This window comes from Macaca nemestrina, chromosome 11 (assembly GCF_043159975.1).
Source record: "Macaca nemestrina isolate mMacNem1 chromosome 11, mMacNem.hap1, whole genome shotgun sequence".
Taxonomy (NCBI): Eukaryota; Metazoa; Chordata; class Mammalia; order Primates; family Cercopithecidae; genus Macaca; species Macaca nemestrina.
The window spans coordinates 79,809,277-80,053,069 of NC_092135.1; the positions used below are offsets into that span (position 1 = coordinate 79,809,277).

At 36.1% G+C, this 243,793-nt stretch overlaps 2 protein-coding genes and 1 pseudogene across 9 annotated transcripts; 2 read left to right on the top strand and 1 right to left on the bottom strand.

Annotated features, from left to right (window-relative positions):
- Positions 1–5,234: 5,234 nt before the first annotated feature.
- ITPRID2 (ITPR interacting domain containing 2) lies at positions 5,235–43,851 on the top strand. 4 transcript variants are annotated; one of them, XM_011772138.2, is made up of 18 exons: positions 5,235–5,796; positions 6,135–6,180; positions 9,535–9,584; positions 10,406–10,462; positions 12,385–12,424; positions 12,511–12,609; positions 14,182–14,390; positions 15,252–15,952; positions 22,951–23,023; positions 26,922–27,010; positions 28,293–29,504; positions 32,313–32,390; positions 32,470–32,597; positions 33,012–33,162; positions 34,308–34,373; positions 35,656–36,120; positions 41,566–41,683; positions 42,675–43,851. In XM_011772138.2, the coding sequence occupies exons 1-17, from the start codon at positions 5,586–5,588 to the stop codon at positions 41,668–41,670; spliced, it is 3,780 nt and encodes a 1,259-aa protein (XP_011770440.2). In that variant the 5' UTR covers positions 5,235–5,585; the 3' UTR covers positions 41,671–41,683; positions 42,675–43,851. The 4 variants fall into 4 exon arrangements, with proteins under 4 accessions (XP_011770440.2, XP_011770441.2, XP_011770443.2 ...); XM_011772139.3 differs by having other exon boundaries at positions 34,308–34,361; positions 42,675–43,846; XM_011772141.2 differs by lacking the exon at positions 34,308–34,373.
- A 30,181-nt stretch (positions 43,852–74,032) lies between these two features.
- Positions 74,033–75,561, bottom strand: LOC139357290 (keratin, type I cytoskeletal 18 pseudogene; annotated as a pseudogene).
- Positions 75,562–97,621: 22,060 nt separating this feature from the next.
- On the top strand, positions 97,622–241,453 carry LOC105499541 (protein phosphatase 1 regulatory inhibitor subunit 1C). Of its 5 annotated transcripts, XM_011772144.3 has the most exons (6): positions 97,894–98,365; positions 100,009–100,069; positions 168,817–168,854; positions 171,095–171,155; positions 229,103–229,197; positions 239,210–241,453. In XM_011772144.3, exons 1-5 carry the CDS (start codon positions 98,285–98,287, stop codon positions 229,189–229,191), a joined length of 330 nt encoding a protein of 109 aa, XP_011770446.1. In that variant the 5' UTR covers positions 97,894–98,284; the 3' UTR covers positions 229,192–229,197; positions 239,210–241,453. The 5 variants fall into 5 exon arrangements, with proteins under 5 accessions (XP_070929123.1, XP_011770447.1, XP_011770448.1 ...); XM_011772145.3 differs by lacking the exons at positions 229,103–229,197; positions 239,210–241,453 and adding an exon at positions 173,345–182,807 and having other exon boundaries at positions 97,768–98,365; positions 171,095–171,166; XM_011772146.3 differs by lacking the exon at positions 239,210–241,453 and having other exon boundaries at positions 97,774–98,365; positions 171,095–171,166; positions 229,103–229,413.
- Positions 241,454–243,793: the final 2,340 nt, after the last annotated feature.

Sequence of the window (243,793 nt, forward strand, 5' to 3'; positions counted from 1 at the left end):
AAACGTGCTGGGAGAGGCCAGTGCAGTTTATATTTATTCAGGTTCAGGCACATACCACATTTATTATTTTTTTCAAAGACGTGTGTGTGTGTGTGTGTATGCTAAAGAACCGTTATAAGGTGTGTACCATTTAAAGCTCTTCAAGATACAGCAGTGTTAGAGAGATGTATGGTTCATCTAGTCACGAACCTTCCTTTTCCTGCTCTTCATAAAACACAGAGAAATTTACATGAAAATATATAATTTCAAATATATGCATAGTGAGCTATAATTTTTTTAAAGTTCTAAATGGCTCCGAAGAGAAAGTAATCATATACATAAACAAAAGAGCCAGAATACAATCTTAAATATGGAAGAGAAATTAACTATATAATAAGACAGTGCCAACACTGGGAAACTCAATAATGACATCCTCCTGTTCGGTTATGTGTTGCAGAAAAATTCTTAAATATCATCTTGCATGGGTATAGACTGTGCATTTCATATGGACAGATATACTTTTTTAAAAGGTTTTATGATTCAAAACGTCAGAGACCTTTAAAAGCAACATTTTAGGGCAGGGCTGAGAAGAAAAAGTAAAAGGATTGATCCTAACTTGAGAATTAGGCTTCACAGATAGAAAGCAAAAATGTTTGTAATTCATGTGTAACTATGTTCAGTAAAAAGGATTTCAAAACCTCCTTTGAGTTGTTTTATGAATTTGTGAAACAGACCAAATAGTCTATTCTGTTACATAATCTTGCTTCACTTTATTGTTGATTAAGAATAGATGAGCCATTCTTACCTGTTGCTCAGAAACACCAGAGGATTGAGCCACTGAAAAGAAAACAAACTGGCCACAAAGTTTCACTGAGAAAAGAGTAAATTTAGCATCATGTGTCAAACTGAATAAATTGTGATCTGAGAATGAGTGATAAAACTGACAAATCTTTAACATGCACAAAATCAGAAAGTATGTAAACTGATAATTTACCCAGATTGTATAATTTGCAAGGCAAAATTCTAGTGGTATTAACACCTGCTTCTCCTTCTTATCTGTACTTGGGAAAATAAGATAAATCAAAATAATGGACTATTCTACATATTAATGCCTCCTTATGAGGAAAAGCAACTAATATAAAAATCCTTGAATTTTTGCTAATGTGGAAGAACTCTAAGATCAAAAGGTTTACAGGCTTTAAACATGCAATTTTATTGCTTTAACATATATACAATAACTGGAAATACTAAAATCAGAAATATTTTAATAATTAATAATGGTTTCAATAATAGAGGAATATATCAATAACCCAATTGAAGTCAGACTAACCAGCGTTCCTCATATGTGTTGCAGAAATTCAATTTCTCATAGTTCAATTACATGATTTGTAAATAAATCTCTGAAAATTTTTGAAGTGTTTACTCTTATTTGTTAATATTTTTTCTTTTATTCTCTTTTATGCTATTGCAAATTATCTCACTGGTATCCCTGGAAATGTTAATGGATGCATTGAGGGGCCAAAAAGATTTCCTGTTGAAATGAATTTTAGAACTATTGGGTTTAAAAAATTAAACAGTTTTAAAAAACAAGTTTTGAAGACTTCTCAAGTCTTTAACATTCATTGTGACTGTGCTGGGGTGGAGGAAGAGGAGGGGATATAATATGCAGTGTTTTCCATTCTTATTTCATATAGAATTTTTTCCTCCAGGCAATACTATCAAAATATAAAATGCTACTCTGTTCATTTAACCTGATATTCTACTTACCTTATACCTCTCAGCCCCCTTTTGTCTTAATGAACGGTGAGAATTTGAAGAAATAACTGCAACTCTACCACTCTCTAATCAGATTCTAAATAATTAAGATTGTGATGCACAAAATACAATTTTTGAGTATATAAATATTATTAAAGAAACAATACTATAACTAAAACCAAAATGGCTTAGCCTACTCAATAGTAAATCTTGTTTTGTAATTTTAAATATCTAATTAAACCAAGAACAATGTTTCCCTTATGATTTACACTTTCCCATATAAAACTGCCTGATTTAACCAAAGTATATGTTTTCTATCCTTGCCTGAACTTATGCCAATTTTAAAATACAGCTGCATAAGCATGATGATAGATGCCATTTGCTAATATGAGAATTATTCCCCTATATGAAATTGATTGACTTTTGCTTTCTGCAATATAATCATTCTAATAGCTATACTGAGCCCCTACATTATTTCATGTGAGAGTCACATCAATTTGGGAAGGTAGTTATCATGATTACTATTTCAAAGATGAGAAAAGTCATGGCCCAGGAATATTAGCTGTCTTGCCTTATACCATACAGCTAGGAAAAGAGGGAAACATTTCAAACTTCAGTCTAACACCAAAGACCAAGTTGCTTCCACTATGTAATGGTGGATGGAATTATCCACACTTAATATACATTTGTTTCTTTTTCCACCTTGCAAGCATCATTGATTCAGACAATATTCTTGTTTTGTTTTGACACATAGTTTCACTCTTTTTGCCCAGGCTGGAGTGCAATGGCACAATCTCAGCTCACCACAACCTCTGCCTCCCGGGTTCAAGCTATTCTCCTGCCTCAGCCTCCCGAATCGCTGGAATTACAGGCATTTGCCACCATGCATGGCTAATTTTGTATTTTTAGTAGAGACGGGGTTTCTCCCTGTTGGTCAGGCTGGTCTCAAACTCCTGACCTCAGGTGATCCGCCCCGCTTCAGCCTCCCAAAGTGCTGGGATTACAGGTGTGAGCCACCATGCCTGGCCCAGATAATACTCTTTATGTAGAGCTTTGCAATGTATACTTGCAGTTGGTGTACAATATAGTACTTGTTTGGGAAAAAATCCTCAAAGAAGCAAACATGTAGACTTTCTTCATGTGTAGTATTCATTATGGAATAAATGAAATACTCTGGGCATTTTAAAACATCTGTAAAAGTTGAGAATACAATGAAAAAACCTTACATTTCAAGGCAATAGCATACTACTTCAAGGGTTTTCTTCTCTATTACTTCTATACCCTCAACATATGTCACTAAAAAATGCCATGTAGAAGAAAACATACATTTGTGTTACTGGAAACTGAAAATGTATATACTCTATTTTGTTACCTGCTGGTATTTTTTCCCCCTTATTACTTGACTCTGGTTGTTTGATTTTTTTAAAACTATGGCTCATTATTGCCTTTCACAAGAATTCTTTGTTGTTGTCATCTGAAAGCATATTTAAACAACTGCAAACCTAAATAAAATATAAGCATTATAGAAATAACATGAAGCAAATTTTTAAATAATCAATTTAGGTGTCTCTTTGAAGAACACACAAAAAAAGAAACTACCTCAAGAAGACGCATTATCCCTTGTGGGATCAGCATTTAAAAGTGTAGGAGGTACAAGAATACTGAAGAATGTTCTATCATCTCTCACAATTTACAATCTGGCTAGTAAGCCAAACATACCTTCCAGGGCTAGTCATATTATTTACTGTACAATTCAGTCCCCAAATAAATGACGTAGACATGTTGTTGTATATCAGATCCCTGTGGGAGTGGTGTGATCAGGAGTGGTGGAATAGTGGAGTCAAAAAGTTCTGGTTTAGCTAGATTTTGAAAGTCATGAAGATAGTGGATAGAAAGAACAGGAATGAATTAAGAAGCAAAGACAGAGTAGGCAACAGCACTTCGATATGATAGAATTGAAGCTGGGAGCAGCAGAGGAACAGGGTGGCATACATAAGAACCCTGGATAAAACGTTGAAGGCAGCATATTTTGTGGCACTTGACCAGCCCTTTCCATGCCTCTTCTTAGGTACCTTCTTTATTCATTCTCTTTTTCATCTTCCACACGGGCAGTGAGACTCTGGCCTGTTTTGGAGAGCCATTAAACTGTTAGCTGCATCCTACTACAGGACCCTTGAAGGCTGAGAATGTCTTATAAGTTCAAAGAAAAGATTTTCTAGTAGTGAAATTTCAAGCCATAGAGATACTAATATCACGGTTCTAACTCCCCTGACATTTGGCAGTACATATATGAGGGGAATATTATGATGGTTTTGGAAAGATAGCCTGGATTTTGGATTTGATCTTGGGGATATTAGTAAACCATCAGAAGATGTCCTAGAATTGTAAATCTAGAGCAATGCGCTAGAATGGAGATAGGAAAGAATGAAGGCAGGAAAATCAGTGTGCTGTTTTAGTAGTCCATGACTTACGTGTAAATGCCTGGACAAAAACTAGGCACTATTTCATCTCCAGAGCATTCTTCATTCCAAATTCTTCAAAAGTTATGGTTTCCTGTAGCTATCAATGACAATGCACTTAATTACCTTGGAATTTGAATGCTTCCATTAGGACTTTTACTATGCTCTTGACTTTAATTTCAAATGAAAAGTAATTCCTTCCTTAAAATATTATCTCTATGCAAAATACTCTTTTCAATCAGGTTAAGATTTTAAAAAGTGTTCTTACTTGTTCTTCAGAGTAGAGTACAATAAAATATTGGAAGCCTTACTTATATGTATAGTTTAGATGTAACATTTAGGGGAACAATGTTGCTTGATAGGTCTGTCACATTGTGTCTGGTTTTGGATAGAATTTGAGCCTTTTTGCTAATGAGGATTTAAACATAACAAAAGGGAATGCTGAAGCTGGCTTTAGAAACAGTTTTGAACCCTGACATCATTTGTTTCTTGTAGCATGCTGTCTCACCAAAATCCAAGCAACTATCTCCACATTGTCCCAATTATTGTTTGCTCTATTCTCCCTTCCCTAAATCCAACTTCAATATGAAATTTCCAGATTAAATATCCTTTCACAATTCATTTTCATTCATAACATAACCACGATAAATAACTTTAAGTATGAAAGTAGCACTCCAGAAAGCTTGGTCTTTTGCAGTTTTAACATTTTTGGCTACACTAATCAAGCACCTCTCTTTCCGTCCTTACCCCAATTCCTTGGACACTAAATAGTCTACATTCAGGCGACTCTTTGAAGTGTACGTTTCAGGGTGCCTAAGCAGACACTCGTTTTCTCGCGGGGGCGATTTGTGAGACTTGGCCTCCCCACTTTCTTTCTATTTTTGGGCGAGGGAGGAGGAGGAGAAGAGAAGGAAAGATTATTAACAAGCAAACTAATCTCGCCCATTCCGCGGGCAGCAGAGGAGGGCTGGCCTGCTCCGCACCACGCCCCGCGCGCCCCCGGCCGGAAGGGGGCGTGGGCCGCCGCCGAGGGAAGGCGCGCAGACGCGCAGCGGCCGGCCTGCCCGGGGCGCGTCAGGCTGGGGGTGGGGAGCAGGGGCCGGGCGGGCGCTCGGCTCCCAGCCGCGCTCCCTCGGGCCACTAGCGCTCCCGCGCCGCGCCCGGCCGGCTTCATGTGAAGCGCCGGCCCTCCGCCCCTTCCCTCCCCTTCCTTCCCTCCCTCCCTCCCTCCCTCCCTCCCTGTCCCCTCCTCCTCCTCCTCCTCCTGCGGCGCCCGCTTCAGCTCCCCGGGGCCCCCTGCCCGGCCGGGCGCTGACAGCGAGGGCGGGGGTCCCCGCCGCCGCCGTGTCTCGCACAGAGTCCGGCTGGGGTAACGGAGCCCCCAGTGCGGCCATGGACCGACCCTTGGCGTCGTCGGCGGAGGCGGAGGAGGAACTGGAGTGGCAAGTGGCGAGTCGCAGGAGGAAGGCCTGGGCCAAGTGCCGCAGCTCCTGGCAAGCTTCAGAGACGGAGGATCTGTCCACAGAAGCGACGACGCAGGACGAGGAGGAGGACGAGGAGGAGGACCTCCCCGGCGCGCAGCTGCCGGCAGCGGGGGGAAGAGGTCGGTGCGCCCGGCTGGGCTGCGGGGGGAGGCTGGCGGGCTGGGGGGAGTCTCGTGCGCCCTGGGCGCCTGCCACGAGTTCTGGTAGAGTCTTGGGAACCGTAGGCCGAGGGGAGAGGGGACACTTCCGACCTTCAAAGGCGCGCGCTGGACGAGGCGCCCCCAGCGTCAACACAGACTACTGGGTGCCATCCGATTTCCCTGCCAAGGGACACTGAGACGTGTCGCTTAGGCTGCATTTGCCGTGGTGGATTTTCCTGCTTGGGAGGGTCCTGGGTGACCCTGCTGTCGGAGTGCTTCTGTGTGGTAACGCGCTGTCCCCTTGCTCTACCCCCCAGGAAACGTGCCCAACGAGAAGATCGCGATATGGCTCAAGGACTGCCGGTGAGTGCTCCCTGGGCCGCCCGCGTCCTGGAGGAGATCCATGCGGACGGGACGCTGGAGCAGAGCCACTCGGGCCGCGTCCCTGTGGGTCCCGCGACCGTTGTAAGCTACAAACCGGAAAGTGAGCCGGCGGATAGCTTCCTCCTCTAAGCGATTAGAAATGGAAGTGCTGTGACCGCTGATTATTTGGTGACCGTGTTGACTTTACAGTTAGGACTTCAGCTGCTCGCGCATGGTGTTAGCATCAGAGATCAGAAATCCAAAACAGATTATCGTGCCGTATTATGTTTGTTCTGTTTTTATTTGAAAGAATTCTCACATTTCATAGGATATTTTATTTTGCTTTAGTTTTGGCATCTGTACAACTGGCACGGAATCATTTTCCTCTCCAATGTGTTTTAAGACGAGTTTAATTTACCTAACTACACTAAATGAGCTTTAATTTTATTTCTGTTTGGGGAGCTATTAAAACTAGCTAACTTTGTACTTATAGTTTACTTCTTGAACATGGAATTGTCAGATGACGCTGGAATTCTCAGGGAATAGAACTTTTAAAAGCATTCAGACTGCATAAATCTGTTTAATTACATGCTTTGGCAAGTGTTACAAAAATGTTTGATAAAATACAGAGGAGATGAATCATACTGCAAGTAAATCTGACTACAGCGAAATGTGCTTGTTTCCTATTTTTTCCACTTTAATTGCTAGTTGTAAAATCAAGAATATAGCATTTAAACTTTTGTTGGTGTTTGCTTTTGAGCATATTTTTGCCTTCTCAATTTAGGCTTTCTTAATATTTCGTTCAAATATTAGAGTTGGGGTAGTTTGTTTTGTTTTGTTGTGGCAAGTGATTCATATGCCAGTTTGCCTCCTCTAAAGACAGAATATTGGCTACCATGATATTAATGCCCTGTTTTGATGAATCGACTGGAACCTTATTGAGCACTCTTTATGACAGAACTCGTATCCTTTATTGGAAGTGTCGTAGACCCTTCTGAAATATGATGAAATATATGGAATAACTTCTCTTTAAAGATGCACAGAGGCAACTACACTGCTTGAAGTCCTTGGACCCCAGATTTACAATCTAGCTGTAAATCAATCTCCCGGTTTTCAGATAAGCCTTAGATATTAGATACTTCACTCAAAGTATGGATCAAGAAATTGTATTACTGTGCTACTAGTTCATTTAATTGTTAAATTCCAAAACAGTCTATAATTTAAAAGCTTGAAATTTTGAATATACATGTTCAGGCCTTTTGGGTGAGATCTGATGAAACTAGTATCTTTCGTTTCCTCTTAGAAATGTATCTGAGCAGTTGTTTTGTTACTTTTACTTAGGTCTTTTAAAGCCTCCAATCTGACTATTTACCTACAGTCCTCAGTACAGTAGTGGCTTACTTTAGGTTTCTTAAAATAGGCTTAGCATTACAAATACGTTTATAATGTTTTATTGTTTAAGTTCAAGTGCATATTAAAAAGAATTTAAAAAATTAAGAACAAGAGAAGAATCACACTATGTTTTAATGACCTATAGGATTTAAGATTGTATAAGAGATCATATCAATTAGACAGTAAATAAGTGCATCTTTTTTGAGACAAGTGCAGTAGGCAAATGTTGACATTCACCAGGACACAGTCAATCCCTGACAATTTCAGAAGTTTTGTTGCCAATACTGATTTATGTGGGAAGATTCTGTAGTTTGCTGCTCCTTCCCTCATGGATTTCCTTCTTGTTCCTACAGTTGGCACCTATTCTACGCAAGAATGGCATTCATTTGTATCCAGGAAAGCTAGAACAAGTAGTCTTTTAATCTTGGCTATATTATCACAGGTTCGACTTAGGATATGTTGCATCTGTATTTTTGTTTTAAATAACAACTCAAGTTCCTTCCCAGAGTTGGACATTCTGTATGTTGTTTATTATGTACAAATGACCTTAAGACAGCATTTTAGCCACTTGATAAGTTCTCAAATAGTCTTTGTTTTTTAGTGCCGTCCATATCCTGAATAATTATACCGTGTTTTCTTTCCTTAAAGGGAGTCTTTATTTTGATAACCATTTGTGGGGGAACTAAGTAAAAACTGCTTGAATTAACATTGAAGAAGTGATAGAGATTTTGATAGAATTTGGAAGGGAGCAACTATAAAAGGAAGATATTTGTTTTCGAAGGAGGATTCCTGTTATTCTGCTTATCTACCATTTTCTGTTAGTGCGTAGACCAGTAGAGACATCTGTGGACAGAGTAATGCAGTATTTACATCCAAGAAAGTAGCCATCAGGGAAGGATGGCTTTTTAAAGACATACATTAGAATTTTATTAAAATATATGCAAAAAATGGATTAAAGCTTTTATGAGTATATTTATAGTAATTGCCTGTGATTCTTTTACATTTCAAAAGTACTAGTTTTTTAAAGAGCTGCCATTGTTAGTATACTTGTAGAAAGTTTTAACCTTTAATTGGCATTTCCTTGAAACTGGTATTTTCATAATTGATCCCATGTCTCATGTGAGTTTTTAACAGGTATAAATTGTTACTGAAGAAAGGTTTGTATCACAAAACAGACTCTCCAATATAAAACAATGTGTTGCTTACTATAACTTGGTTTGAGAGAATTAAAAGTGTTTGTTTCTGTATTTGAAAAACAGATATTTCTCTCATCTGTATTTGAACTACAAGAATGAAAAAATTTTAGCAATGGCTAATCTTAATGTTGATTCTCAAGTCAACTTTTTAGTAATTTTCCAAGTTAAATGAAAAATATATGTGTTTTTTAGCTAAAAACAGAAAGCAAATCTCAAGCTTCTACATTTAAATAAAGAAAAAGTTGGGGCAAGGGGGAGGCACTATGTGATGCTTTGAAATGCTAGTGATAGATTAACAGATGAGGTTTAAGGAAACTGTTGGGCCTCATTTCCAACTACTCTTCACTTTTTAATTTTATTAAGGTTAAGTTACCTATGACTGAAGATTTGTTTTCTTCTAATTTTCTTTTTTGATGGAAGGATTGAGAGGAACAGACATTTTCTTAATGCTTATTGTCAGTCATTCTCTCTTTTTTGCAAAGAAAAATGCCAATTCATATGATTTGTCATTGCCATTTTTGCCCCTAATTGTTGGCACATCAGATGTGATTAAATCATTCCTGCTGAACTGACTTGATGATAGGTATTTACTTAGTTACTGAATATTACTTATGTAATTTACTTGCATTCCTTGTGTGTTTTTGGAGGAGAGTTTAACTGTGATTAGAAGCTTATTGAGCTATAACTCTTTAAGTAAGGCCATGTAATGACAACTTTCCAAATAGCCTTTCACAAGACTAAGGCTAATATGTTTATATGGTTTCAGTACACCTTTGGGAGCCTCACTGGATGAACAAAGCAGTAGTACACTCAAGGGTAAGAGAAGGTTGCCTTTCTAAATCTGTTCTTTATGACAGCTCTACTTCTTTGTCCTCTGGGTAAAAGTGTATATGTGACTGATAAAAGTGATATTCATGTTTATAATGCTGTTCTGAGCTAGAAGCAAAATGGAAAAACTTTGTTGTAAACTGTAAAACAGTAGGGAGTTTAAGCAAATTGCCTAGCCTTTTCACAGCATGAAACTTACATCTTTATTGTCCAGTTAGATATTATAAAGACTAATTAAATATAAATATATGCAAATATAAGGAAAATACTTGAGTGAACAAAAGTTGAGTCAACTTTAGTGCAGCATTTCTTTGCTTACATTAACTGAAATTGCCACACCTAAAATTTTACCACCTGTTCAAGACAGAATTCTAAAGTTCAAAGTACAACAAGCATGTGCAGGTAGTGGCAAGGCATATAAAAATATATTTACAGTGTCAGGAAAATCCAGCTCCTGACTTAATATAAGATGGATAAGAAGAATATTTGCTCCAGAATCTGGTTTTCCATGAAACTATTGGTATGTAATCTAATTGAACATCTTCAAAAATATAAGTTTAAAACAGCCTGTAGGTTGGCTTCTGATAACTTTATGTTGCTGGAAAAGTGGTTTCTTTACGTTAAAGTAAAAGCGTATACCTGCTTCTTGAAGTTACATAATCAGAATAATGTCTGAGTACGTTCAAGTCTGAAACATTTTACTGTATAAGATATTTTGCTGGGTGAATTTATTTTAACTAAAATAATGATTTTATATGAGGGTAGGGAGGAACAAAACACCAGGATGAGTTTTCAGATGTTTCTTTCAGGTGTGCTTGTGAGAAATGGAGGAAGTTTTGAAGATGATTTGTCATTGGGAGCTGAAGGTATGTTTGTTTGGAAGAACTGTATTTTTGTTTAGTTTTCAAATTTAAAAAAAATGAGAAAGCTCAGGTTTATGATCCTCAACCTAAATTTAAGGGTCTTGAAAATGGCTCAGGTACATTTCACATTACCTTTCTATGTTAATAATCTAGTCATAGTCTGTAGGATATATGTAGGGATGACTCTGAAGAACCATTTGAAGTGTCCATCTGTCTTTCTTGTACTAAATGCTTAAAGGAACAGTTTGTAACAAACCGTGGTAATATAACTGAGGGAAGAAATGTCCTGAAAAAGGAAGGACGCTTAAATATTTATACATGGGAAAATGAAATTGAAGCTTATTTTTAGCGCAAAATAGACTTATGTCATACTTACAGCTGCAGCTTGTCTTTCTCTTTGTACTTAAGTGTCTCCTGTCTTTTCCCCGTTTTCCTGATTTTTAGAGGATTAAAGGGGAAAGACAAAATAGCAGAGCTAATAGAATTTTATTAGAAATCATGCTGGTGTTTATTCCAGAAAGCATTAGATTTTAAAAAATGTGTTGTGCTATTTAAAAATTTTTACAGGTTATGTAATGTTTTCCAGTAGATTTATAATAAAGGTTTCTCACACAAAAAATTAAGAATTTTAAATTATTTTACTGGTATTTTAAAAGCTATTTTATAGCTCATTGATCATATTGAATAGATTATTCATAGCTGTATAGCTCAGTTATTAATATGTACTTTTTTAAAAAAACAAGAATTTAAAAAAAATCTTTAAAGCTTACAATTGATGAATAGTGAATTTATACACTTAATTTAATATCCTTGATTTTTTGCTGTTTTAAATGCATCTGTAAGGTAAATTACTATTTAGAACCTTCTAACATTTAAAACTCTGGAATATGTGAATATATTCGTTTTTATTATTTCTGTTCATATGTTTTCAGGCTCTATAAAAAGCTTAAACTTACTGCTTCCCAGTCAGTACAATTGAACATGTTGTCAATCCCTTATTAAAATGCACTTTGCACTTTTGATATTTGCCTTGGTAGTTTGATAATATTGAATGATTTTATTGGAAACCAGAACCTAAAAAGGAATCTCATGAAAGAGTAAAGCTATTACGTTGTTTTACTGAAAATTATTTCAAGGCTATTTCCAGTCATTAAGTAAATAATTACTGAGTGCTGTGAGTTAGGCACCTTTCTGGTGGATGTACAAAGAAACACAGAATTGTCATGACTTTGCAGATCAGAAATGAAAAGCAGTTCATGTGTGCTGAAATAGATATGTTTATAATTAATTTTATTCTTTATATTTGTCTATAAAAGTTAAGTGAACAAAAGTTAACTCTAAACATTAACAACACGTATCTGTTTAGAACTTTAAGCTAAAGTTGTATTATAAAGTTGAAAGGCAATTTTTAAAAGAAAATTTATGTTGAAATAAGTAGAAGTTTTCAAGTTATATGTGTGAAAAGTCAGTTATAACCTTTAAAAAATCTACATTAGAAATTGACGTATACTATTGCCACACTTCATGTTAAATCATATTTTCCTCTTAAGATATTATTCATTAATAGCTTTTAAATTTAATAATTAGTACCACATATATGGTACATATCTTCCTCATTACTTATTTCTAACTTGCTAAAGAAATTTAATTGGTTCCCTATACTTTTTTTTATTTTAAGCACTCAAATGAGAGTAGTTAGTTTTATGTTACCAGAACACAAAAACACCCTTTAAAAGCTCCTGGCCCTGTTCTTATCTATCTGTATATTACTTTTAATGATGCAGATTTAATGGACCAAGATAAGTGTTTAATATATTAGGCATTTAATTCTAATATTGTAGGTAATTTGATTTCTTGATAATTGTATCATAGTAGTTATAGTCCTACTAACAATTGTGCTCTACATTTATTGTTTTTACCTATAGCCAACCACCTCCATGAAAGTGATGCTCAAATTGAAAACTGGTATGTAGCTGTTTTGCTCTATTTCTTTTAAAAAATGAAGACCATTAATGAAAATAAAGTTTTATAGAATCTGATTTTGTTTATAGCAATAATATCTTGGCCAAAGAGAGAAGATTACAGTTTCATCAGAAAGGGAGAAGTATGAATTCCACTGGATCTGGGAAAAGTAGTGGGACAGTCTCAAGGTAACATATTCTGAAATTGTGTTGGAATTACATTGTGTTATAGATGACCTACTCTTATCATTTTTTCAATCTTGAATTTTACCTTGATGGTATGAAATCAGAAAGAACACAAAAAGAGTGTTTCCTGAACCAGCACAACTGATAGGAGCTTTTGTTTTGTTTTGCTTTATTTTGAGATTAAATAAAAAGCAACAAGTAGGTTTATAATGCTGCCGGAATCCATAAATGAGTATTTGGAGCCCCCTCAACAACCTGAAAGAGGAACTCCATAATGGAGTAACTTGTAATTGTGGAGAACCAAAATTCATTCTGTTAAGGACTTGAGTTAACTCTGACACAAAAATCAGAATAAATTTTTCTAAGTTACAGCTTGATATGTAAGCATAATTTTTTTTCAACATATTAAACCAAAGATCTTTCAAATATATAGTATAGTCAGGCACAGTGGCTCACACCTGTAATCCCAGTGCTTTGGAATGTCAAGGTGGGTGGATTGCTTGAGCTCAGGAATTCAAGACCAGCCTGAGCAATATGGTGAAACGGCAAAACCCTGTTTTTACAAAAAATGCAAAAATTAGCTGGGTATGGTGGGGGCCACCTGTAGTCACAGCCACTTGGAAGACTGAAATGGGACCCAGGAGGTTGAGGCTGCATGAGCTATAATTGTGCCAGTCCATTTCAACTTGGGTGACAGAGTGAGATGCTGTCTCAAAAAAAAACAAAAAACAGCAACACCCCCCCCCCACAGAGTATATTAAAATACATCAGTCTATGTGCCTATGGAATCCAGTTTAAACTATTATCCAAATTATAATATTAGAATCTGAGCATTTTCTCTGAAACAAATTGAAATGTCTCTCTGTTGAAGTTCCATCTCTTAACTTTCCTGTTTTCTTCAGTGACTCTTAGAAAGCTTAGATTATCACTGGTATGAGAGAGAAGGGATACTAAATATTTAATTCCCAATAGAATTAGAGTAGTTACCTTTGTGTAATCCACACTCTGTGAACCTTACTCCTCCTACTTCCTAAGTGGAAGTGGTTGGAGAGAAGTTGAAAGTAAGCTCCTCCCTCAATTCTCTGAAATCAGCTTGTTATCTTTATTGTCTCTCCGAGGACAGTTGCCACTCCTAGGACAAGGATAGCAGAAAAGCTCAAGTTTCACAAAATGTCCCTCAGTTCCCTCAGTTCCTTTTCATTTCTTCTTTAATCTGTTTATTCCTTATTCTTGGTCATCTGTCCTCTACTTGTTTTAGCTGCTTTACAGGGAATCTCTTAAAATGACAAAAAAAATAAGGTGAGGAATCACGTAGGGAATCTCTGAATGTGTTCTTTGGGGTTAGCTCTTTTCTGCAACTCTAGCAACTTGAGACAATGAACCCTTTATAAGGGCTATTTATTCCTTAGTACACAGGTGTAAACATGGTAAAATAAATAATGGTTTACAGAGGAGAAGCTGAGAAAAAAGATTTTATCACAGGAAATCAATAATATGTATTCATTTATAATGTGATATGGACTATCAGTTTATTTTATATTTTCATGTTTCCTTTTTTACCCCCTTTTTTTGTAGTGTTTCAGAATTGTTGGAACTTTATGAGGAAGATCCTGAAGAAATTCTTTATAATCTTGGATTTGGACGTGATGAACCAGATATTGCTTCTAAAATTCCTTCCAGATTTTTTAATTCATCATCCTTTGCCAAAGGGATAGATATTAAAGTATTTTTGAGTGCTCAGATGCAACGGATGGAAGTAGAAAACCCAAATTATGCTTTAACAAGTAAGGTTTTTAAGTGTTAGGCATATTATTTTCTTAAATTATAGCATCTACAGCAAGATGGTCTTATTTTAAAGCCTTAATAATTTTCAGGAATAGCACTGGAAAGTAAAGAGATTGATCAACACAAAAGCCATTTTTACATGTTAAAATTAAGCTATTTTATTACTCTTTATAGTGGTTAATTTGCCTATTTTTTCCCTCCTCCCCAATTCTTGACTCAAGTGTTACCATAACTTACTTGCAGAACCTTATTCTTATCTACAGATCGCTTTTGTTCAAGAAGAAAAGAAGTAGGGAAGGAGTCTTGTTAATCTTAAATGAAGTCAGTTAATTTCAGGAACTAGTCTGGCTGATTTGATCAGTTTCACTCATATCTTTGCTTATTTTCTTTCTGTTAGCCAAAGATTCCAAAAATAGGATTCCCTGCATTGTTCATGGATCAGTTTTAAGAGATTAATAAATCCCCCCCCGCAAATTAGGTATAAAATATATATTTACATGCATTTTCTTAGAAGAATTTTGAAAGAGTCTTAATAGAGTTCAAGACTTAAGAATAGAATCACAGCTGTAGATCCAATAGCTAGTTCTTTCTGTTTTATTCAGTGTTGCCATTATGCTTTGTGTTTATTTCTGATTTTTTAAAAATACAAATTCTAGTGCTTAGAGTAAAAATCTTGCTCCTTCTTCCCACCCAGTGAATGTAGAGAAGGTTTAAGTGTTAGATAAGTAAAAAAAGAGAGTTTTATAATCTTTGTGATCTAAGGGTAGTTTTTGGAATTCTAAACAATAATATACATTTAATATATGTGTATGTGTATATATTAAATATAAACATATAATTAATATTTTTTCTTTTGGTAGGCCGTTTTCGTCAAATTGAAGTGCTTACTACTGTGGCGAATGCATTTTCTTCTTTATATTCCCAAGTCTCTGGGACTCCCCTGCAGAGAATTGGAAGTATGTCCTCAGTGACCTCTAACAAGGAGACAGACTCACCTCCACCTTTAACTCGAAGTAACACTGCAAATCGTTTAATGAAAACACTCTCAAAACTGAATTTATGTGTCGATAAAACAGAGAAAGGAGAATGTAGTAGTCCTTCTCCATCAGTTGAAAAAGGAAAGATTCTAAATGTTTCAGTGATGGAAGAAAGTGGCAATAAAAACGATCAAAAGTCTCAAAAAATTATAAAGAAGAAAGAGTCATCTTCTATGTTGGCTACAGTTAAAGAAGAAGTGTCTGGTAGTTCAGTAACTGTTACAGAGAACACTGATAGTGATAGAATTTCTGATGAAGCAAATAGTAATTTTAACCAAGAAACCAAAAATGAACAAAGTAAAGAAACTCAAAGTCATGAGCGTCAACTGGGTGAGGAATCTGGTATTATAGAATCCAAATTAGATAGTGATTTCAACATATCCAGCCACAGTGAGCTAGAAAATAGCAGTGAGCTGAAAAGTGTCCATATATCCACACCTGAAAAAGAGCCATGTGCACCACTGACAATACCATCCATAAGAAATATAATGACACAGCAGAAAGACTCCTTCGAAATGGAAGAGGTAAGTAAAAAATTACTGAGACTGGTTTCAAGTTGCAAACTAGGAAAAAAAGTACCAAAAATGTTTATAAAATGAGAGGTAGCTAATAGATTTATACTAGAAAAATTTATCCTAATTTTGACTTTCCAGGTTTATGTTTCACAAACCAAGAATTGGTCTCAGGATTATGTGATTTTGAGGTAATGGGACAGTTCACTAGCTCCTCCAGATGTTCATCCACTTGTTGATATCTGAACCTTAAGCCTGTTTTTTCTCTCAAGAGTAAGATTTTGATGCTCAAGAAAGCCCTGAGAGAGTATATTTAAATTCAAAGCAATATTGCATAATAGTTGGAAACACAGGCTTTGAAATCAAACAGGGGTTTGAGTTCTGTCTGCCACTGAATGACTGTATGCCTTTGGGCAAGCTTTTCTTGACATATCTCAGCAGTAAGGATATGTGAAGAAGGCTTTGGGGATAGGTCTTGGTATATGACTGGAAAGAACATGAAGATACTATGTACCTGCATGGGAAGGATAGGGACCCTCGAAGAAGAAGGTTTGAAAGGCCACTGAATAGGGTTTCTGCAAGCCCAGAAGACCAATGTTTGGTTACTTTTTATTTGTGTCCAGTAATATACCTGCTAGTTAACATAAATTTTTAGTTGGAAAAGTTAAAGATACTTATTTTGAATGAGGTTTAGCTAAAACTGCTTCTGAATAGTAGGAGCTGAATACTTTTGTGTTGGAATTATATAGCTTGGGGCAGGAAAACTGATGTTTACCAAGCACATCTACCCTGTGCTGGGCACTGTTCTTGGCTCTGTTCATTGCAGTCTATGAGGCACATAGTAGTGGTCTCATTTTATACATGAGGAAACTGAGGCATGTGTGTGCTGATGAAGAGTTGTGGCTATAAATTATATAATGCACAATTTGTCTTTTGTAATTTATTACATTAGATTAGTTTTAGTAATAGTTCACAGTGGTTTTAACATCACACACCATTATTTTAGGGAATTAGAAAATGAGATAGTTGATTCAGCTCATAAATCTCCTCTTAGGTGAGTCTCTCTTTCTCTCTCTCCCCCTCCCTTCTTCCCTCCTTCCCTCACTTTAGTGAAGATTTTTCATTTATTGTGAAATTTCAGTTGCTGATACAGATTTTTGCCTTTTTTGTGGTCTGTTAATACTTTAATTACAACTGAATAGTGAAATAAAAAGGGGAGTAGGAGCAGCACCTTGGAATATTTTACATTTTCTTTTGAGCTGTTTTTCTTTTATTTCTTTGTATATATTTATATTTCTTCTATCTCCTTACCTCCTAGTATAATTTATTTATCATCATAATGAGTGTGGAAGATGACTATGATGACACATTAAAATCTTTGTTTGTTCTATTTCACTCTGATTCCTTTTTGACTTTGTTTTGGTCTAAACTTAAACTTGTTCCAGCACTCATAATTAAAGTGTAAATTTTTGCCTACCATTAGAGCCCTTCTTCTATGACAATTAGATATGACAGTTAATTTCCTTGTTTAATACAATAGCAGAGCATAAAGATCTAAACAAATTATGTTAGGTAATTGCAAATCTCATGCTGGTGACTCCGAATGAACAACACTCATATTTTCAAGTAAGTCACTCTTCAAAGAAGTCAAGGAAGTTTATTTTTAATTTATAAAATTCCTGAATTCTAAGCTATAGTTTGTTTTTAAAATTTTTTATGATACCATACACAAAAGGTCTTTAAAACACTTAGAAAGTGCTAGATGTACTTTTTTGACAAGTTAACCTTTAATGATAGTCTGGGGTTTTTTGCCCCCTCTACTGGCAAAAAAGGTTAATGAAGAAAGTATTGTGGCATTGACTTGAACATTTTTTTGAAGTACAAGATTACATGCATTGGTGGAAGAATATGGAAGATTATTATTTTTTTTTTCAAAAAAAGTATTTATGCTCGACCACAGCTACATTGTAAATATGGGGAATTTTAAAGAAAATAATGTATCTTCAGATATATTTAAAATATGGATAAAAACCTCCTGGAATTGTGTTTTCATCCCTTAGGGGACATTAAAGAGAGCTGGTAGAACAATGGATAAAGAAAGGAAATAATGTGTTACTTTAATTTCCTCTTCTCCCAAGCATTTGAATCATATTGACAGATGAAGAGAACAATCTTAGTGAAGCTGACTTTCAGATCCCATTCAGTGTAGTTTGTTACTATTTTTCTTTTGGACCTCTTTCCATGAGGTTTGATTCTTGACGGAAATTTTATTCTTGTGAAAACAATGAGTAAATGTAGGTTAGAGCTTTCTCTCTCTCTCAGTAAATCAGTTCTCAGAAAGATTATCTGAGCATGAGCTGCTTTGGGAACCTAGGAAGGAGAAAATGTTGCTGACATGTTGACTGCATGAAGCTGTCTAATCCCTCTTGAGACAGGAGGTAAGATCCCACAGTCACCAGAAGCAAAGAGACAAAATACTTAAATGTAAAGAGAGCTAAATAGATGATGAGACTGATCCTGGCCTGGTACAATGAAAGTGTCTATTTCTTATGTTAGAAAAAGTAAAGGCCAGAGACTACTTTCTGACTACAAAAGTCACCTTGCCTTATAAGGTGTCTCGTAGACTATTTAAAATAGTTGTGAATGTTTAGAATGATATTTCTTTTTTTTTTTTTTAGACGGAGTCTCGCTCTGTTGCCCAGGCTGGAGTGCAGTGGCGCGATCTTGGCTCACTGCAACCTCTGCCGGCTGGGTTCACGTGATTCTCCTGCCTCAGCCTCCTGAGTAGCTGGGATTACAGGCACACACCACCATACCCAGCTAATTTTTTGTGTTTTTAGTAGAGACGGAGTTTCACTATGTTGGCCAGGCTGGTCTCAAACTCCTGACCTCATGATCTGAGCACCTTGGCCTCCCAAAGTGCTGGGATTACAGGTGTGAGCCACCACACCCAGCCTGTAACTATTTTTAAAAAGTTATTAAACCCTATTGTTGAATTTCTAATTCTTCCAGATGACTTGCTTCATTAATTCTTGTGTTCTTTTTGAATGGCTTATTTTGAATACGTCATCGTAACTCTCTGAAGCCATAGATTAGTAGTGTGAATGATTCACATGTTAAACCAAAATGATCCTTCTCAAGCAGATGTTCATCTTTTAAGTGTAAGGGAAAAACTTAAGAAGGAGAACTTTTAACTCAGCGTTTCTGTAAGCAGTTGATTGTGTGGTGGTCTTGGCCTATAAATGAATTTTTATTTAAATATAGCCATTATTGGATATACACATAATCTTTTTAAGCTACTGATGTGTTAGTAACTGTTTCTAATCCTGTCTTCATACTAATTATTGATTTAACTAATGTACCTCACTACTCATTTTTAGCTGTTTTAGGATTTTTCTTTGTTTATTGGACTGAGTTAAAATAATCCCACTTCAATCAGATATTTGACAGATAATTAAATTGTTCCTTTGGCCTTTTAAATTTAACTGTATATGTTTTGAAGATAAATCCGCCCTAGAATATGAATTCTAACACATGACCCGCACAGATGTCTGCTACTCTAAAGCCCAATCAACCACTGTTTTGTTATTTGGTATTTGCCTAAAAGACCTAAGTTAATTTTTATTAAAAAATAATTTACCTGACAGTAAAAATAAATGATATTTTTGTGTGTATGTGTAAAACTCGTGAGTATTTGTTTAAGATAAACATTTGCGAGTAATTTATAGAATCATAAACTAGTACGGAAAGAGATATTTTAATTCATTTTCTAGTTTCTTCCCTTTACAAATGAGGAAGCATCCCCTCCCTCATTTGATATTGTTTTATAGCAGTGGTTCTTCACCATCTTTCTGAGGGCTATAATATTCCCTTTGATATCAGTGCTTCACAGGGGGAAGGAACACAGCGGGTGTCAGTGGAGGATGGTAGAGGAGGAGACTTGAATTTGACTTATTTTTGACTATATATACAACTTGCTAAAGGTCGGATATGTTGGTATGGTCAGGTGTTGTACAAGAACTCATCATCTGCTGCACAGCACCATGCTACTACTTTGGAAAAAGAACGATTTCCTCTGACATTTTTTGAGCTGTCATTAAAAATTAGAATTGTAATTTCTAAAGCTCTAGTTTTGATTTTCTTTGAAAACCATTTTGATATACAATGTTTATACAATGACAACAGCTATACAGTCTCTTTTTAAACTTTAGAGGAAGGGTTATTTGATTTAGAACATCCATGTATTGCTGTTCTGTGGAATACAATACAGTAGTATTGTGCTTAGAAGATCCCTCTTAGTCAAGGTAAACATGACAGCTGTAAAGAAGCCAAAGTGGTTCACTGAAACAAAAAGTACATTTTTTAAAAAAGAGAAAGAAACCAAAGTGAGTGCCTGTCATTTTAGCAGAACATTGATTAAGAAAGATACAGTCATTGTTTCATGAAAACTTTTTTAAATGAAGTAACCCAAATGTGTGGGTTATTCTGAAGCTGTTTTTCATACATCTTTAAATCCCAAAACATTGAGACCAAGCAATTTTATCACTTTGGTTTAGTGTTTTTTTTTTTTTTTTTTTTTAATTATGAAACTTTTATTATGAAAAGTTTCAAACTTAACTGAAGATTAGAGAAAATAGTATCATGAACACCCATTATCCATCATTCTAATTCAGTTTTATTTGGCTATTCTTGTTAATTATGAAAGGCTGCTTATAGCAAATGACCAGAATTCTACGGATCATTTGAAACCATTGAATAGGGAAAATCTTGTCACGTAAATCTAAAGTCTATGTTCTATATTTGCTTCATAATTCTCTGGGGTATACCCCATCTCAAATTTGACTGCCTCCTTTTGCACAATTGTGACCGATAATAAAATAAGAAATTTACCGGTTATCACTAACATGTCTATTTCTCTCTTCAGCAAGTGAGTACTCTGATTTTGCTGAGTAAACAGAAGAATCCCAACTTTAGTAGTTTTATTAGTAAAATATGACCCTCTCAGCTTTTTTAAGTGCTCCTTTCTTGCAATTAATTATGGAGTTTGTAGTAAAAGGAGAGAGTAGATTTGTTTTTGCCATAGAGTAGCATCTTGAAGAATAGTACACTGATGATATGTGTTTATTAAAGTCATGTTATTTTGTGATTAATTTCATAAGTCTAAGGAAATAGAATGCATGATAATTCTGTGTTTATAGGTGAGCAGCCGGGTGCCATGGCTCACGCCTGTAATCCCAGCACTTGGCAGTCTGTGCAGGTGGATCACTTGAGCCCAGGAGTTGAGACCCCAGCCTGGGCAACATGGTGAAACCCCAGCTCTACCAAAAATACACAGATTATCCAGTCTCATAACCTGGTCTCAAAATAAATAAATAGATTAAATTTTTAAAAAAATAACAGTGAGAGATTTGGTATATTAATGCCGTGCCTAAGCCAGTATTCCTACAACATAAATGAAGAGGCATTGGAATTCTATTATAATTTTTTGATCTGGTTGATATTTACTTTACAGAAAGTTACTTGAAGTAGATCGAGCCTGAATAGAAGCTAATAATAGACCTTTTGTTGAATATAAAAAGAAAATGCAATTGTTCCCTTGCATATAAGACAATGGTTTTCCTGTTGAACATGTGTCTGCTCCTTTGAAGAATTATTCTAATTTTAACATAATAATAAAGAATAGTAGAATCTATTTTATGTATCTGATTTACAGGTGATGGTTTTGCATGAGCAGTGTGCTTTCAGTTTCAAAAGATTTATAAACTTGCATTCATGAAGCTATATAGAGCAAAGATAGCACAAATTAGAGCAAATTTTAAATTGGGTAATACTATCTTTAACCTTTGGGCTTTAAAAAAATGTTGGTTATTTCACTCTTATTCCTTTGGAATATTTCTTATTCTTGAATAGCTTCATAACTAAAAACTACCAGAGTTTTCACTAAAATGTGTTAACTGTTAGTGCTCTAATTTTTGTTTTCAAGGTTGAAAACCCACATGTTCAGCTAGTTACCACGTTTTACTAGGATGTTCTTTATGATTTAAGAACAAATCATTACAGAGTAAAGTGACAGAAATGATTGTGCATCTTCCCCATTCCCCATGTATTTAATGTTGACATAGAGTTAATTATGTCAGAATAGATAGTGTTTGTGGGTTGGAGGTGGTGATTTAGGAATCTGAAAATTTCTAAAGTATGTACTAGTGCAGATAGAAAAATAAAGCACAAAATGACAACTGGGTTTGATACGTTCTTTTGAACAGTGTTTTCAAGGAAGATTTATGGTTAATATCTTTCATTATTTTAGTTCTGTAATGAAACCTGCTTTTCCACGTACAGATCCCAAGTTATGTCTTGAAAGAATTTCAGGACAAAACAGTCTTACACATGAGCAATTTTTGATATCTGAAAGTTTGGGGAAATTTAGAAATTCTGCAGTGGTAGCACTGTGTTCCATTCTCAAAGATGCAAGACTTATAATTACCTCAACTGTGTGTTGGTCATGATGTGCTGTAGTGAGTGTATTAGTATTTCTCCTGGGATTTACCCTACTTTGAAGTTGAACGTTTAGAGAATTTTTCCTTATGGATCTGTTTTTCATGTAATAGCAACATTTTTTTTTTGAATGAAGTAGTTATTAAAATTTATTCAAGGTTGAAAACCCATATGTTGGGCTAGTTTGCACACTTGACTAGGATGTTCTTTACTATTTAAGAACTAACTATTACAGGGTAAAATGATGGAAGCTAGTGCACGTCTGATGCACTGATTTCCATCAGTTATTTTTCTTTGCTACAAACTTGAGTGCTATTGTTAATTGGAAAATAGATCAGAAAATTTAGTTGTGGAGCGTTCTAATAATTTTGAGGTCAGATTTCTTAAAGTTTGAATATACATAATGTTTTAGTGCACTTGAGTTAGGTTGATTTGTTTAATGGATGGTTATTCAAGAAGCTATACTTGTTTGCCTTAGATTCATGTGGTCTTAACTACTTAAAACTCTTCTTTAGGTTCAAAGTACGGAGGGAGAAGCTCCTCACATTCCAGCCACTTACCAGCTAGGTCTTACGAAGTCAAAAAGGGGTAAGTGGACCAGTACCCACTAGTTCTGAGCACATTATCAAATATTAGTTGATTTGGAAAAAGGGGTTTTATGTATCAGTGTCTGTAGTATTTATGAGTGTAAAAAGGTAAAGAACACAGGTAGGCATGATTCATTACTCTTTGGTTGTAGAACTTTTTCTGTGTTTTTTTAAAGACTTTTAAAAAATTAGTTTGCTAATTTGTTTGCTTATTCTGGAATGACCTCATTTCACAATTTTGTGTGCTCTAAGTATTTTACACTTTTGCATAAGAGCCAGTTGGGAAGTGATAGAGCAATGGATTAGGAGTACCTTTTACATTGTTATGACTGAAAAATATACTGGTATTATCTATCTTTGGTGTTTCACTATATAAATATAGTGACATATTTATAAATATAAATAAATATATTCCTAGGTATAACACATGAATATTCCTCTAGCAAAAACCACCAATTTTTTAGCAATAGTTAAAGCTAGTTAAATTCAAACTATGGGTTGAAGGTGAGTGGTTGTAGATACTGTTCCTCTCTTAAATTATTAATTATTGACCAAAGAACCTTTGAATCCGTTCCTTTCACTTCTGACTTGCAACAACAGTAAAAAAAAAAATGTCTGATCTTTGGATTTACAAAGCTTTTGAGCTTTAGAGAAAGGGAAAGAGGAAGAGGTGAAAATGACTACTGAAGGTAGGACTGTTTATTTTTGAAACTTTACACATGCTGAACCACCCTGTTTTTTTTTAAACAAAGATTCGTATGTATGTTCCTAGAATAGGAAATTACATGTTTGTTGTCTCCTGATCTCTGAAATTACTTCACAGGAGACAATTTGCATAATTTTTTTTTTCTTTTATTGCAATATGGTATTAAGAAACAAGAACTGCACTCTCACTAGGTCACTGCAGATCTGGTTAGACTCAAAATGAACTTTACTATTTAATTTTCTTCCCCTTGTAAGTTCGCAAATTTATGTACGTGTTTCTGAACTGAGTTCATGGTCATCAAGAAGTCTTTGCTTTCGATGGGTACACAGGGGATACATTGGAAAAAGCAGCTTGCCATGCATTAAAAGGAGGATAAGAAAACAATAAAATTACTTTAAGATGTTTTAAGAGCAAGATCCCTGTGGTAGGGATGATTGGATGTGGGTTATATTCGTATCTGGGTTTTTTCCTTTTCTCAGTCAGATTTTTATAAATTAACAGTAAAATGGTTCTGTGTGTTTGTGTGTGTGAGAGAGAAGAGAGAACAACATAGTGTTTTCATCATTTTGAAAAGTAGCCTATATCCCATGTAAGTATCTTAGATCATAACTGCAGAGTTAGAAACAGTGGTAATATATTTGCTTCAAAAGTTTAGTACAAATGCATATAGCAGTTTGGTAATAGGACTTTTGAAATTAAAATTATCTTAATCTCAAATCCAGTCCAAGATTTATATACTGAAGCCCAGAGAGGTTTAATGACTTAATGTACGTTACAAGTTAGCATTCGGTAGATAGGTTGGGAAAAGTTCAACCATTTTTCTTATTAAAGAGGACATACAATATTTTCTTTAGTCTAGCAGATAGTAGATAGACAGTTGTTCGGTGTCTTTATGATGATACTAGACAAAGTTTCCAGATTTTTTTCTCACTTTAATGTTTCCTCTAACTTCCTAGTTTTTAATTAGAAATCATATATTGTATCTTCAGGACAGAGATCTAATCCTTTTTTTTTTAGTTCCACATTTTTCTGTTAAGAACTGTGTTTTTGGAAACAGAAATGCCTGACTGAAGAACCTAGATTGTGATTTATGGTTTACAAAATAGTTTCCCCTACATTCTACTTAGTTTCTGAAGTAGCCCTGTGAGATAGATAGAAGAATTATAATTATCTCATTTTACAGAGGAGAAAAGCTATTGCTTATGATGAGGAACACAGCAAGAACTTGAACCCAGGCCTCCTTGTTTTACCCATTGCCCCAAAACTGCTCTGAAGTCTAAGCAGTCTACATACTTTATGACCTTAAACTGTGTGTACTTAGGGCTTAACAACTGTGAGATGAACTTGGCACAGACTGTACTCTCTTGCAGATAAAACAGACCTTAGCCGAGAGAACCAGTCAGAGCTGCTCACTCTGGCTGCTTTCTCTCTGAATATTTCCCTGTGCTCTCAGACACCTGACCCTGCCCAGCCAGATAGACAGTTTCACTTCTAAATCATTTAAATGACTGCATTATTCTTTTGTTGCTTTAAGAAAATAGGTATCATTGATTGACTCAGCAAACATTTATTGTCAGCTTATTCTAGGTACTGGGATACAAAGAAGAATAGTTTCTGCCTTCAGAAGGCCCACAATCTAAAGACATGAAAATACATAATTATAGTGATAACTGCTATAGCATAAGATGTTAATCATTTTACCAAGTAATATATTGCCTTATCAGTACTGGCGGTAACAGCTTATTGCAGTTTAGTTTCACAAGTATTCCAATTACCTAGGCTTATCAAGGATATGGAATAATTCTTTATATTTCATTTTGCAGTCTTGTTACTATCAAAATGATATTACAGAATTGTTCTAAATTTTTAATGAGAAAATATTATTCCATGGAAACTGAGTCTACAGTGGGGTGTTTTTCAAACCAAGTTGACTTTAATAGATTTTAAATTTTATTTAATGATATTATCTGGCTCTTTTTCTATGTGATTCATATCTTAAATTAATATGGTTTTGGCAAATACACTTTAGCCCTTTGCTTTTGAAGTTCTGCAGAACTTTGCTGTCTCTTGAAGCTTCTGCCTTGATGAATGAAGAACTGTACAGTCTCTCCCATTGTGGTAGTTGTAGTGTGGGTGGAATGTGAACATACTTACTATGCTTAGTTGGCCTTTTTACGTGTGTAAAACATTATTTATAGGTCACACCAACGAGGAATTAGAATTTCGAGGCAGAAAAATAAGCAGAAAGATTTTATAAGGTTAACAATATTGTGTTGTAGTTGAACCTATTTGGTTGAGTTTTATGTAATTGTTATGAAATAATTGTTTCATACCTTACACATTTGCATCATTTAAAACATCATAAAACACCAGAGACATTTAAGCGTGCTTGCATTTCAGATTATTTAATGTACTAGCCTTTATTGTGTTTTTTTTTTTTTTTTTTTTTTTTTGTGAGACGGAGTCTTGCTCTGCCGTACAGGCCGGAGTACAGTGGCGCAATCTTGGCTGACTGCAAGCTCCGCCTCCCAGGTTCACACCCTTCTCCTGCCTCAGCCTCCCGAGTAGCTGAGACTACAGGCGCCCGCCACCATGCCCGGCTAATTTTTTGTGTTTTTAGTAGAGATGGGGTTTCACTATGTTAGCCAGGATGGTCTCGATCTCCTGAGCGTGATCCATCCGCCTCGGCCTGGCAAAGTGCTGGGCTTACAGGCGTGAGCCACCATGCCCAGCCCTAATTGTATTTTTTAAATAGAGAAGATAATAGAAATCTTTACACACTATACTCTCTATTTGAACTTCTAAATTTACCTCCTAAATATCTTTACATATTTACATAATGGAAATAATTTACTTTGGGACTTCTGTTTTTATTAGAGCCATCTTTTACTTCATCCAGTTTTCCTTCAAGGATAAGACATTGATTGGATTTACCAAAATAGATTATAATTAGAGCTTAAATAATGAGCGAATACTGAGAGATTCTGATAGAAGATCTGATACAATTTTTGTTTGAATTTGAGTTACCTCCTATACTTTGAAGCCATAATTTTGCATAAGTAATGCATACTTTTCTAAGAAGCATTCAAATATTGTGTGTCTTATATCTGCTGGGAATCATATCTGTAGTAATATTGCTCTCTGTAAAGTCTTATTTGGCAGTTTTTTTTATAGCCACTTTTTTTATTCATAGATCATCTATTACGTACTGCAAGTCAGCATTCCGATAGCAGTGGTTTTGCTGAAGATTCTACAGACTGCCTATCCCTTAATCATCTTCAGGTAAAATTTTCTGTTCTAATAGGCACTATGATTAACTTCCTCATTTTAAGGTAATTTTTCTGTTACTATATATTTTAATATTGAGTCTGTGTCATCTTTATTTTTCAAGTGACAGAACAAAACTCCTGGCATGGAGATGTTATCTAAGCATTTGACTATAAATTTTAGATTTCATTAATTCTTCTCTCTGAATATTTTTTTAAAATATCTATCTTACCCTTAATTTTTGGACCACCAGTAAACAGAGATTATTGTGATCATTAATTTGTTTTGTCTGTTGTTTTTCTTATTTTTTTAACCATCATTGTATTTCAGTATTTTACAGTAATTGTTTTGCCTATTTAATAACTGACATTAATTGTGAACCTATAGCTTGCTGAGTGTTATACTGATTTTTACACTAGGCTGTGTGAGATAACCCAGAGAACAGGCACATCTTTATCCTCAAGAAACGTATAGTCTATGTGTAGAGTACACAGAATGCACGCAAGAAGCATTTGAAACATTTTTAAGCAAATGCTAAAGAAAATCGGGATGAGAAAACTCCCAAAGAGCGTTTAGGAACATAGCATAGCATTTAAGGGGTAAACAGACAAGAGGCATATCTAAGGTCACTGAGAAAGAATAAGTGAACAGAAACACTGGGAGATGGAGGAGAAACTTTCAGAAGGTATGGAAGAAAAGATAGGAATGTTGACTGTTTTTCAAATATGAATGATAGCTTAAGAGTGAGGGGTCTTTTTGTCTTTTTATAATAACAGGGAATGACTTGGGGAAGGTATTCAGCTTAGGGAAAGAACTGTAAGAGAAGAATTGATTCAGAAAAATCCGAGATGAAAGTGGAGAGATACCCTGCTCTTGGAGAGGATATTGATCAGGAACCCAGATTGGAGGGATTCGCTTTGAGTTTCCTTTCAGAAAGGAGAGAAGGAGGGAATGATGGGGAAAGATACAAGGAAGTTTATAGATGTTGGGGAAGAACATTAGGAAATGTTTGTCCATTTTCTCTATGAGTCAGTGTGTGGTATTGAAAGGAAAGGGGGAGGTTGTTGGAAAGGGAATTTTAGGAAAACAGTGAAGTTCTGAAATAGTCTTTGTGAGAAAGTGAAAGGAAGGAGGGATGTGGTTGCTGCTCAGGGGCAATAAAACAATTTTGAGCAACAGCAGGGCCATAACTGCAGTGGAGACAGTGAAATTTTAGAAGCACTGTGTTGGTTTGGTATTTTGTTAATGACTCTTCTTACATATATTCTTCATCTTTCCACCTGTTTTCTTTTCACAGGTTCAGGAGTCCTTGCAGGCTATGGGGAGTAGTGCTGATAGTTGTGACAGTGAGACAACAGTTACGTCACTTGGTGAAGACCTTGCCACACCAACAGCACAAGACCAGCCTTATTTTAATGAATCAGAGGAGGAGTCTCTCATCCCTCTTCAGAAGGGACTAGAGAAAGCAGCAGCAGTTGCAGACAAAAGAAAATCAGGTAGCCAGGATTTCCCTCAGTGCAAGACCATTGAGAATCCAGGAACTAAACAGTCCACCTGTAGTTCAGGGGATCATGTTACTGAAGTTACTGAAGTGGAAGAGGATTTGTTTCCAGCAGAGACGGTAGAGCTACTGAGGGAAGCAAGTGGTGATAGTGATGTGGATAAAAGCAGTGAATGTGAATTTACTCAGTATACCACACACCATATTCTGAAATCATTGGCTTCTATTGAAGCTAAATGCAGTGATACGAGCTCTGAAAATACAGCTGGGCCTCCCTCTTCCGTGGACAGAGTTAATACAGCTTTGCAAAGAGCTCAAATGAAGGTTTGCACTCTGTCTAATCAAAGGATAGGGCGTAGCCTGCTAAAATCAAAAGATTTGTTAAAACAAAGGTACTTATTTGCAAAAGCTGGCTATCCTCTAAGAAGGTCTCAGTCTTTACCAACCACCTTACTGAGCCCAGTAAGGGTTGTGTCCTCTGTCAATGTTCGACTATCTCCAGGAAAAGAGACCAGATGCAGCCCACCTTCCTTCACCTATAAGTACACACCCGAAGAGGAGCAGGAATTGGAAAAGGGGGTGATGGAACATGATGGTCAGTCTTTAGTGAAATCGACCATTTTCATTTCTCCATCATCTGTGAAGAAAGAAGAAGCCCCCCCGAGTGAGGCGCCGCGGGTGGAGGAGTGCCACCATGGAAGGACTCCTACCTGTTCCCGGCTTGCTCCACCACCAATGTCTCAGTCTACCTGCTCCCTTCACTCCGTCCACTCTGAGTGGCAAGAAAGGCCCCTGTGTGAGCACACAAGAACTCTGAGCACTCACAGTGTTCCCAACATATCAGGGGCTACCTGTAGCGCTTTTGCTTCCCCTTTCGGGTGTCCTTACTCACATAGACATGCCACCTACCCTTACCGAGCGTGCTCTGTGAATCCTCCTTCAGCCATAGAAATGCAGTTGCGAAGAGTATTACACGATATTAGAAACTCACTGCAGAATCTTTCACAGGTATGAGAAAAAGTTATCTTTATTAGCTTTTTTCTTTTACTGCTCTGAGCACTTTTTAATTCACAGAGAAGCTAAGACACATCAAATATGAACTACCTCTGCTTTATTTTCTAACATGTCTAAACTTATCTGCATCTGCCTTCCTTTTCTATCTTCCCTCCTGTTTCAAGGGAGAAGCTGTAACTAATCCTGATCAAAGTCGATTTCTCTGCTCATAATTCTGTCTCCTTTCTGAGAGGAGAGATTTTGCTCATGAAGTATCCTCCCATTTTTAGTCTACCATCCATTGTCTTTGTTTTAGGCTAGAATCTTTGTCAAGCCATTTCTATTATTAAAAAATCTTCCCTCTCAAAGTTCTTTCTCTCCTTTTCTCTGCCATTTGAACATGTTGACTACCTTTTCCTTTTCCAAGTTTTCTCCCTGTTGGCTTCTGTGGCACCACGTTCTCCTGGTTCTGCTCGTAGCTCTCTGACTAAGCTTTCCCCTTCACCTCCTGACCCTCGATGCTGTGCACAGAGTTAGTCTACTTCCACTGGACTCAGAGACTGGAACTACTCCAGACCAGAAAATAACAAATCAGGTAAAGTGTGAATTTGATTTAAAATGCTCTGTATGTCTTGTCACTTTTTTTTTTTTTTTTTTTGGAGACGGAGTCTCACTTTGTCGCCCAGGCTGGAGTGCAGTGGTGTGATCTCCACTCACTGCAAGCTCCGCCTCCCGGGTTTACGCCATTCTCCTGCCTCAGCCTCCCATGTAGCTGGGACTACAGGTACCCACCACCACGCCCGGCTAATTTTTGTATTTTCAGTAGAGACGGGGTTTCACTGTGTTAGCCAGGGTGGTCTCGATCTCCTGAGCTTGTGATCCACCCATCTCGGCCTCCCAAAGTGCTGGGATTACAGGTGTGAGCCACTGCGCCCAGCCGTCTTGTTACTTTTAAAGTCATTCTCAGATTTGTTAGTGGACTGGAAATAATTTTCCCAAAAAAGCTTTGAAAATAAGTAAGTTGTCTTCAGTTTTGCCTTTTACGTTTTCGTGAACATTCTGAACAAATCATGTTTAGACAATTGAAGAATTGAAGAAAATGACAATGTAATATAGTCATGAGAGCATTCAACAAGGAGTCAGGAGGCCTACAATGAATCTAATAAATCTCTTATCGTGACATAATAGACAGGGAGCCACTTGGAAAGTAAAAATCAAAAGTGTAACTTCTCAAGTTATAATAAGATATACCGTCTCCTAACTAAGTTTTATCCTCATGACAGTTGTCCCCTGTTTTCTGAATGGGGACAGTTTCAGAATGTGGGTGTTTCTTGTTCTTCCTTACAAAATATAGTTCTGTCTGTGATGGAGATGTTTAACTTTGCAGCTGTAATTATGTCAAGCTGGGGATTTCCAGGGGCCTGTCCACCAGTACCGTGGTGCATCTTTCTTTCTAGGCCACCTTGTTCTTCTGCTCCAGCTGTGGTCTCTCTCTCCTGGATGTCCCAGCAATAACTCAGCTAATAAATCTCCCCATGCCAACCCCACCCCAACTAGTGGACAGATGCTTTCTATGATGGGGTCTCTGACTATCTCTCCAGCCTCATTCCTTAGCTGTGTGTTTCAGCCATCCTGGAGGACTATGCACAGGGCTCTAAACAGTTGTGTGTTCTTAGATATCTGCACATGCTGTTTTTTTTTGTTTTTTTTTTGTTTTGTTTTTTAATAAAAAGATGAAGTTTCTGTTTGTCGCCCACATGGAGTTCTGGAGACAGTGGTGTGATCACGGCTCCCTGCAGCCTTGAACTCCTGGGCTTAAGTAATCTTCCTGCTGTGGCCTCCCAAAGTGCTGGGACTGCAAGCCACTTTTTTTTTTAACCTAGATCACCCAGCCTTTGCCTTTCTTTGCATAATCAAGCCCTACTTACTGTTAAGGCTCAGTTCAAGTAGTGTCACCACTTTTGAGAAAGTTCATGTAGTATGAATTTTTGTGTGTCCATCATAGCACTCCTTCCACAGTATTATAATTTTTACAACATTTTGTTTATTTTTCCTTACACTGTGAGAACACCTGAAGGCTGGGAATACCTTTTATGTTATCTCACTGCCTAAAATAGTGGCATATGGGAAATGCTCAGATGTCTAAGAAAGACGACGACGATTGCTTGCTACTCTCTCCAGAGAGTGTAATAATCGCTATACTCTCATGATGATATTTGCAATGACTTCTACATTTTTGCATTTTGATTTTGTTTTTTTTTTTTTTTTTTCACTTTTGCAAGGCCAGAGGAAAGTCCTGAAAGAAATAGATGTGTAATCCCAGCACTTTGGGAGGCCGAGGTGGGCGGATCACAAGGTCAGGAGATCGAGACCACAGTGAAACCCCGTCTCTACTAAAAATACAAAAAATTAGCCGGGCGCGGTGGCGGGCGCCTGTAGTCCCAGCTACTCAGGAGGCTGAGGCAGGAGAATGGCGTGAACCCAGGAGGCGGAGCTTGCAGTGAGCCGAGATCGTGCCACTACACTCCAGCCTGGGCAATAGCGTGAGACTCCGTCTCAAAAAAAAAAAGAAATAGATGTGAACTATGTATGTTCCTTCGCCTCCTCCTCCTTCATAGATTGACTTATACCCGGAACAGCTAGCAGTAATAGATGTCATTGGGAACTGATTTCTTTTTTCCTGCTTACAATATGAAGGTTTTTTAGATCCTTTTGTCTTAACGAGAAAAATATGTAGGCCCCACATTCTGCCTTTTAACCCTTTAAGTGATTTGGAAGTATTCACTTTAACATTGATTTTAATCCTACTTTTACTTTTTGAAGTACCCTATGATGAGAGGACCTGATCTTGCTGCTGCTCCATATAGTACTCAGAAATCATCTGTTCTACCTCTTTATGAAGTAAGTTCTTACTTACATCTTTGTGTTTCAAAATAATTTGTAGAATTTAGAAGTGTAATTTTGTTTTATTGCATTCTAGAATACTTTTCAGGAGCTCCAGGTAATGAGGCGGAGCCTGAATTTGTTTAGAACACAAATGATGGATTTAGAATTGGCAATGCTGCGTCAGCAAACCATGGTTTATCATCATATGACTGAGGAGGAAAGGTAAAAGTTCATTTTGTCTTAGCACTCCTGAAAAAGCTTTTTATTCAAAGTCTTTTCAACTTATATTTTTAAAAATTAGGTTTTGATTTTACTGCTATGTACCTTATATCCGTTTTGTGAACCAGTGTAGATAAAATAGTCATAGATAGTGTTTTACTAAGTAAACTTGTGTGCCTTCAGTATCCTAAGGGTGGTTGTAACCAGTTTTCCAGTGTTTGAGATATTTGTGAGAGGATGGGGGAAGAAAGACCAATATCCTTGTGGATATACCTATTGTAGTTGATATTGTACTAATTATTATAGAACCTGAGATTTCTGTACCTTCTGTTAGCATATAGTAGTTGTTGAAAGATTTGTGATTAGGAATCTCCAAACTGCATTTTTCAAACTTTGTGCCCTTCACCATACCAATAGGTTTGAAGTTGATCAGCTCCAGAGTTTGAGAAATTCAGTCCGAATGGAACTTCAGGACCTGGAACTGCAGCTAGAGGAGCGCCTCCTGGGCCTGGAGGAGCAGCTTCGTGCTGTGCGCATGCCTTCACCCTTCCGCTCTTCTGCACTCATGGTATGCTACCTGGAGGGTGGTTGGAGTTTTCACCAAAGATTTATTTATAATGTTCTAATAATTTAGGACTTGTGCCTTCATTTCAAGTTATTTATTTTAATGGTATTAAAAGCATGCATACTGTTTAAGGAGCTTTCCCACAAACCAGTTGAATGTACAGTTTGTAATAATTGTCATAAATAGTATATTTAGAAATATGTTGAAACATTTTAATGATAAATTTTAATAATAGGAAAGAATAAGGGTTAATATGAAAGTTGAGTGTTTTTAAAGGAAAAATGATAGTGAATTAACATATGACTAATGTAAATTTTAATTGTTGCATGTAACTGTGGAGAACACAGATATGTATTTTGCTCAGTTTTTTTTTCTCTCTTGCCTTTAAATAAAAAGCGTTCCCTTTAAACTTTTTCTTTATTTTGGATTCTTTTCCATTTGTTTTTAAAGGAATCAAATGGTACCTGTATATTTTATATATATATATATTTTTTCCTAAATATATAGATGTATATCCAAGAGAATAAAAAGAAGACTATCTTTTTGTACCACTTTTCATACTTCTTATGTTTCTTTCCATGACATTTGAACTTCAACAGTTGTATTCTTATTTTTGCAAATATCTTTGAAGTTGTAGAATATGTTGCTTTGAAATGTTGAAGTAGTGAATTATTATTCTTTACCTTAACAATGTATTTGATTTTGTTAAAAAATGGCCTGAATATACACACATATACTTATGTGTGTATATACTACAAATGAAGTAGAATAAACATTTGTGTATAAGCTCACATATATGTATAGTATAGACTAAGAATGTTCTATATTGCTAATGAATGTACTTTTCAACATGATTTTGATTTATCATTCTGAGAAGTGTGTGTTGGTGACAGGGGAGAACTAGAACATCCTCTTTGCATATTGCATCAGTTTTAACTCACAATAATGCATTTTATGGGATCTGTGACACTTGAGGGTAACCTTTGTGACATAAAGGGATGCTTCCAGGCACTAATTAGCCAATTAATTTTATTTTGAAAGTCTTGCAATTTGAAAATATATATATGTACATTATAATTATATATGCATGTGTATATATATACACATACACATATATATATATATATATATTGTTCTTACCTTTTCAGGGAATGTGTGGCAGTAGAAGCGCTGATAACTTGTCATGCCCTTCTCCATTGAATGTAATGGAACCAGTAAGCTTCTTTCCTCTTAAATCACTGGGGAAGGGAATGATATAACATTTCACAGACACATAGTTTCCCTAGTTTAGATGAAATATATGTTTGTTTTAAATACATAATTTGATAAATTATAGTTGATTGGAAGTGACTTTCACCTTTGAAAGTCCATTGCTGTCTGAAGCCACTAGAAAGCCACCTTAATTGCAATAGTGATTTATCTTTCTGACTAAAGGAGGTAATGCACCATAAAAAGTATGTACAGTGGCTCATGCCTGTAATCCCAGCACTTTATTTAAGTGGCTGAGTTGGGAGGATTGCTTCAAGCCAGGAGTTTGAGACCAGCCTAGTCAACAAAATAAGACCCTTTCTCTACAGAAAATTTAAAAATTAGCCAGGCATGGTGATATGTGCCTGTAGTCCCAGGTACTCAGGAGGCTGAGGTGGGAGGATCGCTTGAGGCCAGGAGCTCAAGGCTACAGTGAGCTATGATTGTGCCACTGCACTCCAGCCTGAGTGACACAGCAAGACCCTGTCGTTAAAAAATAATAGGCCAGGTATGGTGGCTCATGCCTGTAATCCCAGCACTTTGGGAGGCTGAGGCAGGTGGATCAACTGAGTGCAGGAGTTTAAGACCAGCCTGACCAACATGGTGGTCATCTCTACTAAAAATGCAACAATTAGCTGGGCATGGTGGCAGGTATCTGTAATCCCAGCTACTTGGGAGGCTGAGGCAGGAGACTCGCTTGAACCTAGGAGGTGGAGGTTGCAGTGAGCTGAGATCAAGCCATTACACTCCAACCTGGGTGACAGTGAGACTTCATCTCAAAAAAAAAAAAAAATTGATTTTTAATTTACACTTCAGGAGAAATGTGCTTTCACAGTATCATTCTGGGTTCTTTAGGTAGTTAGAGCTGTAACATGACCACATTTTTAACAGAAATCTGACTTTATTGTGTTAGACAGATTGGTTCATTTGGGGGCAAAAGCACTATGAGTAACTATTTTTCACTAGTTACTCTTCCTTACAAGTGATTTGGACACCTTGGTGGTAACAAGTAAAATTTCATCCCACTATGTATTCTGTTTCCCTGTTTTGTTGCTTCATCTCAATAGGAATTTACATTTTACTTACCATTTTTGCAAATAAAGTTGAGTAGTTACTAAATTAATGGAATAGATTTATGTCTTTACAAATTACATGATTTTAGGCAATAACAACAACCAGGACTTTAACCTTTTAAGCTACCAATCTTAATTCCAAGAGAGAAGAATAACATTTTTTTATGATCTCCAGGTCACTGAACTGATGCAGGAGCAGTCATACCTGAAGTCTGAATTGGGCCTGGGACTTGGAGAAATGGGATTTGAAATTCCTCCTGGAGAAAGCTCAGAATCTGTTTTTTCCCAAGCAACATCAGAATCATCTTCTGTATGTTCTGGTCCCTCTCATGCTAATAGAAGAACTGGAGTACCTTCTGCTGCCTCAGTGGGCAAACCCAAAACCCCATTAGTGGCAAGGAAGAAAGTATTCCGAGCATCGGTGGCCCTAACGCCAACAGCTCCTTCTAGAACAGGCTCTGTGCAGACACCTCCAGATTTGGAAAGTTCTGAGGAAGTTGATGCAGCTGAAGAAGCCCCAGAAGTTGTAGGACCTAAATCTGAAGTGGAAGAAAGGCATGGAAAACTCCCATTAATGCCAGCTGCTGAGGAAATGCATAAAAATGTGGAGCAAGATGAGTTGCAGCAAGTCATACGGGAGGTGGGTAAAATCTGTGTTTAATTCATTTATTTGGAGGTATGTGTTAGAATTTTGTTTGAATATTAATTATTTACAGGATGTTCTTTTGATTCACTGTATTCAATAATTTTCACAGAGCTTTTAAATTAGCTGTCCTATTGATCAAGTTTATGTCAATTAAGATATATTTGTAATGGCATTTCTGCAAATTTCGTACTGTGATGTGAAATAATGACAGTTCTCCGTGTTCACTTTGGTGAAAAAGATGTGTGAAGGATTCAAACATACAACATACTCTTTGGACCTCTTGTTTCCACATCTACAAAATGAGGAATTACAGTTTAGATCTCTTCGAAGATTAAAAGCTGCATTTTATAGCCGGGCATGGTGGCATGTGCCTGTAGTCCCAGCTACTTGGGAGTCTAGGGCAGGAGAATCTCTTGAACCTGGGAGGTGGAGGCTGCAGTGAGCCAAGATCATGCCATTGCACTCCAGCCTGGGCAACAGAGCGAGACTCCATGTTTTAAAAAAAAAAAAAAAAGAAACTGTATTTTATAATTTCAATTGATAGGAGAAAATGATTTTGTGATTTTAGTAAGTATAAATAGATTGATTTGGTTTGGTGTTTTTTGTTCAAAAATCAAAATATATTAAGAGAAGAGGGTTTGCCCTAAGTGATAGCAGCTTAAGAACTTGAAGAATTACCATAGTTATGGATGACCAAAAGAACTGCAAAAGAAAATTACATATGATTAGTAGTCAAAGTTCAAAGGTTGAGAAAATTAGTAAAATAAATGTTTTTTGCACTGAGATCAGGTAATAGGAAGGAATAGAATAGATCGTTTAAACAGCTCAATGCAATTATCTCTGTTTACCTGTAGTATTCTGTGGACTAAATTGTACATAAGCAAATGTGAAATTTGCCATATATATAGTTTTCTAATATTTCATTTATGTTGAAACAAATCACATTTCAAAACAAGCATTATAGCAGAAGACTTCATGTCTGTAATTTATTTTCATGATATGACTCTACCAACTAAATGTTTAAAAGGTCTTAATTCTATAAATTTATTTTTCCTACAAATGTAATTATTTTTGTAAGTTGGTTGTGGCTGCCTAACGTTTAGCAAACTCAGCATTCACCCTACTCAGTCAGGTGTGTCTATGATTAATAATCCATTCCTGTTTACATGTTTTATATCAAAGATCAGTTTTTGAGTGAAATTATGTAATTATTCTTCTCCACACTATATTTGCTAACTGAGGAAGCGGGTTTTAAGGTAACTTTTTTTTTTCTAGAAATGTGATGTCTTTGTTCCCCTTAGCTTGCTTTGGTATGAAAGTTTTCTTTGAAAACTTTATATTGCTCTTTTAGCACAAATACTCCATTCAATGCACACTTGAATCCTCATTTTTAGAATTTTGATGGTGTGATACGTCCTGTAGGTGATTTCCTAAGAATAAAGTATTCATTTCAGACTAGAACATTGATTCTTTGGCTTATAAGACATAGCATAGAGAAGATTTAGTTATTCCCATTAGGCTGCCTTGGTCCTAGAGAATTAATCATTTAAAAGAACCTCTCATTAAATATGGAAGATTTTATAATTTGCAGACACTTAAACTGACATGCAAGGCAAATGTTCAAAGAATTTTTCAGAATTTATTTAAACCATTAATTAGAAACTACTTAGTTCTAAATTTGGCATTGTCTTGAGGAAGTTGGTTTTAACGTTTATTCTTTTACTCCCTACAAAGGACCTACCCAGCAAAATATATATAGATCAAACAAGGTGTAAGAGGAGTATTGTTGTACTTAAGAAAACAAATTATTTTGAAGTACTTTAAAAGCACATTTAATAGATAAATTAGTTTAATGCCAGTTATAATTTAAAAAATAATTTATGTTAATATTCTCTTAGTTACAATAGTTTTCTGTTTGTTTATAAAGTATTTAAAATTTAGGTTGGTTTTTATTCCAGTCATTCAAATTGGTAAACTTTTTACCTAAAAAATATTCTACTAAATTCCAATTTTTTTTTAATCTTGGTGTACAGCTACCAAGAAAATTAAATTAGATTCTGTCTTCCTAGCAGATCTGAGCCCCTAATCCCATTAACAAAGCCACCATTCAGGAAGGCAAGATTTAATCTTGGGTTGAACAGTTTTGCAGGTGAGGATTAAGCATGTTTGGCAGGCACTTTCAGGAAAGTTTTCTTACTGCATTCATGGATGCATGAAAACAATGGTATCTGTCAGGCCTTTGTTTCTTTCATTGTACCATTAAGTGAGTTTTTAAAAAGAGCATTTTCATCATTTATAATGTGTTAATACAGTAGAATTCTTTTTTTTGAAGGACAGCATTGAAAGTCTTTGCAGACAAATATTTAATACATTCATTACATAGCTAAACTTTTGTCATGTTAAAGATACGTCTTTTCTGCATGTGCGTTATAGTAGGAAAAAAGTACACACTGTCTTAAAATTTGCCCAAGTCATCCGTGATGTATGTGATCAGTGGCCTGAAACTGTTTGCAGTTACTTTAAAAATGTATAAATGTGTGTAAATAAAAAGATTACTTAATAGGATGAATGAATACATGCCCACTGAAGCCAATTCAGCAAAATTAAATGTCAAAGAGTAAACATAGATTGCTTTGTGTTTAGATAGTTCTTTGTTAATTAGAGTTCATAGACTTGGTTCATGCCTTTTGGGATCTTTATTAGAGCACATCTGACATGTTTTACCCATGTATTTTGATAAATACACAGCTTGCTCATGTGTTCTTATGGAAATTTCTTTTAGTGATCACTTGTTGTAATAGCTGCCACTTAGTAGGCACTCAATAGATGCATAATAAGTGAATGCATTCCCCCATACTTAAGACTTGAAATCAGTCTTTTTGTATTGTCAATAAGCATGCCTTTCTCAATCTCAGGTAGTCTGTATTTAGCCTGCATTTTTTTGGAAATTGTGCTCGTAAAGGTAATTTTACGATCCATCCCAGGGGATTTTCCTCAATTCTAATCTTTCTAACCTCTCCATAGCATGGGAGACTTTAGAACTAAATTATTTGTCCATACATTTATTCCTTCAATAAATTATTAAAGACATTGTGTCATTTTCAGGGCCATTTTATTTATAGTTTGCTTGTTTTTCTGCTTTGTCTTCCTTTCTGTATCTGATACTGTCTCTTGCCCTTGAGCTTTCTCACTCTCTCTTTGATTCATTCATTCAGACACTTAACTGAGTTCTTACTGTATGCTGAGATACACTGATAAATGAGACCTGACCTGCTGGCTGAAGGAGCTCACAGTACACCTTCCATCTGACCTCACCCTTCCTATTCTGATTCCCTTCTGCTCTCTAGAGGGAACTGTCTTGGCAGTCAGACTCCATTATAATCCCCTCTCATTTGAGACCATCTTGCTACAGAGTTTTCTATCTCCACTGTCATCTGCAATTGTTCTTTCTTTGTTGTGGTATACCATGTAAAAGCTGCCATTCTCTGAGAATTCTAGCCCACACTAGTCTCTCATTTACCAGATTTTTTTCTGTTATGTCATTAATGAATTAATAAATTATTTTTCCTTTAGTATTTTATGAAACTGAACAGGTGTGGTGGCTCACGCCTGTAATCCCAGCACTTTGGGAGGCCAAGGTGAGCGGATCACCTGAGGTCATGAGTTCAAGACCAGCCTGGCCAACATGACGAAACCCCATCTTTACTAAAAATACAAAAATTAGCCAGGTGTGGTGGTAATCCCAGCTACTCGGGAGGCTGAGGCAGGAGAATTACTTGAACCTGGGAGGCAGAGGTTGCAGTAAGCCGAGATTGCACCACTACACTCCGGTCTGGGTGACACAGCAAGACTCTATCTCAAAAATAAGAAAGATATTTCATGAAACAGTGTTCATTTTGTGTCCATTGAGATTATATCGTGCTTGATGGTAGAGATTCTTTTATACTTTACTCCAGTCATGCCTGTACTCCCAAAAAAGTTTGACACACATTTCTGGTTTGTCAAGAATATAGTTTGGCTAGTTTGTTTTTTGAGTGATAAAGAATAATGAGATATAATAAAATGGCCATATTGCATTGATAGCAGGACTGGAAAGACTATATTCATTGTTTTGTGAATATAGATTTGCAGTGGTTGTAATTCAGTATATTGTATTTCTATTTATGTACTGTGACTAAGAGATTCTGGTTTTTATAATATTTGTATCCAACACATACTTGTTTGAAAAGTAAATCTGAAGTGCTATGTGCTTCAGAATCTTTTGATGATGTTTAAAGTTTAGAAATATTGATAAAAGGTAAAGTGAAAAGCTTACTGTATTTAAATATATTCCAGTACAGATGGTTGGTAGCTAAGGAGTGTTTTGTTTCTTTAAATAGCTATGTATAAATCTATGTATTGTGTACCAGTTTTGCATGATAGACTAATACAGGGCCATTTTTGGAAAGATAACAGTTAAGATGTGTTTGAGATGTACTTAGGAACATTTTAGGAAATAAATCAATTTGGCTGACAGGAAACTGGAAACGTAGAATTTTTAAAAGCTTGTCGAGAGTATCTCGAGTGCTTATTTGGGAACACATTATCACTTTATTTCAGGAAATACACATTTATAGCTTTCATAAAGGGCTATTTAAAAGTGATGCTGTATCATTAGAGAGAAAAGGTGGAGATAGGTAAATGTGTTTGGACATCTGGAGAAGAAAGTCCTGATGGAATTGTCATTGCCTCAGGTCTAGTTGCCTTTTCCAACAATAAAATGAAATGTATATCCTCATACCCTGTATGTATATGGGAAACAAAAGCTTAGACGGGTGGCAATGATACCATGAAACTAAAGGAAAAGGTTTTTTTTTAGAGTTTATGGTGGTTTTGAGGATGTTTTTTATGTTTTAAAATAAATTGTACTAAATGATAATTTCTTCTTCCCATTTAAAATGTGTGTGTTATGTTAGAACAATATGTCTTTAGATACCTTGCTGTCAGTTGGCATAAACAGGCAATATAATTGTATATTATTTTGCCTCTAAAGGATTTTTCCAGCAATGAGAGCACTTATGTCTCTGCTGATTACCTTACAAAGTTAGATAATACTAAAAACATTTAAGAAGTCCTTCCAGATTATTTTTTTGACCTGAGGTGAAGTATTTACTAGAAGTTTTTTAATTGATGAAATAACATTTTCTAATGTCCTCACTTTATGAATTGTGATATTTGTAATCTAGTTAGCTGAATGATTCTAGACCAGTCCTCGGAGTCTGATCTGGGTTGGATGATAGATGGACTCGATTCCCCACTCCCTCTCTATTGCAGGGGGATTCACATGAAGGTGAAATTAAGAAATTGAATCTCTATTTGTTTTTTTTTTTCCCCAAAACAGGAAAAAAATAGATTACATTCATATTGGTAAATTTTTGTTTTACTGTTTTTCCAATGTAGATTAAAGAGTCTATTGTTGGGGAAATCAGACGGGAAATTGTAAGTGGACTTTTGGCAGCAGTATCTTCAAGTAAAGCATCTAATTCTAAGCAAGATAATCATTAAACGGAAATTATAGGTAAATTTTTCTGAATTTCTTTGTTGAGCTAAATGTAAATAGTAATTGGCATTTTATTCTTTGTTTTGTTAGTACACAGGTTGGTACACAGTTGGTCCTCTAGTTAAATTTTGAGTTTTAGAATGTATGTATGTATGTAATATGTTATTTTACAGTGTGAAAATTTCACACAAGCCTATTTGAAGCGTAAGTCAAATCCCATAATATGAATCTCCAAGGAATTACTTCTATTGGGTCATTTTACTGAAATTTCATTATAGTAATAAATCCTGGAATTGGACCTTCAAACCTGAATCTTACTTTGATTATAATGGTATTTCAGATGTATATTTTTAAAGAACAAGATTTTGTGAATTAATCACGACTTCTAAGTATCTTTCCTAATTATTTTTATCTTTTAAAGAAACATATCCTGTAGATTCATTTCTAATCATAATTTATTTAAAAAAACTGTTGTATGTGTCTGTCTCAGTAAAACGAATTACTTTCACTTTATCTCATAGCTCTAATTATATTAAAAAAATTTTTTGTAGAGATGGGGTCTTGCTGTGTTGCCCATGCCCATGCTAGTCTTAAACTCCTCGTCTCAAGCGATCGTCCTGCTTTAGCCCTAATTTCATTTTATATAATATATATTAATAATACTTTTTGGTGAATGCAAAAGGAAATTATACAGTTGAATAGAATAGAACTAAAAATATTCATTGAATAAAACATGAGAAACAAATGTAATTTGAAAAGTATAATATACAATTTCAGATGTAGGAAATTGGAAAATATTTTAATAAATTAGGTCACAAAGCAATTAATAGGAATTATCTTTTTAAAGCCACGGATAAAAGAATTAACTCTCAGGAAGATGTATAGTGATTACAGGATAATCATGTTTCTAGGTATATATATTTGCATAAAATTCTCATCCCCCTTTAAAGAAGCTTTTAATAATAGTATTTGAAAGAGGTTTAAAACTGACTTCTCTTTCTTTTTTAAGGTTGGCATGGATCCTATTAGCTGTGTAATACTGGAATTATCAATGATATGCACTGGTGGAGGTGTTTCTTGTGCTTTAGAAGATACTTGCTGCTGAGCTGGGCTACTGTATACAGTGTACAATGTGTATTTCTTCAGCCGTATATTTTTTTTAAAAACGTACATAGAATCTTAGGCACTTTGCTATTTCTTTTCTAAACTATCAAAAACTCTAGCAGTTTGAAAAGCCTAATATTTATTTGTATGTCAATATTTTTCATTTGATTCCCTATTAGAATTAATTATAAAACTTGAAAACTTCCAGACTTATCCAACTTATAAATAACATATTTCTTCAGACTAGCTTCTTAAAACACTGACCTCTATGAGGTATTTACTGTGCAATAATAACTGATTCATTTTTTGAGAGCTTGAAGCAACCAATGATTTTTCCCTCCACTGCTGTTAATTAATGTCACTTCCAAGAAGAAAAACTGTTCTGTTGTAAAAAATATAGTTGCTCTTAATTCTTGAGAGGTTACTAATAGCAGTAGGATAGAATTATATGAGGTTACCTACAACTACTTAATGTTCTTACACTGTAAGCCTTGTTGCTTTACCCAAGACAAATGTAATTTTATCATTGCTTATGTAGTAGTTTTCTTTTGGAAATGTGCCTTATGTTAAACACTATGTACTTTTACTTTCTGCATTGTCCAGACTTCTTTATTAGATGAAGATGTTTCTTTTTCTGTCTTTTAAACTAAATAGAGTATCATCCAAATAATGGGGCCTATGACTTGAATGAATAGAAATGAATAAGCTGGTGTTTTTTCAAAATGGAAGTAATTTAGATTTGTTCTCCTCATACATAAAATGATTTTAGTTCAGTTTTAACCAGTGAAAACTTTGTTTTTATGAAAAAAAGGAAAACGGTTTCCTATTTGGTTTTATATGTGTTAAATAAATGTGTAAAGTAACCACCAAATGTTATTAGAATTATTCTTCTAGCATTTATACTTTTTTCAACTCCTATTGTGTTTCTTTGTGTGTGATATTTTAATCAAAAGTGGTTGAGTTGTTAACAGTGTTCTTTGAAAGAATTTCTGAAAGGCTTATAAATGTTTGAAATATCACACAAAGGCTGATTTCTAAAAAATATGTATATTAAAACAATAAAGTATTTATTTTGCCTAAAATGTTTTTAGTGGTTTCTTAAACTGCACCATGAAGATTTTGAATTAGATTTGATAGGTAACAAATGAGGTCCAAAAGAATTGCAGCATGTAACCCAATAGGGTGATACTCTCTTTTCCTAGGGAAGTGTCTGTGATGCTCTAAGAAGACAATGCTTTAAAAAATGCTGTTTAACACTAGACCACCCTGGAGAGAGGGCATGATTGAGGCCTCTTTGGCTCATCTAGTTCTGTGGTCATAGTAATTACCATCCGAGGACACATAAAACTTTTTAAAACTATGCTATTAAACTACAAAGAATAGATATTAAAATACTATTTAACTCTTTGTTCAATAACAGCAGTAATAACACCTATCAACCAAATGCCCCATATTAATAGAAGTATAGTAAGCAATTTTAACTATTTCGTTTTGAAGTCCCTTTTAGTTAATTTTTGACAATACAAGATACCCAGATTTTGATAATCAAAATTAGAAATATAACAGTTGCAATAATAGGCTGAGACAATGAGCAAATTACCTACATAGTATGAATGAAATAAGAGGAGTCTCACAACTATCAGAGTTTTATGTTCCTTCTCTCCATTTTATTGTGTACTAAACATTTGAAAGCTATCATGTTCAAGCCACCGTGCTAGCTGTTATGTGGAAATGAAAAATGAAAGGGCCTGAAAAAAAGACAAAGTCCAGGCATCTTTTAATTTATGGATACATTTAGAAGTGTCAACAAATAACTAAAATAATTTGAGAGACTATAGCCTGGGGTGGTCAGAGAAGCCTACCAACGAGATGCGATTTGAGTAAAGTCTTTAAAGTAATCAAGAACATTAGCAAAAATTACCAAGAATACATAGATTGAGTTTGAAATACCATGTACATGATGATGAAAGCAATTTTTTTTAAAATGCCAAGTTCATAGTTTGTGCGTATTGTGCTAAGAACTTGCACAAAGCATAGAAGAGGAAGAATCTTCAAATGGTGATTTTGATGTTTGGAGTTGCTGTGAATGATACACCATGAGAAAAACAGGCAGATTTTGAAGTACATTTCAGATTTGAAGTACATTTGAAAAATTCTCAGATTTGAAGTATACTTCTTTCCTCTAAATATATTCAGTTGAATTTCATACATTTAAAAGTAGAATATTTGCTCAGCTGGCCATCTTCAACCTTTTCGGAGGAAAATGAGAATGCAGTAAAGTGTATATAAAAGAATGTAAAGAGAAAGTAAGTCTGGGCAGTTTCTGGAGAAATGCTCTGTTGCCCATGTTCTTCACCTGTACAAATGGGAGTGTGGTCTTAGGGAAGGAATTAAGCAAAATGAAGTGTATGTTCTTCTAGAATTTTTCCTCTCTTGGAAAGAAGGAAATTATAGCACTTCTAGGAAGTAGGAAGAGGAAACATCCTATCACCTTTTAACTGAAGCTGAGGTTCTACGCTTTTAAGCATGACTTAGAGTTACTTGTGAATATTGAAAACATTTAATTAGCACTTATTCTAATTGCATTCTAAATGTATAAAGTTAAAATGTCGTATCTAATGAACAGTTCCTATCCTATACAGTTTCAGTTTCTTCTACTTATTGCTATTGCATGAGGCCTTTTAGTTTTTGTTCTTATTTCCACAACTGATGTTCTATTACTCATATTGAGTAAATAACAGTTTACATACAGTGTCAGTATAATAAATAATACTGTCACAAATCATAAGTAATAACTTGCATACAGAATGTCAGTGCTCAGCAGGGAGTTACAAATACATTAAAAGATAATGCATATCAGACAAATATCAGAGTCCATTTTTCTCACAAGGGTCTTTTTGCACACCCAAAGGAGAAAGACTTAAATTTTTGTGAATAACGAGCTTATTTGCTCACTCCATGATGGTAGTATTAGTGCCTATTTCACAGTTGTTAGAGAAGAATGTAAAGGAACTTAGCACAGCGTTTGGCACAGCTCAGTAAGTTAACTGTTATGGTGATAGTAAAGATGGATAAAGATAGTTGACAGGTAAAAGATTTTAGCAAGTCGAAGCATTAAATGGGAAGGACAGAATATGAACTTACAGATCTAGGACTGACCTTTTCAACTTTGTTGTGTTCTTTCAAGCAATTGAACTAGGGACTGGTAACAGACTGCTGATGCTTCTGTGATATAAAGGGCGAACATTAATTACTGATTTTAAATTTTCAAGAAATTTTGTTCTTTGAAACCAAAAAACTGGTCATGGAATACCATTTAGGACAGTGCTTCTCAAACTTTATTCATACAAATCAAATTACCTGAGAATTTGTAAAAATGAAAATTCTGATTGAGGTCTGGGTCCTACCTTCTGGGATTGAATTTCTGCATTTCAAAAAGCTCCCAGGTGAGGTTGATGGTGCTGCCATGAACTGCACTTTAGTAGCAAGGACTTAGGATAGTAGGTCTTCACTACCTGTCTGCTAGATGCTTCAAAGGAAGGAATTTGTTAAGTAGGAAAAGGATTTTAATCTCCAAGGGGATGTCATCTTAGAGGCTCCTTCAAGAAACTTTTCATTATAGCCAAAGTTCAAAATGAAAAACAAATGTAAGCAAAACACATAGAAAGGAGACCACAGGAGGGCCCACCCAAGGCATTGTGGAATTGTACAATGGCCAAGGAAGGCTGTGTGACAGCAATGATCACAGTAAAAAAAAAAAAAAAAAAAAAAAAAAAAAAAAAAAAAATTGCCAATTGCTGTTGATGGCAATGAGTAGTAAGTCCTTATATTGTGTAGACTGGATGTTGAGAAAATGCAAAGACCATCTGAGTGCTTCTAGAGTCAACCAGTCAAGAACCAGAATGAGACCCAATAAAGACTTAGTCTAGAGATGTTGCAGAAAGAGATCGGATCTGGGATATGGAATTTATTTATAGCCATTTATTATAGCCATTGGAGTTTGAAGGAGCTTATCATTCCTTTCAGAGAGATTCATGATAGTTCACCTCTGCAGAGCACACTAATTTGTTATTCGTGTTCCTGAGTTGTTTAGTAAATCCATGTACTGATGATTCATGGTTTTGTTTCAGTACATCTCAAATAATTTTATTATTTCAGCAGTCCAAGATAAAAAAGAAAAAAAAGCCCCTGAAGTATTATAAAGCAGATATCTGAGGAGTAGATTCACAAATATCTATTAGAACTCTGTGCCTGGGCAGAGACTGCTCTTGATAGAATCACCAGGGTCATCAGTTAAATCTCAGTTGTGAATATCTTGATTTATGTTTAGTCAAAAAGGACTTGCATTGTTATTATTTTATTATTATTATTATTATTATTATTATTATTATACTTTAAGTTATAGGGTACATGTGCACACCGTGCAGGTTTGTTACATATGTATACATATGCCATGTTGCTGTGCTGCACCCATTAACTCACCATTTACATTAGGTATATCTCCTAATGCTTTCCCTCCCCCCTCCTCCCACCCTACGACAGGCCCCAGTGTGTGATGTTCCCCTAACCTATTCATATCTGTACAATATAGACATTTCAACAAAATGATGTGTTTACCCAGTCTTCTTTAGTCTGTGATGACAAATGGAAATGCATTAATGATGACAGATATATTTTTCTCTTTTTCCATCATGTATTGAAAGATATGTTCCTCTCCTAAATCTCATCCATTAATATTGGGGCTCCCTGAGAGTTATTCATACATCTTTATGACAGTCCTAATAGGTCAATTCTAAGTGCTTTCCTCTTCCCTTGCTCTCTCTGTTGAGGGATCCAGTGCTCCCCTGCCCTTCTGCTGGGGACCTCAATTGGCAAAGGTTATGATGATAACATACTGTATGGAAGTGGAGGGAGTGCTTCTCTTGCTGAATTATCTCTTACTACCTTGGCAGCATAGCAGCATTGCTTATAACCCAGCTTTCTCACATGAATCCCTTGTGAAAGAATCTTTGATCATTTCTGCTTTCAGACACATCTCTATGGGACTTGGCCATGGGTAAAAGAACTTAAGGCAGACATTTTGCTATCCTTCCTATCTTCTTTTCTCCTCTAACACTGGAAAGTTCTCTTGCTCTCTGCTAAAATGCCCCCATTTAAATCAACTCATTCAAATTTACCTTGGCTGAATCATAGTAGGAACACAGTGTGGGACCAAACTGTCCCCTCCTACTTTCAGAACCAGACATGCATTTTAATGAAAAATATTGAGCATTCATATTCTAATTTTTCTATTCTGAAATCTTACCACAATTAGTTTCATTCGACCAACATTAATAAACAACTATTGAGTATAAGGAGCTAACAACAATTTTTAATGACCTGATTATACCATTTACTAATTTACTAATTTTACTAGCATTTGAGTCAAGTCTTTCAAAATTCACAAAAGTGAATTTTTATTTTGATACAACTTATTCATTTTTTAATTGTTGCATGAAAAAGCTGAAAGCAGAATGCAAATAACATCATGATTTCATCAGGTATATTCCTAAACCATTTTTTAGAGTAGATTATTAATTCTCTAGAAGTCTTTGGTTGGTCCATTCTGCTCTATAATGGGAAAGAGAAATGAATGAAATGGCCCATGATTCTCTGGATTCTGGATACATATTATGGCAGAAATTATTTTTAGAGGGGCATAGAAACATTGAAGGAAACTTAACTCATCATCAGACATGTACATGGATTATAGTGTACAGTTGTAATCATTACTCAGGATTTTAGGACCATTTTTCCCAAACAGGGTTAACCTCCCACAGGTTTTGAATTTGTGTCTAACAGTCCATTTATATTATTTCTTGGTTAATGGATTAGCTGCATCATGGCAAAGCTGGCTGCAAAACAAGTTTCTCTAAAATACTTTATACTTTCCAGTTAATAACAAAAGGAAAGGGAAAAGAGGAAGAGGCAGTTGGGAGAATTACTAATAGACTAAATTTAGACCTTTTCATGAGAAAAATTCTTCTACGATGAAAAAATTCTAACCACTGGTACTCTCAGAGCAATATGTATTTTTTAAATAATGTGTTCTCAATTTCAGCATTACCGTTCTGCTCTTTCCTTCTTGCCCTTCAAAAAATTCCCTTGAGATTTCAGGTTGTGTAAAACAAGTTAGTTCTTGATGGGATCAGACCTGTAGGTTTGAGTCTGTGTACGGAGCCTGCTAAACACCAAAGACATCTGTATTCACTTCTTTTTCAAAGCAAATAGTGCTGAAAATATACATAACTGAAGGGAGTAGAAAAATGTAAACATCGAGGAGTCCAATTTAGAGGCAGATAGACCTCAATCCCAGACCTAGCATTACCACTTTCATACCTAAGTCTCACCTTCCTGTAAAATGAGAAGTAACAATTGTACCTATCTCTTTGGTTTACTGGGGAGATTAACAAGTGTAATAGCACAAGGATATTTAGTTAGCTGCCTAGTATGTGGTAAGAGCTCCATAAATATTAGCTATTAGCAAGAGGTGATAACAGTAGAAGAAAAATATAAAATATATAGCAGTATATTAAAATATCAAGATGATACACTGCATTGGTTATCTGAGTCAAACATGAGAGAAAATACAGTTGATTTTATTTCAACTTTATGTTAAACCATTAAATGTAAAAATTATGTAATTTGTCCTGCCTAATCTTTATTTAATTCAGGGAAAGTTCAATGTGGGGTACATTTTTCAGAAGTCTCTCCAACTATTTTGAAGAATCCACATAATTGGCACCATTAATTGGGATCACTAATTAGATAGTTGCCAATGATAAAATGCATCACCCTGTATCATTTACTTAGATTTGGGGCCTCAGAAAACTGGCATTTTTAGTATGGTTATTTGTAGCCCTTTAGTATTTTTTTTTATAAGAATGCCTTGATACTAATATTCTCTTAGGATTATCCTGTTTCTCTTCTCTATTTTTAATTTTTTTAATTGATGAACAACTGAACAGAGCTTTTAAAAGCCTTCTAGCATAGTGATTCTCAGCGGGGCAACGGTAGTTATCAGAGTATGTGTTGTGTGTGTATATTTGCATGTGTGAATGTACACACATATGTACAGGCATGTCATTTTTATTCAGTTTTGTGATTTTTTTTGTTTGGAAAATATTCTTTTGAAATACAAACTATAGAAAAGAGTCTTTTAAAATTTCCTGAGCTGGTGAATATGGGTTTTTTAAAAGTTGAGAACAAACTTTCTAACAAATTAAGCCATTTATACTTGCTAGCACTCAGAATTAAATGGTTTGATTTGTTATCAACATAGAAACATCACAAATAAAATATACTCTATCCAGAGTTCATTGTAATATTTACTTTTGAAAGATTCTGCTCTTCAGAATATTAGAATTCTAATGGATGTTTGATAGCCAAGTGATTTTCAACTTGATTTAATTCTGAAAGACATACAATCTAAAGTTGAATAAATATTCAATGGCTAGATATTGCAGAAAAATTGGACAACAATTTTTAAAACACTACTGTGGAACAGGCAGCATCTTCCTGCTAGAGGGAAAAACGTACAGCTCTGGGTCAGCTGGTTGCTGAGAGAGGAACACTTACTTCACTATGACTTGTGTATCTTAAGAGACCGAGAATCAGGAAGTGTGGACATCAGTATTTTGTGACCTTGCCGTTTCATTACAAGCAAGAAAAAGAAGAGGCACTTAGGGGAAGTGACGGCCGCTGCCAACTTTTTGTTTCTTATTCAAACAAGGAACATTTAGGCATCTCCAAAATATTCTGGTACAATGCTAGAAAAACATTCTGTATGCAGCAAGTGCTTCTTCTCAGCCCATCTATTTTTATGGTTGCTGGTGAGAAACTTCATAGCTATCTCCCTAAAAGTTAAGAGGCTTTTAATTGATGGTGCTGATCTATAAACACAACTATAAAGAGAGCTTCACAACATCTGTAAAAAGCCCCTGGTTTCGTGGTTATTTTGTTACTAAACTGTATATTTGGCTTTATAAAAGTACATTTATAGATTATACTGTACATAATGTCTTTCCCGTCAAGGGGATATTATACACAAAGATCATGCCATCTGAAGCATTAGCCATTTTAGATTACTTTTTACATTTTCCCCTTGTTGAAATAGCTAAGTAAAAGTTCCACTAAGGTCCAATTACACTTAGCAAATATATTTCATCTATTGTACGCCAGGTAATTGGCTTCTTTTCACCAAGCTCCGAGATTCTATAATAACTCCTTCATATCCAATTGTCCCGACTGTTAATGTCTTACTTTCCACCCTCTTACTTCTTGAATTATGGCACTATTTCCCACCTGGGCCTTTCTGCCTACCAGAGTTTGCCTGTAGTCCATGTTTTTCAATTTTGTTAGAGTGATTGTTCTAAATGCAAATATGATCCTGTCACCTCCTCACTCCTATTGCTAAGAGTTATCCATGGATGTCTCATTGTTTTGAGTTGAAGTCCAAATGCATCCCTTTCTTTTTCTTTTTGAGATGGGGCCTCACTGTTTCCAGGCTGGAGTGCAGTGGTGCAATCACAGCTCACTGAAGCCTCAAGCTCCCAGACTCAGATGATCCATCCATCTCAGCCTCCCAGGTAGCTGAGACTACAGGCACATGTCAACACACCCAGCTAATTTTTGTAATTTTGTTGAGATAGGGTCTTACTATGTTGCCCAGGCTGATCTCAAGCTCCTGGGCTCAAGCAATCTGCCCGTCTCAGCCTCCCAAAGCGCTGGGATTACAGGTGTGAGCCACCGTGCCCAACCAAATGCATCCTGTCCTTTCTCCAATCCTCATTTCTCAAAGCCCTCAATATGCAACTGTGCTTCAGTCATACTTGAAGCACGGTTGAGTAACCATGCTGCTCCATGCTTCCCTGTATTTGCAAGTTTTGCCCTCTCTGCTTGGAAGTCCTTTCCTTTTTCTCCAATGCCACCCATGCGTCAAACATCTATTTCTCCATGAAGCCCTTTGTGACCCACCAAACAGAAATCACCACTTTTTATGTGTTTCCAATGTACCTAGAACATACATTTAAATGTGTGTGTGAACATACGTGTGTGTGAAGATGCATATTAGCTTTATTGAAATATTCACAAAATTCACTCATTTAATAATACATACAAATCAATGGGCTTTAGTATGTTTACAGAGTTCTGCAACCATCATCACAATTAATTTTAAACCATTTTCATTACCCCCTAAAACTCTCAGTACCCACTAGCAATCACTCCTGATTTCTCCTCAACCTACACCCACCATAGCTCTAGGTAGCTACTAATCTGCTTTGTGTCTCTATAGACTTGCCTATTCTGGACATTTCATAGAAACGAAATCATACCATGTGTGACTTTTTCTGGCTGGCTTCCTCACTTAGAATAATGTTTGCAAGGTTTATCATGTTGTAGCATACCTCAGTACTTTGTTCTTTTTTGTTGCCAAATAAGATTCCCTTATATGGATATGCCCACATTATATGGATATGCCCTCGGTTTGTTTACCTATTTATCAGCTGATAAACATTTGGGTCCTTTCCATTCTTCGTTTATTATAAATAATGATGCTTTGAACATTTATGTGCAAGTTTTTCTAAGGACATGTGTTTTCATTCCTTTTGTGTAGACAGCTAGGAGTGGATTCGCTGAGTCATATGGTGACTCTATGTTTAACATTTTGAGGATTGTCTCTTTTTTTTTTTGAAATGGAGTCTTGCTCTGTCACCCAGGCTGGAGTACAGTGGCACAATATTGGCTCACTGCAATCTCCATCTCCCGGGTTCAAGTGATTCTTCTGCCTCAGCCTCCCGAGTAGCTAGGACTATAGGGACATGCCACCAAGCCCAGCTAATTTTTGTATTTTCAGTAGAGATGGGATTTCACCATGTTGGCCAGGATGGTCTTGATCTCCTGACCTCATGATCCACCCGCCTTGGCCTCCCAAAATGCTGGGATTACAGGTATGAGCCACCGCACCCGGCTGAGGATTGTCTTCTAAGGTGACTGAACAACTCTACATCCACCAGTAGTGTATGGGGGTTGCAATTTTTCCCACATCCTTACTAAACTTGTAATGATCAGTCTTTTTTTATTCTAGCCATCCTAGTAGGTGTGAAGTGGTAGCTCGCTGTGATTTTCATGTGCATTTCCCTGAATGATGTTGAGCATCTTTTTGTGTACTTATTGGGCATTTATATATCTTCTTTGGAGAAATGTCTGCTTACATCCTTTAACCATTGTTTATAAAGTGAGTTATTTGTCTTCCTATTATTGAGTTATGTGAAATCTTTAAGTTTCCTAGGTGCAAGTTCCTTAGATATAGGATTTGCAACATTTTTCTCCTATTTTATGGGTTGTCTTTTCACCTTCTTGATGGTGTGCTCTGAAGCTTGAAAGTTTTTAGTTTGGATAAAATTTAATTGATCTATTTCTGTCTTTTGTTGCATCTGCATTTTGGTGTCATATCTGAGAAACCATTGATTAGCCCAGGTCATAAAGATTTACTCTTAGTTATTGTCTAAGAATTTTGTAATTTTAGCTCTTAAATATATGTATTTTATTCCTTTTGAGTTACTTTTTGTACATGGTGTCAGTTAGTGGTCCAATTCTATTTATTTTCATGTGAAATAATTTCAATAGAATGTTTTCAATATTTTCAATAGAAATAAAATTCTATTTTATTTCATGTACATGTCTTTTAATTTTTTTCATTTATTATACTATATTGCAATTCATCATTTAGTTTTCCCAATTATAATAAGAGAGAAACATGTCTTACTTACTATCATATACCCAGCCCAGAGTTTGGCATGTAGTAAGTGTTCTATAAATATTTGTTAAATGGAGTTGAACTAGATGGAAAATATTGGCTTTTGCCCCATTATTAAAAACAACAGATTATTTTGATTGAGATATATAATTATTTAAATTTTAGTATGATAATGGTTTACAAGAATATGTTCACTTTATGAACATAAGGATTTCCAAACTCAGTCAGACCTATAATCCATTTAGATATATTTTGTTTACTGTCAGAGAAGAAGAAGAGCTATATTATGGAGTGTTTAATTCTTTTCCATAATTTTGACATCAGTGATAAAAAATATATCCTCTGAATTATTAATGTCTCTATGCAAGTCTTTGTTTACTCAATGTGGCAGATTATATTTTTTAAAGATAGGTCCAAAAATATCTCCTATCCCAAATACTCTTCTAAACTTTGCAATTTCCTCATTAAGAACTGTAGTCTATATTTTTCCTCCTCTTGCAACTGGTTGGTCTCTGTGACTGCTTTTGAACAATATGAAAAATAGAGTGTGGTGAAGGTAATGACCTGTGACTTTCAAGGTTAGAACATGAAAAATGCCATGCACTTTTATCTGATTCTCTGAATTTTTGCTCTTGTAACCCAGCAACCATACTGTCAGGAAGACCAAGAAGCTTGGGAAGAGGCCTAAATGGAGGCAGACAGAAGCTTCTGGCCTTTGGCCCTGGGGGAACTCCCAGCCAACAGACAGCACCAAATCGCCAATCACTTGAGAAAGTTATGATGAACGTGGATTCTCCAGCCCTAATCAAGCCACCCCAGGTGATATCATGTTGAGTTGAAACAAGTTTTCACTGTTAAGCCCTGCCTGAATTGTGGATTCATGAACAAAATGAATGATTGCTGTTGCTTCAAGACACTAAACTTTCAGGATACTTTATGTCCCCAGAGATATCTGTTACAAATTTTAGTATCTAGAAGTAGGATGCTGCCATAACAAAACCCTATATTTGGCATAGGCTTTGGGCCTGGACTGTGGGAAGCAACTGGAAGGGCTTTGAAGAGATGCCTAGTGAAAACCAAAGGCTTTCAAGTAGAGTGTTAGTGGAAACCTGAAAGACCTTGAGGAGGTTCTCAGTGAAGGTTTAAAGGAAAGTGAGGACAATGGTATTGGGAGGTAAAAGAATGGGAATCCTTGTTGGGTGATGGCACAGAGTTTGCCAACATAATCATCTGTGGTAATGTGTCAAAGAGGAAATAAACCTGCTAAACTCAATTATCTAGTTAAGATTTCCAGGCAGAATATTCAAAATGCCACCTGATTTTTTTTAATCACCTATGATAAAATGTGAGACAAGAGAGATGAGCTAAAAATAGCTTTTAAATGTAAAAGAGTCAGAATTTGCCAGGTTTGAAATAAAATTGTGTTTTATACCCAGATCCTCTAAAAAGAATTACCAAATTAAAAATGGCTCTGGAAAAGATAAAATCAAGTGTGGATCCATAAGATTCTTTGTCAATACTTAAGAAAGATTTAAGAGAGTGGCTCACAAAACATTTCAAACAGAAAAAGGTACTTTTGTGGATCTTAAGGCCTGTCTGGCCACCTCCTCTCTGTTAAATAACTGGGTGCTCAAGAGCGCCAGACTCCTAAGGATATATTCCCATAACAGTCTCAAGAAAACCACAAATAGATAAGGGCTTATCTTGAAGAGCTTTGCAAATTTGGTTTTTGTCTAATGGAGTTGATTATCAATTAATACACAGAAATCTACAAGGATTTTTAAAGAATTTATTAACTTGAGCTAAAGGTAGAGGAAACAATATAAAACAAAGAGGGCTTTGGATCTTCAAATGTTTAGAGTTTGGAAGCAGGCCATCTCACACTACTGTTTTGTAGCATCAGATTATGCATTGCCATGCTGAGGTAAATCATTCTCCTCTATGTGTCTTAAATCTTCATGTTTCTGTCTTCAAAGGGCATTTCTTATTTCTAATATGACTGGGATTTGAAGAACAAGATGTTGTTTCCAATCCATCACTTTAGTAGGTTTTAAGGGCTTCAAATAAACTGTCACTCTGACTCAGATTGAAAAACACTAGACTTTGTTTTTCTTTCAGAATGAGGTCTCTTCCAACCCCTTTACAGTTTATGATTCCCTTGTATCTATTTTCTGGCTTTATTTTGTATTTCTTAAAATGCGTCGGCCAGGACTACATCTAATGCCTCAGAACAGATGTATGCTGCTTTTGCCAGAAAAGAACAATATTATGTTTCTTTACCACAGTAGTACTCTTTTTGATGATCATGAAAACTATATTGTTTATATATAGATTATATTGTTTTGCTAAATATGGTATAGTTGGAAGATTACATAAGTATCTTTGGCCATAAATCTCAGAACAAGGAGGTAACCGTTTTAACTGCTTAGATTAGGAACAGTTCAAAGATTATGGCAAATAAAGTAGGAAGCACATATCTTACCAAATGTGGTTGGTAGAAACAGTAAATATTGGCAGAATCCTGTTTGAATAGTGATGAAGGATTATTCTGTGTTTTCTATTATTCACTTCAATGATGTTGAGTTTGAGGAGGTGAAGTGGAGCCTAAATACATCTGGAACATTTCCTTTTGCATTTGACATTTGGGGACTGGAAGATGGTGTTGCAGCAGGTACATATTTGGAATTGTTTCGGACCTTGTGTGAAGTATGTCTCTCCCTGTTCAGTATGCATTTGCAGTGTCAAGAGTAACTAAGTACCAGTTGAACTACATTCCTCATGAAACAATCTTATTATGGCAAACCCAAAGACCTTAGCCCTGCTGATAATTTCCAGAGTGAAGTGTTCACAAGATGAAATGGAAAAACATCAGCAGCCCATCTTTTTCTTTGTCATCTTTGTTTATGAAAACCTAAAAATGTGAATGAGCTTTCCTTGTTTGTGTTTCCCAAGCTTCATAGGGACATACATGGAATTTGTCACTGTGAGTTAACAATTCTATGGATGTTCTATACAAGTGGCTTTCTACTGTTTGAACAACCAGTCCGTTTTGCTGGATTCGAAGTTATTTACTTACAAAGAAACAAACCCAATTTGCTCCAATTATTAACTAAAGACCTAATGTTGATTGATGGTGGAATCTAACTTTTTAGTTCCTTATCATTTAATTAGTCAATTTTTGTACCGAATAACAGAGTGAACATCAGGTCTTTATTTCTGATTTACTATAGCAGGATAACTTTTTTCATATTAATTTATGTTTGTTTTCCTAGTATTTTGCTCACTCTATTTAGAATACAAAGGCCAAGCCTTAAAATCGCTTGCCTCAGGGTTGTGATGCAGGACTGATTTCCTAATACCAAAGGAAAATAGGCTGCTGTTCTAAACTAGGCGCTCCACAGTACTCCACTCTGACCTTTGTCTTTTGACTGTTAGTTGAGAAAAACCACCGCCACCAGCACCACCAGGCAGCAACAACAACCTTTATATGGCAGGGTCCCTGGAGAACCAAGTATGGTACAGGCTGGGTATTCTCAGATGAGACACTCGCTGTTCAACTCAGATTACTCTTAGAGAAAAAGAACTTCCTGTAGAGAGAAGACCACACACCCTTTGTATAAGATAGTTCTCAGGGAGATGAAGGGACGAACTTTTGTGAACCTCAAAGTTCATTTAAAAGTAAACAATCTAATAGAACTTCCTGTCACTGGATTAGAAGGAAGTTAGGGACTTTAGACAAAAGACAAGGGCCAAAAGAATTTAGGGGATTTCTTAAATGTGTAGTTTTTCCATGATTGTTTGGTTTTTAATGTCCATCTGCTTTCCTAAAATGATCATTAGTGATAAACATACATTGAAAAAGATCTGTGCACAGCATCCTCCCCTTTATGCATGGGGCATATGATCCAAGAGGTTTTGAAGATGCCTGAAATCCCAGATAGTACTGAACCCCCTATGTGCTATGCTTTCTCCTGTACTTAGATACCTATGTTAAAGTTTAGTTTACAAATTAGGTAAGGAAGAGGTTAACAATGATAACCAATAATAAAATAGAACAATTGTACCAATACACTGCAGTAAAAATTATGTGAATAGGATCTCTCTCCCAAATATCTTACTGTACTCACCATTCTTGTGATGACGTGAGATGACAAATGGCTACATGATGAGATGAAATGAGATGAATGATGTAGGCACTCTGACGTAGAGGTAGGCTACATTTGGATCATCTGCTTTTGGGTGATCTTGCATCATGGAGCCATGACAATGTTGATGGTTGGATGTCAGGAGCAGATAATGTCAATGACTAACGGGCAGGCAGCATGTCCAGCGTGGATACTCTGTGTAAAGGGGTGGTTCACATGGCGGGCAGGACAGAGAGAGACATCTTGAGATTTCCCCATGCTCCTCAGAATGGCACACAATTTAAAACTTGTTAATTATTTCTGGAATTTTCCATTTAATAGTTGTGAATCACCATTAATTATTTCTGGAATTTTCCATTTAATAGTTGTGAATCACCATTTACCACAGGTAACTCAAATTGCAAAAAACAAAATCATGGATGAGAGGTCAGGGGTGGGCTACAGTACTTTTCTCGGGGATCAGGTAGTGAAACTGTGCCCAGTGTTTAGACACTCTTTGGGGAAAAGCCCAAGGAATAGTACACAAAGAGGGACTCTCATCTGGTGAAAATCTGTTGATCCTATGCTGTTTGACTGATCCTACAACACAAATGAGATGGGTATTTAATTCATTCAATGTGAATTGAATATGCAGAAACGGAATTTTTTTATTTCCCTCAAACTGAACTTGCTTATCATGTCCATTTGTATTTGGTGCTTATCAAAGTATAAATTTCAAAAAATTAAAAACATGACTCAAATATAAAATCAACAAATGTAGAAGACTGAATTAATAACCAAGGAAACTAGAGGGATAATAAAGCTAATTGCAAAATGCACAGGTCAAGCAGAAATATTATAGTACTCGGAAAAAATACTGAAATAAGATCATTACCTTAAAATTTAAAATTTTGGGTTTTACTCTTTTCTATCAGAAAGAACTTACTTATATCTCTACAGAGCAAAATTAATTTGAAATGTTATTGAACAAAAATTATTTGAATTTCTGTCAGCTTTCTACAAATTAACATTTCCTTTTTTAGAATTGTAATATACTTTAATTAACAGAAAACAGTAAGTTGAAACAAAGCTATATGCTCTTGAAGAATCAACCTGTTGTCTGTTTTCAACTTTGGGATTTTCCCTTTTAATGTGCTGATGTAATTAATTATATTTTCTCTCAAACTGGGAAGTACAGGGTAGTTTCTTCTGATTTATGATTCCAATAAGGCGGTACATTGTAATATCAATTATTTTGGCATTTATTTCGTGCAAAACTGTGAACCAGTATTGATTTTAAAAAATTTTAAGTGCATTCAGAAGTCTTAAAATAAAATGGTTAATGAAACTAAAGGCTTAATGAATTTTAAATACCAAGTGTATTAATATATTACAAAATATAATTTAAATCATAATTTATAAATATGTAAATGCCAAACACTATCATTTTATTATAAACCAACAAAAAATTTAGAAAAACAAAGTATTAAATCAAATACTCTAAAAGTACTAAAAGTTTAATCATAAGAAATAACATTATTCAATTTTAAATTACAAAAGAAAACAAAATCTGTGAATGATGATGTGGTGAAGTGACAAGGTTACTTTTGTGTAAATTGTTCCGATGCTGAAAAACGCTTTTTGACTTTAGTCAGAAGAGTGTGACCTCTAACTCCAATTTGAATATTGTAGAGGTGTAAAAGAGATGCTTTCTAAATGAGGACACCATTGTTTCATGTAAGGTTTTGAAGTGGTGTAACTACTCTCTAGGAACGTCTCAAGATGTAGTGACATAAGACATAAATAATGCCAGTTCCACTGCCTACCCTTCAACTCCGGCTACGTTAAAGATTTTCTTCCTAATACAGTAGTTCCCATTTATCCTCAGGGGATATATTCCAAGACTCCTAGTAGATGCCTAAAATTGTGAATAGGTAGGAACCTGATTGCTGTCAGTCAGAACACATTTCTGTTCATGTCTTCTGCACACACATTTCATGTCTTTTAGCTAAACACTTATCACACACTGTGGTAACAACTTTCACAATTTGAAGTGAGACAGCAAAATGAGCGCAAAATTTCTTTTTCCTTCCCACTTACATGGACAGAAAATTCATTTTTAATGTAGATCTTAGCAACTTCAGCATATAATTTGTACCTTTTTTTAAAGTCAAGAACTTTCACCTTTTCACTTAAAGGATGCACTTTATGGCTCCTCTTTGGCATATCCAATAGCCAGCATCACTACTCTTGCACTTTGGAGCCATTATTAAGTAAAATAAGGGTTACTGGAACACAAGCACTGTGATAGGTCTTCTGTATTTAAATAAGCCCTATGCTATCTCCATTATATGGTGCACATCCTAGTCTAGTATACTTTGAGGCTGCTTCCAATTAGAATTCCAGGCCCAGAGTGAAGAAAAGTTGTTTCTGCCCACAGTTCAGAGCTATTCGGGCACTTTTGTCATGCAGCTTACTGTCCAACCTACCCTTCTTCCTACCTGAGGTGGAAGCAGGGCAGGGGCCTCTCTGTAAACTCACCTATGACTCACTTACCTGCTCTGCTCACTTTCAAGATTCTTTTCATACCTAAGAAGGTTTGTTAGTTTTTGTTTTCTTTCTTTGGGCTGGAAGACTGTTCTCATGTCATTTCCTGTGTCATTTATATTTAAAGATTTTTAGTAAAATAATTTTCTCAGCCTTCCAGGCTTTGTTTCTTGATATTGAAAGGAAAAATTATAGAATTTGTAAAACAAAAAAACAAAACAAAACAAACTGTGTATCTCTATCTCTTGCCTGCCTCTTGAATTAAAAATAAATTTCAGACTGTTCTTGCTGAAACTAATTTGAGGGATCTGTTTTTGAAAGCAAAAAGCCAAACTCTAAAAACTTTATCTATTCTAACTATAATAATCTTATTCTTCCCGGAAGTAATGAATATCTCTAACTGAATAGGCATAAGATTTTAAAAAGATACGAGGAAGTGCCAAAAAGAAAAGCATAGTAATGTATTCAAAAGTATTACCTCACTACACAAATAGAATACAAGATTTTCTACCCACACATAAAAAAAAAAAGAGAATTAGGTAACCACAAACAATTGTTTTAAAATAGCAGTATTGAGTTCTAAGCCACTTTTCTCTCTTTTCCTTGTCCATGGAACTGCCAGAACTCAGATGTTGAAGTCGTTTTCTTCCTTGGCAGAGTTTCTGGCATGGATTCCTTATAGCTAGTGTGCATTTGCTCCCCCTCACTCCACTGGTCTCTGGATTGCTGCCTGTCTTCCGTCTTCTGTGTCATACCTTGGAGTGTCATTTTGGGGTTTGCTGGGATCCCTCCATCTCTCTTAGTCCCAGGGTGTGCTTGGGCTCTTCTAGCAAATAATACTTCCCAGCAGTATTTTGTGTGTGTGTGTGGTTTCTGTGTAGAGCAGTCTTTTTTCATTTTCTCAGATTCTATTAATAATCCCATGTGTCATAAGCATTTTGTATCCTTTTTAATTTCTTGAGAAATTAGAATAATATTCCTCACAGGCAAAGTCAGAGGACAAGTCATATGGTATTTGATTGAGTCACCTCAAAGTATCACCTTGTACTGCAAAATCAACCAGTTTCCTATGTTTCAAATGAAACATCTTGATGTTCCTTTCCCAGAGTTTTATTTCCTTCCTTCCTTCCTTCCTTCCTTCCTTCCTTCCTTCCTTCCTTCCTTCCTTCCTTCCTTCCTTCCTTCCTTCCTTTCTTTCTTTCTTTCTTTCTTTCTTTCTTTCTTTCTTTCTTTCTTTCTTTCTTTCTTTCTTTCTTTCTTTCTTTCCTTTCTTTCTTTCTTTCTTTCTTTCTCTCTTTCTCTCTTTCTCTCTTTCTCTCTTTCTTCTTCCTTTCTTTCTTTTCTTTCTTTTTTTTTTTTTTTGACATGTTCTCTAGCTCATTGCAGCCTTGAACTCCTGGGTTCAAAGGATCATCCAGCCTCAGCCTCTGAAGTAACTGGGACTACAGGTGCACCACTGTGCTTGTCTACTTTTTTTATTTGTTTGCTTTTTGTTTTGTTTTTTAATAGAGATGGAGTCTCACCATTTTGAGCAGGCTGATTTTGAACTGCTGGACTCAAGTGACCCTCCCTCCTTGGCCTCCCAAAGTGTTGGGATTATAGGTGTAAGCAACTGAACCTGGCTACTGGAGTTTTGTAGATACCTGGCATATTCTCTGAGAGGCATTGGTATTGCCTTTACCATCTTCTTTTTGGAGTTTTAATTTTTGATTCTTTTTTTCCTCTGGAGTCCATTTACAACTTCTTCTTGGGGACCATCAGAATCTTTTTCAAATATACCCACTGACATTTTGTCCTGACATGTTAGAATTTTGGGTGAATATGCAAATTAGGAATTTCTGGAATCCAACTCAAGCTGGTTAAATGACAGAGGGATTTATTGGCCCATAATTGGAAGCTGACATGTAAGTTGGCTCCAGGGTTGGCTTGAGTCAGCTACTCAACAGTTTCCTTTTATCTCCTCTCTGCCTCTGGCAGGGTCAGCTTCTTCTGAAGCTGGCTCTACTTTGTAGTCACAAAATAGTTGTGTCAACTCTCATAACAATGTGGAGAAACACATCTACGGAGGAAGAAGCTTACAGTCATGGCAGAAGGTGAATGGGGAGCAGGCATGTCTTACACGGCAGGAGCAGGAGCAAGAGAGCGAGTGGGGAGGTGCTACACATTTTTAAAGGATTAGATCTCAGGAGAACTCACTGTTTAGTGCAAGGACAGTATCACGGGGGATGGTGCTAAACCATTCATGAGAAATTGGCCCCCATGATCCAATCACCTGCCACCAGGCCCCACCTCCAACATTTGAGATAAAATTCAACATGAGATTTGGGTGGTGACACATATGCAAACCATGTCATATGACCTTTGTGTCAGGGACCAGCATATGTGCTAAAGATTCTACATACGTGTTTCTGAAATGGTTCAGGGTGTCTGCCCAGCCTATTACTACCATTCTTTGAGAGTTTCCCTTACCAGAGAATGGACTTATTATAGCTTGTTTGTTTGATGAAGTTGATTGGATTAAGAATAGTTATTTGGTCCAGATTAAGCCAATTGTCTTCTCTATGATTTTTTTCACTGTATTTTAAAAATACCATCTCTAGAAATTTTGAGGTGGTATTCAAACTAGTCAGTTTCTGCTGGTCTGTGGGAGCAGATCAGATATATTCCAAAATAGAACACTAGAAGCTTGGGGTGGCCATTTTTCATATGTTCAAGAGAAACAGGAAGGATTGTGAGCAGAGTTAAGGTAGTATTTGGCCCCAAAGAGGGAAAGACAAAGAAAAGTATCCTTGGTTCCTGATGACTTTCACATTCATGGTTCAGCTGCACCTTGGCCCATTATCTGTGCAACAGGTTTTTCAAATGAGGCACAAAGATAAAGAACAATGTAATAGATCCAAGGAATAATTATCTCTCTCTACCCAATGCCTCAGAAGCTAAAGTGGGGTGCTAGACTGCCTGTGCATGATTTGCTAAGGTATAACAAGATGTTTCTGTCAGCAAGGTCATGTACCCCAGCTAGTATAAGAGGGAAAACTTGGAGAACAGAGGTTTGTGTGTGAACTTTGAATGGTCTCCTCTGCCCCTCCTCATGGAAATAGCAGGATGTTTTATTTCAGCTCAAGCCAATGAGTGGGGCTTCAAGAGGACTGTGAGGAGATTTTGATATCTGTATCCTGGAGATTAATGAACATAGTCAATAGTGTTTAACTTAAGTCTGAAAAGTCTAAAGTCAAGAGATATAAAAGGAATCCACTGGGGTACTGGGAGTAGGCTGCACTTCCACTCAAATTGGCTCCTGAAAAAAAAAAAAAAAAAAAAGAGAGAGAGACACTCTCCTCCCCTAACCCTGCAAAAGAGAGTTGACCTGGGGTTATCTTAAAACAGAAACTCTTAAATGACTATTTCAGTCATTTGTTGTATACATGAAAAAATAGTATGTTACTGGTTACTCAAAATGGAGCTATCTAGAAGAAGGCATTGCCAAGGTCAAAGAAACTGCATTGCAGATCTTTAGTGAGAAGCTCTGAAGAAGCAACAAAAGTGTCCAACCAAGAAAGAGTCAGTAATGCATCTGCTGTCCAGAGAGCACCAAAGCCACATTTTATCAGCTGCATAACCCAGCTCCTTCCTCTGGTCCCTCTTTGCTTAGTCTGACTTTGGAGAAGCCAGAGCCATGGCTTACACAGTGTGGGAGGAGATAGAGTTAGGAACTTCTTAAGAAACCAGCCACATCCCCACCCCACCTTAAACCTCCATTCTGGGAATGAGGAAAGCTTGACACTGAATAAGAGTTTAGATATTCTATTTCTTTACTGAACTGAACTCTAGCTTGGGTATTATTAGAGTAGCTGGTATGTTTAATGCCAAAACATTACCTAAGAATGCATACACCAACTATGGACTTTATCTATAGTTTTATCTTTAATAGTGAGAAATAATACATTCATTTTCTTTTCACATTTTATCACTGATGGAGGTATCATATAATCATATTAACATCTCTGCAGGGTAGATGTTATCTCAGTAGGAATTATTTTCTTCCTTCTGTAATTAAGGAAACTGAGGCTCACAGAGTTTAAGTAAGTTTCCTAAGGTCCCACAACCAACAGTCAGAAGAACAAGGCTATGAAACATGAATGTTTCAGCCAATCAGTTGTTCCCTTCCTGTATGCTGCACTGAACCTCGAGCACCAACAAAGAACTTGAGAATTCAAAGTGGGCAATATTTTATCTAATTTGGGGAAACAAGGATGTTCATGCAAGGGGAATGGTTCATGAAATGGACTTTCAGGATGAATAAGTTTTTAGCAAACAGAGATGAGAGGAAAATAATTCTAGGACAGAAGTGACTAAACTAAGAAACTGAGGCTGGATAGGGTGTAGTCTACAAACTGTGATAGTCTAATTTGGATACGTATAAGATCTAGGAAGGGTTAGGGAAAGATAATTCTGGAAACATTGTGGGGCAATAGAATAGTAATTCTTTACTTTTTACCTTACTCCCTCTTCTGCAACGGCCTCTTTCTTATTCTTTGAGAAAAAAATGAAGATACCCTTTTCATATGATTTGGAAAGTAGAGATTATGTGCTAACATCTCACTTGGTACAGGGGAAAACTGCAAGCATTTTTTAGAGAGGTGTACCTAATTTTGAATCCATTACTACTATAAGAACATACTGTTTCTGAAACTCAATTTCCTTGTCTGTAGAGTAGAAAAATTACCCCATAGTACCACAGTGGGGGATAAATAAAATAAGATGAATATGATACAGAATTATAAAGTAACTATGTGACCTTAAGCAAATTACAAATGTCATGTCTCTGTCCCTCAGTTTGCCCTCCCCATTGTGTTGTTAGTGACATGTTATATCACTGTTTGAAGTACTTCACTGGGAAGATTTTTTTTTAAGCAAAGCAAGGTATTCTTATAAATGCTCAGTAGATGTCAAACTTAATTTTGTATGTGTCCAAAATTAAGCCTTTCATTTTAGTTACATAGAAAGGTCCTTTAAGTGAGGGTAAGAGAACATTTAAACTGAAAATTATATGTACTAGGCCTGAAAATTTTTAATGGCCTTATTTAAAATGAATATAAAGGTACTTAAGGAAGGCAGCAGTTGTAGGCTTTCTTTTCTTAGGAAATCAATACTCATAAAACTCAAGGTTGGAAATGAGAATTAAAAACCACAGTGAGTTTATTTTAAAACATGAAGTCTGTCATCTTTATTTTCCCTTTGGATTACATAGTGTTTATACCCTGAGGTCTATTTATGTTGCTGCAGCTCTTTCACTGACTTTGAAGTGAACTTTGTATGGTGCTAGAATCAGAGCATTAGGGCTTAGAGATCATGTATTCCAGACCTCTCATTTAAAAAGAGTAAATTAAGGTAAGAGAGTAAAGTGAATTTCCTTGATATCTTTGTTTCCTCTGAGATGTAAAAATCTCCTGTTGTTCTTAACCACTAGGCTAAGTTCAGTGACAGCAAGAGTCATCCTAGTTCATCCCCTATCATGGCCCCAATCTTCTCCTTAACCTAGACAGTGACTGGCACTTAGCAGACACTCCACTTACAGTTCTGGAAAAAAGCTTTTATCTCTGAATAAAGTATTTTACTCTCATCAGAAACTCTCTGGCATTCCTGGTACGGCTTAGGAGACTAATCATTGATAATAAATAAATAAATAAATGACAAATTCCTGCTGTTCTTCTCCCAAATACATGCCTCATGGAGTTGCCTGCAGGAGAAACAGTTCCACAGCAAATCAAGACCTGCAATTTAAAGGATTCTACTCTTGCCGGGTGTGATGGCTCATGCTTGTAATCCCAGCACCGTGGGAGGCTGGGGTAGGAGGATTGCTTGGGGCCAGGAATTTGAAACCATCTTGGTCAATATAGCAAGACCCTGTCTTTACAAAAGAATTAAAAATTTATCCTGGCATGGTGTTGCCCACCTGTAGTCCCGGCTACTCAGGTGGCTGAAGCATGAGGATTGCTTGAGGGATTGCTTGAGCCTGGGAGGTCAGGGCTGAAGTAAGCAGTGATCACACCACTGCACTCCAGGATAGGTGACAGGGTGAAACCTTCTCTCAAATACAAACAAACACACAAAAACAAGGATTCTACTCTTCTAACTTCAAACCAACAAAAATAAGGATTCTACTCTTACAAATTCTCACCAGCAGATTCATTTAAAGTCACTATTTCTTCTGTCCAGGGCATCCTAATACATGCAGCTGCTCTCATCCAACTGACTAGCACACAGATTTGTTATCAAAGTTTAATACCAGTTGGTCAGAAGGCTGCCTATTTCTTCTGGGTATCTCTTCAATGTTCCAGAAAACAAATTTCATTTATTCTTCTAAGTCTGACTGTCCCAAAGTTACTTTATGTACAAAAATCTGTGTATTTCTTTTGGTGTGATTCAGATGCAAGCAGAAATTAATTTTATTCATATTGTTATCTTTAAGACTATGTGTATTGGAGAAGGATTTATAGACAACGAAACAGTAAAAGATTAAGTCAAACAAAACAACTTAGTGCTTTTGTAATTTTGGAGGCTTTTGTCTGAAGGGAGATAGCTAAAGCTTGGCAAAGGCTTCCCACGTGTGACAAGTAGAAGAGACAGCTCCTTTCCCTCTTCATTGGGGCAAGCTCCATAGTAATTAGAGTTAAAGGACACCAATAGACCTTTTTATTAGAACCAGATAACTTTCTGGTGTTTCTCAAACAAGAGAAAGGCACCTCCATGGAATCTCTTTCATCTGTTTTCAAATTCTTTCTACCAAGACCAGTTCTTCCGCCAACTTCACCTAATTTATGTATGATCTACAGCTGTGGTTTACAAACTGAATTCAGGTGGCCAGGCAGGGACCCCTTCCCTCGCGCCCTCCCACCGACTAACCGCCCCCCGCCACACACACACACACACACACACACACACACACACACACGCACGCACATACTGCCCCACCACACACACACACACACACACACACACACACACACACACACACACACACACACACACACACACACACACACACACACACACACACACACACACACACACCCCTCCACCACCTCGACCTCCACATACATTCCCCGACCCCCTCCAGCAGTGAAGTCTAGGAGCACCGCTGAATAATTTAAATTTTCGAGGGGAAGCATAGCGCCATCTGTCGGACATCATGCCAATTACTCTTGGTAAGTTGGGATTTAACTGTTACTTTACACTTTGGACGGCTAGGTACTCCTTTTGGCCTAAGGACACAGTGAAAAATGTACCGAGACCTAAGAGAGCCACGAAACAAGAAACTTCAGAAACCTCTGATATCTGATCAAGAGTTAAGAGACGTCAGAATCATCACAACTGACAAAAGGTTAGGAAAAAATTCCAAACATTTCTATTTATTTCCTATAGACTTCCCCATTATATTTTTCGCTGCCTAAACAGAAGCAGACATCTGTGATCAGGAGCTGGGCTGTGGCAGTTATCATTTTATTGCCATTTACTGGTTATGAACCCTTTGTATGATATCTTCCAATCTATATGAATAGATAGATGATATGTAGCAGTATGTGTGTGTTTAAAGAGAGATTTTTTTTTTTTCCCTAGGCATGTCTCCATACATGCATATTTGAAAAAGTTAAAGACATGGGTTTCATGTTTCAAAATGGCTAGGACAGGAGCTGTGGAGTTCTCAAATCCTAATTGAGGGCTGTCACGGGGAAAGGTGCTGATAGAAAAATCAGTCTCATCCTAGGTGACCTCTGTCAACTTTATAAGCTCTTTGATGACTTATTAGTCCATTTATAAAACAAAGAGAATAATACAGATGTTCTTGAGGTTCGTGTTTATAAAATATTCTAAGATGCTCGGATAAAAGGTGTGACTCACAGGAAATGCCAAATCTGAAATAAATCATCCTTCTGAGTCACAACTAATACCTTTCAATGTGATGGAAACTTGATATTTGAAAACTCCGTTGAAAACAGATTCCTGTTTTCATCAGCTGTACCTTTCCTATGAAATTTGTTTCCATATTTCTTTCCTGTTTACCATGCTTTCAAATTGGTTGGCATTTATAACTTGAAAGGGGACCATTGAACAATTACTTAAGGGAGACAGACACAAATACAATTTTTTTCCACCAGGTAAAGACCATGTGCGTGTGTTTAAATGTAATTATCATTTCCCTTTTGATTTTTGTCAATCAAGGAAATAGATGTTACTGAAATGTCTGATTGTTTTATCTCATCACTACCAACAAAAAATGTTCCATTAGAGTCCGGGAGGCTTTCTATTTCAGAATGTTTTCTAGGCAATATGTGGTAATTCAAAGAGATCAAAGTAAATGTCTCCACCTCAATTCATACAAGCCTTGATAATAATACACTTTCAAAACTTGTCTATTCTAAAGTAACATTTGTCTACTAAGCCCTTTTTTGGAGAAAATTTAAATTAGTGGGAGGACCTTATACACTATCTTTTTCATAACGAACACTTTTCTTGATTATTAAGAAGTAAATAAAATGATCTTCAATTCTAGAACGCAGAGATAAGCGCCATTGAAATGCTAGTGTGCTTTGGTCTAGTCTTTTGTCTATGTATGTTTTAATATTATATACTGTTTTAATTTTTATTGATCTCATTTTGTGTTACAGTTTCTTTTTTTATTAAGTTGTGCAGGTTTGTTACATAGGTATACACATGCCATGGTGGTTTGCTGCACCCATCAACCCGTCATTTACATTAGGTATTTCTCCTAATGCTATCCCTTCCCTATCTCCTTCCCACCTCCCCTCTACCACCCTTGCTGATAGGCTTGGTATGTGAAGTTCCCCTCCCTGTGCCCATATGTTCTCACTGTTCAACTCCCGCTTAAGAGTGAGAACATGCGGTGTTTGATTTTCTGTTCTTGTGTTAGTTTGCTGAGAATGATGGTTTCCAGCTTCATCCATGTCCCTGCAAACGACATGAACTCATTCTTTTTATGGCTGCATAGTATTCCCTGGTGTATATGTGCCACATTTTCTTTATCCAGTCTATCATGATGGGCATTTGGGTTGGTTCCAAGTCTTTGCTATTGTGAACAGTGTTGCAATAAACATACATGTGCATATGTCTTTATAGTAGAATGATTTATAATCCTTTAGGTATATACCCAGTAATGGGATTGCTGGGTCAAATGGTATGTCTGGTTCTAGATCCTTGAGGAATTGCCACACTGTCTTCCACAATGGTTGAACTAATTTACACTCCCACCAACAGTGTAAAACTATTTCTATTTCTTCACATCCTCTCCAGCATTTGTTTTTCCTGACTTTTTAATGATCACCATTCTAACTGGCGTGAGATGGTATCTCATTGTGGTTTTGATTTGCATTTCTCTGATGACCAGTGATGATGAGCATTTTTTCATATTTTTTTTGGCCACATAAATGACTTCTTTTGAAAAGTATCTGTTCATATCCTTCATGTTACAGTTTCTTTTGGTAATTTTGATTACCATTCGCTCCAATTAAGTCAGTCATGTAATATTTAACATACTTTTGCATGTGTTTAAAAAATGGCAGTTTAAATTTATTTTAGATACTGTAAGTAAATTGAAATTGTGAAGTATAGATTTAAAATACATTATTTTGAAATTTCCATCTGAAATGTTACGTAATTTTATGTTTGTTGAGTCACTCTGTAATTAATTCTAAAGCTCATACCATGAGCTGTTCACGCTGTTAAACTTTAAAATTGATTTGAGGAAGAAAAATTTCATCAGCTGTTTTAATTTAAATAAGTATGCATGTGCTTTGCCACTGGATAATTGTGCTAACTCAGGCTGGGCGCAGTGGCTCATGCCTGTAATCCCACCACTCTGGGAGGCTGAGGTGGGTGGATTATCTGAGGTCAGGAGTTCGAGAACAGCCTGGTCAAAATGATGAAGCCCTGTCTCTACCAAAAATACAAAATTAGCCAGGCATGGTGGTACACACCTGTAATCCCAGCTACTTGGGAGGCTGAGGCAGAATTGCTTGAACCCAGGAGGTGGAGGTTGCGGTGAGCCGAGGTAGTGCCACTGCACTTCAACCTGGGTGACAGAGTGAGACTCTGTCTCAAAAAAAGAAAAAAAAACTGCTCTTATCAAACAAGCCCTTGAAATTCCATTCAATTCATGAAGCCATCTCAGTTTCTTCTGGGACAGGTAGTAATTTACCCATTCTCAACCATTTAGAAATATTGTAAGTCCCTTTAACTTACTGAATCATAACAGACATTCGTTCCATTGTTTATACATAAAATTACTAAATATTAGTTAATGGGTAGTCCTAGATAAAATTTGTGAAGTTAGGTTGTCCTCTGCTCAAAACTGTTTCTGTTGTGAGTATTCTTTTTTTTCTTCTTATGCCCAAGTAATCAAATTCTGATAATGCCCATTGCATGCCTTAGGAATCTGTCTCCCATGCCCCACTCAGCTCCTCTTTCCTGGCAAGGCTTGTACTTTGGACTTTTCTGAACACCACACCTTACCCCATACTCATCAGCCAATGTTGATTCTTCTGGTGGCTGAGGGTCTTGTTGGATGACTGCATTGCTAATCTTGCCATTGCATTTCGCTGAAGTGCAAATAACTGGTAAATGATTCATGAGTCATGCCTCCCAGATTGTGTACTCATTTAATTAATGGAAGGCTTCGAAGGCTTAATTCCTAAGAGGGACTGAGCAATAATGAAAGTAGACTGAAGTATTTTGAAGGGTAGTGAAGGAAAGAAAGCTATACCCATGTGATAATTGGGTTTCCAATATAGCTGTTTTCAGTCTGAGTCTCAGAGGCTGACTTTGATGCAAGAACATTTGAGCAGGAGATAAGCTAAGGAAGTGCTCTCAAGAAAAATCAGTAGGGGCTTAAGGGAAGCAGAACAGGGAAGTGGAAGTAGCTAAGCATGGACTAATTTCAGGTCAACTCCCTTTCTCAGCCTCATCCTGCAGGGAGTTGTGTAAAGGAAATTACATTTCTGAGTTTGTCCTGGCTTGAGGAAAGGGAATCATTTGCCATAGCTTGCCCTGTGGTGGCCATAAACTCCCTGGCACTTCCTGCTGGTAAGTACGGCCAAAAAGGCTGTAGTAAACCAAGGACGGTCTCCTGAAGATCGAGATTGTGAGCTGTCAGAAGTGCAAATACAAAAGCTGGGGATGGGCATAGGAATCATAGGGATGTGGATGAAGCACCATCTGTATGCACTGTAATGGTGTGAACTTGAGAGGGAACAGAGTGGATGAACAATATCCATGCAGCCGTGACTTGGGCAGTGGGTCCTTCTTCCTGAAGGTAATTAAAGCACCAGATCAAGATATAGAATAATATAAGTACCCCAGAAGCCTTTCTTGTACTCACCTCCCATCAATAGACCCCTCGAAAAGGTAATCAGTACTCTGATTATACTTAGTTTTGCTTGCTTTGTAGCCTTATGTAAATAAAGCATACGCTATGTACTCTTCTCTGTCTGTCTTTTATATTTGACTTATTGAGAGATGCATCCACATTGTAGCATCTAGAGGTTGTTCATTCTTTTTCATTGCTGTGGAGGATTCAGTTATATAACTGTTTCACTATTTATTCTACTGCCGATGGGAGTTTGGGCCATTTCCATTTTGGGGCTATTATGAGTAATGGTGTTATAAATTTCTTTAAAGTGTATTTTGAGGCATAAATGTTTGCATTTCTGCAAGAAATATGTAAATACCTAAGAGTAGAGTTGATTACATAGACTACACATACGTTAAGCTTTAGTATAATAGATACTGCCATGTAGTTTCCCAAAGTGATTATAGCATTTTAACTCCCTCTAGCAGTATATGTGAATTTCAGTTACTCTACATTCTCTGCAATATTTGGGAGCCTCAGACTGTAAATTTTAGTCATTCTAAATGTGCAGCTTGTTTTTTAAACTGTCAGTAAATTGAAAACCCACGATTAGGAATTTTGTAGAAACTTCTCTTGATATTAGCAACCTCATTTTGAGAAATGCCAATATTAGTAAATAACTACTCTCCCCACGCATATGATAACGGCTAAATATTATTATTTATTTACTCAACTGATAAACGTTTTTTATTTTTAAGCATTTGGATCTGAATCAACAAGATGTCTCTTACATTGTGTATTGCTAGAAATAAAGGGTTGTGTCTATTTAAATTCGCTTTATATAGAACAAAGTTTAATGCTACGTAACCCATCAACTAATCAATACATATCTTTAAAAGACATTTTAGGTTGGCTAGTCTTTAGCCCAGAACTTCCTAGCTCCAATTTAAAATTAAGGCACTCCAGCAAAATATGTGGGAATATTTTGACATCTGTGTATATATACATATAGGAAATGAGTCATTTTAGTGTCAGCTGAAAAAAAAGCCACATTTTACGTGTATAAGACTATTTTTAAAAGTTGTAATTTTGTGTAGACTGAAACCTGATAGCAGGTGAGAGAGAGGTGGCTGTCTGTCCATGCATGGACTGTAATTAGAGAAAGATTTGAGCAGTATGCCTGTCCTCCAATATCATTATCACTATATATCATTTTACTAGTATGATTTTATCTTTTTAAGTGTTTTAGGACTCTGCAGTATCCAGTTAATAATGTTTTTAACTTAGGTAGTAGCCAGGCTGAAAAATAAGAAGCCATTGTAGGGGGCTCCAATGATCTAAAAAAAAAATTAGGCTTTTATTAGATGGCAAATTTGTTCTACCATGTGATTTTTGTGTTAATTTTTCTCCTTATAACTAAAAAAGTCTTACAAAATAAAAGGTAAATATTGCCTCAAAAATTGTGGATACCTGTATAAAGTATGTGCCCTCAATCCTTATCAGCTAACACCTGCTTTATAAATTAATGCCTTATCAGAGATTTGTAGAGTTAGCTACAGAGTAAGTCATTAAGATGTGGTGGTTGAAAGAAAGAAAAGCCAAAAATTATAGTGGAGAACTGTCTGGAGGGAAAGAAGATCTGCTCATAAATTACAGAGAGCAACAAAAATTTTAAAAATAATAAGTTTTCACAATTTTTCCAAAGCCTGCCTCTGCTTATTTTAGGATGAGCACAAACCATATGACTTCTATCTGGAGGCACTGTGAGATCAATGGTCTGGTAATGTCTGTTGATTTCCAGTATCAAATTCATAGAAGCATGCAGTGAGTAGAAGAGAAAGAATCTTGGCAATTTTGTAGTTTCTGTTCTTTCATCCAAATAGGAGAACCGGAGCTCAGCAAAGAGTGAAGAACAACCTCAATGTCACATAAAACGTTCTCCATCCTCCATTTCCACCAATTTCTCCAAACACCTCTCTCTCCCCTTCTCTTCAACAGTTTCCATTAGTGTTTTCCATTAACACAAAACTCAGAATTCTCTCTGCCATGGGCCCTTGTGTTTTTCGATGTTTGTGTCCTTGTTTATGCAATCTCTCCACTGCAACTGTGTCAGGCAGTGGGGACAGCAAAAATGTTGATGCTGCCATCTGGGAATCACTTTCTTATGGGGTTCACTCATGTAAACAAAGAACACTTGCTCTAAAGTACAGTGTAATCAACTCATGAAAATTATGAAACAAAACATGCTCTAGCTCCCCTTCTATGCCTGTTCAAATTACAGAAATTGCATTGAAATGCATTGAAATGATAGCAAACATTTTAGTAGACAATTCCGTAATACACGCTGATTTTAAAAGATGGACTCAGACCATAAATTTTGAGTGATTGTTGGAAGCTAAAGGGCGGATAGAATCACCTTGCTGCAGAAATCAGAAGAGGGACAACTGAAAAATAAAGGCTGTAACAGGAGCATGTGTCACATCATCATAGCAGTTTTCTTGCCTGCCTGCCTTCCTTCCTTCCTTCCTTCCTTCCTTCCTTCCTTCCTTCCTTCCTTCCTTCCTTCCTTCCTTCCTTCCTTCCTTCCTTCCTTCTTTCCTTCCTTCCTTCCTTTCACCTCTGAACTTTTTATTGACTTCCTGTTCCCCAAAGGGTATCCTGCTTCTGCTGGCTTGATGTCTTAGAACTTTGGTGTCATTGGTCTCAGACACCCTTTTGCTATCCATTGTCCGGTGGCTGGTGGTCTTTGGATGGTTTGCATGGAGTTGCTGCTGTCCAGGGCATCACCAAGATTGAGTCCTCATCGTCTTCAAGCAGGCAGTGGTAGGTGGCGCTCTCAGCCTCCAGCTTGACCTTGATGTTCAGCAGGGCCTCCTACTCCTGGGCCTGTTGCTGTCCCTCTGCCCGGCTCTGTGCCATCTCTGACTCCAGGTGCAGCAGAATCCCATTGAGCTGCTCCATCTGCAGGGTGTAGTGGGCCTCCACCTCCCTCAGACTGTTCTCCAAGCTGGCCTTCAGATTTCTCATGGAGTTCAGGTCCATCTTTATGGACTGGACTGTACGTCTCAGCTCTGTGAGCATCAACTCAGCATCTCCAACCTCGGCGGACTGTATGGTGACCACTGTGGTGCTCTCCTCAATCTGCTGAGACCAGTACTTGTCCAGCTCCTCTCGGTTCTTTCGAGTCAGCTCATCATATTGGGTCCGGATGTCTGCCATGATCTTGGCAAGGTCCTGAGATTTGAGGCATCTACCTCCACGGTCAATTCAGAGCTGGCAATCTGGGCTTGTAGGCCTTTTACTTCCTCTTTGTGCTTCTTCTTCATGAAAAGCAACTCCTCCTTGAGAGCCTCCATCTCTGTCTCCAGCTGCAGCTAAGTGACACTGGTCATCAGTCACCTTGCAGAGCCCATGGATGTCACTCTCCACAGACTGGTGCATGGCCAGCTCTGTCTCATACTTGACTCTAAAGTCATCAGCAGCAAGACAGGCATTGTCGATCTGTAGAACGATACGGGCATTGCCCACAGTATTTTCAAAGATCTGAGCCCTCAGGTCCTTGATTGTCTTGAAGTAATATCTCCAGTCTCTGACCTGGAGTCCCTTCTTCTCCAGGTGCTCTCGGATTTTGCTCTCTAGCTACCAGATCTTGGTCTCCAGGCTCCTCACTCTGTCCAGGTAGGAGGCCAGACGGTCATTCAGGCTTTATATTGTCTCCTTCTCATTCTGGATCTCCCATTCCTGCCAGACCCCTGGCCATCCCTGCGGCCATGCCCCCGGACCCCATGCCGCCCCGGAAGCTGGTGGAGTGGGACATAGAGATCCAGGAACCAGAGCCCCTGGCGCCTGCATAGACGCTGACCATGCTGCTGACCGGCCAGGTGCCATAGTTGGGCACCTGGACAGAGCCTGGGAACTGGTATTTGGTGGAGAAGATGGAGCAAGTGGTGAAGCTCATGCTGTCCGGGAGGAGAGTGAGAGGGCAGGTCTCAGGCTTTGCCGACGACCCATCATAGCAGTTTTCTAAGGAAGCTGCAGAGAAACATCAAGCTCAGATCGAACAAAGCAAAGAGTGGGAGGGGCCCCTGGGCCAGGCATCAGAGCAATAAATTAAAGACTTTATTTGAGTAATCTGGGTCTCACCCTCTATCCTCTATAAGCAGCTGTTTACCCCAGCAGTGTTTACTTCAGAATGAAGTCTAGAGGGGTGTTTGTTTGATATGCAGTGAATTTTCGTAGAAGAGTCGCTTGTATGAGGCTGTGGCTGGAGATAAAGGAAAGCAGAGCCTGAGCTAACTAGGGACCTTCACATCCACATAAAGACAGGGGAAGGAAGGAGAATCACTGATTCCCTTTGTCTGTAGGACACATTTGAGAGGGGGGAACTCTGAAGTAAGAGTTTAGACACAAGATACTCCCAGGGTGGGCAGTATAGAAGGTAATATACAACACACAGCAAGGCTGGGGATCCTCCAAGACTCGAAATAAAAGTTATTTGTACACAGTGGAGGTTTCTCAGTCTGGCCTCCTCTCAAACATTCAAGGCAAGTTTCTATATTCAGAACTTATATTCAGCGACAATAAAAGAGGCTCTCATTTGATCTGATGAAATACAATACAGACATTATCTAACAATTCTGTTTGATAAAGATAATTATAAATAGCAACCCCAAACCATAAACGTGCTAAATAAATTTAGGATAAAAGCAAATCATTAAAAATATTTAAAAGATCCAAAATGTTTCTGAGTAGCATGAATAGAAAAAACACTATCCACATTTAAACATACCCTAATATAATTTCAGAATGCCAAGGATAAATATAAAATCCAAAAAGTTGGCTGGGTGCAATGGCTCATGCCTGTAATCCCAGCACTTTGGGAGACCGAGGTGGGCAGACCATGAGGTCAGGAGTTCAAGACCAGCCTGGCCAACATGGTGAAACCCTCTCTCTCCTAAAAATACAAAAATTAGCCTGGCATGGTGGCACGTTCCTGTAATCCCTGCTACTTAGGAGGCTGAGGCAGGAGAATTGCTTGAACCAGGACCCGGGAGGCAGAGGTTGCAGTGAGCCAAGATTGGGCCACTGCACTACAGTCTGGGCTACAGAGCGAAACTGTCTCAACAAACAAACAAACAAACACACAAACAAAGAAACAAATCCAAAAATTTTTCAAGAGAAAAAAAATCAGATTGCTAATGATAGAGTTCCCATGTTGAAAGTGAAGGAATAATATTGAAGTTGTGAAAGAAAAAAAATATTAACCTAGAGTTCTTTTTTGCTTTTTAAAAAAATTTTAATTAAAAAAAAATTGTCATGAGTGCACAGTAGGTGTATGTATTTATGAGGTACATAAGATATTTTGATACAGGCATACAATGCATAATAATCAACTAGGAGTAAATGGGTATCCATCACCTCAAACATGTATCCTTTCCTTGTGTTAGAAAAAATTCAATTATAACTCTTAGTCATTTTAAATGTATAATGAATTATTGTTGACTGTATTCACCCTGTTGTGCTATCAAATACTAGATCTCATTTATTCTATATAACTATGTTTTTGTACCCATTAACCAACCCTACTCCCTCACTCCACAAGTGCACTTCCCAGCTTCTTGTAACCATCATTCTGCTCTCTATTGCCATGAGTTCAATTGTTTTAATTTTTAGATCCCATAAAAAATGGAGAACGTGCAAAGTTTGTCTTTCTGTGCTTGGCTTATTTCACTTAATTAACATAATGACTTCCAGTTCCATCCATGCTGTTGCAAATGACAAGATTTCATTCTTTTTCATTGCTGAATAGTGTTCCAAAGAAAATATGCACCACAATTTCTTTATCCATTGGTATGTTGATGGACACTTAGGTTGCTTCTAAATCTTGACTATTATGAATAGTGCTGCAATAAACATGAGGGAGCATATATCTGTTCAATTTACCGATTTCCTTTCTTTTGGATATACACTAAGCAGTGGAATTACTGGATCATATGGTAGCTCTATTTTTTAAGGTTTTTTGTTGTTGTTGTGGTTTTTTCAGGGGTTTTTTTGTGCTTAAAATTTCTTTTCTTTTTTGTTTTTTTATTTTATTTTATTTTATTATTATTATACTTTAAGTTCTAGGGTACATGTGCATAACATGCAGGTTTGTTACAGATGTATACTTGTGCCATGTTGGTGTGCTGCACCCATCAACTCATCAGCACCCATCAACTTGCCATTTACATCAGTTATAACTCCCAATGCAATCTATTTTTTAGTTTTTTAAGGAACCTCCATACTATTCTCCATAGAGGCTCTACTAATTTACATTCCCACCAATGGGGTACAAATGTTCCTTTTTCGCTACATCCTCAGTAGGATTTGTTATTATCTGTCTTTTGGGAAAAAAGCCATTTTAACTGGGGCGAGATGATGTCTCATTGCAGTTTTATTTATTTATTTATTTATTTATTTATTTATTTATTTATTTATTATTTGAAACAGAATCTTGCCCTGTTACCCAGGCTGAAATGCAGTGGTGCAATCTCAGCTCACTGCAACATCCGCCTCCCAGGTTCAAGAGAGTCTCCTGCCTCAGCCTGCAGAATAGCTGGGATTACAAAAGCCCGCCACCACACCTGGCAAATTTTTATGTTTTTAGTAGAGACAGGTCTTCACCATGTTGATCAGGTTGTTCTCAAACTCCTGACCTCAGGTGATCCACCCACCTTGGCCTCCCAAAATGCTGGGATTACAGGTGTGAGTCATCGCACTCAGCCCAACATCTCATTAGAGTTTAGTATGCATACCTCCGATGATCAATGATGTTGAGTGCCTTTTCATATACCTGTTTGCCATTTATTTATCTTCTTTTGAGAAATCTGTATTCAGATCTTCTTTCCACTTTTAAATTGGATTATTAGATTTTTTTTCCTATAGAGTTGTTTGAGCTCCATATATTTTTGTTATTAATCCCTTGTCATAAGAACAGTTTGCAAATATTTTCTGCCATTTTATGGGTTGTCTCTTCACTTTATTGATTGTTTCCTTTACTATGCAGAATCTTTTTTTTTTTTTTTTTTTGAGACGGAGTCTCGCTCTGTCGCCCAGGCTGGAGTGCAGTGGCCGGATCTCAGCTCACTGCAAGCTCCGCCTCCCGGGTTCACGCCATTCTCCTGCCTCAGCCTCCCGAGTAGCTGGGATTACAGGCACCCGCCACCAAGGCCGGCTAATTTTTTGTATTTTTCGTAGAGACGGGGTTTCACCGTGTTAGTCAGGATGGTCTCGATCTCCTGATGTCGTGATCTACGCGCCTCGGCCTCCCAAAGTGCTGGGATTACAGGCGTGAGCCACCGAGCCCGGCCAGAATCTTTTTAACTTGATGTGATCCTATTTATCCATTTTTGCTTTAGTTGCCTGCGCTTGTCAGATATTACTCAAGAAATCTTTGCCCACTCCAATGTCCTGAAGGATTTCATCAATGTTTTCTTTTAATGGTTTCATAGTTTGGGGTGTTTGATTTAAGTCTTTAATCCATTTTGATTTGATTTTTGTACATGACAAGAGATAGGAGTCTAGTTTCGTTCTTCTGCATATAAATATTCAGTTTTCCTGGCACCATTTATTGAAGAAACTGTCTTTTCCTCAATGTATGTTCTTGACACCTTTGTTGAAAATGAGTTCACTGTAGATGTGTATATTTGTTTCTGGGTTCTCAATTTGGTTCCATTGGTTTATGTCTGTTTTTATGCCGGTACCATGCTGCTTTGGTTACTACAGCTTTAAAGTATAAATTGAAGTCAGATAATGTGATGCCTTCAGTTTTGTTCTTTTTGCTCAGGATAGCTTTGGCTATTCTGGATCTTTGGTTACAAATAAATTTTGGGATAGTTTTTTCTATTTCCATGAAGAATGTCATTGGTATTTGGATAGGGCTTGCACTGAATCTGTAGATTGCTTTAGGGAGTATGGACATTTTAACAACATTAATTCTTCCAATCCATGAACGTGAAATATTTTTGCATTCTTTTGTTTCCTCTTTATTTTATTTCATTAGTGTTTTATAGTTTTCATTGTAAATACTTCACTTCTTTGGTTAAGTTTATTCCCAGGTATTTTATTTTATTTTGCTTGTAGCAATTGTAAAGGTAATTATTTTTTTATTTCCTTTTCAGATTGTTCACTGTTGGCATATAGAAACGCTACTAATTTTTATGTGTTAATTTTGTATTCTACAGCTTTTCTGAATTTGTTTATGAGTTCTAATAGGTTTTTGGTGGAGGCTTTAGGGTTTTTACAAATCTAAGATTATGTCATCTGCTAAGAAGGATAATTTGACTTCTCCCTTTCCAATTTGGAGGCACTTTATTTATTTTTCTTGTCTGATTTGTCCCTTGTACTTCCAGTACCATGTTGAATAACAATGGTGAAAGTGGACATCATGATCATGTTCCAAATCTTAGAGGAAAGTCTTTCAATTTTTCCCCATTCAGTATGATACCAGCTGTGGGTATGTCATATATGGCTTTTATTGCATTGAGATATGTGTCTTCTATACCGAGTTTTTTGAGTGTTTTTTTTAATCTTAAAAGGATATTGAATTTTATCAAATGCATTTTTAGCATCAATTGCAATGATGATATGGCTTTTGTCCTTCATTCTGCTAATATGATGTATCACACTGATTGATTTCTGTATGTTGAACCATACTTGTATCCCTGTAAAAAGTATCAGTTGGTCACGATGAATGATCTTTTTAATGTGTTATTGAATTCAGTTTGCTAGTATTTTGTTAAGGATTTTTGCATCAATGTTCAGAGATATTGACCTATGATTTTCTTTATTTGATGTGTCTGTCTAGTTTTGATTTCAGGGTAATAACACTTGCCTCATAGAATAAGTTTGGAAGTATTTCTTTCTCCTCTATTTTTCAGAATAGTTTGAGTAGGATTGGTATTAGTCCTTCTTTAATTATTTGTTAAAATTTAGCAGTGAAGCCATGGGGGGTGCTTGGCTTTTCCTTGCTGGGAGACTTTTTATTATAGCATTGATCTTGTTACTTATTATTGGTCTTTTGGGGTTTTGAACTTCTTCAATCTTGGTAGGTTGTAAGTGTCTAGGAATTTATCCATTTTTTCTAGGTTTTCCAATTTATTGGCATATAGCTGCTCATAGTGGTCTCTAATCATCCTTTGAATTTCCGTGTTATTTGCTGTGATGTCTTCTTTTTTGTCTCTGATTTTGTTTATTTGAGTCTTCTCTCTTTTTTTGTTAGTAACTATGGCTAAAAGTTTGTTCGTTTTATCTTTTCAAAAAACCAGATTTTCCCTTTATTAATCTCTTATGTTTTTGGTTTCAATTTCATTTATTTTTGCTTGATATCTATGTTTATTGTTTTGTTTTTCTTGTACTAATTTTGGGTTTGGTTTGCTCTTTATTTTCTACTTCTTTAACAGGCATTATAAGGTTGGTCATGTGAAGATTTTCCCCTTTGTTGATGTAGGTGCTTATTGCTATAAACTTTTCTCTTAGTACTGTTTTTGCTGCATCCTACAGGTTTTGGTACATTGTGTTTCCATTTTCATTTGTTTCAAGAAATTCTTCAACTTCCTTCTTAATTTTTTCATTGACCCACTGGTCATTCAGGAGCATATTATTTAATTTCCTTGTGTCTGTAAAGTCCCAAAGTTTCTGTTTCTGTTGTTATTGATTTTCTTTCTCCTTCCTTCCTTCCGTCCTTCCTTCCTTCCTTCCTTCCTTCCTTCCTTCCTTCCTTCCTTCCTTCCTTCCTTCCTTCCTTCCTTCCTTCTTTCCTTCCTTCCTTCCTTCTTTCTCTCTTCCTTTTTTCTGAGATGAAGTTTCGCTCTTGCTGCCCAGGCTTGAGTGCAATGGCACGGTCTTGGCTCACTGCAACCTCCACCTTCCAGGTTCAAGCAATTCTCCTGCCTCAGCCTCCAGAGTAGCTTGGATTACAGGCATGTGCCACCATGCCCGGCTAATTTTGTATTTTTAGTAGGGTTTCTTCATGTTGGTCAGGCTGGTCTCAAACTCACAATCTCAGGTGATCCACCCACCTCGGCCTCCCAAAGTGCTGGGATTGCAGGCATGAGCCACTGTGCCCGGCCTGTTATCGATTTCTAGTTTTACTACATTGTGATCAGAGAAAATATTTGATATGATTCCAGTTTTTTTTTAAAGTATTAAAACTTGTTTTGTGGCCTAACATATTGTCTGATTTTGAGAATGATTCAGGTGCTGAGGAGAAGAATATGTATTCTTTAGTTGTTGGATGAAATGTTTTGTAAATATTTATTGAGACCATTTGGTCAATAGCATAGATTAAGTCCAAAGTTTCTTTGTCGATTTTCTGTTTAGATGATCTATCCAGTGCTACAGTGGGGTGTTGAAGTCTCCAGCTATTATTGTATTAGCGTCCATCTCTCTCTTTAACGCTAATAATATTTGCTTTCATATCTGGGTATATATATTTATAGTTGTTATATCATCTTGCTAAAATGGATCCTTTTTCATTATACAGTGACCTTTTTGTCCTTTTTATAGTTTTTGTCTATTTAGTCTAATATAAGTATAGTTACTCCTGTTCTATTTTGGTTTCCATTTACATGGAATGTCTTTTCCCATCCCTTTATTTTCTGTCTATGTGTATTTTTATAGGTGAAGTGTGTTTCCTATGGGGAACAGATAATTGGGTCTTGTTTTGTGATCCATTCAGCCACTCTATGGCTTTTGATTGGATTTAGTCCTTTTATATTCAATGTTATTATTGATAAATAAGGACTCACTACTGCCATTTTATGATTTGTTTTCTGGTTGTTTTGTGGTCTTCTCCTCTTTCTTCTTTCCTTTTAGTGAAGGTGATTTTCTCTGGTTTTAAATTAAATTTTCTTTAATTTATTGCTTTTCATTTTTGTGTATGTGTTGTATGTTTTTTGATTTGAGGCTACTTGAGGCTTGTAAATAACATCTTACAACACATTATTTTAAAGTGATGAATTCATAATTATAAAAACAAGCAAACAAGCAAAGAGAAAACTAATGAATTCTGTAGATTTTACTTGATATCCCCATGCTCTTTAACTTTCTGTTGTTTCTATTTGTGTCTTATTGTACTTCTTATCCTTCCTACTTTGTTGTAATTATTATTTTTGATAGGTTTATTGTTTAGTCTTTCTACTCAATATATGAGTAGTTTACACACCACAATTGCAGTATCATAATATTCTATGTTTTTCTGTGTACTACTACCAGTGAGTTTTATACCTTCAGATACTTTCTTATTGCTATTAATGTCTTTTTATTTCATACTGGAGAACTCCCTTTAGCATTTCTTGTAGGACAGGGTTAGTGTTGATGAAATCGTTCAGCTTTTGTTTGGGAAAGTGTTTATTTCTCCTTCATACTTGAAGGATATTTTCTTGGATATACTATCCTAAGATACATATTTTTTTCTTTTAGCACTTTATATATCTCACACCACTCTCTCCTGGCCTGTATGCCTGTATGATTTCCATTGAGAAGTCTACTGCCAGATATATTGAAAGTTCCTTGTTTGTAATTTGTTGTTTTCTTTTTCCCTCTTGCTACTTTTGGAATCCTTTCTTTATCCTTGACCTTTGGGAGTCTGATTATTAAATATCTTGAGGTAGTCTTATGTAAGTTAAATCTGCTTGGTATTGCATAACCCTCTTGTACTGGTATCTTGATATCTTTTTCTAGGTTTGAGAAATTCTCTGTTATTTCTTTGAATAAATTTCTACCCCTGTCTCTCTCTCTCTACCTTGCCTTACAGCCAATAACTCTTAGATTTACTATTTTGAGGCTATTTTCTAGATCTTGTAGGCATGTTTCATTGTTTTTTATTCTTTTTCCTTTGTCTCCTCTGACCATGTGTTTTCAAACAGCCTGTCTTCAAGTTTATCAGTTCTTTCTTCTGCCTGATCAATTCTGCTATTGAGACTCCGATGCATTCTTCATTATGTCAGTTGTATTTTTCAAATCCAGAATTTCTGTTTGATTCTGTTTAATTATTCCAATCCCTTTGTTAAATTTATCTGATAAGATTCTGAATTCCTTCTCTGTGTTATCTTGAATTTCATTGAAGTTGCTCAAAACAGCTATTTTGAATTCTTTGTCTTGAAAGGTCACATATCACATATCCTTCTGTCTCCAGGATTGGCCCATGGTGTCTTGTGCCTTATTTAGTTTTTTTTTTTTTTTTTCTTTCCTTTGAGGTCATATTTTCCTGGATGGTCTTGATGCATGTGGCTGTTTATTGCTGTCTGGGCATTGAAGAATTGGGTATTTACTGTAGTCTTTGCAGTCTGTGCTTATTTGTACCCATCCTTCTTGAGAAGGCTTTCAGGGTATTTGAAGGGACTTGCATGTTGTGATCTAAGATATTTGTCATTGCAGCCATATCTGCATTAGGGGGCATTCCAAGCCCAGTAATGCTGTGAATCTTCCACACTCATAGAGGTACCACCTTGGTAGTCTTGGATAAGATCCTGAAGAATTCTCTGGATTACCAGACAGAGACTCTTCTTCTCTTCTCTTACATTTCCTCAAACAGAGTCTTTCTCTCTGTGCTGAGCTGTGCAAAGCCAGCACAGCTGTGGATCTTCACCAAGGTCGGTGATAACCACTGCTTGGCTCTCACCTATGTTTGCTCAAGGGCCTAGGTCTCTACAATCAGCAGGTGGCAGAGCCAGCCAGGCTTATGTCTTTTTCTTCAGGTGGCAATTTCTCCCTGGCCATGGGTGGGTCCAGAGATGCTGTCCATTAGCCAGGGCCTGGAGTCAGGAATCTTAGGAATCTACCTAATATTCTATTCAACTGCAAATGAGTTGGCACCCAAGCCACAAGACAAAGTGCTTCCTACTCTTCCATCTCCTTTCCACAAGCAGAGGGGCCTCCTTCTGTGGCCACTGCTGCCCTAGTTCATGGAGAGTACTGACTGGCTACCACTGATGTTCATTCAAGGCTCAAGGGCTGTTCAGTCTGCTTGTGGTGAATGCTGCCAGGCCTGGGCTCTCCTTTCAGGCCAGTGGGCTCCCCTCTATTTCAGGACAGGTCCAGAAATGCTATCCAGGAGCCAAGGCCTGGAATCAGGAGCCCAAAGAGCCCACCTGGTGCTCTACCCCATTGTAACCAGGCTGTTTCCATGCCACAAGACAAAGTCTCCTTTACTCTTCTGTTTCCATTTCTCAAGCAGAATGAGTCTGTCACCACAGCCACCACCACTGGGAATGTGCTAGTCACACCTGAAACCAGCACGTCTCTGAGTTACACCCAAGGCCCACAGCGAGTACTGCCTATCACTGCTGATTATTCATGCCCAAGGGTTCTTTAATCAGCACTTGGCAAATCCTGCCAGGACTGGATCCATCCCTTCAAGTCAGCGGGTTTCCTTTTCATTGAGGGTGTGTCTAGAAATGTTGTCCATGCGCTAGGTCCTAGAATGGGGGCCTCAGGATTCTGCCTGTGGCCCTGTTCTACTGTGGCTGAACTGGTATCCAAGTTGGAAGACAAAGTCCTCTTTAATCTCCCCTCTACTCTCCTCAAACAAAAGGAGTCTCTTTTGGTGCTACAAGCTGTGCTGGCTGGAGTTGGGAAATTGGCACAAGCACTCCCTTGGCCACCCCAGCTGGTGTCTCACTAGGTCACGTTCCCTGCAAGTCTCCTCGCTCCACACTTAGCACAGCACCAGACCTTGCCAAAGAATTGCAGTCCTTGCAGCATAGATTGCCTTTCAGGTTTATTTAGGGCCCCAGAGTGCTGTAGGCCATGGTCTTGAGGCTTGGTAGAACTCAGGTTCTGACTGCTGGGATGGATGATTCCTTTCTGCCTAGGGCTCATGTAAATGCTCCCTGTACGGGTGCCGGCTGAGTTCTGCCTGATGTTGCTTTCTGTTGTGCTGGGCAGTACTGAGTTCCAATGCAGTCCCACAATCCTTTGCTCTCCCTTCCTCAAGTGCACAGTCTCTTGCTGCACCACATGGCCACTGCTGAGGGATGGAGAAGGGATGGTCTCTGCAATTCAAGAGTATCTTTACTACCTTCTTCAGTGCCTCTTCCAGTGATATAAACTTAAAACCAGGTACTGTGATTGCTCACATGATTTTTGGTTCTCATGAAGGACTTTTGTGTGAATAGTTATTTAATTTGGTGTTTCTGCCAGGGGGACAATTGGTAGAGACTTTTATTTGGCTATTGTTCTCTGTCCTCTCTCAACCTGGAGTTCTTTACTCAGCCAAATTCACTAATGTGGGAAGGGGAAGAAAGTAATTTTTAGATATTCGAAGTCTTGGAAAGTTTAATACCTATGAATCATTTCTATAAAGCTCACTAAAGAATATACTTCAGTAAGTCAGAGAATATATCCAAGACAAAATATGTGATGTAGGAAAAATGGCAAAAAATAAGAGATGATTTCACTGTGGCAGATGAGTGAAGCCTGTTGAAAAGGTCATGCTGAGCATCTTATTTCTTTGGAGGTGTATGTGGACAATACATGTGTATTCATCTCTTATATAAATTATTAGTGTGATTACTTTTTAATAGGGCAAAAAAACCAATGTATCAACAAAGTCCAGAAGACAGAGTGACAAAGCACTTGGAGGACATTTCAGCAGAGGGGGCATTTGAACTTGGTCCTAGAAGTAGAGATGTTTGCTAAGTAGCAAAGGTAAGGTGGAAGGGTGCTCCGAGTTACTACAAGTGACCATGTGTACAAAGTAAAAGGACTTGGGTTATTCAAGAAAGAGTAAGTTGAGTGGTGATTATGGAGTGCATGGCCTGAGGTGCACCTAGAAAATAAAGTTTTAATTTCTATTTTCTATAAAGTGCCAGATGATGAGCTAAATTGATTTCCTTATCATATTGTCATAATTACCTACTCCTATCATTCATTTTGTTCCATGACTCATTATTTGTACTGGAAAATAAAGCTTAGCACATTACAACCTGCTAGAAATTTCATGTTCTTTCTGAATTAAGAATTATCTGTTTGCTTCCAAACTCATTATGCATATATTACACAAGCAGTATAATGAGTCATATGTTACACTTTTTAAAACTAGGTCGTTAGGAAATCATAAGAAAAGATGCATAACAGTTCAAAATCTCAAGAAGCAGAGACTATGGGATGGCACTGGTGATCACCAAAACAGGTTGCTGTGGCATAAATATTATCAGTAAGTAACTTTGACTCATAGGCCACACCAGACCCACTCCAGACCACCATGACCAAGACACAGAAGCAAATGCTCTCAGACATTCAATATAGGTTTCATGTTCTTACCAAGACATTTGCTTTTACTGGAAGTGACTCATCCTAATCAGGAAATTATTTTATTTTTAATGCTCTGTTATTTGTAGATATGAATAAGCCTACATTCTGCATGGAAACATAGCAAGCACTCAAGAACAGCTCTTTTGCAGCGTTTACTCAGAGCCAGAAGATTGCTAAACTGCAGCAACGTAAGGCCAAAAACTTGCAATCATTTATAAAGGACTTATTTTTGTTTAAATAGATGTTAGAACTCAGAGAACATATACAAAGTACTAAATGTGTATATACCATTTACATAGCAAATAGGGAGGTAAGCAGAAGAAGCAAGACAGGAGAAAGCTGTTTGTCAAGTTTTATAGTGATAATAAAAAAGGCAAAACAATGAATGTTTAAGTGTCAACTGAGAGCTGATCATTTGTTGAAGCTTAAAGGCAGAAGAAAAGGGACTTTTGGCAAAGCAGATCTTTCCCTAACACTGTTAGTACAAAAAACAATTGGCTGCCTTTTGCAGAGATGTTCTAATCAAATACATTTCTTGAAAACGTAAAGGCATACTCAGGATGAATACAGCATGTAATATATGGCCCCACTGACATCTACGTTCTATGAAATTTTCAAATTATATTTATATTTAATTGAAATTTACATCCCTGTTTTCTTTTTAAAAAAATATTTTGAAAAGGTTGTCTAATCAATCACTGTTAGTACCAACTTTTTATTTCTGGGGATTGACTAATTAGTTTGTGGGTTATGCAGACATTTGATGACTTGTTTTTTCCTTGCATCTTGCCTTTTAAACATTATGTTAAATAGTAGCATTTTACCAAGATTGAGAGATAAGAGTTGAAATTTATATCAGTCAATTATGCTACCTTGGAGTATTTATAAAGCTTTATATATGGGTGGGTAGAGACTTTAAGGTAAAAAAAAAATTTAGGTAAAAAAAAAATCATTAAGGAAAGAGAAATGAAACCAATATCTAGAGTTGATTTAAATCATGTATTTGCTGTTTGTCACTCTTTCCTGCAGGAATCCAAGAGATGGTTGTGAATATTAATTAAAATAACATACAGAAGATTATACTCTGAGAATATTTCTTACTTGATATTTATTTGTGTTATATAAATTCCAAATTGGATTCCATAGAGTATATTTGCAGGTGCAAATGAGTTGAACAGAAAATGCTGTTAAAACATTTCACAGAACAACCAGAAATTCAATGAAAGTATCTTGACTGCATTTTAATATTATCACAGAACACATATTCTAGTCTTATCACAAATTGTAATTGGAAAAGACTGTGATCATACTCCCTTGCACAAAGATGTGGTATCCACTCTGAGACTGGATTCTTCTAGAATTAATATGAATCTGAAGCATCTCCATGTCAACCTTATATACCGTGGGTCCTTCCTGGAATTGAGGAACTCAGATTTTCCAATTGTGCTATGTGATTTTTAGAAACAATTTGAGAATGTTCAGGTGTAAAGGGATGAAATGGAGAAGACAGTCACTTTGGGTTGGAAGAACACCCTTTGCCTGAGAACTATAAATCAGAAATCTCACTGGTTTCCAGAGAAAGTGAGAGTAGTTAGGCAGCAGTAGCTGCCTGGAACTACCTGGTTTTCCACTAGCTATACCTGAACATACTTTAAAAGGTTATACATATTTTAAAGTGCTTCATCATTATCAGGAGTGCAGTCTTTCCTGTCTTCAATCATTTGTAATGTCTCTCAATAAAGACAGTACCCCAAATGCTTTTCCTAATACCTGCAAAATAAATGAAAGGAGTCCACTAAAATTTTGATGACTGTCAAGATTGTGTCAGACATCAATCATATGGGGTTACAAGGCACTGACTTCACGGACTCTTAAAACCCTGCTTTGAAAAATTATAATCTAAAATCTTGAGGGTAATTTAGATCAATGCTCCTGATGAAATGTTTTGAAGAACTAAACTAGAGATAGTACATCAGCCGGGGAGTTATTTGTTGCCTATTTATTTATTTTTTTAGAATGTTTTCTCTGTTCAAGATTCTCTTTTGAAAGACATCTAAAAAGGTAAGACTGGGCAAGACTTTGACAGAATTTGTTCTTTCAAGTCTTCCCTGATTGACAACTATTGCTAGAATATAGTTCATGCTTTGCCTACATCAGTGATGGTGCATAATACTATTTATATTTCGAACATTTCCTCTGAGTAGATGATGTGAAGTTCATTCAAATTTATGGAGCTTCATCTTCAACCGTGTTTATTCTCTCTCTTTTTTTCTCTCTCAGACAACACACTCATTTATTCTGTTTTAACTACGTAAAAAAATAAGAATATGTTGCACTTGTTATCCATAGCTTAAAGAAAGAATTAACAAAGGAAGAATTACCAAGAAAGTAATAGCTATTTAACAAGAAGCTATAAGAAAACACTTACTCTCCTGATCCTTTCTAAATTATTATTGTAGTTCATTTCCAATGTATTACATATGTCGAGTACAATGCATATTGAAAGGCCCTTTGTGTACCTATAATATTGCTCTTATAGGTAAATGTGAGAATGTTAGCAACAGTGTTCTTTTGCATTAAGTAAGGGAGATAAATTCAATATGATTTTGGAAATAATGATCTCATTCAAAGTAGCTTGTCCTTCATTAAAAGACAAAGCATGTTTTTTTTTTTGAAATAGTACTCTATTTTAATTTCTCTGATTTAAGAGAGTGTGAAAAATCTTTTTCTGCATCAAAATGCAAAAGAACTTTAAAAAATATTATTTAAAATTATCTTTGTTATTCTGGCAGTTAACTTTTTATTAAAAATTCAAATGCGCTCATTGTATAACAGAAAATCATAAAGAGAAAATATATGAACTATAAACTCACCATCCGGAGACAACACCATTAACATCTCAGAATATATTCTTCCAAACATTTTTCACACATCACACACAAAAGTATAAGTAAGCGTGTATGTATATATCAGTAGGTGTTTAATGCATGAGCACATGTGTGTATATATGGATGCAAATCTACAATGAAATTGTACTAGATACAGCTATAGTATTTAAACATTGTGTGAAATTTTTGAAAATTATTTGAAAACTCTACCAACAACAGGGTTCTAGAAGTTACTCTGAATCCAAACCTAATAAAATCTTATTATAACGTTATTTTATTCCATTGTATTATCAAACTATTTAAAATGTGAAGAATTTTACAAATGGGTTTTTTATTCATTTATTTATTTATATTGTTGAGTAAGAGAAGCATACCTATAATCTCCTACAAAGGCTACTGGCCTACCGTTCAGGAATCCTGAGTAATTCTCCTCACCTTAACATACATTTTATCTCTATCTCTATATCTATATCTATATCTATATCTATATCTATATCTATATCTATATCTGTATCTATCCATTCCTCACTCTTCTCTGTCTCTTGAGTATTTTAAACCTCTTTCTCCACTGGCTACCTCCTTGCAGCCCAGGACATATTCAAGTCTGGCTCATCTATAAAACAAATCTAAAAAGCTCCACTCCACTCTTGCTCTTGCTCTCTACTATAAGGTCTCATGTTTGAGGGAGGCTTTCTTTTAACTGCCAAGGTGTTTTTTAAAGAACTAGCCTAAATTACGGGCCAGGCACAATGACTCATGCCTGTAATCCCAGCACTTTGGGATGCTAAGGCAGGCGGATCACTTGAGGCCAGGAGTTCAAGACCAGCCTGGGCAACATAGCGAGACCCTGTCTCTACTAAAAATACAAAAATTAGCCGGGCTTGGTGGCACAGGCCTGTAATCCCAGCTACCTGGAGGCTGAGGCATGAGAATCACTTGAACCCAGGTGGAGGTTGCAGTGAGCTGAGCTCTTGCCATTGCACTCCAGCGTGGGCAACAGAGTGAGAATTATCTTAAAAAAAAAAAAAAAAAAAGAAAGAACTAGGCTAATTTTTTTTTTCGTCTATCTATTTCCCACTCTTTCCCTCAATATAACTACTAAAATCCAATGGATAACTTTTAGATGTTCATAATTACATCCTCTGTAGTTTTGACATGCTGATTGCTTGTTTCCTAAAGAAACTCTCTTCAATCTTTATTTCCGTGTTGTTATTCTTTCCTGGTCTTCTTACTCCCTGACTATTTTTTGTGTGTGTTTGTTTCCATTTTGTCCTCTCTTTTCCCCCTTAACATTTGGGTTTATCAGAATCTATACTTTTTCCTTATCTTTGCATTCCACAAATTGCTTGGATTAATTTATCTATCCCCATGTCTTTCAAGGCTTATTTGACAATGACTCATATATTATGTGTATACCTTCAAGACAGACCACTCTTCTGTGTTATAAAATAGAAAACTGTAAGAATAATACTAACGATTTTAAAAGTGCCTAACAGGACACTTTAAAAAGTGTGGTGGCTCATGCTTGTAATCCCAGCACTTTGGGAGGCCGGCAACCATTTTTCATGGCCATAGTTTCTGTAGGTCAAGAATCCAGATAAGGCAAAGTGAAGATGACTTGTCTCTGCTTCACTATGTTGAGGGCCTCAGTTGGAACTCTCACAACTGGAGCTGACTCACATGGCCGGGAACTGGAATTACCCGGAGGCTTCTTCACTCACATGTCTCATGGGGTAGCCGTGATGACTCAAAGTCTGGGCTCCACTGGGGCTATTGACAGGAATCAGCATGTGACCTCTTGTATTAGTCTGTTCTCATGCTGCTAATAAAGACATACCTGAAACTGGGTGGTTTATAAAGGAAAGAAGTTGAATGGACTCACAGTTCCACATGGCTGGGGAGGTCTCACGATCACGGTGGAAGACAAAGAAAGAACAAAGGGATGTCTTACATGGTGGCAGGCAATGGGGCTTGTGCAGGGGAACTCCCAGTTCTAAAACCATCAGATCTTATGAGACTTATTCACTACCACAAGAACAGTATGGGGGAACCATCCCCATGATTCAATTATCTCCACCTGGCCCTGCCCTTAACACATGGGGATTATCACAATTCAGGGTGAGATTTGGTGGGGATACAGCCAAACCATATCACCTCTGCATGTGACTTGGGCTTTTCACTGCATACCTCCTGGGTTCTGAAAGTGCCTCATGACAGAACATTTGGAGAGTAGGCAGATGGAGCAATGCCAAAGTGTTTTTTTTTTTTTTTGCACCATGATGTCTGGAACATCAGATCAGAAGACTCAAACAGCTGGAGATGACTTGAATAGCTAGGGATTAGAATGATTTGGAAGCTTCTTAACTCACATGGCTGGCACCGGGGCAAGAATGACTCACAGGTCAGGCTCAGTTGAGGGCAGCTCTGTGACCTTGTGGATATGAAGGCCCAGCTTTGCGAGACTTTCTATTTTATTGAGAAACTGAATATCTTATTTTTGTGTGTTTTTAAATGTGGTAGCAATTAAAAACAGCAACAACAACAACACCTGTAGGCAAATAAAAGAATGTCTGTGGCTCACAGTCAGACATCACCCTCCTACCCAGGTCCCCTTTCCACTTCCTATAACTCCTTTTGATCATGGCGTCACCAGCTCTATGGTGCTTATTTTGATAGGATTCTGCCTTCTTCTCTCAACTGTATGTTCTTTAGAGGTTGGGATCTTATTGTATTTGTGTTTATATCACTGTGTCTATCATAGAATCAGATAATAAATATTTGTTGGATGAATAAATAATATTTATGAAAGCATTTTAGAAATGAATATATTTCTAGGTAGACTCAGTAATTACAAGTCCAATTTCATTTAATAATTATCTATCCAAAACAAAAAGCAGGGAGAGGCTAACATTAAGCTATGGAAATCCATAAAAGTGAAAGTTACCAAAACAAAGGAAAAGGGAAATAGATAGACAAGGGGTGAGAGCGAATTCCAAGTCTTCCTCATGTTATTCCTGTGCCTTTACTGGACCTGAGCTAAAGTCTTTTTAAAAATCTGCATGGTCTAAAATTTCTAAGACTCCTTGTCCACATTGGGCTGTGTTTGACTGTGTCCCCATGGCACTCCTATTCCTGGGCTGTCCATTGAGCTGTTTCCCCAAGGGTGACATCAGTAAAGACCTACCATGCTTCAGCTCTACAAATCTCTGTAGTTCCCTCTCTCTGATGTCAACTCACTGCTATAGCATCATGGCTAATATGGACTTGCTACAAACTCTTCATGGGTTTATGGCTTTCTTTAGTGAAACTGCCTCAACAAGAATAAAGATTAAACATAATTGAGTGACTACTCAGGAAAATTATACATTAAAAAAATAGTGTCTGCATGGTTAGAGAAGAAAAAGGCACTGAGTATTTATGTAACACACGAATAATTCTTCAGTTCAATTCAGCACTCATACACACTCCACTGATTGATATGAGGATTCTAGAGTAAGTCAAAATTGTTAGAGTTAGTGAAGATGAGAACATGCAATCACAAAACAATTAAGAAAAAGTTTTAAAGAACACAGTAGGCACTAAATAAATGTGGAATGAATGAATCAGTGATGTTTGCCTTTAAGCATGATAGAGATTGCAAGTATTTTTATACTTAAGTGCTGTGGGAATTCACATTTTAATAGAGATTGCAATATAGTGAGCTTAGTCTGGTAAGGCTTCTTGTAGCTGTTGATCTGAAAAAGTATAATATTTAAAATTGCATGGTTGAACTTATAAGACATTCTGAAAGAGTTAAAATATGGCTAATAATTTCCGTGGGGAAAATTTAATTTAAATGAGTACTTGAATAGAGTGGTCCATTTCACTTAAATTACTGGGGTTCAACCACATTTTATAGACAGGCCTCTTTGTCTTAGGTATCAATGGTTCACTAATAATTTAATACTAATATTAATAATAAATTAATAACCTATTATCCAATAGGTTACATTGAATATCATTGAGATAATTCTATGAAAGCCCAATAATATTGTCACTCTCCCTTGCATCTGTTTTCTTTGATGGAGGAAATAAAGAAAGCTACAGCTAGAATCGAAGGAGGACATGCAAGGGAGTGCATCTGAAATGTGACTGCTAGCATTTAGGTGTTAAACAGATGAGACAGAAAATCATTGCATTAGGGCTAGAAATCTTTTCAATAGACTTGTATCTAGATGGTATCGTATTTTTTCTGCTTTTGTTCATTATTGTACTTCCAGCATTTAATGTAGTCATGCTTAATAAATATTTCCTTTTATTTTTGATGGCATTTAGTTAGCCAACTAACTGTTAAACAAAGTCATGTCTCGTGTATCTGCATATCTTTCAAGATTCATGAATTCAAGACATTTAAAACAAAGCCTTGAATAGAAAACACATTTAAAAGTTTAAGAATTTGCTTTTCCCTCTCCACCTCTCTCCTCTCTTCCCCTTACTTTCCCTTCTCTTCCCTCAAAGAAAGCACTTGTTAGTATCAGGTAATAATTGTAAAACAAGTATTGGCAGTTATCAGGTAAAGAAAAACAACTCTAAAAACAGTCATAAGAACCATGTATACATGGTATTTGAAGGCAGTTACTATAGCAAGAAATACTAATAGCAAGGTGTAGGGCTTGAAAGGGTGAGCCGTAGTCTTTGGGAAAATTCAGTTTATTGGAACACCTTATGTTTCTTGATAATATTAGATAAAGCCTAATTGGTCTTATTTAGTAACTACTAGATGACCGGCATCTTGCTTGTTATGTTTATGTTTAAGATAGGATGGGATTTGCAGTCTAGGAGAAGAGGCAAAAGAAACACATAGGAAATTATTATAGAATAACATAAAACTATATCTAACTAAATATAAGGAGAGGAAACAAACCGAGTGATTCTTCTTGTGTGAAGAATATGAAGGTCTCTTTCTAAGGAGGTGGAATTAGAGGATGAATATAATTTGGGTTAAAAAAGGGAGGGAGGAGGCAGGATGGCTTCCAGGGAGGTAGGGGAGGCCACAGAAAGACGGTGGTAAGGTGAACTGCAGCCTTTATGGGGGTCTTGAGAAATCATGCAAAGTAGGGCAAGATAGATATTATAGTGAAAATTAGGAAGGTCTAATGGCCTATTTGCCTAATGTTTAACCATCTTTACTCACAGTATCACTTACATTAAAGAGAGACTATAGTTATTGCTTGTTCTAGAGGTCTCTTTAATCTTTAATGATTGAACCCATTACTTTTAAAGAGCAAGAGAAAGGATTCCTTTTTCAGTCAGTTTGGTGGTATAATATCCAACTCTAGGCTCTCCATTCTATGTTGATATCTAATTTGCAATGATTGAGTATCTTGATTAATAGTATCCTAGTCATGCTACTTGCTTCTCTTTCCTTCATATGCCATGTCATCTTAAGATCTTTTACCATGGAACTGATGTCGTCAGAACCTCTAACCACTGTGGAGATTCTGTTGACTTCCACTGACTTCTCTATAGTCCTTATATTATAGTGGCCATCATGATGCTGTTGTGATTAAAAGCCCAAGCCCTATGCAAAATTGCCCAGGTTTGAAACCGGCCTTTGCTATATATATATATGTGTATATATATACACACACACACACACACATATATATATACACACACATGCTGGATAACACTGGACAAATTACCTAAACCCTCTGACTCCCAATTACCTAATTTTAAATTGAGGCTAGCAATAATATCTACCTCAAAGAGTTGTTGGAATAAATTAATGCAGATAAAGCACTTAGAATAATTCCTGGTACATGGTATCATATAAAGGTTATTACTGTTCTCTCTGATAGGGATAAAAGAAGTGCACCTAATAGGAAAATTATACCCCCCATGCAAACTCTATAGTAACAGTTTTTAGATTATTTTACATTTAAGTTGCAGTTTATGTATTTATTGGAGTAATAATTTAGCTTTAAAAGGACTTCAAATACCTTTTAACACAATCTCTTCTCTAGTGCCATAGCAAAAGGCCTGGTGCAGAGTAGACTATGGTATCTACTCAACAAATATTTGCTATGTGAGTAAATTAAGTTGCAAAATACTAAACAGTCAAAGGACAGGTAGATAGTTATTATGGTAAATAGAGTTATGCTTGGTTCTTTGAGAATACAGAGAGGTGAGTTTAAACCCAATGTGGAAAACAGTAAATCTACAAAGGCTTCCTAGAAGCAATGATACTCAACTGAATCTTAATGGATACACAGGAGTTGGCCTCATACAAAACAAGAAGCTTAAAGGGTCTAGATAGCCCATTTACAATATGGCCTCTGATCAAATTATTCAAAATAGGGCAATTAGTTAATGAGAATCATTTTATTGGTATTTATACCAAGCATATATATGAAATTTCACTTTATCACCTATTATTCTAAATGGAATCAAATTATTCCAAGTAGGTAGATATTCTTAGTGATTCTGGTTGAAAATGTGTATCCTTAAGCCTTTTGAAAAATCTGGCTGAAAGAAAAATAATAGCTATCTTTTATTGAGTGATTCCGTGCTGGTCTTGTAATGAGCTCTTTTCAGGAACTGAGTAAGATAAACCTCACAAGAAGAAAGTTCTCTTACTGCCCAAATTGATAAACGTGGTAAGTAGCAGAGCTAGAGCTTGAACTCAAGGTTGCCAAGTGCATGTTCTTCATTACTACATTATGTGAAGTTTTGGATTAACTCCTCACTAAAAATACTGTCTTGTCTTGTTTTCCTTTTATATAATTTGAAGAGACATTCAAAGAAATAACTTCATTAATGATATTAGTTTAGATTTTATTTCTGGAGACTTTTGTAAACTGTTACATAAAATGTAATTTATAAATTTCCCTTCGACACTACACGGATGAACTCATCACAAGATTTCTTGCTAGTCAGCACTGTTCTCCACTAAAAGTGCTTTCACATCCACATCTTTGCTTTATCCCCTAGTGAATATAGAAAACTACTTCAATAATGCATATTCCTTTCTATATTCCTTCAAGAGAATGTTGCCTATTTAAATCATTAAGATGGATTCCTGGTACAAAATCAGAATTAAAAAAATAAAGACTTTAATTGTAAATACCTGGAATCATAGTCGATGTCTAAATATATTAAGTAAATCCAAAAACATATTTAAAAACCTAGTTTTCATCACATAATGCCTCTCAAGAAAGCAGAGATCTCAAGTTATCTTTTCCATTAAAACAGTTTCATTTTCATGCTTCCTTCACAAAAGTATTCGTATGCATGAAGGCCATCTGGCTATGTTACTACCTCCCCTTTGACATTAACTAATGTGGCAATCAGGCTAATGTCCCACCGTTTCCTGACCACTAGCCAGTATCTACCCTCTGAACATTACCCACTTCATGCTTTTCTCAAATCCTTATCTTTGCGTACATCTCTACTATTGAAAACAAGTCACAATGTTGACTACCATTAGGTTTCTACTAATGTTTTCTAGTCATTTCTGTATTCTTCCAAGTCAGAGAATGTAACTGGGCTCCACCAGGAAATAAAATAGAGGTCATTGAAGCGGCAGTGGCTTCCAAGCTGTTTGCTAAATTTAGCAGTACAATACTTTCCACTCTAATGAAAACTGTGAACTACAATTTTAGAATGTTGGAACAGAATGGGACTTTAAAGGTCATTGAGTCCCACCCCCTCATTTTTCTGATGGAAGTGTGGAGGCCTAGACATAGCCAGTAATTTTCTGCAGGCCACAGATCTTGTTAATTATGAAGATGGAACTCCAAGTAAGATCCGCTCAGCCCTGTAGTAATGCTGCCCTCACTACACCACAGATACTCTGCCTCCTAGGATGAGTCTAAACTAATCAGATGTGATAGCATAAATATAGCTAATATTATTGGTTGTGGCTTACCCTCCACGGCCATTCAACTGTTTCGTAGCTGAGTGTGAAATAGCAAAGGTGTCTGACTTATGAGTTGCCGAGAGAAATGATTCTATACCCAAACCCTGCCCCCAACTCTAAAAACTTCCTGCTTGATGTTCATCAATAATGAATGGCCCATCCCTGCAATACTCAGAGGGAGCTTACATTGCACTTTTGAGCAGCCGGTTAGTAATGTACAGTGGATAGAGCCATTCTTTCAAATCCCAGGGCAGTGGGTCCTTCAAGGCTAGCATTGCATTTTCAATTAGCTGCTGAGTGAATGCTTGGCATGGTATTAGTGAAGAGGCACACAATTAGCGTGTTGTTCCTTTCTGTATTGTGCTGAGAGGATCCAAGGGATTGGTGGGGGAACAGGCAAGCCAGGCATCACCGTGGATATTGAAGAAGGGGGTTACTCAAACCTCGGCATCTTCACTTGCTCGCTCTGGAATTACAGCTATTTATTACGAAGCACTCTGTGTGGCTTAGTGGAGTGTGTCTGAGGAAACACATCCGGACACCACTTAGGGTTAGTCTTTCTGAGCTCTTCACATCTCTGACTAATTATCTTCATTATCATGGAGCCCAACAGTCCCAAAAAGATACAATTTGCTGTGCCTTTATTCCAGAGTCAGATTGCACCTGAAGCAGCAGAGCAGGTAAGTGAAATTGCATGGGGTACAATTCCTGTACATAAGGTAATATGAACATGCATTCTTGTTATTAATTGAAATGTTCTTTACTGCTTGATTTTGCTGTGACTTTCAAGATATGTAAACAAGAAATAAGTTGGTTTTTATACATACTTGCATTTAAATTGCATTGGGAGAACTATTGTCTAAATTGTAGCACTTCATATGATACAAAATGAGCACCTCTGAGGGGAAAATGGCTCTGTAAGCAATTCAGGTATGGATTCATAAATCTGTTCATTTTTGCTCATTAAAATAACAGTTTCAACATTTAGAGCAACTTTTAAAAAAATTATCAAAATGAGCAACATTTTATTTAATTTTTTATAAAATAAAATGATTGATTTAGCAATAAAATTAAATCCTGAGATAGTTTCAGACTATAGGTCGAATACTTTATTTTCATATGTTTTTTATTGTGGACCCAAAACCACGATTGTAAGTTTATATAATATATTACAGCGAGGATTTGTAGCTTTTGGTACAATTTTAAAATTGTTTTGTTCAGACATTACAAACAGTATTTTAACATTTCCTAGATTCTTTGTCCGTGTCTAATATTGGTTTACATCTGTATCACCTTTCATATTCAGATTTACCTCGACTCTTGATGCAATGGCATCTCGTAGAACTGCAACTGTGAGGAGGCAAAAGCAAAGAAATTTATGAGGACATCAACCTAATCCATTAATTTCTTAAAACCTAAATTATTTTTGAATCCTGTTCCAAGTATTTGAAATAAAGTCTTAAAAATAATTATTTAATCCGTGACTCATAGTGTTTCAGGATGTTTTGACAATCTGAAGTAGATGCACCTAGACTCAGGCCAGATAAATGTAACCTTGAACATGTGTTTATCTATGCTGAATGGGATGTTGCTTCTATCTTGGACAGGATATCATTGATAAACTTTATTCTCTATCCTACTGACATTTACTTTGGGAATTTACCCATAAATGAATATAATAAACAAATAAAGGATATTATATTCGAGGGATTCTGATAATACTATGCTCCTGTAACTCTTAAAATGAAAAATAAACTTTAGAGTTTGTAATAAGTTACATATGCTCATAAGATCCATATTTATTCTTCATTTGTTTATATGTTCTAAATATTATACTAGAAAATAAAAAGTTAACAAAATCAATTGAAATTCAAAGCTTATGCTGCTAATTTAACTCTGGTACCTGCTAGAAATAGGTTTCCAAGCTCTTCCCTATCCTGTTTAAAAATAAGGGTAACGAATCTTGAAAGCATCACCAATGTTATGAGGCTCTAAGTGAGCCACTAACATTATCAGGTCAACTCTGTACCTTCACTGTAAATTAATTTTCTGTTGTATCATTCAATTGTATAGAATTATTTTTTTTTCTGTGGAAATGTAGCTTTTTGGTCAAAGAGGGTGGGTGATACTTCTATCAGACAGTTCAATTCTGTGGCTTTCTATTATTTCAAAATAAAATTGGTGAGCACCTTCCATGTGTCCTCCAGAAGTTTGCTTTTGCATGTGGGGAAAAGATGAGGATGAGACATCTTTGCAAGCTGCAGAGTAACCTGGAGCAGCGTCTAATACTCATTGATATTAGCTCACCTTTTGTCATTCACAGATCAGGAAAAGAAGACCTACACCAGCATCACTTGTGATTCTCAATGAGCATAACCCCCCAGGTAAAGAAGCATGATGTGTTTCACACTGATGGAACAGAATGGAATTGTTTGAAGAACATCAAAGTACATGTCGTTACTGAAAAGTTTCAATTTAGGATTTCAGTTAGCAATGCTCTAGAAAACTAATCTATAAAATGGATCATAAACAGAATCAGAAATAAATATTACAGGAATCATCTCAAGCAACAGCCTGTATTTCCTCTAGAATGTCACGAGTGATGATATGCTATGAAATGTTTTGTTAGCACTGGCTGTCATATGTTCAGGTGTTTGTATGGAACCTGGATCACAGCTTATTAATGAGGCTGGAGGAAAGCTGTTCAATTTGGTTTCAAAGCTTAAATTACAGCCCTAGAGATGCTTATCTCTTTACAGAGTAAGGTTTTTATATGGAAAAGGTTAACATGGGGTGGGCAATGACCCAGAGTTGGCTTCAGCTTTGCTGCTGATGTCATCTCTGAATAATGCAATTGACAAGTAACCAGATCAATTTTCAGCACTGCCTATTTGAGAGCCATTCTGAATGGCTAAATCCATTTGTTGAGGTTTTATTTTCCATTTCCTGTAAAAATGAAAACTGCATTATTATTCCTGATAAAAGACTATGATCTGTAATCCACAAACATTATTTACTTATTGAGCGGGGTGATTTTTAGTCTCCCATTGAAGTGCTGATTCTGGATATACAAGTAGGATAGGAATGGTGATGGCATTAATTTGTAACCAGGCAGAACTTGGTGTTGGATTTTCTGCAGGTATAAACAATAATGGGTGGACAAAAGGAGTTTAAACAGTGGAAACATCATATGTCTAATAATAGACTGTAGTGAGTGATCTAAGAATACCAGGGTGAAATAGTCCTTGACTTTTTCAGACTCTTTTCTAATTAGACAAACGTATAAAAAGAAAGTCAACTAACAGACTGTTCATCCTTGAGCCCAAATCCAAGAACATTTTCAGGTGATGGAAAATAAGTAAGCTAATTTTTTTCTGTTGAAAACAAACAATTATAACTTGATCCTATAACTTTAGAGTACCATTGCATTTAAAATTATTTTCAAATATATTATCTCAATAAATGTTATCTTACTTATATTTGGTTAGATAAGAGGTGCAAATGATATGTAATTATAGTTTAAAAATAAATACAAGTATGAAGACAATGAAGTCTTCTCGATTTGCGGGGGTAATTTTATAGCAATTTTCCATCACTGCCTTGCTCACAGTAGCAGACACTTCTGCAATGTCCTGAAACTTTCCTCCCCATGCCTGCCATGAGGTGTACTGCACAACTTGATTTCTAGGTGTTCTATCGCTCGGAAAGCAGTTTTCAGAGGTCTACAGGCATTGTTGCTGTTTGAACATAGTGAAGTCATGTAAGTGACCTTCATCCTCTCATTTGAACTCCCAAAATAGCACCTACATTTTCTTGAGTGCCAAATATGTGCCATTTGGATGAGGAAAGTGTTTATCAGAGAGGTGAAGTGATTTTTGTGGCTATTCCACTAGAAGTGATGGATTCCAGAGACAAATGCAGGTAATTCTGATACTGAAGCCCATACATTTCCACTGGCACTGGCTTTGAAAATATCAGTTTGCACTGCATAGTGAAGGCTTTATAATGTGACTAGTCATTCAGGCCCTGTAAACAAGGAAAACCAAACAAAATAAATCCATTGTCTGTACCACTTATCTTAGTAGATTAGGGATTGTACTTAAATATCCCTAGGAATGAGATTCAGTTTTTCTCTAGAAACCTTTTTCTTGTCAGATCTCCCAATTACTAGATGGCATTGTCCCTTTTCTGTAATTGACCTCATCCTTCTCTGTTTTTTAAGCACCATTGGAGACAAATTAGATGCAAATAGCATCTCACAGAGAACTACTGTATTCTAGTAAATCACCTGTCTGCATCTTCTTCCCCCTTTATGGAAACTAGAATAGTCTACAAAGAATTAATAAGCTTTTGGCTGTGTATAGGACTTGGATAAGTGTGCATGGCAACTAGAGATTTTGGACTAGTGATGGATCTTTGTAGCAAAGCCCTTGAAAGCTTATAGTTTTCCAAATAAAAATGATCTAGCACCAAGCTTACTGGGGAAATAACTCTAAAGATAAAACAACAACAACAACAACAACAAAGAAACAAACAGCAAAAAAAGAACACTAAACCAAATCAAACTCGGATACTGGTCTTAACCAGCCATGTGATGTGATCTTGGGAAAGGGATATCTCCAAGCTTTTTTTTTTTTTTTTTTTTTTTTTTTTTTTTAGCGACGGAGTCTCACTCTGTCACCCAGGCTGGAGTGCAGTGGCACGATCTGGGCTCACTGCAAGCTCCGTCTCCTGGATTCACGCCATTCTCCTGCCTCAGCCTCCCGAGTAGCTGGGACTACAGTTGCCCGCCACCACACCCGGAGAATTTTTTTTTTTTTTTTTTTAGTAGAGACGGGGTTTCACCATGTTAGCCAGGATGGTCTCGATCTCCTGACTTCATGATCAGCCCGCCTCGGCCTCCCAAAGTGCTGGGATTACAGGCGTGAGCCACCGTGCCCGGCCTCCAAGCTTTATTTTCTCATCTATAAAATAGTGATCATAATGTTCTTTCTTTCAACCTCACAGGGTTGTTGTAATGATCAAAAGAGTTAACATGAACATGCCTTAAAAATTGCAAAGTGCAACACAGATTAGGTATCATTAACTGATGTGTTTGGGAATGTAATATTTGCATGTGATATTTAAGAATGAAGATATAACAAGAAAAACAGAATCTTCATAATCTCATCTGTTCTAAATATTTCTGGACTATCCAACAGTTTCTTTTCCAAACATTATCTGAACACTCTCTATCAAACAACAAAACAAGTAACAACAAAAACCCTCATAAGTGTTAAATGACCATTTTTAAGCAACTGTTTCTCCTGTCCCCCAAAAGCAGTATGATCTTTGAAAAACAAAAACTGGGTGTAGCTTTAAATCCTGGTAAAACTAAACAAATCTCTTCAATTCACTGAAATTGGCCAGGGAATAATTGGCTGTTCTTGGACTCACCTGTCATTAATGCTGTTTAAAATTCAAAACCCTGCAAATCTTTCTTTATTGTCAATTAATAAAGCAAAGAAAATTAAATTATTCATTATAGAAACATAATTAATAAACCATTCCAGTTCATATGACAAGATCAGTGTACTGCAATCACTGTTAAGTGAATTAGACATAGCTTGCTTTTAAAAAAATCTTTTGAAGTGTTTGCAGGAAGAGTAAATTATAGGATTATTTGAAAGAATGATTATATATATTCTGTTTATATTTTGTAGAGGAAAAATAGAAAGATATTTCAGCATGTATATTCAGATTTTTGTTTGCTAGTTCATCTATGCTGGTCTAAACACATAGATGAGACAGGCACCTGATTAACTGTATTCTAGGAGCAGCACAATGTCCCATCAGTCCCTTTCTAACAAATAACCTAGAACTCTCAGCAGTAGAAGCACTATGTAAACAGATACTTAACCTGTTAAGGATATATCACCCTCTGACATGGGTTAGTACATCAGTTTAACTCAAAATAGTGGGAAATGAAACTGAAATTTTTAAATTGACGGCATGAGGTCTGGGAAAGTTTAATAGCAAAGGTGTTGCTTTAGGGTAGAAAAAGCAGAAACAATGTATTTGCTTCTAGGAATAACTCTCAACAGTCAGGTGGCAGCAAAAAGATACTGAAAAACTGAGATAGAGGATGTAAGGAATCGCCAAAGATCCTTATATTTCGTCTTTTTCAAATGTTTTCTGCGGCTACCAATGTAAGTGACCTTTGTAGCAAATTGCCTCTCTCTATTTCAGTTCCTCTTCTGATTAAGGTCCTCTTTATGATAAGCTCTCTGAAGTTATACAGGAGAGCATTGTTATCTATTCTTATACTGTGTGCTGTTTGCTTTTACTTTTGTATAATCTGCAGTGAACTGGTTTGGTTCCTATATATTTTTTTTATCTAGAGACCTGCTTATGTGTAAATCCTCTCTATAGGGAAATAAACGGCAAAGACACTTTCTGTAATTTACTCCATGACATCTATAGACTGCTACTAGCGTTTGAAATCTGGAGTTAGACAATAATTTCAGAAAATACCTACTTTAACCACACATCTTCATGACAGACGTATATAAACCAACCCAAGTCCCTGAGACTCGCTCCATTTTATATACCTCAGAGAAGAATCCATGATTACCCGGGGTTTTCAACTCCAGCTCTGATTATTTCAGATGTTAGAAAATAGTTTCTTGTATGAAACTTAAACATAAATTCCCCACTTTATTCTAAAATAACTCTTCACTTGTTCTCTGCAATAAAAAGTCATTTTCTCACCTTTAAAAAAATATGAATGAATGATTATTTTCTTTTATTCCCAATCTCCCTAAGGGCTTTAATAAACTCTATCCGAATTCTCCCTATTGCTCTGCCTTTGAAGCCCAGAGCTGGACACAGTCTTCCGGTAAAAAGCCAGCCTAGACCAAGTCTTCTGAATATTAAAGTTTGTGGCATCCATTGTTTTCCATTTAGCATTAAGCAGAGACAATATGGTTACAATTATATTTAATGGGCCTGATGCCTATTAAACATGAGTGAGCTATATGAGGCCTGAAGCTAAGTGCAGATTTGGGTAAGTACCCAGGAGTTTTGACGTCATTTAAAAGCTCGTTGTATGTCTAAAAAGTGGAATCTGAAACATAAGGTAAAATAGTTTTTTGAGTATAATTATTGAACTTCCTATCACAGCCAAATTTTAGGGAAATCGACTTTATCTTTGACCCGTTTAGCGTCAAATATCCTTTGAAATCAAGAATAAAAACAAAGGTTGTTCTCACATGCCTCAGGTTCCCAAAAGTTAGTTAATAGGAGACATAAGAGATATATGATACTAAATATCATACTATCTCCTTTCAAATTTGATAGCAGGCCTGGTCATTAGAGAGAACTGAGATGTCCAATTGCTTTGGCTATTCAGCTCCACAAACTGAAAAAGAAGCCACAGTTTATACTGTATGTAGCATATTACTTTCTAAATGCATTTCAGGATTCTGAAACTAAGTTAAAAAATACTGAGATTTTGAAGCCTCTAGATTGGATTCCTGAGACATTGGATGATAGCTAAAAAATAATGCTGGACTAAGGTTGAATTGTTCAAAACACAAGGTGACTCCAGAACTTTCTGGTGATGATTTTTTAATCCAAAAATAACAGGAAGTTTTTCAGGGTCAACAGAATGAAAGTAGAAATTTATTTCAGTATTAAGACATCACATGCACAAAATCTCTTTTCATGGAGTCCCTCTATTTTGTAAAATGAATGATTGTGTTGTCAAGAGAAAATTGGGCTCCAGGGATCATACTGAGAAGTTTCTGGGGACTCTTAAACATGAGTAAGACATTGTCAGGCCCAGATCTTGAGGTACCAGCCACCCCCAGGGACCTCCAATTAAATGTATTCAAATAAATGGTATACTGGCCCATTGTCCACATAGTTATGTTGCATTTTAAATGGTCTCATTTGAATGTGGTTGTAATTCATTTGAATCCACAATCATTGCTGATTGCTCAGCATTTATTTTGCCTTGTCTGTGTTAATGACAATATAATACAAAAAAATGGTCCAGTGTTTGAAGATCATTGAAGTGTTAGCTAGTATTAATTTTTAAGAAATTGTCAAAAAAGCCTATTTCCCTCAGCATTTATTTTTATGAGTTATTGAATGCTGAATTATGTTTTAAAAAGTTACACATGTGGCTTTCAGCGATTCATGTGCTGTACAATTAATTGACTTATTTTCCCGTAACTCTTCAGTATGTGCAGCCAAATAGCCCAATCAGTTGGAATAATTGTGAGCCAAAGATGAGGTTCCGATTCTTGATAGTGACAAGGCTTGCTACATTGTAAGTGTTAAAGTAACTAGTTCAATCTTCAAATTAAATGAAAAACAAAAATGAAAGGGACCTGCATTTCTCATTCAAAAATGGCCCAGCTTTTTCTAATCCATATGGTGTTAGTGATTGGCAAATAGTTTTCCCAAAAAACAGTAGTAGTGGGTAAGAAAAAAAAAAAAGATCTATAATACCCCCTAATTCATCAGGAGAGGAATATACAATTGTGGAAGTATTATGTATCCTATATTGTAGTGTTGGTTTAACTGAGCATGCCCTGTTTGTCAATATAATTTTCGTAAAATATGAGTTCCTAAGATTTTTTTAAAATAATCATGCTACTGATGCTTAGGTTTTTCCTAAGGTTATGAAAACATTATTGCACATAATTGACATATTTGTGGCAAATTTGTGTTTGACTGAAAATGAAATTCATATTCCAACAGTATGTAGAAAGAAAAAAAATTTTGAGGATTGAGTATAAAAATCTTTTAGAGATATCTATCAAATACTCTTGTTGCTCAATTTTGACTCCACTCCATTTTTATTCACTTCTTTTCATACATCATCTCTGTTCTATGTTCTGTCTAACCTTTATTTATTGAAGCAGTTCTCTTATGCTGACTCTTAAGACTTAGTCTAGATTGACTCACTTGCATAAATCAGTCTGTCTTTTTCACAAACTTCTCAATTTAAATAAATTTCAGCACAAGACTCACTTAAATTGCAAAAGATTTCCCTGAATAATTTGACCCATTGTCTGGTTATGTTAGTCTAATATTCTTCTCTTAGCTTCTACTCTTAAAGCTATTTATTGGTTTATACATCCAATTCGATTTATCGAGTCCTTATTCTAAATCCTCTGGGAACATGTGGTATAGGTAACAGGGAATATTATGTCTGGATGTACCATGATACAATTGTAATAACAGAAATCCCGGTTGCTGAAACCACAGTAAAGCTAATTCTGGCCAAGGCATAGAGGCACTTATTTATTATGCTTCCTGGTCTATAAAGCATTTGCATGACTTATTTTGATCTTTGGGCTTTACGCTATTAAGGATTGAGGTTAGAACTAAAATTTTACTATTTATTCCAACTTACTAGTAGAGTAGATGTTAAATGCCTGTGAACTATTCAAAGTCAATCCTTCAAACTTTTTTGGCACCAGCTCGGATTAAGGCACAATGTTACTCTTCTAGGGATAAAACAGGTAAATTATCAACCTACCCATATGGAGAAACTTATCTAAGACATATTTACAATCTGACACATGCATTTTTATAGTAAAACCAGTAGTATATGCCAAAAATACAAAATATATTTCATTCAGTAAAGAAGTGTCTATCACGGGGTTTTTCAAGATTAGATTAAAATGTTGTACAATACACAGACTAGATGCCTGATAAATGACAATGATTATTTTGGGGAGGCAGACGTGTAATACTTAAGAGTAGAGGCCTTGGAATCACTCATGTCTGGATATAAATCTTAGATGGCTGTTTACTGCCTGAGTTTCCTCAGAAAAATAGCTCATCCTCCTAAGGCCCAAGAAATCACATGAGGTAGTTGGGCTCATGTGTCACCAAAATGCATGTGTTTTCCCACACCGCTACGTTTCACTAAATATAGAATACATCCGTTTCAAAGAACGCTAGTCTGAGTCCATTGAATAAATAGATGCCCATTTTTGTGTCTGCATAGTAGTAAACACAGATGACATAATTGTCAGTTGTTCTGAGTAACTTAACAGTTGTTCAGTTTCAAATTTGATAGAAAAAATTACTAACAGTTATTTCTAATTGCTTCTAGTTGATAGTCACATTCCACAAGATCATAAATTAGTGGACCTCTAACAATAAATCTAGCTAAGCTGTGTGCTTGATAGAAAAATGTTATTTCTAAATTTCTTTTTTTTTTTTTGGAATTGTTCAAGAGCAAGCCCTTGAGCCTTGGGATTTTTCTGTCTTTTCTCTCATCATTTTCTAGGCATCACTTCCACTAAGTAGTTATCTGACACAGTTTCCACAATTCCAGACACAATTCCAGACAGAATTTACCAGGGGCTTAAGCAGAAATGCCCCGGGACCTGGGCAGGTGACATGGATGAGAGCCTGGGCCCTGAGAAGTACAGTAGGCTGTGATGGGGACTGTAGTCTACTTGGATAATACAAGCTCCATCCAAGGCTTTCAAATTAAACAGATAAAACCGCAAAGGACATTGAGAAAGCACTATAACAGGTTGGAACACCTAAGTGGTAAGATTGTAGAGATACTGGAAAGTATCTCCCTAAATTAGTTTCCATACTACCTGAAATCTTACCTTTTGCAGTTGTTGCTGTAACTTCTAAAACGCAAGTACTCTGAAGATATAACACATTGTCCTTGACACCTTAGAAAAATTGCCTATCTGGGGATCAGGAAGGACCTGTGAAAGCCAGAGGTAGAGGGAAAGGCATGTCCTAAAACAAATGTCCCAGCTGTGACAATCAGGAGGCTCAGAATTCACCGTCTGCCTACCAGTCTGTGTGCTGTCTCTGCCCTCTCCATGCTCATTCGGGCCCCTTCAGATCTTCCCTAATACTTCAGGGGTTCCCAGCACATGTTGGAAAATATTACACGTGTATCTGTGAGTCTTCTCTGGGCTTGAGTAGAATACTATCTTTGAATTTAGCTCAATGACTTTATGTCATTTAGAATAATTTGATATAGTAAAAATTAGTGTTTAACAAAGCCATTTGTGAAATAAGTTGCCAAAATCCACATCATGAAAGATATATATTGACAATCTGATTAGAACACAATTATAATTTGACCCTGGAAATAATGCTGAGGAAAAAAAGGACTGTGCAAACTAAAAAGCTAGGGAATTTATAATCTTTCATATTTTTTTCATTCTCTAGCAGCAATTTTCCATCATTACGGAAAACAATTTTCAGAATTACCCTCCTTACATATAAATACATATTGACTTGCTTGTGAAAATAGAACTGGATGCACAACATAGAAGAATGAGAAGTTATTTTGGAATCCAATTTTTAGAATACTTTACCTCAATGATGCAAAATCATTTCATGCTTTTTCCCCTGTCTGATGATAAATAACAGAGTATTAGAAGACATATACACAAATATTTACATGCATGAACACACATACACATGATGCACACAAAGGTAGATAACCAACTGTATGTAAAAAAAGACACCACATGGACTACTTAGCCAAGTAATAAATCCATATCCACTAAGTAATCTGACTTACAAAAGAGGCCTAAACCTGCCAAAGTGTCTTGAAAAGCTTTGAAAATTCAGGTTTTAAATGGAATAAGCTAATAATAATTTTTTATGTTTCTAACATCTTGAATTTAAAAACCAATAGATTAAAAGCAAATTGTATTATTTTAAAATCCAACCTTGAATAAAAAGCATTGAAATTATTGGCATGGATTCAAGTAATGAGATTTATTAAATTAGTTTTTAAAAAGTAAAAAAGAGTATTTTAAAGAATAAGTTTCATGTATTGAATATTAATAATACTTTAAGATTATATTCTCATTTGAGTAGGTTTAACATGTGCATTTTTATGATTTATGGACAGAAGTATTATAGTTAGATGTAGAAATTGAGCTCTTCCAGCTACCACCTGAAAGTCAATGTCTAACTAAAAGGCATCATCCACATTTGAAGACAATTTTTCAACTATTGACTTCAGCATTTCAGTTAGTTTTATCCCCATTCTTCTAATCACTAAACCAAACAACGTTAGGATCATCTCTGGCTTCTCTCTCTCTCCTTCATGCCTTAAATATATCAGTGTCTTTTCTGTTAACTCTATTCTACAGGTTGAACCTGTCCTATGTGTTTTTATTGTTTCTGCTGTGTCTATGACACATAGTGCTTTATTCTGAACTCACACAGTAACTTTCAGACTAGTTTGCTTTCACTTTAACACTGGGAGGCCGTTTTGTGTAGGACTAAGAACCCTAACCTTAGAATCAGTGAACATGGGTTTCACTTATGGCATGAGTAAATGTCTGAGTCTTAGTTTCCTCCTCCAGGAAGCAGGGATCCTAGTAACACTGGCATTGGTTGTGTTGCTGGAATCAAGTGAGATCATGCATGTTGGCAACACTATTGATGCTAGGCTCGGTCTTTGCCCATTCTGGTTTGTGTGAGAGGCTTTTGGCAGACATAATTATATGATATGTGATCGACTATGGCAGCTTTACTTTCATAATTGATTTGTCATAAGCTCTAATTTGTATCCTGTAATTTACCTGCCCTAGCTTTTAATTAGTTAAGATAAGGCACCTGGAGTCTTCTCATGACTCGCTCATCTATTTCATCATAATCTACACATCATTCTCATTCCTTCTTTTGAATAAGTCAGCCATTTCCTCCACAGTCTATAGAATCTTATTACACAAATTGTTGACAACTGCACTAAAGCTGAGACTTGATTAAAAGGAAACAAACAGAAGAAAGGAAGATGATTGTTAGATTATGGTTAATGTTACCACTTAACTTCCTCCTTTATTTTTGTGGAGGGCTCATAAAGCAGAACACAAGAACCTTGTTTATTTGCCATAGAGAACTTCCTATTGAAAATAATGTTTCAAAATGTGTAAAGATTTTCGATCAACTAGGAACAGGCTTAAGCTGGATTTGCTTCCCAAAACACTTTTAAGAATATCCACTCTTTCTTCATGAATGTTAAGCACTTCTCACCTGCCTCCAATGGTTAAAAGGTTTTCAAGAAAGAATGCCAGAGACCCACTCACCATCACATTTCAGTGAAGCAAAACAGCATGAATGATTGGGCTAAAATGGGCTATCTCAATTTCCACCACAGGTCATTTTACTTGGTGAATAGCCCAGAGTTCCTGCTTCACTTAGCCAATAAAGGACAATTTTTTACTTAAGGGTCTGGAGATGTCTGCAAATATTTTCGCACTTTCTAGATCTATAGTACACAGCCATCGTTGGAATCAAGACAAACACCAGCTGTACTTTTCATTTAGACAGTTACAGAATAAGCAACATATTCAAAATATATTTTGAAACATGTTTAGGACAGAAAAGAGAAAAAAAAATGCCTCTAAGCTACAAGTCAAATAATTTAAAAAGAAAAACATACCAAAAGCAAACTTAAAGGGGGTTATAGAAATGTATCTTACTTTTGGTAGATTTATAGTTTGCAAATCCATTTGTTCTATAATATATGTCCTTACAAACTCTATCAAATGAATATTTTAAACTCCATTTTACAGAGAGAGGGTGATGGGTGAACTGTTCAAGGTCAAAAGAGCTATTTCAGTAAGTAGGTCTGTAATGTACACATAGGTTGTGTAACCAAGGTCAATGTACTTCCTACTACATTAATAACATCTTTATTTCTGTAAATAAGTAACACAACACTCTTTCTATTTTATTTGTTTTTTTCATGGAATAAAGTATAAACAAGCTCCTCTTTGTAGCTTGGCCATGTGAGATTCTGTTTGATATAATATATCCCAATATGCATTTCATCTTTATTCCAAAGTGAGTTGGTTTTGAAGTGGTAGTTCTATACTTTTTCTTTTCTTTTGTATTGATTAGTTAAGAAGACTGTTTTAGCATTGTTAATACTAGATATTTTATTCTACAAGCTAAAATAAAAAAAAAATCAGATAACCAAATAGAAAAAAATAATAAATATCATCCATTATTCCCTCTTTCGAGTTGAACCCTGTTATTTATTCATCTCTGTGTTTTCTTACATATATATATATATGTATATCCATTTATTAAAATAAATCATTGTCTTTATTTAAACCATCATTAATTGCAAGGCTGAGGGACATCTGGATTCTAGTTAACTCAAAACATGACCGATTTGTGCACATACAATCCCCCTTCCTTCATGAAACATTTATGTTCCTTCCTTCATGAAACCTTTGTGCATCAAATCCCCCTTCCTTCATGAAACCTTTATGGACTACTCCAGCTAGAATGTTTTGCACCAGTAAGCGTAATACATCATGACACCATGATGCCAGCTAGCTGTAAGCCAATCATTGTGATGGTGGCCTTTGCAAAAGAGAAAAGATTTTATTCACAAGGCTGCTGGGAGAGTAAATGGGAGAACAAATCTCAAACTCATCTCCCTGAAATCAGGGCTTGGTAGTATTTATGGGATAGAAACAGGGTTGGTCTATAGTGTGGGGAAAGGTGATTGGTGGGTAGGAAAGGTGAGATAATCAGAATTCTGTCCAAGTGTAATCAATCTACATGGCTCTTCATAGGATGGATGTTCCAAAAACAGTGGCATTAGCATGATCTGAAGGTGGTGTTGTCAGCTTCCTGACATCAAAAGGTCACGTTTTGGGCAACCAGGCAGGCCAAGTTGGAGGATCGGTAATCTCGACTAATTTGAACTGGACAGGAGTTTGCCCCCTTGCTCCTGAAAAACAACTTTTAGCAACAGTTACCATAGAGACCTACACATCAGAGATATTATCTATAAGGAAGCTAATGAAAGTTTAGTTATGTATTATTTGGTTATGTGACTTTTAGCTATCTAGGTTTTAAGACCAACTAGAAGTAAGCAATTAAAAGCGAACAAGGCAGGTTAAGCTTGGTGGGCTTAATCAGGTTAGCCCTCGGTTTCAATGATTGGATCCATTAATACATTTGCTTCAGTTGATTGCCCAATGCCTTTCTGTCACCTGATAATGTCCTGAAGGAATAGATCTTGGAATTAATAAAATTTAATGTGGATGGAAAGAAGAAAGATCCATGTATATGAGGCCTTATAATTCCTCTCTGGATAGGATGGCTGCAAATAAGGCTCTGAGGATGGAGCAACCCTCACTGTGGAAGGAAAATAGAGGTCATTAAAACTAACCTGAGTGTTCCACAAGGTTTATTCTTGTCCTCTCAGTTCACAGGTACTTACACTTGCAGATGCATAACCCATTGGATTATTATGAGCTCCTACATAAAATATTTATGGGCATAATTTAAAGAGGACTTTGAAGCACAAAACACAGGCCGAACAAAGTTTTGGAATCATCTAAACAAGAATGAATTTTAGCAGAAGACTTGAGCTGGTTGTTTCACTGTCTTGGTATAGACTTGCTTTGAGGTAGGCATCACGGGTAATTAGTGACTGCAGATGCATAGACAATTTTGCATAATAATGATTTTGGGACTTCTTGAGTTTCAGAGGACAATTGAAAGACTGAGCATGTTTTGTTTAATGACCAATTTTATTCTTTTGCTCTCTTTAAATTATTCACCTCTGATTTTAAAGTGTCAATAAAATAGTAATGCTGGAAAAACTGAATACGCAATCAATTTGGCTGCTTTCTTATAAGAATATAGGCGTTCAAGAGTTCAATTCAATGCCATCAAATAGTAACCATCTTTGTCCTACTGGATAGACATATACTTTCCTTCTTTGTTAACTTGGTATGTGCCCAGATAAATAGGGGCTAGGTTTTATTTTCACTTCCTTTGAGTTGTAAAATAAACATTTTATCCAGTAACTGTCCTTTTTTTTTTTTTTTTTTTTTTGAGATGGAGTCTCGCTCTGTCGCCCAGGCTGGAGTGCAGTGGCCGGATCTCAGCTTACTGCAAGCTCCGCCTCCCGGGTTTACGCCATTCTCCTGCCTCAGCCTCCCGAGTAGCTGGGACTACAGGCGCCCGCCACCTCGCCCGGCTAGTTTTTTGTATTTTTAGTAGAGACGGGGTTTCACCATGTTAGCCAGGATGGTCTCGATCTCCTGACCTTGTGATCCGCCCGTCTCGGCCTCCCAAAGTGCTGGGATTACAGGCTTGAGCCACCGCGCCCGGCCTACTGTCCTTAAACTATTTCCTTTGTTAGCCGTAAGCTATCAGGGAATAGTTAGCAACCCTACAGTCAGTACTGAAAATCAAACAGTTCATTACATATCAGATGCATTTAAAATTATACAACTTCACCCCAAAATCCATTTGATGTGTTTTCTGGTAAGATTTCTATGTAAACAGAACTTAATGATTTTACGAGAAATCATTTTAGAGTGGACTTTGTACTATATCCTTCCTTTTCCTCACTTTATACACAAGGAATCTATAGAAACAACTTACTTTTACCCTACTGAATCATTTGCAGTCATATATATATAGCTTCACATTACAACATTTCAGCCGCTATGTTATTTTCTGACTGAGTCAGGTAAGATTATATTCTACGTATTTCTGTTATCTGGGTGCTTATTAACATGTATATCATTGTGGACATATTGCTGTTATATTGCATAACAATGAACTTATAGCAGGCACCAGCTCCCTTTCCTCATTTCCATCTTAGAATGTTGATATTCTTCTTAGCATTTTTTCCTGACATACCACAACCCTCTTTCCATCAAGGTATTTTTTTTTCTTTTCAGTATTAAAATTGTTCTGTGTAGCAGCTAGAGTTTGGAATTGTCTCATTGTTTTTAGGACTGAAGGTCTACCTATCACTCCATTAAAAAATCTGAAAAACTTTAGTATGATATTCCTTATGAGAAAATAACTTTTTAAAATATGATATAAACTTGAAGCTGACATAAAATAAATTGAGAAGGAATAAAAAATGATTACCTGCTCCAAATTTTGTACTCTAAGAAATATATATAAACGGAAACAAAATAATACCAAATAATAACAACAAAAAACAAAACTTTGTTTCCACAGAAGTTATGGGATTTATATTTTTATTAATAAAAACAATTATGTAATAATGAGCAAGATTCCTTGGGCTTAAAGTAGAATATTTGAATCACAGCTCTTTATTAATAATCTTGGTTAAATGTCTGATAAATGAAAAAATGGCTAAGACTAATGCACTAAAATGATATTTCAAAGGACTGAAAAACAAAATATTAGAGGCTTTTGATGACATTGTTTATTAATATGCTTCATGATCTAGACTGATTTACATGCTTTAAAATCTCCAAATTTAAATACTTTAATACCCTCTTGAAATGCCATCAAACATTTGAGAGCAGAAAGATATATTTGAAATTTGTGTTTATAAGATCACCCCCTAGTGTCATGCACGTCCATGTGAAGAGACCACCAAACAGGCTTTGTGTGAGCGATAAAGCTTTTTAATCACCTGGGTGCAAGCAGGCTAAGTCCAAAAAGAGAGTCAGTGAAGGGAGATAAGGGTGGGGCCGTTTTATAGGATTTGGGTAGGTAAAGGAAAATTACAGTCAAAGGGGGGTTGTTCTCTGGCGGGCAGGAGTGGGGGTCACAAGGTGCTCAGTAGGGGAGATTTTTGAGCCAGGATGAGCCAGGAAAAGGAATTTCACAAGGTAATGTCATAGCTTAAGGCAAGGACCGGCCATTTTCACTTCTTTTGTGGTGGAATGTCATCAGTTAAGGCGGGGCAGAGCCTTTTCACTTCTTTTGTGATTCTTCAGTTACTTCAGGCCATCTGGGCGTAGGTACGTGCAAGTCACAGGGGATGTGATGGCTTGGCTTGGGCTCAGATTTTGTTTCCACAGAAATTCCACAGAAATTTATCAATAAAAATTATTATGTAATAATGAGCAAGATTCCTTGGGCTCAAAGTAGAATATTTGAATCCCGGCTCTTTATTAATAACCTTGGTTAAATGTCTGATAAATTAAAAAATGGCTAAGACTAATGCACTAAAATGATATTTCAAAGAACTGAAAAACAAAATATTAGAGGCTTTTCATGACATTATTTATTAATATGCTTCATGATCTAGACTGATTTACATGCTTTAAAATCTCCAAATGTAAATACTTTAAACCCTCTTGAAATGCCATCAAACATTTGAGAGCAGAAAGATACATTTGAAGTTTGTGTTTATAAGATCACCCCTTAGTATCTGTACATAGTCATTCTCATCTTCATCTTCCATAACTGGTAGAATCATATCACCAAGAGTGATGCCATAAAAACCCAAAAACAAAACCTGAAACCCCCCAAAACTGACATCAATTATTATATTGGGAGAGAATTGACCCGTCTTCTTTCCCATAGTCAAGCAAACATCAGGGAGTTTCCTTCAGCAATGGAGGTTAACAACATTCTGCGCAACTATCAACATGTAGGGGAAATGGGCCCACTGAATTATAAAGGAGTCACATAAATTGTCAATTTCTAAACTACTCTGATAAAGATATCTGCAATTTGTACTTACATTTGAGGTCTGCTCTGTATAATCTTGCCTCATCTTTTCCAGACAGTAGTCTTTTATTTCACTACCTTTGCTCACCTTTTGCTCCTACAACTATAATGCTTAGATTTCTTAACCTGAAGAAATACAAAACCTGTAAATCTACTTTACTTTGCTCTTAGGCCTGGTCCTGCATCTCTGACCAGACTGGCTAATTGTCTTCTAACCATTTCTACCTTAAATTTTTGATAGATTTTTTTTCTACTTAGAATGCCTTCACCAGTACCTATTTTACTAAATATTTGCATTTTTTAAGATACTCAGATTCCATTTTGTTTCATTCATTTTTGGACATGGACATACAAGAAATATGTTTTCTTGTAGCTCAGAGCTGAAAAAGTATCACTAAGTAGAGTACAGTTAGGTAACAGTTTATATTTCTGAATTTCCTACATTCTACCAAAACTGGACATAAATCAGTCTTGCAACATCTCTAAGCTAATCAACTCAATAGTCAGCCTCTATGATTTTTGTTGAATGTGTGTGTGTGTGTGTGTAGTGTGTGTATGTGTAAAATAGACACTACCATTTGGACTTTGTAGAAATTTAATTACTTTATTAAAAGAATGCTTAATAGCCTCCCCAGCTCCCACTAAAACCATCCCCTTTCATTAACTTAGAAATAGATTGTTTCATAAACAAATCAGGTGTACAGTAAAATTGATAAAAGCTTGAGTAGGAACACATAACCCAGTTTTGATCTCAACTCTATGCTGGATTATGTTATCCAGGAATTTCAACTGATTGTCAGATTCCACTTGACTATTTCCAGGGGTTAGGATTTTGTCTGGTTTTAAAGCTTCACAGCTCTGAATGGAGAACTCTAATTGTTAGAAAGGCATGCCATATACCTAGTTAAAATATCTTTCCTGAAGCTTTCTCCTGTTAGTCTTGGTCAGTTCTTTTAAAAGATCTCAGAAAAAGCATAATACTTCTTCCAGTTGAAAACCCTTAATGTGTTTAGGGGCAGACATCTCATTTGGTCTCAGTCCTCTCTTATCTAAAATTTGCAGGTATGTTTAACTTCACAATTATGAAATATTTTTAGATGTCTCATTATTCTGCTCCCCAGCAATACACAGATTTTCAGTATAGCACCAAAATTTCATTCATTTAACAGATAGTTACTGAGACCAGGTAATGTGCTAAGTGTGAGGATTCACAATGAAAGGTGATGGAGTTTGTGATGGCAGAAATATAGGATGGTTTAAAAGCACACAGTAGGAACACATAGCCCAGTCAATGATAGGGAGGGTAAGGAAGAGTATGCTGAAATCTTAGGGTAAAGGCAGGGAAGACTATCCAAGACACAAAGAAAAGTAGAGGCAAAAGCCCAGAAACATGACAAGGCATTGGAGATTCAGTGCCATGAATATAGCCTGTTATGTGTGGCATGGTGTGCCATTAGCTGGAGGGTGGAGATTTGGCAGGTGCCGTGTTGGCAGACATTGTAAACATCTCTAAAGAGTTAGGATTAGGAACCGAAAGATGGTTTTCAGCAGGAGGGCTCACATGCTCATTTTTTATTTTAAGAAGTTCCCTGTGGCTGCAGATAAAGAAACCTGAGTGCATAGAGATTTGGTGAACTTGATGATTTATTGGATGGCAAAGTTGGAGGTGATAAGAAAGAGTACTGAATTAAAGCTATAGATGCTGGGACCTTTTCTAACAAGAGAGAAGCCATTTGGAAGAGTGAGGATGGTAATGAATTCAGAATGAAACCCATTACTCTCGACGTGGTAGATAAAATAGCCCTCATTCTAATCTCATATGCAATATTCATAACATTCCTGGAAGTAATGGCTCAATAATGGAGCTGCTAGTATTATAAACTAATTTACTAGATGTTTTTAGAGTAAGCACAATGTGCTTATTAAAAACAGAAATGTTTACCTAGTAATTATTACTTCAATAATGTTGGCAATATATATACTATAGGCTCAATACAACTATCTGAAACACAATTACTGCTCTTAATCATTAAAATAAATTCAATTAGACATGTACATCATTAGCTAAGCAATTTAGATTAGTTACTCACATATCCTGATCTGCTGAGTCACTAACATGCTGCCAGACAATCTGGAGCATGGGGTATCATCCCTGCTCTGACAACTGCTCCACATATATGGGTTCTAAGGAATAGCTAATCTTAAAATGTACAGCCTCAGTTAAATATATCCATTCATATTCAAAGTCTAATGGGAACAACATTTTTCATTCTTCTTCGATGAGTTTTATACTTTCATTTTCAATTTTTAGGAAAGTGAGCTTGTGTGGCTGAACAAGTTATCTAAATATGGTTTTGGAATTTTGAAGATTTGTAAGTTAGAAGTAGCAAATTGTTTCAATCTGTAACTAGAGGCATCTCTTATATACAACATAAACGCATATTTTGTATCATTTGTGTTATTTATACCACTATTTTCAAGTCTCAAATATATTCTTACTACACTAACCATTCTCTTATTCTCTTCAGTGCCAATCTTAGAAAAATTACATTGCTTGCCAGGTAGTGTGGTATAACAGAAGAGGTTAAGGTTGGAACCAAAAAGACCTAGGTTTGAATGTCATTTACTAGGTCTGTCACTTTAAGCAAGCTACCCAATCTTAGGAGCTTCAGTTTACTCATATGTAAAATGTAACTAATAATGCCTACTTCATAGGGTAGTTTAAAAGATGAAAATAATAAAATGTTTGGAGTTATGGCATCACAGTATTAGAGCCAAAAGTAGTCACAGTAAATAAAACATGAATAGTTTGGACGTTGTTGAAACAAAAAGAATATTCTTTTTTCTTTCCTCAGCTGGAGGTTCTGCCAGTCTCATCATTGCATCGTTAGTTATGTTTGATGGTGATTTTATGAATTGGAGGATGTAGGGTCCCCAAAGACCAGTAGTTGAAATTAAAGAACTAGTAACTTAAAAGTCAACGAAAGAGAATTTGGGTTACTTTTATATTATTATCTATGATCTTACTAAATAAAGACTTGATGATATATGGAAGTGAGGCTTTGGTTATAAAAGATCAAAGACATACACTTTGATCTTCACTAGAACCTTTGAAGACTCTTAAAAATATTGCCTTTTTATTTCTTAGTCAGAAAATAAGGATTAGATGAGAGAGACTAAACATGGATTTAAAGTTAATCGGATCTGCATATATGGTATACAGCATTGACGAAACAAGATTTCCTAAGGTGAAAAACAAGTGATACTTTAGCCAGTTTGTCCATAATTTCTGGTGACACACATTGGTTCTCAGGCCCGAAGGATAAGTGTTACTGCTGAATGTGGTTACGATTTTTAGCAAAATCACACAGACCAATTGAAAAATCTCTAGACATGTTTTCTGGCTGATCTGTTCCTTTTTAACAATGGTCTTGAGTTTTAAGTAGTTTCTTCTTGTAAGGCAGATGTGTTGAAACATGTGTATGAAGCCAGGTGCCATTAGGAGTATAACACAAAGAAGTTGAAACACAACCCTGCACATGAGCCATTATTGAAGGGTTTGAGTTATTCCAAACAGCAAGAATCCTAAAGTCTTGAGCAATGATCAAAGTGACAACCATGAACATTGTAATGTTAGGATTTCAGCTGGTTAATTTTCCTTCTTACTGCTTGTTGATAGCTTTCATAGTATTCATCATGTTGGTCTTCAAAATGAAGATGTAGTAGGTATTTCCTTGTATAACTGGTTAGGTTATTGTATACATTCTCATGTTTCACCTATAAAAATTGTGTATTGGTTTTTGTTTATTTATGCAGAGGACATAAGGGAATACTTAAAAAACTAAAACAATAATAACTAATCTAGATTTTAATTTCAAGTCTGCCATGATCTAGTTATATAAAGGGCTAATTGCCTCATGTCTTTAGAGTTTCATTTTCTGAATCTATGAAATTAAGAGGTTTGATGAGATGACATTCTTGATCCTTGTGTTGAAATTTAACAATTTTAATTATTGTTGGACACACACACACACACATACACACAGATCTATCCACATATATACTAACATACCACATAACTGATTTCTCATGATGTTTCATCATTCTGTGGTTGCATATGATGGCTTGTTTCCTTTAGACAATATCAATAACAATACTAACATGCCACTAATTCTATAGTTACATTTTATTCTACCTTTAAATTATGTTTAATATCCAATTGAAATTCCATTCTAAACCTAACATTTCATAGCAGACACCACTTGAATGTCAATCCCCAATCTGTCTTGTACATAGTGCCTTATTTGGAATTCTATGCTTTTGAGAATAACACCAAATTAAGGCATATGGTGGTGGAATAAAAGAGAACTAGATAGTAGTGGATTTTGTCCTGACTTCCACTAACCAAGTAACCTTAGTAAGGCAATTTGTCTTTATTTTCCCAGGCCATGTTTTCCCTATTAGGCAACAGAGGCAAAGTGCCTGGAGACTAGGAGTTTTATCTGGACCTATCAAAAAATATAAGGCCTGAAAATTTTCAGTGCATTCAGTATATGTAAAAATGTATCAAAATATAAATCAATGCCTTTGCATAAATGTTTATAAAATATAACATCAGTCAATTATTTGCAGCTTAAATAATGTAGTTATAAACAGATTACATTTAGTGTGAGGTATAAGTGAATTGTATTATGCTTGATATAATATGGGACAGACCCCTCAAGTTCACTGCCAATGCCTTTGGTTAAGGCGAATTGGTAGAGAGGGACAGACTCAATACTTTCAAAGAACACTCCCATCTTTAACACTTCATCATTATATTCACTGTTTTAAAATAATGCTTTTATTATCATTCTTGATGGCTTACAGTTAAAAAAACAGAAAATGGACTTTTGTGATAACTTTACTTTGAAGGTAGTAGTGTAAAGCAAGAAGGTTTTGATGTGAGAGAGACATGGGTTTATATCTCAGTTTTACCACTTAGCAATCAAAGGATCGTACAAAAGTGAGATGATTTTCATGAAATGTAGTTTCTTTTTAGAAATTTTTAATTTTTATGGGCATATAATAGGTGTATATATTTATGGGGTACATGGGATATTTTGATACAAGCATACAATGTGTAGTAATCACATCAGGGTTAATAAGGTATCCATCACCTCAAGCATTTATCATTTCTTTGTGTTACAAATATTCTCATTATACCATTTAACTTATTTTAAAATGCACAATAAATTATTGTTGACTGTTATCACCCTGTTGTGCTATCAAATACTAGCTCTTATTCATTGTATAGAACTATATTTTTATACCCATTAACCAGCCAAATTCCTCCGTTTCGTCCCCACTAACATTCCTGGTCTCTGGTAACCATCATTCTACTCTCCATCACCATGTGTTTGTCTTAATTTTTAACTTCTGCAAATAAGCAGGAACATGTGAAGCTTGTCTTTCTGCGTTTATTTCACTTAACATAATGACCTCCAGTTCTATCCATGTTGTTACAAATGACAGGACCTTATTCTTTTTTATGGCTGAAGAGTACTCTATTGTGTTTATGTTCCACTTTTTTTTATCCGTTCATCTGTTGATGGACACTTTTATTGCTTCCAAATCTTGGCTATTATGAATAATACTACAATAAATATGAGAGTACAGATATCTCTTCAGTACACTGATTTCTTTTCTTTTGGTACAAATTATCACTGGGATTACGGGGTCATATGGTAATTCTATTTTTAGTTTTTTTCAGGAACCTCCATACTGTTCTCCAAAGTGGCTGTATTAATTTACATTTCCACCAAGAGTGTATGAGGGTTTCCTTTTCTCCACATCCTCACTAGCATTTGTTATTGCCTATCTTTTGGATAAAAGCCACTTTAACTGGCATGAGATGATAGCTCATGGTAGTTTTGATTTGCATATCTCTGATGATCAATGACTTTGAGCACCTTTTCATATACCTATTTGCCATTTGTATTCTTATTTCCAGAAATGTCTATTCAGATCTTTCACCCATTTTAAAATCAGATTATTAGGGTTTTTGCCTATACTGTTGCTTGAGTTCCTTACATGTTCTGGTTATTATCCCTTTGTCATATGAGTAATTTGCAAATATTTTCTCCCATTCTGTGGGGGTGTCTATTCACTTTGTGGGTTGTATCCTTTGCTGTGCAGAAGCTTTCTAACTGGATATGATTCTATATGTCCATTTTTGCTTTAGTTGCCTGTGCTTGTGAGGTATTATTCAAGAAATATTTGCTAAGACCAAATCCTGGAGAGTTTTCCCAATGTTTCCTCTTTTCATAATTTGAGGTCTTAGATTTAAATCTTTAATCTATTTTGATTGGATTTTTGTTTATGGTGAGAGATAGGGGCCTAGTTTCATTCTTCTGTATACAGATATCCAGTTTTTCCAGAACTAATTTATTGAAGAGACTGTCCTTCCCTTGTTGTACATTCTTTTCACTTTGGCCAAAAATGAATTCACTGTAGGTGTGTGGATTTGTTCCTGGGTTCTCAATTCTGTTCCATTGGTCTATGTGTCTGGTTTTATGCTTGGATCATGCTGTTTTGGTTACTATAGCTCTGTAGTATAAATTCAGGTAATGTGATTCCTCCCGTTTTGTTGTTTTTGCTCAGGATTGCTTTGGCTATTCTAAGTCTTTTGTGATTTCTATAAATATTAGGATAGTTTTTTCTATTTCTGTGAAAAGTGGCATTGGTATTCTTATGGGGATTACATTGAATTTGTAGACTGTTTTGGATACCATGGACATTTTAACAATATTGATTCTTCCAATTCATGAACATGAAATATTTTTGCATTTTTTGTGTCCTCTTCATTTTCTTTCATCAAAATTTTATAGTTTTCATTGTAGAAATCTTTTACTTATTTAATTAAGTTTATTCCCTGGTATTTTATTTTATTTGTAGCTATTGTAAAGGTAATTACTTCCCTGATTCCTTTTACAGATTGTTCACTGTTGTCATATAGAAATGCTACTGATATTTGTATGTTAATATTGTATCCTGCAACTTTACTGAATTAGTTTACCAGTTATATTAGTTTTTTGGTGGAGTCTTTAGGTTTTTCCAAATATAAGATCATATCACCTACAAACAAGGGTAATTTAGCAGGTTCTTTTTCAATTTGGAGATACTTTATTTCTTTTTCTTATCTAATTTCTCTAGCTAGGATTTCTAGTACTATGTTAAATAACAATGGTGAAAGTGCTCGGCCTTGTTGTGTTTTAGGTCTAAGAGGAAAGTCTTTCAGTAGTTCCCCATTCAGTATGATACTAGCTGTGGATTTGTCATATATGGCTCTCCTGTGTGGAGGTATGCATCCTCTATTCCCAATTTCTGAGAGTTTTTATCATACAGGGATATCAAATTTTATCAAATGCTTTTTCATCATCAATTGCAATGATCATATGGTGTTAGTCCTTTATTTTATTGCTATAATGTATCACATTGTTTGATTTGTGTATGTTGAACCATTCTTACATCCCTGGGATAAATCCCACTTAGTCATGATGAATACTCTTTTTAATGTGTTATTGAATTCAGTTTACTAGTATTTTGTTGAGAATTTTTGCATCAATATTCAGGGATATTGGCCTGTAGTTTACTTTGATGTGTCTTTGTCTGGTTTTGGTATCATGTTCCTTCTGGCCTCATAGGATGAGTTTGGAAGCATTCCCTCCTCTGTTGTTTTTCAGAATAGTTTGAGTAGGATCAGTGTTAGTTATTTAAATGACTGGTAAAATTCAGCAGTGAAGCTATTGGGTGCCAGGCTTTTCTTAGTTGGGAGACTTTTTATAATGGCTTCAATCTCATTACTTGTTATTGCTCTATTCAGGTTTTGGATTTCTTCAGGGCTCTATCTTGGTAGGTTGCATATGTCTAGGAATTTATCCATTTCTTCAAGGTTTTCAAATTTATTGGCATATAGCCATTCACAGTAGTCTCTAATGATCCTTTGAATTTCTGCAGTATTGGTTATGATGTCTCCATTTCTGTCTCTAATTTTATTTATTTGAGTCTTCTTTTTTTCTTCATTTGACTAAAACTTTGTTGATTCTGTTTATCTTTTCAAAAACCCAACTTTTCATTTCATTGATCTTTAATTAATTTATTTATTTGTTTCAATTCCACTTACTACTGCTTTGTTCTTTACGGTTTATTTCCCTGTACTAATTTTAGGTTTTGTTAGCTCTTGCTTTTCTAGTTCTTTAAGATGCATTGTAAAGTTGGTTATTTGAAGTTTTTCTACTTTGTATGTAGGCACTTATTGCTATAAAACTTTCCACTTAGTACTGCTTTTGCTGTATCCCATAGGTTTTGGTATGTTGTGTTTCTATTTTAATTTGTTTCAAGAAATTCTTCAACTTCCTTCTTAGTTTCTTCATTGACTCATTGGTCATTCAGGAGCATATTATTTAATTTTGATGTGTATGTGTATAGTTTCCAAAGTTTCTCTTCTTATTAATTTTTTTTATTCCACTGTGGTTAGATAAATATTTGAAATGATTTCATTTTCTTTGAATTTGTTAAGACTTGTTTTGTGGCCTAACATATGGTCTATCCTTGATAATGATCTATCTGCTGAGAAGAAGAATGTGTATTTTGTGGTCATTGGATAACCTGTAAATATCTATTAGGTCCATTTCATCTATAGTGTAAATTAAGCATTATGTTTCTTTGTCAATTTTCTGTATGGATGATCTGTCCAATGCTGAAAGTGGATGTTGATGTCTCCAGCTGTTACTGTATTGTGATTATATCTATCTTTAATAATATTTCCTTTCTATAGCTGTGTGCTTTGTGGTTGGATGCATATATGTTTACAATTGTTAAATCCTCTTGCTAAACTGACCCCTTCATCATTGTATAATGACCCTCTTTGTTTCTTCTTATAGTTTTTCTCTCAAAGTTTGTTTTGTCTGATATAAGTGTAGCCTATATTGTATGTCATTTCTGGTTTTTGTTGGAATGGAATATCTTTTTTGATCCCTTTATGTTCAGTCTATGTGTGTCTTTATAAGTGAAGTGTGTTTCTTGTAGGCAACATTGTTGGGTCTTTTAAAAAAATCCTTTTAGCCACTCTATCTCTTTGATTGGGGAGTTTAGTCCATTTACATTTAGTGTTATTATTGGCAAGTAAAGACTTGCTACGGCCATTTCACTGTTTGTTTTTTGGTTGTTTTGTGGTCTTCCTTCAGTCTTTGGCTTCCTTTCAATGAAGGTGATTTTTCTCTGGTAGTATGTGTTAATTCTTGCTTTTTATTTTTTGTGTGTCTTTTGTATGTTTTGTGATTTGAGGTTATCATGAGGCTTGCCAATAACATCTTATAAGACATTATTTTAAACTGATGACAACTTCACACTGATTGCCAAAACAAACAACTAAGAAACAGACAGAGAGAAAACTAATGAAAACTGTAGATTATAACTTCATACACCCCCACCGCTTTTTAGCTTTTTATTGTTTCTATTTATGAGCTATTGTACTTTCTATGTCTTTAAAAATTTTTGTAGTTACAATTTTTGATGGGTGCATCATTTAGTCTTATTACTCAAGATATGAATAGTTTGCACACCACAGTTACAGTGTCATAATATTCTGCATTTGTCTGTGTACTTACTATTTGCAGTAAGTTTTGTACCTTCAGATGATTTCTTATTGCTCATTAATGTTCTTTTCTTTCAGATTGAAGAACTTCCATTAGCATTTCATATAGGACAGATTTGGTGCTGATGAGAACTCTCAACTTTTGTTTGTTGGGGAAAGTCTTTATTTCTCCTTCATGCTTGAAGGACGTTTTCACTGTATATACTATTCTAGGGTAAAAGTTTTGTGTTTTTTCCTCCTTCAGCACTTTAAATATGTCATGACACTCTCTCCTGGCCTGTAAGGTTTCCACTGAGAAGTCTGCTGCCAGATATATTGTAGCTCTGCTGTATGTTATTATTATTATTTTTAATTTTCTCTTGCTGCTTTTAGGATCCTTTCTTTATCCTTGATCTTTGAGAGTTTATTGTCTTGAGATAGTCTTCTCTGGGTTAAATCTGCTTGGTGTTCTATACCCTCCCTATAATTGAATATTGATATCTTTCTCTAAGTCTGGGAAGTTTTCTGTTAATATTACTTTGAATAAATTTTCTATACCTATCTCTTTCATCACCTCCTCTTTGAGGTCATCAACTCTTAGATTTGCCCTTTTGAGGCTATTTTCTAGATCTTGTAGGCATGCTTAATTCTTATCTATTCTTTTTCTTTTGTCTCCCCTGATTGTGTATTTTCAAATAGCCTATCTTGAAGCTCACCATTTGTTTCTGCTGCTTGATCAGTTCTGCTGTTAAGAGACTCAGATACATTTTTCAGTATATCAATAGAATTTTTCAGTTCTAGAATTTCTGCTTAATTTTTAAAAATTATTTCAATCTCTTGTTAAATTTATCTGATAGGATTCTGAATTCCTTTTCTGTGTTATCTTGAATTTTGTTGAGCTTGCTCAAAACAACTATTTTGAATCCTCTGTCCAAAAGTTTACATATCTCTGTCACTCCTGGTTGGTCCCTAGTACCATATTTAGTTAGTTGTCAAGGTCAAGTTTTCCTGTATGGTCTTGATGTTTGTACATATTCTTCGATTTTTGGGCACTGAAGAATCAGGTATTGATTGTGGTCTTTGTAGTCTAACCTTGTTTGTACCTGTTCTTCTTGAGAAGGCTTTCCAAGTGTTCAAAGGGCATTGAGTGTTGTTATCTATCTGGTCACTGTAGCTGTATCTGCATTAGGAGGCACCCAAAGCCCAGCAATTCTGTGATTCTTCGAGACTCATAGAGGTACTGCCTTGGGAGTCTTGTTCAAATCTGAGGGAATTTCCTAGATTACCAAGCATAAGCTCTTGTTATCTTTCATTACTTTCCCCCAAACAAACAGAGTCTCTCTCTCTCTGTGCTGAGCTATGCAGAACCCTGGGAGAAGTGACACAGGCATCCTGTGGCCACCACTGGGACTGCACTGGTTCAGACTCAAGCCAGCACAGCACCGAGTCTTGCCCAAGGCCCGTGGCAACCACTGCCTGGCTACTGCCAATTGTCACTCAAGACCCAAGGGCCCTTCAGTCAGTAAGTGGCAAATCCAGCCAGGCTGATGTCCTTCCCTTCATGGCGGCAAACCCTACCCCACCCTAGGGTAGATCTAGAAATGTTGTCTGGGAGCCAGAGCCTAGAAAGGGGAACCTTAGTTACCTAGTTGGTGCTCCTTTCTACTGTGGCTGAGCTAGCACCCTAGCTGCAACACAAAGTCCTTCCCACTCTTCCATCTCCTTTCCTCAAGCAGAAGGAGACTCTCTTCGTGGCTACCAGTTCCCTAGACCCATGGTGAGTACTGCCTGGCTACCACCAATGTTCACTCAAGGCCCAAGGACTCTTTAGTCAGTTTGTAGTGAATGCTGCCAGGCCTTGGTCTCTCCTTTCAGGGCAATGTGGGCTCCCATCTTGCTCAGGGAGGGTGCAGAAATGCTATCCAGAAGCTGTGGCTACAATCAGGGACCCTAGAAGTCCTCTTGGTGCTCTACCACATTGTGACTGAACTGGTACACAAGCTGCAAGACAAAGTCCCCTTTACTCTTCCCTCTCCTTTCTTCTAGCAGAAGGAGTCTGATATGGTTTGGCTGTATCCGCACACAAATCTCATCTTGAATTGTAGCTTCCATAATTCCCATGTGTTGTAGGAGGGACCCGGTGGGAGATAATTGAATCATGGGGGCAGTTTCCCCCATACTCTTCTCGTGGTAGTGAATAAGTTTCATGAGATGTGATGGTTTTATAAGGTTCTCATTCTCTCTTCCCTGCTGCCATGTAAGATGTGACTTGCTCCTTCTTGCCTTCTGCCATAATTGTGAGGCCTCCCCAGCCATGTGGAACTGTGGGTGAATTAAACCTCTTTCCTTTATAATTACCCAGTCTCTGCTATGTTTTTATCAGCAGTGTGCAAACGGACTAATACAGAGTCTCTCCCCATGGGCACTGCAGCTGGGATGATGTTGGGTCACACTTGAAGCTGACACAACACTGGGTCTCACCTAAGGCCCATGGTGAATACTGCTGGCTACAGCTGATGTTTATTCAATGCCCAAGAAAACTTCAGTCAGCAGGTGATGAATCTTCCTAGTACTGGTTCCTTCGCTTCAAGGCAGTGGGTTCCTTTCTGGCCCAGGGTATGTCTAGAAATGTCATCCAGGAGCTAGGGCCTGGAATGGGGGCCTTAGGGCTCTGCTTGGTGCCCTGTTCCACTGTGGCTGAGCTGGATCTAAGTTGCAAACAAAGTCCTCTTTATTCTATCCTCCCTTCTTCTCAAGCAGAGTAAAGGGGTCTCTTCCAGAGCTGCGAGCTTCACTACCTGTGGTTAAGGGATGGGTGACTCAAGCACTCCTTTGGCTGCCCCAGCTGGTATCTCACTAGGTCATTTGCACCCTATGTGTACTGGCTCTGAGCCCAGCACAGCACCAGGACTTGCCCAGGAATTGCAGTCTTTGTGGCCTAGATTGCCTTTCAAACATATTTAGGACCCCAGAGTGCTTTAGCCTGTAATGGTGGGGCTAGCTGAGTCTCAGGGTTCCAACCGCTAGGATAAATGCTTCACCTCTGGCTAGGGCTGGTCTAAATGCTCCCTCCATGGACATCAGCTGACTTTTGCTTTGTGTTGCCTTCTGTTGTGACAGGACAGCCCCAAGTTCCAATGCAAAGACCCACAATCTCTGAACTCTCTCTCCCACAAGCACACAGATTCTCTCTCCCCACCATGTGGTCACTGCTGGAGAATGGGGGAGGGGTGGCATCAGCAATTCAGGACTGTCTTTTCTACCTTCTTCCATGCCTCTTTCAGTGATATGACATTAAACCAGAGACTGTGAGTGCTCACTTGACTTTTGGTTCTTTCTTATGAAGTTGCTTTCTTGTGTGGATAGTTGTTCAAGTTGGTATTCCTACATGTGGGGAGGGGATGACTGCTAGAGGCTTCTATTTGACCATCTTGCTCTGCTTCCTCTTGAAATGCAATTTCTTTATCTGGAATGTAGTGTAGTATTATTCACTTTATATAAATATTAATATGAAGATTAAATGAAATAATACAGTTATTGGCACATGCTAGTTGTCTAATAAAAGTTTTCTTTTTCCGTCCATTTTAAACAAGAAAGTCCATTGAACTGGTATTTTTATACAAGTAGTTATATATATGTTTGAAAGAGAAACTGATTTCTAGTCTTTTCTAGCTGAAACATGATAATACTACAGCTTCTATAAAACACAGGAACCATTTAGTCAGAATACACATCTAACTTTGTCCTTGCTTCTGATAACAAACTGTGAGTCTGAGTTCCTGATTTTATGGTCAATTGTACTTATCCTTCTATTAGCAACTTAAAAGTGGCTAGACATCTGTTTAAGTTTTATGTCATTTTTATATGGTAGGCCCTAAAGTATCTAATTTGTGTGATTCATAGCCAAATTTCCAATTACAGAAGTAAAGTTTTAATCTTATTTTTATCCATAATCCAAAAGGAATTTTTCCTTGTCATCAAAAATTCATGATAGTATATAGTTTACTCATCTTTGAAGAGGTTGAGCCATCTTTGAAGTCTTTGCCAAATACTTGGTAGGCCAACAGGCTTTATAAGTTTCTACTAACACTAGACATTCTAACTTGATCAACTATATGTATATGTATATGTATATTTAGTATACATGTAGCAATAAGTTTACTGATTTTAAAAAATTACATTTCTGGAAACATACATATGTATGTATATATAATAAAAATTTATCAACACGTTTTAGAGTTAATAATTTAAGCCGGGCACGGTGGCTCAAGCCTGTAATCCCAGCACTTTGGGAGGCTGAGACGGGCGGATCACAAGGTCAGGAGATCGAGACCATCCTGGCTAACATGGTGAAACCCCGTCTCTACTAAAAAATACAAAAAACTAGCCGGGCGAGGTGGCGGGCGCCTGTGGTCCCAGCTACTCAGGAGGTTGAGGCAGGAGAATGGCATAAACCCGGGAGGCGGAGCTTGCAGTGAGCTGAGATCCGGCCACTGCACTCCAGCCTGGGCGACAGAGCCAGACTCAGTCTCAAAAAAAAAAAAAAAAAAAAAAAAAAAATTTATATTTGGGGACTGGTTTAAGTCCATATTTTAACCCTATAACCACTATCCAGCTACCTTTTCAAATTGCTAAAATCGCCATCAGAATTTTTTAAATTCACTCTAATTTTTATAGAACTTACTTCAAGATTTATACTTTTTTCTCCTTGCTCATTGTTTTTGCTTATATGACTTGAGGTTTGTACATAAACAAAAAATGAGTGATTTTAGAGTTAAGTAAGAGGCTAGCAGTACAATTGCATAGTAGCATGTTAAATTTTAAAGAATATAGGAGTGAATTGAAATAATTTTTCACTTATTCAATTACTATTGATTGAATAGTTATCATCAACAAATATTTGATATTGATAAATAGTTATGAATAATAACTGTTAAGCACTAACTACATGTTCTAGGTACAATAATAACTACTGATAAATAGTTATTATCAATAGTAACTATTAAGCACTAACTACATGTTCTAGGCACTGGAGATGCTGTGATGAAGAAAACAACTTATTCTGTGAGTTTGTGTTTTGTCAGCAAGAGAAATAAATTAAAATGTATAGTGCTATATTTGGCAAAATACATTCATTTACTTCCATGTATTTAATAGGAGTTTCCTGCAGAAAATGTTGTTATCATAGAACTGTCATACTGTATATCCATTGTTAGTCTCAAAAGAGATGTATGATGAAAAAGTTCTAGATTTCTGGGATAAGTCAACAAAAGGAAAATCATACTTTTCTGTTTTGCAATTGAAAACAATGTGCTGTTTATATTGAGAAATGATCACTATTCTAAATTAATGTCAGATAAAAAATATGGTTATCATTTAAGTTATAGTTGAAGTTTTTGAGACTTTATGTATTAAACATTCAGACTAAACAATGATAGTTATTTCTATTGATTTCCTTCCAATTTTATCTTTGTGATCTTGTCTTCTTAAATATTTAAAGCAAAAAATGGACAGCAATGTGAAAAAGAGACTTTATATTATAAAGCTTTCAGCTATAACGATCTACCTAAATTAAGACCAAATAAAAATATTGAGTATAATTCCTAAGTCTAGTTTCTATGCTGGATATGTTAGGATAAACTAGATCTCTGATTAGCGAGCTTACAAACTAGTGTAAGGAAACAAGACAAGGAAATTAGAACAGCTAACAGAAATGAGAAACAATATAAAGGAGTTGCAATAAGTAGATGCTTCATTATTTAATGGATGATGTCAACAGTAAATGCTATAAGTGTTTGGAGGAGTAAGAACTCTAAGAAGATTGATGTTTTTAGAATTGACTTCATGGAAGAGTTGGAGTTACATTCCAGGCATAGCTTGTGGAAAATCACAGAGGGAGACCTTACAAAGTTTAGATTGTTCAGGCCAGTTAGACTAGAGCAGATGGTTAACACAGATCAGTGAGAATTTAGGTGTATGGGGACCAGAGGGGTCAGGATGAATAGTTCTGAATTTCTCTTGCAAAATAAAAATTATTGTCATTCTATCAGCTAGAACACAAGTGGATTAAATGAGGTTCAGTCTTGTAGCATGCAATGTGAAATATGAAGTGGCATGAAAGTCAGTTAGGAGACCAGTGGAATAGTGTAGGAATGAATAATAAGGATCTGACTGGGGATGGGAAAGCAATCGATTGAAAAAGACTAATTTCTGAGGCATTGAGAAAAATGAATCAACTGATAACTTGAATCATTGATTGGCTAATGAGTATAAAATGAGGATGCTGAGAGAGTCAAGCAGGACTCTTAAGTATGGATAATTGGGGAGTTAGCAACTTGGAAAAGGAAAATATTTTTGTGGTGAAAATGAAGTTAGTCATTTACAAAAGTATAGTGAATATATACCTATATTATAACATATTAAACACAGTGAATGTAACATTACATTACTGAGATGTTATTATAAGTATATTTATGCCATGAAAAAATGCTTATACACAACAACTCAACTTCAAAAATAAAACCAAATATAGAGATTCTTTGAAAGAGTAAAGGTTTATATCATTATAGATACAGCTTGAAGTTACCTAAGTCTTGTCAATCTGTGGAGCTAGATGTGATCTTATTTACAGTAATTCCTGATGTTTCTTTGCATGGTAGCCATTATCTGCTAATGTGGGCCCTCCAGCCCCATGCAAAATACTTTCTCTCATCAAATATTTTTAGCATCACTTGGGTAGAGTATCACATGTGTACAATTTCCCATGATTTTTACAGCTCTACTGGGCACAGCTGTTACAACTTCGAGTCTTTTCAAGCAGAAGGCACATATTTTCTTAGTTTGTGGCCACCCTCAGCTCTGAGCCTGCTGGTGATACAATGGTACTATGCTGTTTGTTCAAAAATGATTATTCTTTTTATTAACCCTTTAGAAGGATCCCAAAATACATAGGGCAAGTCTATTACAGAGAATGGGTAAGTGTCTCATTCTGTTTTTACTTACAGCTCTTTTCCCCATTTTTGAAGAGAAAATGAGTTCAGGGAGGTTAGGTAATGAGCCTGATACTGTATAACGAATCAGCAGCAGAGCTAGAGTTTGAACTCAGAGATCTGATCACAAATCCAGTGTTCTTAAACACAACATTTTTATGAAAGACATCCAGTTTCATAAGACAGCATTGAAGTAAGCTCCAGGGATCAGATCCAGACGTTTATCAAATCAGCAAAACATATTAAATAGAAATTCCTGAGCTGAAGCCAAGCTTAGCAACTAATTTGATAAAGTGTTCTTCAGAGTAAGCAGTGGCATATAGATCCATTTCTGTAACAGCGGCTTGAGAACATCAGATATACCAAATAAATGAGATGCTTAAGAAATCAGTTTCCCGAAACTACAACCATTTGAAACTGGTTTAAACCAGTTAGCTATTTGTCTGACATTTAATATTGAAGCCTCATTAGACATAATTAGTTTTCAGAACAGCATGAGATTGCGAATGACTGTAAAGATTTAAAGGACTAGAGTGCCCTATGTGTATTTAAATTAAAGTAGCATCATTTTGATTTGGTAAGTTATTTTACTATATTTAAAAATATTCATACTGTGATTCCTGAGAAACAGATTATATAATTCCCACATTATAACTGCATAGAATTAGATGAAAGAAGAATAATATCTTAGATAAAATATGTTATTAGACATGTTCATGAATTCTGGAATTGGGGGTTAGAGAATGAGAAGGACTGTGCAACTTGTACTTTCCTCTCCCTTTTTCTTTTTGAGAGCCACATGAGGATTCTCTTTGAGCATGAAGGACCTAAGGGTAAAGGTAAATGTTTGCAGAAGCCTGGAGTAGAATAAGTGATTCCCTAGAGGCCCCTCACACTTTGAACACTATTTTGCATCTGTTTTCCTGACAGCCTCAGAAGAAACCACAACTCTTCTCAACGTGAAGTTTCTTCTGATGTTCTTTGATTCTTTTTCTCTTCTCTTTCCATAAGGGTTTTAAATTCCTATCCTTTCTGGTATCCTGATCCTCTCTTTCCCCTCTGTCTTCCTTTCTTCTGCTTTTTAAAGTGAGTAGGAACCCATATCTTAAGAGGAAGAAAAAGAAAAAACTCTTTCGTTCTGACCTTCCCCAACCTTTTCTATATGCTGTTTGATTTCTTTCTGGCTGTTATGAGTCAGCTTTCCAAAGGTTAGTCTGACTTTGTTTTTGGATTCCCATTAGTCACTGAACCCACTTCAATTTGGCTTTCTCTAAATCTCCTCTCTGGAAGGTCACTGTATCCAAATACACTTGTCTGTGCTTATCTGTCTTGATATCTAAGCTTCTTTTGAAAATGCTGACAGTTTTCTTCTTGAAATTCTCTCTACCCTTTTTTTTTGTCATGATCCCACACCCTCTTTTTCTTTAATAGCCTGGGTGACTTCTCTTTCTCAATATTGTTGGCTGGTAGCCCCTGTCCCTCCTACTCGCCATCATGGGAAAGAATGGGCTGGAGTGTAAATGAATCTTCTGTAACTCAGGCAGAACCTAGATGGTTGTCTCTCCTGCATGTGGTAGAAAGAGTCCTTCATTGTTTAGGAAGAAGTGAGGAGCAGACCCTTGTGAAGTTTCTTCAAGGTATAAGAATCATACAGCCAAAGTCATCAAATTTTATGGTTATTCTCTCCCTCTCTCTTTTTAAATGGAGTCTCACTCTGTCACCAGGCCTGGAGTGCAGTGGCACAATCTCAGCTCACTGCAACCTCCGCCCCCCCCAAGTTCACACAATTCTCCTGCTTCAGCCTCCCAAATAGCTGGGACCACAGGCGCGAGTAGCTGGGACTACCATGCCCGGCTAATTTTTGTATTTTTGGTAGACACAGGGTTTCCCCATGTTGGCCAGGATGGTCTTTATCTCTTGACCTCATGATCCTCCCACCTTGGCCTCCCATACAGGCGTGAGCCACCATGCCCAGCCAAAAATGGTTATTTTCTTAAGATTTTAGATTCCCTAATATAAGAAAGAAGATAATGGTAATTTCTCTCTGCCTTTTAAAAACTGCTCCTGAAAAGAAAAAGTATCAGACAGAAAAGAGCTAAAGAGCTGAAAAGAAGGCAGGTAAAGGAGCAGTTAATATAGTCTAGAAAGTATCAGGATATATTTATGTTTTCCTACACAAAACAGAAAGTGGTCATTGTAAAGAAATGAAGTAACACTTTAGACATTAGAGCTAATCACCTGATTAGCTCGATAATTATCTGTGAGGCAGCCAGAAATAGCAGGGGGAGGAGAGAGACCCCAGTAGAAAAGCTCTAAGCCAATAGGGCTACAATCAGAGTTAAAACATAAGAAAGATTCTAAAATGCGTTGGCAATGAACCACTTAAGCGAAGATATTTCTTTCAGTCATGATCTAAATTGTATGTTTTCTTAAGAAATGTCTAACTGAATTAGTATCTAGTGTTTACTTAATTTGTGCTATTGTTTAAATTAAACAAATAATTTAATTAAAGAAACCACTACATACTGTAAGACATAAATTGATGAAAATTTTTTGGTTAACACCATCTTCACCTGAATTCAATTTACATTTTCAATTAAATTAAAAAATATTTAGTGAGCGTAGGCTAACCACTTTGCAAGGCTCTGGGGGGAATCAGAGATAAAACAAAATTCATAAATCTGGGTGTAGACAATTTAACAAAGTTGCCTTCATTCTTTGTGAAATTAAAAAAGTAAAACCTGTAGGAAAATAATAAGAGAAAAGCTAGCAGCACCAAAAGAGACCAACCAGTAAATCTCCATGCCATGAACTTTAAAATGTGGCAGTGAGGGAAAGAAATAAAGTCTCTATCCCAACTCAGAGTGACTGTTTACTCCTACTCCATCCCCCACACACATACATAGCACAGAATAATCTTGTGTATTTGTATTTAAAACGTCCAGTTTGAAAAGACTTTGATTAAAGGTGATTTCTATACAAATTTCCAAATCTTACAGGAGACAAAAAACCCTGAAGAGTAGGAACTATTAACCACTACTGTAGAATCTCAGGATCTTAGTAGAAGCTTGAGAGACCATTAGAAATCATCATAGCCAGGCTTCCATTATTAATGAGAAGAATAAGTGTATCTCCCTTATAAATAATGAATGTTGCTAACAGGTGGAGTGAACCCTAATGCAAGAAATTTAACAATATGTTGAAGAAATATCAGAGCCAAGGCCAGCGATGCCCTCCTTCCCCACTCCTCCTTAGACATATGCTTAGATTATGCAAAAGTGGACGTAGAAATACCCAATTCTCACTTGTAACTTGTGGCAAGAAGATATTAAATTAAAGTGGAAATAATATCAAGAATGATCTATAGTTTATCATATCAAAATATAAAGAAATGGAATAGCAACTTTGTAAATACAACACATAGAGACAAATGTAAAAAACCACAATGTAGCTTGCTACAGACAGATTAAGTAAGCAATACGGAAAAACATATCATGCAAGAAACAGGAAAAAATTTACTCATCAATGCTCAATGATGCAGAAATACTGAGTAACAACATGAATCTCACGATCCCACAGCTAAAACTTCAGATGATAAGAAGAAACAGTGAAATAAAATGGAGAGAATATACCAAAATGGTACCACTACTGAATTGATGAATATATTACAAATTAAAAGGAAAACATAATAGGCAAGCTAAAGTGAAATTACTGATCTGGAAGAAAAGCTTGAGTTCATGTGAAGGGAAAAGACATGGAAACAACTTGACAAAAAGAGTGAGGGCAAAGATAATCCAACATAAGGACAATTGGTCTCACCCTTGACCGCCCCCCCCGCCCCCACCCACCAAAAGAAAACAACAAAACAAACCATATAGTAGCAAATTTTAAATTATAATACTGGAGACAAAAGGACATTGATGATCCAATAACAACTTGCCTAGTGTGCTTAAGATAAAATATTATTATTAAATTACTGATTTTTTGTTTTGAGACAGGATTTTCCTCTGGTTCCTCAGGCTGGAGTGCAGTGGCACAACCATAACTCACTGTAGCCTTGATCTCCTGGGTTAAAGCAATCCTCTCACCTCAACTTCTCACATAGCTGGGACTAGAGGCATGCACCATCATGCCTGGCTAATGTTTAATTTATTATTTTTAATTTCTTTTTTTTTGTAGAAACCAGGTCCCACTATGTTACCAGGCTGGTCTTGAACTCCTGTGCTCAAGCAATCCTCCCACCTTTGCCTCTCAAAGTACTGTGGTTACAGGTAATGAGTCACTGTTCCCTGCCTGAAATTTAATAATAAATAATTATTCAGATGTACAGGCATAAAAAGCAAATTTCCCCTTCTTATAATAGCACTAAATTACAGAATATGATAGCAGCAATATCCATATGATTCTAAAGGAAAGTGTAACCCAACGTTTATTTAAACCAGTCAAATTATTTTTGTATTTCAAGGTACAGATATTCTCAAGCATGTAAGAATTAAAAAGAGTTTTCTATGAGGCCTTCTAAAAAATAATGATGAAATTCAGCTAAATCTAAACAAGTTAAAAAGGACTCAGGATGAAGAAGCTGTGATACAAACAGTATTTGTGAGTATATATCTATCCTTAGAATTAAGATTAAATAACTATGTTTTGGAAGAGAATGTAAACATTATAAATCCCAAAATATAATAATTAGAACCAAAAAATGAAAGGGTTATGAAAACAGTTTGAGGAAAGATGAAAGTACTAATTTTTAAAATATTTCAGACCACAGTCAATTGATTACAACTACACTTGAAATATTGTTAAAATAATGTCTTTTTTTTAATAATGTTAAAATTATCTTTGAAGAGCTGTTACCTCTTGGTGAAGAAATACTTATTTGACATTTACTAACTTCTAGAAATTTACATCACTATCTTTTTGTTCATTAAGTTGAAGAAGTATTATAGAACCTTTAAAAACTAGCAATATCTTGGGAGGCTGAGGCGGGCAGATTTCCTGAGCTCAGGAGATCAAGACCAGCCTGGGCAACATGGTGAAACCTTGTCTATACAAAAATACAAAAAATTAGCCAGGCATGGCAGCATGCACCTGTAGTCCCAGCTCAGTTGAGGCAGGAGAATTGCTTGAACCGGGAGGCAGAGGTTGCAGTGAGATGAGATCACGATCAGGTTCTAGTTCCACTACTTACAAGCTGTGTGAGCTGCCCTGGATTATCCAGCCCGGGCAGCAGAGTGAGAATATGTCTTAAAAAAAAAAAAAAAGAAAAAAACCTAGCAATATCGTGAATAGTAGAAATCCATTAAATTAAAAAATTACTCTATTCTTCTATATTCGTCTATGTAACAAGAATTATCTGGCATAAGATTCACCTGATTATGATGATTACATTTGGATAGTAATAGTGCTTGACTTTCTTCACTATAGTGGACTGTTTTGCTTGAATTTTAAGAAGTGGACATTATTTTTATGTGAAGAAAAAAGTCGTTAAGTTGCTAAACATTCAGATAAAAATGTTTGGAGGAAAAAATAAAGTAAAAAAATTTAAATCATTTACTTAGTTTAGTTATAGCCTGGAGAATTTGTATGTATGACTTAGGATATCATCATTTCTTCAAATACATTTTTTAAAAGAATTCGACAATATGTTAAAGGAGAAATCAAAAGCCTTGCTGTAATTACTTAGGCATGATTTGTATTACAGTAGCCTCACTTCTTATTTTCTTATCAAATATCATTTTAGTCCCATTGCAATATAAACACTGATACAGCTCTTTGACCACACACATTGTTTTCCCAAGATCAACAGCTGGTGAAATGTTTTACTGGAAACTTCACAATTTATAAATTCTATAATTTATAGTTTATATATTCTACTATGAGTAATTCTACTACTTAACCAAACGTACCTAGAAAATGTTGTTAAAAGAAAAAAAAAGATTGATATTCACTTAGGAAACATGTATGTATGATAAAGAAATTGTACCATATCTTATATTTTCCACATTCCAGATCATAGCCCAATCTTAAACCGGGGAGATTGTTGGAGAGAGAAATTTTGGTGTCCTTTCCTGGGAAAGTCCCTTGGGTATCAGTTTAAAGTTTACTATTTATTTTTGCATTGGTAGAAGGTAAATTGTTCTTTCTTAAACATTTAAATTTGTGGTTACAGTGATGTAATACACCAACAAATCATAGCAGATAAACATGGAAACTGGCCTTCTGAAATGTTCACAGTTCAGCCAAAACTCAAGGGGGCCATCCCTGTCAACTGAGCTAATCCAATCTAAAGAAGAACTGAACATCAACTATTGCATTTGTTTCTAGACATGGTTAACTTTTTCACCTATTTCAAACCTTGCTCTAATGTCAGTCTCTCAATGAGACCTACCCTGACTACCATATTTAATTTGCCAACCGATTACTCTGCTCTACTGGTTCGTTTTTCCATAATACTTGTTACCATCCAACATACCATATAATTAACTTATTTATTGTGTTTATTGTTTATTTTATGTCTCCATTACTAAGGGGAAAAGATCTTTGTCAGGTTTTTGTTCACTGGTATATTCCAGGAGCCTAGAGCACTTTCTGATACATAGTTGGCCCCACCACATACTTATTTTTGATGAATTTATTTCCATTATGTTCAGTGTCTCCATTCCTTCTGAAAGGCAGTATAGTTAGCAGTGTGGGCTCAAAGTTAGACTGCTTGGGTCCAGGTTCTAGTTCCACTGCTTACAAGCTGTGTGAGCTGCACTGGATTATACAATGCCAGAGCTTTAATTTTCTCATCTATAAAAATGCTAATACTTCCACTACCTATTCTGAGTATTACAATAGAATGATGGGTTGAATAATGCCCAACATACTAAGTGCTCGATAAATATTAATGCTTTCTCCTTAAGTTATCAATATATTTAATCCTCTTATTTGAAAAACAAAACTTCTCTTGAGCTCTCTGGGCATTACCTCATCTTCTGCCCTTCAGAGACAAACTTCTTGAGAGAGTTGTTGCAAATTCTCTCTGTTATTTCTTTTTAGCCTGTTGGAGTCCGACTTTACTCCCAAATTCACTCCACTTCAGTTGCTTTGTTAAAAGTTACTGTTAATAATTATTAAATAATTGTCAAATCCAGTGATCTTTTTTTTAAATTTTTATTTATTATTATTATACTTTAAGTTCTAGGGTACATGTGCATAACGTGCAGGTTTGTTACATATGTATACTTGTGCCATGTTGGTGTGCTGCACCCATCAACTCGTCAGCACCCATCAACTCGTCATTTACATCAGGTATAACTCCCAATGCAATCCTTCCCCCCTCCCCGCTCCCCATGATAGGCCCCGGTGTGTGATGTTCCCCTTCCCGAGTCCAAGTGATCTCATTGTTCAGTTCCCACCTATGAGTGAGAACATGCGGTGTTTGGTTTTCTGTTCTTGTGATAGTTTGCTGAGAATGATGGTTTCCAGCTGCATCCATGTCCCTACAAAGGACACAAACTCATCCTTTTTTATGGCTGCATAGTTTAGGAACTGAGCAAGATGTGGCAAGGAAAGGAGGACACCACAAGGACACCACAAGGAGGACTCAGTGATCATTTTTGAAGTGCTTGATCCCTCTCTACTACTTAACATTGTTAGCTATGTTAACTTTCTTGCAATTCTTTTCTTCCTTGATTTTTGTGGTGTCCTCCTTTCCTTGCCACATCTTGCTCAGTTCCTAAGTTTCCTACAACACAAACACTGATCTTTCTAGAGCTTGTAATACCTATTCTCCTCATGACACCTTTACTTACTCTCTTAATTTTATTTACTCTCATAGTCTAAAACTGTCAGTCATATACTGATAACTTTCAAATCAGTGTCTTGAGCCAAAAATATTACCTGATCTTTAGATGTCCATGTTTAAAAATCATCTGGATGTTTAACTCTGGGCATCCCAGAGGCACATCAGCTTAACATGTTTAAAAGTGAATTTATTACTTCCTTTAACTTTCCAAACTTGCTCCCTGTTATGTATTCTTTAACACCCAACTAATCTTCAATTTTTGCCCATTTTATCTCTAAAATATTTCTCAAATGTGGCCCACATCTCCCTTATGACCACTACTTAACTCAGGTCCTTATCATCTCCATTCTTTTACAATAACGTTGTCTCACTCATTGTGCCAACTTTGCTATTACCCTTCTCTTTTCCAACAGTCATATTCTTAAAATGCACAACTGACCACATTATTTCTCTATTTATAAAGCCCTTCACAAATTTTCTAAGAAGTGCAGAAAAGGTCCAAGCTCATTTGTGTGATATTAAAGGCCCACTACGATGTTTCCTATTTACCTTTTCAATCTCATCCCTACTCTAAATCGCTTTGAACTGCTTCTAGGTACCAGGACCCAGAAAAGTTGTAGAAATGTATCCTTGTATTCTTGATGTTCTCTGTTCCTGCAGAACTCTTCTGATCTTTCAGTGGCTAATTCCTCCTTTGCCAAGATTCATATTTAGAATCAAGAAGCCTTTTTAACTATGAATTGGATTAAAAGGTGGCATCAGAGTATATAACAAGACAGAAGTAGCTTAGTCTAGGTGGTCAAAGAGGGCTTAGTCATGGAATTAATATTTGCAATGCAAAATAGGGAAGAGATTGAATGTATGTTTTTTAATTAGAAGGAAAAGTATGTACAAAAGCCCTGAGGTGGGAAGAAGAAGAATGTGTTTGAGGAACTAAAAGAAGGTCATTGAGACTGGATAGCAGAGATGTGGCAGAAAAATCAGCATGACATGACACATTTATCTTTTGATATTAAAACTGTTTCTCCACAAATAGACTATAAACTTTTAAGGGCAGGACTGGTTTGACTGATGTTTTAATTACTTGGACCTATTTGAATTAATTCTGATCAGTTTAAGTAGAAGGCTTAAATTGGAAGGATGTAATCAGAAATGTGGAAATGTCAGTAAATGAGCAGTCCTCAAGTAGACCCAGGTATCTAAAAGGCAGTCTCATCAAAATTATCCACAGAGGAAAAATGTAATTCCTCCGAAGTTATTAGGTTGCTGTTGGAAAGAAAATAGGAGGGTAGGCTACCAAAATCAGCAAATGTTCACATCTTTTATCATGGTCCTAGGCACATATTAGGAATGCAATGAAGGTTTTATGGATTGAACTGTACTCCTGTGGCTCCTTACACACCTTTAACGCACCTTTAATATGCTACATTGTGATTATTTGGGGTCTGTCTCTTTTTGAAAGAAAGACTGTATCTGATTGCACTTTTTATTCCCAATACCTAGCCCAGTGCCTGGCACCTCTTTGTTGCTCAATAAATACTTTGTGAGGGAATGAGAAGTGACTATATGCTCATGTGCACATCTGTTCAATAGTTCTGTAGTCTGACCATGAATCTGGGCTCTTCATCGCCACATCACCTTGCTTCCTCCCATCCCCATCATTGAATAGAGTGTCCAATTCACAGTGAAAGTTTATAGCATGAATGAATGGCAAAATGGTTGTTATTATACAAAGCTGGTTTTAGATTCAAATGCCTAAAATTTTTTTCACAATATTTCATCAGCTTTAGTAACTGTTTAATTCTCAATTTTTCAACTGTAAGCCTCTAACGAATCATGTAAGTGCCATACTTAAAAGAAATTGCCATGAGGAATTATGCATAATTTGTTTCTTCATAGAGTTTACTTCTTGGCATTTGATATAGTTTGGCTCTGTGTCCTCACCCAAATCTCATGTTAAGTTGTGATCCAGAGTGTTTGAGGTGAGGCCTGGTGGGAGGTGATTGAATGATGGGGGTGGTTTCTGATGTTTTAGCACCATCCCTCAAGTGCTATCTCATGATAAAGTTCTCATGAGATCTGGTTGTTTGAAAGTGTATATCACTTCCCCCTTCGCTCTCTCTCTCCTGCTGGCCAAGTGAAGATGCACTTGCTTCCCCTTTGCCTTCTGCCATGATTGTAAGTTTCCCGAGGCCTCCTCAGCCATGCCTCCTGTGCAGCGCATGGAAACTGTGAGTCAATTAAACCTCTCTTCTTTATAAATTGTCCAGTATCAGGTAGTGCTTTATAGCAGTGTGAGAACAGACTAATATGATATTCTTGCTGCCAACTCGAAAAAGCTTAATTGTTTCTGACTAATCCCAGAATGATTTTAATATAGACTCACGCTATGCATGCTATACTCCCTCATTTCATTATGCATTTATACACACACACACACACACACACACACACACATTTGCTTTTTCACATACAGGAATTTTGACTGAGCAGCAGAAGAAAAAATGGACTCTCCAAAACAAGCACTTTAAAGAAAGTGAGTTAGAAGGCTGAAACTACAAATTCAACCTGAATTTGATTTCATTTTATTTGGTAGCACAAAAGGCCCTTTTCCTTCTTACAATCTCTGTAAGAAGGAATAATCTATCTAGATAGTTTCTCCTCTTGAGGACTCAATTGGTCTGCTTTGAACTGGTTTCAAATCCTGATTTCTCCATTAACTATGTGACTTGCTTCTTTCATTGCCTGTAAATGGAGGCTGATAATAACCACCCAATAGTTTTGTTGAGATTAAATAGAATATAACATATTAAAATTCTTAGCACAGTCCTGATACTAAGTAGTTATTAAATAGTAGTTACTGGATTATTACTATTATTATTTGCTGCTTATTTCATATGCATAACTGAAATGCACAAACATTTTAAACATGAAATTACTACACAGGTATACTGATACTTAATTCTGCTTTTCTGCATAATTTTTAGTATTTAGATAATTAAAATAACTAAAATATATTTATCTAGGTGATCTCTAAGGTATCTCTATATTCTACTCTCAACATTTTGTAATTCTAGATTTATTGAGAATAGAAACAATGTTATTATTACAATTTAATCTGATATATACACTCTCTCTCTCTCTCTCTCTCTCTCTATATATATATATATATATATATGTATAAAATGTAATGGCAAATACCACAATTACTTTTGCACCAGCCTAATATGTGTGTGTGTGTATGTATAATACAAGTACTATTAAATGACACATTTGTAAGTTATACTTATAAGTTTCATTTTCAAGGTGAACTCACTAGAAGCCTGGATTTTTGTGTTACCCTTCTGTTATATTAGCATGTTTCAATAAAGATAAGACCTTAGATGTTCATTTTTTAGAAACAACACAAAGGTGAAAAAAGGAACACATAACAACATGTGAATTTCAAAGAGACAGTGGATTTGTAGGAATTGTATTAGACAGGCTAAATACCAGAACGGGTTGAGGCTTGAAAATAACATACCATTAAACATGTACATAAAATAGCTTTTAGGTTCTCTAGGAGCAAAAAGAAGCAGGGCATTCCCAGTTGCTTTGTTACAATGCCAGAATATTAGATGAAAAATAAAAACAAACAAAAAAGGCAGAGGTCGTTGACTCATATTTCTTTCATAGTTTTTCTACAAGACAAATTCTCCTCCAAGTGAGGATGAAATATAAATATTGTTAAAGAAGACTTGAATCTAAGTTCAGTAATAAAATAGGAGAGCTTGTTATTTAGCTTTCTAGGCTCAGGAAGCACTTTGGGAGGCTGAGGCTGGTGGATCAAGAGGTCAAGAGATCGAGACCATCCTGGCCAACATGGTGAAACCCCGTCTCTACTAAAAATACAAAAATTAGCTGGGTGTGGTGGTGCACGCCTGTAGTTCCAGGTACTTGGGAGGCTGAGGCATGAGAATCGCTTGAATCTGGGAGGCGGAAGTTGCAGTGAGCTGAGGTCGGGCCACTGCACTGCAGCCTGGTGGCAAAGCGTGACTTCATCTCAAAACAAAAAACAAAAAATAACATGTAACAACAAGCAATTAAAGAATAGCAATTATAATGAACAAGCAATTGATGGCAACATATAAAGATACAGGTGAAATAAATGAGCTGCAGGTAATTGTGATGTTTATGAACAAGAAAATATCAGAGTTTGGAAACTGTGAACCACTAATTTCACCTGAATTTGAAGCAAAATCTATTACAGACATCACAGTTATCTCAAATGTCATTTCCTAGAAACAAGAGTAAGTTCATTAAAAGCAAATCACTTCCTCACAACTTTATTTCTACACTTTTATTAGATTATGCTACTAATTGGTCAAAGTCATGCTGAAACCACATATATATCAGTAAGATATTTGGAAAATATCTCCTGATATCTTTATATTTACTGTGGAGAATAATTGGGTTATAATATTAATACATTCAGGCAATTTATATATATATATATATATTTATTTATTTAGTTAGTTAGTTAGTTAGTTAGTTAGTTAGTTTTTGAGATAAGGTCTCACTCTGTTGCCCAGGCTAGAGTGCAGTGGCCTGATCATGGCTCACTGCAGCCTCCACCTCCTGGGCTCAATCCATCCTTCCACCTCAGTCTCCTGAGTAGCTGGGACTACAGGCACACACCACCACGACCAGCTAATTTTTTGTGGTTTTTGTAGAGATGAGGTTTTGCCATGTTGGCCAGGCTGGTCTTGAACTTCTGAGCTCAAGCAATCTGCCCGCCTTGGCCTCCTAAAGTGCTGAAATTATAGGCACGAGCCACTGCACCCAGTCTGATTCATAATTTTTAAACTAACTATACCTATACGGGCACCTGGAGTAAACTCTCTTAGTGGATTGCTTCTTCTGTCTCGTTATTTGCATCCTTATATTTGTTTGATATTTTTTATTGATGACTTTAAGTGAAGTCTTGTTAATGCCCCCAAACTGAAAAGATATATGTAGGCATTGAATGGCTGGATAAAAGCTGAAGAGATCCTGACAAGCCATTTAGATAGGTTGAAACCCTTCAAGATTAACTCTATCAGGGAAGAATGTAAGATCCTGTATTTAACTAATTAAAGTTGACTGCATACAGAAGAAAGAAAAGGGTTTTTGTGAATCAAATCCATGGATGTAAAAAGGCAGTAGGCTGTGTGTGCCTAATGTGTTTGGCAGCTGATGCAGTCCTTTGTGACATTAAGAGAGCTGTGACATACCCTCATCAGGAATGTAGTGCTCAGTTCTAAGAATCAGCTTTTAAGAATCATCAACTGCCATAAGTAACAAGGATGTGGGCAGAAGCTCCAGGGAGGTAGATTTTAGCTCAGAACAGAAGATAATTTTCTAATGGTTACTTTATTTCATTTTTTATAAGAGATTGTCTCAAAAGTCCTTAATTCATTCCCTTTTATTTAAACTGTGTAAGTTGTTTTGAAAGACAGTCTGTTAAGACACACAGAAAGGATCCTTGCTTTGAATACGAGTTTGGAGTAGATGTCCTTTATGTTCTTCCACACAATTCTAAACTTGTATACTCTTTATTTGTCCATAATATTGCAATATTTACTTTTCAATTTATATAAGTATTGATCTCCTTTTCTATTGTTGTTATTAAGCAGAATAAGTATTTCCACTGGGATGAGAAGTATGAACTTGTTATTGGCCTATTTTGAATTCCTTTCCTATGTTGTCATCTTGGATTGTTCCACATAATTTTGATTGAAAGTGTCATAGAGGTAATCTGCAAATGGTATTGCTCAAACCAGCTTCGTGTTAGAGAAGTCTCATTTTGTAGCTTTTGGAGGACAAGTGGGTTTTGGGTTGTTGTTGTTTTGTTTTTTGAGACAGATCTCACTCTGTCTCCTAGGCTAGAATGCAGTGGTATGTTCACGGCTTACTGCAGCCTCGACCTTCCCAACTCAGGTAATTCTCCAACCTCAGTTTCCTAAGCAGCTGGGACTATAGGCATGTGCCACGATGCCCAGCTAATTTTTTTGTGTATTTGTAGAGCTAAGATCTCATTACGTTGCCCAGACAAGTCTTGAACTCCCAGGCTTAAGTGATCCACCCACCTTGGCCTCCCAAAGTGCTGAGATTACAGGTGTGAGCCACCACTCCTGGCACAAGGGGTTTTTGGTTACATAGATGAATTGTATAGTGGTGAAATCTGAGATTTTAGTGCATTTGACATCTGAGTAGTGTACATTGTACCCAATATGTAGTTTTTAAACCCTCACCCCCCTCATGCTCTCCCAATTCTGAGTCTCCAAAGTCCATTATATCACTCTGTATGCCTTTGTGTATCCATAGCTTACCTCCACTTGTAAAGGAAAATGTACAATATTTGTTTTATCCATTCCTGAGTTACTTCATTCAGAATAATGACCTCTAGCTCCATCCAAGTTGCTGCAAAAGACATTATTTCATTCTTTTTACAGCTGAGTAGTATTCCATGGTGTATGTATACCACATTTTCTTTATCTCCTCATTAGTTGATGGGCACTTAGGTTGGTACCATATCTTTGCAATTGTGAATTGTGCAACAATAAACATATGCATGTGGGTGCTTTTTGATATATTCACTTATTTTCCTTTGGGTAGATACCCAGTAGTAAGATTGCTAGATCAAGTGGTAAATCTACTTTTAGTCCTTTGAAAATACTCCATACTGTTTTCCATAGAGTTTGCACTAGTTTACATCCCCACTAGCAGCTTTTAAGCATTCCGTTTTCACCACATCCATACCAACATTTATTGTTTTTTGACTTTTTGATAGTGGTCATTCTTGCAGGAGTAAGGTGTATCTAATTGTGGTTTCAATTTGCATTTCCCTGATGATTAGTGATATTGAGCATTTTTTTCATACATTTATTGGCCATTGGTATGTCTTCTTTTGAGAGCTGCCTATTCATGTCATTTGCCCACTTTTTAATGGGATTATTTATTTATTTTCTTGCTGATTTGTTTGAGTTCCTTGTAGATTCTGGATATTGGTCGTTTGTTGGAGATTCTGGATATTGGTCGTTTGTTGGATGCATAGTTTGCAAATATTTTCTCCCATTCCATGGGTTTTCTGTTTACTCCGATGATTATTTCTTTTGCTGTGTAGAAGCTTTTTAGTTTAAATATATCCCATTTATGTATTTTTGTTTTTGTTGCATTTCCTTTTGGGGTCTTAGTCATGAATTCTTTGCCTAGGCTAATGTCTTACAGAATTTTTCCTACGTTATCTTCTAGAATTTGTATGGCTTCAGGTCTTAGATTTAAGACTCTGATCCATCTTGGCTTGATTTTTATATATGGTGAGAGATAGGGACCCAGTTTTATTTCTCTACATGTGGCTTGCCAGTTTTCCCAGCACCATTTATTGAATAGGGTGTCTTGTCCCTAGTTTATGTTTTTGTATGCTTTGTCAAAGATCATTTGGTTGTAACTGGCTTTCTGGGTTCTCTATTCTCTTCCATTGGTCTGGGTATCTACTTCTATACCAGTAAGATGTTGTTTTGGTAACTATAGCCTTGTAGAATAATTTGAATTCCAGTAATGCGATACGTCCAGATTTGTTCATTTTGTGTAGGATTGTTTTGGCTCTTCAAGCTCCTTTTTGGTTCCATATGAATTTTAGGGTTGTTGTTTTCTAATTCTGTGAAAAATAATGTTGATATTTTTATAGAAATTGCATTGGATGTGTTTTAATCTAAGTTTCTTCACAATTTTAAAAAATGGAATATGTCATTGACATTAGATATGAATTTTATATGAAGCACTTCTCTTACTAAAAATTGTTCCAGGCCAGGTGCAGTAGCTCACACCTGTAATCCCAGCATTTTGGGAGGCCGAAGTGGGTGGATCACCTGAGGTCAGGAGTTTGAGACCAGCCTGGCCAACATGGTGAAACTCCGTCTCTACTAAAAATACAAAAATTAGCCAGGCATGGTGGCAGGCTCCTGTAATCCCAGCTACTTGGGAGGCTGAGGCAGGAGAATTGCTGGAACTGGGAGGCGGAGGTTACAGTGAACTGAGGTCACACCATTGACTCCAGCCCAGGTCAACAACAGCAAGACTCCGTCTCAAAAAAAAAAAAAAAAATTGTCCCAAATGTAGCCACTTTTGGTATATAAACTGTATGCACTAAGAAAATACAATCATAAAAGGTTAAAAATAAGAAAAGAAAAACAAAAAAATTATCATAGTAGACCAAAGGGATCATATAACATATGTCCATATATTCCTTCATGCGTTCATATAGTTGCCCTTTATCCAGCAACAAAATTTTGTCATGTTTGCTTCCTTCCCCAAATTGATAACCTTTGACTGTTTATTCTGCTTTTGGCAGCTTTATAGTGCTTAAAGTTTAATTTATAATGTATTTATCTACATTCCTTTGATCTAATATGTGGTTATTTCATACATGTGTTTGTATCCCATTTTTCCAACTATTTTTTGAACTTCTTGTAATCAGGGTCAGTCATACTTTTTCCTTTTCTATGTACGTAACTCCTTCTCTTCCACTTACTTGTCAGTATATGTTGTATTTAACACATCTTATTCATGTTGAATTGTAATAATTGAATTATGTAGTTGTATTCACTGAAGGAGATTTCCTGGAATAGAATAGAAAGTATGACTCCTTTTTTTACCCTACTAATTTGGTAAAATTTCAATTAACATAAAAGAAGAATAAATACTTCTTGATCTTTGTTCAGTGAAGTTCAAGGATGTATTATTTCATGTCACAGATAAATATGAAAAATGAATGACTTAGAGTCTCTGGAATGCAGAGACTGTGAAAAGGCTTTGGATGGAAGTACTTTATCTGGGATAGAGTTTCAGAAAGCAAGAATAAGTGAGAGAAGGAGGAAATAAAAGACTCATTATCAAGGTCATTGCTGTGAAATGAAGGCTTGACTATGTTGGGACCTCCTAAGAGGTATCTAGCCTGCCTTGCTGCGGCTGCCCACCTGAAGAACAGGAGGCTGAAGTTTTCACTCACGGCCATCAGTCCTCTATTGGTTGTGAACTGTCCCCCAAGAGCATTAACTTCACCTGCATTTGATTCTCCTAGAGTCAGAGAATGCCCTAGGTAGAAAGAGGGAACATGCATGTGGCATGAAGTTGAGGTGGAATGAAGTAAACAAGATCATATTAGTCCTCTGCTACAATAGCAGAATTGTAATGCCTTATCCCTTGGTCTGGAATGTTGTGTTCAGTTCTGTGCACCAGCTTTTAAGAGGTGGCATCAAGTCATGAGACAAACAGGAAAACGTGGTACTGAAACCAAGTCACATTAAAAGGTACCAGGGAAGCTGGAGGTATTAGCTTTAGGAGAACGACAGAAAATGAGATAGGTTCAGTCAACCAGAGATGATTGTGGACCTTTCTGGACACAAGGCATCTGAAACATCTGCTACAATAAGAATTCTTAAGAAACTTGAACAACAATATTTGTTTAATAACGTTGTCCTTAACCTTAAAAATATGTAAGCAACTGAAGACAATGAGCTGCCAGAAAATTTTTTTTAAAATTGACTATTACAACATAATGGCCAAATATTAGAAAAGCAAAAGAACACACAACTCAGCATTTTTTGCCAGGTCAGTACTCACAGAATTATATTTAGATGAATGCAAAATGCATTTGGTCAACCACTTCGTATTCAAATTCATGTATGTGGGAGTAAATTTGATCCATCTGTTCCTGAATTATTTTCTTAAACCACCAAAATTTTATTTTACAAGAACAGATTTCCAGAGAGTCTTGTGATATCCTCAACCTCCTGCCAAACCTCCTCAAAAGGTCTGAAATATGGTTATTATATACTGAACTCAAAATACTGCTTTAAAAACTTTAATAAGCAAAATTACAAGCAAAAGAATATCTGATTGATCTGCCATAATGTCATTCATGTTGAAATCGAGCATAAAACGTGAAAAAAAAAATAGGAGAAAACTCTATAAAGTTTCTTTTTTTTTTTTTTTTTTTTTTTTTTTTACCACATATGTGCCCAGACACGGTATGATACAAATAATCTACCTAAACAGCACACCATGTGTAAGCAGTTTACACATGTGCCACTCATGCAAATGTGGAGTAGCTGATCCAGGACAACTTCAAGCATACCCTGAAGAATGACGCTGATGTAAGTTGTATAGGTTACCATGAGGTTTCCCCTCGAATCCTTGGCTTCTCTTGTATCTTTTTACAGGCCTCTTCCCTGCAGTCTATTCCTTATCTGTTGCTATTACTTAGAGTTGCTACCTTGGCCCTCTACTTCTCTAGTCCTCCACCCTCTTCCTGGGCATTGTCATCCTCTCTCATGGCTTTATTGACAACCTAGATGCTGAAGACTCCCAAATCTGTGTCTTCAGCTCTGCTTTCACTCCTGAGAGTGACTGTAACTGAATTCTACATACTTGGATAATCAGTAAGTACAACAATATGAACAATTCCATGAACTTAAAATCTACACCAGAAACTGGATATAATGTTTGACTCACTTTTCCTGTCACCCATTTCCCCACCCTCATCCACGTCGAGTCAGTGTGCAAGTCAAGTCCATTCTTTCTCTTAAGTATCTCTCTCACCTGTTTCAACCTTCATCATCCATCACCTGAATAACTGCAATGTCTCCCTAACTGAGCTACCTGTATCCAGGATGGACTCCTCCAATTCATTCTACACATAACTGTCAGAATGATCATTCTATGAAAGAAATCTGATCATGCCTCTTTCTGTTTAAAACCCTACATTGGTTTTCCATCACTTTTGGAATAAACTACAAACTTCTTCATACAGTTTCAAATCCCTGAATCATCTAGTCTTACTAAATCTTCAACCCTTTCTCTGAACTCAACCCTGGCATTCTATAGTCCAAATATTTGAGCTTTTTCTAATTTCTTAAAAACGTCGTGCTCTCTCACAGCTCAGGGACATTCCCACAAGCTGTTTCATCTGATGAAGATCTTTTCTCATCTCCAGTCTTACCCTACCCATCTTCCTTGCCCACTCACCTTTGCTGGCCATCTCAGCAGCAAGCTTATAAATATTTATTTCCTTTAAGGAAAAAAATGATAAGATAGACGCCCCTGATATATACTTCCCCCACACTCTGTGCTTCCTCTGTTGCAGCCCTTATTTATCATACTGTACTGTGGTTGCTTTTTAATCATCTGTCTTTTTCGATAGAGTTTAAACTCCCCAGGAGGGTTGGACCTCAGTTCCTAAAAGGATGCATAGCACTGAGTATATGTGCAATAAATTATTGTTAAAATGTTGGACACATTTTGATCCATGGTGACAAACAATCTTACATATAAGACACAGACTACCATAGGCGTTAATCTACAAACTGCATTTAAATGTGTTTTTATTCTATTTTTCTCTTATGTCACCATTATAAGAAAAAAATGGTTTAGTTTAAGACTTATACAAAGATAAAACTCCTTTTCCTTCATCTTTCTGTCTCTCTAGCTATAGATATATGTATATTCCATTTTCCTGTCTGAACTTGGTGCCAAACATATTGAGCTGGTACTTGTTACAGGTCTGTCCTTTCACAGTTCTTCCATATAGCTACTAGAAATAATCACTGCATTTTAGAACACACTGTGCAACCCTCAAGTAAATTACATTTGAGACAAGAAAATTGAGAAACTACATGAAGGTTAAGATTGTCAGGATAGGTAAAAACCCCAAGAGCTGAAAACAGAATCCAATTACACAGATATTTAATCCATAAATCTTTAAAACTCAATAAATGAAGCATTGGTTTTTTTGAGGCATGTTATTTAGGATGAGAAGTGAATGTTTGTTTCAGATGATCAAGTGACAGAAACTAACTTCTGTATTTTTCAAGTTGATAAAAAGTTATAGAACGTGAAATAGGATTTTAAGAATATTGTTCCATTGACCTCTCGGTTAGTAACAAAAAAAAAGTCTTTCATTGATGATAGGATGCCTTCAGTTGATTAAGCCATGAAAAGATTACCACTTTGTTTATAAACAGATCATCCATATGTGTTTAATGTGTACAGTAACATCTTGTGATTTTAAGAATAAATTTTCCATCTATAACTAAAAAATAAAAGTTTGCCTCTTGTTATACAGAATTCTAGTTAAAGAGAATGTTGCTTTATTTTATGTTATTTTAATAATTATAATAGTGTATACTTATAATAGTGATACTCAGATACAATTATTTTGAAATTTGCAATGGTTATATCTACACAGTTCAAAATGCAAAAGGGTTTGGAAAAAATAAATTACTCATCCATGGAAGATATAAAATAGCATAACTATAAATAAGAATATGACTTAAATGAGCAATTCTGTGATTTGGCAATTTGATCAAAGTAAAAAAGCTTCAAAATTATCAAATGTCCAATCATATTTAGCTTTATAAGGATACACTGAAACCTAATTTTATTTTATCTTTTACTGTATATATATTTAAAAATACAACATGATGTTTTGACATACTTACCTTAACATACATATACATAGTGAAATGTTTACTACAGTCAAGCAAATTAACAAACCAAATATCTCATATCATTACTTTTTTATTTCTCTCCCCTCCCATGTTTCCTTCCTTCCTTCCTTCCTACCTTCTTCCTTCCTTTCCTCCTTTATTTCATGGTAAGAGTAGCTAAAATCTGCTCTCTTAGCAAAGTACCAGTGTGAATACATTATTAACTCTAGACCTTCTGTTGTACATTAGTTCTCTAGACTTATTTATCATACATAATGCAACTTTGTACTTTGACCTATATCTTCCCATTCCCCCTGCCCTTACCCTGTCCCTAGTAACCACTGTTCTACTCTCTGTGAAACCCAATATTAAACATAGCTTTGCTTCAGTTTGTATGCATGAATGATAATCCCCAAATTAGTCATAGAAAATTATTACCTAGCAATTCAAAGGCGCGGTGGTTCACGCCTGTAATCCCAGCACTTTGGGAGGCTGAGGCAGGTGGATCACAAGGTCAAGAGATCGAGACCATCCTGGCCAACATGGTGAAACGCTGTCTCTACTAAAAAAAAAAAATAATAATAACTAAAAGTAGCTGGACGTGGTGGTGTCTGCCTGTGATCCCAGATACTCGGGAGGCTGAGGCAGGAGAATCGTTTGAACCCAGGAGGTGGAGGTTGCAGTGAGCCTAGATTGCACCACTGCATTCCAGCCTGGCAACAGAGCGAGACTCCGTCTCAAAAAAAAAAAAAAAAAAAAAGAAATACGTTGATAATAATTTTAAGTTGGACAATCATGGCAAGTAATTAAATTTACAAGATATAAAGAAATATTTTACAAGTTTACCTTTACATTCCAATATCTTCTCTAGAAATGAAAATCTATTACAAGTGCTCTGGCTGACTAATGCAAGTTACAAAGCAGATTTAGTAAGTCACTGTCAATGTTAGCGACCTCCGTGAAAAAAAAAAGAGAAAACATTTCTGTGAAGTAAAAAGAGAACTAAATATTTCAAATAGTGGTAAGCAGCTAATTCTATTCTTATTCCACTGCCTCTCAGAACCATGTTTAAAGTGAATCCTCTCAAAATTTCCTGTCATCATCGTTCAAATTGTTAATCTTTGAATAATTTTCTCATGCTCACATCAATTATTTCCCCTACTTTTACTTGTAAAGAAATTGGTCATAAGACTTTATTTGGGGACTCTGATGAGAATACTTTTGTGATATCTTAGGTAGAAAAATGAAATATTAGTGTTTTAAAATGATTAATACCTAAATTATTCAAATCCTATTTAAAGGAATCTATAGATCAAAATGACATAAAAATATATTATTGGGAAGGGATTAAATGCACGTTAAATAATTACTTCATTAGTTTTCCAACATTGCCTCAAATATCTAATAATTATTTCTAATCTGTAAAAGTTATGTTAAAAGTATGTTTACAATCAGTTCTCTAGGTAATTCTCTCAAAAGAAGATAGATTTTTTTTAAAAAAACTAGAATTACTGGAATAAGTATTGCTGTTTAAACTGATGTCATCCCCAAAGAAAACCCATCCATTAAACGAATCAACTTATTTTTCTGGAGCAAACGTGGCAAATTCAAACTCCAAGAAGGCAGAAAAAAATGTACCAGTGATTGAAAATCACAACTGATAAGATGATGCAATAGTTCTTTGGTTCTCATATAAAATGGTTGTGTGGTAGGATAAAATATGTCTTATAAGAGAAACTGAGTTCCTAAAACTTGAGAATACTAATGAAAAGCAGACTCTTGAGGTTTCAAATAATCTACTTTTTCTGCTCTTCTTTTACTGTGCTTGGAAGTGGCAGCAGAAATTAAGAAATATAAACAGAAAGGTAGTTTGGAAGATTTCCAGCCTGAAAGATGGGACAATTCCTGGTTGAGAGTTCTTTTTGAATAAATCAGCATAATCTATCTTGTGTTTTCTTTGTAATTTCCACCACTATTTCCACAGAGAATATCTTATACCAGGTTCTTATTGGTATCCCCTAAAATGAGCCATTTTAGGGGGTTCAGAGAGATAAAAATATATTAAGTAATGAGGTATGTTCCCACTTTCATCATTTAAAATGGAAAGCTATAAATAATATTGAAAGAAAAATACAGCTGTGTGAATCTTGGCACAACAGGGTAAAACTATTCTTCCAATTTTCTTCTTTTCCTCACATTCCCCTTTCCAGTGCATATAACTTTATTGTTCTGGTGGTTTCAGTTTGGAGCCCAGTTTTGACTAACTCTGAGAACTCAAAGAAAAACACAACTGAAACCACTGCCTAGTGGCTTAACGTGAAGCCCCAAATGATAGGCCTTCAACACAGCCCAGCAAAGGGCTTATAAACAGAGCTCATTTTTGAAAGGAGAGTTTGATAAGTCAGGAAGACAAGCTTCACAATAGCTGGCTTAGGAGATTTTTCATAGCCCTACTGCATTTAGCCCTACTAAAAAGAAATTATAATTCTAATCCTCTACTGTAGGTAAGAAATACATGATAGATTTCTGTGGCACGTTGAACAGATTGATTCTATGCTAGAATGCTAATAACACAAGGAAACGACAACTATACATGCAAAATGAAATTGAGCTGTGCATAACAATTTCATTTCTCTTTGATTTATTTCCATTCAATTCTGAAGGCTCATGGGTCAATGATTGTTTTGAATTAGTAGATCTAAAGCCTTCTATGGAATTTTTGTTTTTGTCCCCTCCTTATATTGTTCAACTGTAGATTACCTAGTCAATAGTTGTAATCCAAAGGTCACTGTGAAGAAAGAGATTTTACCTTCAAACATGTTAGATACGGTCTACCGCCATACCATCCTGAAAGCGCCCCATCTCATTTGATCTTGGAAGCTAAGCAGGGTTGGGCCTGGTGAGTAGCTGGATGGGAAACATGCTGGATACAAAAATGGAGAATCTACTGAAATGTGATAATTGAGATTTCACTGTTGTTTTCAGATACATGATGGTAAATTCCTTCGGAGACTGTCAAAGATAGCACTGATGTCCTTATGATTAAATCTCTGGGGCAGGCCGGGCGTGGAGGCTCCCGCCTGTAATCCCAGAACTTTAGGAGGTGGAGGCAGGCGGATCACCTGAGGTCATGAGTTCGAGACCAGCCTGGCCAACATGGTGAAACCCCATCTCTACTAATACAAAAGTGAGCTGGATGTGGTGGTGGGCGTCTGTAGTCCCAGCTATTCAGGAGGCAGAGGCAGGAGAATCAACTGAGCCTGGGAAGCGGAGGTTGCCGTGAGCCAAGATCATGCCATTGCACTCCAGGCTGGGTAACAGAATGAGACTCCATCTCAAAAAAAACAAAACCAAAGAAAAAAAAACCAACAAACAAAAAAACTTTCAAGGGCACCTCAAAAGGAGGACCATAAATTGTTTTTCTCTGTTGCTACTTCTCTACAGAATTATTTTTTTTCCCACAAAATAGTGCAGGAAAAGATTATAAACAAAAGCTAATGAAAATATACTAAGGTTTTTAATAGTGTCCCAGTTTGCAGCCTTGGCTGAATATAATCTTTTGGCTGCAAACTGGGATACTATTCAACTTATTACACAGAGGGGTGGAACACTAAACTTAGAGAGATGCTAAGCATTCTTTCAGGCCCCGAAATATACAGGGGTTTACCTTTTCCTCTGCGAGGCAGAATAGGAAACTGATCATGTATTCCAATAATAAATTGTACTAGGAAAGTCCCGATTTTAGTTTTAATACGATTCAGTTTACCTCTGATTTGTATCTTTTCTAGTCCTTCCAACTAATCGTCTGCGGTCTTTGTATTTTTAAAATTTACATTCTATTTTCAAGAGATTTCCATATTATTTATTCACTCACCCAGTATAGCTTCAGAAACTCTCAAATATCTTAAGGCAGAGACAAATTACATGTTTTAATTCCCTGAAGTCTTCAATTTTATCACTCTAGTATTACACAATTGCCAAAATATCTTCTGGATTTTCTGTTCTCCTATAGTGGTGCTCTGCCAGAGGCCAAATTTGAATTGTGAGCCTCGAGCTCTGAATGTCTCTGCTCTCTGTAGTTTTCTTGCTTCGTCAGGTCTTGCTGTCTTTTATAATTTATCCTGTTTTTCTAGTTCTGTTAAGCAATATCATTGACCTGCTGTAAACTGATCCATACTACTTCAAGCAAAACTTCAAAATTTAATATCAAGGCAAGTTTTTTGTTTGTTTACTTTCCTAGTTTTGTGATTATCCCCTATAGTTCCTACTCAGTTTTCTAGTAACTATTCTCCTCTCACAGCCAGGCTTTCAGTGGCTGTGTCTCTGATGCTAATGCTTGATTTCGTAGAAGTTTATCTTCACCATCTATTTATACCACCTTGCTATCTTGTACTGTTCTTTAAAAAGCCTAATTTTGGTCTTTAGGACTAAATTATCTCTCAGAACTCCACTCCATCTGCTGACTTTATTTCAATTTGGTCCTTTGTATACAAAAGTGCTGCCTCTGCAGCCCACTCTCCACCCTGCAAGCCTCTGCTTGTGTGTTCTGTTCATGTGTTAATTCTGAACAGAGTGTCAGGACTACCTCCTCAGATGCCAGCCTTACCTGGTTCTCTGATCATAGTGTCACACTCTGGCAATAAGTCATCCATTGATCTCACAGCCTTGCCTATTTGTTTGATTCTTCCAGACCCTAGCCAAATTAAACACTAATATTACCTCAATCATATCTGTTCACCTGTCATCCACAAGCCAATACTTAAACTTTGGCAAAAAACAGAGTATAAAACACATGCAAAACTGACAAGAAATTTCAAAAGAAAAACATTTTAATATAGAAGATTTTTCCACTTCATTTATTAATCTCAGTGTACTCTGCATACATTTCCTAGAGTATGAGTCTTAGAACACATTGAACTACAATTTCATCCAGATTTTGTCACAGCAGTCAACATTTTCTCTTGAGTAACTTTAAAAAGAAGGGAATCAAACACATCCTGCTTTCAGAGAAAAACAAAACGACAGCAGTTGAGCCTCTCATAATCCAGCGAGACACACAGGCTGGATGTGAAAATAACCTATCCCCACCTGAATACTTTGAATTTCATGGAAGAAATTGATGGAGAAAGATGCAGTATTTGTTTTAAGCACTAACTCAACAGAAGAGTAAAAGAAGTGGGGAAAGAATATATGCATGATTGAGACTTTTATTCTGCAATCTTATTAGTGTTTTCTGTGCAAAATATATTCTTAGTGCCTCCTGAAAGATGGAAGAAAAACTTAAATGCTGACCAGTGTTTAAAGTCTGTGGAACTGTAGCGATCACTCTCTTGTTACAGATTAAAGGAGATGGAGAGATAAAGAATCAGCCTTCAGTAATACTTACCATGACCGGTGTAAAACTATAGTTTAATGAATGACTTTTCCAGTTCAGGCCTATACAGGGAGAAGTGGGAATATTCTTAAGGCTTAGCCATGGTTTTTTCTGGCAACTAAATATTATCACCACATCAGTTATGGGATTTCCATTGATAGACATTTAAAAAAAAAAACAGTCATAAATTTACTTTATCACCATACTTCATAAACTTACATGGCCTCTATTTTTCAATTTAAACGTACGTGTGAAAAGATGTGGAATTTCCACAGCTGTGCTAGGTGACGCCCACTGCCTTAGAAAACAATTATACAACACTTCTTAATCATAAATTTTACTCACACATAAGAGTGAATTGTAACATTGACATAATGACCTCTCTATATTTATTCCCACTCTTTAAATACAGTTAAACCATTTGTTTTCTTTTATTTGATATTAAAGTATATATGAGATGTTTTAGATTTAGTGGCGATTGAGAGTTAATATTTTACAAAACCCTTTTTTAAACTGTGATAATACTGGCACACGTCTGTAATCCCAGCTTCTTAGGAGGCTGAGGCAGGAGAATTGCTTGAACCAGGAGGTGGAGGTTGCAGTGAGCCACTGAGATCGTGCCGTTGCACTCCAGCCCCTGGGCGACAGAGTGAGACTCTGTCTCAAAAAAAAAAAAAAAAAAAAAAAAAAAAAAAAAAAAAAAAACCGCGATAATATAGTGATTAATACTGAATATTTTTCTTATATTTTTGACAAAATTATTAAGCATCAATTGTAGATTGATGATTTTTAAATAATAAATTTGATAGAAGTTAAAAGGTATCAAATACCATTGTGTCTAACAAAAATGCTAGCAATATAACTAAAAACTTACCTTTTAGTCTTTCTTTGTTGCTCCAGGTAATTCAGGAAATTTCTCTAAGCTCTTTCCTAGGATTAGTTTTAAGGGATGGAATAAAAGTAAATCATCAGATTAAAAAAGTGTCAATGAAATGGTGAGAAAAACATGTATCATTGAACACAACCCTAGTCTCTGCCATGGAAGGAAAAGAATATTGGGAAATCTCAATTTCCTTTCTCCTATTAGAGCAGGGATGCTTGGCTCTATCAGCTAATAGTTATTTTTAGACAATGCCAAAGGAATGCTTTGATAAGTGAAATAATCAAGTTTATTTCTTTTGTGTATCATATCATCCCACACAGCGATGGTGGTTTTGAGAAATTTAATTCAATTTCAGTGAATTCTACCTAACTAACTGGTTTAGGATTGCCCGCAATCCTACCTTCTCCTCTGACACTCACCTGCTTATGTATCTCGCATTAATATGACGAAAATGAGGCCATCGCCCCAACATAGCAGGCTGCCACTTTGCTGCTCAACCTGCCCTGTTGTAAATTAAGAAAAAGATATTATCCACTTAATCTTAGGATTAGTATTTGTGTTTTAACCTCTTGTCATAAAATTAATTGAAATCACAAAACATACAATTTTTATTAACATGTTCTTAATAAAATAATATCATAATTTATTGACTGATGACTAAAATAGACTGACTTCCTGTCAGCTCATTAGAGTAGCTCCCAAATGAGTGAGCCAAGAAAAAAAAAAATCATATGTTTGAATTCTAAATAAAATGTAGTAATATGTTTCCCTTTTAAAAAGAAATTTTCTCTTTTTTGATACTCTCCAAAAATTCAGAATAAGGAGGAAATTATTTTGAAGTTATTTTGGAACCAAGAAAAACAAGCTTATTGCACAAAAGTGTATGTTTTTAAAAGAAAGGACTTTTATCTTGATAATTTCATCTGTTCAAGAAAGATATTAGTAAGAAAAATAAACCAATTCTGCTCTTAGAGTAGGATAAAATTAGGTTTGGAAACAATTGTCTACAGTTTCCTCCCTCTTCCATTCTGTTTGGAGATGTATAATCTAGTTGCAGTGAAAAATGTTTTCAGCTAAAGGATTTATAAAATGTACAAATATTTGTTTTATTCACTTTGAATGAATAGTTGATCTTTTATTTTTAAACACTCTGGAATGTATAAATATACATCGATTTTATTCATTGATAAAATAAAAGTCATTGTAATGATTGATCTTTTTCAATTGTCTGAAAATGGCTGTATCCTTTTTGAATACAACTTAGTGGGTAGAAAAAAATAGTTTTGTTTACTTCCATGGCTTTGCCTTTGCCATTTGTTATTGCAGGTGAGATTTTCCCACAGTTAATAATTGTCCTTTCTAGCTCTTGTTACCCTCAAGATTTCTTTTTAAATGTGATGTTATAAACTTTTACTTCTATGGTCTGGGTGTAGGGTTATTTTCATTAACTTTCTTGGCATCTGTTTTATTTATAATATTTATGTATCTCTTCACTTATAAAACATTTTCTAACATTTCTTTTAGCCTCTCATTCTAAATCTGCTCTTTTATATGTTTTTTGCAGATTTTTATTTATTTATTTACTTTTTATTTTATTTATTTATTTATTTATTTGAGATGGAGTTTTGCTCTTGTTGCCTAGGCTGGAGTGCAATGGCGTGATCTCGGCTCTCCACAACCTCCGCCCCCGGGTTCAAGCGATTCTCCTGCCTCAGCCTCCTGAGTAGCTGGGACTGCAGGTGCCTGCCATCATGCCTGGCTAATTTTGTATTTTCCTCTGGGATTAGTGCTGGGATTACAGGCATGAGCCACCGCGCCTGGCCAGATTCTTAATCTCTTCCTTATGTCTGTTAACCATTGTTTCATGTATTTTATATCTTTATCTTTTGGTATTGGATTTGGGTAAATTTCTCAGTAATATTTTTGATTTATTAATTTTTTCTTAAATTATTTCCAATCTCAAATTTTTGTTGACATAATTTGTTTCTTTTAACTTTTAATTTGGAAATAATAAAAGATTCACAGAAAGTTTTAAACATAGCCTGGAGAGGTTCCTGGTTCCTTTCACTGAGTTTTCTCTAATGGTAACATTTACAGTACAATAACAAAACCATAAAATTGACATGAGTGAGTACATGTGTGCTTATAGTTTGATGGCATTTTATCACTTGCGTAGATTTGCATACCTACTATGGCAATCAAATGGAATTATTCCATCACCACAAAGATCTCCCTCTTGCTACTACTTTACAGTTATACCCACTCCTTCCTCATCTCACTATTCTTGTTCCCTGGCAACCACTAATCTCTTCTCCATCTTGAATAACCAAATGTCATTCAAAAATGTTATATGAATTGAATTACACAGTATGTGACCTTTTGAAATTGGCTTTTTTTTTTCACTCAACATAATGCCCTTGTGTATAGTTAGGTTATTTTGATTTTTATCCACTGTACCAATGTGTGTGTGTGTGTATGTGTGTGTGTGTGTTTGTTTTTCTTTTTGAAACAGAGTTTTGCTGTCACCCAGGCTGGAGTGCAGTGGTATGATCTCGGCTCACTGCAACTTCTGCTTCCTGGATTCAAGTGACCATCCTGCTTCAGCCTCCTCAGTAGCTGGAATTATAGGTGCATGCCACCACACCTGGCTAATTTTCGTATTTTTAGTAAAGACAGGGTTTCACCATGTTGGCTAGGCTGGTCTTGAACTCCTGACCTCAGGCGATTGGCCTGCCCTGGCCTCCCAAAGTGCTGGGATTACAGGCATGAGCCACCACACCTGGCCCAGTGTGTTTTTTAATTGGTTTATTTGGGCCATTTATATTTAATATAATTACTGATATGGTAGGACTTACATCTACCACTTTAGTTTTCCAGTTGTCACTTTGTTTTTTGTTTCTCCTTTATATATATTTTTTATCCTCACTAGGTTACTTGAACAGTTTTATAATTCCGTTTTGATGTATCTATAACATTTTTTAGTTTATCTCTTTGTATGGATTTTTAGCAATTGTGCTATTATGCATACATACTTATCACAGTTTGCTGGTGCCAACTTTTATCAGAGTAAAGTACAGAAACTCCCCTCTAAGTGTCTTTACTTCCCTCTAAGTCTCTTTACCATCTCTTACTTATATGATTATCTTAAATATTCCCTCTATATAGGTTGAGAACCATAATTTTTTATCTACTTGTCAAACATAATGTAAACAACTCAAGAGAGGTAGCAAAATCTATGATATTTGCTCACATTTTTGCTTTTTTCATTATTCTTCTTTTCTTCCTGTTGTTCTAAGACTCCTTTTTTCAATCATTTTTCTTCTGGTTGTAGAGGATTTCCTTTGCCATTCATTTAGGGTACATCTGCTAGTGAGGGTATATCTGCTAGTGACAAATTCTCTTGGTTTCCTTTGTCTGATGGTGGGTAAAGAAAAACTTTATTTCTCTTTCATTGCTAAAGGATGATTTTACTGAATGTAGAATTCTACAGTTGATAATTCATTTTGTTCAGTACTTGGAAACTGTTGTGTTGCTTCCTTCTGGCTTCATGATTTCTCATGAGAAATTATGCTTTCTTCTTCATCTCTTTGTAAGTCCAAAATATATACATTTTAGAGACATTTTAAAACTGCCCTGATGTTTTCAGATTGCTCTGATGTTTTCATTTCACCTGGAAGAATTCATATTCCTCTTGCTTTTTAAGCAGTATTCCTAAAAAATAATTTTCCTTTTCTTCTTATGTCTCGAAATTTTAATTTTCAACTCCTTGTGAGTGGAAATTTTCTCTCCTTTATGCTCATTCTTCCTTGTTAATGTTCTTGAGTCTTTCTGTATTCAGTACTATATATACTTTTCATCTGGAATGAGATCGTAAGTGGGACATCAAGGACTCCTGTTTTATGATGATACTAGAAGTAAAGCAGAGGCAATTACCTAGCTTGTGGTGGCTTGTTCTAAGATGTCCACTTTCTCCCATCTCACTGAATACACAGATCAGTACCTTTTCTCAACACAGGTGAGAGATCCCTGCTTCCACTTCCAGGCAGCAAGTCTGGCCTTTGTCACTTCTTTCACACAAAGTCAGTTCAGCTGAGAGATTAGAAGTTCTAGTTGCCTTGGTCAACTTCTGGATCTAAAGACTTTCAGGCCCATGGTTTCCAACCTGCTTATTGCATTTTGCTTTTCTTGTATTTATGGTCCTTGGAGATGTTTAACTAATTTTCAACTGTGGCTTTATCTTTTTAGTCATCTCTTTTTGTATTTAATCTGCCATTGCTATTGCTTTTGAGCAGAAGAGTCTTCAAAGCATGAACTTACAAGACTGTTTCTATTGGAAGTCCTCCAATTTCCACTAAACTGACTTTTTCCCTCACATTTCCAAACTAGCTGCCTAAAATGAAGACTCAAGTGACCCTCTGTTATCTAAATTCATCAAAAGTCTGTATCTTTGGAGTTTAGTCTAAGAAACTGAGTCTCTTCTTACCAAAGCATTCTATATATGGGTCAGTGCTCTTTAGCAGCCAATATCCTGAATAAATTATTCATTTCCATGGTTTTAGTTATTGTCTAAGGCTAGTTTCTATAAAATTATATATCTGATTTGACCTTGCCTACCACTTATTTTTAATTTGTCTTATACATATTGTCCTTGAAATAGATATCTTCCCAATCTCTAGAAACCAACAGAGGGATTTCATACATCCTTATTTTTCCTCTAAGATTCCCTTTGAGCTACTTAGGCAATATTTATAAGAATTTGAGTGTCTGTAGCATTTGAACCTAGTAAAATGATTTTTAAAAATGGAAGTGATGGATTCTGCCTTAAAAAGTTTGCAAACTGAACACTTAAAAATTGTTAAAAGTATTTATTTAGCACCTACTGTGAGCAAATAATTGCACTACTATTGTAATTTGGAATACAGAGAAACAGCAAACAGATGGTCTGGTTTTATGAAACACAGGCGTTAAGATAAATTTATTTGACAGGTTGTTATTGTGTGCCAGCTTTGCTATTGTGCTTAGAGGTGTGGAAAAGTCAAACATGGAGGATAATCCTCATTCTTTTACAGGTTGCCTGGGGAGATAAAAACACTAATGGACATGATATAGGGTATATGGTGATGAGTTCTATGAGACAGGAGTAAAGGAAGTGCTGTGGGTGTTGGTTGGGGAAGAGATGAGTTCCAGTTGAGCATAGGGGAGACATGAATTGGGAAAGATTTCTCAGAGGAAATGCCATTTGAACAGAACTCTGAGGGATAGTAGTATTTGGTATGAAGGCAGGAGTTTTCTGGATATGGGGGATAAATGCACAGAAGCAGCAAGCTGGGGGATATGTATAATCAAACAGATACTAGTGGTATTTTATTTTATACTTTGTTCCATTATCTCCCCACATTCAGTCAGTAAATAAATCAAGGAAAAGTGCTCCCATTATTATGGACTTATTTGAAAATTGTTTAACTCCTCATTTTTTCCTCTAACACATTTTTACTTGCATCAGCTTTCAACAACTTCAACTAAACTTTGAAATATTCTCTTTGTAAGCTCACTCTTGCCTTTCCTTGTATCTGTTTAATTGGCCCTATGTAATAATTTAAAATGATATTTTCATGACCTTGTTTTTAGTTACATTGCCTACTTTCTAATCATCACTCTCTGTTGCTCTTCAAAATACACACAGAATTCTGACAGTAAGAAAAAAATGTACTCTTAGGGTTACTTATTTGTATTTAGTGATTTTTTTATTTTTCATGTTTTTATTAATGGGCTTAATTTTTAAAGAGTTTTAGATTTACAGAAAAATTAAACAGAGGGCACATTGAGTCCCATGTAGCACCTTCCTCACACATAGTTTTCCTATTCTTAATATTCTAAGTCATTACTATTTGTTACAATTAATAACCCAATAATGATGTATTTTTTATTAATTGAAATCCATAGTTTATTGAGATAATTTTATAATGCCCTTTTTTCTGTTCCAGAATCCCATCTAGGGTACCTCATTACATGTAATTATCATGTCTCCTTAGGCTCCTCTTGGCTATGACAATTTCTCAGACTTTTCTTGTTTTTCATGACCTTGACAGTTTTGAAGAGTACTGGTCAGCAATCTTGTACAATGCCCTTGTCTTGGAATTTATCTGATGCTTTTCTCATGACTAGACTGGGCTTAAGTGGTTTGAGGAGGAGGATCATTGATATAAAGTCCCACCTTCATAGCATCGTATCAAGGGATCAACACAAATTATGACTTGTGTTGACCTTGGTCACCTGGCAGAATTAAGTTTCCCCACCATAAAGAGACTCATTTCCTCCTGCTCCTTTTCCATACTGCACTCTTTGGAAGGAAGTTATAGTCTGTACTTAAGGAGTGGGAAATTGTGCTCTCATTTTTTCATTTTTTTATTCCTCAAAACAAACTATGAGAAAACGAGGGAGGCAGAGTCAGAATTATTATTCCTCCTCTTTTCCATTTCACACATGAGGAAAACTCTGTATTTTAGGAATTTTACTTGGCTTAAGTGTGGTCATGACAGACAAATGGAAGAAACAGTATTAGATATCATGTATGCTCTCCAGTGCTTTCTCCAAGACAGATTTTTCTGCCAGCCTCAACCATGGCTCTTTAGGTTTTCCTTAGTGTTCTGTCTGTGCATTCTGCCCATTTCTTAGTACTTACAGTTCTCATTCTATTATAGTTGACTTTTCCTTGTTTTTTTGACAATGTTCTTCGTGTTTCCTTTGCTCTTACACTTCATTTTTGTAGGCACTTAATTTTTTATTACAACTAGTTTTCCAAAATTGAATGAGATATCATTGACTAAGACAAGGAGATGCTGGGTGTTTATAGTTTATGTGTGTATCCACATGCATTCTCATTGTCCTGTTCCTTTCATGAATTTAAATATCCTAAGAGTATTCTAACTAATCAATACTCAAAACAGAAATTTCTGTTTCTATCTTCATCTTTAATGATGACAACATTTCTTAAAATGTTTTACTTAAATGAGTTTTACATTTTCCTTCCAAACCAAGAAATTTCTTCTTTCAGACTAAGTGGTCCTTGAGAAATGGAGAAATATAGACAAGATATGGCTGGAGTAGCTACAAAAGCCTCTTTCAGAAAATTTATATTTTTTGATAATGGATAATCTGCTAACAAACTGATTTTGTTCAACCCTACTCCAAAATAGTATTTTTTTTTCTGGTTTGATGAGAGAGCTAAACAATATTTGAAGACAGGGGTATATTCTTATGTTTCATGTGCTATCCAGTTTCCTAAAGACTTCTGAGACTGCCAATGGGGTCAGAATTTGAGGCCCTGAGGAAAAAGAAAGGAGATATTATTGAGGACATTTTTATGTTTTTATGTAAAGAGCTGGCAAGACTTGCATATATTTTGGGAGTCTTCTCCTTTGGTTATAACCTTCTTGGTACAAATTAGAGAGAAACTGTATTTGTGGTGGTCTGTGGTCCCATTGCATGTGCTGATGTGCACGGTGTGTGTGTGCATGCATGTGTGTCTATATGAGCTTCTTGGGAAGCAGAAAACATTAACCTCCCCAATTTAGTAACAATCTATTAAGAAAAATAGAAATACATTTAAATCAGTGAATCTCAAGAAAACTATGATCTGTTGTTGGCTTCCCTTGTACTTTTGTCTGAGTCAATGTTACCTGAAAAGTGAGTTATTTAATTTTCACTTTTCAATTTCAAGACAAGAATATAAGACTGATTTTTTTAATCCTTGCCTTCGCAACATAGATAATTTAATAAGCATAACTCAACAGCAACAACAGAACAAACGTTTTTTCATTGAAATATTTAATAAGTGAAGCCCTCATAGTTGCCTTGGGAAAACACTGGTTTAGTGGGTGTTGTAGTGAGACAGTAGGAAAAGTAAAAATCTGAATGATCAGATCCCATTGTGTTTCTAAAACATAAAGTTATAGGTCCTGGGTTGGATTTTGTAAATTCCTAATCAAAAGCAAAATATTAAGAAACCCCACTGGTATTTAATAATCCAGTGGATCACAGTACCACATTGTTACAGTGGATCATATTTGATATTTTGTGATAGCAAAAAAATGTTGCAGACAGGATTGTTCAATTTAATATATTCATAGCTGCCTGAAAATGCCCCACATACTTACAGTTATTGCATCAGACACTTGTGATTGCCACACTAAACTGTCTGTCCTCCCTTATATAAAGAAAGTACAATTTATCAGAAGTTTCCATAACTTTTTAACATTTAGTAACCAAGATATCAGATTAGAATAAACAATGGTTCCATATACTATTCCCATTCTAGCTGTTTAGTCAGTTTGTTCTCTTACTATATGAAATACCAACTTCATGCATGGTTGGATTTATAGAGAAATTATACTACATATATGTATATATTTGTGTGTATATATATCCACATATATACATATATACTGCTTTTTGTTATAAAAGTAATACATGCTCATTATAAAAAGAAAAGCAGTACAGTTAGGGATAAAACAGAATATGTTATTCAGTCACCTCAGGATAACTACAGTTAACATATTGAGTAGTCTTCTATGCATATATGTATCACTCTATCTACATATATCTATCCTTTATTAAATAAAAATACCATTCATTTAGTTTTGAAATATTTTTCACTTACATGGCATATATTTTTATGTCACTACAGATCTACATCATTGTCTTTAAGCAGATATTCTTTGATGAACTTCTCATTCAGTTTTTGGATCATGGGGTTAGTCTTTGAGCCTTGGGCCTAGCATAAGGATCAGGAAAGGGGAACTAGGTCAAGAGGCAGATGCCATACAATGTAGGTGACAAAGTGAAAAAGAAACCCAGCCCAGAACATCTTCCTGCTGTGGAAGGGGCATGTGTAAGCATCTCTTCCTCCACCTCACCACTCCGCACAACCCTTCATACACAGCACAATCATAAGAAGCCACCCAAGCACTGTCATAAGAAATATTTGATGGAGCAATTAGTTCTTTCCAGATACATATCTAGAGAGGGTACTGCCTTCCTTGTAGTCATAGTGATTGGACTGAGTGGAAAAGGAGATTTGATTTGGGTAGTGACAAACTTGAGGAAATTTGACAAAGACTCTCATTAATGGATAGCAGCAGCAGCAGCAGCACAATCAATGAGGAGAGGAGGTTGCTGACACCTTAAGTGTAAGGCTGATGACACCTAACTTTGTTCCAAGAGTCACTTCCCTGGCCCCCTTTCTGAACTGCTGAAAGGTGAGAAATCTGGGATGTCAAGAAGAAAGCTTTTTCTATACCTTTTTGAAACCTTTGGGAGAAGGTTATATCAGAAGGAAACCACTCACCTCTGTCCTCCTCTCCTTCCTAGCTGTAAGCTATAGTTTCTGTATAAGGCAATTATTAAAACATTTTTATCTGTGTTGTTGAAAATGTTAATATATGCATTACAAGAAAGAATATTACATGCCTAATACATTATACCTATTTCTCTTACAGAAATAGATGACAAGAGGGTGCCCAACACACAAGGGGAAGTAAGTTTTTAAAAATATTTTTGTATAAATGTGTTCAAATCAATTAAAATGCAAAAATTTGCTCGATTTGATGTGATATAAATAATATGATACAACTGTAATAAAACTTTAGATTGCTCCTTCTGACTGAATAAACAGTAATACAGTGTCATTAAAATCTCTGCCTCTCGGTTACCTTTATTCTCTACCTATGTAATGCTAACCCCTGAAAAAACTTTTAAAATAAAACATCACTTTTAATGGCAAAATATGGTATTGACAACTTCAATTTATTGAGTGATTATATACACATACCACAGGCTAAGCCACGTGATGTTGGAATCCCAGAGCAAGGAGATGAGGGTGGAGGGATGACACCTCTTAAAGGGTCTTCTGGTATGTGGAACCAAAAGTCTGAGGCCAGAGTCTAGGGGGACTGAAGTCCTCAAAAGCCTGAGTAACCAGATCCAAGGGGTTCACCTAGAAATGTACTCAGATTTAAATTCAGCAGGCTGTCTGAACACTGTCACTCACTATTCCCCCCACGTACATGTGTAGGAGTTTATATAGAAAATAGGAACCAGGAGAGGTTAGGAGAGTATATAACAGAGAATGTATGAAACACAAAGTGAATAAACTAGTTCCCAGAAATGAAATGAATATTGAATAGGATGCTGTACAGAGTTACTAATCAATTCCCTTGATCGCAGGAGTAGGCATACAGCAATACTTAAAGAGAAAAATGTAGAATGGGCAAAATATCAAATAATGTACACAAGACTTTTCTGAAAATTTTGTGAGATAGTGAAAGTGGAAATGCTTTGAAAACTAAACTCTTACATAAATACAAAGTAGTTTTTATTAGTAAGTTTACACTGTGTTACTAAACAACAACAACAAAAAATTTCTGTAGAGTTGATTTTCTATTTGATCTTTAAATATGTGTGTGGAAGTAAACATTAAAAATTCCTGAAGTGATTGCTTCTCAAAACCAGCCAGATGTGACTGAAACAGTATAAGTGCCCCAGAAATGTCAATCATCCACACATTTAACATTAATGTAGAGTCACCCTGTCTATACTTGTGCATAGTATGTGGGTATCACAAAACTCTATTCTGGAGAAATTTGCTCATACTATTTGCTCATCTGATATGGATTTGGTAACTGTTTTGTTGAAAGTTTTAGTTTTCAGTTGATTGCTTCTGCATCAGATAAACAACATCTTGATGATACCTTTGAGGGCAGTTAATCTTTAGTAGGCACAAGGAAAGATGCCTCAAGCTCTGTTTACAACTTTGTAAAACAGTTTCTAGTTTCTTTCAAACCTTGTACATTATGTTCTTCCTAATGTGCATAGCAAGCCTGGAACAATCTTCAAAAAGTGTGTTGTAACTATTTACACTTGAGCTTTTCAAAGCAAAAGTAATTGCCCCAGATGCGAAAACTCATTGATTAAGACCTGTACCCTTGCCACATTAAAACATAAATCAACATGCTATTAAAATGGAGTCTTTGGCATTTTCCAATTGGGGGTTAGACCATATAATTTATTAAATGAATAATATGTATATCCATTATATAGAGCTCTGTATCCTTATCTGCATTTTGATCCTGAAATAAGTTCTTATTTTTGTCATTTTGAAATGCAGAATCTCTTCTTCAATAACTTTATCCCGATCCGATAATGCTTAGGTAAGAGCGTCACATAGCAGTTTTCTTAGGAAAGGACTTATCTTTTAAACATATGAAGAATGTTACCTCAACGTTATAATTTCAAGTAACTGGAGGTAATAGTTGAACACGTCAATTCAAGATGGCTATAGACTGCTCTTACTTTCCAAGGATCCTCATTGTCCCCCTTGAATCACTCAGTAACCCCACGAACAGATACTATTATTCCCTGTGTTGGAATATACTTTATCATAGAACTCAGACTGTTTTTCTCTCAAATGAAAAGGATTGGTGTCTCTTTTTCTCTTTCTTTTTAAAAATAAATTAATGTTATTAGGTAGGAAAGTAAAATGATTTCAAGGCTGCCGTGAATGAGGAATCTTATGATTAAGTAGACTTAATATATATCTTAAGTCTGTGATATCACTAACCTGTATATAATTTCTCATTAATTAGATTCTATTTCATGACAGGGAGAAATCAGAAAGCTTTTCGTAACATGGCACAGTATTTATTTCCCTCACAGGTCTGATGGCATCGTATTTTGTATGCAAATCTAAGGCTTTTACTTTTTTCTCTTTCTCCACAGTCTCAGAATGCATCCCCTAAGCAAAGGAAGCAGAGTGTGTACACACCACCCATCATAAAAGGTACTGTTCAGGTACTGTTTCAGGTTGTCATGAGTGCTGAATCATGGCTGGTTGGCCATCTGTTCTCTAAGACCACACATTTGATGATAAGCTAGATCTAGTCTCAGCTCTGCAACTTAGCAGTGTGATGTTCAGTAAGATACCTTATCTACTTAAAACTTAGTTTCATCAAGAGTAAAATATGGGGTTGAATAAGAAATAACTAGGGATCTCAGAATTTCAGTCTAGAAATTCAGAGTTTCCAAAATAATGACAAAGATTTTTTTTTTTACCCTTATTCGCATACTTCCTTAAAGAGATTTTTCCAGCAGCCCTAATTACTCTTGCCAGTGTTGGCAGATGATTACCATTTTCCTCTTGGCTAAAGCAAAGCAGAATAACTTGAATTTCAGGGAGACTGAGTATGAAGCGTTGCCTCATTGTCTTGTGTCAGGAGCAGCTCTGAGAATCTCAATCAAACAGCTATTCACTGTACATGTCACTCCTACTGAAACAACAACTAAGGATCTAGTTCAGATTCTGGAATTTTCCCCGGAATTGGAACTAGTAAAAGAAGACCCATCAGTATCTTGACCAATATCGGTTCCAGGGAAAGCATCTCTTATTTCTCACACTGAAATGGCCCTGATTTGAGGTAGAGTCTGTCCAGTCTACTCTCTCATGTTTTTTCCAGTCTGGTGCTTGGGCTGTGGGCCCAGTGGTTGATCATGCTCACTTTATCCAGCTCAGTTTCAACTGCATGAGAGGCCAGCTGAGCAGCTTCCTCTGGAGTTTGGAGAGAGGGCTAAATTGGGAGTGAAATTTCCCACTCTGTATTTGCTCTAGATTTGGAGCCTATTCAGGGAGGCAGGATATAAATGGACACATTAATAGCTACTTTCAGTAAACTTCCTTCCTCATGCAGCTATAAAACACCGTGTTTGCTTGTTCATAAGACTGCAGTACAGAATACAATCATCAGCATTGTAGTTTATTCCAGGGTAATTATTGAGACTACTAGGCATTTCTCTCTGAAGATAAGTTTAATCACTTTAAAGATATTTTCCCCATTGTAAGTGATTTTGTACTTTCAAGACACATAAGTTTTGGCATGAATGGGCAACAAGGAAAAATATATGTTCACTCATTTAATGATTTCCTCTGCTCTATTTTAGGTTCGCTTAAACTAAATAAAGTAATACCATTCTCATGTCCTCAGAGAATAATAGTATTATTTTTAAAGGAAAATCTTAAACTGAAAGTCTCAAGGGCCCATGATGTTCATTATATTTAATTTCAAATATCAAAAGAATGTGGGATCCTGACATTTAGGGAAGTTAGTCCTATTACACATTTTTGCATAAAGCCTTATATTGTCAAGTCCCCCCAAGATACTCATTTAATGATAATCATTTGTGGTCATAAGTTAATGCCTTGAGAAAGCACAGTAATTGTTTCAAGAGGATATCAGGGTATTATCACAAGTCATGTAGGTTCTCATTTATAACCAGTAAATACCTTTGGAAGGCCCTGCTTATGATAAAAGAAAAGAGAAAGCTAAATGCACATATTTTATTTGGTTTACTGGTCCCTAAGAGCTAAAATAAGTATTTTAAGACAACATGAAGCAGTAGTAACATATGGCATGTTTTGAGCATTTTAAAAGGCTTCGGTTATAAGAAAGATGAATGAGCAAAGGAAATGTTTTGAAGATCTTAAATATAATGATACAATTGCTCTGAAACGTATAATTCTTCAAATTTCAGTGGAAGGGAACATGCAATTATTGAGAGTAAAAAGATTTACTGAGGGCATAGTAGTACATGCCTGTAGTCTCAGCTACTTGGGAGGCTGAGGTAGGAGGATGGCTTGAGCCCAGGAGTTGGAGGCTATAGTGCACTATGATCATGCCTGTGAATAGCCACTGCATGCCAGCCTGGGCAACATAGTGAGACCCAGTCTCTAAAAAAATTTCTAAAACAAAAAAAGGAATTTGTACTCATAGATTCTTCTTCTACATCTTGTTGCCATTTGTGAATTTTTAACTGACCGATATCTAAATATTTCAAGATATCTATTAGGTCTTTGTCTCATACTAAATTTTCTTTTTCCAGGTTGAAATATCTTGATGTCAATTATACCTGTTATTTAGTTATTTTGCCTTCATTCTTGATCTTCTAATAAGCTCCATTTTGCCTATATCATTCTAGAAGTCCATTATTCAAAATGAACCTAATGGTTAAGATGTGTTCTGATCAGAAACTTGTGGAGACTTCAATTATGCCTGAAACCTCCTTCAACCCAGATACTTTAATTCTATTAATGCAACCAAAAATCTTAGCAGCTTTTTGTGGCAGCATTACACATTGTTGGCAAACAGTGAGATGACTCTAAAATCAAAATGTCCAAGTATTTTACAGGTACAGCTTTCCATATTATTCACCATGTATTCCCCATATTGATGTCTTAAATTAGTTTATATCAAAAACAATACAGTACTGTCATCCCAACTGAATTGCCTATTGTTGGAGACAGACTGTTACATCGGCATGTTATATTTTGTATCCTGATTCTGTTATTCATTCTATTTTCAACTATCTCAATTGTGTGCCATCACAGATAAGATAAACCTATTTTGTTATTTTTATCTGATCCATAACAAACATATGAAACAAAACACAGCTAAAAGAGAGCCCTGCAGCAGTCCACATATCCCCCTCTAATTCATATTGATCCCCTTGTTGCCACCATTTAACCGTTTATCAAATAGACTTATTATATCAGGGTTCCATCCCTTCATCAGAGGTTATCATCAGCACTCCTATTAGATACCTTGTTGTATTTCAGATACCTTGTGCTAACCATGAGTCATAAACTTACGATATATATTGTGCATAAAAATGACAGAAGTTGAAGTTTGCATAGAAAACAGACTTTTTCATTACCTTGTGTAATATAGTGTTTCATGATTATACACATGGAAAGTTCAGATTATCAGAAAAATGACAGCTAATGACTAATACCCATGTACATTTCTCTGGTGTTTATACGGTGGTCAGCCCTGTAATTTACAGAACAGCCAATTAAATTATTGTTGGACTGCTTGAATTATGTTTTCAGAAAAGTGGATTTGAATGTTAGATAGGAAGTGGCTGACTCATTTCTATCCCCATTGTGTGTGTGTGTGTGTGTGTGTGTGTGTGTGTGTGTGTGTTTTACTGGAATGCAAATGCCTTCTACTGAAGAAAGCAAAGTGCTATTGATTTAAATGGAAATTTGAACATTAAACAAAGCAGCTGACTTAAAAATGACTTTGTACAGCAGGGCCTATTAGTATTGCATTACCATTCTTAATGCATAGCCAGTCAGATTTTTCATTTATTTCTGTAAAACATCTTTTTCCTCCCATTCTTCATAATTTCTTGTAAAGACTTCAGTGTCTAGACAGTTTTCTTCTATGTCAAAAAGACTTCTGATATGTCAAAAATACCTTTGAATGCTCACAGAATTTTAACACCTAAGCTTTTTTTTTTTTTTTTTCCTCCAAGGATGGCTATGATTGTGATTTTTTTTTCAACCTCTTCTCATAATAAAGCAATAAATACAAATACAGAATAAATCAGAGAGCAAATCAACCTGGCCCAATAAGAAGCCTAACTTTGATTTTGGAGGGTGGAAGATGAAAGTGGCAAGAATAGCAAGGTTAAGACATACTTCAGATCACCAGCTGAAGCATGATCTTCCAATCAGGGAAAACTGTTGATCATGGTGATTTCCTGGAACTCAATATGAAAAGACATGGACTTTGGTGGACAAGCTATCATGGTTTCAACCTCAATGCCACCACTTATTAGCTGTGCAACCTTCAGAAAATCAATGGGTTGTTCACCCCGGAAAACAACAACAAAGAAAATACATTCAAATATGTTGGATGTATCTGGGAAGTAGAAATGAAGATAATGACCCAAGCCACACAGTTAAGGCAAGCCACATATACATCTGCAGCAGGAAGTGTAAAGGGAAGTTTTACTGGCACAGGGGCAAGTTCATGTAAGCTGCTTGGAAACAGAGTTTATTGGTTTCGGACACTCAGAGCCAGATTTGGCATCAATTAATTGCCACTATAATTAAATGACAATTTAATTACATTGCCGGACATACCTGTCCAGTAACGGCTGCAGAGGCCATTACTGAACCGGTGTTATTTTGAGAACATCTTATCTGAATTGCAGTAGTCCTAAAGAAAGAATTTCTTGTGGGGTTCTTTTAGCAAGTCCTTGAGGCAGTCTTTATCTCAGCCTTGCCAGCATGAACTCCTCCTTTTGGCTTTTTGCTTTAGTGTGTTTGGGCCTGACAAAAAAGTGATTTCATCATAGTATCTGCAACTTTCACAGGGTTAGCCTGTCTCGCTTCTCTCATGGGGAAAATGAAAGTGTTGCTTACCACACAGGATTGCTGTAGGGACTGAATGAAACATAACGTGTAAAGAAAATGCTTAGATCAGGCACACAATATGTGGAACTACTCTGAATAATGATTTGAGCCCTGAATTGAGAGTGGTGAATACTCCTCCTCTGTCTCTGCTTCACCCTGCAGCATGAAGGAATGATTTTGAGAGAGACAGAGGAGAGGTGGAAGGACTTCCAGGAGAATGAAATAGCTTTGTTCTCATCCCAGTGGGAATTGAAAAGTCAGGTTTAAGATGCCTAGATATAAAATCCATGTGGATTACCACACTTGCAATATTCATTCCACTTTTATTTAGCACCAAGCCTCAGGTAGGTGTGTGAGGTTTATCTTCAATATTTTGCTTTCTTTTAAACAAATGTGGCTTTTCCTTTATGTCACTTAGCTCCGGTCCTCCGACACCATGCCCCTTATTTTCCGACTATTATAACATTCCTGTAAGAGATACTGATATTTAAATTAATAAATCTTTTATTTCAAAAAAGCTGAAAAACAAAATGATAGCTGGTGGTGAATTTTGGGTTGCTATAGCAGGTTATGCAATAAATATTTCTTGCCAGAGGGATGGAAGGAAATCATCCCACCATATAAATGCAGCCTACACTTAGGCAACGTAGGTAAATTAACCATGACTATATTGGAATGTGACCAATTCACTCTTCCTGATTTCAAACCTCCTTATAATTATGACTCAAAAAACTCTCAAAAGGAATAGACCAGCTGTAATATCCTGTTCTCATTACCCGTTGCACATTGAAAATTGAAGGCAGGAAGAAAAGGCAGCAAGATCTCTTAGCTTCTCATCAGGCGTCTCCACCACACTACGTTCCTTTTATAAACACTCCTGTCCCTCTGTGGGTGTTCTTCAGGTATTCATCACATTTGCCTTTCTAAATCTTGGCTTGTTTGTTTGTGCAGGCTCAGTCTGCTTACTGTGTAGGGTGGGGCTTATGTATGCAGCTCAAGAAACATTTTGACAGATTTCTAGATAACAAGGAACATTCTAAATATATACAAGTCTTGCTTTCTTTTTTTTTTTTTTTAACCTAAGTAAGCTCCTATTTCCAGACCCACTTCCTTTGCTTCTCTTTAATTTCTTCCACTGAGTTTTATGCTCATCTTTCCTCATATCTTTGGATGTGGAGGGTGGAGTCAAGTTAGAGAAGCAGTTTGAGAATGTACCTTTCTTGCAAGTCACTAAGATGTCTTTTTTTTGGAGGTCAACATTGAGAGAGAATGAAGGAAGAGGAAAATACCAGCAAGTATAAGTGAACTTCATCTTTTATGACATTGTCGTGGATTATTAGATTAAAAGGTCTAAAAGATTTTGAGATAAATCAAATTGCAAATTTATAATCGAGTCCAGTAACTTAATTAATCTCATGTGATGTGACTTAAACATTTGAAAAGGAGAGCACCATTTGTCAATATGGTTCCATTCATTTGTCTCTACATATGTACCTATTTTAAAATTAATTAATCTTTTAAATTTATATTTCTCTGTATAATTAACATAACAGCTTTTAAAATTGCTTTCTATTTGAGAAGCAGGGAAAAAGATAAACTTTTGCATTTGGTTTGAATAACTGAATCAAGAATCAGTTTCTTTAAATATTTCCCAAATAAGCAAATAGCAACGTTCAATTGTGTAAGTAGTAGTAACACACGGCCACAATCACATATGAGCCTTTGCCATGTATGAAACACTGCATTAAAGTGGTGTGGATACAGAGGTGAAAAGCAGAGCCCTGGCCCTGTGGGAAACCAGTCTGGAGGAAGCAACATACAAGTGGATAGAGCATAACATGGTAAGTCCTTTAATGGGAATTTAGACAAAGACATCTGGGGATGGGAGGAAATTTGCCATAGGCTTACTGGACAGGAGGGTAAGGCCACTTTCAGATCACAGAAGGGACAGTCATATTTACACCTAAGTCTGGAGAGTAAAATGGACTAGGTCTTGGAAAAGTGGAATACATGGCTTATACCATGCTCATTCCTCCTGCTCATGCAAACTTGTGAAGCATTGATGATGATGCTGTAATGTGGACAGTTGAATTCTGCATGGACCATCACAAAGACTTTTGCTGCCATGCAAAGACTAAATAGGTCTCATTAGTGGGACTATGCAGATAATATCACTTTCCAAAGCATTTTAAGTCTTCGTTCATTTGATTCCATTTTAAAATTTCTGCTTCACGTCTTTGTCTTTCTTCTTAATAATATTACCTTTAAAACAGAATAATTCCCAACTGAAATCACATGTTTTAAAGTTAGATTTTATATTTTAGAACAGGTTTGGATTTATAGAAAAGTTTTGAAGATAGTACAGAGAGTTTTCATATACCCCATATCCAGTTTTACCTATTATTTATGTCTCATATTAGTATGGCACAGTTAAAATTGGTAAATCAATAGTTGTATAAGACAGTTCTTGTTTTGCTATAAATACCTGAGACTGGGTAATTTATAAAGAAAAGAGGTTTAATTGGCTTATAGTTTCACAGGCTGTACAGGAAGCTTTTTGCTAGCACCTGCTCGGCTTCTGGGGAGGCCTCGGAAAACTTGCAGTATGGCAGAAGGTGAAGTGGGAGCCAACACTTTCCATGGCTGGAGTAGGAGGAAGAGAGGGAGGGGAAGGCGCTACACACTTTTAAACAACCAGATCTCACAATAACTCACTCACTCACTATCAAGAGAATAGCACTGAGGGGTGGCGCTAACCCATTCATGAAGGATCCACCCCTATGATCCAATCACCTCCCACCAAGCCCCACCTCCACACTGGGGATTACAATTGAACGTGAGATTTAGATAGGGACACAGACCCACATCTTATCAACGTGTATGCGTTGTTATTAACTAAAGGCCATATTTTCTTTGTATCTATCTAGTTTTTTCCTAATGTCTTTTTTTCTGTTCCAGGAATCTATCCAGCATACCACATTATGTGTGGTTTTGTGTCTCCTTAGGCTCCTCTGGGCTGTGACAATTTCTCAGACGTCCCTTGTTTCTGATGACCTTAAACGTTTTGAGGAATACTGGTTAGGTATTTTCTAGAATATCCCTGTACCGGGATTGTCTGATGTTTTTGTCATGATTAGACTGGGGTAGTGGGTTTTTGGAAGAAAGATGACAAAGATAAAGTAACATTGCATCCCATGGTACGAGGGGCACATACTATCAATATGGTTTATCGCTGTTAATTTTGACCTTGATCACCTGGCTGAGGTAGTAGTTTTGGAGATTCCTCACTGTAAAATTATCCTTTTTCACTCCCTTTCCATACTGTACTCTTTGGAAGGAAATCGCTGTGTGTAGTACACATTTAAAGAGTGGGAAGCTGCACTCTACTTCCTTGAAAGAAGTGTCCTGTACACACATAAGTCATTTGAAATTCTTCTGCACAGATTTGTTTCTCCTCCTCCATTGATTTATTTGTTCATTTATTTTCATCATTACAGACACGTGGATATTTATTTTATACTTTGGATTATAACTCAATACTATATTACTTATTTTGTTGCTGAAATAGTTCCTGTTTTGGCCATTGGGAACTTTTTCCATTGACTCCTGTTCCATTGACATACTCCATGAATGTCAAGGTGTTGGTTTGTTTTTGCATATCCTTACTTTCTGGGACTACAAGATTCTCTAGGCTTTCTTGTCCCAGTCCTAGAATCTGCCTTTTCTCCAAGGAGCCCTCAAATATAATTTTAATTCCTATTTGAGTCAGTATTCTACGAAATGTATGTTTGAATAAGCATGTGGTTGCTAAAAATGGAGAAATCTGTCTCCTTGCAAAAATGTGTGTACACCATGTCCATTAATGTAGGAGCTATCAGTCTGCTAAAGTGTACACACTCCACTCATACTAATGCTAATAGGAGTTTCAGGAAGTAAAAACAATTCCTCCTTACTAGAATAAGCAGATGCCATTTTTATGGACTTGCTCTCCTTCGTTTTATGCCTAATGGAGCGTTCCCTGATGTTTTCTGAGATGAGATTTGTATTATCCCTTTATAAATGTGGAATTAATAATAGATTGGTAGCCTTCTTGACGCTTAACTATTTGCTTTACTTAAAGATCTTTAAAAATATGTTTATAATACCTTATAGTTGTGTAGTGCTTCAACATATACAATGTTCTTTTGTATAATTATTTAGCTTTTATAGAAAACTATGAAAGGTAACTAAGATAGTTTATTTTGGAGGAAAGTATGGATTACAGAGGAGCAGGGTCCCTGTGTTAAGTGTCCTTCCCTTTTACAAAACTAAATCATGACCTGAGCCTTTTTTTAGGGTGTACTGTGAAGTTTTGTTAGAATAGCAACAGGCCTCATTTTTTCCATTTGCCTATTTATCCTGTTTGCCCTAACTAAAATACAGAGTCCATGCAACCTTATAACTTGATGGAAAATTTTTACAAGATCTTTTTATACCAATGTTTTTACAAAATGCTTAGTACCTTTGTTTTTAATAATTTTTGTATTTTAAACTCATGTTATTGATCCTTATGTAATAACAATTTTGTACTCAAACCATACTTGCCTTTAATCTTGTCTCTCTCCAGTTCCTCCCCCTCTCCCAGGCAGCTGACCACACAAATCTGACTCTTTTGTTTTAGATTCCTTCAAGTGTTCGCTAATTCCTTTAGAGTAAGTCCCTGGAAATGATGTACAGGGCTCTTTATGACCTTGCCTTTTCACTCCTGTCCAGCCTCGCCTCTGGCCACAGCCTCCTTTTATCCATGCTGCAGCAATGCTGAGCTGCATTCAGTTCTTTGAAAATAATAAGTGGTTTCTGGCCTCTATACTTTTGTCCTGCAGTGTTATTTATATAGAGGTGTTTCTTTGTACGCCTTCCTCCCAGTTCTAAATCCTTTTAGCTGTGCTTCTTTGAGACTGAGAATGCATTTTATATACCTATATATGTGATATCTGTAATTCCTTCTAGCTAGACTGCGGAGCCCTTGAGGGCAGGGCCCATGTCCTATTTGTCTTCCAGGAACGTTCTGATTTGTCTTCTATTTGAATTTTAGAAGGCTCCTAGTCAGTGGTGAGTCAGTGAGTAAATAATCTTTCTGATTTAAAAATAAGCATATCTTGGCTTAGTTTTAGCCACATTGAACAAAATTATAAATTCTTTCACTGACTCACACCTTCATTCTAGACTCTAATAAAATGCTTACTGTCTGTCTTCCAGGTCATTTATTAGGCTCTTTTAGTTTAGGATAAGCTAATACAGTCCCCGTTTATAAGAAAAATGTTGTCAAATGAAAAAGAAAGTTATGTAAAAAATACTTGTAAGTTCCCTGAGATTGATATGGACAGTGATATTAGAACACAGAGAAGGAAATGGCTGGCACTTCCTGTACAGAAGAAATGAACTGCATCTGTAAGTTGAGGGATGAGTGAGATTTTTGCTAGAGAAGTGTCAGGGGTGGATTCCAGAAAGAGGATTTGGCAGACCTGAAGGCACAGAATGTGAATGGGCACATGAACTTTGAACACTGTGGACTGGGGACAGGACCTGTGGAGGAGAAAACACTGAACAGATGCAGGGGACTTGTCAAAGGTCTCCTGTGTCCTGTGCACAAAAGTTGGGATTATATCCCAAGACAACAGAGCACTTTTGGATAATTTTGAAGATTGCTTGATCTGTTGCCATATTTCTTGTAAGTGTTTTGAAGATTTGGGGCCAGGGCTAAAGGACAAAATAGTTGATTCAGACTTGGTTTTTAAAAATTCTTCTATAATAGGTTGTATTTGCCTCAGTTTATCTGTTTGTTTCCACTGCTCTTATTTCTACAAGAATGGACAACTTCTAGCACCAACCTTTCTTTTTCTTTCATGCATTTAGACTTTCTAAGTAGAAGCTATGACTTTGAGATGCCAAAATACTCATCACATTATCGTCCAAAATAGATCCGTTGAAATCCCTGTAAAATGTGTTAAAATATAAAAATGTCAAGATAAATTGAGAAATTGATTCTTAGTGGGGCAAACTGAAGATAATATTACATTCTTCACAAACTTGTCCTGGTCTATAAAACTTGTCTAAACATTTTCCCTCCTAAAACTTTATATTCTTGCCTGAACTTCAAAAAGAAGCCTGATCTGCAAGATAATTTTAAGAACAGTTTTATTAATTCCTTTCTCAATAGGTTGTCGTGACAAAATACCCAACACCTCAGTTGTGGCAGAACTAGCTGCACTCTTTCTGTTGAGTGTTTTCTGTGGGACAGTAAAAGATACCAGCAATACTGTCAAACAATATACAAATATTTATTAAACTTGTACTCTGTGCAACATTCTGAGATCTGTGTTACTTTAAACAAATTAACTACCAAATTCTAAACACCCTAGGTCAAATTTTGAGAAAGGTTTACAGTTTTGGATTTTTCACTAAAAGAAAAAATACCAAGTAGGATAAGAATGTTCAAAGGTTGCAGTTTCAGGAAATTGCTATGTGTACAATATAAAAATTATGTGATAAGCATTGAATTTATGAGCTGTATTCTACATTGCATCCTTTCCGGTATAATTACCAATGGAAGCTATGTTCTACTTTTATTATCCTTGGTAGGTATACCAAAGCTATCATTTTATTCTTTTTTATATATAAATTTGTCACATCTTATTTTCAAAACCAAACTTAAAATTATTTTAATTGACTTCCAACAGTCTATCTTAGGGAAAGATTCTCCCATGCTTTCATTCATATAATACGCACAAGGCAATTCAGTTCCAAATACAGCTGAAGCTAGAATTGTGATAGAGCCTCTGAAAGCTTGAAATGGCTATCATTTGCCTTCTGAATCTGAGGCCATTAGTCAAATACTACTTACTTACTACTTACTTACTACTAAATACTTACTTCTTAAAAGCCAGTTGGTCCTCTTACACCATGGCAGTCCAAGAACAAATGAAAAGGAAGTAGGAAGTAGAAGTAAAGTATAAGATGGCTGCAGGAGATATGAGAGCTGGCTGCCTGATGAGCAGAGGCAGAAACACATGAAATTTACACATCATCACTGTGTAGGGCAAAGATGATCAAAACAATGATTCAGTCATTAAGAAAATAATTGCACTATTTCTATTGTGATGCATATTTTAAAAGGCAGGAAAGTGGTTTGAATCCCACTTTTCAAAAGGGTTTTAAAATTCTTGTTGACTATTAACTCTATGCACTACTCTATGTCCATTTCAGGTTAAACTTTGAAGTCTGAGCATCCTACTTCAAACTTTGGAGTTTCCTTTTGGGCTTCAATTGACAATCTTGAGATGATAAGCTTTGCCTCAACTTACAGTACTTCTGTGAAAAATGTATTTTATGTATCAAAAATTGTCACTGGATAATAATGCTCACATTATGTAAAAATAGGTCTCAAAACATATTTTTGTATGGCAAAAATAAAAAAATTTAAAGTAGTTTAAATGTATTTTATTTTTTAGTATATACTTATAATGTACTATTTTATCTTTAGGTTTTACATTTAGTCCCACAGCTTATTATGTCGATTTTTGCCTTGAAGAAATTTACTCTGTGATTGTGGGAATTAGTCTGGATCTTTTAGAACAGTTCTTAATATCTCTAAAGTTATCTATAAATCAAGGATTTTGAACTTCTATAATAGAAAAAAGGGACCGAAAGAGAAATTCTCTCCTTCCATCTGTTCATCTTTTTTAAAAATGCAAGCAAGAAGTAGTTGTTTCTGTCTTTGATGTTATTGAGGAAATAATATATGTAAAAATCAGAGGAATGGAGGAAGAGAGCATAGGATCTGTGATTTTGTACACTGCACTCGTTTATGCTTTAAGTCCTGATGGTTAACGAAGTCAATCAGCAACCCCCCCCAACAAACCTCCTAACTCTACCATTATTCGTTGTAATTCCCTCTTTGTGCAATAAGTTAATTAGTACTTTTACAATAATTTTCTTCAAAATACTTTTCTATTAATCTTTCTTAGTTATGTATGCCTGTAGTATCTTGCTTATGCTTTTTTCTACTACTAACAAACTTAATTGGATTTTAAATAACACATCTGTAAATTCTACCATGAAGAAATATGGAAAAGTGTTATTTGCCAAAGATTTTTAGCCTATCTGATGTTGTATACTCCTTTGTACCAGTCTTACTCATCCTAAACTTAGTAAAAATAATAATGGAATTACTTTTTCTTTGAGCCTTTCTTAGAAGATGGTAGGCAGTGTCATTTCATTATTTTTAATTGATTTTTTTTTACAATTACTTGGGCATACTAATGTGTCCTAGACATAATGAAAACTTCTAGTCTACCTTCAAATTTTTAGAAAAGTACTACGTGAATACTCATTTGAATAAATGAAAATGAAGTCTCTTTTATGACCTCAAAGAACCTCAAAGAATGGCAAAATGGGTTTCAAGTTACAGATATTTAAACATATTGCTACATTAAGCTGTTTGTTCTTGATTAACATAAAATGTCATAAACTTACTTTTTTTTGGATTAAGGTACATTTTGTGAGAACTGAACCATGATAAAAAGGAGAAACACCTGATAGTCTTAATTTTTTATGTGAATCAATTTTAATTAACATATAAATGTTTTGAAATTAGCTATGAAAATTGTCCAAAAAGTAAATATCACAGGGCCTCATTGGCAATGTCAAAGCTTTATTTCATTTTATTAAGATTAATTAATTGTCGAATTACCACATGTACCATGTTTTACTTGTAAGGCCAAACCAAAGAATTCTTTGCATCTATATCAGCATTCTTAGCTTTTCAGACAGGCGTTTTAATCCCTTCTGATCTCTGAGATAAATATATTTTTTCCCGTAATTATATAATTACTCAATAGACCAGAGCAGATCCCATGGAGCCACTGCAGTGTGTGCTGTATAAATAATGTGCTGTTCTACCTCTGATAATTGGCCAGTAGAGCCTCCTAGGAGTGTTTTTATCCCTTAAATAAACACTACATAGGCAAGGAGGGTTGACTCAGTATTTTCTTCATTGGCAATGAAACCAGAAGCGCTTCATATCCAGTGCTTATTAGATCATTTTAGAAAGAACACAGTGCTTGTGACCCTACAGCTCCCTCTGCTGGTCCACAAAGTTTAAAAAGTACAAGTAGAAAATAATGTTTAAGAAGTGGAACCCCGGCCGGGCGTGGTGGCTCCCACCTATAATCCCAACACTTTGGGAGGACGAGGCGGACAGCCTGAGGTCAGGAGTTCGAGACCACCCTGCCTAACATGGTAAAACCCCTATCTCTACTTGAAAATGCAAAAAAAGTATGCAAAAAAATTAGTCGGGCTTGTGACGCACGCCTGTCCAGAGCCTGAGGCAGGAGAATCGCTTGAACCCGTGTGGCAGAGGTTGCAGTGAGCCGAGACGGTGCCACTGCACTCCAGCCTGGGCGAAAAGAACCAGAGCCCCTTAGGAGAAAAAAATGTGTCATTTTTGGTATGAAATGGGGTTAAACTAAAGGAATAAGCAACAGAAAGTCTTATTTTTATGATTATTAAATTGTGAGCCACCTTACTCACCATCTGCCTTTAATCATCCAAGCATTGTGTATTCCTGTCATGTCTTGTTTTTCACAGTAAAAAGCAGACTCTACATAGAGTAGGCAGATATTTTTTTCAGGACAACCCTAACCAAAGTGAGCTTCATGAGTCTATCAGCCCCACATTAACAGCTCTGTTCCTTCATAAAGCAGATTATTATTCACAGGGGTCCTTAAGGTACCTTTACTCCATATAAAGGGGTGGCGAATGAAAGATGTAAAGAAATGAACGTCTTCTTCAGACTGACCAGTTAAAATCCTGTGCATCTCATCTTTCTGGTATTGATAACCACCTTCATTTGGTACAGGCAAAAATAACAGAAAGAAGGAGAACTGGAGTAGGAGAAACATGGGCTTGAATCCCAGCTCTGACAATTCAAATCTGTGTAGTCTACTTCCAGTTATTTAACGTTTATACTTTTTCTTGTTCACATCTATAATTTGAAGATAATCTCAGAGGGTCCGTTGTGAGTGCAAAATAAAGTAATATATGTATAGTGCCCAATATGTAGCAGATGTGTTTCAATTGTAAACACAACTCCTGAGAAATCTGGGTTTCTGCCCAACCGAGAGAATGACCCAGAGAATGTCAAAGGGAAATCATTTCCCTTCCAAACATTCTGAAAGTATGGCCAGGCAACATACAGTCAATCATATAAAATACAGAGTTTTATTTAAAGAAGTTAATGTGATGTGACTTTTCCATAGTTACACAATCTATAATCAAATTCTATTTATTTTTTGATATAGAGACAAGATCAGAAATATAGTTGACTACAGAATTGTAGGTTCCAGAAATCATTAAATCAGGCTATAAAAGAAGCTATGTAAACACTATATTCTGATGAAGAGGATTTAGATAATGAGTTGTACATATTGTCATAGATTATTACAAATAAATTCATGTCTCTGATAGCTCTCTATTGCTACTTACATAGCAAATGTGTTTATTTTAGTATATTAGGTTTTGAAAAGACAGTAAACAATGGTTTTATAATCTAATAACTAGATAAGGGAAAGTGGTTTGAGCCTAATGTCTTAGATATTCTGAACAAGAGTTTGCCTTCAGGTAATGCTGTGCTGTGTCTCATTCCATATACACAGGTTAGGTCATTCTTTATTATTAGGTAATAAAAAATAATAGAGGGAGTATAAGTAGTGGCTAAATGCAAAAATCTGAAGCCTGACAATCTGAGTTTGAATTCGAGTTCCATTTAACTGTCTGACCTTGAGAGAGTGGGTTGGATGCCTCATCTGCGCTTCATTTTCTTCACTTCTAAAATGGAGGTAATAAAAGTGTGCACTTTGTATCGGTTTTCAGGGACTGCCTTAACAGATTCCCACAACCTTGACACTTAACACAAAAGAAATCTTTCCTCTCACAGTTGGTGAAGCTAGGCATCTAAAAACCAAGGTATCAGTATGGCCATGCTGCCACTGAAGGCTGTGGGGAAGATTCCTTCCTTGCCTCTTCCAGTTTCTGGTGGCCCCAGGTGTTCTTCAGCAAGTCCTCAGGTTCTTCAGCAAGTCCTGGGAGCGGAACTCGTTTCTATCTCACTCTTCACGTGGCCTGCTGTTCTGTGTCTCTCTGTGTTGTTTCCTTTTCTTATAAGGACATCAGTTACTGGATGTAGAGTATTGGCTATTTCATCCTGTCAGGCCTCATTTTAACTACATCTGCAAAGCCTTATTTTCAAATAAGGTCACATTCTGATTTTCCAAGTGGACATGAATTTTTGGAGGACACCATTCAACCCAGTACATACGTCGCTGGGTTGTTTTGAGGATTAAATAGGTTGCTGTACCTAAGGCACTAGAACAATGCCTGTTGCAGAAGTTTTAGTTAAGGTGACTTCTAAAATTCCATGTATAGTTCAAGCCATTTTCAGTTTCACCTAAGTTACAGATGTCCCATTGCATATTTTCTCGATAGCACATCCCCCAGTAGCCTGCTCTATCTTTAACTTCAGCCATCTAAAACTGTTTTTATGTTCATCCCCGAACGAAAACCAGAGGATCCCCCAATTCCTGTAAATGGTATCACTATCCCCCATTTGCTCAGATTCAAAGCCTCGACATCATTTACAATGACTTCATCTTCTTTGTTGCCATAACTGAGTAGTAATCTTTTGGTCCTGTAGAGTGGATCTTGAGAGAGGTTCACTTGTCACATTCTCACTTCCCCTTTTCCAGGTCAGGCTCTCTTTAACATTCACCCAGATGAAAAACAGAATAATACCGTAACACAGTACATCGTGTACATACAAATACACACATATTTCAGACAGAAACAGAACTATATTTCCTTTAATTCAGACTATATGTCTCTTTAATGACAATGAGAAATATGAAATACAATATAGAGTAAGTTGGCCTTATTTAGTGGCTCTGCATGCAAGCTGACTCACTGTAGAAAAGGAGAAGGTTTAAAGGGAAAAAAAGGAAAATATTAACTGCTTCTAACCCACAAAATTTAAATAAAGCCATTTTAATATGCATTGATTATGTTCAGCCATTTTATAGCTCTGGCTTCAGTTTTCTTATTGGTAAAATATGACCTTGAGAAAGTTATTTAAATTATCTAATCATAAAGAAACCTACTCATAAGGTTTTCATAAAAATGAAATAAAAAACTGTATGTAAAATACTTCAGCATGGTACTATGCCCCTCATCCATGGTTAATAAATACTAGTTATTACATATAATTTTAGCATCATATTGACGTAAACTCTTTAAAACTCTTGGACTTATTTGTTTGCTGCTTCATTTGATGATTAACTTCATTTAAAGCGTATTTCCAGGTTTGATTGCATTTTAACAAGGGAGTGCAGTTTGCGCTCAGTGTGCACAGTGGTTGGGAAGAATTTGGTGTCTACATCTTTAGCTGCTATTGGGCAAATGGAGAGGTAAGTAGTATACTCTTTTTGAGCATAGTGCCAACTAGTGTCCATATTTATACAAAAGAGGGTTAAAGGGAACAAGAAAGAGCACACAGTAAACATTCAACAAATAGTGGCTATCAGTATTATATAATTTTTTTTCAAGTTTCAGCTTCCAGATGAATACAAATGAGTGCCTTAACCTCTTTCAGTCTTCTTTCAAAGAGAAGATTCAATACATTGCAGTTGCAGAAGTTATAGGAAGTAGCTAAACAGAGAAGAGTATAAAATTGTGATAGAAAATTTGAAATCCTTATATTTCTTTTGCTAGATTAGTCAACACATATTCAGCACCTATTGAGTGATGATTCTGAAGAGCATTGATCAGATAAAAGTGATCATTTAGTAAAGCAAATGAGAGAATCTTAATTCTAAAGTACAGCTAGCAGAGTTAACTTAGAAGTGAACTTTGGTAACTTCTGGATGCCTTTTGTAAAAAAAAAAAAGTATTGTGTCGTATTGAAATATGTCATAATAAAAACTCCTGCACTTAGCAGGAATTACATTGACTATGTCTAATGTGTGTGGTTGAAAAGCCGCTTCAACCACTCGTCATGTACACCTCATATCCTGCCTGCATAAAAGGCTGTGCCCATTTCACTATGGATACAGATTAGTTTATCCTGCATATTACCAATTCCTTATGTCCACATATAAAGTCATAAATATCAGGGAGAAAAGCTTCATGTGCAGAAACTTTGTAGTTAATGGGAAAGCAAATACCAAGTTCTGACTACGTATCTCCCTATGCCTATTCTTTTTTTTTTTAAAGTCTTTTTTATTCCTGAAGCTTTAAGAAATAAACAAAAGCTATTACTTTGACAAAGCAGACACCAACATAATGAGATTTGAGCAGGATTATGTATTTCCCTTTATCTACCACTCTGTTTTCCATAAGGGGACACAAAGACATTTTTTGCATGTAATCTTGTAAGCTAGTTAGGAATTCTCACTTCAGCCATGCAAAGAATAGAAACAAACTCATAAAGCAACAGATGAATGCATGCATGTGAAATTGGAAGTCATTTGCATTTAAAGTGATATAACTTAGGTGATCAGAGGGGATGCAGTTAGGATAATATTTTCTTTCAGGACTCAAAGTTCTCAAAGGTCTCAAAAGAAAATATCTCACCTGGTTTTCAAGCAGGTTTCAAATTATGTTTGACAAACATGGGACATCATCTCTAAAGCATGTGTGCATGTGTCTGGTGTAAAATCAAGGTTGGAAAGTTACCCTGAAGGCCAAACAGACAAGGTTTTCTAAGTTTCTGCTTGGCCTGGTAAGACAGCCTTGGTCATGGAGAAGGCCTGATTCTGAAGACAGGGTCAATTCTGTCACTCACATTTTTTTACTGCCCTGCCTTCGCTGGCTCTGCATCTGAGTCGCGGAAGAACATAGACTCAAAAAGTGCTGAATATATGTTGATTACTCCAGCAATAGACATATAAGAATTTCAAGATTGATATATTTTAATAAAAGCACTGTTAAACATTGAAGGCCTAAGTAATATTACTAGAGGACCTCTCTGATCAACTATAACATACAGGCAGAAAGGACATCCTTTCCTGTGTTGCCCCAGACCACCCTTTGACTTGGTCACAGAAGAATTCCAGTTGACAACGCTTTACGGAGCAAAAAGGTACTTGCTAGAAAGCTGCAACACTTGGTGGAGTCTAATAACACCCAGCGGGAGACCACGGTACCCGGTGGGATGGAATCAACACAGCCCAAGTGGAATACAGGTATTTGGGAACACTGTTACATATGTATACTCTGAAAAGCCTTGGGACACGACCAGAGCGTAATAGATTTTTAAAGGGGCCTTAGGTGAGTCCTAGAGTCAAAAAGAGGTTTGAGGTATTTGTGATATTACAATCTCATAAATTCTTCAGGCTGCTAAAGTCTAGAAGTCAAGTTACAAAAGAAAGATTAGATTATTGTCACACTTTCAATTGTGTGTAAGTTTTTGGTTTGAGTCTTTAAAACAAAGAGTTGAATAATTAGGTTTAAAGTGAGTTTTTTCATATATATTTATTTTTATTTCAGTAGCTTTAGGGGTACAGGTGGTTTTTGGTTACATGGATGAATTGTATAGCGGTGACGTCTGAAATTTTAACGCCGCCATCATATAAGTGCTGTATATCGTAAACAATATGTAGTTTTCTATCTCTCTCCCCTCTCTTATCCTCCCCATCTCTGAGTCTCCAATGTCTGTTACACCACTCTGTGCCATAATGTATACCTTTGAGTACCTATAGCTTAGCTCCCTCTTGTAATCAAGAATATATGGTATTTGATTTCCCATTCCTGAGTCACTTCACTTAGAATAATGGCCTCCAACTACATCCAAGTTGCTGCAAGACATTTTTTTCTTTTTTAATGCCTGAGTAGTATTCCATGGTGTATATATACCACATTTTCTTTATCCAATCATTGATTGATGGGCACTTAGTTTGGTTCCATATATTTGCAATTGTGAATTTTGTGCTGTGATAAACACATGTATACAGGTGTCTTTTTGCTATAATGACTTCTTTTCCTTTGGGTAGATACCCAGCAGCGAGATTGCTAGATCAAATGATAGATATACTATTAGTTCTTTGAGAAATCTCCATACTGTTTTCCATAGAGGTTGTACTAATTAAAATTTCCACCAGCAGTGTATAAGCGTTCTCTTTCACCACATCCACATTGGCATCCATGCTTTTTAACTTTTTAATAATTACCATTCTGGCTGGGGTAAGGTGGTATTTCATTGTGGTTTTAATCTGCATTTCCCTGATTATTAGGATGTTGAACATTTTAAAATGTTTGTTTGTCATTTATGTATATCTTCTATTGAGAGCTATCTATTCATGTCATTTGCCCAATTTTTAATGGGATTATTTGTGGGGTTTTTTTTTTTTTATTTGTTTGAATTCTTTCAGAGTCTTGTTACTAGTCCTTTGTTGGAAGCATAGTTTGCAAGTATTTTCTCTCATTCTGTGGGTTGTCTGTTTACTCTGATAATTATTTCTTTTTCTGTGCAGAAGCTTTTTAGTTGAATTAGGTCCCATTTATTTATTTTTGTTTTTGTTGCATTTGCTTTTAGTGTCTTAGTCACAAATTCTTTGCCTAGGCCAAAGTCCAGAAGAGTTTTTCCTAGGTTTTATTTTAAGATTTTTATGATTTCAATTGTTAGATTTAAGTCTTTAATCCAACTTGAGTTGATTTTTGTACGTGGTGAGAGAGAAGGAACCTGTTTCCTTCTTCTGCATATCGCTATCCAGTTTTCTCAGAACCATTTATTAAACAGGGTGTCCTTTCCCCATTTTATGTTTTTGTATGCTTTAAGATCAGTTGGTTGTATTTGGCTTTATTTCTGGGTTATCTATTCTGTTTTATTGGTCTATGTATCTACTTTTATGCCAATACCATGCTGTTTTGGTTACTATAGCCCACAGTATAATTTGAAGTTGGCTAATGTGATGCCTCCAGATTTGTTCATTTTACACAGAGTTACTTTGGCCATTCATTTTTGTTCTTATTAATTCAAGGATTATTAAATTCAGGATTAATTTAAGGATTAATTTTTCTTAATTCTGTGAAAAAATGATGTTTTGATAGGAATTGCTTGAGTCTATAGATTGCTTTGGGTAGTATGGTAATTTCACAATATTGATTCTTCTAATTCATGAGCATGAGATGTATTTCCATTTGTTTATGTCACCTGTGATTTTTTTCAACAGTATTTTATAGTTCTTGTAGAGATCTTTTACCTCCTTGGTTAAGTATATTCCTAGATATTTTATTTTATTTTTTGGCAGCTATTGTTAGACATTAAATTCTTGATTTAATTCTCAGCTTGGTCATTGTTGGTGTGCTACTGATTTATGTACATTGCACCATATGGTGCTACTGATTTGTGTACATTGTTTGTAACCTGAGATTTTGCTGAATTCATATATCAAATCTAGGAGTCTTTTGGATGGATCTTTAGGGTTTTCTGGGTATATTATTATATCATTAGCAAACAGAGATTGTTTGACTTCCTCTTTTTCAATTTGAATGCTCTTTATTTCTTTCTCTTGTCTAATTTCTCTGGCTAGGACTTCCTGAAGGTAAAACTTATTTGTTTCTTATCTATTTTACTTTACAAGTTTTTCCTCTGTACATCAATTTGTATACACATAAACACACATACTACTCTCTAAAAAAGTAAATGTTATGAATATTCATCCTTTAATTGTAGAAAATGTGTAGTTACCAATTTTTTTCTAAAATGTTTATCAAAAGTGTAAGTAGCTTTACCCTTCAGCCCCCATTCAAGTATAAACATGAATATGGGTGCCAAAGGTGGTACTTCTAGAAGATAATTAAATTCTGGTTCAATTTACTTTAGACAAAATGGGAAATGTCTTGTCTTTTGTTGCCTCTAGCTTTTCACACTAAAAACAAACCCTAAAGAATTTGCTGCAAGTAATGTTTTTGCTGCCTAAGGCAACCATCTGCTCTGGCTGTATGACAGAATCGACCCTAGTTATATTTGTTAGAGTTCAAATATTTGTAGTTTATTTTCAATGAATAAATGACACTGCAACATGCCATAGGCGGAAACTTTTAAAACAGGGCAGGGGAAGCAGGGAACAGATAGGAAAGCTGAACACATAACACACATGTTTGTTCTACTTTGCCCTCCAGAATATCTTAGTTTTCTGGTCAAATGAAAGTGTGTTGATAAATCCATAAGAAAACCCATAGATGGATCATAAAGTAAAAAATTTTAAATGATATCACAAAATAACATGGAAGAAATATGGATACTAATAAGATATTAGATCTGGAAATATAAATACATTTGCAAAATGTATTTAAAATATAATGCAAAGTTAAGAGTTTATAAAGAAAAAAAAAACATGAGAAACAGGATTATAGATACCAAGAGAAAAATATTCCAATAGCTAAAACATTATTGAAAGATAAAGGATAGACTAGAAAAGAAGTAGAAAAAAATGTTATCATCATTATATCAAGAGCTGTCATAAGTTAAGGAAAAAAATACTAACACTTTAAAGGAAAGATGAATAAAAGTTGTAAACAGGCAATTTATAGAAAAATGATTCAGTTCTAAAAATAAAAAAAGTTAAATATCATTTATAATTGAAAAAATATAAAACAAAGCAATCTACCAATTTAGAATTTTTCTGTAAAAGGCTCATACTCAAACTTTGTAAGAGTATAGGAAAAGATCCTCTCATACATTGTTACCTAAATGGAAATCGATACCACTTTTTCAAGAAACAGAAAAATGTATGACCTCTTGTTATAGGATTCTGCATTTATGAATCTGTTATAAATGTGATGTGAGGAAATTGCATACCCTAAAACCTTAAGTGAAAAAAGCTGGATTCATAATTACCTGTATATTTGTATTATCTGCTGTATGATCTCAATTTTGTAGAGAAAATGGAAGAAAATACAGCAAATATGTGCAATAGTTAGCAGTATGAGAGACTGTTTTTCACCAAGATGGGAACTAAAGGATTAAAACAATAAGACTGTATATATGTACACTATATTAATGAATACATATATGTATCCATGATATGAAACATATAAATTCATTGATTAACACAGTAACTACCTATGTAAGACCTGCTATGTGATTGGTCTGACAGAGATCTTAGACTTAACACGTCCCTGACAGAAACCCAGATTTTCTTCTGTCACCTACCAGTTTCTTCACTACAGGGGAGAAAATACCAAAAAAACCAGAAACACTTCTTTCTCTCAGTTAATGGCCTCTTCATCCTTCTAGTTGCATAGGCTTGACACTTTAGTCTTTTTTATATTTCTTTTTAACTCTCACATTTCACATCCAAGCTACCAAGAAATCCCATTGGCTCTACCCTCAAAAAATATCCAATCACTTCTCACGAAGTCAGATGTTGTCATTGTTGTTTCAGCTGTCGATAGTTTTCACCTGGACTACCGCAGTAACCTCTAAATGGGCGTGTAGTGTACCCCTTTGTATGCTGCAGTTTATTCTTAATACATCAGAGTGATTCTTTATAGTTCTCGTAATGCCTACAAAGCCCAGGAGCTGTAGCCTGTGACCCGTCTGACCTCTTTGCCTGCCACTCTCCCACTAGCTTGCTCTGCCTGAAGCGCCTGGATTCTTTGTTGTTCCTTAAAAATGCCAGTCACCCACTTGCCTTTAGGGTCTTTGCACAACTCCTGAATTCCCTTCCTCTGCTCTATATTTTCCCATGCTACTTTCATCTTTTTAACAATTTTTATCATTTACTTATGAATCACGTTTGATGCTTATTATCTGGACTTTCCCACTAAAAATAAACTCTGTAAGGTCAAGAATTTTTGTCTTTTTTTGTGTGCATATTTCAGTATACCAAAGAATGCCTGGCACATACTAGATACTCAGGAAATATCTATTGAGTGAATGAATGGACTCTGAGTGACTGTGACTATAAGATCCTTGAAAAAGTGTCCATGTCTCTTTTGGTCATTAACAGATCCCCAGATCCCAGCACACTATTTAGCACTTGGCACTGAATAAATGAAGAAGAATTAGAAGTGGGTTGTTCAATCATGACACAACTTTTGGTCATAGTCTATAGTTTATAATATCATGTATTTTTCTTTGTTGCTCAGAATTGGAAATCCTTACGAAGCTTTATAAGCTACACAAAGGTAATGCATAATATTTAATGAGCTCTTACAGGGCATAAACATAGGCTAGGAAGTGGAGCGATGGCATTCTAGTGCTGCAGATGATGCAATGAAAATACCCTCATCCAAATGCTATCACCATCTTCCAGAAGAAGAGGGATCTCTTGCTGGCTTTCTTTTAAGTAATAAGATTATTTTTGACAGTTCTCAGCAGATTTTTTTTTTAAACTTCTGTGGAAGTTTCCCCCCGGCTTTTTATTTTGAAAAATGTAAAGCCTACATACATTTCCCACTTGCAGACAGATACTGCATGGTATTTAAAGCTTTACAGGTAGATCTCTTAGGTAATTGCCTTGAATTTTTCCCTCTGTGGTTTGCTGGGATAACCAGTGAAGATGCAAGCAAATCTTATGACAATTCTCCATTTCTTACTCAGGGACTTTACTATCAGTAGATTTTGAGCTCAATACTTTCGGCTATTAAAAGCAAATACTTGTAACATGTTCTTGGACCTCTTGCTGTGAAAATCTAGTCAATGCTTAAATTTCAAGAGCCTGAACCATCACTAAACTAGTGACCGTTGTTGGATAAATTTGGGAAGAAGGTTGTTGATGCTCATCTAAGCCTCCCTAAATGTGGAGTTTATTTTTATCCTTGGTTATCAGAGTTTGTGGGTAGCAGTCAAGGTGATGGGGTCATAGAATGAGACTGTAGCCAAGGAATACATGTCAGTGACTTCCATGACTAGTAAGAGTTTGGCAGTGAGGCAAGGCTAACGGGGGGTTTGGCAGTTTTCTTATCACTTGATATGTTTTGCCCTGGAAAGTTGCATCGGTATTCCAACTACATTGACGATTTCTTTTTCTCCACTTCTTAGTAATGTGTTCTTCCCTTAGTCTTATGTGTTTGGTTTAATGTAATTAAGATTAATACAAACAAATTTGCTAATAGGATTACTAGTAGCAAGCATGCTATAAATATGCTTAGCCTAAAAGAATCACAATCACTCCCTGGTGCATGCAACATTCCTTGTTCAAATTCATTTACTCTATCATAAAAAAATCCCAATAGGAACTGGAACTCTAGGCCTTTTAAACAGAGTCAGATAATCTCAAATGCTAGAGAGAAAGAATAAATAGAAATTTGGACCTTCTTTTATGTAGACAGCCAGGTCAAACCAGCCCTGTGCAGGACCACCATTTATTTCTTGGTTTTGTAAACTAAATCCTGTGATTACAGTGGAAATCCAGCTCTGTTCAAGAATTTTTTTTTGAAAGGCATGTCCAGCTGGAGCCAGACAATTCTGAAATAGATCCCAGCTGTTTGGATTATCTGAACCCAAGAATAACTAAATACTGCCACTGAAAGCCTGAAAGCACTATCAGTAGTAAATTCTCGTTTGAAGTTGTAGGTAGCTAGAATGCCATATCCCTAAAGACCACCCCTACTTAGCAGCAGCTTGGAAAGTGTAGTAAAAGGAAGAGATTAATTCTTATTTGTGGTTTTAACTGGCCCAGCTACCACAATCCATTTGGTATCTAAAATTGTTCCAAGCATGAGCATGCTTAGACGTGCATATTTCAAAGTTGGAAAAGCTAGCCCTTTTCTGGGAAATCTTCAGATTTTTCTAACTTTGAGTTAAATGTTTCATGTATATCTTCAGTAATCATAATTGTTTATGGATTGTGTATTTTGTCTCATACGTAACTTCTTTATCTTTTTATAAATGCAAGCAGGTATAGACATTTCCATAGCTAAAGTCTCATTTTCATTACACAGCACAAAACAAGTATTATTTAAAACAACAATATTCAAAGGGTAACATGGTAGATAATTAGAGGATAGTTTCCTTTATTCATAATGATCATTACTACACTGTTAATTAGTCTGACTGTATTTTGTCTCAGTCATATGCTTTGTTACTAATAAGATAAATAACAGTACATATCAATTTCTACAAATTAGGTTTTATAATTTTGTTCTCCAGGTAAATAATCCTCATAAGTTTTACTCTGTACTCATCATTATCTTCTAATGGCACAAATATTTTAAAGCAATTTCAATATATTTAAATATATTCAATGTTTAAATGCTTATATTATCTTTTAATGCTCACATATTCATAAGTAATATATGTGAATTTGATTTTCACCTGAAAGCCTAACCAAAAGCAAATGGTTTCAAATATAAATATTTAGTCTCTCAAGAAATAGATTCATTTTCCTTCAGTGTATGTGATTTACATTTGATTTGTTCATTCCTATCTATGTAGAACTAACAAACCTATCCTACAAAAATACTCTGTATACAAATGAATGCTAATTCTGATTGGGCAGCAGTTTGGAACCAAAGCCAAAATTCATTTTATTACCTGATGTTATGTCAAACTACAGTTAAACAATTCTCTTGAACTATAAATTGTGTGTGTGTGTATGTGTCTGTGTGTCAGAGAGAGACAGAGAGCAAGATAGAGAGAAAAACTGAGAGAGAGACAGAAAGAGATGAAGCTATGTAGTTTGATATGCTTTCTTAAAATAAGGCTGTGGGGAGGTAATTGGTAAAGAATGTTTTCCCCATTTAAACAAGTAGTAAATTAGGTGACATTTTCTGTTTATAATAGGTAAAAACCAGACAAGAATTTCTTTCTGCGACAACTTTCTGAACAGAGCATTTAAAACCTTTGATGACTAGATGAGTTCATTTTCTTTAAATGCTGTGCTTAATATTTAAGCCACATCTTATTTGAAAAGTTAGTCTAGGATAAATAAATAAAACATTCCAGATGCAATCTTCCAGCAATGACATTCCAGCAATTTCTCTGAGAATAAAGTCAGACAATATTCCAGGTTTTGAATGTCAAGTGCTTTCAGATGATAACTAGTAAGCTTTCCAAAACATCTAGTTTCAAACAAACACTTTTAAAAAGTTTTTTCAAAAAAAGAAAAGAAACCAAACTCTCAATTTACACATGTACGGTCTTCACAATTGAATGAGAATATAAACCATTACTTAAAAACATAAAAACTTTGAAGTTTGAGAATAAAAATAGATAACCTACTTCCTAGGGCAAGTGGAATTGTCCATAAGTCCTACCTTCCTTTCCCAGAAACAAGTAATCAAAACTGTTAACCAAGACCAGGATTAAAAAAGAATAAATGAGCTAACACTTTTGGACATGTCGAGTTTTTAGTGCCTGTATTGGTGAAGGACTTTTCTTCAACCTTAAAGAAGTAACAAATTACCTTGAGCAAATACTTTCACTTAAATCTAAGTAGGTAAAGCAGAAAAACAGAGCACAAAGGAGACTGAGGAGGATAATTAATTAAAAGTAGCAGGGAGACTGTCCTGCACCCAGAAGAATTATATCTCAGAAGCCAAGGGAAGTCACATATTCAGGAAAAAGTGAATACTTAACAGTGGCAAAGACTGAATTATGATGAAATATTAAAATCTAAGAAACACTGGTTGGGTTAAGTCAATCAAAGTCTATCTATCAACAATTTCAGTAAAGAGATTGGAGTATAAATCACACTGGATAGGTGGATGAGTGAACAGGAGGTGAGAAAGTGGGGCCAACTGCAAAGACAGTGGTTTTTCTTTAAAAAACAAACAAATAAAGAAACAACAACAACAAAAAAAAAACGGTAAATACACTAGCAAGAGGAATGCACAGGGTTAATGGGTGTTTTTGTTTGTTTGCTTGTTTCTAGGATAGAAGATACTTAGTTATGTTTTGTAAACTGAAGGGAAGAAGGGAGTAGAGAGAATACAAAGAAGTTCTACAAAACCCTGAGTAGATTGGAGTTAGGATGTGTATGGACATCCTACCTGGCACCATCAGCACTTCCAATGCCCCCATGTCCTGCTTGTTTTTCTTTTCTCTGTAACACTGATTACCTTCAATAGTGCTATATACCTCACCTATTTGTTCCAATTATTCTTTCTCTCCCTTACCTTTCCACCCTCAATCTCCTTTGGGATATTCTTATTTCCCACCATTTCCACTTAACCCTTAAATGCACCTGTCTTCCCAGGGCTTTATAAAGTTCACAGATCTTTGTCTCTTGTTCTTTCATATATTTTAAGCACCTAGAACATAGTGACACTCAATAATTACGTGTTGAATAAAAACATATTGGATTGTAGAATTTTAAAAAATGTAGGGATGAGTCTGAAAGTCTGCATTTTTTACCTACAAAGTAGGAATAATTAAGCTGCATGGAAGGAGGGCTAAAGAGAGCGTATTAGTCAGTTTTCATGCTGCTGATAAAGACATACCTGAGACCAGACAATTTACAAAAGAAAGAGGTTTATTAGATTTACAGTTCCACATGGCTGGGGAAGCCTCAGAATCATGGTGGAAGGCAAGGAGAAGCAAGCCACATCCTACATGGGTAGCAGCAGACAGAAAGAGAACTCGTGCAGAGAAACTCCCATTTTTAAAACCATAGCATCTGTGAGACCCACTCATAATCATTAGAACAGCATGGGAGAGACCCGCTCCTATGATTCAAACATCTCTTACCGGGTCTCTCCCGCAACACATGGGAATTATGGGAGATACAAGATGAGATTTGGGTGGGGACACAGAGCCAAATCATATCATTCAGCAAGTCTCTTCCACCTATAAGCCTGTAAAATAAAAAGGAAGTTGTATGCTTCCAAGATCCAATGGGGGTACAGGCATTGGGAAAATACAGCCATTCCAAATGGGAGTAATTGGCCAAAACAAAGGTGCTACAGGCCCAATGCAAGTCCAAAATCCAGCAGGATAATCAAATCTTAAAGCTCCAAAGTGATCTTTGACTCCATGTCTCACATCCAGGTCACACTGATGCAAGAGATAGGTTCCCATAGTCTTGGGCAGCTCCATCCCTGTGGCTTTGCAGGGTACAGCCTCCCTCCTGGCTGCTTTCACACGCTGGCATTGAGTGTCTGCAGCTTTTCCAGGCGCACAATGCAAGCTGTCAGTGGATCTACCATTCTGGGGTCTCAAGGATGGTGGGCCTCTTCTCACAGCTCGAAGTGGAGGTTCCCAAACCACAATTCTTGACTTCTGTACACTATCAGGCTCAACACCACGCTGAAGCTTCCAAGGCTTGAGGCTTGCACCCTCTGAAGTCACAGCCTGAGTTCTATGTTGGCCCCTTTCAGCCACAGCTGGAGTATCTGTGACCCAGGGCACCATGTCCCTAGGCTGCACACAGCATGGAAACTCTGGACCTGGCCCATAAAACCACTTTTTCCTCATAGGGCTCCAGGCCTGTGATGGGAAAGGCTGCTGAGAAGACCTCTGACATGTCCTGGAGACATTTTCCCCATTGTATTGGGGATTAATATTCAGCTCCTCGCCACGTATGCAAATTTCCCCAGCTAGTTTGAATTTCTGTTCAGAAAATGAGATTTTCTTTTCTATTCCATTATCAGGCTGCAAATTTTCCAAACGTTTATGCTCTGCTACTCTTATAAAACTGAATGCCTTAAACAGCACCTGAGTCACCTCTTAAATGCTTTGCTGCTTAGAAATTTCTTCTGCCAGATACCCTAAATCAACTCTTTCATGGTCAAAGTTCCACAAATCTCTAGGGCAAAAGCAAAATGCCACCAATATCTTTGCTAAAACATAATAAGAGGCACCTTTGCTCCAATTTCTAAGAAGTTCTTCATTTCCATCTGAGACCACCTCAGCCTGGACATTATTAAACATATCACTTTCAGCATTTTGGTCAAAGCCATTCAACAAGTCTCTAGGAAGTTTCAAACTTTTCCACATTTTCCTGTCTTTTTCTGAGCCCTTCAAACTGTTCCAATGCCTGCCTGTTACCCAGTTCCAAAGTCTCTTCCACATTTTCTGGTACCTGTTTAGCAGTGCACCACTCTACTCATACCAATTTATTGTATTAGTCCATTTTCACATTGCTGATAAAGACATACCAGAGACTGGGCAATTTACAACAGAAAGTCATGATCTTTAGTAGGCTAGTCATTATTGGACTTACAGTTCCACATGGCTGGAGAGGCCCCACAATCTTGGTGGAAGGCAAGGAGGAGCAAGTCACATCTTCTGTGGATGGTGGCAGGCAAAAAAAGAGCTTGTGCAGAGAAACTCCCGTTTTTAAAACCATCAGAGACCCATGTACTATTACAAGAATAGCATGGGAAAGACCCACCCCCATGATCCAACCATCTCCTACCAGGTCCCTCCCACAACACATGGGAATTATGGGAGATACAAGATGAGATTTGGGTGGGGACACAGAGACATACCATATCAGAGAGTTTTCAAACATGCTGAAAGTTAAACATTCAGTACAGACTGGTTCCCAATATGACAATTTTTCAACTTTAGCATGGTGGGAAAGCTATATGAATTCAGTAGAAAAAGTACTTTAAATTTTGAATTGTGATCTCTTCCCAGGCTAATGACAGGAAGTACGATAGTCTCTTGCTATGCTGGGCAGTGGCAGTGAGCTGCAGCTCTGGGTCAGCCATATGGTCCGGAGGGCAGACAACCGGCAGTCTAGAGTGATACAATTTTGCCCAACTGTAGGCTAATATAAGTGTTTATGCTGGAGGTTGCACTTTTTTGAATTGCAGACGTGTAAAAAATCAGACCTTGCAATGACCTTGAGCAGTAGGATATATATAACTCCCACATGCTTAGCGTTCCAATAATGGAACAGTAGGCATAAATGGATTAAGGTAGGCTAGGCTAAGCTCTGATCTTTAGTACGCTAGGTATATTAAATGCATTGTTGACTAGTGACATTTCAACTTACTATGGGTTTATCATAATGTATCCCCATTGTAACCCAAGGAGCATCTATGTATAGATCAAAGGCCATTCGTGGAAGTTCATGAGCCTGATTTAAGAAGCGGCATGTTGGCCAGGAGCAGTTGTTCATGCCTGTAATCCAAGCACGTTGGGAGGCTGAGGAAGGTGGATCATGAGGTCAGGAGTTCAAGACCAGCCTGGCCAACATGGTGAAACCCCATCTCTACTAAAAATACAACAAAACAAAACAAAACAAAACAAAAACAGCTGGGTGTGGTGGCGCACACCTATAGTCCCAGCTGCTGTGGAGGCTGAGGTGGGAGAATTGCTTGAACCCCAGAGGCAAAGATTGCAGTGAGCCAAGATCGTGCCACTGCATTCCAGCCTGGGTGATAGAGCAAGACTCCATCTCAAAAAAAGAAAAAGAAAAAAGGAGTGACATGGTTTACTTATCCTATATAATCTTTTAAAAATTAGCTTCTATCATTAAACATTGAATTTAACATGACATTTTAGATGTTTGACTTCTCTCGGAAAGTAAGAAGATGTAGCCATATCATCATCATTTACAAAGTTCCCACCATTCATTATTGTATCCCTAAACCCTAAGTTTAATATCAGTTGTCTTTTATTATTAAGCTTGCACTATTGTCTTTTAGTGTGGCTTCTTTATCACTTCTGTCACTTCCTTGGCCTGGCCTCTTTATGTGGTAGTGTCTATAATCCATAATATTGGTAGTTTTCAATTTATAAATAAGTTGTCTTCCAATGGGGCTGTAAAGAAGAAAAAGTAGTATATTTTCCTCACCCATCAAAAGGGTAGTAGCTGGCCAGGAGCAGTGGCTCATGCCTGTAATCCTAGTACCTTGGGAGGCCGAGGCAAAAGGATCACTTGAAGTCAGGAGTTTGAGACCAGCCTGGCCAACATAATAAAGGCCCGTCTCTAGTAAAAATATGAAAGTTAGTTGGGTGTGGTGGCCTGTGCTTATAGTCCTAGCTACTCAGGAAGCTGAGGCAGGAGAATCACTTGAATCCAGGAGGTGGAGATTACGGTGAGCCAAGATCGCGCCACTGCACTCCAGCCTGGGTGACAGAGCAGGACTCTGTCTCAGACATACACCAAAAAACTCTTAAAAAAAGAAAAAGAAAAAAAAAGGTAGTAGCTGATACCCCATAAGGAAAGACAGATTAAAAAGACAAAAGCATAATAAATTTATTTAAACAAAGCTTTACAAGCCTTCAGAAATGAAAACCCAAAATTCTAGAGAAAACTGTGTGTTTTTATGCTGATGAAAGAAGCAGGTAGTTGTGGGGAAACGTAACTGGACAAAAAGGGGTATAATTTAATGGTAAAAACTGGGGGGAATTTAGCAAGGCTTGTTTGTTCAGATTCTTTTCGGTTTCTGGGTATAGGGTGGGACTTCTCTGGATTGAGGATCATATGACCCTACTTTCAGGCAGGGAGGTCAGAGAATTTCTTTATGACCATGTTTCAGGGGTCAAAGGCAGGAGAAAGTCTGAGTGACCTTGCTTCTGTGGGTTTCTTATTGGTTAAGGTGCCTACTTTTGGGGTTTTGTGTTCTGAGTCCCTACACGGCTTTCCAATGCCCTTAGAAATAGATTAAACTTCTTAGCTTAGCTAATCAGGCTCTACATGATCTGGTGGCTCCGACTCCTGTGACCTCCCTTCACAAATCTACACCTGAATTTAAATGCACTCCTATTTTCTGTCTTCAGTGGTCCTTTTTCTTGTTCTTAAATAGGCCAAGCAGCTTTCAGACTTTATATTTTTAGTTCACTTTACTGGGATTCCCTTCCTCCAGAGGATTAACACGGCTTGTTCCTTTATTATCTCCCAACAGTGAGAGTGAAGGCCATAGTTCTCTTTCCACAAAACTCTGATTCCTGCCCTAATTTTGCCACCCCCACACACATTTGTTATCAAGTAGCTCCTTCTGTCAAAGTCATGTAAGTTGTTCTGAAATTCCAATGCAACTCAGCCTTCTGTCCTTTCAAGTTCTTCTAACTTCCGTGAAAAGCTTGCTCAAGAAAAAGCTGACAATTTCTTGGTGGCAGGATTAATTTAAACTTTTAGTCAGAATCGGGTGACAAGGACTGCTACAAAACAGATTGGAATCCTAAAACTGGGTTGTACTCTAAAGAACATACACTATTACTAGACTTTTAAACCCATTTATGCAAACACAAGGGTACCCATTTGATATGTCCAGTTAACAGACATATCTCTGATATCACTCATTTCTCCAAAGAAAAATGATTTCTAGCATACTATATGCTAATTAATAAACTTTCTGGTCTTTATTGGAGTTACAAATATTGCTCTTCTGGAGGAGGTTTTTCATTAGAGTCCTTTAAATGTTCACCAACTAGTCCTCGAGTGGTAGTTCTTATTAATGTACTTGAAATATTTACCTACCAGCCCTAATGTGCTAGGTTAAAACACAGACTCACTCCTGAACACATACACTCACATGTCACACATTCTCTCTTCTGATGTGTCTTCAAGTAAGTTATAGAAAACATAACAATTGGGAATCACTCCTGTATAGAACAAATGAGTGAGAATCCTCCCACTGCTAGCCCCACCACCAACAACCACATACACACCAGTTCTAAGTGAATTGACAGAGGAATAAAAACTTAGTTTACTACTGGGATGGGGACTAAGAATCATTGGTTCACCCCTTTGGTCTTTCCATGAAACTGATGAGATTTAAAGAAATTGTTTCTGGCACCTCCCATTTAACTTGGAATGTATTTTGTTACAGAAACAAGGCCTGTCTTAATTTGGCTTGAAATGGATCAGTTGGTTGTGCATTTCTGTATCTTTATGTGTTAAGTAGCTATTTCAGTCTTCGCAGAATGACTCTCATAAAACCTAGATTATGTTTCTCCACTTCTTCTCTTCCTGCTCTCTCAATTAATCATTGCACACAGGGGTATGTGAGCAATTTATAATATACTGATCATTTTACAGAATAAACTGGAGAGGGTTTCATATCAAATACTCCAAGGCAAACTCTTCTAAAATCATCTTGAGACATCTCTCTTCTTTCAGGTCTCTTTTACCTCCCATGTGATCAAACAGATGCTTTTTTCTTCCTCTTTTCTTCCCCCAGACACTGCTCAGCTTCTGTTTAGTCCCTCTCTTCTTCTCTTCCAAAAGAAAAAGTGTGTCTTTTCTTTCACACATGTAATAATACTACCATTGTCTCCATATCCTAGATGCCAATTGATAACAGACACCCCCAACTCCTGGCCTCCACCCTGAACAAGTTTATTGAAACAGCAAATGTAGGTCTTTCCTTCTGGAAGATTTGTATATCAGCAGCCTAGAAAAAAAAATCCTCACATTATTGCATTTGTATTTGTAGAAATATAGATTGAGTTCTCTATACCACATGTATTTTTGAAGCAGAAACTCATTTTAATTTGGGAATTTCTTGAGTAATGGAAACAGAAAAAATGGTCATTAACTTTGGATTTTCTTCAAATATGATGAATGTGGTTTCTTATGATGATATTTCATATATAACAAAAAGGCACAAGCCGTTCTGTTTCAACACACACTAATCTAAAGTTATTTATGTAAAGAGTATTAACTTAAGAACAAATATCTAAAATAATTAAGACATCACCACAAGCTTTCTAAAATAATTTTGTTGAAAAAAATGAAAAATGTGATTCTAATAATCTACTTCTTCAACAGATGTAATTTGTCTCCCTACATTCTTCTGGTGATCATATTTTCTAGAAAAAATCAGAACTAAGAATATTTGTAATTTTGTAATAATCTTAGTGCAAGAAGTAGTTCTGATGTTGGAATTCCTGGGACATTTCCATAATGTATGGGAAAAGTACTTCAGAACACTTGAAATTAGTACTGTCTTTGAAAAACGTCTGCTTTATTCCAAAGTAAGCCCTACAAATAGAAAATAGGAAGCTATCTAAGTATTATGGTCTAAGGTACAGTACAAAGTCCCATGCCTTGCATTATCTCTAATTATCATGGTCTTTCTTGATGCCTGAACTAAAGTTGCCATTACTTGAACCTTTCTTCTCAGGTATGAGAAAGTAATCTGTATTCTTCAGAAAAATATTGTTAAAATGTTTATCATTTTTTATTGCAGGGTAATGGGGAAGGTCACCAAATTAGTAATAACTTGTGACTAGAAGAATTAAGATCCTGGCAGAATGAGAAATCATACCATGGAGTGGGGGAAAACTAGATTCGAACTCAGGAACTTTGAGTTTCAGTGCTAGCTGTGATGTTGACTTGCCCAGAGATCATGGGCAACTCATTTAATCTTCAGCAGCCACAATTTCTCAAGTTTTGGACTGGAGTTAGTGGCAGTAGTACTTCCCAGTTTGATTTTTGCCTTGAAAAATTGAAAAGTGCTTTAGGATCAGGAAACTAATAGGGGAAGCAGAAGGGAATCGACGTTGGGTTGGCTAATGCTAATCATAAATATTGACAATATAGAATGAAGGTGCAAAGGAAAGAAAGAGGATGAAATTTCCAAAGTTATCCCCCCTGCCCCCACAAGACAGGTTAGCTGTCTCATGGGGAGGCTGAGGTAAGTCAGGCTTAAACCAAACCTCACTCTTACCTAGAATTGGCTGTGATCATAATGCAAGGAGGCAAGTGGAAGAATACAGATAAACAATAACAATAAAAATATGTATGGCATCAAGAATTTTAGAGGAATGGATCCTGGTTACTTACATTTTCAAAGCCAAACTGAAATAATGTGTTAGATAAGGAAAAAGCTCAAAGACTAATTTATTGCATGATTTAAACAATTTTTCTTTGCTACGTTCTTCTAGAGACTTTAGGAGATTGCTTTTAAAGTCTTGTGCTATCATGCATGTCAGTATCTGATGCAGCCATATCCATAATTTACTGAAGGAGTAACAGTGGCACAATGAAAGCTGACCATAATTGCTTAGGGCTTTGTAGTATTAATATTATCGCCTCAGAAACCAAGGAAAGTATGAAATCAGCTGTGAAGATTTTGACCTCTGACCTGCAAGTCTATGATATATATTCCTCAAAGGGTGCCTTGTCCACAGGGAGACAATTAGTGACTTAAAAAAAAAAGGTCCCAAACTTTATTACCTCAGTTGCTGTACCAAGTCTAATGTTTAGATGTAACTTCAAAGATACTCCTGAGATACAATGAAACATTTCCCATCTCTTTTTCTCATTTCATCATAAGTGTCATTCAGAGGTAAGGGTACAGAAGAAAAAAGTACTTCAGCGGCCTTTCATTTCCCCTTTCCTGTCTTCCAGCTCAAAAGGAAATTCCAGGGAAGATGTAAGACAGGGAGAGGCTGGGCATAGTGGCTCACCTCTGTAGTCCCAGCACTTTGGGAGGCTGAGGCGGGTGGATCACGAGGTCAAGAGATTGAGACCATCCTGGCCAACATGATGAAACCCTGTCTCTACTAAAAATACAAAAATTAGCTGAGCGTGGTGGTGCGTGCCTGTAGTCCCAGCTACTCGGGAGCCTGAGGCAGGAGAATCACTTGAACCTGGGAGGTGGAGGTTGCAGTGAGCCGAGATCTCGCCACTGCACTCCCCACTAGCAACAGAATGAGACTCCATCTTAAAAAAAAAAAAAAAAAAAAAAAAGGGAGAGTGCAAAAGTTAGGACACTTGGACATGTCAAAAATCTAGTACAATTGGCTTAGGCAAAAGGGAAATTTATTGAAAGATTACTTGGTCACTTCCATTATTAAGGGAAAACCAACTTCCAGGAAAGGAAGGAGGCAGCTGAACCTCAGGAAGTAAAGGCTGCCTCTTTCCCATTCCCTTTGTTCCCTTTGTTTGCCTGTCTACTTCAGCCTCCACACCAGCTGCTGCCACCTTAAGTAGGAAATACTGTCATCAAGAGCAAACAATATCTTATACCATTTACAATTCAAAAACGCTGTAATGATGACTTGGTTCTAGACAGCAAGATCATGGAGGAAGGATCGTGATTGTCCCAATGGTCAGAGGACAAGGTTACATAAGAAGCAGGCAGGGCTGATTGTTTTCTCATGTTTGGGGTCATGAGGAGAGTGGTTCCTGAAGGAAGGGGAGTGGGGAAAGTCAATCACTATAAGAAAGGGAAGGTGGAGAGCACTGCTGAAAGAACTAAACAGTAAATTCCCATCATAAAGTACAAATTAGGAATATCTAGGGGATAATGTTACTTGGTGAGAAATAAACAAGTCTTCCTTAGAAACTTAGAAAAGTATACCCCTTATTTCTGCTTACTTCAAATTATGTTCTGGTAGTACCATTGGTGAATTTCCAGAGCAGGCAGCCTCCAATTGTAGAAAAGAATTGTGTTCCAAAAAGGAGTTTGGATCTGAGAATACATGGAAACAATGCTACCAATGGTGTTTGTGCTTTTAGGCCAGTTTATAGGAGCTGAATCCTTAATATGCCTAAATCATTATACTAACAGTCCATTTCAATGTCACCAAATATCCATAAGAGAATCTTTCTCAAGAGTCCAGCTTCTGAGTACCATGAAACACATTTTACCTCCTAGTCGTAATTTCTTTTTACTGCATCAGGTCATGGTTGGGCGGATAAAGCATGAAAGGGAACTCTGCTGGGACTCCCAGGAAGCAGCAGTTTATTTGCTTTCTGTGTTGCTTTCTGATGCAGAGAATATGGAATAAAAGGCTGACAACCTGTGTTCTAGATTGAGTAACTGCTTCTTGCTCTGTGACTTCAGAAAACAGGCCTTGGTTTTCACATCTGTAATACAGTGTTGGTGTGTGTACGTGTGCATGTATGTGTGCTGGGAGCCAGTTGGACTGCCTTTTAAATTCAGGACTACCTTTTAAAGTTCTTTCCACCCTAAAAAGTCATGCTTCTGTGCTGAGAAAAGCACTTTCTCATAGCCCTGTTACTGCTGAAAGGAAGGCTACTCTCTGGGCCAGTAATGGGGTGGGGAGGAGACTGGAAGAGAATAGCGCAGGAAAACAGGCTGCGCTCCTTCAGTGTCTGTGATCTGTATGAAGGCCTCCCTAGTAAAGCCAAAGGAGGGTTCTCGCCACTCTCCTTTTTTGAGGTTCCCTGCATTAGTAAATGAAGGAATGACAAAATAGGATTGTAAAAATTATGGAATTATGAATATTTTCATTTAGAAATTATAATATGATATAATTGAGCTACTAAGAATTAATTATAATATATAAAAATGATTTATGGTACAATCTAAAGTAGTCCAGTAATTGGGTGTATGTGTGAAGTTTTATGAGAGACATGTAAAAAATATTGTCAATAAATATGTCTGTTGTTGTATATATGAACTCACCTGGAGATAGCATCAAAGACCTAATTTATGGCCACTTTTGTATGAAGCCCTAGTCAAAGGGTCCTTCTAGCAACTTTTGTGAGATGCTCTGTTCCCTCATGTTAGTGAAGTTGTAGACTATTTCTAGTTAGAGTATCAAACCAGAAATAACAGTGCTGCACGTTCTCAATGATCTCATTTCCCCTAATCATGTGATTGGTTATCTTATCAATTCTATTTTTTCCCCAGAGTAGTTTCTATCATTTGAGGAAGAAATAAAAGAATAATATCCAAATAAAGATGACTAGCTAGACAATTAGTTTGGGAAAAAAATTGAAATGATTACAAATCATATGCAGTGTGATAGGTCACGGACACAAGTTCAGAATAATTATTCCTCGCAAATTATGGATTTAAATGAAATTCAATATGAGTTTTTGAAAATATGTCAATTTTATCAATATTTTTAAAATTTTGTAATACAAAGATGATTATGTTTTTGTAAATGTAATGTAATATATGTATGCTGAAAGTAAGGTTGTTTTCCCTATCTAGAAGAGCATTTGAAAATTTAGAAGTAATGGTATTTTATTAATTTTCTTATTTTTGAGGCATGGTCTTGCTATGTTGCCTAGACTGGAGTGCAGTGGTGTGCAATTACAGCTCACTGCACTCCTGGGCTCAAGTGATCTTCTCGCCTCAGCCTCTCAAGCAGCTGGGACTACAGGTGCACACCACCATGCCTGGCTAATTTATTTTTCTGTACAGACGGAGTTTCACCATGTTCCCCAGGCTGGTCTCAAACTCCTGGGCTCAAGCAATCCACCTACCTTGGCCTCCCAAATTACTGGGATTACAGGTGTGAGCCCCACTTCAGGCCAAGCCATGATCTTAAAGTAATTCATTTATAATGTCTAAAGGTTTGGGGGAGGTTCTGATTTTGTTATTTAAAAAAAAAAAAAAAAAAAAAAAACTCAAGTTGGTGATACTTGTGTTGAGAAACTAAGTAAATTAAACACTTTTTTCCCCAGTTATTAAATTTGAATAGGGTGGAAATAACAAAAAGTTATCATTTTAAGCAAGAATTTTGGTTAATATTTTTTCTCCTTCATGTAATCTGTATGAAATTGCTACTGCTTATAAAAGTTGAGCAATACATTGCTCCTTTGCTTTAAGTATTCTTCAGAAAATTTTGTAAATAGGAAGAATGAAAGAAATGGTATTAGCTTATCTATGGAGTTTGTTAAAATCTATGTAAAAAGAAGAGAGGCTGTGATTTTACATGTGGAAGACAACTAAAACAGACCAACTGTAGGGCAGCAAATCAAAGAAGAAAGTAGGTCAGCAAGCCCCCTGGAGATACAATAAATTGCTATTATTTAAAAGGATGGTTAGAGAGTAAAACTGCCTGTGAACAAGAATGCTTAAGTGAACAATGGTAAATCTGACGGAAAAGCAGGGTCAGAGCAACACAGTTGCAAAGCTCAGAGTGTAAACTGCATGTCCTCAGGTCAAGCAGAGGATGAAAAGCAGAACAATCTCCTCATTCAAGAAAGTTTCTGGCGGCCAGCAAGCTGAGTAATGAGAAACAAACTGAGTGGAGGCCTTCCACAGAGAAAGTAGAAGAAAACAGCCTCAGGATATGGAGGGAATGGAGCAGATTTTGAGACTATAAACTCATCAGGATTCACACTTTCAATAAAAGAAAATTTTCAGTAACGAGAATCACCGAGGGGATCAAAATACTTAATCAATTCTATTGTCATCACTTACTTGTAAAAGCCATGGACCTGATGGGATTAATTAAGTGCGTTTGGTGATCAGACAACATTGTATACCAGGGAAAGCACCATTCCTTATTTCCATTTTTAAGATTTACTGTGCTTTTTTTGCCACTAGGTAAAATTTGAGAATCATAATTGCTATGCAAGTAGAGCCTGGTAAATTAAAATAGTATAGGATACCAAGATTAACAAACTAACTCTAGACCAAAACACTCTAACCCTTTTCTATTTATCATCGAAATATTGTAAACACTCAGTGGGCTCATTTTGCCCACTGCCAAGATACAGCTAATTTATCAAGGTAGAGGAAATGCAATAAAGGATTTAATTCATGTGGAGCCAGCTGAACAGGAGACTGGAGATTTATTATTATTCAAATCAGTCTTGCTAAAATTTTGGAGAATAAAGTTTTTAGGGATAATTTTGTGGGTAGGGGGCCAGGTAGTAAGGAGTGCTGATTGGTAAGGTTGGGATGAAATCATAAGGAGTTGAAGCTGTCCTCTTGCACTGAGTCAGTTCTTAGGTTGGAAGACCACAAGACCAGATGAGCCAGTTTATTGATCTGGGTAGCACCAGCCAATCCATCAAATGCAGGATCTGAAAAATATATTGAGCACCAAACTTAGGTTTGACAATTGTGATGCTATCCTTAAGAGCAATTGGGAAGGTTTATAACCCTGTGTCCCCTAACTGCATGACTCTTAAAGCATAATTTATAATCTTGTGGTTAATTTGTTAGCCCTGCAAGGCAGTCTGTTACCCAGCTAAGAAGGAGTTTGTTTTAGGAAAGGACTATTACCATCATTGTTTCAAATCAGTCTATAACATAAGATCCTCTCAAAGTTAGTTTGGCCTATGTCCAATAATAAACAAGGATAGCTTGCAGGCTAGAAGCAAAATGGAGTCAGTTAAGTCAGATCTCTTTCACGGTCATTATTCTTTCACTGTTACAATTTTTGCAAATGCAATTTTAGTATGACCTACATTGATTGGGCAAAAGTTCCCTCATCTGAAAAAGGTTTTACCAGGTTGAAAATTATTCCTACTCTGAATCAGGGATAGCTTTAATGGAAGTGAGACTGAAGTCAGTTCTTAGTTCAATTAAAATACCTTGAGCATCTATGGGGTTCAGGTATTATTCTAGCCTCTGCTGATTGGTCACCGAATAAAACAATATATTGGCTCTGATTTCATGGTGCAAACATTCAGGGTAGGGGTGTGCACACGTGCCACGAGTCCCCAAATAAGTATAATAACATAAACATAATAAATATAGCAACGGAGAGTGACAAATGCTCTGAAGAAAGGGAAAAAATGAAACAGATCATAATAAGGGGATAGGGAGTAAGGGAAAGAAGCACAGGATGTTTTAGATGGAATGGTCAAGGGAAGCCTCTCTGAAATGGTAACACTTGAGCTGAGACCTGACTGGTTGAATAAGGTGAAGGAAGCCACATGGGTCCCTTAGAGGAGGAGAAACCCGGTAAAGAGCATATAAGAGGACAAGGCTCTGTGACTGAAAGACAGCTTCAGGTAAAAGATCAATGTGGCTAGGCAAGTGAGAGGAGATTTGAGAGGACATAAGATCAGGAGACAGAACAAATCATAAAGAATCTTAAAATCTATGATAAGGAGTTTGAATCTCATTCTTCGGACAATGAGAAGTTATCAAAGGTTCTCATCAGGGGATTAATGTAACTTGATTTATTTTTAAAAAGATTATTCTGTAGATTGTGGAATTGTCTTTGGGTAGGAAAGTGGAACACCAGCTAAAAGGCTATTGAGTTTCTCTAGGTGGAGATTAGTGGTGCATTGAACTCAGGTGATAATGCTGGAATTAATGAAAAATTTTAGATTTAGGATATCATTTTGAATGTAGAAGCTTCAAAATTTGGTCATGAATTGGAAGAGAAGTATGAAATGCAAAGAGGACATATATTGGGCCTGATAAATTTTGGAGAAGAGTAGGTTAGTAACGGGCAGGCGCTTGTTTTGTTTGTTCATTACTATTATTATTTTTTTTTTTTGGAGAGGGGGCAGAATCAAAATCATATTTTGGATACACTAAGTTTGGGATACCTATTAGACATCTAGCTATCAGAATACAGTTTGGCTACTGAACACACGAATCTGAGTCTGGATGAAGGACTGGGACTGATGCTATACAACTGGAAGTCACTGCTTTATAGGTTATAGGCGACAGCAAGTTATCTATCAATAATTACTTTAAATGTAAATGGATTAAATTCTTCAATGAAAACACAGAGTGGCAGAATAGATTAAAAAACAAGATCTAAGAATGTACTGCTTACAAGAAACTCACGTTAACCTATGGATACACATAGGCTGAATGTAAAGGGATAAAAAAGATATTCCATGCAAACGTGAAAAAGACAGCAGAAGTAGCTATACTTTCATCATACAACATAGGCTTTCAGGCAAAATCTGTCACAAGAGAAAATGATTACTATACAACAATAAAGGAAAGGGGTGATTTAATCAGGAGTCTATATAACAATTGTAGATATGTAAGTTCCCAACATTAGAGCACTGAAATATATAAAACAAATATTAACAGAACTGACGGAGAAAATAGACAGCAATACAATATAGTATGGGACTTTTATACCCCATTTTTAACAAGATAATCCAGAGAGAAAATAAATATTGAAATAGCAGATTTGAATCACGTTGTCAATCAAAAGGATCTAACAGATATATAGAAAGCATTCCATCTAATAATAGCAGAATATATACTCTTCTCAAGTGCACATAGAACATTCTCCAGGATAGATCATATATTGGGTCACAAAATGAGTCTCAACAAAGTTTAAAATATTGAAATGATATCAAGTATCTTTTCTGATCCCAGTGGTATGAAACTAGAAATCAATAGCAGGAGGAATTTTGGAAATTCACAAATATGTGGAAATTAAACAACACATTCCTTAACAACCAGTGGATTAAAGAAGAAATCAAAAAAGAAATAAAAGTGTATCTTGGGACAAACAGAAATGAAAACACAATATGCCAAACTAATGGGATGCAGAAAAAGCAGTTTTAAAAGAGAAATTTATAGCAATAAATGCCTACATTAAGTAAAAAGAAAAAAACAAGTTGGCATATAATTGCTTAACTAGAAGAAATTGATAAATTTCTAGAAGCCCACCAAGACTGAATCATAAAGAAATAGAAAATCTGAACAGATCAATAACAAGTAAGGCAATTGAGTCAGTAATAAAAAGTCTGCCTTCAAAGAAAAGCCCAGGACATGATGGCTTCACGGCTGAATTCTACCAAACATTTAAAGAACGAATACCAAACTTTAACAAAGTCTTTCAAAATACTGAAGATGAGGGAACACTTCTAAATTCATTTTAAGAGGCCAACATTAACCTTATACCAAAGCCACAAAAGGATGTCACAGGAAACTTACAAACCAGTATCCCTGATGAACATAGATGCAAAATCCTTACCTAAATACTAGTAAATCAAATTCAATAGCACATTAAAAGGATCACACATTATGGTCAAGTGGGATTTATGCCTGGGATGCAAAGATGGCTCAACATATACAAATCAGTAAGTGTGCTACACCACATTAACTGAATACAGAATAAAAATCATATGATCACCTCAATAGGTGCAGAAAAAGTATTTGACAAAATTCAACATCATTTCATAAGAAATGGATGACAAAACCACTTAACAAATTAGGTATAAAAGGAGTATACCTCAACCTAATAAAGGCCATGTATGTATGACAACCCCAAAGCTAACATCATACTCAATGGAAGACCAGGAACAAGACAAGGGTTCCCACTGTCACCTCTTCTATTCAACATAGTATTGGAAGTCCTAGATAGAGCAAGTAGGCAAGAAAAAGCAATACAAGTCACACAGATTGGAAAGGAAGAAGTTCAATTACCCTTGTTTGCAGACAACATGATCTTATATATAAAAAATTCTAAAGACTCCACCAAAAAATTGCTAGAACTAATAAATGAATTTGGCAAAGTTGCAGGTACAAAATCAACATATAAAAATTAGTTGTATTTCTATTTACTAATAGCAAACTATCTGAAAAACAAATTAAGAAAATAATCTCTAACAGTAATATATAAAATAAAATACTTGGGAATAAATTTATTCAAGGAAGTACAATATCTGTACATTGAAAACTATAAGACAAATTGATTTAAAAAATCGAAAAAAGCACAAATAAATGGAAAGATATGCCATGGTCAAGGATTGGAAGAATTAAAATTGTTAAAATGTTCATACTACCCAAAGTTATCTAGAGATTCAATCAGACTCTATCAAAATTCCAATGACAATTTTTACAGAAATAGAAAATACAATCCTAAAATTTGCTTGGAACCACAAATGACCGTGAATAGTCAAAGCAAACTTGAGAAAGAAGAACAAAACTTGAGGCATTACACTTCCTATTTCAACATACATTACAAAGTTAAAGAAAACACTATGGTGCTGGCATGAAAACAGACACATAGACAAATAGAAGAGAATAAAGAGCCCAGAAAAAAACCCATGTATACATGGTCAACTAATATTTGACAAGGGCACCAAGAATACACAATGGGGAAAGGATAGTTTTGTCAATAAATGATCTTGGGAAAACCGGATATTCACCTGCAAAAGAATGAGACTGAACCCTTATCTTATACCTTGTATAAAAATTACTTTGAAATGGATGAAAGACTCAAGTGTAAGACCTAGAACAGTAAAATTTATAGAAAACTACAGAGGAAAAGATCTCCTTGACATTGGCCTTGGCAATGACTTTTTTTTTTTTTTTTTTTTTTTGGATTCAACACTGAAAGCAAAGGCAACAAAAACACATATTAAATAAATAGGATTACATCAAACTAAAAAGCTTCTGCAGAGCAAAGAAAATAATCAACAAAATGAAAAGGCAACCTACAAAATGGAAAAAATATTTTCAAACTATATATCTAATAAGGAGTTAACATCTAAAATAAGGAAGAAACCCATACAACTCAATAGCAAAAACAACCAAATAACCTCATTGAAAAATGAGCAAATTTTTTTCAGAGAAGACATACAAAATGGCTAACAGGTATCTGAAAAGGTACTCAGCATCACTAATCATCAGGACAATGCAAATTATGCCTCAAAAAAGCTGGAAAAATTATAAATTATATTTAAAGCAATGATACTGGATCAGATCACATAGGGGGTTAGTGTAAATAGATAATACATCCAGTAACCAAGCCCTGGGAATGTTTGACATGAAAGAGTAAGAATGATTAAAATTATCAGGCCAGGAGCGGTGGCTCATGGCTGTAATCCCAGCACTTTGGGAAGCCGAGGCGGGCGATCAGGAGGTCAGGAGATGGAGACCATCCTGGCTAACACGGTGAAACCGTCTCTACTAAAAAATACAAAAAAAAAAAAAAAATAGCCAGGAGTAGTGGCAGTGCCTATAGTCCCAGCTACTCGGGAAGCTGAGGCAGGAGAATGGCATAAACCCAGGAGGCGGAGCTTGCAGTGAGCCCAGATCACACCACTGCACTCCAGCCTGGGTGACAGAGCGAGACTCCATCACAAACAGACAAACAAACAAACAAAAAACAGAAAACAAAAAAGAATGATTAAAATTAGGAGAAGAGACAGAATGTGTAGCCAATGATGTAGGTGGATAAACAGGATTGTTTGGTCATCTTAAAGTTAGTGTTTCAAGAAAGAGAAGTGTTCAATTGTGATGTAACTGCCGAGAAATGGATGTGAAACTGACCAGTGGATTTCCTTAGATGCATTGTGTTGGAAAATTTAACAAGAGCTATTTTAATGGAGTAATAGGCATAGAAGTCTAACTGGGTTGGGTTAAGAAAAGGTTTCAAAGTGACAATCTATTTAGTACACTATAAGGAGGTTTGCTATGAAAGGGAGAAGGGGCAGGGAACAGTGTCTGGAGAGGAACATAAGAGTCAAGAGGGTTTCCTGAAATGGGAGATCTTAAAACATGTTTTTGTGGCATTAGAAATATTTTAGCAGAATGGAAGAAATTGACAATGCAAAAGAGAGTGGTTACAATTTTAGGAGTATTCTTTGAAAGGGGAAGAGATATTGTAAAAAAAAAATAATGAGGGGTGGAAAAAAATGAAGATTGAATCTTAGAAGATAAGGCAGATATAATATAGGACAGATTCAAATATATTGGTAGATTTGGCCAGGCTGATGTCATTTCTTTAATGATTGTTTTGCTCTACTATGTAAAATCAGCTGAGTTTGAGGAAGGTATGGGGATGTTGAAGATTTGAGGAGTGAATAGCATTCTGAGAAAATTTAAGAATGATTTAAAGAGGGAAATAGAGTATATTTTTCGGGAAACGTTGAAGCCCATTTAAAAATAGTGGTCAAAAATTTTATGTGACATCAGTCAGCATAGTTTTAGGCTTTTGTCAGTTGTGCTTCTCCATTGGGCTTCAGGCATTCTATCATTACAGAGAGGTGGATTTTTATCACAATTGTAGTTTTGTCAGATGAGTACCACAGGAGAAGGGGAAAGTTGTGGGAGTCTAGGTAAGGAAGCTTTATAGTGACAGGAGAGGGAGTGGGTCACCTTGGTGGAGACTGAAGTCTTCAAGAATTATTTTAGGAGTACTGGTATAAAGAAATTTAGAGAGGTGCTATAATCTCCAAAGAATTTGATATGATCATGAGGTTGGTAGATGACTACATAAAGGAAAGGAAGATTTGATATAGTCTGCTAGCAGGTGCTTCCAAGAAACTGATTGTTTCATTGGCAGCAGGAGAAACTCAGTGACTGTGTTTTAAATCCAACTAAGGGTGTATCACAATGGTAGTGGTGAGGATGGAGATTTCCCATACAAATTCAACGCTATGGATGTATTAGTTTGCTAGGGTTGCCATCACAATGTGCCATCACCACAACTGGGTGGTTGAAGCAACAGAAATGTATTTTCTCACAGTTTTGGAGACCAGAAGCCTGAGACAAAGGCGTCCTCAGAGTTTGTTTTCTCTGAGGGCTGAAGGAGAGTCTGTGCCATGCCTTTCTCCTAGTGTCTAGTAGCCTCAGATGTTCCTTGGCTTATAGATGGTGTTCTCTGTGTGTTTTCACATCATTTTCCTTCTGTACACAACTGTCTCTGTGTTCAAATTTCTCCCTTTTATAAGGATACAATTAATACAGGACTGGGGCAGGGAAGTGCTGGGTAGAGAAGGGCAGTGTCCCCAGCAAGGACTCCACCCCTGGGTCTGTGCCCAGGGACTTAAGTGAGGACAGGCACTCCTGCTTTCAAGCCCCAATGTTGCATTTTCCAAGACCACTCTTGCCTGCCACACCCCTCATCTTGTGCCTGTAAAAATCCCAAGACCCTAGGAGGCATACATACAAGCAGCTAGACGTTGATAGGAGCAGAGGAGCAAAAGCACGCACAGACAAGCACCAACAGATGCTGTCAGGACATCGATGATTTGGACACCGAGGGGAATTTGACTGAGGGTGGTCAGAAGAGAGCCCAGCCACTGAGTGACTTGACTCCAGGAGAAGACCACCTTCCCACTCCATCCCCCTTCTGGCTCCCCATCCATCTGCTGAGAGCTACCTCCACCACTCAATAAAACCTTAAACCCATTCTCCAAGCCCACATGTGATCCAATTTTTTTTTGGTACACTATGGCAAGAACCCCGGGATATAGAAGCTCTGTCTGTGCCATAAGGCATGGGGCCTAATTGAGCTGATTAACACAAGCCACCTGCAGACAGCAAAACTAAAAAAGCACACTGTAATACGCACCCACTAGGGCTTCAGGAGCTGTAAACACTCAACCCTAGACCCTGCCGTGGAGCCCCACAACTTGCTGGTCTGCATGCTCCCCATAGAGGTTTGAGCAGCGGGGACACCAGAAGAAGCAAGCCACACCCCCACTGCATCCCCCACTGCATGGAGGATAAGGAAAAACTCCTCCCATTTCACAATCATTTTGGATTACAGCCCAATCTAATGACCTCACTTTAACTTGAGGAACTGTTAAGACTCTATTTTCAAATAAAGTCACATTTACAGATACTGAGGGCTATGAATTCAACATCTTTTTGGGGCACACAATTCAATCTATAACAGTGGGCTTTCCTTAAATTCTTCCAATGGTAATACGTTGCCAGGGGAAAATGAACTTGCCGGAAATTTTTGGTAATCTTTATTAATTTTAAAAATTTGCAATCTTTCAGTATGTCATGGTCTGAGCAAAAATTGACTTTTAAAAGAGACGACAGAATTTGCATGATTCCAATGAAGTGTTTTTGCCCAGAATTGTTCTAACTTAGGGTTTAGAATGCTTAAAATTAATCAGTTCTTTCAGATTAAACATTGTCCCCATCCTTGCCATTCTTTAAAATTCAGACATTCTTGTCTGAGAGTCATTCCTGCCTTATTTTCCTGGAGATGTCATGGATATGAGAAAAATGTTTATAAAAACACTTTGAAAAACACAAAACATTGTCAAGACAGAATGAAACACAAATGAGCAAGGTTTTACAAGTGGTGAGACGTAGTGTTGGCCTACTCCTCACCTTCTCTTATGTAAATGGACACAGCTTTATTGACTGGTCTTATTTTGAACTCATGACTACAGAACCTCTGGTGGGCACTTAGTACTTCCTGAGAAGCACACTACATTTCCTGAGTTCCTTCTGTCTTCTACTCTCTTAGACATTATTACAGTGTATCCTTTCTCTGCAAACCTCCAACACATCCTCCTCTTTCTCACTCTTATCTAACGAACTTGCTTCCTACTTTGAGAAAACCAAAGCCATGAGAAGAGAACTTTCACAGACTCCTACCATGAGGTCTTCCCGCCTACCGTATCTGTTCCTTTTCATAGCCTGACTTTCTGCCTGCTATTATAGGTGAACGTTTTGTGCTTTTCTCTAACAGCAACTCCTTCAATTGTGCAGTATAGCTATCCCCACCTGTATTCTGAAACATTGCTCTAGAAATTCTTCCATCTAGTTTCTATGTCATAATTTTCCTCCTCCCTATGGGATCACACCCATCAGCACACAAGTATCCTCTATTGTTTCCTAGGTTAAAAAATTCCTCTATGGATGGAAATGTTTGTTATCTTGATTGTAGTAATGGTGTCACAGATGCTATCATCTGTCAAAACTGATACAATTGTACACCTTGAATATGTGCAGTTTATTGTACTTCAAATATACCTCAATAAAATAGAAAAAAAATTCTATTTGACCTCTCTGTTCCTACAGCTAATACAGTATTTCTTAGCTCTCTCTTGCAGCAAAACTCCTTTGAATAGTTGGGTACATTCACTGCTTTCATCTCTTCTCTTTTCATTCTTTAACCTCCTTCCAGCTGGGCTTTCACACCCTATCACTCCACCAACACTGCTTTTGTCTAGGTCACAAAGGACTTGATTATTGTTAAATCCAAGGGCCTATTTTCAGTCATCATTTTATTTGGCATCTCAGCAGGTTTTGACACAGTAAGGTCATATCACCTGTAAGTATACTCTTTATTTATTCATTTGCATGCTTCTACACTCCAGGGTTTTCTCCTATTCGTAAAATGCTCCTGGACAGTCTTCTTTTCTGTGTCATCCTGTTCTCTTTTCACTCTTAATGTTGGAGTACTCCAGGGCTCAGCTTTTGAACATGTTTTCTTCTTTACTTGTTCCCTTTCTCAGTGATCTTCAACTGTTGAATGGTTTGAAATATTGTCTAAATAATGATGATTTCCACATTAATACCTGAGCTCAGGATTCTCTCCTGAATTTCAGACACATAATAACCGTACATTAATTTGGGTATACATTGTAAATATCAAATTTACTATGTTTGCCATCAGACTGAACCCAGATCTTCTACGTAAAGCTTTCTTTATCTAAATCTTCCCCATCTTAGTTAATGATGATTCCATTTTTTCAGTTACCTTGGCCAAAAACTTTGGTGACATACTTGACTCTCCTCTTTTTCTTATAATCCATATCCAGTTTTCCAGCAAATACTATTGATTCTGTCTTTCAAGGTTTTGCAATTATTAACAAAGCTGCTATACATATCTAAGTGCAGGTTTTTGTGTGGACATCAATTTTCTATTCATTTGGGTAAATACAAAGAAGTGATTTCTGGATTGTATAGTATGTTTAGTTTTGTAAGAAATTGCCAAACTCTCTCCCAAAGTGGCTGGACCATTTCTCATTCCTGTTGCTCCGAGTCTTTGCCAGCATTTCTCAGTGTTTTGTCAGGTGTTGTCAGTGTTTTGGATTTCAGCCATTCTCATAGGTGTGCAGTGGTATCTCATTGTTTTAATTTGCAGTTCTTAATGAAAGATGATGTTGAACATATTTTCATATGCTTACTTGCCATCTATGTATCTCCTTGGCTGTTCAGACCTTTTTTTTCCCATTTTTAATTGGATTGTTTGTTTTCTTACTGTTGAGTTTTAAGAATCCTTTGTATGTTTTGGATAGTAACTCTTTTATCAGGTGTGTCTTATAAAAACATTTTCTCTCAGTCTATGGCTTGTATTCTCCTTCTTTACATTGCTTTTCACAGAGCAGATATTTTAATTTTAATGAAGAATAGCTTACCAGTTTTTTTTTTTCTTTCGTGGATTATGTCTTTGGTGTTGAACCTAAAAAGCCATCCCCAAATTTAAGGCTATCCGGGTATTCTCCTATGTTGTTTTCTAGGAGTATCATAAATGTATGTTTTACACTGAGGTCTAGATCAATTTTTTTTTTTTGAGGAGAGTGTAGTGTCTGAATCTAGATTATTATATTTTTTTGCATGTGTATATCCAGTTCTTCAAGTTACCATTTGTTGGAAAGACTGTCTTCCATTGCATTCCCTTTTCTCCTTTGTCAAAGGTTAGTTGACTACATTTACATGGGTCAGTTTCTGGACTCTCTAGGCTGTTCCATTGTTCTCTTTGTCTGTTTTTTCACCACTCACTGTCTTGATTACTGTAGTTTTATAGTAAGTCTTAAACTAAAGTAGCATCAGTTCCCCACCTCCAGAGGTCCCTGCAAGTTCCCACTTTAGCTGCTGGCCAGATTCAGCCTCCACTGGGCATGTTCACAAATTATCTCCTTGATGATGACTCAGAGTCAGTTGAAGTTGTAATATTTGTACTCAATAAAAAGCATATCAGGACTGACATATATAACTAGAATGCAAATTTATTAATTCAAAACAAGAAATATGATCGCTAGGTGAAAATAAGACTAGCCTAGTCAGTGCCTTCTCTCCTAGTAAGCAAGCTGGTGTTCTATTGCCCAGCAAGTTTACTACAATTGATAATAATACAGAGTATATTTCAAGACAGCTAAAAGACAGGATTTTAAATGTTTTTACCACAAATAAATAGTTGATAAATATTTGAGGTAATGGATATACTAACTACTCTGATGTGATCATTTCAAAATATTTGTGTGTATCAAAATATCACTCTGTACTCCATATTTATATTAAAATTAATAAAAAATAAAATTTAGTAATAAGGTTTATTATTAAAATAAATAATACATTTTGATGTGTTAATTAAAAATAAAATATAACTTTAAAAACTGACATATAAAATCAGAATGTTAATTTATCAATTCAAAATAACTACTGTCAGGTGAAGACAATATTATTCTAGTCAGAGCCTTCTCTCCTTATAAGCTAGCTCTGTTACTGTCAGAGGTTTTCCTTGGTGAGCTCAGAGTCAGAGCTGGGTGATTGAATTATGTGACTGGGGCCTACACTGGCATCAGTCCATGGTAGCCTGTGGTAACCATTGCTTCAGTAGGGAAGTACCCTGCCCGGAGGACAGAGCCTTTAAAATGCCAGCACAGGATGTTCTTCTCTGGACATGGTAAAAGAAACACATACAACATTTGCTGCTGTGGCTGTAAATGCAACTCTCCTTTTGTTATTTTATTTTTAATGCTTTCAAGGCTAACCACTGACTCCTGCCGATCGATGCATTCTTTATTTTAGATATGCTATTGTGTTCAATCAATTGTAGTCAAGTCTTGCAGGCGAGGGAGCCGTTCTGTCTCTTTCCAAAGTGAAATTGCCTAAACATTGTTGAGCTCCATTATGTGTAGGCTTAAAAATTTAACTCTACTTCTAAATTCATGGGGAATGCATTAGCTTCAGAAGAAAAATGGGTACTAGAGGGGCACTTGACTGTGGAGGGCCAAAGCAGCAATCAGTCTATTAAAGTGATTCTCATCCTAGGCCAAGCAGCAGAATCCTTGCGACATTTTTAAAAAGAGAGAGAGAGATGATAAAGATATGGGCTCTTTACATTTTGATAAGTGATACCATATTACTTTCCAAAGATATTGTTTGAATTCATATTTCTAACATTAATATGTAACAGTACCTTCTTCCCTACCTTCTTAGTATTTACTGCTAAACCTTTTATCTCAGCTTTGCTATTGGGTAACAGCTTTGGTAAAATATATGATCGGTAAAAATATACAAAACATACTTATGAATATCACATAAACATGTTGTCCCTATTTCCATGGATGATGAAGAGAAAATCATATTGCATGTTTATTCTTCTGCAAAGAAATGATTCCTTAAGTAATGGGGAGTTAAATGATCATGTGTTGATTTGCAGCTTATGTTAATTGGCCAGTCATCATATTAGAATAGAGATCAACTGTGCTGTCTACATATAGTTTACATCAAATAAAATAGAAAGGGACACATTTATGGTGAGTTCAGGAAATAATATGCTTTTAGTTTTGAAATAAAATCTATATGTCCCTTGTTGTCTGTGACCCTCAGGGTATTAATGTATAGTTCTTTATTGTAAATGAATGACAAGAGGATTGAACAATTACAATAAATATAAAAGCATTTTGAGAAACCTGAAATCTGAGAGATGGTGGACCTTTACTGAGGGGCCTTTCTGTTTTATATTATAGATTAAATTATATTGAGTCATAAAATTATAAATATATAATTATAACTACACATATAATTATATATAAATTATATTCCTAGCATTATTTTTGTGATAAACCTTAGGGTGTCAATACTCAAGGAACTATTAGCAAGCCATCTTTCTAAGGCCACTGAAATCACTCCTTTGTATATAGCAGGATTTCAGAAAACCAATGCCTGTTAAATCTATTTTGCAAATAGTTTTTGCAATAGGCACCAGGTTTGCTGTTTCCCATAATCTAATATTGCTCAATAAATGACTGTCCAAATTACTATCCATCGACTTGGAGCTCTTCTCTTCCTTATTAGAATTTTCCTAATGCATCATTTGTTTTACTGATCCATAGCACTTCTTCACTGACTTAGCCTCATTATATGCACACCATCACCTTTTGGCCAACATTCCCATTTGATTTGTAGCTATTTCTCTTTCATGCTCAGCACACAGTAGGGACTTTATTATATTTAACATATACTGCTTGATGACTATGTCTTATCTCTACAGATGAGACAATATTTTTTTCTGTGTTTCCCAGAGTTCAGTCCCAGGTTTGGAAACTGATCTATATGCTAGTTCTAACTTGGTTTTATTCTGGGAGTGTTCCTGGGCCAAGCTAAATTCTATTATCTTTCTGACTCCAAATTCTGTTGAAAATAATGACAACAACAATAAAAAGATTGAAAAGTTATACCAAAATCTACCTGCGATGTAAAATCCTCTGATAATGAAAACAGCCTCGTGATCCTGAGTCACCATCATTTCCTCAGATTCTAACTTTCTAAAAAATCAGTAACAGTGGAAGATGAGGTCCTAGTGACCCAGGTAAAGAGTCCCCAGTAGGAGTTAAGGGCCACAGTTTGTGTCCCAGCTCAGCCAGCAACCACTGTGGGAATTTAAGCAAGTCATTTTGTCATCTGAAACTGTCTCTTCATCTTTAAAGAGATTAGAATTCAAATTCATAATTACTTGCAGATCAGAGACCCCTCTGAGATTCTGCTGAAAACTGTTGACCTCCTTCCCTGAAGAAGCACAAATACTCTATAAATAGAATTCCAAGAGGGTCAGAAGCTCTTTAAAATCCACCCATAGATTCCCTAGAGGACTTTAGAATGATTTACATGGTCTAAAATATGTAGTTGAAAAAACAAAATAAATCTATTTACATGTGCTACTCCCTATGTGAATTAGTTTTAAAATGTGTATTTGGGCCATTATGTCATTTGACGTTTTATTACTTTTTTGTAACTTATAGTACTCAAAACAGAGCTAATTTTTCAATAGTGCCGAATATTTCCTTTGTGGATTAATAGCATCCTAGGATCTGCAAGGTTACATGTTCACCCTGCTACTCAATGCAGGAATCATCTATCACCTGCCTCAGAGATGAAACTATAGCTTTGACTTGAACATGTACAGTGATGAGGAACTCATTCATTTGTTTATTTCTGGCCAAACATAAAGAATTTGGGAATTTTCTTTTTTATATTGAGCTATAATCTGCCTATACACACAAATGTCAGCCATTGACCCTATTTCTGCTCTTAGCAGCTACATAGATTAATTTTATTTCCTTTTCCAGTATTTTAGGAAATCGAAGTCAGCCTCTATTGTCCTCTATTAATTTCCTCTATGCTAAATATTCCAGTTTCATCTATAATTCCTCCAGAAAAGTGATGTCATAAAACTACCTTTTATCTCAATTCCCTTCTTAAACAGTCCTCTTAAAATGCAGATGAGAACTAGGCAGCATGTTGCAGGAAAAGTCTGACCAACACGTGGTTAGAGAGCAGTTCCCTTTCTTATACTGCCAACTTCACTACTAGGAATACCACCAACACTGCCACAAGCTCTGTGCCTGGATACACCAGGTCAAGTGAAATTGTAGTCACCTAAAATCCCTAACTGTAATTAATTAAGGTTGCCCTTATACTCTATTTTGGTTTTTTTTTAAGAACTAAATTAACCTTTCTGAAAACAAAAATTCTGTTGAACTCTACCTTAATTGCTTAGGCCATCATTCCAGCTCTTGGAAACCTTTACTCACTTTGTCATTCATGTCATCTTTTCTTCCAAATTTTGTGTTATCTACAAATGTAATGAGCCTCCTGTCTTTGGCTTCAAATTAATTGATTAAAAATATTGACCTGCGGTTTGCCAAATGTAAAACTCCCTCTATGGATTCAGTATTCAAAATTCTTCACTCAGTTACTTCACAGCTTTGTTGAATGCACATTTAACCATTTGATCTACAGAATAGAGAAGACAGTAAGTATTGTGTTCTGCTTGGGGTCAAAATTTCTTTCTTTTCCTTTTCTTTTATTGTCTGCTTTCTTTTCTTCATTCCTTCATATTTTCATATCGCATATCCTTGTCTTCTACATGGTCCCTTTTACTGTGTGCTCATTTTGCTTTGAAGAAAAGAACCTCCAATGTGTTTTTTGGGATTCCTTGGCCTTCTGCCCATATGCAGCTCTGGCTGAGTCTGCACTTGCTCCTGAGGTTGTTTGCCATGTACCAAGCCTCAAACCCTGTGCAGGGGAGGGATTTTCCTGATGCTCATTAGCATCTGGCAGAGGAGGAAGCTCTGAGTATTTCAACAGCACCCCCAGACCAATTCATTTTCATCCATCTCTAGAATTACATCAAATGTAACCCTCCTCAAACATCAAATGGAGATTTAAAGAAAATTAAAACACAAATCATACGTCTGTTTTGGGATGCAGGAGAGGTGTAGGGAGAAAGAAATTATTACATAGTCCTCAGCAGACTTTTCACTTTAATCTCAGCATTATTGCATCTATAATCAGATGAATATTGATGATGGGAAAAGAGAGAGATTGCCTTGAAGGTTGCTTCAAAGCACACATCAACCAATCGTTTATTATCCAATTGAAAGACGGTATTAGAGTAAACTGCTTTGGGAATCAAAGAATTTGTTGTAGATATTCTGCTGAACAGCTCTTTGGTAACATGTCACCTGCTCCTGCCTCATCAAAATGTTTCACCTGGAAATAGTTGTGTCACAATTGTATAGGGCTAAGGAAGACCTTCTAACATTTGTCCAAGTGAGTGATTTTACTTTGCAAAATGTTTGGCTTTTTCATATAATTTTGTGATCATTATTATTATAAAATAATTAAATGGGGATCAGGATAAACAAGCAGACCTATTCTCAAGTGTGGAAAGTGGGTGATTAATTGATTAATGAGTTAAACATCTTAATTATTGATTTTTTCCTTTATATTTAATCCCCTCATTTAGACAAATCAATGTGGACATTAAATTATTACCTCTTATTTAAAGAACATTATCTCAAACACAGATTTATTACTCTGTAGTTACCTTGAAAAAGATGAGCTCTGGAGTCATTAGAACCTTTGCAAACCTGGCAAGATATAGTCAACTTCAGCTCAGGAAGAGGAGTGGCAGGCGGCTGAATGATTACTGTGCCTTAATATTTCAGAGGGAACCCCAAGACCTTGGTGCCAGGTCAATTGGTACTCCAAACCTATGATAAATCTTAGAGAATGATGGAAAGTTTGGGTCAGCAGCCAGAAAGATAAAGGTGAAAATGAATCAGTGTCTCTTAATAATGGAACTTTATGAGTTATTCATTCATACCCTCATTAATTCATTCAGTATGTATTGAGGGACTATTATGTGTCAGAACTTCTCTTAGCATCACAATACCCTTATAACCTTGTACAAATCATTTATCTTCTCTAAGTCTAAATTTTACTAGACAGGTGTTTACCACAAGGAGTTGTGAGGTTTAGTGACTCATGTATATAAGACTCCAGCAGAGTGAGCAGTTGGACACTCAATAAACCCTCTTCCCTTTCCCTGAGCACTGAGACCTCTTTTTCAGGTAATTTATGGTAGTATGAAATGAATTCCATGTCTTAGTAACAAATTTCTCCCTACAGTGTTAGATCAAGAAGAATTGTGAATAATGTATGTTTTCAGATGAAATTACATATTTAGATATTATTACAAGTGATAAAATATTTTGCAATCCGTGAAGTCCAAGGATGTCACTGTTTGCCAAATAGCCCTCTGAGGCTTGCTGACAGCCGTACATGCAAACTTACACATTTCTTGAGACTCTTTGTTTTATAGCAAGCATGAATAGTGACTTCATTTCATTTATCAATTCTTACTGGAGTGGTTTTTTTTTAGTAATACTTAAAATAATCTCATAAACTAATTTTATAAGATATAAAAAAGTGTAAAATTTCGCACATTAACCATCACTAGATGCATAAAGTTTCAGCTCTTCTGATGTCTTAACAGAATAGACTTGAGGGAAATGAAAGATAATTTTGTAGATTGAGTGTGGTTGTTGTAATTGTCTTCTGATTTATGCCGTAAATTTGAAATAATTTTGAAAAAAGTCTAAAGATAGATTATTGTGGAACTGCCAAAGGCACATACCAAATTGTTACTTTATTAATTCAATCAATCATTTAGACAATAAATATTAATGAGTACCTACTGTTTGCTAGGCACTGTGCCTGGGACTCCAAAATGAAATTACATATTTCTCAGCATCAAGGAGTTTTCTCTAATGGAGAAAGATATGTGAACAAATACAGTTCTATAAGGTAATCAACAATAAATGTTCCAAGAGCAGGGGGAATATGAGAAAGTCTCTATCTACATGGGGAATTGAGGTAGCCATCAGAGAGGAGGCAAGCTGACACCAGAAGGATGAGTGGGAGATTATCAGGTGTGTGTAGGATGAAGATGTCTGGCAATGAGAATAGAACAAGAAAAGTGTGAAAGCCTGAGGGAGCCTGGAGTGGCCAGGGGGAAAAGTAGGTTAGTGTTGTTAAGTGTAAATTACCCTGAAAGCAAGAAAGGCTGGTGAGAAATGGTAGAGAGCCCAGATTACAAGAGCCTTGTATAGCAGGCAAATGTATGCCAATGTTTTTCCCACTGTGTAGGTTGTGGGGGAAGTTATTGAAGAATTTTGAATAAAGAAGTTCCGTAATCACATTGGTATGTTTAGGTTCTGAGAGAAGATTCACAATATTGTGATTGTTTTGTTGTTTATAAGATACAGAAATGGCACGCACACCCTTTTGTTCCTAGGGGTTTCAATAGTTCTTGTTGTAATAGAATTGAGGGATGCCAAAAGCAATATTTGAACTAAGTGATACATTAGAATTATAGAATTATAATAAGAATCTGTGAGCAGATTTTTAGTTAACAGGTTTTTAATAGGCTGTGATGCAATCCCTAATGGAGAAGCTTTAATGATGAAAGATAGCCTGCCTCTAATGGAAATTCATCTGGGTATGTTTTTATTGCTCAGTGAATTAAAAGGTTTTTATAGGATTACATTGTTAAGATTCTTGGAGAAAAACATATAAACACCAAATGAAAACTTTCCACTCTTTTATATCTCTTGCAGCAAAGCGGTTAATATTCCAGAAATGAAAATCATTTAAATTTTGCATAATTTTTATAATTTCAGGGGTTAAGCATCTGAAAGGCCAGAATGAATCAGCATTCCCTGAAGAAGAAGAAGGCACCAGTGAAAGAGAGGAGCAGCAGGACCACTAATTACTGGTCTGCAGCAAGAAGGCTTCTTGGAAATAACTGAACTATTAACTTTTCTGAATATACCATGGAATTCCACCGCTTGATTTCCGGAAGCATCCTCCATCTCTGCACCCGCACTCATACAGTAGCTATGCACCTCCTGGAAGTCTCCTTAACTGAACTTTAGAACTAAGTACACATTGTTCCACATCACTTACAATTAAAGAATAAGCATTTATTTTACAGTGATTCTTCTTTTTAACTATGTAAAAATTTGCAGACATGTGACTGTTCTAACTTTAATACTGCCAGAGCTTAATCCTTGATGTCCTACTGATAAGGTTTGCATTCTAACAACACATGTAAATAACATCACTTTAAGAGTAAAAAATAAATAGTAAATACATTTAGACATGAGTGTGTGTGTATGTGTGTATGTGTGTGTGGGTTTAACTTAAAGAGAAATATCTAATAAAACTTTTAGCTTAAGTTTTGCATTGATCAAATTTCTGTATCCAGAACACAACATAATGTTTATTTTTAAATTATGAAGAAATGCCAGTTTTCTTGATTCAATACACCACAGTATTAGATACTAAACATCTTTTTCCCACCAACAACACATTAATGGTTGATTATAAAACTACAGAACTCTCTTCATTTTCTAAGCTGCGAGATATATATTTCCCAGCATTTTCTCTAGTTATTAAGAAAGACAAATGATAAATCTAAAAATCTATGCCAAATCTTCCTACCCCCTTTTTTAGCTATTACTTTAAATTTGGGTCATCTATTTCCTATTGCATTTTGATAAATAATTAGCAGTTTATAAATCTTCCATATCAAAAAATAAGAAATTCCATTAATTCATGCATATAATAATTTATTCATCAATTAAATAAATATCTTTTATGAGCTTATCCCTAGGAAGGTACTCTTCTGGGAATTATGAAAATAAAAGAAACATACTTTTACCCCTATAGAACTGGCAGAAAAGATTACAGCATTAGCATAAAGCAAGATTTTATATGACAGTATATATTTATTGAATAATTTAAGTTCTGGGCATTTTGAACAATTTTAATTATACATTATTTGTGAAAGCAAGTATCTAAACTACAAAATTTAGGGGGAATGGAAGAATACCCAACTTGGTTCCTTTATTAGTAATATTAATGAAATTCAAATGTATCATGGATAAAAAAAATGGAAAGATTTCTCCAAACTTGGTAAAGGAAAAATGAAGGCAGGAAGAAAAAATCAAATATGTAATCCACTGTGGGATCTTAATATCAAGATTCAAATATGTAAAATGATTGCTTTTAATTTGGAATATGAGTTCTGTAATGTAGAAGTTAAGAGAGTTTGATGGAGCTGTCAGAGAATGCAGTGGGTTGACATTTGCCATAGTATTTTTTTCCAAGAAAATAAGTGTGAAACTCATTGATAAGCATACTACAAGTATAAATGACTATTCTAGTTTAATCTCTCTCTCTCCTTTCTTCTTTCCTTTCTTCTGGCTTTCTCCCTCCCTCCTTCCCTTCCTTTCTTTCTTCCTTTTCTCTCTCCCTCTCTCCCCTTCTCCCTCTCCTTCTCTGCCTTTCTGCACCACTCCCTCGACTTTTTCTTTGTTAAGCCAAAACTTTCTGGATTTTCTATACCACCTGCTATGACTCTGTTTATTTCCCAAGTTTCTCTCTACTTAAAACCTGATTAAGCCCCTTATTTTAAGTGATTTTGAATTATTTGTGTTTGGAAAACATCTTAATGCCCCTTGAGAGTATTTGAGACACCTTGAGGTGCTAAAACATAGCATTGCCCTTCCCTTTCCTTGAACAGATGCTTTTAAAATGCTTTTTCAAAAGGACTCAGGCAAACAAAAAGAAACCAAAGCTTTTGCTGATTTTGTAACATCATTTAGGGTAATATACAGGATAGCTTCTGGATTTTTCTGTTCTGTTCTCCATTCCTAAAAACACAAAGAAATCAGCATTAAGAGCATAAGTTTTCTTTGGGAAATGTTGTTTTCTTCCATTCTGTTCTCCACTCTCAAAACACAAAGAGATCACAATTAAAAGCTTAAGTTTTCCTTGGGAAATATGTTGACTTTCTCAGAAATTTGAAGGAAACCAGTTGAGATAATGGCTTTTCACTTTACTTTTCACACAATTACAGTTTACAAAATTTTTTTTTCTAGGAGGCAACTTGGCTTCAGTTTGGCAGAATGGGCAAAGAAACTGACAAAAGCAAAACAAAACAGAAACTGTGTTTTCCAGATCACATTTGTAATATAATTGCTAGTAGCTGGGCTTCGAGTCATTCTGACTTGGATTCAACTACAGGCTCTACCAGATTTCAGACTCAGTTTCTTCATTTGTAAAGTGGGTACAATCATACCTAACCTACTGGGTTATTGTGAGGCTTAAATGAGATAAGACCTATAAAATACTTAGCCAAGCTTAGTGAGCATTTAATAATTGGTGTATATTATTATTAGAGTTAGAAAGGACTTCAGAGGCCTTCTATCTTAACTTTATCTACTTCATGATCCTCTTCAACATTATGAACAAGTGATTAATCACCCCACTTATTTATTTTTATTTTTATTTTATTTATTTATTTATTTATTTATTTATTTATTTATTTAGAGATGGAGTCTCGCTCTGTCACCAGACTGGAGTGCAGTGGCACCATCTTGGCTCACTGCAACCTCCACCTCCCCAGTTCAAGCGATTGCCCTGCCTCAGCCTCCCAAGTAGCTGGGACTACAGGTGCCCACCACCACGCCCAGCTGATTTTTTTTTTTTTTTGTATTTTACTAGAGATGGGGTTTCACCATATTGTCCAGGATGGTCTCAATATCCTGACCTCGTGATCCGCCCGCCTCAGCCTCCTAAAGTGCTGGGATTACAGGCATGAGCCACTGTGCCCGGCCTACCCTAGTTATTCTTGAATAACTCTAGTTCCAAGTCAATCAAAGAGCTCCGATTGTTCTTCCGCATGTTAAACTCTCCCCTTCTACACCTTTCCTGCTTCTTTGATTCATCTTTGAAAACTCCAGATATTAAAGAACATTCTGATGTCATTTCTTTGATAAAATGTCATCAATTCCTCCCAAACTTCTCTTATCCTTCTAGCCACTCACTTTCGGATCCTGTTTAGTTGTTTACACTGACTCTAAGAAAGGCTCTGTCAGGTGAATAAGTTAGGAGTTATTTTTCTATCCTCTTATACATGAGAAACAGGCAGAATGTGGCAGAGTCAGGCAGGATTCTTGACTAGAGTTATTTCTATTGGACGATAATTTTGTAACCCTTTATTCTTCCCAGAGTTATCCAAGGTAAGGGTATTTATAAAAAAAATACTCAGACTAATTTTTTTACCATTCACTTTCAGTGTTAATTTAATATATGCCAATGTTTTATACATTATGGAGAACAATATAATTTTAGGCTGGCCAGGAACAAATTCTTTTTATTTTTGTAGTTATAAATATGATTATAATATGTATTAGAAGAAATACGTATCCAGCAACCCCCAAATCCATGGATCCATACCTATTATTGCTTAGGATGAGGCAAGTTTAAAGTGTGAGTATATTTTAGGTTTATTTAAAGAAAAATATAGTAGAAGTGGTACCTCCAAATCACAAAAGTAATATATAATTGAATGAAAGTTTGCAAGCACTAGTTTTTGTTTTGTTTTTTGTTTTTGTTTTTGTTTTTGAGGAAATGATAATTTTATTGGGATTGATAACCACTTTGGTTATGTAGGGACAATGCACCCATTTTAACAGACGCATATTTAAATATGAAAGGATAAAATGATATGATGTGTGAGATTTACTTTTAAATACGTAAGCCAAAACAGACATAAAGCAAGAAAGAAAAATAACAAAATATTGTTAGATAAATCAAGTAGTTGAAATGTTTAAGAAACTAGGTCAGTGGTACTGTGAGATGTCCTATATTCTGGATTTGTCTCTGTTTTTTCCTGGCAGTATTTCTTTCTTTTTTTTTTTTTTTTTTTTTTTTTTTTTTTAGTTTATTACTATACTTTAAGTTCTGAGATACCTGTGCAGAATGTGCAGGTTTGTTACATAGGTATACACATGCCATGGTGGTTTGCTACACCCATCAACCTGTCATCTACATTAGGTATTTCTCCTAATGCTATCCCTCCCCTAGCCCCCCACCCCTTGACAGGCCCCCGTGTGTGATGTTCCCCTCCCTGTGCCCATATGTTCTCATTGTCTAACTTCCACTTATGAGTGAGAACATGCGGTGTTTTATTTTTTGTTCCTGTGTTAGTTTGCTCAGAATGATGGTTTCTAGCTTCATCCATGTCCCTGCAAAGGACATGAACTCATTCTTTTTAAGGCTGCATAGTATTCCATAGTATATATGTGCCGTATTTTCTTTATTCAGTCTATCATTGATGGACATTTGTGTTGGTTCCAAGTCTTTGCTTTTGTGAATAGTGTGGCAAAAAAATACATGTGCATGTGTCTTTATAGTAGAATGATTCATAATCCTTTAGGTATGTACCCAGGAATGGGATTGCCGGGTCAAATGGTATTTCTAGTTCTAGATCCTTGAGAAATCACCACACTGCCTTCCACAATGGTTGCACTAGTTTACCCTCTCACCAACAATGTAAAAGCGTTCCTATGTCTTCACATCCTCTCCAGCGTCTGTTGTTTCCTGACTTTTTAATGATCACCATTTTAACTGGCGTGGGACGGTATCTCATTGTGGTTTTGATTTGCATTTCTCTAGTGACATGTGATGATGAGTTTTTTTTTTATCATATGTTTGTTGACCACATAAATATCTTCTTTTGAAAAGTGTCTGTTTGTATCCTTCACCCACTTTTTGATGGGGTTTTTGTTTTTTTCTTGTAAATTTGTTTAAGTTCCTTGTAGATTCCGGGTATTAGCCCTTTATCAAATGGATAGATTGCAAAAATTTTCTCCCATTCTGTAGGTTGCCTGTTCACTTTGATGGTAGTTTCTTTTGCCATGCAAAAGCTCTTTTGTTTAATTAGATCCCATTTGTCAAGTTTGGCTTTTGTTACCATCGCTTTTGGTGTTTTAGTCATGAAAACTTTGCCCATCGCTATGTCCTGAATGGTATTGCCTAGGTTTTCTTCTAGGGAATTTTAGGATTTTAGGTTGTACACTTAAACCTTTAATCCATCTTGAGTTAATTTTTGTATAATGTGTAAGGAAGGGATCCAGTTTCAGTTTTCTGCATATGGCTAGCCAGTTTTCCCCAGCACCATTTATTAAATAGAGAATGCTTTCCGCATTGCTTGTTTTTGTCAGGATTGTCAACGATCAGATAGTTGTAGATGTGTGGCATTATTTCTGAGGCCTCTGTTCTGTTCCATTGGTCTATATATCTGTTTTGGAACCACTACCATGCTGTTTTGGTTACTGTAGCCTTGTAATACAGTTTGAAGTCAGGTAGTGTGACGCCTCCAGCTTTGTTCTTTTTGTTAGGATTGTCTTGGCTATAAGGGCTCTTTTTTTGGTTCCATATGAAGTTTAAAGTAGGTTTTTTCTAATTCTGTGAAGAAAGTCAATGGGAGCTTGATGGGAATAGCATTGAATCTATAAGTTACTTTGAGCAGTATGGCCATTTTCATGATATTGATTCTTCCTATCCATGAGGATGGAATGTTTTTCCATTTGTTTGTGTCCTCTCTTATTTCCTTGAGCAGTGGTTTGCAGCTCTCCTTGGAGTGGCCCTTCATATCCCTTGTTAAGTTGCATTCCTAGGTATTTTATTCTCTTTGTAGCAATTGTGAATGAGATTTCACTTATATTTTTGCTCTCTGTCTATTATTGGTGTATAGGAATGCTTCTGATTTTTGCAAATTGATTTTGTATCCTGAGACTTCACTGAAGTTGCTTATCAGCTTAAGGAGTTTTTGGACTGAGATGATGAGGTTTTCTAAATATATAATTGTGTCATCTGCAAACAGAGATAATTTGACTTCCTCTCTTCCTATTTTAATACCTTTGTCTTTCTCTTGCCTGAGTGCCCTGGCCAAATCTTCCAATACTATGTTGAATAGAAGTGGTGAGAGAGAGCATCCTTGTCTTGCTGCACAAGACAAGGTTTTCAAAGGGAATGGTAGAATTTTGCCCATTCAGTATGATATTGGCTGTGGGTTTCTCATAAATACCTCTTATTATTTTGAGATAAGTTGCGTCAATACATAGTTTATTGAGTGTTTTTAGCATGAAGGAGTGTTGAATTTTAACAAAAGACTTTTCTACATCTATTGAGATAATCATGTGGTTTTTGTCATTGGTTCTGTTTATGTGGTAGATGATGTTTTTTGATTTGTGTATGTTGAACCAGCCTTGCATCCTAGGGATGAAGCTGACTTGATCATACTAGATAAGCTTTTTGATGTGCTGCTGGATTCGGTTTGGCAGTATTCTATTGAGGGTTTTCGCATCGATGTTCATCAGGTATATTGGCCTGAAATTTTCTTTTTTTGTTGTGTCTCTGCCAGGTTTTGGTATCATGATGATGCTAGCCTCATAAAATGAGTTAGGGAAGAGTCCCTCTTTTTCTGTGTTTGGAATAGTTTTAGAAGGAAAGGTACCAGCTCATCTTTGTATCTCTGGTAGAATTTGGCTGTGAATCCATCTGGTCCTGGGCTTTTTGGTTGGTAGGCTATTAATCACTACCTCAATTTCAGAACTTGTTATTGGTCTATTCAGGGATTTGATTTCTTCCTAGTTTAGTCTTGGGAGAGTGCATATGTCCTGGAATTTATCCATTTATTCTAGATTTTCTAGTTTATTTGTGTAGAGGTGTTTATAATATTCTCTGATGGTAGTTTATAGTTCTGTGGGATCAGTGGTGATATCCCCTTTATAATTTTTTATTGTGTCTATTTGATTCTTCTCTCTTTTATTAGTCTGGCTAGCAGTCTATCTATTTCATTAATCTTTCCAAAGAACCAGCTCCTGGATTCATTAATTTTTTGAAGGGGTTTTCGTGTCTCTATCTCGTTCACTTCTGCTCTGCTATTAGTTATTTCTTGGTTTCTGCAAGCTTTTGAATGTGTTTGCTCTTGCTTCTCTACTTCTTTTAATTGTGATGTTAGGGTGTCAATTTTAGATCTTTCCAACTTTCTATTGTGGTCATTTAGGGAAGTACTTTTTTAAAATATTGTCATAGCAAACAACTTAAGTGTAAGTATCACAGAGTTCATTTAACTGTGATATAGATTTATGCATTCATAAATAAATCATGTATGTTGTATTTTTTAAAGTCTTTATATGTTTTTTTCAGCTACTATCAAAAAGCAGTTTAATTGCAAAATGAATAATAGAAAAAGCATGTCTACTCACATTAAAGTGTTTATATACATATACAATTTTTAGTAGTTGCTTTCTCTGAGTAAACAGAATGTAGAAGAAATGCCCTTACTTATTTTCTAAGTCAGTGATTCCAAAAACCAGTCCTCAAAGCTCCATTAGTTGCATTAATTAAATAACAAATGTCTATGTCGCTGAAATGTCTATTTTGTCTATGTCAACAAAATCGTTAGATTTTATAACATCATAACTTTTTGAAGAACTATATCAGAGAAGAGCTTTATAAAAATGCTGGGGGGAATGTTCGATTTTAAATGACATTTTAAGTAGTAAACATCTAACATAATTCATACAGCAATGCAGCATTGTCCTGTAAATTGTGAAATAATCTACATGAATGATAGGTGCCTGATGACATCTTGTAAAGAGGCTACCACTCAACTGTAGGTCTTTCCTTGACATTTATTTTGTGGACACAGACATTGTGTGTAGGGGTGCAGTCACTTCCCCTACTGAGTATAATAATATATTTCATGCAGGCAATGGAGACTTGGGCTATAGAGGGAAGATGAACAAGAGAATGGATTAGAGAGAAAAGTAGGCAAAGGAGGGAATTTGTAACTTGCAGACAAGGGAAAAATTATTGATGAAGTAAATTAAAATGATAATGGATTCATCTTTGTTTTTAATTTCTTACTCTACAAACATGACTTAACAGGGTTTTCCCTTTTCTCAGAATTTCAGTAACAATGAAGCTAACTTGAAGGAATGAACATAGAGAGAATCCCAGCAGTATATAAAATTACTACTATATTAGCATCCTAAAAGTAACAGAATATTAGAGTATATTCAGCACATAATTCTTCTGAACAAGTGTTAACTTACAAGGCAGACAGTTACCAGAAGTCCAGCTGAAGTTTATTGACATAAACTCGTAAGGTTTGTGGAGCACATTACCATGACTTTGTTTTCAAGAGGTGAGAGCAGTCTAGAGGCGCTAGCATTTTCTGAGCTGGAAAATGAGTCAGAGTTCTAGTCTATGCTCTTCATTTTACAGGTAGAGAAAGTGAGGCCTAGAGAATTTTTCTTCAAATTTACACTTAGAAAGTTCAAAATCGTGTTATGTAGAAAATTATTTGGCAGCAAATAAAAGAAAAAAAACAGCCAACAATGGTGTAGAGGTATATTTATGTCAAGACATAAAATGTCTAGAACTGGAACAGTGAATCAAGACACCAACAAGCAACAGGCAATTTTCATTTTCCTTAACATTCTCAGAGTTATAAACTCACATCTCAACCAAGCTGCTGCTCCAGGCATCTGGTCGGTCCAAGTAGAAAGAACAGTGGGAAGAAAAGGGGGAGGAACCAATAGCAAAGAAGCAAAACTTTTTCAGAAACCTTCAACTACTGTCTCATGGGCCAGAACTGTGTCACCGGACTATCCCTTGATGTAACGGTGTTGGAGAAAGTAAATATTTTTAACCAGGTGCCTTGCCACATCCCAGCTAAATTAGGGTTCTCATTGTGAAAGTGAGCATAGGTATTTGTTGAACGTTAAGCACTATCTGATTCCCAAGTGAACAGAGTTTTGGGATTTTCTTCCTCCTTAAGGCATTTAAATGAACCACAGACTATTCATATTTGTTAAGGAGTTAAAAATATTAACATTCTATAGGCCTTTTGCTAATTAAAAATGCATATATTAGGTGATGTGGGCTGGATAGAACCAGTCAGATATTATTAACTATTCTATGCTGTTTTTCACAAGATTATTTGGTAAAGTTTTAAAAGGCATCGTTTACAAACACAAGACCAAAATTCAGGTTCATTATTCAATAAATATATATGAATACCTATGACATGCTAAACATTGTTTAAGTGCTGGGGATTCTAGGTATTAATAAGATAGTCAGAGTCCTTAAACTCATGGGTGTATATTTTAGTGTTTGAACACAGTCAAATGCATGTAAACTAATAAAGTAATGAAATCACTTCTGATAATGATAAATTTCTGGAAGGAAATAAAACAAGGTAATATTGCAAAAGGTAGTGTCTCCTTTTTATCAAAACTGTGTGACATTGGGCAAGTCCTTTAACCAGTCTAGAACTGAGTTTTCTGCTCAGTAAAACATGGAGAATTATACAATAGAAGATCAGATAATCTTGTCAGGGCCCCTCTGACTCTAAGATCTCCTTTCTAATTTTCTTTCAAGAACTGCAGGCAAGTCGTAAAGGAGAAAAGAAGAGATTGGAAAGCAGCAGTATTGTGAGAATATGGGCTCAGAAGAGAAAAGATATCTGTGTGCTTGTAGGACAGCCAACAGAATAAAATTGCTTGAGTTAGAAATGCACGAACACACACATGCATATGTATGTATGTATGTATGTATGTAATAAAATGAGCATTGTAACCAGTTGATTTCTGTCTTTTAAAATTTCCCTTTAGAAAATGATCTAAATAGTGATGATTAGTTTTTTGCTTGTTGTTTGTTTTTAAAATTTAGAAGTTCTTCCAGGAAAACTTTCTTCTAACAAATCACTAACTGGATAATTGACTCTATCCTAGCACACAAGCTTTGTTGCTACTAAGTGCTGCATACCAGATTTTTCCCTTTACAGAGATTTACATGACATGGTATTAAATCCTCTGGAAAGTTTCCACTGTGTTCTGAAGTATTTTCTTTTTCTCCTCCAGGTGCAAAATGAATTGATAACAACCAGAAGTTGACTTGTTAGTGCTGTGCTTCTACTTGAGCTTGGAAAAATCCCAACACAAAACAAACATCACCTCCAATTCCATCATGATGCCACATTGCTTCCTACTGGATTACCTCCTGAAGCACTTTAGATATTTTATACATAAGTATTGACATGTTTTTCGGAAGCTGTTTCTTCACTTAATCGCTTTTTTTCTAATAATTTATATTACACCATTTGCCAAGTTCTTCCCTGTGGTTTTAGTTTATTTCTCTCTACTACTAAAAAAGGAATCTTGAGTTTAGGTAAATTTTAAGTGATTCATTTTTAGTTTTTCTAATTCTGGAATCCGAGCCTTCTCTTACAAGAGGAAGTCTTTCAAACACATTTTTTGTTGTTTCTTTTTCAAATTCCACTGTGTTTACTTGTTGCTTTGTTTCTTTTTCAAATTCCATTGGTCTTGATTTAATTTAGTTCCACAAATTTTATTGATAGTCTACTACCTGCCAACTACTAAATTAAACAGCAGACTTCTAAAAATGAAAAGGCTATTTTATTGTCATTGCCATCCTGCTAGTAAAGATTTGTTCAATTATTTATAATTAATTAAGTAGCTTCACCTATGTTTCTCTGTTAATAATCACATTAAATATGTATGACAGGTAGGATTTGTGTAATAGATAAGAAAACTAGAGTCCAAAGAAAATAAGTGGCCCCAAATGAACCAATAATCCAACAAACCCTTCCACTAACTAGCTTCTGACCTGTTTGAGTTGTGATAGATTTTAGGATAGAAAAGCCCATTCTCCTTAGGAGCCATAGACTTTTATTCTTTCTTATACTGTCTTATATATTGACTTAGAGCGAAACTTCCTGCAATTCAGACATAAAGCATAGGCAGATACTTTTGCTAACGAGGCTAAGGTGGGAAGAAAACTCTGAGTTCTACTTCAAACTGAGATGGCCTATAAGAAATAAAAGAAAGTAAATAAAGAAGTAAATAAGTAAATAATAAATAAATAATAAAGAAAGTAAAGAAGTAAAAGAAAGAAATAAAAGAAGTAAATTTGAAACTTTAAAAAAAGCATTTGGTTCATCTAAAAATGTTTCCTGTGTCTAAATCTATATTTTAAAAATAACCTTTATGACGTAAAATGAGAGAATTGCTGAGCTTATGACAATCTTAGATATAATCTTTTCTAAAAGAACAAGGCATTGATCTTTAATTTGTTTCCCTTTCTTGATTTCTCATAAGTTGCAAAACAAAAATAAAAATAATTTCACAAATTGTTCATTATCAGTATCCTCCCTACTTGCCCCAGGATTTAAGTAGGAACTTTTAGTTCCTACTCCTAGACTTCGTATTGCCAAAATAATAAAAATAATATGAAAAAGCATAATCACCCAGACCTACATGCGGAATTGTGGATTATGCTGCAGATATTAGATCATTGAAAGGAACAATATACTACTTAATGAGGAGCCAAAGACAACATTCTACCTGCTGTTCCCTTCAAGCTGAGGAATGAGTTTAATTGACTTCAAAGTCCCGCTATTCTCAAAAGTAGCAAAGGTACAACATGGCTTGATAGGAATCAAAGGAAGGGAACAACAAGAACTTAAAAAATAGTTTGCAGATGGTTGAACATCTCTTTAATAATTAGAGAAGAATATTTTTTCTTTCTTTATTGTTTACAGAGACCTACATTTTTCAAGGCCTTGCAGTAGACGAGTGAGTCTCCTGTTACATTTCTCCAGCAGCATATATTCTGTGGATGTGTTTTCCTAAGCAGACTAATTATATTACCGTATGTTGCTCTCTTCTTTTGCCCTAATGAAACATAGATTTTTCTATTTTGAATTTGTCACCTGTTTGTTACATTTGTCAAGTGTTTTAAATATTACATTGGTCCTTTATTTGCTTTTGAGAACACCAAATAGTCTAAAAATTAAAATGACATGAAGGTCAATTCTAAGACAGGAATTATACTACTAAATCCTGGACTTGCATATGATAACAAGCTTGAGCTACACATTTTCGTTGTCAGAATAAATGGAATATATAGGAAAGAGTTAATTACAACTGCTTAGTACCTAAATAAGATTATTCAAAGTAATTTTTCTTGTAGTATTGGCAGAACAGTGTTAAAAATTAGACATTGTCATCATAAACACCCAAACCTGTATCTGTAAAAGATAATTTAATGCAATATTTTGGGGAAAATATAGTTGCCAAAATTAATCACCTTGTTTTCTTTCATTGTGCAATGTGGAGTTAAAATTTTTTTCTATTGAGCAATGTGTGTGTGTGTGTGTCTACAATTTACATATGTGTTTGTATACATCTCTGTATACACAGGTATGTGTATGCAAAATATGTATATATTCACATATATAAAAATGTACACTAAATATATCTATATGTATATACATAAAATGCTTTGCTATACAGAAATAAAAAAGAAGCTTTTTAAAAGAAAGATAGAGAAGAAATTTAACCTGATTTTTATTAAATTAAGCACAGAGAATAAAACTTCACTAAAGGGCTGGGTGCGGCGGCTCAAGCCTGTAATCCCAGCACTTTGGGAGGCCAAGGCTGGCAGATCACTTGAGGTCAGGTGTTTGACAATAGCCTGACCAACATGGTGAAACCCTGGCTCTACTAAAAACACAAAAATTAGCCGGGCATGGCAGCACATGCCTGTAGCCCCAGCTACTCAGGAGGCTGAGGCAGGAGAATTGTTTCAACTGGGGAGTTGGAAGTTGCAGTGAGCCAATATCGTGCCACTGCACTCCAGCCTGGGTGACAGAGCGAGACTCCGTCTCAAAAACAAACAAACAAACAAACAAACAAAAAAAAAAACCCACTTTACTAAATAAATACCTCAAAAAGTTATAATTTCTGCATTCTCGTCTGTTAGGAAGAAGCCAGGTGAGAACAGAGGAGGACATCCAGAGTAAACTGGACACAGTAAGAGAGGTGAGGAGGTCCTCACAAAGGGCGCCTCTGGTGAAAGAGAAAGATGGCCAGAGGGAGAGGACCTGAGGGAGGGCAAGGCCAGCTCCTTCCCTCTCCGTCTCTGGCTACACAACTTATTCTTAGCAGCTTCCTGTCCACTGCTGCTAAGTCATCGCCACATGAATATGTCTTTTGCACCATGGCTATTTTCCTTTTGCCCCCATTTCTATCTGAGGAAAGGTTTGATGATTATTTCAATGTTGACTCACTCGACTTTTAGACTGCATCTGACTTACCATCCTTGTCGAATGCATCTGTTCCTCTCACATGGACAGTTTCCACATTATGAAAAGTCCTCTCCTTTTTCATTTCCTCTGCAGAAAGCTTGTTTTGCTAATGAAAAGTCCGTGAAATCGGGGGAGTTTGCTGTTCTGTGTGTGTGTATGGGTGTGTGTGTGTATGTGTACATAGTTTTCCTCTTTGAGAAACTGCTATTGTTGCTTCTCAGTGCACTTGGATGTCTGATGATTTTTTTAATTTAATGTACAGTCTAGGAAATATAAAGGTTACTGTTATTTTATCTTTATGTTGATATTTTTCTCTTTAATATTTGCATTAAAATTGTTCCCCCAAATAGAATAGCTGCATGATAAAGCAACCAACCAACAAATAAACATATCTACCTACACATACATATGTAAATCTATATATTAATCTCTTTCTGTATCTAATTAATATATATGTATAATTTAGCCTTTCCTCTCAAGCAAGGACATAAGTGGTAAATTAATGATAATATAATCTTTACTATAGAATGGCTGGTCTATTCTGCATGGAGCAACCTCTCCATCATGTGCACTTTTAAGATATTGCTACTGAAGTTAAAGCCATGCTAAGCTCTTGAAACTGTAAATATTAATTAATTTTAAAAGAAAGGGATGAAGCTCTAGGTAAGTTTTTATTTGTATAGCTCATATTATTTCTGTGTTTCCATGTGTCAGGTGATATTCTCAGAACCTTATATAGAACATTTCATTTAATAATTCCAAAAGTACCTATTAGATAGGCCCTCTTATTATTTCCATTTTATAGATGAAAAATTGTAAGCTTGTCCAAGACCATAGCACTGGTAAATGACAAAGTTAAGTCCAAAATTGAACTGAAGGCCAAATTTCATGAAATATCTTGGGTGAGATATTTCTTGCCTCAGGTCTTCCACATAAAATTTAACAAATTTAATGGTATCTGGATAAATACAAAATAATATTATTTTCTGTTCATCAAGGGGCAACAATGGGTCAGGTACTGTTTGAACCCTTTAAATATTCTTTGTCATTATTTTACCATTCTATCGAAGTATTAATGGTTAAGAAATGTCTTCAGATTAGGAAATGTTAAGGTTAGCAGCTACCAACCACCAATGACTAAGAATTAGATTCATTATTGTTCTAAGTCCTGTATGGTTCCATTATTAATCGTCAAGGCTGTAGGAAATCGACTAGGAAATGTGGGCTTTTCTCCTTAGCAAAGTCTAGGATTTACTGTTGCATGTCTCTACACCAGGAGGCCCATCTCCCCAAGCATACAGACAAGAGAGAGACAAAGAGATCTTATTATTTCTCT

Coding starts and splice junctions, on each gene's coding strand:
- ITPRID2 (XM_011772138.2), top strand. CDS start 5,586: ATGGACCGACCCTTGGCGTCGTCGGCGGAGGCGGAGGAGGAACTGGAG. Junction 15,953..22,950: donor ACTCCTTCGAAATGGAAGAG/GTAAGTAAAAAA, acceptor ACTCTTCTTTAG/GTTCAAAGTACGGAGGGAGA. Junction 27,011..28,292: donor TATCCCTTAATCATCTTCAG/GTAAAATTTTCT, acceptor TTCTTTTCACAG/GTTCAGGAGTCCTTGCAGGC.
- LOC105499541 (XM_011772144.3), top strand. CDS start 98,285: ATGGAGCCCAACAGTCCCAAAAAGATACAATTTGCTGTGCCTTTATTC. Junction 98,366..100,008: donor CACCTGAAGCAGCAGAGCAG/GTAAGTGAAATT, acceptor TGTCATTCACAG/ATCAGGAAAAGAAGACCTAC. Junction 100,070..168,816: donor CAATGAGCATAACCCCCCAG/GTAAAGAAGCAT, acceptor TTTCTCTTACAG/AAATAGATGACAAGAGGGTG.